A 243,384-nucleotide genomic window follows, 5' to 3' on the forward strand; every position below is an offset into this window, starting at 1 on the left:
AGTTAAGAAGGTATTGTAAGTTTAGCTGTACTTGGAAAGCAGAATTGCCTTTCCTGTCATGCTGAGATCTTCCATATATAGATTAGAAACTCTCCACTTCTCTCTCACTTCTTCCTGGGTCTCCTGCCACCACCCTGAACTACAGCTGCCATGCATCTGCCTGAGAGGAACTGGGTGGAACTTCTTTGGAGCCAAGCAACACTCTATAGTAGGTCTGTCCTTACCATATGTGAGGAAGTAATAAAGAGCCTCCAAGCTGATAAAAGGTGGCATTAGACCACTAGTTTCTTCCCATAGTGGTCCTGCTAACCCACAGGGAGAAGGAGTGTGGGCAGTGATGTGTTCTTTCACCCCTTCCTGGTCCTGATACTTGCAGGACCCCAGCTAGTTACTTGTCTTCGCTTGACTTCAGCACTATACTTTAGTATGCTGGAGGAGCTGCGACGGAGTGGTGCAAAGCACACATTCCTCCCCAAGGATTAAGCATGTTTCTGGACTACTGAGGCTCAAGAAGCTAAATTCCTTCATTAGCTTAGAATCAGACTTCAGTTTCCTGCACGATGGCTGCAGGCTGCAGCCACTGAGTTACCAGAGCCCTCCAGAAAGGAAGGCTTTCACCTTCCCAATGGAGATGGTTCCAAGAACTAGAAGTTGTAATGATTCCTGAGAGGAAATCAACTTGCTGACCTTGTCTATGAAATAAAACAAATTAAACCCAAATGAGTCAATTCCTCAAGAAAAGGTGCATGACAATGGGAGGGAAAGAGAGCCATCTTTTCACTTCATTAGCACATACACTGGGCATGATTTTCTACTGCCTTGCAACCTTCTGTAGTAATTTATACCTGTGCAAAGTAAATGAATTATGGATGAGGTAGAATCAGGCCTGTTATGCTTATATATAAGACAGCAGTAGTTAGAAATGGCACTTGCCTGCTAGACTGAGTCAGCCCCCACTCCTTGCAATGGCAGGATAGCACCCCACAACACAGCGCAACAGCATTTGATCTCAACTAATAGCTCGAGACAAAGTGATATATTGCAGTACAACAAAAGCACATCTTCTCTTGTCCTTGTATGCATCACACCTGGCCTTCAAACTATACACAAAGGACTTGAGCCTTCAGAAACAGGCTCCCATTCTCTATAAAGGTTTTAGGGGCAGTCCTAAAAATATGTCCAGCAACATTTCAGTAATTGTGACACCATGTACTCAATACATTGGAGAGTTTCCTTGCTGTTTGGGAGGTATGAAGTTCTTAATCAGATGATGATGCTTAAATCTGCTATAATCCTCTAAAAAGATAGTTTCCAGGGATTCTTACATCTTGGCATCCAGTCAAGGTATTAAGATGACAGTTGAATTAGAGAAAATTGAAGGATAAAGAAGAGATAAAGAAGAACACTTCTAGACACCTAGGAAGATGCATTATTAAAAATATAAACAACCCCAAAATTGATTCCTCCCCCAGCAAGATAAGGAAATTTTATCTACTAGACATGTGAGATTCAGACTCTTGTGTTTGAGTTTGAGATTCAAACTCAAACTCACCCATTGCATCGAGGTGCTGCGTTATTATTACAGTATTAGCAATTAAATGCCAACACAGAATTGCTGACTCAAGTTTACAATCTAGTCATGGGCACATCCAACAAGGGGGAAGAAAAGACGACATGGAAGAAGACCCGAAGCTGAAAGTAAGTGAAGGATAGGGGCATTGAAAAGAGATCTTCTGGTGGAGTGAGAGGGGAGGAGGGAATGAAAGGCTAGAAGCAGAATTGTGCAGGAATTTCAGGATAATAATGAGATGTTTGATCTTACAGTAGAAGCCAAGAGGAAGCCAGTGAAGGGATTAATGAGCTGGGGAAGACATGGTCAGAAGTTGCAAGACAAAAAAAAAAAATTTTGTCAGGAACATTTTGGATGGACTGACAATAAAATGAAGGGAAGAGGAGGCAGCAGTGTTCTGGTGGCAGAAAATCAGCTGGAAAACTCCTTAAATACAAATATTAAGCCACGTGGCCTGCCCTCTGTCTCATATCTCTGATTAAAGACTGAGTCATAATGCAAATGGAAAGGGGCCCTAAGAGCAGAGAACAGAGTTTGGGGTATTTTTTATATCTTTATCTTATCACACATTGTAGGTATGTTTAGAGTTGCAGAAATTCATGTTAAATAAAATTAAACCAAATCTTTCCCTTCTACATCATGTTCCCCTGCCTCTGCTTTTCTACATTGTCATCCCAGTCTTGCAGCTCCACCTGACACTGGTTCCAATTAAGTAGGTTTTAGAACCCTTCTCCATGTCAGAATCTTTGTTCAGTTTCTGGCAAAGCCACATAATTGTCTTTTGCTTTTAGAACTATGTCTTCGATATTACTTTGTGGGCTGGTTAGTTTGACATCTTGGTTTGCTGAGACTCCAGGTGACATTTAGTCTATCAGATGCTGTGTCATAATGGAATTACAAGCTGTTATAATGAGTTTGTAATGTTATGAGTTTCCTACTCAGCCTAAGTCACCATCTGGTATTCTTGCTTCTTTTTTCCCACCTTTCACTTTTTAAAGTATCATCTTAGAGTTAGAAGTCTTGCAGGTACATTCCCACAGCATCCTATGTGTGACCTCAGCAAAAAGTAAAGGTGAAACATAGGACTTAGTTGAAAATCTATTTGTAAGATGATCTTTCTGATAGTGGACAAATAAAAGTGTCTGAAGAGTGTTAGTTCAAATAACCACTGACATTTGGATGTTTAACCAAACAGCATTTGAGTCACCCAAACCTTGTAGATATACAAAATTGCATCAGACATCTCAAGCCTTCTAGTCTAGAAGACAGACTTCTTTCCTGTGGCATTCTACTACGGTTTCCAGACAATAGCCTGGTATTGCGAATATGAATAAACAAGGAGAGAAAGTTAGCTGAACATTTTTGAATATTACAAAAAAAGATTAAGATTAGATTCAAATAGAGATGACTCCAAGCCACAAAATTTGTATCCAGGTCCCAAATTCCCTAAACACTGGGGGCTCTTGGAACCTGGGTTTTGGCACAGACCATTAAAGGGACAGGGACCAGCTCTGAAGTTTGGATTCAGATTTAGATCCAACCTTCATTGACGTTTAGGTGGCGGATGGAGAGATGGGTTCTTCAGGATATGGTCTGGAGCCATTTAATAGATTCAAAGATTTTAAGGTCAGAAGGGATCATTGTGATCACCTAGTCTGATCTCCTACACATTGCAGGTCTATTACTCCTTTAATAGATCCTTAACCTCTGGCTGAGTTATTGAATTCCTCAAATCATGGTTCAAAGACTTCAAGTTACAGAGAAATCATCATATATACTAGTTTAAACCTGCAAGTGACACATGCTCTATGCTGCAGAGGAAGGCGAACAACCCCCAGGCGTCTCTGCTAATCTGTCCTGGGGGAGAAATTCCTTCCTGATCCCAAATATGGCAATCAGTTAGACCCTGGGCAAGACCCACCAGGCAGATACCTGGGAAAGAATTCTCTGTAGTAACTCAGAGTTCTCACAGCTAGTGTTCTGTCTCCGTTGGGGATTTTTGCTACTGGCTGTCACCAATGGCCCATATGCCATTATAGGCAGTCTCATCATACCATCCCCTCCTGACGTGTATCAAGCTCAGTCTCAAAACCAGCTTGGTTTTTTGCCCTCACTGCTCCCCTTGGAAGGTTGGTACATAACTTCACGCCTCTGATGGTTAGAAACCTTCGCCTAATTTGGAGCCTAAACTTGTTGATGGCCATTTTATATCCATTTGATCTTGTGTCCATGTTGGCGCTTAACTTAAATAACTCCTCTCCCTTCCTGGTATTTATCCTTCTCTAAATTCTAAGTTTGGTAGACATTTCAGATTATTTTATTTGAACTGGTTCACCTATCCGTAACAACGTAGAGGGAATAACTCCCCGATGTAACAGGAGATTATAGAATGGAAACTTATCCAACCTTAATAATATTATAGAGGGAGCAGCAGCCATACTTATAGTTAAGGTTCGACACATTTTCATTCAAACCACCTATTTTCAGTCACTCACAGCTACTGAAACTTACTTTTTATGTTGTAATTGTCCAGTCTTAGTTTCTGTTCAAAGATGACTGTCTTCTTGAACGTCAGAGCTATTCAGTCATCTTTGAGCATGTGTGTGAGGGAAAGGCAAACACCTTTGAAGCCAGACTACTACACTTATGGATGCCAGCTCAACACAGCCACATAGACTGCTTTTATCAGCCAAAACAGCTAGGGGTTGAAAGCTGAAATCTGGCAAGGAAACAGCTTTCATTGAGGGACAGGTAGGGCTTGCTTTATTCTAGAATAGATTGGTTTTGATTTGACCACTTAAAAACCTTTGAGCATACACATAGATTTCTTCCATAGCTCATGACTGTGTGCACTTAAAGCAGGATTTGTTACCCATGCATATATGGCTAACTTGGCTGCCTAGCGAGATCTTCAGATGAAAGTACTATGGTAGTGTACTATTTTATTACTGTGTGGGAAAGTGAACATTTCTTTTTGTAATTGGTGTTTTTATTGATTTTCATAGAGAAACAGACCATGAAAATTACAAAAAGGGTAAGTGACTCACAGATTTTATTTTTGCAAATGCCCCGTGATTGCCGACAAAATTGTGCAATTACACAATTTTACAGCTCGTCAAAGCTGCAAGACCAGATATTACTACACAGACATAATGTGTTAGGGTGTGGGGTAAGTGTAATCAAATAGGAGAAGATGTACATGAATGAAAGAGAAGGGGAAAAAAGAAGAGAGGTTAGGTAGTATGGAGGTCTGGCATCACAACTTTTTTTTAATCCAAGTGTATCTAGAAATGGGATCCCAATTTCTCTGAATTCATATCATTGCTCTCTATGGCGATAAACTTTTTCTTTGGCTGCTAACTCAGCAGATCCAATTACCACTGCTCTATTCCGGGCATAAGCCTATGCTCCCATTTCTGTAAAATCATGCGTGTGGTGACAATTGCAGCCCTTAAGAACCAAAGTCTTTGTGACAGAGTTAAACCCAGCTTCACAGGTCAGTAACCTAGAATACAAGTTCTGGCTGAGGTCTGGCTTCTGAAGGTGGGCACTACTTTAACTCGTGTGTGCTCCTCTTTCCACAGCTGTTAGCCAGACTCGGACAGACCCATAGCATATGCATCCGTTTTCCTTTTTTCTTACAGTGCCAACAAATGTCAGAGGATAAGGCTTTTTTTTTTAATCTTTTGCAACCTCTGTGGCATCCAATACATTTGAATAAAATCTTTCATGGTGTATCAAGCAAAGCCTGAGATCTACAGAAGCATTTCTCACATCCTGCAATATGCTCTGCTACTGGGATTCTTTTAAGGACGTTGATAAATCCCCTTCCCATGGTTTCACACAGAACACCAGACTAATGGAGTTCCTCTTCATTAACAAAGTATACGGAGTGGATATGGGCCTGGGGAGTTTATGAAAAGAATAATCATTTCGGTTGCAAAAAGTCAATATAGGCTGTTATAATTCAAAAACGTTAATCCAGCTGGTACCTGCAGAAACGTCTCCAGGCAATTTAAGTGGCATTCCAACAAGGCACACTCCTTTTTTTAGACACGTAGCAGAAAGTTTGCCACACATTAGATTAAAAAGAAGATGGAGGAGCTGTCACACTGGCTCGATTTGGGGGGGAGAGGGGGACATTTAATATATTGTTTGACATCAGTATGTCAGAATCATAATAATTCATGTGAGATATGCCATGTCAGGTACTGTTAGAAAGGCTGTAATGTGCTAAGTAAGATGATAATGTTTATGTTCATGTGTTATATGTGTAATTGAAGTTATGTATATATTTGGCATAACTGTATTCCAAACTGTGCTGTCTGAGACACACCCTAGACAGAGTGGCGGCAGAACAATAGCCTGCTTAATGGCCCATTGAGACATCCACAGATGCAAGGGGCCCAGGGGGGAAAGCCAAAGGTATACCTTATGAGTCACCAGGACTTGCTCATGTGACTCTAAACTCCATTTTGGTTCCTGTAAAATTCCACAAACAGCATGGCAGGGGCCAGAGGATATATAAGGCAGAGGCCTGGGAATCCATTTTGCTCTTCAGTCGGGATTCAGCATCAGCTACCAACCTACCTCTGGATCAGCTCATCTACAACTGAACTGAAGCTGTGAAACAAGGGACTGAGACCCATCCAAGTACTGGATGTATACCAGAGGGACTATACAAGCCTGCAAACTCCACAATTCTCCTAGAAATCTGATATATATATGGGCTTTCAAATTATTTGTATGTATCTGATTGTTTTAATCCTTTAACATTTCTCTTACGGTTTGTTTCTTTTTTTTTTTTTTTTTTTTTTATAATAAACCTTTAGTTTTAGTTACTAAAGGATTGGCTGGCAGCATGGTATTTTGGTAAGATCCAAACTTATATTGATCTGGTACTGTGTCTGACCCTTTGGGGTCAGAGAGAACCTTTTTAGTAGAGCATAGAGTTTAAATAACTGGTCTCTTTACTGGACTCATGGCTGATTGAGAGCTGAAGACTGAAATGCAGTAAAGGGGACTGTGTGTATTTGTATTTTAGCTTCTTGATAACCAGTGTGGGGAATCAGAAGCACTGTTTGTGGCTGGTTGGGAAGCCTGACTTCAGTGTCACCCACCAGTGCTGGGAGAATCTGCTCTCCTTTTACAGACTGCCCTAACCTTGGCATTTTCAGATGGCTACCATAGGCACGGATGGGTCACAGGAGCCAGTGTCATAAAGATGACTTTTGGGAGAGAGGAAATGTAAACCTATATATGCATCAAATGAGTCCCAGAGTAAAAGTCAGGTGTGCCCAGTTCTCTTCATTAAAGTTCAAAGCTTGGACTAAAACAAGTTAAAAAAAAAATCACCAGTGGAATTTACTGAACTATTCAGTCTTCAAGCCAGTAACTTTATAAACTCAGTCTGATCAAGAAAACAACAAAAACCCTATTAAGAGTCTAGCCAAAGACTGTAGTTTGATCCTTTTAAATCACAGACTCAAGTCATGTATGTAATTACATGGAAGGGAATTACATAGACAGTGTCAAAGACCTCTTACCTATGGTGATGGATGTGATCTTGGCTCGCTAGCCTTTTTATAACATACCAAGTTTTACTGCTTCTAGTCCCTTGTGTTCTACTAATTGCTCTTGTATCCTAAAAGGAGTAAGAGAAAATGCTTTTAAAAAAATAAAATTAAAGTGAATGAGATTGAATACACAACCCAAGAGAACCCTGCTTTTTAACGACTATTTTATGTGATTATATTCATACGATATAATAGATCAGGCCTTTGATCACTGGATTGCAATGGGGTAGCAATTGTGGAAATTTTTATCTACAGCATCCACTTATAATTAAAAAAGTGTAAAGGAAAAACTATTGCTAGAACAATATTACTAGATGATCACTGCACCAATACAACCGTACATACAAAAAAGGATTCTTTTCTAATTATTATAGGCAGGTCTGGTCGTTGTAACTATTACTATGACTGCCCAAGACTTTTCATTTTAATGCCCTGTTTTTGGCTGCTGCTAACTTTGCCAAACTGTAACACTCAGGCTGAATTTTTCCTTACTGGGTGGTCTCTCAGGCTGAATTGTTTTGGAAAATTTCAGCCAAAACAGTTCAACATAGTTTTAGTGACCTTGTTCTTGGAAATGGCTGTTTTCCCCACATTTAAAAAAATCTGGTGACTTTTTCTTTGAGAAACTCTAGCCACCACTGCCCACCTGCTTTAAAGTTGAAATTTTGGCAGGGAGGATGGCCTTTAGGTCAGGGATGTGCCTTTTCCTATCCCTGTAAAAAGCCACCCTTATTTGGCCAAATGATAAACCTGTGAAGAATCACAGTTTGTACATGTTCAGCAGAGACGTGCTAGAGTTTTGCAGCTAGCAACTCTGAAAATTCTATCTGCACTGGACATGCTCCAGCCCTGGGCTGAGCAGGACTTTTCCTGCAGTTGCAACTCTGGGCTGCAGATTGGTCTCCATAACTGAGAACAGATAACCTGTCTCTCCTGTGCTCTCCATTACCCCCCGCTGGGCCCAGCCTCAACAAGAAAGCTGCATGTTATTACATTTTTAAAGCAGAAGAGACACAGGCCAGACCCAAGGAGAGGGGGGGAACCAGGGGGAGCAGATTGGGACAAGAAACTTGGGAGGGAGACACAACTGGGACTGGAGGCTGGTAGGAGTGGAATCATAGGATTCAGAACTGGGAGCTGGGGTGCCAGGAGACTGGGAGTGGGAGCTGGAGTGGAGGATGCATGGAGGAGTCATAGATTTTAAGGCCAAAAAGTAATAGTAGAACTTCTTAGTCAGCCCCCTTGTGCATACGCATTATGACAGTCTTTAATTAAATGATCACATACATTTTTCCCACAAGACCCGTGCCTCATTCTGTGCACAAGATGGACATTTCCTGAGGGTGAATCAGGGTTGTGAAGGAGACTGTCTGTAGGATCCCACTTTCCAATTTCTGCAACAAATGAAGCTCTGTGGTAAGAGGCAGGGGACTGCAGGAAGAGAAATGACGGTGTTATGGTTTAAGCAGTTGAATGCTCCCTGGGAAATAGGAACCTGTCCTTGTCTGTGCCTCAACATTCCTGTGTGATGTTGGGCAAGACAAAGTCAATACAAACTTGTCAGTAATTGTGTGCTCCTCATTTTGTGGGTGCCTAACATAAGATCTTGGAGTCTGATTTGCAAGAATGCTGAGCACTGCAGCTGAAGTCAGTGGGAGCTGTGCTTTGAACATATGAAAAGCTATCTAATGCTCAGTAGTCTTAAAAAATCAGGTTCTCAGTGTCTCAGATTGGACACCCAAGATTAGTGGATACTTTTGACCTTAATTTCTCTCTGCCTCAGTTCCCCATCTGTAAAATGGGGATAGCACCCCTCTCATCTCACAGGGTTGTAAAAATAAATTAATTAATGTCGATGAAGCACTCAGATAGCATCATGATGAGCACCACAGAAAAGTTCATGAGGTAATTAAAGATTCTGTCTTCAGAGGATGTTTGAAGAATATGTGGTAAATAAGACCTGGAGTCACACACTGAACAATGAGGAGCAAGCAAAATACTGAATAGTTGCTCATTAAATGAGCACCATCCATTCTGTGCACTGAATAAGGCGGGGGTCTTGTGGAAAACAAATAGAATGTAGCCATGTAATTAAGGGTTACTGTAACACATACACATAAATTAATTAAGGTTGCGTAGGCAAGCTTAATTCTGACATTTCCTAACTTTTGAATGCTTAACTTTGTAACCTTAATGTTCTTTTAATGTAATTATGTGTGTGCGTGTATAATTACATATAATCCCATATATCCAAACTAATATCTGTAAATATTAGCTCTCTCTCAAGTGTTGTTTGGGAGCTGTTACACACATTTTACAGATGTGTAAACTGAGGCATGGAGCGGTTAAATGATTTGCCCAAGGTGTCACAGCCAGTCTGAGGCAGAGCAAAGGGCAATCACCCATGTACAGTGGCACAGTGCTAGTGCATTACAGGGCTCTCAATAGTTGGCTCCACAAACCTTAATAAACATGTTTTTTTAAATGGGTGCAGACTGTGTCCTTTCTGGACTAATTTCCATTCAAGAAATGAGAGGAAGACAATATTCTCTTGTGAACTAAAAAACCTGATCGAGCTACAGCTGATAATAGCATGGAGAGTGGGGGAAGGGGTAGGTATGCTGACTGCTAGTTTTGCTTTGTTTTTCTTTGCCTTTTCCTCCCATTCAGGGTATAATCAAGTTTCACCAACCCTGGTCCCCAAACCAGTTTACCCAACCTTAGTTCTCATTATAGGAAGGGAGAAAGTAGTTAGTTACTATAGTCTATTAAAGATTACCTGGAGCTGTGGTCTGACTAATATTATTCAGTTGGACACTGCCTCCCTCTTGTCCTGAAATCTGACTAATTTGTTGGTCTCAATAATAAAAAAGTTCTTCACATAATAAGGAGTGCTGAATAGTGTCCTACTTCCTCAGGCACAGTTCCCAATGATTACAATAGAAATGTTGCCTGGAGGGAGTGATGAACAGAGTCAATGAGAAGATAATACATGCGGCAAATAAAGCAAGGACATCAGGGAAATAGACCCTATGCTGGGTCCGATTCACTGTCTTGAACCTGTGCAATCATTAACACCTGTGCAGATTGGGCACAAATGCTACCTTTCTGATTTGGCAGCTTTATATACCCTCTTTGTACAGGTGTACATGACTACACAAGGTACAAGACAGTGGACAATCTGGCATATTACATTCTAAATAGACTCAAACTGTAAGACCAGAAGGGACAATTGAGATCATCTAGTCTGACCTCCTGCACATTGCAAACCACAGAACCTCAATCACCCACTCCTAGCATGGACCCATAACCTCTGGCTGAATTACTGAAGTTCTCAAATCATAATTTAAAGATTTAAAGTTATAGAGAATCCACCATTTACTCTAGCGCAAACCAGCAAGTGACCCATATCCCACACTCCACAGGAAGACAAAAAAAACCCCACCAAAACAAACAAAAAAACCCAGGATCTCTGCCAATCTGACCTAAGGGAAAATTCCTTCCCAACCCCAAATATGGTGATCAGTAAAACCCTGAGTATGTCTGCAAGACCCACCAGCTAGACACCTGGGAAAGAATTATTTTAGTAACTCAGAGTCCTCCCCATCTAGTGTCCCATCTCCAGCTACTGGAGATATTTCCTACTAGCATCACAGATGGGCCACATGCCTCTGTAGGCACTCATCATACCATCCCCTCCATAACAGTTATAAATATCAAGCCAGATCCTCAGCAGATATCAATGATTATAATTCCATTGACTTCAATGAGCTACATGGGTTTACATCCACTTCAGATGCGGCCCACAGCATACAGGTTTCTGAAAGTAATATTATGAGGAATGAACAGTATCTCAAAGAAGGAGATGAGACTGGCTGAGTTTCGTAGGTACCTTTTTAAAAATTCTCAGAGAGAATGGAAATTGTAATCAATACCATTGAAGAAAGTGAGTCTTGTCCCATTACCACTCATAATTCTCCATTACTCACTCGGATTACTTACTCACTCACACCCATTTGTCCCAGCACTTGAAGTAACCTACCACCAACATATCTGGTCTCACAAGGGACTTCAGCTAATTATAAATGCAAAATATGTCCCACAAATAATGTCATACAGACCTAAAGATACTGGATATGAAAGAGAACTTAATCTACAATACGGATGTCAATGAAGATAGACTATCTGAAATTAGCATCCCAAATAAGGGGAAGAAACTTGTAGGGAAAGACTCTAGCCCCACATGGATGAATAACTAGCTCAGAAATAAGCAGAGAACCAATAGAACATGGAAAAAGAGGTTGATCAACAAAGAAAATTACATTGTGGAGGTTAGAAAATGTAGGAATAAAGTGAGAATTTCTAAAAGTCAAGCTGAATTAGCTCTTGCCAAGGAAATTAAAATAAACAATGATTTTTTTTTTAGTTATATAAATAAAAAGAGAATAAGGAAGAATGAGGTTGGGCCACTATGCAGCATGGATGGGAAGGAGATGAAAGATAATCTAGGTATGGCCCCAAAACCCCAGGATATGGGATACCACTGGGCCAATCCCACTCCCCAGCTGGTGAAAAGAAAAGCTTGGAATAGGATCTGCCACTTCTTAGGCAAGTACCCTACCTAGTGGGCTAAAGAGCCATCCTCACTCTCTCTGGCCCAATTAAACTTTGTCACAAGGTGGGGGTGCTCCCCAGCTTTCAAGCACACACTACAACCCCCACTCTCTTTGAAGATGGTTTATTTTCTTAAAACAGGCAAATTAGCAAACCAAAAGCAGTCTTACTCACTACTTTTCTCTCAGGCTTCCAGGTCACCCCTACCACTTCCCAGATTTAGTCAACTCTGCTAGAGCAGTGGCCTGAGGTCTGCTTCCCTGAGCACCTGGCCCCTTCCTTCAGGGAACCCTCCTCCCCCGCATTAGTTCTACTCCACAGTGAGTTCCCTTCCCCCAGACACAGCCTGTCTCAATCACGCTCTCCTTCACCTCTCATTTCCTGCCTGCTATAGGTGTAACCAGCCTCCTTTAATTGGTTGGGTTGGATTCACCTGCGCTGGGCCCGGCTCTACTCACAGTGATCAGATACCCTGTAGCGCTTCAATTACTCAACTTTTTAAAGAGTCAGAATGGCACATTAGCCCACTGGTTAGGGCATTCACCTCAGAAGTAGTAAGATCCCATTCAAATCTTGTCTCCTCATCAGACAGTGGGGGGGACTTGAACTGGTGGCTTCCCACATCCTGGAAGAGTGTGCTAACAGCTGGGCTAAAGGTTATAAGGAAGATCCTCCTCTGTCCTCACCCCCTCTATTTATAGGGGCACTTTTCAGCACACCTACAGGACTGGGTCCTGCCCATGAGTTAGGTGGAGGAGCACCTATTTTCCCCCAGTCAGTGAATCAGTAACCGAGATAGGCATCTCCATGCAGCATGGTTTTAGGCCTAGCCTACACTAGGAAATTAGGATGATATAACTATGTCATTCAGGGGTGTGAGAAATCTATACATCTGAGCCATGCAGGTAAACCAGCCTAGCCCCCCCGTTTTGCCATTGCAGTGCAGTAAGTGTAGACAACCCCTAAGAAAGTTTTCACAGGGACGGGAAGCCATAAGATGTAGGTGATACAATCAATTTAGACAGGAGGAAGAATATAGCTGAATCCAGAATGTAAGATATTTCTACTCATGTTTCAGGGGCAATGTGAAAGGGTTTCGATCTGCCCAGTAGGGCTGAAGATAGCAAAGCTTTCATTGCATCCTAAGGTAGTTTACTTTCATTGACTCTGTTTACCATGTTGAATAAAATGTTTTCATTTAAGCAAAATTGGAGTTTAATTGTATCTGGACTACTGCTGAGATCCTCTCTAAGGGAGAGTTGGGGAGGGGAAGAAATGACAGTTGAATTTCTGAAAAGAAATTGAGGGCATGAGTGTTTGCTCAGTCACAGATAAGATTGTTAGTTTGAGGCCTGCTGTCTTAGTCCAATCCCATATGGTGCTTTCCATATCTTGGGTGCAATCAGCCCAAAACATGAGGGGAAAAACCCCTAAAAGATCAAGTATGAAATCTGAGTAGAAAGGGCAAAAAGTTATCAAGTGGCTGAAGAGAAAAATTAACTAGAAAATAAAAATTGTTCTGAATCTGCAGAAAAATGTTAGATTAGTCAGGACTACAGAAGAATGAGAGGTACTTCAGAGGACCCTAACCAAGATAGGTGAATGGGCAATACAGTGATAGATTAAGTTCATCTACAGATGCAAAAAATGCACGCTGGAGGGAATAGTTTGAACTACTCATATTACTGTGTTCTAAATTAACTGCATCCACTCAGGAAAAGAATCTATGGTATCACTCTGGATATCTCAGTGAAGATCTATGCTCAAGATGCAGCTGTGGTTTAAAAAAAAAAAAAGTCAGATGCACAAGAAATAGGATAGAGAATAAAATGGGGAAAATTGTATTATGTAAATCAATAAGCCCTCATCTGCAATACCATGTTCAGTTCTGCTTATTTCATCTAAAAAAGAATATAGCAAAGAAAAGAGTCAGAAACGGATGATTATGGATATGAAAAAAACCTCTCATTTGAAAAGAGATTGAAAAGATTGGGATTATTTACTCTGGAGGAGATGAAAAAGAGGAACCATATTAAAAGTATACAAGACAACGCATGGAATAGAGGAGGTATATTAGGAGTTTCTGTTCTCTCTCTCCCTCTCCTGATACAAGACAAAGGGGACGTTCAATAAAGTGGAAAGATGGCAAATTCAAAACTGAAAAGGAAATTCTTTTTCACACACCACACACAATTAACCCGGGGAACCCATTGCCACAAGATATTATTGAAGCTAAAAGTTTAGCAGAATATCCCCCCCGCCAAAAAATAATTAGACATTTATATGGAAACAAATATTTAGAATAATAATAGGAAATATATAAAAATAAAGTTTTGGAAGGAATCCAAACCTTCATATTTCAGGGTATAAAGTAAACTTACTATTGGGGATTAGGAGGAACATTTCTCTGGGGACAGGTTATTCCATTACTCTCTATGAGGGTTTCTTATACTTTGCTGTGAAGCTACCATCTGATGTCAGTGACAGGATAGTGGACCAAACGGACCAATAGTGTCATCCAATATGGCAATACCAATGTTTCTAATCAATCATAAATTTTGCTGTTTCTTTATCTATATGAGTCATATGATAGTTAATTATTAATAAGATACATTATAGATAATGATGGATGCAGGCTACAAAATTCAGATACAGATTTTAATGCCTCAATGTTCAGGTGTGTTCCTCTGTAGCCCATTGTAAAGATGAGGGGCACCATTAGCCAAATTCAGACTTTGGCTCAGATTCCAGGTAAATCCTGTCTCCATTGAACTCAATGGGAGTTTTGACACTGACTTCAGTGAGAACAGGATTTCACCTCAGGATTAAGAGGGTTTGGTTCAATCACATATCTAAAGATAAAGAACAGATTATATGAAGGACTAGATCAAAGATTTTTCCTGTAGTGTTTATTGTCAAAAGGTTGAGTTAAACAGGTTTAGAAATACAAAAAGCCACAGGATTTTAAAAAACAAGGGGAAAAACAAACAAAAACACCAGCCCTTTGTAACCTAAAATGAGGTCCTGTCTCTTCCAGATTAGACTGTTCACCTCACATCTATCCAGATATACTACTTTTTTATGGGTCCTACGTGTAAGCTCTTAGCCTCCTACAGCCTTCTCTTCCAAAGTCTGCCTCCTCACCCAAGCCTTTGGCACCTGTCTGGGACTAGGAGACTCAAAAAAGGAGTTAATACCCCTGTGTATGATCCAGAGAAGGCCACAGTACCCTGTGACACGGTATAATAAATAAGACCTATATTTTCAAAAGCGGTCATTCATTTTGGGTTCCAACTTGAGACACTTAGGGCCTGAATTCATAAATTAATAGATTCCAAGGCCAAAAGAAATCATTGTGATTATCTAGTCTGAACGCCCGTATAATATAGACCACAGAACTTCCCCCCCAAAATTCCTAGACCATACCTTTTAGAATAACATCCAGTCTTGATTTTAATTGTCAGTGATGGAGAATCCTCCACAACCCTTGGTAAATTGTTCCAATGATTAATTACTCTCACCAGTTAAAAAAAATGTACCTATTATTTCCTCTCTGAATTTGCCTAGCTTCAACTTTCAGCCATTGAATTGTGTTATATTTTTCTCTGCTAGACTGAAGAGCTCATTATTAAATATTTGTTTCCCATGTAGATACTTGTGGAGATGCTGAGCACCTGAAGCTGCCATTGACTTGGGCGTTGCTGTTATGGGTATCCAATGCCTCTGAAAATCAGGATCGAGGGCCCAGATCCACCAAGAGACTCAGACATTGCAACACCGAGCATTGTAACACCTAACTTAAGTGCGTCTGAGCTGGAGGTAGGTAGCTATGTCTGCTTGGAATCCACAGCTAGGAACCCTGTCCTGGAGTTAGGTGCCTAAACTGTTTGTTTCAAGAAATAACAATGGTGCACTCCTAATGCCACACAAACTTATAACCTTTAGCACAGTGGTTAGGGATGTGGGAAATTGAACCATGGTCTCTCATTCTGCCTAACGTGGAGAAGGGATTTGAACAGGAGCTCTCCACACATAGGCTGAGTACCCTAAGCAATATTCTGATGTGGATCCCTCTCAATTGCACCTACAGAAGCTGTTCCACTCTGTATAGATAATTAAATATGCAGGAGGCAAGAGAGTAAGAATGACTCTATGACCTAAGAGGTGAGAAACCCTTATTCAAACCCCTTCTCATTAGTCAGAGGGGGAAATTAAATCAGTTTCTCCCACATCCTAGATGAGTGCTTTAACCACTGCACTGAAAGATATCATGGACACCACTGCCTGCTTTTTGTTTGGAGTTAGACATGCTCAGAGCACACCTACCAGATAGGGCCCTGCAGGCAAGATATGCTGGAAAACACCTATCTTCACCTGGTTTGAGGATCGTGCTGGGGTTTAGGCATTAGATAGACATTTGTGCACATGCCCAGAGGCAGAAATGTCAGTGCCTCAGAGACTTTCACAGCAAATATTTAGGTGCCTTCAGAGTTAGGGGACAGCTAAGTGTGAGTTTTGTGAAATGCAGTAGTGCCTAAATCTGGGACTTAGTCCCCTTGTAGATCTGGGTCTAGGTATCTTGTAATAATTAGATCTACAAATTTACCCTAATTGTGAGCTCAACTGGAAGGAATGAGTAAAATTTCATAAAATATCACAATAACCTATAACAATAATTTTTTTATGGGAAAAGGTCCAAAAGGAAGACAAAGTCTGGGTTAGTCCAAACGAAAAGGCCTACTGATATAAATCAAGGACTGTTAAAATCCATATCAGCATGAATTCATCAAGTAATTATCAGTAACCTTCTATGATGAAATAACTCGCTCTGTGGATGTGGGGAAAGCAGTGGACATGATATACCTTGACTTTAGCAAAGCTTTTGATATGATCTCCCACAGTATTCTTGCCAGCAAGTTAAAGAAGTAGGGGTTGGTTGGATGAATGGACTATAAAGTGGATAGAAAAGACTCTCTACAGCAAAAGTGACCAGTGATTGTGTGTGAGACACCATCAACAGGTGACTGATTTTCACAGGATGGGGTATAGCACTCTGAAAAGTCAGGCTCCTTTAAGAGGTTTCATGTTGGTCACCCAAAAATGGAAGCACCCACAATCACTCATCAGAATTTTAAACATTTTGGCCTAATGTAATTAACATGGGTCCATCTTATTCTGCTGAAGATATCAAAACGCATGTTAAAAGCAGTTGCTCTTATCCTGCAAGAAGACTGTATGTGCAGAGCCCCATTGATTTGGAAAGGATTTTGCCTGGATACAAGTACAAAAGAGATCGGCTTGAAAGATCAGAGCCTATATTTTTACATTTATCGTCTGATTGTTTACTTATTTCATGCATTAAAATAAATGAATATTTATTTAAAAAGCAACAATTACCTGTCATTTAATACAGGGCATCCCCACACCCCGGACACTGTATACAGAGGGAATACTATTTGGCCATGATCCTGCAATGAACTAACACAATGTGGGCAGATCCCTGCACTCCCACTGAGCCCTTTGGAAGTCAATAGGGTCCTGGCCTTGTGGAGTTCATCAGGGGACTTGGGCGTTGGTGTTCATTAAAGTTAAAATGATAATATTAATGCTACACTATCTGGAAAGTGGATTGGAAATACTACTGATGACAAAAATTTCCTCCAAGGGATTTTTAGTCTTGTTCAAGTACATAGGTGTAATGGTGCAACATTGTAGCCACATCCTCTGCTGAACAGAAATATCTGCATTTATACTGTATGGCATGTTTAGAGGTCAATGATATCAAGAATTCAGACAGGATGGAGCAACATAACACTTCCAGGACATGCAAATTTTGTTAAAACCGAGCTCAGTCAGAAGTCTAAAAGCCAGAGGGGTCAGCTCATTTTTTACTCTTATTTTGACATTGTTATAATCAGCTCCTACCAGGAAGCATGAATGAACACCAATGTTTATATTCTTAGCGGCATTGGATAATATCGGCTGTAAACACAAGCACATTGCATATAAGAGATGTCTTTTAAAATATTTTTAAAGGATCTGTGATTCTCCTAGAGTTTCTCCCCCAAAGCTCTGAGGGTAACTTCTTGAACACCCAGAGTTAATTGCTGCATCTAGTTTTAATTCTGACAGATTAACCAAACTAATTCCTGGTAACAACACAGCCAAGCACTGTGAGCAACATAGCATGTGTGTGTAAATTGCTTTCAACAAAACAATGGGCTACATCCAGCCTGTCTAACAGGTTAGTCATATGTTTTGTCTCCAGAAATAAGAGCTCCTCCTTCCCATACAGCAAGCATTTCATAAGTAAAGTTTCGGAGGTTTTATTGAATTAATCTGCATGGCTATTTGCTGTGCCATTTTCAGCCTGGCTAAAAATGAGATAATTTACCATTCCAAAAGCAAAAAAAACACCTTGCAAATAAACATCTAATGTTGCTGAGTGACAGCAGTGTAATTATTTAGCACATCATTGACAAGAACCAAGCACTTAACAGCAAGGGAATTAATTTATTACCTCATTACTTATTCATATTCAGTGTCAAGAAACACGTGCCTTCATAGTACAACCTCAACTCTGACCCCAAATCAATACCATTCCTAACAATTTCAAACACAACCCCTTTTTGAAACACAAGTACAAACTGGATATATGACACTGCTGGTACACTAGCTGTGGATTAGACAGAGAGAGCTAGGAGGCCCCTATTAGCCCACCTCTGACAACCATTTGTTGGCTCTATGCCACCCAAGAATTAACCTGCATTGGGGAACTCTTGGCTGCCCCTTTAGGAAAGTGTTCTGACTGCTTTGTACTCCCTGTGCAATGCAATACACCCAGACAAAGGGTTGAGGATCAGACCCTGATATTTTTTGTTACTGGAATGTCTATATGCTTCTCTGCAGCACGAGTCATCTCTTAATTATAGGACTGATGGCCAGGCTGGAACTACTGACTCTCCAGGGTTTAAAAAAACGATTTTTCTTTGTTCTGCATTTCCTCAAAGTGTCAGAAAAAAGGAAAGATATGGGATTTTCACCGTTTTTAGTTTCCTTTAAAAAAAACCTAAAAGAGGGTGGAGCGGGGGAGGGGAATGTAGTATTTTCTGCTTCATTTTAACCTTAGAAATTGAGATCTTGTCTCCTATGAAAGATTTTATGGAAAGTGGAAAACTAGTGAAGTTATACTCTCACCAAACTAAGACTGCAAGCTCAGCAACACAGAGGGGAGGAGATTTTGAATCAGACTGTTTACAATTCTTTGGCTTTTTACTTAGTAAACACTTGGCTGAAAGAGTATCTTTGTTAACACACCTTCCTGTCAATTAAGGTGCAAAAGCTTACCATAAATATTTGTGCCCCCCTAACTGCCCACCCGAACAAGAACTCACCAGACTTGACATTCCTTATATTTCTAAAGAAACATCAAGCAGAAGCTTTTAAAAGAGGAGAAAAAAACAGACAAACAAAAATTAAAAAATGCCTTTCAGGCCTTCTTTATATCACAAGGAATCTTACCAAAAAAAAAAGACAAACCCAATTTAAAAAAAAAAATCCTTCACAGATCACTTTTAAGTCCTTCTCAAAATAATTCAGTGCAGACAGAATGAAACTTTTGATCTACAAAGAGAATGAACGGATAATTATTTACTCCTTAAGTCTCTCCATGTAAACTCCATTTGCTAGTGTGTGCCAGGAACAGTCTTGCTCTGATCATAAACATACAATAAGCCTACATAATTGGAAGCTGTTTGTGGTGACTAAGAGCAGTGAGGCTATAAACTAATGATGTGACACATTTTGATTCCCAACTGATCCTTCCAAAGATCTTCATGACGCCTCTCGATCCCTGACAAAGGATCGGGTTGTCCCTCTTACCTAAAGGGGGGGAAGGAGAACTCCAAGGTTCACATCAAGAGTTTCCTCTACAGTGTCCTCACAAGTGGGAGAGGGAGGTGCTTGGCAACAGGTCAGAGAAAGCATGAAGTGGGCTAAACCTTGCAACCCTGCAAATCCTGGAGATTCCATTAAGTTCAAAGAGTTGTATGTTTATTAATTGGAAATAAAAACCCTATAAAGAAAATTTTATAATGTCTTTCAAGTGGAGCAGCTCATCAGGTTCATTAAATAAATTCCTAGTATAGTTCTGGAGTTCAGAACCCGACAAGCAGGGAGGGAAGGCTGTACATTCAGTGCAGAGCGTGTGTTTCTGTTACTGTTTGTATTTCATCTGCCAAGACATCATTCATTCTTGTGTTTTCCACTTCATCTTCCATGTCAGCTGCGACCACAACATAAAAGATCCCCCTAATGAAAAAGAAATGTCTCAGTTTTGCAGTTTAACATCATAGCTTGCTAGTCAGATGTCAAAAGGCAAGCATGTATAGGACTGCTAGTTCAACAGCTTGAGCTTGCTGGGATAATGTGCATGTCATGGGGGTTTTCTTCATTCAACAATTAGGTTATGCTATAATACAACCTTGTTTCATGAATCATGTTGACTAACACTATGTTAAACATGATTCTGTTGTCAGCACAGACAAAGAGAGCTGGTCATGAGTAAACTCTACTAGAAACATGGGTTAACCCCAACCATCTGACAGGATGTTAGCCACTATCTGCCCCTGTCTACACTGACTGCTAAAGTCAGGTTTAACATCATGCTAGCTAGCACAACTCCTCGCAGTTGTGTTTAATATGACCCAATCTTACAATGAAGACAAAAGCCCTATGGAGAACTTAACTTTTTCCCCTACATGACATGGGGTGGAATTTTCCAAAGCACCTCAGAGAGTTAGGCACTGTAAATACATACACCTGCTCTGCAATGCCTCCTACTGGCCTCAAGCAGCTCAGCAACATTTGTTCTTGGTTTCCCCTGACTACAGCTGGGGTTCTTCAGTACCTGACCAAAGTATTGACTTAACTAGAGTACACACCTTCCCAAGGGCTGGCTTAATGCCATAAAATACCAAACCCAATCTTTCTTTCTCATCTCTCACAGTTCTTCCTTTCTGAGGTCTGAGTGCTTTGCCATTGCCACCTGTCTTTCTTTTCTCAGTCTCCCACATAGTTCTTCCTCCCTGAGATCTGTCTTCAGTTGTCCACAGCCTCTCTGACTGCTTCCTCAGCGCTCTCCCCCACGTAAAGTCATTGGGCTTCCAGGACCCTTTTTCTAGGACTGCAGTCACTCTCTAAATTTTCAGCCATCCCTCCAAAGCTTACCAAACAGCTTCGTTCAAGAGTCCAGATCAAGCTCAACCAGCTCTCTAACTGGTTCTGGTTATCTCCAGTAGCACCCCCCTGATACTTGGCTTTCAATGACTCTCTAGTGCCTCAGTCCTGTTGATATAGTCCTTCCTGATTCCTTCCTCACAGCTGGGGGTCATTTATTATAATTAACCCTCCCTGACATCTTCAGCTGGGATCACCAATTTTCACTAGTTACTAGGTCACAGGGAAGACCTCTCTCATTGATTTTTCATTGCTGTAAACATTCACCACTTTCACCTATGGTACTACCCTTCACAGCCTCAAAAGGATGCATTCAATAATAGTGAAATTCCACCACTCAGAAATCTCTTTAGCCACTTTAAAATAAATTTCAATATATGAGGATTAAAAGATTTAGGAAATAAAATTAATTTATTTTCTTTCATAATTACATAGTTACATAATCTCCTGAAATGGCCCCAAAAATGCATATTGAGCAAGAAAACATTAATCATTTCCAGTGCATTGCACTTTAATTAAAGATCTACATTTGACAGGCAACACTTTTAAGTGCTTTAAAGACTGCTGGTTTTTTGGGTTTTTTTTAAACAAGTCAAAATGCCATTTATTTTGAGTTTTACACAGAAGACAAAGTTTAATGAAGGGCCAACAGTTACTAAAATAAAACACATACTGCACTACCAACTGGCCATTAAACAGTTGGCATTAGTTTGATCTTTAATCCAACATTAATGAAATTGCAGAGCCAATAGTGATTATAATGAACACAAGTAAATATTTGACTGACTTGTAGAATAACATCAGTGACAGAGTGATGTTAATGTCAAAATGCTTTGTTAAAAACAAGCCACAAGCAATAAGAGAAAACTGCAAGCTTGCAATTGCTCCTGCCATAACTGACAGTTGATGGTCTCTCTCTTTTACACACACACACACACACACACACACACACACACACTCATGTCCGTCATCCCTTCAAAAACAAAATGCAGTATAATACAGTAATAGTCCGAAGTACTTCATCTTACAACAGTGTTGGTATTTAGATGCCTGTATTACACTCTAGAAGCACTACAGATTAGCAAAAACAACGAGAGTCCTGTAGCACTTTAAAGACTAAAGATCCAAAACTGAATCAGAATTCAAATTTCCCCATAGTTCCTGGGAGATACCAAGGAGAATGTAGACTCCTCTCAGCAAGTAAAGGAAAAGCACTCTATCCAGTCTGAGCTACAGGACACAATTTCAGAAAACTAACAGATGAAGAGAAAAGAAGCTGCTGCTTTTCTGCTTGTTGTGGGTTTTATATTAGTTCTAATGATTATAATTGCTTCCAGTGCCATGTGCGAGGTTTGTGTTCTTGCAAACAGTTGCTTCATATCTATTTCCATACAGTAACTTTCTGTAGGTGAAAGGAAAAAGCTTATCAAGGCTTAAAAGGAAAAACACAATGGATTCTGCACAAGCATCATTCGGCCACATGTTGAAGGACATCGATTGAAAATTCATGAATTCCAAGAGTATCAGTACTGTACATGAATGGTTAAATATCTGATAGGTCCCTACCCAGAAGAGGCTGTGCCTCAGTGACATGCAATTCCTGCGCAATACAGGTCCCGATCCTGCATTGCAATCCACTAAAATGAATTTCTCTATCTGTGAAGAATTTCATAGCCTGAGAGTCCATCTAAAGTCAATGTCTACACTGCAATATAAGTTCAGGCTCAGATTCAAACTCCGCTTTCATCTACACACAATTCTGTCTGAATTGGGCCAGCAAACCCTCTGGGCCTGGACCCCAGGACCACGCAGAGAGGGGGCAGTGCCAGCCAGAGTCCCACAGGGACATGGATCCAAATTCCATCATTTTGCAGTGTGGACACAGCTGAGGTCCAGGCCCACACACTCAGAGTCTGCCAATGCTATCCCACAATCCCATGGGACAGCATCTTTTGAACTTTCTATCCCAACACCAGCCAATTTACCCCCAGGAAATGGAATTAGTCTCCCTGGTTTAAGTAGTGCCGCTCAGCATTTAACACTTAAAATGTACAATTGCTGTTTGTTTAAACTTGCCATTGTTTGTGCACTTTTTTCACTGTGATTAACTCAGTTGCGTCCATGGAGCTTCTGGGAACTGAAGCGTTCGTCTCAGAATATATTGACGCTCAGTTTTACAAAGTATAATTTTTGGGCTGGAGATCCAACAAGGCACTTTTGCCTCCAGGTGCATTGCACCTGTGTTGAAGGACTGACACAATAATGCACTGCTTGATGGCTGCTTTTTGGCTCTTCCACCTCTGCTGATCCTTCCACCTCAGCAGCACTGGCGCACTCCAGCAGGTCCCTGAGATTCAGAACTCTCACTGACCAGTTCAAGCAGAAGTTTTTTCCATGATGAACTGGTGGACATTCTGGAGAGGGCCAACAAAGCAGGCGCAATAGCAGAGGGAGGAGGAGAAGCATAGAGTGAAAAGGCACAGACAGGCTGCAGAGAGAGACAGGACAGAACTGCAGAGTGTGAGGGGAGCCTTGCTGCACAGTTTCTGGTGTACAGACTCCTGCTGCACCCACACTACAGTCTGAGTCTCCTCCAGAGTACTGTGTGCTGCAGATCAGGACCACTTTGGACAATTTCATGGTTAGGTGGCCCATGCAACTGGGACTTAGCATTTGACAGGGCAAACGTACCCCAAGCAGTCCTCCACCCCTGAGCAGACCCCCACCCATGTGCAGTGGCACCGAGTGCATGCTAAACATGTGAGAAAGGGAAAGGAAAACAGGGGATTTATTTATTGGCACTGCTTTCACTGTTAGCATTGTTAAATGTTTGGTTTATGCACTTTGTTTTATTAATAGTTTTGGTGTTGGTTTATTTTTGGTGTTTTTGGTGTGCTAATGGTATCTGGCCTGCCTGGCAATGATCTAATATTGTTTTTCTTTTATTATCTCTCTCTCTTTTTTTTTTTTAATACATCCATGTTCACAAATAAAGGCTTATTTTATTAAGAATGTTTATTACCATCACTGCATCACATCATATACTGTGTATTTCAAATAATAAAGATAAACACATGACAAGGTACAACTGGGAAGTTGCATCCAAACACAATTTCTCCATACTTTTATCAGCATCAATCCATACAATAAATCCACAATTCTTGCCACACTTTCCCTGACCCATTTCATAAGCTGTCATGTCATCCATAAGTGCAACGCATGGCAATCAACTGTCTCCCCCCCCGACTCCCATTAGACTGCATGATATGACAGTAACGCATATACGGTAAATATTGTACAAACACACTATTCTCCATCTTGCCTTGGCTCATGCAAGGAGCATAGAGCATTCCTGATTTGTGTTGCCAAATGGCTCATGTCTGACTTCATAGAGATTCTGAAAAGCATAGCAAGCTGCAATAATGTGGACAGGACTGATGACACTGGAATCCTGTACTAGTAGATTGCAAAATATGGCTGTGATCCTGCAAGCAACAATTATTTCAGAAGAACACAAAGATCATTGAAAAAGTCATGTGAACTGATGCATTTCATTCTCCCATGTGTTTTCTCCAAATCTTTAAATATACATCTAACACAGAAAGGAACCTAATCTTATAAGTGTCATGAGACATTTTGCTCTCTTTTCTCCTGAAACCAGATGAATCTCTGTATACAAGAGTCACAAAAGAGTTCAAGCATGAGCTGTGGAAGGGCATATCAGGTTCACCTCACGGCCCACAGTTTATCTGGCTCAGTGGTAAAGCAATTTGTTCTATGTCAGTAACAGGATGCATGACACCGCACCCATAAGGCGGCTCTGGGACTTGATTTATTTCTTGGGCAGTTGAAGGTGAAATACCAGCTCTGTTATATCTTTCTCATGGACTCATCTGTAAATTATAAAATCAGCCCCGCCTCCTATTCCCCTCCCCCAAATGGTCTTAGCAAAGGCAGTGGAGGCGTAGAGAAGATGAAAAAAGAAAATGTCTTCAGAGACACAGCTGATACAGCATCTCACACAGCTATACTCCCGGGCATTTGGCTTAGTTTGGCTAGCTGTCTTCTACATGATCAAGAACATGCAGCCTTTGCTGTAAAATAAGAGCCACAGGGGGGGGAAAAAACTAAACCACAAGCAATTTCAGTCACTGAAAGGTTGAGTGGGGGAAAGAGAATATCTTAAACGGCAACAGTTAAAATAACCCCAAAAGCTGTTACTTGATCAAAGGACACTGGAAGTTGTAACTCATGTACGAAATGTAACTGTAATGGGCCACATGTTCTTTTCCTGTGGGAAACCCCACAAGAGAAAACAGTTTAAAAAAAGCAAAACCTCCACAGAGTTTCCCCCATACGTTCCCCACAGGGCAAGTGGTTGGCAGCCTTGGTAGGGGCATGGCATGGCCGTCAGCCCAGAGTCAGAGGATCTGTGCAGAAATCAGACGCCAACATCAAGAATCTTGGGGCACCAGTGACAGGGATCAGCTCATTCGTACTGCTCTCTGGGACCCCGCTGCCCCAGGACAATTGCTGATAAAACCACAACAGTTCTAAAGCTGTCCCAAGTTGGGTTCAAACTCGTTCCTCCTTCTTATACCCATTAGGCCGTATTGAATGGTTTTACTGTGACCATGTGGAAGCAATTACGTGTATCCAAAAGGTAAACTTAGCCATGCTTCACCAGAAAGCTGCACTGACTTTAAAGCCAGGTGCAGAACGTTAAATCACTTGCAATGAGTTATGATGCTGTACAGAAATTATATCCCAAGGTGCACCAAAAGCCCTGGTTCAGATTAGTAGGTTTTTTTTGTTGCTTCACTAAGACAGCTGTGCTGTAAATCTAAAATTAAAACTTGATTTTACACAGGGCTTTTTGTACTCAAGTTTGCTGGAGCACGTGACAAAGCAATGATTAATTAAATACTAGTAGGGCAATAAGAGCAGAGGTAAATGCAGCAGCCATGATGTTCTCAGCAACTCCTCATGCACAGCCTTTAAAAGAGGACAGATTGTTTGCCAAGACCCCAGAATTACTATTTATCATTGGTATTGTTATCTCTTTTGACCCAAGCAGCAAGCCAAATTCTGAGGTCTTGTAGTTGCTCCAACTGGGAAGAGAAATTGATGATGGAGTCTGGTACCTTTGCTGCAATCTTGTTTATTTACAAAGAAAGGATTAAGTCGGATTTCCTCAATGAAGGAGGTAGTTTATTTCCTCACAGCCTTTCAGCCAGCACCCCTCAAAAGCTCTCTCTCCAGGCTTTTCTCCAGGTTGTGCTAACAGCTGCTTGTTCAAGCGGTCTCTCCTTTTCTGCTCCTTCTGTCTCTCTCCTGCTTCTCACATTCACATGCCCCCTAACTCAAACAATGCCCAGCAAAAGCCTACCACTTACATGGTTCAGATTCCTAGCCAGGGTCACAAACTCCATTTGTCTTAGGGAGGGACTGCTTCGCTGTCTCTTAAAACTATCTTCAATGAGGAATGAAGGTCACAACCAATGGTTTAAACGAGGTTCACCCCCACCCACAACTCTATTATAGGAGCACCTAGATAGGAGATCAGAGCTCCACTGTGCTAGGTGCTGTACAAACATAGTGAGAAATAGTACCTGGCCTGAAAAGCTTGAGCTTGCAGTCAAAATGGGCAAAGGGTGGGAGAAAAGAAGTATCATTACCGTCCCCATTGTATAGATGAGGGAACTGAGGCATACAGTGATTCAATGACTTATTTCCTACTCTTATGAAAAGTGTTCTTTAACTTCCTTTGGGACAGTCACCAGAAATTAGAAGAGACTGTGATGGTTCTTAAGGTACCCAGGACTGTGAGTCACTTTTGTTTCTTCTACCAAGAGAGAGTCTTTCTTGTGGTAGCTGGATATCAGCTCTTTGGTACCACCAGTCCTTCAACCCTCAAGCACTCTTCTCTGGGCTTATACCAACCCTTCCTTTGGCTTACAGGTTAACAATGGTGCACCTCAATCCCTGAATCCCTTTGAATCATTCCCCTGTGGTATCCAGCCCCTGGCATTAACTACTCACGGAAATTCCAGATCCTCTGCATCCAAAGGTGAAGTGTACCCCAGTTTATCAGTGTTTCCTTAAACCACTACTCCTGTAAACCACACTGCACTTGTCAGCACTTATGATAAAACAAAAGTAGGTTTATTTAAGAAAGAACAAAGATTTAACTGGAAACAAGAGAGAGAAACAAATGGTTACAATACAAAACAAAATCATAAAATTCAAACCAGGGTCTACACTTATCAATAGTTTTCTTTCCAATCTAATAAAGTAGATTTTCCCTCCAAAGTTTAGTCTGTTGCAGAGCTGGCTGGTTTCTCAATAACCAGGATACAAACCATTCATGAAAGCACCCCCTCCACAAAGGATTTTCCTCAGTGAATGGATCCATAGTGTCTTTCCCTCCACTCTGTTAAACTGAACACAGCTTTTTGTTTCTGTTTGTAGCCAGAGGGAAGCTCTGTCACTCTGTCCTTTTTCAGATTTAAATGGTTTTGATTGATTGATGCTGCCTCTGATAGTTTTCCATTGATAGTTTTGGGAGGGAGCAAGGCTGGTCAGATGAGCCTTGCATTACCTGAACAGCTGATTAGGGAGGAGTGATTAACTTCTACTCCAAGTCCATAAAGCCTACTTTCAATATAAATACATAGGTCCTTAAATATTACCCAAGCACACATTTCACAAGGATTATGAGCCTTGATAAGTTATGAGCTTTCTGAAGACAACTCACATGCTATTGTCATGGATAAATACCCTGGAAGTTACGTGTTTGGTGGAATGAGTTTGTCATGTCTGCAGTGAGAGCTGTTTACAAATTACAGGGTACCCTTTGCCAAGGGGCCTCTGTGTCACAAGGACCCTGGGTTTACTTACCAGCTTTCCTAAGAGCCACATGTAGCAACAAATCCTGCCCCCTCCTCTGCAACTGTGGAGAGTTTGAGCTTCATTGGAACCATTATGAGTCCTCTGTATGGGTAAAAGGGGACATTTGTGGAGCACTGTCCACTCTGTGCACTAAATGAGGCAGGGGTTCTATGGAAAAATAGGATGTGATTGTACAATTAAAGACTGTATCATAATGCATACACACAAGGGGGCTGATCTAATGGTCCCTTCTGGTCTTAAAATCTATGACTCCTCGACTCCGCCCCCCATCTCCCAGTCCCAGTTTCCCTTTCAACTCTTAGGGGCAGGGTCCATCTATTTGTTCTGTGTTTTTACAATGCCTAGCACAATGGGGCTGTAATCCTTGACTGGGGCTCTGAAGTGCTACTGCAATACAAATACATAGTAATAATAAATGACACGAGTGTATACAGATGACATACTAACTGCTCTCTGCACTGAAACCGAGCATGGGAGCTTAGCACAGTGCTAGGAAGGAAAACTCCTATTCCAGACTATTCCTGTATCCCTCAGAATGCATTTGCTCCTGTTGCTCACTTAATGAGCTTCTATTCAATATTTAGTTTTCTTCTCATACTCCTGCAGAGGTCACTGGTCAGTGCATTCATACAGTGGCCATCTGCCATCCCTGTGCTGCTCGAGAAGCCCTGTTATGTGTAGACACGGAAGGAACAATTGCAAAATAGGTCTTTATAGCACAAAGAGGGTACAGACACCATGGCTAGTTCTCTCCAAATGCGCCTTCCTAGCCCATGCAGTGAAATCTAACTGACAACTTTGAGATCTCAAGATATATAGCAAAAAAGAAACATTTTGTAAAAAAGATTTAGCTTCCTGTTATTAAAAGGAAGCCAGGTTTTCTTACACTCGAGAAAAGCTGTGTTACCAACCAAAAGCCAACATGCCAGCCTTTTTCCTAAGTTACCGTTTCAAGTTTCATGCAGACATTTTACCTTGTGTCATTTCAGACATCTCTCTGCAGAAGGGAACCGGTAACGCTCATGTAATATAAACAAAGCATAGTGCAGCTGCAACGAAATCCCCATCACAACAACAAATAGAAACCAATCCTCCTCCCCAAACTCTGAAACTAAACACTTAACACAAACAAATCACAGCAGAACTATGTAAAGAGCAGCTGCCTTTGGCAGTGATATTCCACTCACTTGTATTCAGATAGCTATTAGACAGTAGCAGGAGCTGGAGATGAACAACATTTTATTTTTTCCTTTCCTCTCTTCTTTTCTCCTTTTGTTTGAATGGCTCTGTTTAGTTTCATGCTTAATGACTATATTTCTGGGTCCTATTAGCTCCATAACTCTTGCCAGAATACCACAGTTATAAATAAAAGTGAGGGGATACATTTTATCTATGTTCACACTAAAAAAAAAAAAAAAAAAACCAACGAGAGTTCTGTGGCACTTTAAAGACTAACAAATTTAATATTTGCAGACATAAGCTTTCAAGAGACTTCAGCTCTCTTCTTCAGATGCAGTAATACAGAAAATAGGTAACACAGAGACATCTTATAGATATAGAAGTACTTCTACTGTTACTACAATGTGCCAGCAAACACAAGGATGGCAACTGTAATAAATTCTCACACAAGCGTTGTGGAGAAGGAAGGTCCTTTATACACTCAGCACCACCTCCTCACTTGCATATGGGTCTTTCAAAACCTACCCTTCAATAAGTTTGAGAATAACTGCTCTAGAAACGTGTGGAATTTAGTTGTGATTATATCCTTTCTATTACATTTTAAACCAACCTGGCGTTGTGTAGCACTGATATAGAAAGGTTCTCACTTTCTATTAAATTGTACAGGACTTTTCCATAAGGGTAGTGCCAGCCAGGACATGAATAATAGTAAGTGCTGAAATGCCTCCGAAAGAGCCTATTCTCAAAGTATTACTTGCCTCGCAGGAGGAATGAGCAACTGGAAATTTTGCTAGAAATCGTGTTCTCTTGAGAATTTGAGCCTGATTTTGAAGACATAAGACTCTGGGATATTTTGGATTATCTCCATGTAATAATGTGATGGACATGCTCTAATGAAAGGTTAATATTTTTGTCTGCAAAACAAAACATACACTGCCCAAAGGGAATGAGAGCTACAAGATGGCATACTGTATCTTGCTTATTGACTGAAGCATGATTGATTACTTGGAAATGAAATTGAGACATGAGGAAACTGAACTGTGTTCGATGAGCAAGGCAAAAGTAGGTCAATACAACCAGCAACAAGGTCAGCTTATCAAGCCAGATCCTGAGATGTGTCTCAGCTACACAGAGCACAAGTCAGGGGTGGGGGAGTGCAAAAATGGCTTAAAGCTCACCTTTTTCCTTTGGTTATGTGGGCTGGGCCTCCTCTATTGTATTAGAGCAGCCTGAGAGTTGCAACAGCCACAGGGGGCCAAAAAGCAAAGCTGATTATCAGTGTAACCCACGGGCATCCTGGCCATATCCCTTTTCCTCTAGCCATGGCACTTTTCCCATACTATCCCAGAAACAGATAGGCCAAGTGGCATAAGAGCCACTATGTTGGCACTACGCTACCAGAGAATTCCCATTACAATGGGACATTACTTCCTGGGCTGGTTTAACAACCAAAATACACTGAAGGATGTGGCCTATACTATCCCAGAAGAAAAACAGAAGAGTGCAGAATAAAAGCAAGAGCTCTGAGTCACAAAACAACCTCAAAACCATTCTGAAATAGAAAAGGAGAAAAGAAGGGCATGCTCTTGAGTCCAGTCACCCATCAAAGCCCCCCCAAAAAATCAGTTAGTCACAAACCTCAATGATCTGTCCCAAGGTGGCCACTCACCACCTTTATTTGGTGCATGCTCATTAGATTTATTACATATATTGAGCAAAATTGGCTTATTTGCTGATCCATATAAAATAAAAGCAACAGTTGAAATGTCCCTTCACAATGTAAAGAGAATCAGCTACGATTAATGGGGATGATAATCTATTTTGCAATTATGCTATTATGCAATTTGCTATTATAATCATCTATTTTGCAAAATTCATTTGAAAATTTATGAGGTCAGTAAGCCCTGCAGAGAATTGCTGGAAAATGACTTTGCCAGGCCCTAGACCAGTTAAACACACAGATCACCAACCCACCAATTTAAAAATAAATATTGGATTTAAATATGTCACTAGCATTGGCATTAGATGCACCTTCCATAAACTAGGTGCATTCCTTTCACATACATAAGAACGAATTACGTTCTCACCAAAATCCCTTTAAAAAAAATAAGGAAACTATGCCTGGATTGAAAATGAGATGCTGGCAATTGTGTTTGGTTGTTTTTAGTTACATCAATGAAGGCAGATTACATGTGTAAGAGAAAGAAAAGATGCAAGATTGTGAAATACCAGAAAGACCATGGCAAAGGCTAGGATAAGGCTTATTAAAATTTGACAAGGAAATATTTCCTGTTAATAGAATACCAAAATGAATTCCTGGAGATGTTAAAACAATAAACAAGCTCCAGAATGGAGATTACTCATATAAATCACAATATACAAAGCACCAGATGTCCTGAAAGACAGCTAAAACAAAAACTTCACTTTGACAGACATACAAAACCATTTTCCAGCCAGATAGCTGCTCAGATAGTCCCCTCAGTAACAGACAACAGCTGGAAGCCAACAAGGGCTGTTGACTATGTCTTAGCTCTGAGCCATTATATTTTATGGAAATGGACAGTCAAAAATACCAGAGAAACCATTGAGATATATGTGAAATACATGAGATTGCAGGTACCTCTTAACACAGGAAAAAATAGGTGAGACCTCAGTTCCTCCAGGAACAGATGGGATATAAGGATCTGCACACAAATCACTGCACACACCCACATTGTTCAAGTAACCAAGTGTGGAATTGTTACAGATGCCATCATCACCCAAGTTGCAAAATCCTAATAAAACCTGGCTAAAGCAACTCCTTTCAGGATGAAAATAAGCTATAAAGGACTAATTAGGTAACCTGGAAAAGTAGTTCAGAATGTGCTGACCAGTTATATATTTTATATTGTTTCAAAGTTAAAAGTATTGTGTGTGACTTCTCTACACACAAAAGCTGTACTGCTTTAATTATACCATGTAGTTAAAGAGCTCTAACCCTCCCAGGCATGGATGCAGTTATATCAATATGGAAGTGCTGTTACATTGGTATAGCTTCTTCCTGTAAAGGAAAAGGGACTAGGCTACGTCAGTCAAAGTACTTTTATACCAACATAACTGCATCCACAGTAGCAGTTGTACTAGGATAAACTATTTCAGTAAAAAAAATCATGCCCTAACAAAATAGTTATGTAAAAGCTGGTGTAGACCAGAGCTGAGAGCGACTAGAGGGTAAAATCTGAAAATGGGATTTAGGGTTGTAAATCCCTTAGGCGCTTTTGAACATTTTACCCAGAGTGCTTCAATAACAGATGTAAGATGAGCTATCAAGTTGCTAACATGGCAATGGCTATGCTAATCAGTGTGTTAAGCCTCTGAAGGTGCTCAGCCTGACTTAAATGTCTCCTGATGCCTGAGCATCAGGCCCTGATTCTCCAATACCTTGCATCTTTGACAGTTGAGGACACTCAGCACCTTTCAGAAGACGTGCAGCATGTCATGGATGAGGCCCTTCCCTCTATGGAAAATGGGTGTAAAACTTTACCGAATAAGGGCCAGATTCATCCCTGCAGTGATGCAGGCACCAGATGCAAGCACAGAGGGGAGGTGGTTTGTGCCTCTCCTAATCAGGGTAAGTAAGGGTTGGGCTAGGGTAGCCTCGTGCCTAACTTGCATCACTCTTGCAATGCCACTAGGGCTGCTGACTCTCCGGGGTGCTGGTCTGCCCTAGCCTGCCATGTCCCTCCTCTAGCCCACCCTCTGCAACCAGGGCTTCCATGGAGGTGGTAGTTTCACTTACCTATGGCCCCTTTGTATCCCTTGAACTGGCATAAAGAGGACACCTTTTCATAGGTGTAAATGACTACATGAGTTGTAAGGTAGTGGAGAATCAGGCCTTCAGTCAGAGTTAAAGGCTCACACAATTAATAAAAGTGCTGAGACTATTGTCCAATAAGCTTGCTTCCAGAGGGCTCACTAAACATTGCAGAACCCTAGGGGGATAACTTTCATGTAACAGATTGCCCTTTAGATTGCATTGCTCATGTCCCTCCCTTGCATGGTATTATCATGGGTGTTTGACTAGAACTTAAATAAATAAAACCTGTCTTTAAAAAAATGCAAAGAACATAAAGCAGAAAGAAACTAATATGCCTTTGAAAAAGTCTGTTTAAATGGATAGAGCTTAAGAGGGACGCTTGCAAGCAGATTAGATTGCAAAGCCATTTGAGTGGCTTTGATTTCTGTCATCACTGATCTATCTCCTTGGGAGCTGTTTGTTGCTGGTGTTGAACAGAGGGGACGGAACATGTGTTTTACACTTCACAATGTTTTCGGTGGGCTTCCGTGCTGTGCCTCCAAGAAGCATAACTAGCAGCCCAAGGGGAAGGGGACCAGATGTCTTTAAGCCACTTATGCATCCTTCTGATTCTGGTTGCTCCTGGGGTTCAAGTAGTCCCTGACAATCCTGAGGGGCCTGTCTAAGGAATGGCCACCTTCCAGGCTGCCCTATGTTGTACCCCTGCCTCCAACACATTCCTCCTGCCCAGCCCACAGTAGAAACTAGTATGTTGCTGGTTTGACTAACATTACACACACCAAAGATTCCTGCATACTAGAGGAATCCTCAGCTGCCCATTTAGAGCAGCAACAAGGTCACTTTGTCCTACTCCGGCACTCTAAAGTTACCTTAACATAGGGCAAACTCTGACCCTTTGTGTTTAAGAGCCAATCATTTTCTTTTTACTTTTCAATACAAAGAGCCAGGTTTTCCATTGTGCAGCACCTTGTGTAGGTATTTATACTAGTGCAGAGTGGATGTAAAATGGCGCCATTCTGTTTTCGTGGCTTTGCACTCACCTTACACTGGTGCAAATGACAACATAAGGTCTAGCCCAAAGTTGTTATTAAGGTTGTTAACAGAGTCCTAGGATAGCTCTGCAGTGAAGGACATGCATTCCACTTCTTTCTTAGTTTAAGTGATGCCTACAGCAGTAAGATGCCAGCAGTGTTTATTACTCTTATTGACGCTGGAATGCCAGGTTGTTTCTTGAGTAATGTTGAAGGTTTATAGAGCATTTAAATTTTATGGTGGAGGGAGAAACTGAAACCCCAAAGGCAATCTAGCTTTGACTAGTTGGACCTACTTTTAAATCACTGTCTCTTACATTTTATGGTCACTGCATGATGTTGACTTCTTCCAGATTCTATTGCAGTGGTGGGTTACAAGCTGCAGCTATGGTCAGAAAAGTTACTGCGGGAAAATGATGTCTTCCGATTGAAGTGTGTATTCCAAATTGTATCAGTTACTAGCATGCTGGTGATCTTGGGCAAGTGACTTTAACCTCTCTGTGCGTCAGTTTCCCAACCGGTCAAATGTGGATAGTGATACTTACCTCTTTTGTAAAGCACTGTGAGAACTACACACGAAAGAGCTAAGTATTATTATTATTGTTTCTTTATTGTCAGAAAGTTGTGCTCTTGTTTCACGCAGCAGCCAGTAAAATTCTTGGAGAATGGGCTGCATTCTATTGCATGTGCTTCTTCATTAAAATCCAAATGAAGAAAATGTGTTACTGTTGAGGATACATTAGCCAGAGGAGACAGCTTAAATATCAGTTTGCCGACTGGAAGATAAAACAACAACCTTTTTATTTGTAACCTATGCCACCTTGATCTGTAAGTCATCGAGAGACAATAAACAAGAATCTTTCACAATGCTGTTTACAGGGTCACTTTTTAGAGAAGAGTATTTCAGAACCTAGTAGCTATTCAAGATTGAAAATGTGGGACAGAATTCATAGCAGGTATAGTGATGCCTTTATCTCCCTTTCTTCTATTTCCTTCTGAAATTAAGATAAATTAATATAATCAAGAATACTGAATGCAGATACAAAAGAACAGTTAGTCTTCTTGGACTCCTAAGACAGACTTTAAAAGACGGGAAACTCCCACTACAAACACAGCTGTGGTATTGCTTCTTTCAACATTAAAGGCAAACTGTCCTTGTTCTCAGGAATTGCAGCAGAACAAGGTCTATATTGGGTCTATAAGAGTTAAGCTAGGATTTGTTTTCCAATGAGCGACTCTTTTGAAGAGCCACACAAACCACTCTGCTAGGTTTGGAGACAAGGGGAATTTTTAAAAATAGTTCCTAGAAAGGAAAGCATTTTCAGCTGGAAACAGGTGACGCACATCGAAGGAAGTGACTGTCAGTACTGCAACAAAATGAAATATGAAGTAAAAAGCATGTGAACTAAATACGTTAGGGCTCAATCCTGCAGTTGTTGCATGTCTTCAACTTCCATTGAATTCAGGTTCAAATGAGGAAGCTGAGCACCTCACAGAACTGAGCCCTTCCTGCACTCTCAGTGTTTCAAAGCACTTAACCAACACAATTATTTTTGCTGTTAACTTTTGCTGTTAAAAACTGATTCAAATTAATACTCTTTGACAATTGTATAGTATATAGCAAAGTAAATATACATGTTTTCCACTTAATTAATGTTACTCCATGAATTTAATACACATCCTTTGAAAAAGGAGCAAATAAAACATGTGACTAAGTTATTGAAAATAAAATTTCATTTTACAAAAGATCACATAGAAATCTCAATTCCCCTCCTACTGCTCCTGCTCCACCTACCCCCACCTAAAAATAAGAAAAAGCCCACCAGGATTTCACAACAATACTGAAAGGGAAAGATTAAAAAATGAAATATCATATTTATGTAGGTACTTAAATTGCTAAATAGAAATTAAAAGAGGAAAAGTAAATGTTTAGCATATTAAGCACATGCTTAAGTGCTTCTCTGGAGCAGAATAAGAGTGCCCAGCAACTATCATGAAGCCTTGTCATGTTGCAAAGATAAATCACAGGATGCCAAAGCATCTCAAAAAACAAAAGATGAAGCAAACAAATAGAACTGAATGTACTTTTTCCAACATTCAAAATTGTCCATTTTTTTTTTTTATTAAAACAAAAAAAAGTGATAATCATTTTCTGACCAGCACTACAAATGAGACATCTGAACTTCTTCCCACTCCAGACAAGCTCTGAGACCTTCCTTCTCCTTAAAAAACACATACAAAAATAAGCTGCAAAGAAGAGTCTCTATCTCACTATTAGTAGGCTTGGAAGGATTAAATTTTTAATAGGTAAATGTCAGTAAACATCGATTTGCCATATACACACAAACCAACAAAAAAATTTCCATCCACATAATCAAAATTTACAGAAAGACAGAGTAAGAAAAATGCTGCCTGAGGACTCCTTTGGGTTTCATTTAAGAGTATTTACTTTATTTAGTTTGGCATGTGATAGTGACAAATTGTGTTTCAACAGTTATAAAACTTGAAATTTTTGAATCTCAACATTTATTGTCATTAAATAATTATTGTCTCCCCGCACAATTTCCCACATCTGTGAACATTTAAATCAATACGAATTAAAAATGCTTAAAAATAAACATTGATATTATCAGGTGACATTATTTAAAAAATTAAAAATTCTGCCAGGTCTAACTATTTGACATATTAAATAGTCTCAGATGGAAAGTGGGACAAGACCCATCATTTTATTATTGATTATTCAATAACACCCAAAATTGTGCTGGCTGCTTTACAATAGACCAAGAAAGACATGGACCCTCCGCTTAAGAGCTTGCTATCCAAATAGACCTAAGACAGTGAAGTGATAGTGACAAACTGCAAGGACTAACAAAGCTTACAACGACTCGATAATGAGGTTACACATTAGGCATGTGCATATCATGGTGGCTCAGTTAATATTTGGTGGTACATTTTAATATGTATACAAATTAAGGATAGTGACTATCCTGACGTACTTACCATGGGCACTATAGAAGAGGTAGTTTTCTGGAGCTGTTTGACTGAAGAGAGGATGGAGGTTTGGCAGAGCAGAGTAGGAAGACCTTTCTATGCATCAGACCTGCATGAAAAAGGCACAGAAACACTCTAAGAAACAAAGTTGGCACAACTTACGGAGCATAAAGGCTGCTGTAATCAGAGATAAGTACGGAGGAGCAGAGTTATGCAGGGCCTTGAGTGTGAGGACAAGACTTTAAATATGATGCAGTGGAAAAGGGAAAGCCATTGGAAAGATTCAAAGAGAATATGGAGGTCAGAATGGGAGGGCCCCTAGGATGATAACTTACAGTCACAGTTGGATGGACTGGAAAGGACTGATGTAGATACTAGGGAGACCAGAGAAGAGGACGGTTGAAGTAAACAAGATGGACATGACTAGGTCATGGATGAGTTTAAACATCAGGACAGGTAGGTAGGGTCAGAGTTTCAACATGTTGTGGAAGAAGAAACAGATATGGCAGCATCCCGCTGTCTAGAGTGGCTCATGACTGAGTGCCTGCCTCAGGGCCGACTGTCAAAAACAGGGCAGACATCCCAAACTGGTGGCATGTTCTATAATTAGATTTCACCAACCCAGTAACAAATGTGAACTTCTGGATCACTCTATCTGTCTTACCATGCAGTCACAGACAGACCCCTTAGGCTCCCCAGTCTATCTTGCCACCCAGGCAAGCAGGATTTAGTGATAAACTGTCACTTACACAAAAAAATCACACATTATTCAGGTTGCTTCCAGTCCCAAGAGACCAGTCACTTATCCCAGATCAACTGGTACCCTGGATCTTACACCAAAGACAATGTCTGTAGCCAATCCTGTAATAAATGATCTAAAAATGTAATAACAAGGAAAAAGAAATAGGAGAATTATTTACAGGTTAAAGCAGGCAAACATATACACACAAATGAGCTGTAATCTAAATTTTAAGAATGACAGAGTTGTAGTAATCTGTCAATTCTAAATGTCTTTCAGGGTAAAACCAGGGATCTCTCACTTCAGTTTAGAGTCTCTGGGCCTGTGAAAGTTCATAAAGCAAAGAGAGAAAAAACTCTTCATGTAATCTATTTTTATTTCCCTCTTCCAGCATTCAAACCGGTGAGATGAGGCCTTCTGCACATATTTCTCCATGGGTGGATGGGACAATTAACAAAGCTTTTGTCTTATGAATGTCCACTTATTTTTTGATGGCTCTCCTGGATCGTTTGGGGGGGAGGGTAGAGAGATGATTCCCAAGCCTGGGTTCACAAGTTCTGAGCAAACATTTTCAAAGTTCTAAAGCAAAACTTAATATTTCCTTACAGCACGGAATACAGGCATTACATGTTAGCTGATAATCTCGTGAAAGCAGGACTTTCCAAGCACTTCAGCCCTTTAGAGTCTAAACACTAAATACATTTTTAGAAGACTAATACCTATTTTGAACAAAATCACAGGTGAGCTGATTTGGTTTCCAGCCATCAGTTTATCGGGTTTTAGCTAATGCCTACAGCCTTGGCCAGAGCTGGCACTTGGTTTACTACCAGCATCACAGGCAGGATGTTCATGGCAAGGAACACAGCAAAGTCATATATGAACTCCAGTTGAATATTCTAAAATTAAAAATGAAGGGCACTGAAGAATGTGTTGCAGGGACAATCCTATACTCGAAGCAAGATGGACCAAATAATATAATGGGACTTTTACATCTCTAATGCACATGATTCTCTGAACAGCAAAGGCATGCATGCCAAGGAGCCAGACAATACTATGAAGGGAAATAGTACCTAATCCTCCTTCCATTGAAGTCAGTGATTGTTTTGCTCATCAACTTCAATGGAAGTAGGAGTAGACTCATAATTTGTACAAACTCATTCACTTTTAGCACTGCAAACTGCTAGTAGAAGATCAGACAGAGCAGGCAATGATCACAAGATAAGTTAGCAAGGGGAACAGAGAAGAAGAATTGGCATGTTGTGTTGATGTGTAATTTAACACTAAGAAAAGTGTGCACATCAAAAGAGAACAAGAGAGGGGTTTCTGCCTCCCAGGTGCCAGGATCAGAGATGTGGCCAGAAGATATGGAAAATCCACTCATTGTTCATGTGGAGAACAATGATTTATGCAAAGGAAGGTCTATTAGAATCAAGAATGACTGCAGGAAACCTGAGAAGCCAATTGCAGACATGAACAATGAAGGTTATTTTCTCACAAATCTTTCCGGTGCCAAGCGTGAATGGAGAAAGAAAAAGATAAATCTTAGAGATGTGTCAGTGGTAGAGATGATGGATTATGGAAGAGGATTCTGAATTCAGAGAATGGTGAAACTGCTTGATTGGGCCACATTGTAATAAGCATTGAACAGGCATGTGAGAAGACACAATCTGTAAACTAGGAAAGAGGTAACATTTTCAACCTCAAGTAACACAGTCAATGGACCCAAATTTGTCTTTAAAAAGGGGTTTTACATTTATTTATATTTATTATATATTATATTTATTGTCAAGGGCTGAAGCACCACTGCTGCTATTCTACAACATACCAGAGCAATGAAGAGGATCTTTTAAAAAATAATCATGATGAGCCAAAGTCATCCCTAGTGTAACTCCACTGAAGTCAATTAAAATGCAATTATGAAAACAGAAATTAGGTTAATAAATTAATGTTGGCCTGGGATGGACTGAGCTGTGCACTATTTCATTTTACTCTATCTCCATTTTTCATACAAATCAGAATGAGTTCTTCCCCTCCACCCCCCAACCCCTTCTTTTCACTAGTTTTCATACTTGATTTGCTGTTCCTGCCATGTTTACATGTACCATCTGGAAGAACTAATGAGTTAAACATCACAGGAAGTTACCGAAACTTTGCCTGAACCTAGCAGACAGACTTTTACGGGCAATCAAATTGTTTGCATGCCACTGGAATTTCAGTGTTCAGACCAAAGCTATGTGGAACTTTCATTACAGTTCATGAAACCAAGTGAAACTTGCGTGTTTGGTGGACTGTGTTATTGTGACCCGACCGTGACTAGGATAGCCATCTGAAAATGCCAAGGTCAGGGCAGGCTGCAAAAGGAGAGCAGATTCTCTCAGCACTGGTGGGTGACACAGAAGTCAGACTTCCCAACCAGCCACAAACAGTGCTTCTGATTCCCCACACTGGTTATCAAGAAGCTAAAACAAAATATACACAGCCCTCTTTACTGCATTTCAGTTTCTGGCTCCCAATCAGCCACTAGGTCCAGTAAAGAGATCAGTTATTTAAACTCTATGCTTTTTACCAAAACGGTTCTCCTGACCCCAAACGGTCAGTCACAGTACCAGATCAATGTAAGTTGGGATCTTACCCAAAATACCACGCTGCCAGCCAATCCTTTAGTAACCAAAACTAAAGATTTGTTATAAAAGGAAAGAAACAAATAATAAGAGAATTGTTAAATAATTAAAGCAATCAGATACATACAAATGGTTTAAAAGTCCATATAGATCAGGTTTCCAGTAGAATTGTAGAGTTTGCAGGCTTGTATAGGCCCTCTGGTGTACATCCATTACCTGGTTGGGTGTCAGTCCTTTGTTTCACAGCTTCAGTTGTAGATGAGTTCTGATCCAGAGATAGGTGAAGGCTGAAAAAAGACTAAAGACTGACTGAAGACTGAAGCCAAAATGGATGTGGTGCAGCTGCTTTTTATATCCCTTGATCTTTGCTATGTTGCTTGTGGAAATTTATAGAAATAAGATGGAGTCCAGGGCCACATGAATAAATCCTGGAGGCCGAGGCCCATTGTACCTGTGAGTTTCCTTAATGGGCCGTTAAGCAGCTTATTGCGGCTGCCATCCTGTCTGGGGAGTCGCCCGGAAACACAGCACAAGTTTAACTACAGATACATCAAACATATCCTTAACTTCCAGTGCAAACATGACACATATACATAAACAAATGATCTTACTTAGCAAATTATAACCTTTCTAATGGAACCCGACATGGCATATCTCATATGAATTATTGTAATTTTGATATATTGATGTTAAATAATATCATAAATGGTCCCCCTATTCCAGCTAGTCTCACACTTATAAACTCAAACTTCAGACAGGTTCTCCAAAAGTCTCAATCAAATCCAGACCCAGGTTCAAGAGGATCTGGGACTATTTATGGCTCTGCATTGAATTTAGGCAAAATTCAGTGACTTCAACTGAGTTTCACTTTGAGTTTCTGGGTTTGAAAATTAGATGAAACCTGGGTTGTAAATCCCCATGCTTTGAAGTAAACTTTTAAAAATGTTTCTTTTTGTGAAGAGGAACCACTGAATTTCACACAAGTCTAGTTAAAACATGTGTGGTACTACATGTAGGGCGCCCATGCAGGGCAACCATGGTTAACCTTAAGGACTTAGCATATAAGGAGCAGATATTTTCCATATTGGCTGGGACAGGAAGAACTTGCAACAGTTGTGATGATGCTCCAGTGTAACGTGCACCATGCATACAAAACATTGCAACTGTTGTGATGATGCTCTGGAATAGTGTGCACCAGGCATACAAGCACTCTTGCACAATTAAAACCTGGCCAGACAAATGAACTTTACTTATTTAATTACTTTCTACATGCTGACCTGCCCATAAAAATCCTGAATGCCTTGACTTGAACTGGAAAGTCCCATTTGAGGCTGAAAATGAGAATTGGGTTCCTTCCTTTGTAAAGCTGGAGAAGAAATTAGTGATTTGCCCTCTCTATATTCCTCCTTTTCACTACATTCATTAGATCCACCTCATACTGCATGTCAGGAAGAATGCACTTGGTTACATATGTGAATGTGTCCCCACCACATCCCCAAGCCCCTGCTCAATATTTCAACAACCATGTTTTCTTGACAAAAAACAAACATCAGATATAGGTGGTCCTTAGACAATCATTGTAAAAGGTTTTTCTTTGCTTGGCTGCAATCTAGTCTAATCTATTCTAGCTAGTTATTCATACAGTGCCATCTAATTGCTTTGGAAACGACATTTCGTATTTGTTACCTAGCAGCTCTGTGTTCTTGGGGAACCGGAGTGCAAAACCCCGACTCTCTCTCTGGCTCACCTGAATAGCTCCCCACAGGCTGCTTGAACCAGAAACCAAAGGCATTTCAATATGAAAAGGCAGTGGAAAACCCTCCCATCAAGGGTGATACAACTCCCCATGCCTCATCTACATCAAAGATGTGAAAAGGGGGCATACAGAAGCCTCATCTACATCGAAGATGGAACACGCACTGAACTCTGGGATTGGTAAAGCAGGGACTGCACTGAACTCTGGGATTGCCAAAGCAGGGACGCACTGCATGTTGGGAGATCTATGCTCTTGATGTAAATAAACTCACACCTGTGCACATCCAGCTCCGCAATTATCAGACCATTCTAGTTATTGATATGCAAAACATTGAAGCCTGGTTGCATTGTGAGCTCTCTCAAGGAAAAATGCCCTTCCAGGAAGGATCAGCTCCTTTTGTCCAGACATTGCTTATCCATAAACAAACCTGCTGTCTACAAAAATCCTTATCAAAGTTCAAACCCCCGTTCTGATGCTTGGATCCAAAATTATGCATCAGTTCTACTGTAACTTCCCCTCTTCCTCACTGATCGTGCTGGGGACTCTGCCTGACTCAAAGCGCTCCAGACCCTAAGCTGACCAGGCTGTTTCCTGAGAACCTCTGAACTGCATGGAGTGGTGAGACCCCCCCCCACCCTTCTTCCCCCAACACACTTTTTGTATCTCTCCCTCTTAGTCCAGGTCTAACTTTCTACTTTTGTAATCAAAGCTGGGATAGCTTTCTCCAATACACCAACTGTAATTGTGTAGTATTGTAAGCATTTGATTGTTTTTCTCTCCTTGTATGGTATTACTATTAGTATCATAAGTTTTATATACCTGGCAATAAACTGTTATAATCAAGCTGGTTGCCACTTTCTCTCTCTCTCTCCAAACTGCATGTACTCCTTTGTGTTCTTGGTCCCTATCTTGCTCTGTAGCAACGCTTCTCTTACCTAAGCCAAAGATCCCTGGAGTGCCCAAAAATCCTATGGGGTTTGCTCATCAAGGGGGTTACTGCTAGAACAATTGTGGTGTAAAGGGGCATATGAAGGGGACAGCCAGGAAGTGCTACTCTGCCTAGCCTATGGAGTCCAGGGGCAAATAAGGGGAGTAGCCGGAAAGTGCTGTTTGGACCCAGCCTGCTCAAGAAGTGTGCTCTATTCTGGTGCATTGAAAAGAGGCATATAAGGGTAGCCACTGAAAGTGTGGTGTCACCCAGCCTGCTGAGTTCAGGGACACATAAGGGGTTGGCTGACAGTGCTGATAGCCCGGTTTGCTCAGATGCACTCGGTTAATCTGGAATGTGTGTGTGTGTGTGTGTGTGTGTATCTGTGGGGGGTTTATTTGAATCTGGTGCTGGAGGAACCCAGCCCTGAAAACCTTAGGTCCTGTAGGATAGCTCCATTGGGAGGGGGCGTGTAGCCATATGAACACACAAGTAACACAAGCAGTACATTAGTAGAATCACACCCCTAGAATCACACCCCCCTTCCAGGAAGGTAACTCTAATAAATGAGCATACCCCAAGGTGAAGGGAAAATCTGGTAACATATTAGACCTTTGTTTGGAGGTTGACACTAGTAACTATGAATAAGCCTAGGCAGATCATTACTTAATAAACCCTACAGTTCTGTACTTCAATGTTCTACCTCAAATCCAACCAACTGATAAAGTTCTTACATTAAATCATTGCTTCACTTTTCCTTTACAGTTTATACAAACATCAAGGGCTAAACAGAGTGGAGCAACACCCAGGAGGAAACTGTCTTTCTGTATTTTCTCTGAGCCTATCGTAGATCCTACAGATACATCCCTGCAAGGCAAGTCCTAACACAATGAAACATATCAAATACAATTTCAACATAAACCCAATTAGCATTACTTATAAAAATACAAGATAAGAGTCAATGCACACGAGATATACACTTACCATAAAAGAGAAGCTTATCTTATTTTTGCAAGCAATGAGGCTATAAGTTTGCCATAGACATCTGCAGGGACATTCCACAAACCTTAAACTATGCCAAGAAACTATGATGACACAACTGGACATTATATGGGATGGACGTCAGAGCCAAGCAAGACTGAGGGTATGTCTACACTGCCGAGGCTGCATGGATCAATGCAACAGGATCGACTGAGCAGGCTGTAGAGATCCACTCAATCCCACAATAGCACCTCAATCCCTATCTTAGCACCAGACTACCTTGCCACAGAGTACATAAACTGAAAGAGAAACTTCTCAATGGTATTCCAGGCCCTTATGGATCACAGAGGCGCTTCACCGACATCAGTGTGGGGTGATCTGGAAAGGTGCATGATGCGCGCATCTTTAGGAACTCAGGTCTGTTCAAAAGAAAGATAATTTAACATTCTCATAAGGCTGTTAGGGGATCCAGAGCAAAGTGTGACTGTGCAAACAGCAAATCACCCACATTCCCATTTCTTAAAGGGGCCAGTGTCTCTTTCTACTCCCCTCCACCCAGCGTGGAGTGGAGCACATACTACACCCTGCTCAACCTCCTCCTAGAGTGCTTGGGGATGATGGCTAGGAAACTGCTTGATAACTGAGCATTTTGCAGAGGGAGTCTGTCCTGCTGCTGCATTTCCTGGAGCTCTACTATGCCTCAGTATGTCAGACTGATCCCTCATAATACACATCTCCTCTTGCGTTGCATGCTCCTGCTCCTGGGCTGATTTTCTGTTTCCCATGTCCATGTTCAGTTTTTTTGACAAGGACATCCTCCAGGCCCTGAGCTCTGTGTCAGTTGCGGAGGCGTTCATTAGTTCATTGAACATATCATCCCAAGTTTTATTTTTTCGCCTTCTAATTTGGGAAAGGTGCTCTGCAGGAGTAGAAACTGGGGTGATGGCCGAGCTGTAAGTGGGGTGATGTCCACTGTAAGACAAGCAAAACACAAAGTTTCTATTGTTAGCTGGTCCCATGGATGAAAAACAAGGTTACAATGTAAAAATAACTCCCCTTCATATTCACAAGGTAAAGCCAGACCCGCATACCAATCTGTACCTACTGCATGGGTCGGAGTGGCGTTCCAGCCATGGTAAGTAAGGGGCCCTTGTATCCATTATAGGGAAGTCTCTGTAGTACTAAATTCCCCAATCTACACATATTTAAGGAGTAGGATTATTAGGCTTCCCTTTACCATCCCAAACACCGGTTTGGGGGAGGTGATCCAAAGGGTTTGGAGGAGGATGTGGGTGAAGTGTCACTAGAGAAAACATAGGGACACCCGTTTCCGGACCCCTAACACCCATGACAACAGTATCATGGCTAGGAATTGTCTGTGTTGGGGCCCAGGACACTGTTCATGGCAGGGAATAACACACAGTGACTATATTGGTTGGTACTGTAAACTTGTGCCATCTTCCCTAGGTGACCATGTGTGATATCAGTCTCCTGAGGATAACACATATGGAAAGGGAAGATTTGCTGCAAGCATCTGGGTACAGATCTGGCCCTTATGCTGCTATGCTGTGTTCCGCAATGATGCCTGCACATTTAATAGCAGAGTGGTGGGGAAAAGTGTCCTACTGTGGCAGGAGAAATAAGGCTGCCCTCCCCAGAAACCTTCTGCAATGGACTTCAGAGTACCTACATGAAAGTTTCCTGGAGATTTCCATGGAGGATTCTTTGAGCATTCCTGTGCACATAAATAGTCTGTTACCGGAGTACCCCTCTGCTTAAGTGGACCAACATCCAGGAAGCCCATCCCCACAAACACACAGACTCCTTTTTTCGCAGAAATAAGAAGCTGGACTGGGGCTATAACCACAGAAATGCAATTTGTTATACACACTCACCAGATGTGCCTTCCCCGGCATCAGTCATGCTGTCCTGCATCCGGCTGGGCTGCTCTGGGGTAACAAACAGGTCCTGGCTCTCAGGGAGAATGGCTACCCTGCTCTCCTGCCCCGTTCTCCTCAACCTCATCATCCACAGAATCTTCCTTATTCATCCTGGACTTGGATTCCACAGAGGTATCAATGCTGAGCGGTGGTACTGTGGTGTGGTTACCACCATGAATTGCATGCAGCTCCTCATAAAAGTGGCATGTCTTTGGTGGCAAGCCAGAATGACTATTTGCCTCCCTAGTTTTATGATATGCCTGCCTCAGCTCTGATTTTAATGTGGCACCACTGTGCATCCCTTTGTGCCCTTCTCCACCATACCACGCGATGTCTTCTCATAGATATCCAAATTTCTTGTGTTGTCTCAGAGCTGAGTCAGAACAGACTCTTTCAAGACATCAGGTTGACTCCATGCTGGAGCGCATTTGGGGCATGCAGTCACCAAGAGCAGTTCACGCTGACCAAACAGGAAATGGGAATTCAAACTTTCCTGGGGCTTCAGGGGAGGGGCTGTTTCCTGTGCACATGACCATGGTGCAGGAGAGTGCAAATGTACAGAGCGGTCACAAGCAGAGCATTGTAGGATAACTCCTGGAGGCCAATTATATCGCTTTATGCAACGCTCTGCCTATACTGCTGCTCATTTGACCCATGCTATTTGACTTCAGGGCTACACCTCTTGCAGAGGTGGTTTTATTAAGTCAAACTTTCCTGCGATTTAGGTCAGTGGAACAGACCTGCCAGTGGAGGTGCATACATTATGTGGTCGATGGAAGCCACATTCTGTTGATCCACATTCACAGTGTAGACCAGGCCTGAGTAAATAGTGTAAAGAAATTATTAAATAAAGACATGAAGCCCTATTCTCCATTACATGGGTTTTATGCTGATGCAAGTCGATTTACTTCAGTAAAGTTACACCAATGTAAAAGCAGCACAGCCTTAGGCCTGTCACTGTATAAAGACACAAATGAAGAAATGAGTGGTACAAGTTTTACATAGGGTTGCTCTTTTCAGCTTGAACATCAGTTCATGTATATCTCAGTTCATCATGATTTATATTATTAAAGTGATTTTTTCCTTCATTGATTTCATGGGATCTCTTTCTAGCCTGACTAACATTCAGGCAGACGAACAGGTGGCTGCATTAGGATAGCAAAATATTAAGGGTAACAAAAATCATTACTGACTTTATTTTGACTGCAGCTGTAAGCAGATATTTTCCATTTTGCCTAGCACATTAAGAAAAACCAAAAAGAAAAAAAACCCAGAACAGTTGGCCTTGATACACAGCAAACACAAAACAGCTTATTATGGTCTTCGAATTCTTGTAACACTATGCTCCAAGTGTGTCAAATGCACCAAATAAATTTAGCCTCACCACCTGTTCTGGAAAAATATGCACATACCAAATTTAAAAAGAAATGTTCAGAGATATTCTCAGTAAGGATTACATGGGATTCTTTTCAGACGTTTCATATTACACATTGATGGAATCAAAGACCATAAAAATTCCCACTGTGCTAATACCGCAATTTCCTGTTTCCCGTTTTTGTTCAGCTCAGGGTAAACCTGATGGTCTTTATAAACCCCCAAAGATTTATATGGAGAAATCCAATTGGATTGTAAGCAACCTATGTAACCAGCCATTTGTTCAACTCAAACTTTCTTTCATCTTAGCCAAAAACTAGGATTTGCATTTGCAAGCCAATGTGGTTTATTTGCGTTCACATGCAAGACCGAGAGATTCCACACTGCACAGGGCTAATACAGATTGCCTCAACTTGTTGCACTTACTGACACAAATTTAAGGAGATGACACTGAACCCAGACTGCCAAACTCTAACTCATACTGAAATTGAATAGTTTCAGCACCAACGGTGCAGCATAATGTGGGAGAGTATGAGCGAGATGGACGAGCTTGTGCAGCATTCAGCAGCCCACTATAGATCACAAGAGTGTTAAGTGAGACTATAGTGATTTGGGGAGCAATAGCATCTGCAGGTGTACACTGCAAAGTCTGTCAGAGGTAGCAGCACCAGTAGTGAGTGATGAACAGAGGGAAAGAACCAAGATGCAAGCACTTTCTGTTGAATGTTCGTGCGTGTGAAACAGTATTTGGATGAACTGCCACGCTAATATATAAGTGGGCCCTCTCTCCCCCTTCGAAGTCCACTCATTTCCATCTCTCTCCTCTCACACTCTACCTTGCTCCCCTCCATCACACTGTATCGCTAACGCATGCTAATGGGAGGCCTTGAATCTGGGCCCACGCATCCCCAGGCAGTGCTCAGACCACAGCTCACCTGAATAACTATCGAAGGGGACGCCATGCACAAGGATCCTGGCTGGGGGAGGTGTCCAGCCCTACCAACTAGCTGGAAAGCTCTACTTAAACCAGAAGGGCACAGAAATTTGTCCAAGAAAATAGAGGAATCCTTGGATGGCTGATAATACAGACCTGCCTATATGCCTGACTCCTGAGCACCGTCTTCCTGCCAGTTCCTCCTGTCCTCCTTATCCCAGACCCCTGTCTGTTCCCAGTTCCTGCTTTTCTTCCTCATTCCAGGTCCCTGCTCCTATGCCCTACCCCTGAGGCTAAGACTGGCTTCGATCACTGGCTGGCATCTTCCACTGGGTCTGACCTTTGGCTTGACACCTGACATTGACCCCAGCTCCAGTTTGAGGCTCCTGACTCTAGCCACTAGGCGTGACCACCCATGCCCCAGTCCCTACAGCCAGCCACTCTCTTTCCCTTTGAGTTGCCAAAGTCCTCATCCTTCAGCCACGTATTTACTGTGCCACTTTTCTTGCTTCTCCACATCCTCACACCCTTCTCCCTTCCCCCGTGACAGATAAGGTAGTTTCCTGAAATATCCTTGGAAGACCTTGTTGTTTTAAGTTTATGTATTATTGAGGGCCGGTATTATATGTAAACTTTCTCGGGGGGAGATGTGACAGATGTAAGACCTGGGAGTTTAAAAGACTATATTGAAAATGTGCCAAACAAGTATGATCTGCCAGAGAAAACAGAGGGGTTTGCCCCTGGGGTGGGGGACTCGCCCCCACTCCTCAGCTCCCTGAGCAGCGGCTGGCCCACAGCGATAGACATTAGGCGTGGAAGATTTTCCAGGCCCATTGGGTGCAGCTCCTGTGAGTGTCAGCAGCAAAAGTCAGGTCCATTCACTGCCTATTACAGAGCCGCCCCCCCCGCAGCCTTTTGCTCCTTCCAAAACTCCCCTGTTTACAAGGGCCCAAGTGAGCCTGGAACTCTGGGGGAGGCGATGCATGGGGGTGGGTAGCTTCACGCACCTGACGTCTTGAGAAGCTCAGTTCCTTTCCTTCCTGCTTGTCCAAGGGGACTTCTTTCCTCAGGTCCGGGACTATCCCTTCAATCCCCGGCTGCTTGGCAGAGAGCAGTATGCAAATGCAGAGGCTGCCAATTTCCTTTTTTAAACTACATGTTTTTAAAATGGATTAATTCTTTAATACACTATATGTATTACGAGAAGAATGTATTACGAGAAGAAAGAATGACATTAAGTGTAAACGTAAAGTAAGAAATTGGCGGTGGGCACTGGGGAGGGGTGGGGATTGGTTGGTTTGTTTGAGCTCCCCGTCAACCAAAAAGGCATTCCGTGGTCCCTGGCACAATACACACTGCCAGCTGTCTCATTTTGGAGGTAACTGTCCCAGGAAATCTGTAAAGGTGCTCAGTATATACTACCTGCTGTCTAATTTTATGGGCTGACGATCATCCCAGATGTCCTGGCTTTTTGTACCTCAGAGCTGGCAATCCTAGCAGGAAACTGAGAGAGGCAAATGTGGGAAATAGCAGGAAGGCTTAAGAGGTGCAGGAGGGTACTGAGGTGGGGCAGAGAGATGTGAGGGTCAGAAGAGTCTGAGGAGAAAGTAAGGGATTTGGGCACAAAGAGCGAGTCTTAGAGGTTAAGGGTAACATATAGGGTAGGAAGAAATTAACAGGAACTGTGACTGGGTGTCTGGGATGGATCACACTGAGAATGTCACACTCTGGGCAGACTGCAAGATTTATTCTATAATTAGATTCACCAAGCCAGTAACAAAAATGCTTCTGCAGTACCACACTGGTTAAGAAGAAGCCAAACACAGTCCCCTTTAGGCATTCCAGCCCTTGGCTCCCATCTAGACAACCAAGTCTAATATAGGAACCGGTTATTCACCATATTTAAAGTTCCACAAATGCCTAAGGATCAGACACATTACCCACCAGGTCAATGAATATTTCAGAACGCACCCAACTACATGCTTACAGCCAATCCTTAATAACTTAAATCTAAGATTTATTATTAAAAGGAAAAAGAATGAATAGAATTATAAATGGTTAAAAGATCAATACACATACAAGTGACTTTCAGTGCTCATAGTTCAGGATCACAGCAATGATGGAAAAAACCCCTGGCTTGTAAAAGTCTCTCTGGAATCATCCCAAGGCAGGTCTGAATTCCAAGACAGCTTGGATGTAAAGTCTGTTCAAATCTTTCTATGCATTTTCCAGGGCATTCCAAATAATTACTCTGAAGACCCCCATCTTACGGCTTACACTTTCCCTGTTTAAAGTTTAAGAAAACTAGAGATGGCAGGATCAGGCCCAAGGCCTCTCTTTTATAGCTGAAGCAGGCTGTTAAGTGTTTTGAGCACAGCCTATGATTGATGATTCATCTCTGTTGAAGACACACAGTTTCATCACTTAGAAGTGAACATCCTATTTACTATGCCTACACAGGTAATCCAGTTACACTATAAGACAACCACCAGCCATTCATTATCACAGAGGTAGTTAAACCAAAGATAATGCAGATAATATTATTAGTTTCCTGCAGAGTCTTACATCTTTGATCTGGTTAACTGGACACAGTTGCATGCATAATTAAGGCAATTAAGATATGAAAGGGAATTAGCATCTACAAGCTAATTAAACTTAAACTTCTAACAAGATATAGGTAAACACAGACAAATGCACTTAGCATCTACCCTTGATTTCTATTACTACAAATGAATGGGTTAATGATTGCTAGTCTAGTACACTTGTTTGAAATTCACATACAAGTAAATTGTATTGATTACAATTGGAATGCCTCCTGTTAAATTGTTATGGGTTATTGGCTGGTCTGCCAGTGTCACAGGAATATAAAGAGCAGGGACTGTAGGGGAATGTGTGGAGTAGGAAAGAAGCTGAAGAGGTTCAGGAGGAGACAGGTAGGGCAGGTGAATAGGGAATGGTAGAGGGAGACTATGAGGATAGGATACTGGATAGGGAAAAGGAAGGAGAATAGGGGGACAGATCATCAGAGGAGGCAGGGTAGGGACAAATAACTTTTGGGGATCATGGAATGTGAGTGGAGAAGGAGCTAGGCAAGGGAGAGAGATTGGGCAGCGATAAGGGAGGGAGATGAACAGGGACAGAATAACTTCCCCCCCCTGGTGAGGATAGGATAAGGAGAGTTCCCCTCTGAACAGCTCATGGGGAGGTTTGAATTTTACATGTATGTTTAAGGTGGAATTTAGAACCTGAGATTATCACAACGAGGGGAGGGGGAGGCAGATATCCCCATTATGCCTCAAAAATCAGCCAACAATTTGAAAGATTCCATGTATTATTTTGTTAAGGACTCATGATTTTTGGATTGGCAATGCTGGCAAACTGAGGCAAGGAATGATTAATTACTTACCTATGGACATATAGCACATCCGAAATAGAACCCTTGAATTGTAATTCCCAATCACTGTTCTAACCCAGCGGTTCCCAACCTTTTCTCTGCCATAGCACACCTTGATACTTTTAATTATTTTGAGGCACACCACTATATAGTTTCCAAATGAACTCATGAATATTCATGAACCAATCCAGAACTCTTCAAGTAGTTTTTCAAAAAATTCCGTGGCACACCTGCTTGGGCCTGATAGCACATGGGCTGGGAAACAGTTCTAACTTATAGACCATGCTGCCTTAGAAGCAAACTTTCTCTCTTGGACTGTTTATACCAAACTAGCAAGTAACACACCCAGCAATGTTCCCTCACAGGGTTTATTTATACTGCCCTAGAGAGGCTTTGTCCTTTGTCTATAATTAAATAAATTCAAAATTAAGCCTAACAGCTGCAACAACTGTAACAGCAGCTGAGCTTTCCTCCCCACTTCTGTAGCTCACCACTTCCTTTCAGCTCTCATCTTAAAATATCTCGCTTACCCTTTGACTCTGTCTCTTTATTTCCCTCTCCTCATGTTATTTTTTAACTGTGAGAAGTATTTCAGGATTCAGTATGTATAAAAGATGCTATATAAAATAAAGTTACAGTGTCTTATACTGTGTTACAATCAACATTTCCAGAAAATCTGGTTATATTCTTATCATCCTACTACATCCCCTGAACCCTGGAACGTTAGCATTTACTGGCTTCCCAGAAAAATTAACTCAATTTAATAAAAATGCTGTAATCCACCCCAGAAAGCGAAAACAAAAAATCCCAAGACAACCTTTCTCTACATCACTCTGATGGTTAAGTTGCTTCTCTTGGGGCTTGATTCTGCAAACACCTAGGCACATGAATTATTTTACTCATGAGTTATTTTACTCATGAGAAAGTGCTTGCAGGATTGAGCCTTTAGACTGCATCTTAAAGACTGTTTTTCAGTGGTTTGATGGTGTCAAGAATACTGTCAGCACTTAACAAATAATAAATATATAATAATCTAGAGGCGAATTTTATACAGCAAAAAAATACAGGTTTTTCTTAGTTTATGTTTTAATTATGGAATTACTCTGTACTATCACAAAGAAGGGCAGAGTTTCAGGAATCAGGTCCCAGTGACTTATTAGTAAAGAACAAAATATTCTCTGTCATTTTCTTAACAGCCGCAAAGACCACAACACACAAAAAAGTAAACAATTTAAGTCTGTGGTTATATAAAACTTGCTCTTTTTATATGGCAGCATAGAAAACAAAATGATGAAATGAGGGGCAAAAACATTATTAGGCAGTAGTCCAGGCTGAGTTCTTGGACTTGCACTCTTTTAACAGGACATGGATGTTCTACAAAGAAAAACAGCCTAGCTACAGCTTGTGAAGCTTGCCACCTACTGAGGAAAGCACAGCACAGCAATGCTTGACACAAACAAAAGGAAAAGTCCCAGAAAATGTATTGGGAGTATTATATCCACACAGCCTTATTGATTCTTTGGAGATTGTGGCCATGCAAACCTCTGAGCTGCATCAGACAGCTGCCAATTTTTATAAAAGACCCAGCCACAGAAAAGTTACTCTCACCCTTTTCCCCCAAATGAAAAATTTCCCTCCAAAATTACACTGGCCTGTATGGACAATATTCCATCCCCAATCAGTGACCAGTTTCAAATCCAATATCCTGTGACTCTTCTTCTTATGTGTGGTGTAGAGTTCCATTCGAGCATTCATTCAGCAATTGTATGTGGCAGACCTCATCCATTCCAGTGCTTTGTCAGTCAAGAGGTTGAGGGAAACCCATCAACCTCCTTACCGACAAATGGGTGAGATAGGTTTCCTGTGACGCTGTACATTTAGGACTAGCTTTATATTATTGGAAAGAGGAGATTGCCAACTTCCCAGTGGTACATACAACACTTGCTTCTAGCCCTGGCAGGTTCTGAGCTCTTAGAACTTGAAATTGTATCATTATTATGTACGATAAATAGAGGTTTCTAAAATTACATTTGTTATTTTTTCTCTTCCTTTAAGGCCTGTACCATAGAGTAACCAGAATGGTTGGCATTACAGCTAGAATGATACGAAAAATAGTACTAATAACAATTATTTAAAATATTTTTAAATTAGCTTTTCTGTAAAATACATTGCACATATTTGTGCAGTATTATAGACAGAGAGAGACAAGGTGGGTAAGGTAATTTAACCACCAGATAGCAATCAAACCAGCAGACAAAGGGTACACCATTGTAGTCCTCGAGCATGAGGACTATGTTAACGAGGACAACTCGAAAAGAAACTCTATAAACTCAAGATACACAAACGAGGGAAACCAGGAAGACCCATTATATCTGGCCATGGCACTTTCTACGCATAGAAACCATCTTCAAACCACTCACCACACAAAGGGCCAGCTTCCTCCAGGACACAACTGACTTCCTGCACAAACTCTGAAGCATTAACAACATCCCTAAGAACACTATCCTTGCCACCATGGATGTCACTTCCCTATACACCAGCATGCCTCACAATGACAGCATAGCAGCTTTCATCAAATATTTACAAGACAATGGATAACCCTCAGATATCTAATCCAAACATCAGCAAACTCATCCATATCAATTTTACATTCAACAACAAACACTTTATCCAAACTATGGGAACAACCATGAAGACTAGGGTTGCTCCCCAACATGCCAACGTCTTCAAGGTCCACCTTGAAGAATTTCTTGACAAATGCACCATGAAACCAATGATACACCTGAGACACATTGTTGATATTTTCAACCTCTGAACAGACGGCTTAGCTCCCTCATAAATTTCCACCACCCATCCATAAAACTCTCTCTGGAACATTCCCACACCATCATCAACTTCCTGAACATAACGATCAGCTTCAACAATGGAACCCTACAGACTACCATGAACAAGAAACCCCTGGATCACCTCACCTGCCTTCATAGATCCAGTAACCACACCAAACACATCAAGAAATCTGTTATCTACAGCCAGACACTCAGATACCAGAGAACATGCTGTGAGGAGAAAGTCTGGGATATACACCTTAACACACTGAAAACTCCATTCACCAAAAAAGGACATTTCACCAGAGGAGCAGATCACATCATGGAATGGACCACACAAATACCCTGAAAGAACCTGCTTCAATACAGAAACAAAACCCCCTCCAAATGCACAACCCTTATTGTCACCTACCATCCCACACTGGAACCCTCGAACAATTACAACCTATACTTGATGGGGACCATATCCTGAAAGAAATCTTTCCTGAACCCCCACTTCTGGCCTGCAAACAACCCCTGAACCTCTCCGAGCTCATCATCAGAAGCAAGCTCCTCACAGATCAGGACACACCGACTCAGAGCAGCACCAAAACCTGCCAGAACAGATGCCAAACCTGCAGACATATCTCCACTGCCACAATGATCAACACCCCCACCCTCTGAACATGATCCATGGATCCTACCCATGCCTATCACAACATGTGGTATACCTCACCCTGTGCACGAAATGCCCCAATAACAACTATGAGTGAAACCAGACAAGCACCATGCTCTCAAATGAACTCACACAGGAAAGTGATAAAAGACAAAAACACCTTATTACCTGTGGATGCACACTTTTCACAAAGTGATCCCTCTATGTCTGACCTCTCAGTCCCAATCCTCAAAGGAAACCTGCATAACACTTTCAAAAGGCAAGCCAGGAAGCTTAAATTCAGAACTACTAGGCTTTAAAAATCATGGATTGAATAGAGACACTGGATTTATGGCTTATTACAACAATCTGTAACCCACTAACCCCTTCTTTCTGTCCTGTGACTGCAGAGGTGTTAACAGGCCACTCTACTTCGAATGGTCCATTAGAATATATTCTAACGATTTATGCCAAACAACCTGTCCCACCTTGCATTTAGCTGTGATGCTCAGAGTACCTTTCCCAGATCTGAAGAACAACTTTGGGTGTCTCAAAAACTTCTCTATCTCCCAACAGAAGTAGGTCCAATAAAATATATTACCTCACCCACCTTGTTTACCTAATATCCTGGGACCGGCACGACTACAACTACACTGCATGCAGTATTATATACGTTACATTTGCCTTTGTTTGGGATTGTCCTGCATAATTCACTTGAGACTTTACCACAGGAGTATTATCTCTATCCTAAACTGATGGTGATCAGACCTTTATACCACACCAGAAGATATTCTCTCTATAAATAGACACAGACATATACGAGACACGAATACCTAGATCTACTTGAAAATATCAGTATATATGTATTGTCATGGATCAGTGAAGTTCTCAAATATTAGCATCTCTCTTTGCTACTGTCTATCATTCCCTCTCATGCTTCCAGTTGGCAGGAGATTGCTGGGCAGCTGCAGTTCACTGGCAAAATATTTAGCATTTCCCCAAGTGACCAGCATGTGTGACAGTGAGTCTAATATTTAGCACTGTGCTTTGGAGCACTACACCTTGCACATCCCAGGGGCACTGCTGAGCTGGTTCAAAAGACTATTTGCATCACCACCTTCCCCCTCCCCATCTCCAGCAATGAGCACCCAGCAGCAGTCATTGGACTTAATTACCATGAAGCTGGCTACCGTTTGATTTCTAAAAAGTCTATTGCCTAGCAACATAGTGTGTCAGCAGTGGCTAGTGCCCAGGCTCATCAGTATACAAAGAATTGAGAGGGGACATGATAACAGTTTTCAAATACATAAAAGGTTGTTACAAGGAGAAGGAGGAAAAATTGTTCTCCTTAATTTCTGAAGATAGGACTAGATGCAATGGGCTTAAATTGCAGCAAGGATGCTTTTGGTTGGACAACAGGAAAAACTTCCTTACTATCAATGTAGTTAAGCACTGAAATAAATTGCCTAGGGAGACTGTGGAATCTCCATCATTGGAGATTTTTGAGAGCAGGATAGACAAACACCTGTCACGGATGGTCTAGATAATACTTAGTCCTGCCAGAAGTGCAGGGGACTGAACTAGATGATCTCTCAAGGTCCCTTCCAGTCCTATGAGTCTATGAACACATAATGCACCTTTCTAAGTGATGCCTCTGAATGGGATGGAATCTGGGACCTCTGGATCTAAACACAGGGGTCTCACTGGCCTAATCTGAAAGTCCCAGCTTCGTTAGCTCAAAGGCTGTATCAAGTCAGATTCATGAACCTCTGAGTGGTCCAGACTGCCACGCATATGAATGCATATGTTTCGCAGTTACAAAATCCAGATTTGACTGAAGCAAAATAAAAATGGAAATGTTTTTAACAATAAATAATGCTTATTAGCAAAAGATGCTGTGAATGGAATACAGAATTCAGTCCAAATTACTAGACTACTTTATACTTTTAGCTCAGCAAATAGGCATGATTAGCCACACAAAATCTGATGGCTATTTCACACCACTTTCCATGCGCACCATGTTATTTCCTCTTTATGCTTAGTTTCCTCGAACCTCTCCCTCAGATTCTCCCTTTTCCCTGAAAACAATATTTACTAATTTCTTCATTAGTTTTGTCAGATAACAGTCCACGTAAGTTGCAAACAGAATGTGGCTTTGGTTCTCCAATTGGCACATGCACAGCAGGAATTAACAATCTGTTCTGTTTGGGAGCAAGCCAGTTTGTGAAAGCTCAGCACGTGCTTGCTTCTCCTTTCTTAGCTGTAAGGGCTTTTATGTGGTTCCCTTCCTGGTGGGTTCCTTTAAGAACATTTTTATTCCACCCTTATTGAAGGTCCTTTCCTACATTTGGGCTGAAGTTCTAGGTTGTACCCTTGATCTGGGTGAAATCTACAGCTGGATTTGTACAGGATCTGCTCAAGGCCACCTGTTGCATTTGAACCCTGTGGTAAGCCTGGGTGATATGTACATCATCTGGCTGCACACTAAGTCCTTCACATCCCCTACATTTCATAGATGGAGAGCTCCGTGTTGCCTCAGAATAGGTCAGTGCAGAAGGGATAACGTAGTTAGAGTCGAATGGGGCCACAGAATCTGCACATACCTGAAATAAGTGAACTCAGAACACTCACACAGGTAGTGCAGAAGGACCGTAGCTGTTGCACAGGCTGGAAGAGTGGTTCTAGCCAAATTACTATTGAGTTACTTCAGTCAAGCTTGATTTACTCCTACAGTAAAAGCGGATATACCTACTGCTTGATACCTTGTTTGCCATGGTTTATTAAGGCCCCATTTGCTGGAAAACCTATCCGGAGCAAATCCTATTAGATCAGCCCCTAATCTAACAGCAGTGATCTTTAAAATATTGTAGTGAGTGCTAAGTCATTAAATAGACTTGTATACAGTGTAATTCTTTGGCTTTTTGCCCGGTTTGCTAAATCATATCAAGGAAAAATATATTTTGTTTCTAAAGTGCATTTACAAACAATCAGTCTAAAATTGGAAGTAACATGTCACTGAATGTACTATAAAAACAAGCGCCTATCCATCTGGTCTGGTGCTTCATTACCTAATATTTTTTGCAGGCCAATTTTTCATCTCTTCTTTCTAAAAACAACTTTGCTAATTCCCTTCAATCTTCTACGAGGCTGTTAGATGAAGTGGTCCTGGAGTCAAAAGACCCGATTCTTTTTTTTTGCTTCTACCATTGATTCACGCTATCACTATGGTCAAATCACTTAAAAACAAATTTTCAAAAGTAGCCCCTAATTCTGTGTCCCGTTTTTGTGTGCCCAACTTGAAACACTTAAGGGCAGATTTTCAGAGGTATTTTGCAGATGCAGCTTCCTATTTGGAGGGCTTGAGTGGGACTTACGTGGTACGGACCCTCTCAAAAGGAGTGAATTTCACATGCCATGTGTCCCACTTCAATGCATCCCCTAAGTGGCTATACTCTAAATAAATATGGACTTTAACTGGAACCCCAGATTTAGAGCTTGTGGATAATGAAAAAAATATTCTGAATATTTTTTGAAAATAAATATCATGAAATTCATCAGATAAATTATTTCACAACAATTATTCAACTAGCTCTACATATATTTGAGATCATTCCCTCCGCTGCCTCCCCTGCCTTTTGATAAGAAACCTGAACCAGGATCCCAAATGTGAACACCTCTGAACTTGTGGGACGTTCAGATCTGGATTCAATCATCACATCTCAAGACTCTCTCTCATAATACCTAGAAGACTCCATGTACTAGAGATTATTTTGCTTTTAGTAGTCTCTAGACTCATGTGTATGTATATCTTTGTACCATATATAAAACGTTCTTAGTTCATCTAGTTTCTAAAATTTTCTACAATATCCTGTCCTCACACTGGATGTTGCCGCTTGTAGCGGGCTGAAGCCCGTAAGCCAGCTTCTCTCAGCTGGCCCCTTTAAATTAGCTGTACTCGAACTAACAGCAAAGTCTTTCAAACATAACAAAACTCAAAAACACCTTTATAGCAAAGTCCTTTCCTCTCAGGCAACTCTGCTGGGGTGCAATCTCTGAGGGTATGTCTACGCTGCAATAAAAGACATACAACACAGCTGAGACTGGCCTGGATCAGCTGACTGAAGCTGGTGGGATATAAAATTTCACTGTGTACATTTCCCAGGTTCTCAGACCCTGGGCCTGAGGCTGAATCCCTGCAGTGTAATTTTATAGCCATGTAACCTGAGCCCCAGGAGACCTTGGCTGACCTAGGCTCCGAGACCCAGTGCCACCGATTTTTTAATCACAGTGTAGATGTACCATCAATCTTCTTCCACCACCTGGAAGCAAGAGTCACATCACCTCAGTCAAGTTTGGATTTTTATTTATTTTTTTAGATATGCACTAGGTCAAAAGGAATTATTTGGGGGAAGCTCTATGGTGATATACAGGAAGTCAGACTAGATGATCACAATGGTTCCTTCTGGTCATGGAATCTATAAATCAGTCCTTTCTCCCCTGGGCCAGGGAGAGATCAGCAGGGCAAGCAGTCCTCCTCCTGCTAAGGGCTCATGCACTATGAGGGCAGAGGCAGATTATATGAGTCCTTCCTTCCCACACTTGGTCAGGGTGAGCTGAAAGAAAGGGGAGCCTTGTCCTACCCTGAACCACAAGACCCCTCATCCCTAGCCCCCTTAAAGAAACAGTAACAGGGGTTTTCCCAGATACTATTACCCCAAGACTACTACTTCTCTCACTCATCTGCCTCTGCCATTCCCTGGGTCCTTATCTGCTCCAAAACTCTTCTAACATGGTAACCTGGCCTCCTCTGGACTTAAAGGGCCAGTAAGCCCTATTACACTACCCTTTAGCCACTTCATATCAATGTTTAACTGTTGTCCAGCTCCTCCGACCTATTTCTCCCCCATCAAACTCCTTCTGTGTGCAGTCAGGAAAACAATACAAGCAGATGGACAGCTTTCAGAAGCAGTTACTTGCTCTTTACTGTATGGATAAAACTCCTCTGTAACATGGAATACTCTGGATTCCCCAATTACCAGAATATATTCCCAGTAGCACTGACCAGTTTCTCAACTTCAGTTATTCTTTCATATCCTGAGAGATAAATCCTATAGCATTTAGTATTAGCATCCCCAGTTTCAATTAACTCACATAAAGAACAAAACTCTTTTCTCTGGGATTTTACAGACCTCCTTTGTTGTTTGTGTCGATAAGGGTGAGGAGAGGTCCTGGCAGCCATCAATGTTCCCTGGAGTGCTGAGTCATTCTTTTCTGTGAAATGTTGTTTTGATTGTGCTCCTTTCTGCATTACTTTCCTCTCATCTTTTCTTTGTTAACAACTTAGCATTTTTACACACACACTTTTTAAAGAACTCCATGCCCTACAATCAATCAAAATGTCTTAGTCTTGCAAAAAGCTGCAGATGTTACTATCAAATACTGCCTAGTTAAAACTCAGTACATTCCCAGATTAAAGACTACCTTAAATGGGAGTTAGATTGAGAACAAATCAATAATTTAAGGTAAAAAACATTAAAGAGATGTTGTAATTATCCCAAAACCAAGATTCACAACTTCTGGAAATTCAGAGTTAAGGTTCCATTTGAAAGAGTGTTTGTGGTCCCAGATTAGCTTAAACTGATTTTTAAAATCAGATTAGATTTTTCTGCTTGCTTTCTCTTTTTGCTCTTATCACTCCAGATTGGTGTTACAGTTATTTGCTGTGCATTTCCAAGTCTTAACATGTTTGGATTTCTTTTAACTTTAATTCTTAAGTCTTGAATTTAGAATGTTTGTTTAGTACAAGACATATTTTTTTAAATAATCTTTTTAGGATTAATGGTAATTTTTGCAGTTATTCTTCATAGCTGAAAGTTTATTCTTCAAACATGAAATTGAAATGACTGCTGAATAATGTTCTTCACACAGAATTTAATGAACAACTGCCCCTCTGGCAAAATTGGTGCAATCTCTCATTGTTCTCAATGGGAATTGCTACAGATAAACAGATCAGGCGAGGGATATTTCTCTGGACAGCAAAGAGAAGCTGTCAAACTACCCAGGGAATGGTTGGAGAGGGACTTTATTTCTAGAGATAAGCGATTTCCTTCTCTCTTCCTCAGATAAGGGGAACATGCCTCACTGGGCTTTGGAAAGTATTTAGTGAAGGTATGTTATGGAAACTATTTATTTTGTTTTATGACTTTTTTCTTCTCTCTGTTTGTAATACATCTTGTTTCCAAGACAACTGCCATTGTACTGTGTGACTCCATGTAGAACTCTACAAAAGAGGTGAGAATCCCTCAAAAGAGTAAGGAGTTATGGAGAATAACCTTCTCCTCATTGTCAAAGTCAGCTGGGGCATAGCCAAGGTATTCTTTCCCATTAAAATTGACCACAAAGGGCTGCAGGTGGTGAATACAAGAGAGAAACCTAAAGATGCAGGAGGTGACATGAGCTGACAAGGGTGAAGGCGACACCTATCTATGAAGAATCTTCAGTAGGAAAGAAATGTAGGACATTTATGTTTAGCTCAAAAAATTAAAAATGGCGTCATTTTTTTAAAAAAAAGGTCTTCTGTGATCCCATTAATTTCTTCCAAACGTTAAGTTCCAGTTGAAATCCTTCCATCAGAGAATAAATTGTTTTAAATACAAGAGGGTATTTTTATTTATTTATCATATTTCAAATGTCTACATTTTCAATAGATGTTCTGCTGCCAAAGATTACAAATGATCACTGGCAATATGCAGGAAATAAATATTCATATCAGAGATGGGCCTGAGCTACAAAATTTGCAGGTGTTCAGATCTGTTTTCTTTTGGTTGTGTTTTTTGGTGACAGATACCAGTCCTGGGTTATCTGATCAGAATCGCTGCATAATTTAGTAACTTCACTTTCTCTTCTCTTCCCCGCCCCGCCAAACCTTCTTCAATCTTTACTCCTCCAACATTTTGTTTGATTTAAAGCTACTTTTTAATTCAGCTATTGTATACCAGTGTCAGTTATTGAATACCACCATGAAAAAATGACCAGTGTCTAAACCCTTGAGATAGTATTAACTCCTGCCCTCTAGTCCTCTTGCAAAAGGCTTGCAAAATTTGAAAGTATTTAACCTCATTTTTACTACGGTTAAAATGGGTAACCTACAAGAGCTAGGTGAATGTTTCAAAAAAGACTGTGAAATTGAAATCTGAATTTTTAGTCATAGCGGTTTTCACTGTGTTCCCTTTTCTTCTGTGTTTGCTTTTCACAAAGGTTCTAGCTAATAAGTTTCCTGTCAGGAACGATCACATAAGATGCCAATTTTAAATCAATCTTGCAGAATATTAATAAAAAGCAAAAGTTAATTTTGTAGATGCACATATTTGCACCAGACATCTGATTCTACATTATGGTGATCCAATCAGACAATAGAAGTGTATCAGATGACAAAGACATCTAATCAAACCAGCTCAAAGTTTTAATTTCAGATATGGATTATGCTTGACTGAGCCAGCCACAGACCAAGAATTTGTTTCTGAAATTATTTGGCAAACTATTTTGAACAGAAAATAACTTTGAAATAATCAAAGAAAATCATGGACAATTTGTAAACTGAAAAAAATCACAAAATGCAGCTGTCTGATTCTTCACTCTCGCTCCAGGAGATGCCCCAAGGTCTGTGTGCTGACTTACTCTTTGTAAACAAGCAGCACAAATTGTGAAAAAAGTGAAATTCTCATTAAGAAAATTCTCTTAAATATTTAATCAAGGGTTAGCAAAACACTTAAATACATGTGGATTGATAGTGCAACTGCTACTTTTGAAGTTTATAGTTCAAAGTTCTTTGGTCTGTCCACGCCCCACCCTAAAAAACAAATACCTGAGAGAAAAATTATATTATATTGAAACTAAAGAAAGTAAATAGGGAACTGAATGACTCAAGGGCTAAGTCAAGGGCCTTTTACTTGTGTGACAATAATTTGAGTCCCAGCTGTAGTCCAAGGTGAAATGGATTGAGTGGTCTGAGGTTCTGACCCCCAGCGGGTAGCAGCTAGCTGTACAAACAATGCACAATATTCTGGAAGGATTTAGGACAACTGGCAGCTTGTGCTCACTAAAGACATAGGACTGAAGAGGAATACAGAATAAACCACCTCTTATGTGTGCAGTGGGTGGTCTCCCCAAGTCAAGGTTAATGTCATTCGTACAGGGAGTGTGGGAAAGCTTGCATTACTGCTACCATCGCCACAAACAGCCTGTGAATAGATCAAGGACTTCCGTTTCCATAACAACAAGTCACTTTACTCTAAATGAACAAAACTGTATTTAAAAACAGAAAAAATATTCTATACATCATACAAAATGCTATTGTCCCAACAGCACACCAGGGAGAAAGAAAGAAAGAGAGGGAATGCGTGTGTGTAAATACACATCCTCTGAATGAAGTCTTCTAGGGCTTTCTGTTTACCAGTAATTAGTTTTCAGAACAGTGCCAATGGCACCAAGTCCATGCAACTAATTAACTGCAGTTTTCTGGCTGAATGTTATTACCCCTCTGCAATTATAGCGAGACGACAAACACAAAGAGCCAGCAAAAGGCTACATTCTCGGTTTTTTCCATACAACTGTTTACTCACAGCCCCACCATGAACATTGCTTCTCTGTTCTTAGGACTCATCTCTGGATTGCTGTTGATGTTTTGTTCTCACTTCCCAGGGACAGGGAAATGCCAGCGTATCTGGGGAACAGATGAACAGTTAGGCAAGGCCATCCTGGAAATGCTACACATCAATAAGTTATCCATACCTCTCAGGACTAAGCCTCACCACTACATGAAATTAGTCTATCACCTATTAAACCCACCAGCTACCAGTGACTCTTCAAACAGCCAAGGGACTCTTGTGCAGAGTTTCAGGAGCATCCAAGGTAGGAAACTGACCACTATTACATCATATCTTGCATAACTTTAAACATTATCATGATAAACATTTTGTGTGTGGGGGGGGGGGTGGTGGTGGGGGGGGGGAATGTTGCCATTTTGAAATGCTTGCCTTTTAAAAACAGGTTATCCAATAGATTTTCTTTTTCTTTTCTTTCTTTTTTTTTTTTTTTTTTGGTCATTAATGACATTGCTTTTATAAACCTATTACTTTACAATTTCAACATCTGCTTTCTACACTTTATAACACATAGCATTTGTTTTGAGAGAGATCTATGCAGTCTCCTAGGCAAAAATTAAATAAAAAAAGTTAGGATATCCATTTCTTTCAAGTGACCGCTTTGAGGACAAAGCAGTTTAGAAATGAGAAGCAACCCTAATTCCCAACTAACTAAATTTAAATCACCAGTTGAAACTATCTGCACATGTCAGTCTTATGGAGAATATTGCCATGACAAACCAAACCAAAAAAGTCCTTACTCACATGACTAATAACAGTGGATATTATTTTAAAAAACGAGTTTTTAAAAATCTAATTTACTTGTCACTATTTATCCAGTCTGTTTACCTTGTGCTTGCCACGCTATCTGGGCAGTGAAACCAGGACGGCCAGTGTATATTTCTAAAATAACTATAAAGGCTGGTGGTTGAGAAATCTGGAGATTTTAGGCAAGTGATTGGACGCCCTAATTTGCACACTTGATGACTCTGTGTAATCTTGTTACATAAAAGACAACAGATGTCATGATTACCCGAGAGACACCTGGCAAGGTTGCAGCATAAACAAAAGCATCAGGAACACAGAAATCATTCTGGGTAGCACTGGCAACTACCTGGGTCAGTGTCTAGGGAATTCTAGGGGCTTGTTTGGATGCTCCTTGTCCTGGACCAGGAGGTCTATGGTTGTGGTCACTGTTACTCCTTGGTACTGGCTGCTGCTTGCCCTGTGCCGGGAAGGAGAACTGGATGCTTCCTGCCATCAGCTGGGGGATGCTCTGGTTGGGATGCGGCCCTAACTGAGTGTCTTGCTCTGGCTGCTCCTTGTCCCTTGCTTCCCAGCTACCAGGCAGGGAGGGTGGCTCAAGCCCTGGCTGTGGCTACTGCTTCCTGGTCACAACTTGCAGGCCCCTGTACACAGACCGAGATAGCTAGAGCACTGCCCAGCATCACTCTAACTGTAAGTCTACGGCCATGCTGGATTATGCTCTAGACAACATCTCTATGGTGAGTGTCCTGGGGGACTCCAGACATAAATCCCATGCAGAGGTCTCTAAATTAGGATTGACCTTCCTGGGTTAAACACAGGCATAGAGCTACCTTGAACCTATAGGCTGCAGTGAGGCTAGCTCCCACAGTACCAGTGCCAATGTCCTGAAAGGGTATGAACATCTTGCTTGGAGATAGGGTTAGGCTCCAGGTCTCCTGCATACATGTTGTCAGTAGAGGGTGGTAGGAGACAGCAAGCACTGCTCCATTTTAGAGTGGCTGTTTAAAACACCTCTGAGCATCCTGTGCATCACTGTTCTGGGGTATTGTCCCCTGAACCAGTAAGGCCTAGATGAGAGTCCGGGTGAATAATCTAAGCCAGGTGGGAACCATCTGAATTTAACTGGAGTCATCACTTACCTGGAAAAGGAGAAATGGGATATTTGCCACATGTCTTGGGCCTCCCCATTGATGGGTGAATGACTTGGATGAAGGCAGAAGATGCATTATCTGGCAAGGAGAGTCACTTCATCCGGATCCAGATATGCATCAGCCCTAGAAACGGCGTAGACTTCTAATCTTTGATATTGGACTGGGCCGTGCCTATAAAAGGACATCCTTTGTGCTGGATGAGGCTGAACAGAGTCTACTGTGTAAGACTAAAGTCTTTTCTACACCAGGAGCAGAACTGTGCTCTGAAGCTATTGATTTCCTACAAAATCCCTTCCATTTCTGCTTTTGTATCCTAGAAGTTAACTAACTAATGTGCCAACAGCCCATCCCCATCCTGTTCAGAGTCTAGTGCTGGGAGGATGCATTTTAAGAAATACACCTTTTGACTTTCCATGCCCAACTGCCAATAAGCCTACTTTTAATTTGCAATCAAATAAGAAATAAATATTGTCCCCCATCTAGGATGATTTAGTTGATGTATTTAATGCCAATCTCAGCCCTCAGATGTGTGTGCCAGTTGTACTGATCCTGATGGGGCTGGAGTGCACATAGTTGAGTGTCGAATTTGGGTCTCAGGAGCCTAAGGCACAGATCCCGCAACATCCGGTTTGTAAGCAACAAGACCAGCTTATCTTAAACAAATAAGAGTACTATTTAAAAGAGAGAAGAAAAAGCATTAGCGAGCAAGAGAGTTGCAGGGGGAAAAAACCAGAAGAATTTAGCGGAACCCACTAGGGAGCTTAGAGCTTGGTTGACATCCAAAGTACTGTCTTAAATTAAATAAAAATTAGACATCCACCAACGTAATTGGAAATCTCTGTTCAAAAAAATAAAAGAAAGCAAATCTGAGCTGGCAGCAAAACCAGGCTGCGTGTCTCCCTCCAGAAAGGTTGAACCAGTGAGATCATTAGCAAGGTAAGATCATTAAAGGAGTGCCGGGTTTCATAAGCATTTCTGTTATATCAATTGAGGGAGGAAAAACTCAGCCATTAAAAAACAACAAAATATGTTCCAAGTTGAAACTCAAGCCCATACAAACAAATTTGTGTCTTCAGACAATTCTTTTAATAGATGTGTTCACAAATAGTCACATAGACATTATAAAAAGCAATAAAATATCCTCCAGGAATTTACTGATTTCAAGGTCATAGTTAGTATGTTCCTAAATAAAAACAGATGTCTCATTTCAAGTTACCTTTTGCATCAATATTTTTAAAATTTTGCAAGGGTAGGGGCAGATACAGTGGAACACCCTGACTTTTTTAAGCCACTCTAGTGCTTTAAGCCAGGTTTATGGTGACTTACTGTCATGAGAATAGTGCAAATCAACTGGAGCATACTGGGGTACCTGGGAATTGGATTTCGTAATCCAGTTTTACTCTGTTCCAGCACCCTCCAATAATTCATCTGTTTCGTAAAATGCATCTATTGAGAACTTTTAGGTACATGCACAGAAAAAAAATCACAGTTTAAAGTAATTGAACTGACACGTGAACAAAAAATGTTCATGATGCAACAAAACTCAGCCCTCGCTCCCTTAAACAAAACAAGAAACTCATCTCCCCTCCCCGCTCTTTCCCAAAAGCACTTCTTTTGGCAATTTAGCCTCCTACTGAGGCAAAACACAGAAGTCTTTCACAATGCCCTGAATCTCAACAAACTTGGGTTCGGCTGAACTATTGGTGAAAGAAAATTCCAGAGCCACGGGCCCTCATCCTCTCCTTCATCTTCCTCCTTGCCTTCTAGTCTATGCACCCTCTCTGTTCTATTGAAACTGCTATCACAGTAGTTGCCAGTAATGACCTTGACAAGTCTAAACGCCACTTCTCTATGCTCATTAGCCTTCATCTCTAAACTCTCTGACACACTTCTCCTCAATATGCTCTCATACTTAGGCTTCAGTGACCCTATCTTTTCTTTGTTATTTCTCCAACCTAGATTGTTAACCTCTATGTCAGCGTTTCTCTTCAGCTTCCTCATCTACAGGTTGCATACATGAAATAATATTGTACATTAATTGTTCTCCTAGATCCAGATTTTGGCATTCCAGGATGGCTGTGGTTTAATATTTCTTACCTGAAACCTTCCATGAGGCTTGCAGAATTAGTTCTTCTCAGAAAGACTCTACACCCAGAATCCCTGACAGTAAATGTTACTGTGCATAGCATCTCCGTGGTCCAGGGAAATACCACAGCAAGTGAAGCCTTAGATGAGAAAGTGCTGACATTAGATGAGCTACCACCATCTGGTTATGACATCTTTAACATTTCAGCCATTTTGAATGAGAACACCTCGGACGTCATAGGCTTTCAGCTACGATTCACAGACGACAGTGGCAGCTTGGTTCTCCATGAAGCTCTGACTAAGAGCCTGTACTGTTTGAACAGATGCACCCAGAGTGAGCCCTTACTGGTGGCTTATCGTTTCCTGGTGACTGAGCTATATGGGGGAAGTAAATACCAGGCCACTAAAGAATGCCAACACTGCGCTACAGAGAGAAGGAGAAACTTGCCAGAAGATCCCACGCTAGAAGAGTGCAGCCTTCACCAGCACTATGTGAACTTTCAGACAATACAACTGAACCACTGGATTCTGGAGCCTCCTGGCTTCTTCACAAGTTTTTGCAAGTAGCCACTATTTAAATCTCTTCAATGATGTAGGAACGTGCCAGAGTTCCAGTAACTGTTGGCTATGGGAAATCCATTCAAATGCTTGAAAAGTCAGCTTGTGCAGCAGCACATTTGCTGGATATACCTGCTACTTTTGGCATTTAGAGCAGGAATTGTGGGTATAAAATGTAACATCTTTTTACCTTGAGAAAACTGGGTGCAGAGTTGATTTATGTTACAAATAATTCAGTAATTTGCTCTCAGTGTGGTGCCAAATGTGCACATATAGATATCTTAATGAATCTGCTATTTAGTATGGCTGTCAGTGTTTAGAAACCAAACACTGGAACAGCATGGGTGCGACAGCAGTGAAGTTTGATACGGCTTTAGTAAAGTATCCATCTAATAGCCGGAACACAAGGAAATACTATACATATGTCTAATTTCTGAGAGATACTGTGGTAATCGTATCCGTGAAGCGACATATGTTTTATAGAGTGGCTACACATACCAGTCTTGTCTTTGCTTTTCTGTGGTAATTCTGTTAAAAAACTCTTACCTAGGCACATGCATTGTTCTGCAGTAGTGAAAGGGATCAATGAGGCCTAATACTAATCCTATTAATTGCACTCTCAGAGGTATACTGGAAGATAAGAGAAGCAGAAGCTGCCCCACAGATTAAAAAAAATATCACTGACTATGCTTAAGCACCTAAATGCAGTCAGACATCCCATTTTATCTGTCCTTAGCCAAAAGTCTGAGTAGGTTTCCTTCTGTTAACTAGAATGATGTAACTCGTTTTATGTATTTAATCCTAGGCAAATATATATGAGCAGTTTAGCATATTTTGGCATAAGTGACACACACCTGATGTATATTCTTGTGAGGCAAATTCTTCCACTTCAAGGAGGCGTGAAGGGGTAGAGGGGAGGAGGGAATGAGGTGTGAGACACTGTCAGTCCAGTGGAAAGAAGTTAACTTAGAGATGAATGGTACTTGAGTTTTTATTCTATATTTTCAAAAAGGTATTCTCTTGCACTCACAAATGCTATTTATAAAACTATTTCAGTAAGACAATAATGTCCTCCATTTGGTAAATTGGCTAAAATCCTGGAATCATAACATTATTATATCTCATTTTGTAAAAAAAAAAAAAAAAAATACATTTGGAGTAGCAGAATCTAAAATAACATGTAATATTTCTTTAAGAGGAGAATGCTCTGACGAAGAATCTGGAGAGCTCGCTGAAGCACATCGGGATATAATAAATAAGACAGAAACCTGGATGAGGTAATACATTAAATAGGACATAGATATCTATATCCTTAATGAAAACAACACAGGGCCCAATTCTACAGCTGCTGTATGGAAGCACCCCCCATTGAAATTAAGAACTGGGCTTATGACATTTACAGCTATCAGTCTGCTTGAATAACAGTAGCACAACATATGGAGCAAAAGTGTTATCTGGCCTCAGAAATGGCTTTAAACTCCAGCTGGGATTTTCAAATGGGCCTAAGATAGACAAGTGCCCAACTCCTATTGAAAGTTAATAGAAGTTAACACCCATAGGCCCTTTTGAAAACCACAGGCTTCAATATTGGTCATTCAGTAAATACTTGACATGTTCAGACAAATATTATTGAAAGCTGGAAATCAACAGGATTTTTTTTTTTGGCGGGGGGGGGAGGTAATAAAGTAGTGAGAAATGTTTCCTGCACACATGAAAACATATTTGTGATATCCCTAAGTGAAGTACCATTCACAGTAGAAATGGACACAAACTATGATGTCTGGATCCAAACTTCCTCAACATTTGGGAAGGCTCAGACCACATTTTGGAGTGTGTGGATCTGGGATTTTTTTCCAGTCCAGCTCTACTTCACAAGTTAAATTTTCATTGCAAAAATGCGCCTCTGCAGCTGCATGATCCTGTGTTTTTGGGGGGCACGATTCATAATTTTCCTTGCTTCTCCAAGTGACAGATAAAGGTACTAATGTGTGCATCTAAAGTAGCAGAAGAAATCTCAGGCCAGCTCCTCAGATGGTGTGACTGGCATAGCTTCACTGATGGAGCTACACCAATTTATAGGCCAGAATTTTAGCTGGTGTAATTTCTTGTTTCAGCTCTATAATTTGGTATCGATATAGCATTCTGAGATTATACCCCCCCCCCCCACTAAACTGATTTCAGACTTGGTTTTTGTTTTTTGCTTGCAGGTCCCACTGTGTGCCCCAGAAGCGATCCTCCATTAATGTGATGTACTTATCTCATTCAGAAGATCTTGTGATTGAAAGGCTGAAGGATCTGCGGGTAGAAAGTTGTGCATGTAAATCAGATGTTTTGATAAAGTCTAGTTCTCTAGTCATCCCTAAAGATTTGCAGTCTTTGTCACTACAGAACAGGAACATCACAGATTCAGGGTACTAAAATGTAACCATATAATCTTTGAGATGCCATTTCCACTGTAAAGACCTAGTTTGAGGAGTAGATATCACAGTCTGTACAGCAGATGATAACCAACAAACCAAATCTAGCAAAGAATGGCTTGAGGTTTCACATAAATTACAGCTAAATAGTTTATCCAACGAGACCTTCAAACTCACACTACAACGTTGTCACTACATCATATTCAGATTCCTCTTTGCCTGGATTACTGTGGCATGCAATTGGGAATAAATATATTTCCTGTTACCTTTACCAGTTATTTTTTCCCAGGTGAAAGAAAAGGAGGATGTTCAGGCTTTTTCCACATTAAATAGCCACTGTGCCATGAATAACTGAGGGGTGCCATGGTACAGCATGTTTTAATACAGCGTCTCACTGAAGTACACCCTTATTAGAGGCCCCCCTTGCAGCAGGCACATAGCATCTGTTTTCCAGTTGATCTGCTGCACCCAGCCTTCCACAGCTTCTGTGTCAGAGAGACTCAGCCCTCCAGCAAGGCCATTTACAGTGCTGCTCCTGCTGGGGCTTTCAAACTCTGAAATAAGTGTGAGCAACACAAACTTCAACTCTTTCCTTGTCTCCCGGGAAATCTGCTAAGCACTATTCTCCCCTGTCCCTAGCCCACCTTCTCTTCCACACTGAAAGATTCCCTCCAGCTCAAACTATTCCCCTCAGACTGAGCAGGGCTCTTCCTTTTAGTTTCCTCCTGGAAGCCTGTTTCCTGCTCCAGGTGCCTCCGTCTAGACTGATTGAGCCTTTAGTAGCCTATTAATCCCTTCCTGCCTTGCGTGAAGGCTTGTTTGCCCCATTACAGTGATCTTTCAATAACACACCTGTCCGCCAAAACTGTTCATTCCCGCCATTAAAACTTTTTACCATACTACTGCTTAGAATGTCCACTATGTTTCACATTAGTGAAATCTCTTCTCCTCTTGCTGCCTGAGAATTATATAATATCTCACTACTACTCAAGGGATTTACATGCATATATTCCCCAGACTACGGGGCCTGATGCTGCATTATTTAACACATTAATAACTCTTCCTATGAATGGAGTATATTCCTTGCTAGCTATTAATTCAGTTGGGAACACTGCCTCTCAATGTTGATTTTCACAATTTAAACTGTGACATGTCCTAGATGTGCTAATAATGTATACTGTGTATCAGACTTTGTTTAGATAAAAATACATCAAGGTGTTAAGAAAAAGGAGTGGGATTTTTTGTGGGTGGGGGGGTCACAATGCTGAATATCAGGATAAAGTTCCTGTTCATTCTGGAGTTCATTATAACCATTTGTAACTAGTTACACATGAAAACAGAAAAGAAACCTGATGTCAATGTGGCTGATGTTTTTCCTTTGTCATAAATGTAGCTCCTCTGACCACAGAAAAGTTTTTTTTTTTTTAATTAAAGGATGCATTTAGAAAACAAATATAATCTGATTGGTGTCTGTGCAAGGTATCATGCAGCATTGTAGGGAGCTGAATGCTGAAGAATCAAGGCAGATATTTAAAAAAAATCATTTGGCCTGTAAACCAGGAGTTAATCTTTTTTAACAGTATAAGGTGATGGTTAAAATGAATGGAGACATAATTTTATATTTATACAGTGCCTTTCATTCTAAAGGATTCACTAACTGTTTAAAAAACTGTGGATCTATCCTGCAAACACTTAAGCACACAAGTAATTCTACTCACATGTGCAATATCATTGAAGTCAATTGAGTGAACAACAAATCTCTTTGTTAGATAGTGTAAGAAAATTTTAAAAAAATGAAAATTCATTCACATGGTAAATGAAATGCATGCCCCCCTATAAAACTTTTGACTATCCAATATATTGTTACAGATTGAAACTTTTCTTTGTTCTATCAAAATGAACAAATCTGAATATTTAGATCAGTAGAGAAATATGATGTATAACAACAACATTCAAACAAAATATTGCTTTTTGGGATGGAGACAATTTATTTTACATTTAAAAATACAATTTACTGTAATTACATCAGTTTTTATTGGTATATTCAAGTTAAAAATACAAGCTACTGGAGACTAGAATAAAAGTTAAATTTCAAAACCTAAATAAGTGTTTATTTTCAGATGATAGATACAATTTAACACAAAATGAGTTTAAAGTATTGTGGATAATTGTAAAACATGACTAATGTTTTATGCTAATGTTTGTAGGAGACTCTTATTTGATTGTTGTCCTGAACTGATAGATAGAACATTTTAACATCAGTCTCTAGTTTCTGCTACTGGATTCTTCTATTGACATTGCTACTAATGACATCAATATACTAAAACATACATGTATTTTAAAATAACTAAATGGCTTTAATTATTTTAGCTGTTCTGTTTAATTCTGCAAACCTGTATTCATTTCTGGGGAACGGGGTAGGGCACGGAAAGAGAAAAAGCACAGGGTAAAATATTTAACATTTCATGACTGTCTTATAAAGGGCACTCTCTAAGGGCCATTTACACTAGGGAGATGTATGCTGACTGCTGGCTGCAGCTGGTGTTTATAAAATCACATTGATTTGGCCTGCTCTGAGCAGTGTTTCATGACCAAGTTAAACATCCCAGTTGCAGTCAGCAGCCCATCTTCATTAAGACTCCTGGTATGGCTAACACAGTGAAGCTGAACCAACATTAGCAAGTTACTTGCAGAACTAAAGTTTTACAGTGAGGGTAAGGATAACTATGAACATTAATATGCATGCATAGGTCCCAATCCAAAGCCCAAACTAAACAAGACACCCTTTTAAAAACAAACCTGCCAATTCCCGCCAAAAACATAATCAAGTTACCAACATCTAGTGAAGAAAATTGTTTTTAAATTAAACCTTTTCATTTTAATTAGAGAAAAACTAAAATAATCGCTAACTATAATTTTCTTAAAATATTTTCCTGAAAGAGGAACCTGTCTCTTTCTGCAAGTTCCTCCTCTCTGTGCTCTGGGTGGCTTAGATCAAAGTCTTCTCACCTGGTGTGGTCTAGAGCTCTTTGTGCTCAGAGGAGTTTAGGGAATGGCCACTTCCAGCCCCCCTCCTTTCACCATTGTGTCTTCATGTTTTCCCTTTTTTCTTTCTGCCCTCTCCACCGCAGTCCCTTTCTTCCCTCCTACACTGGGCTAACTGCTGCAGGTAGCAAGCACTATTGGACTGTTCCCTCTGCCGCTGCAGTGAGCTACAGGAACCAACTGCAGACAGTGACAACTAGGAAGAGGATGAGGCATCTTCTGATGTCTCCTTGTAAACAGCCACAGAAGGTCTGAATACTCAAAACAAAGAGGCAGTTAACTGGAATTGGGACTGTGTCAAAACTCAGGATAGTCCCAGCCAAATTGAGGAAGGTCGCAAATATGCTTCTCTGGAGAAGGGAACTCCGCTGATGGCCATTTCTTTTCCTCCTGTCCCTGCAGCACTCGGCCAAAAATCTCAGTGACCGCTAATTTATTTCCACTGACTTCTAACTCTCCTGGGGTGAGCCAATAAGGTGTCATTTATATCTTCTCTCCTCCCTTTTCTTGGGCAGCAGGTGTGGAACTGAAGCACAGAATCAGGGAGAGCAAGGACAGCACCGCTGGGCTCCACACCTGTCCGGAGCATTCCCTATTTCCCTCAGATTTCAGTGGAGTAAATCTTTTAACAAAATTATCTCAAGAGCAGCTTTTGTGAATAGAGTGGTTAAATTCATATATTCAGTGGGTATCCAGTAGAGAACTGCATTTTAGGAGTGGAGGAAGAAACGCAAAGAAATTTTGAATGGGTTTGGAGTCATTTTAAGGAAATAAGTACATTACAGTTGCATATATTCAAAATCTACAAAGCACTACTGGGCTATGATTGACATAGGCTTTGTGCTGGGACCACCGGCCATTCTCTAGAGGAGAATGACTCTTAGCCATGCAATGCAAGGAGAAGGCAGGCCAAACTCAGAATGGAGCATGGTAACCAGTTAAGCTTTACCTGCATGAGGAAATATTACAAAAAAAAAAACAAACAAACAAAATTCCCACCAGCAGTTGAACTGATGTCAACACATGCACACAGTCTTTGACTTTCCTTTTGTAACGGAAATATCTCTAAAGCATCACTTGAATGTGCAGGCAACCGTCCCTTCAAAATCAATGAGAGCTGTGTACGTACATCCAAAGGCAGGAAGGGTGATTGGCATAACTGTTGTATCAGCATTGAGAAGAAATTTGAGGTCTATTATGGAGTAAACATGAAAACATTAATATCAATATAACATGCACTGCGACAAGACTTATACATTGAGTATTTTTAAATAAATCACAGGTTTAATTTAGGTTGGTTTGAAAAAAGTGCATTCTCCACCAAAAAAAACAAAAAAAACAAAAAAAAAAAAACCAAACAGTCAGAATAAACGGACAATTTGACCTAATAAATTTACCTAAAGGCATCACACTGGGTATGTGGATGGAGTGTGATGACAGGATAGACACACAATCAGATTTTGATCTAAATTAGATTGGTGTGGATCCAGAAACACCACTGGATTTCAATGCAGTTATTCCTCATTTACAAAAATGTAACTGAAATGGGAAGCCAGTCTATTTATTGTTGTCAGAAATAGCCTGAGTCTTTACTTCACTAAAATCTCTTCCAAGGAGAAACTGACCTACTTCAAAGACCCCAAAGTCTCTGCTGTTCAGCAACAATATTCACTGTACCTATTGTAGATTCTATTGCTGCCACACAAACACAATGCATAAATAGATTTGCAGCACATTTTTTTCCTGTCCCCTCAAGTAAATTGACCAGAAGGTTGATTATTAAATCTCAGTAATAGATAATTGCATAATACTCCATCCACTTTGTCTAAACTCTGTTACTGTGTTTGAATTGCCATTACCAATCAAGCCAGAAAGTATACTATTTTAGTATATTAAATAGTGCCATTTTATAAATTACTATAAATTGTAGATTTTTCCCATCCATGCCTTTACAAATTTAACATCATTCAACCATCCCCTCTCCACATAACTGTGATTAAGAAGCTTGTTTAAAACACCTACTGTACAGAAGACTAGCAACAAAAGCCCATTATTTTATGAGAATAATGCTATTTATTATTGATTCAACAATCATGTAAGTGATGTTTATAGAGAGGCAAACCCCAAAACTACTGAATCCTTGTGAAATAGAAGAGTGAAAAAAGAGCTTGCTTGAAAAATGGAAAACCTAATAGGATGTCTGCAAAATACAAGGGACAAATACACTTTCCCCTTTGGCTTTCACAGGAATCAGTTCTTGAACTTTATTTTCATGTCAATTTGTATTCTATGCATAAAGGCCAAATGTAAATGATTTTTAAATTCCTTGTCTGTCCAAACAAATGGAATAACGGACACATCACAAAAAATAAAACTGCTGAGATCTATTTCTGAAGTGAAGGGTGGCATGAGGAAAAAGAAGTTTGAATATTATCACATACAAAAAGAATACAAATTGATCTGAAGTGGCCTGGAATTAAATTAGACCACGAAAAGTTTGGAAATGGCCTTTTACAACAACTGCTCTGTCAAAAAAATAAATCTGGATATGGAAAATTTACCTAATCTACTTTAAGCAATGTGTGGGCCCCTATGAACTCAGATGAACTTTATCCATAGAAAATGGCAAATTTTTAATTGAGGCTGAGGTCTGCACATACCAATGAATGATCATGTCTTTTTTTGCACTGAAATTTTTAGCTGTTTTTAAGAGAACTTCCCTGTAACATTTTTTGAAATCATGTTTGACTAGAAGATACATGCAGCATCCTTTCCATTTTTAAAATATGAATGTCTTAAAGGAAAACTGCAATTGTATGAATATAAATCTAGTCTGACCTTTTGGGTAATGCAGGCCAAGAATTTCCTCAAAATCAATCCTACAGATTTAGAAAAAACATCTTTTAGAAAAAGATTTAGAAGATTGAGAAAAACATCCATTTTGATTTTAAAATTGCCTATGATGGAGAATCCAACCAACCCTTGGTAAACTATTCCAATGGTTAATTACCCTCATTATTAAAAATGTACTCATTTCCCATCTGAACTTGTCTAGCTTCAACTTCCAGCTGTTGCATCATGTTATATCTTTCTCTGCTAGATTGAAGAGTCCATTATTAAATATTTGTTCAGGTAAGTATTTATAGAGAGTAATCAAGTCCCCCTTAACTGTCTCTTTGTTAGGCCAAAATGATTGAGCTCCTGGAGTCTATCATTATAAGGTGTGCTTTCTAATTGTTTAATCATTCTCATGGCTCTTCTCTGAACCCTCTCCAATCCATCTTGGACTGTGGACACCAGAACTGGGCACGATGTTCCAGCAGTGGTGCACCAGTGCCAAATACAGAGGTAAAATAATCTCTCTACTCCTACTTAAGATTCCCATTTATGCATCCAAAGATCGCTCATTTGCCTACAGTGTTCCACTGGGAGCTCATGTTTAGAGTCACTGTTTCCCAGGATAGAGTTCCCCATCCTGTAAATATTGCCTACATTCTTTGTTCTTAGAATGTAGACATTTACATTTAGCTGTATTAAAAACACATATTGTTTGTTTGCAGCCAGTTTACCAAGCAATCCAGATCCCTCACTCTGTATCAGAGACTGTCCTCTTCATTATTTACCATCTCCCAATTTTGTCTCATCTGCAAGCCTTATCAGTGATTTTATGCTTCCTTCCAGGTCATTGATAAAAATTGTAAATAGTGCAGGGCCAGGAACCGATCCCTATAGTACTCCACTAGAAACACAACCACTCACTAATTCCCCATCTATGATTAAATGTAGAGATCCATCAGTTTGCCAGCTTTCAGTCTTTTTAATGTATGCCATGTTATTTTATATTGTTCTAGTTTTTTAAATCAAAATGTTGTGTAGTACCAAGTTAAACACCTTACAAAAGTCTAAGTATATTACATCAACACTAATATCTTTATCAACCAAATTTATCATCTCATCAAAAAAGATATCAAGTTGGTTTGACAGGATCAATTTTCAATAAGCTTGTGCTGATTGACATTAATTATATTACCTTTGTTTAATTCTTTATTAATTGAGTCCTGTATCAGCCGCTCCATTCTCTTGCCCAGAATCAATGTCACACTGGCATGCCTATAATTACCCAGATCATCCCACTTACTCTTTTTTTTAAGTATTGGCACATTCACTTTCTTCCAGTCTTCTGGAACTTCCCTAGTGTTCCCGAAAATCAACATTTATGGTCCAGCAATCTCCTCAACCAGCTCATTTAAAACTCTTGGACCTGTTGATTTTAAAATGTCTAACTTTAGTAGCTACTGTTAAACATCCTCCTGAGATACTAGTGGAATGGAAAATGTATTACAATCATCATAGCATATGACTACATCATCTGTTTCCCTCCAATTACAGACCCAAACGAAGGTGTCCTGAGTCTCACGTTAGTGCCCTACCCACTGGACCGTCCTTCCTCCCACTGAGTGTGCTTAGATGCTATAATGACTGATGCTCTATCAATGAAAACAGATTAGAGAGATACATATAACATCAGTTGCATGTGTGGCAAAACTAGAAAGTAAACCCAGATCTGATTCCTAATTTTTATGCTTTAACAAATGCTTCCTCTCTTCCTTTCAATGTAATATAAAGGCTATTGTAATTACAAAGAGTAAATCATGACAAAAATATCTTAAATATAATAAGGAACATATGGCAGTAGCTGCCATCTTGACAGTATGCTAAGTTAACTAACAAAATTTCAGGAAACTAATAGGACTTACTGGTCTGAAAGTCTCCTACCTTTCTCATGCATCCAGATAATGAATAACATTTCCTATGACTGCAACCATACCAACAGGGACTACTTGCTAGGAAGTATCAGTAAAATCACAGCTGTCACTGAAACACGAGCATTTTGCAGTTATGGAGATAATGAACCTCACTAAGTATAATTTAAGATTTTTGAATATTTATTTTTCTAAATATATATATAGATATATATATGGATGGTTGAAGCCAAATTCTGCTTCCACATGTGTGAAAAAGGTAGAATTTGGCTATTATTTAATAAGGCAGGGATCCTAAAGAAGTCGAGTGCCTAATTCTCACTGAATTTAAGCTCTTCTGAAAATCATAGCCTAAATTGTTTAGCTATCTAAACTATTATAATTCATCACTAGAGTTTTTCTTTAATTGCACCTGTTTCACAGGTATTCTTTGAAATCAAAATCTACAGCCACTGACAGATTAATTCTTTTTAAAGAAGCACTTTGGTTTTTTTACATTCAATATCTCCTCTCCCAAACATATTTTTTCTCTAGAAAAACATACAAGTTAGTAGATAGCATCGGTAGGTAGGAACTGTGAGCCTAATTTGGTATTTTAACATGAGTGTTGTCTCTCTACACCAATTTGCTATATTGCTAATACTCAGCTGTTGGTTTCTAATGCACAACTAAGGTCCTGGCCCAAATTCTGCTCTCAGTTACACCAATGTAAATCTGCAATAACTCCACTGAAGTCAAAATCTGTACTACTATGTCAGTATGAATTAGTTTATTTCTATATACTTTCAGTACCAAAGATAAATCACTGTCTTTCACCCATTCTCATTCCAATATTTTGAACATGTGCAAACCCCAATATTTTCAAAAGCAAATAAATAGCACCACCAGTGCAAATATAAACAATCTTTGTTGAACTATGCAGAATAAGAGTTTACAGTAACAAAGCACATTAACAATAAAGACCAGTAGTAAAATAGATGCACAGTATAAGTTGGATTTCTGTTACATGTATAGAAAGTGATCATTTTTATCTTTATGTGTCAGTTGGCAAAATGTTCTGAAAACATACAACAAAATCTAATTATTATATATTCTTCTGGTCGTGAGGTATAAATACAGCTGCTGCCCAAATACATAACAGCAACACATATAAACATAATTCCTTAATAAGCTTTCTGCTAAAATTTCTTTTCTTTTCTTATAGTTTCCATTAAAATAATGGTAATCCAGTGCTTAAAAATAATACAGTATATATAAACAACCCTTCACCAACAGAATGAACACTCAAACAGTAAGCATAAACACAGTATTTTTTCTGATAATTTCAATGCAGAAAATTCCCCACTGAAGTTAAAATTTACCTTATTATTTTGCTCATGCTGATTAACTCTCCCTCTCCCTTTCTTTTTTAAATCACACATCTGCTGTCACTTTAAGGATGAAGATTACTTTCTTCATAATGTTACCATTAATGCTGAGCCCTGCTGTCTAAACTAAGAGCATAATTGTTTTCTTGGATGTGAGTATATATCTCCCACTGATGTCAATAGAAGTTGTGTCTTTGGGGTACCATGCTCAACTTTGCTCAGAGACATTAAGGTCTCAAATCGCTATTCATTGCATGGGCAATTGAGGTGAGATGAGACTAAAACAGTATTATAATTAAGGCCCTACACAGACTTTTCATTATAATTCTCTTAGCCATGACCCTCATTGCCTAATGTAGGGTATAATGTACTAAATATTAATGGAATCGCAATGGGCCTTATGGTGCCAATTCAAAGGGAAGCTGCTGCTGCTCTGAGCCTCTGCATCACTGGACAGGAAGGGAAGGCATCCTTCCCGTCAGATCTGCTGGAGCTTGCATTTACATTTTCTACTATCAGTGGGTAAAATGAACTGTCTAGAACGAAGCAAGGAAGACCTGCTTTCTCAAGATTCTAAAACTAACAAGCTAAGAATTTAGCAAGGGAGAATATCTAAATAGCAGTTATATTAGAGGACTAAGGGCATCAAAACAAAGAATACAAAATTGTCTTTATATTCCTATTTTATGTGTGCACGCAATGTGGCTGCCTCCAACAAGAGGCTATTCAAATAGAAGCTATTTTAATCAAAAACATCACAAACACAATTACAATGAAAAAATATTTTGTCATGTTGCCTCTAGAAAGCTTCAGTGAAGAAAGTGGGGAAGCTTTCTTGTATTCCTGCAATTGATATTATTACAAATTGGATGCATGTGCCTAATGCTTCTTGATGTAGCACATTTTTTGATAATTGTGACTTCTGACCCAGGCAACAGCACCAAGAATTACACTATGTTCAATGTAAACTCTCCATAAACTGTACCTATTGAAAACTGCCCCACTCTCCATCCTGAGATATCATGCTCACTTTGCACTGTTCTATTCAGCTAGCTAACTCATTGGTTTGCCATAAAGAACATACCCATGCTTTCTCAGCATTGTTCTTACTTTCAAACACAAGTGAAGAGATTGTGCTTGTCTGAGACTGTTCTGTAGTGCAAAGCAAATTAAATTGCAGATAATTCTGGAAGATAACATGTCAGCAGCTTGCACATCTTCTAAAACCGATTGTCTTATCCTAATTTCCCATCATTTTTGCAGATGATAGCTAAAAATCATGAGTATAAATGAGGTATGGTAAATGAGAGTAGGGGAATAGAGGTTCAGTTAGTAGCGATTATGTATACTCTCATCTGAATTGTTAATAAGTAGCACAATTTAGCCTGGGTGTAATTTAGCTGAAATTAACAGTTGCACAAAGATGACCGTGGTATAGTATGTTTCAAGGTAACAGAATGCATTCTGGTAGTAACTACCATTATCATTGTTAGGGTATGATCTGCAAACACTTACATGCCTGATTTTACTGAATTCATACAGGTGAGTAAAGTTACTTATGTTTGCAGATTCAGGCTCTAAGTGTCTGAACTGAAGCCCATTGAAGTCAATGGGAGTCTTTCCATCCATTGATTTCAAAAGGCTTTGGACCAGGCCTTACATGTGTAAAGTGCCAAGCTCTTAGAGCCACACTGCTCAGATAGAGGATTCTTTACTGTTGCTGCAGCTCTGAAAATTCCTTTGTCAAGAATACATACATTTATGTTCAACTAAACTTTACTAACACCCCTACTTCTTTTAAGAAGACTACGAAGAGAAACTACATCTTAAAAAGTCTTCTAGTATGATTAACTATAAAATTTATATTAAATACTTATTTTTAATTAAACTTCTCAATGAATCTTTCATTGCCATTAAAAACCATTAACTGAAAAGATGTAAATCTAAACAAAGTTCTTTTAACCTTGGTTATTTTCTTTTCTCTCCCTGACATTAAGTCATATTCAGTGACTTAATGTATTTGTATATTCATATACTTTGACTGCAACCCAACAAGAGTGGGAAGGACTCCCTGCAATCACTTATTTGGAATGAAACACAGTATTGCAAGGCAATCATAACTGTGGCTGTGCCAAATTCTGTCTTGAAGAAGACTGTAAAAATATTTCACTGAAGTTAGAAAATTAGTGTTCTTGCATTTAATTTAAGTCCTTCATAGTTATTTGGCTGAAAATGTATTAATTGTTTCTTTGATACACAAATTTCAGTTTCAGATGTTTGCCCAATATGTGACTGATGCGACCAGCAGCCAACAAATTTGTTGCAGGGGCAGAAAGGCCCTAATAAGTGTATTGCAGAAAATCAAGTTCCCATGGAATGCTGAAACTATGAACGAGAATCAAACAGTTTCACTGAAGAAACAATATTAGTTTTTACATTAAAAAAATAAAGTGTTTGAATTAGACTTCATTGCACCAGCAACTGCCTTTTAAAATATATCCCATTCAAGTTAAACATTAAATTAATTATTTTATCAGACAAAATATAAGATCTTTCTTTAAAGTATAACAGAGATATGTGCACCATGGGAAAAATCAGCCTAAAAGGATGCCAAATATCAGATCACTGACAATAGAAAATATAATAATTAGTTATTTCTTTTTCATTCTGTCATTTACATGATTTTTTAAAAAACATTCAACCAAGATTGAATTCATGGAAAAAGAACACCCTCCGGCTAAAGTCAAGGCGTTGAAGCTGGAGTCACTTTCAGGCAGTCAAGTGCTGCATGAATCCTGAAGTGTAACCTGGATTCCAGAGAGTATTCTTTGTAGTTGTTTCTGCAAACAACAAAATTACTTCATCAGCCAAAAGACAAACAAACACAAGAACTCCCCACCAATCATTTAATCTCTCTGTCCTCTGCTCTCTTCCCTTCACTTTATATGGTCCTTTTCAATAGCTCTGACCCTTTTAGAAAAGATGAGTCATGCCCTGCCTGAAGATGTGAACTAAAAATACTTATGGAAAAATAGCATGTTACTACACTGCTGTCAGCTGAAAGAGTGTGGCCAGCTTTAAAACACAGCACTCAATGGGTCAGTGTAAATGTACAGAAACCAACAAAAACCCCAAAGTACCCAGTAGGGTACAAGAAATGGCATTATGGGGATCCAAAACCTTTTCAGCTAATGGTGATATCAATCTTTAGTGTATCTGAAAAGTTTTTAGGAGGCCGCCATTGTTATATACAGTCGTTCAAATATAATTTAGACACCATTAACTTTTTTATAAAAACATTAAGGGGCAAGTTCTGTCTCCAGCATACACACTGAATGAAAGGGCTGTGCTCTGAGAAGCTCTGCTCTCTACCTCCCTGCTCTGGGGGATTTCTGGAGGGCGAGAGAAGAAGAGTTGAAATGGGCAGTGGATGCATGTAGCCACAGATCCCGTAGCTGCTCCACCCCATCTTCACTCAGTCCATGAACTCCTTCACTGCAACATATAGGGAGGCCCACGTAGGCTTGGTCTATATTACACTGTTAGGCAGCTTATGTCGACCTAATTATGTCAGTGTCTACACTACAGCCTTGCTCCTGCCTATGTAAGAGCCCTACTACACTGACATAACAACTCCACCTCCATGAGAGGTGTAGAGCTTAGATTGATGTAGTTAGGACAGCGCAACTTACATTGGCTGTTGGCTGTCATTCTTGTCAATTTCACAGCTTCCTGCTGGAGCCGTGAAATTGACAAGAAAGCTAGGCAAACAGCTTGGGCTGTCACCCCAGGGCTTGGGCTCCCAGCTCCCGCCGGGCTGCTGCCTGGGCTCCTCGCTCCCCACTGGGCTGGCCCCCATGTTCCCGACTCCCTACTTCGAGCTGGGCTGCCATCTGTGGTCCCAACTCCACTCTTCAAGTCAGGCTGCCACGTGAGGTCCCAACTCCCAGCTCCCATCCCAGCCTGGCTGCCGCCTCATCTCCCCACTCCCCGCCCCTTACACTGCCCCTCTTAAGTTGATGGAAACGCTCCTGGTGAGGATGCGCACCATCAACAGGAGGGCAGCGTGGATATGAACCACCACAGTAATTACTGCAGTGGCTGTAAGTTGACCTAACATAGTGCAGCTTCAGTCTGTAGTGCAGACATACCCTAAGCTGTTCTGTATGGCATGCAGGAGGTATGGATCACATACCCTGACTCCCCAACTCTCCCTGCCCTCTATGCAGCAGAGCCACACCTTTTTTACTTTGTCTACTGCCCTCAGCACCTGTAAATGTTTGAGTGGAAAGGAGGCAGGATTTGCCATTAATACTGTACTCAGTTCAGTGTGGTTCAATTCAGCATACCACGTGTGAAACATATGGCAGAGTACAAGTACTATATCAAAGAATTAGTACACTTTAATAATTTAACTCTATTGGAAAACATTTTCTAAGTCTTGAATGTGGAGTTATAATAAATTCATCACTTTGCCAAGTTGCTAGAGCAGTTTTGTAGAAATTGTAGTGTCACTTCAGCTGAATTTTATAAAATTATTTTAAGAGACTAAGAGAGAGGGAGACAGGGATTCCTTTGCTGCTTAGAGTTCCTCAATTATTTTTAGTCTTAAGGATTACATAGAGACAACCATGAACTCTACTTACTTTGCAGTTTCTATACATCTTATTGCTTTCTCTCTCTGGTCCTGATGTTTGTATAGAAGTCCCAACTCATATAGAGTGAATGGCACCAAATAGTTATCATATTTTATCTGCTTCTCACTTAGAAACCAGAGAGATATGAAATTGGTTAAATACAATAATTAAATATGAAACATATGTGGCACTGAAGTTATATGATTATTATTTTAAATGCAGAGTATACTCCCACTTAGGTCAAGGCTCTTAAATCCATATTCAAGCACTCACCTGATTTCCAAAAGTGCTGAGCACTTAATAGCTTCCACTGACTTCAGTGGGAGTTTCAGTATTTTTTTAATATCAGATGAGCACCTAATAATGGTTTTAGGAGCCTAACTTTAGGCTCCGAGTTTTGAAAACCATAGCCCTACTAGCTAATATGTTTTGTGTGGCTTAGTCAAGACAGCACAGATGGTAGATTCCTCCTCACTCAATTTGATAGGCAAGATGATCATCAATATAATCACCTTTCAATGCCTTGGTCCCAAACTGTTCATCCAACTGGACCAATCCAAAGATCACCAGGGTGTACCAGCAAATTACATCAATTGAAACACAGAGGTAGAAAACTAGAACATTAATTGAACAAAATCCTCTTCACATCCATCTGTCAATAACAAAAGAATTCTTATATGACTACTCTATTGCAATAAAAGAAGCAGAGAGAATCCTCTACTGCACTGCCATCATCAAAGCTGGCTGGCAAAATCATGGCTGGCAGAGCTATTTGGTGTAGTGAACTGGCTAAATCAACCCAGACTGCATAATCCAAACCCTGGACCCAAGGACTGAGCCCTGGAAAAATTCTCACCCTATATTGCAGAAAAGATTAACCTTTCACAGGAGAAACTCATTGACAGAGGAAACCTGGAAATTGACAGATGGCACTGATCACTCCACCAGTCCTGACAGAGCTCAGCCTCTGAATATACAATGAAATACTACAAGCCTAAGGAATATTCAAGACACTACCAACAAAACACTTATGTGCCTCTCTGTCACAGGTTGGCTGGCCCTTTAAGGGAAGCAGGCCTCAGCTTTGTTTGTGACTGGCCAGCTATCTCCCAGCTGAATACAATGAAGACTTAATTAGAATGACCTATCCCAGCCCATGGGGAACAGAATGATGAATAAACAAACAGAGCTGTAAACTCAGTCTGGGGAGAAGGCCCAGGAGAGAGGAGCAACAGGAGTTTGCCCTCTCTGGGGTGGGTCTGGTGAAGGCAGGATGGAAACAACCACAGGGAGCAGACCAGGCTTCTGTGGAGGGCTTTAGGATAAGGCCAATAAGAAGCAGGGAGAGTTTTGAGGGAAGCTGCTGGAGTCCCCAGCTAGGGTATGCAGTGCAGAAAGCTGCTGGTAAGAAGCAGCACAGAAGAACACTGCAGGGCCCAGAAGTAAGAGCAAAGAGCAGAGAACTTCAGTGTAGTCCAAGAGGGGCAGAAGAATTATTCGTTTGGATATTTATTTCCATTTATAGTTAGATTTTTGTTACCTCAGAAGGGGACTGATTTTAAGAGGTGGCCTGGCTGGTGGGCTGGGCCACGGAAGACACAGACAGTGACAGGCCAGCACAGGGCCAAAGAATTGGTCAATAGGGGGCATTACAGGTGAAGTCTCCTGCAACACCTCATATTGACACCAGGGAGTGCTACTGTGGGGGTGCAATTGCTTATATCCTGCTGGTTTATGAAAGCCAGAAAAGGACAACTATGCCCACTACTAATGGAAATCATCAATATTTCCTTTCTAAAAGAAGGTTTTGCATTGACTAAAAATACATTTATTGAAACAGTAGAAGAAACCTGAGAATTTATCCCCAGGGAGCCCCTCAAACCTTTTTTAAGTATCTCTTGGGAGGAGAGGTTAATGTCTCCTGGCAAGGTTACACAACCAGAGAGCACTAAGTGATCCACTCGGTAACTTATTGATCCATTTCGGAGAGGAAAAAATTGGAGCACCTCTTCCTCAGAGTCCAAAGCTTCCTTGAGGAGATCCTCTTTCCCCATAGGAGAGCTTCTCTCCCTTGGTGGAGCTTGGTTTTGCTTTTCACAGCCCCAGAGTCCATCTCAGCTGTTATCTCATTTTGCTGTTGCTTTGGTGAGAGCCTCTGCCTTCATGGGTGAGCTCCACTTTCCCTTTAAGCAAGCTAAACAGCTGTGTTTGATTGTCAACACTTCAGAAATGGTTTCAGCTGCAGCCTTGCTCAAAAGTAAGATAGTGGAAATTTCCCTTCTATGAAAGGAGTAGAGAACAGAGGACTTTATGGGAAAGATCTGCTTCAAGAGATACAGCTGATGTGCATGAGTGTGTCCCTTTGATTTTTTTCCCTTTCTTTTCCTTCTTTCTTCTCTGGATGACAGACAAACAAGATCCGGCCATCGCCATGGAGGTTGCCTTCCTTCGTGCTCTGAGCTAGGCAGCAATCAAACAGAAGAAGCAAAGCAGGGAACCCTAAACAGTGGGAAAATCCTGGACAGTGACTGGTCATCAGCGAGTGAGGAGAAACCAAGTGTCCATGCTGTCAGAAACTGAACCACAGAATCAGACACATTATTGTCTGGATAATTTAAATGTCTAAGAAAATAAATTTATCTTTTCCCTCATGGATGAAGATGATCCCTAAAGATACATAAATTGAACATCATAACACTCCTTTAAGATATCTAACACATTGAGATTTTCTGATAAAGGGCACTGGAGAAGTGCAAATTATTATGATTAGTTCTCTAAATCATAGAAAATTATAAAATGGCTTTAGAACAGTCCTTCTGGATTAATATACTTTTAAAGATAGCTGTTGTTAATTGTTCTTTGTACTTAATATATAATATTATCTATATGTTCACACTAAAATCACCACTACCACACAAATACTGAAATTCATTTTCCACAGCTTTCACTTATTTTGTACATCTTTACAAAACGAGCAACATAAATAAAAAAAAGGAAATCAAATCTACATTCCTCTCTCCTCTTTAACTAAATTTGATTTTATGGTGAATGTTAAGAGAGGTTGTAGATTAGAGAGGTCTGCACTTTATAACTAATATAATGCATATGGGCTAGGTTCTTATCCAACTTATCAGTGACTTAACTCAGACAGGTACTGTCACAGTATCAGAAGAACTGCACTGGAGTGGACCACGGAAAGGGACTACAGAAGTGCCCAGTTAGGTCTCCAGCCGTCACCTGTCTCTGGATAGGAATCCTTGTCCCACTGCTTCTAACTGGGGATTTTAAGGCTGCATAGCACCCTGCTATATACTGTGATATCTCTAGCAAGCAAGTCTGCCCAAGTGCTGTGCTTTGCTTTCTCTCCAAGGGTTATGTCCAGTGTACTGCCAGCTGTTACCAGTTACCATAAATCTCTTTCTAAGCTAACACACCCATCAGTCTTATAGGGCCCTACTAGACCAAAAGCTTTCCAACCCTTCTGGAAGAGTTGGGACCAAGCTTGGACAGAAAGTTTGCTGGATTAGAAGAAGGTCTGAGTCACTTCAAGAGCATCTTTTTACACCAAAAGCCCTTTTCTTTGTCTCCTAGTATATGGAAAACCCAGCTTGAACCAGTATATGCAAACCATTCTACCGACAAACAATTTTCTGCAGGAAAAGATCAATATTTCAATGAAACCCCATTTTTTAAAGGGAAACTGTTTTAAATTTTTCAACCAAACCTAGTCCTAAATCCTGACAGTCTGTCACAGACACTGCACCTGAGATAGAATTTTAAGGACTACATTCCTTAAAATTGGTTACAGCCAAGAGACAATTGCAGTATGTCTTACAAAAGGTCTCACTACATCTGTTTGTTTTATGAGATATGGTAGCAGAAGGTCAGATGGAACAGAGAAAGGTGGCAGAGATGTTAGAAGCAGATCTAAGTTATTCTTTCTTCCAACAAAAATATTATTAAGTTTGATTATTTTCTCAACTATCATTTGATCTGATCTTTATTAATTAGAACTGAACAACAAAGATATTTTCCAATTCAAGTATATATGGGTTTTCAAAACTACTCTTCTACAGCATGATAAAACTCTCTGGGTGAAATCTATCCATCCCACACAGCCTCCTTGAGGAATTATATTTCATGCAGGAAATGCCATGTGTTTTCTGAGGAGACTCATCTCCCCAAGTAGTAAGTAGGCCATGGCGTTACAATGTAGCCACTTGATAGCTTCAGACAGCGCTCCTTCTTGCCTCTTTTTTTTTTTTTTTTTGGGGGGGGGGGGGGGGGGGGCATTTTGGACACTAGATCTGCATAGGAAGAATCTTGGTAGCCACTCCCTAGCCTGTCTTCAACTGCTCTCTCTATGGTGGCCTAGTCAGGACCCACATCCATCTCATGCAAGGGGTGAAGTGGATTGTAGTAGAGTTTAAGTGGGGGTAAAAGCTCTTGTGTGGGCCCTGCACACGTGTGAATTTCACCCTGAGGGCTTTCAGCTGAGAAAATAAAGTAATTAATGTAGTTTACAAGATGATGTGATATCCTGTTGTTGGATTTCTCATTTTTCGGGTTATCATTTGTATCACAGTAGAGTATATAGGCCTCTAACAAGAATTAATGCTACATATTATGGGTGCAGTACCAACATGTACCATAAAAGCATCCCATCACCCAGAAGCTTACAATCTAGGCTAACGGTAACACACAAAAGGTGAAAGAAACAGACAAAGTGCTAAGGGGGTGTGAGGGAGCAGATGAGAAAACAGTAAACAGAAAACAGCACTAGTCTCAGTTCCCCACCTGCCTAGCCTTGTGGAAAGAGATTACACTATTTTAAAAGCCTATTTCTATTCCCCACATTTATTTTATTTAATTATTTGAAACTCTAACTGAATTTGGAGTTAGTGTTTGTGCAATTACACTCAGTGGGCTAAATTCAGCTGTTGCTGTAAATGAGTATGACTCCACTGGTTTGACTGGGGTTTTGTCTTCCTACCCCAGGAATTAGAGCTATTCTGTAGATTGAGGTTTCTTAAATTAAAGTTGCTACCACTTTCACTTGCAAAATTAAGTATCCAATGTTTTCTTTATTTTACTAACTGATAAGGATGTCAGCTCAACACTTATCCAGACGGATTTTCTTCATCTATAACATTAACAATCAACTGCTTTTCATTTATTACTGGAGCCCATCAGTGTTTTATTGATAACAGTATATAAAGCTAAAATATAAGGTTGCTATATCTTTATTTATTTATTTTACCTTTGGATGACTTGATTGAAACACAGTTCAGCTTGCAAGAGTCTTCCCAGGTGTTTCAAACAAAGGCCTTTTAGTAACTGCAGCAAGCACAGGTCATCTGTATAATATTCAGTGTGACCTTAAAACAAAAATATATATTGAAATAGAAAGGAAAAGGCTACAGTGATTAGGAGAAAGGGGTATATCCATATTTCAAAAATCTTGCCTATCAAATTTTGCAGCCACCACAAGAACATACATAACCATCTACACAAATTTTGAATAGTGCCTAATAAGGAATTCATGAGCAAACTCCAAACATATAAATACACTGATTCTGGAAAATAAGAAATCAAAATACAGTGGATCTGATTCTCCACTGCCCTTCATGTTGTAAAGTAATTTAAATCTGTGAAAGTGAACACAAATACTTATCTAATCAAAATGGCAGCATTTTACACACACTTTATACTAGGTACAAGATACTGGAGAATCAGCCCCACTGTTAATAAGTCTGAAACCTTGCTCACAGAGCAAGTTAGTTAGTTGTGCAGCAAGCCAAGGTATGAATCTACTGTGGGGTAAGCTGGTGCGCTATAACATCCCATATGGATACTACTACAGTGCAGTAAAAGTCCATGGGCATGGCTTAACATATTACCAATTCAAAGCACAGCATGCTATGCTAACCCAAACTCCGGGACTTTCACTGTACTGTAGCTGTGTTGATATGGGATGGAACTGTGTGGCAAGCTGGTGTGCTGTACATTCACACCCTGGCTTGTTGTGCAGTAACTCTCCATGTAGGTAAAATTTTTTCTTAAAATCTCTCACCGTTCCAAACTATTGATGCACCTCTACCAGAGCCAACAACAGTAGAAGTGTTTGTGTATATTGGCTGCCATTGTTTTACCACCCTCTCCTCTAGAACTCTAAGCAGGGTGAGAAGATATGATAGTTAAAATGTTGAAAGCCATTACCACCACTGGAGGAGCTACATTATCAGAGTTCCAACAGTGAGTGAACTTAACAAAGAAGATTTGTGCAGACACAGCATCTGTGCTATAGGACCAAAGACATCACATGAAGGAGTTTTGTGAAGTGTTTCAGAAGTAAAGTATTAACAAGTGCAGTCCCCTTTCTTGTTGCCTTGGCATTTGTTGGCTGCAGTGAAGGAGGAGAGAAAACACACATATGGGCAGACAGATGGCTGCACATACATTAACAACTCATGAAGCAAAACACCCTCCTTTCAGATCATCTTGTTTACAACTAATTACCAATTCTCTTAGGTTACATCATTTTTTTTTAATGGTCTGCCAAATAAAACTATACAAACGGTTCTGAAAACATGGAAGACTAAAGCACCTTGAAATATTTTGCACTATTTTGGGGAATTTTCTGTTTGCTTTTAAATATGGTTAGTTTTGATCCCTTACATAATGATGCAAAAGTCCATGTTTTTTACTGGCAAGTACACATAGGAAAGGTGAGGTGGGATGGCTATTTTGCATTCCTTTATAAAACTGAGCAGGGATCAAATGTCAAAAATCAGGTGGATAATTCCCAAAGGGACTGATTTCCTGCAGTTGCTGGGGGCAGACATTGATGGTTGTCAGTCTTCACTGTCTTATGTTTCAACTAGTAAGTTCCTGAGATTTCCCCCAGGAGATAAAAACTAGTCAGTCAAAGTGCTACAGTTATAACAGCACTTAAAGATTACATGAAGTTAATACTGACAGTATGGCAATAAATGGTAGACAGAACCTTCTTGCAGGCTGACTGTATCTAGGTGAATTCTATTCTGAGTATATAATACAGTTGCAAGACCATTACCCAAAAATATTTCAGGAGAATTTCTTTTGAATTATGAATGCATTATTTTCAGTTGGGAAAGAATACATGGGAATGATGAGGAACTGGTAGAATGTCTCTGCGAGCATTTAACAACTTCAGAAACTGTATTTTCTTTTTCTTAGTCTACTCCTTCCTACAAATTTTAGCAAAGTTTTGTTGTGCAAATAGAACTGCATACAGATACCCAAATAAAATTTTAACGTGTGTTCATGAAGCAAAGTACCCAGACAGACCAGCTATGCTTTTCTTTTCAAGACACACATTATCTCATTCAATTGATGATGAGGGACAGATCTTTTTCTTCTAGCTTAGTGTCCATGTCTTGACCGCAGACAAAATGATTGTACAAAAGAACTCATCTTATCAATATCATTTTATCTGCAAATGTCTGTCATGAATGTATTTGCATTTTTGTGGTAAAGCGGCATGCAACAGGAAACAAATCACTTTAGATATGAGTGGTGCAAGACTGATTTGGCAGAAGATGAAAATTTTAACAAATTGCAATGAAAGCTTAACAATGAAAAGCTTAGACTGGGGACCGACGAACTGGGCAGCAGCTCTGCAGAAAAGGACCTGGGGGTAACGGTGGATAAAAAGCTGGATATGAGTCAGCAGTGTGCCCTGGTTGTCAAGAAGGCTAATGGCATATTGGGCTGCATTAGGAGGGGCATTGCCAGCAGGTCACGGGAAGTGATTATTCCCCTCTATTCGGCATTGGTGAGGCCTCATTTAGAATATTGTGTCCAGTTTTGGGCCCCCCACTACAAAAAGGATGTGGACAAGTTGGAGAGAGTGCAGCGGAGGGCAACAAAAATGATTAGGGGGCTGGAGCACAGGACTTACGAGGAGAGGCTGAGGGAACTGGGCTTGTTTAGTCTGCAAAAGAGAAGAGTGAGGGGGATTTGATAGCGGCCTTTAACTACCTGAAAGGGGGTTCCAGGGAGGATGGAGCTAGGCTGTTCTCAGTGGTGGCAGATGACAGAACAAGGAGCAACGGTCTCAAGTTGCAGGGCGGGAGGTCTAGGTTGGACATTAGGAAAAAGTTTTTTACTGGGAGGGTGGTGAAGCACTGGAATAGGTTACCTAGGGAGGTGGTGGAATCTCCATCCTTAGAGGTTTTTAAGCTGAGGCTTGACAAAGCCCTGGTTGGGATGATATAGTTGAGGTTAGTCCTGCTTTGAGCAGGGGGTTGGACTAGATGACCTCCTGAGGTCCCTTCCAACTCTAATATTCTATGATTCTATGATTCTAATGGGCCACACTAAGACTGGGTGTAAACAAGTCAAAATGGCCTACTATATTTTATTGTTTTATTGTTTAAAAAACATGCTCAGTAAGTTATCTCTAAATTATATAAATTTAATAGTTATATTCATTTCCTACCGTTACAAATTACGAACTTTAATGTCACCCTAGCAGATTCATGGAATGTGTCAAATTTTTCTACAATATGCAGAAGGTTCTATTACCCACTGAATGATTCAGGTAACTGTATAGATCAGACAATTCAGGCTGCCTGTGAGATTTACCTGCTTGTCCTTTTCCCCATCCCTCATTGGTCAGAGCACTGCTGAGAGGTGGATGCCAACTCTTGCCATTCACCTACACAACTCCTACTTCATAGATAATATCCAAGACAATGGCTAAAGGGTGTCGTGGTAACTGCTCCCAGAAAAAAGAGGAGAGACTGAGGCATAATGTTATAAAGTAAGCAACACAGGAGGCAGTTTACCTGGAGAGAAGGCTTGGCACAGGGAAGGAACAGCTCAGCTCAGGGAGAGAAAGACTTTTTAAAGTAGTAAGATGCAACTGAAAAAATTGGCAGGAGGACTCAAGGGTAGGTGTAAGACCTGAAATTTCTTTTAAATCATCATTTAATTGTATATTTCAAGATGTCAAGGTCCCTTTATACACTAACATACAGTCTACATACCATAAAGGAGGATCCTGAACACCTCTGGACTCTGAGGGATTTAAGGTCCAGATCCAATTTTGTGACCTTAAATCCATGTCTAATAATATTATTAGTTACATTTAATAGTGCTTTATATTTTCAAAACACTGTGCATGCATTAATGAATGATATATTACTTAATCATAGACATTTTTACCGGGGAGAGGTTAGAGGGGGAAAAATTTGTATTATAAATTATTAGAAAATGTGTGTTTAAAATCTTGGTATTAAAAAAGAATTTTTTTAAAAATAGGACATTAATGAAGAAATAAACTTTTTATTTGTTCATGAGAAAACTACTGTGGGGTAATTACATTCTCCATTCAATTAATTTTAATACTAGAACTCAGTAGAGGGGTGCACTGCTGTGGCAAAGTGCTAACTGCAATGATTGAAGCTTTGTTGCTGGCCTAATGGGCAGAAGCATCCATCTGGGGAAAGTGAGGGAAAGTGAGTACAGCCATTAACTTTTGAAATGCACATGTTATTTTTTATATGCCTTTCTTTTCATCTTATATGATTATTATTAATTTATGAATCAGCTGTTTGGATCTAAAAGTATTTATTTTGAATATTCACACTTCCAAGTGCCAAAAGCTCTCTCTACAGTCAATAGCTACATTTTTTTGTCCTTACGCCACTGCAGTACTATTTTTAATTTTCTTGTGGATGTAGTAGGTGACTCCATTGATACTGCCATCTCATTTACAATTAGTCAAGCTCCACTCATCAGTCAGTGTCCTCTGCAATGCAATTACACTATGGGAGAATATGTCTTGAATATGAGTTAAATATTTTTATACTTTTCCAGGAAGATCGGTTTGGTTCCTTTCCTAGAGATCAGTCCTTAGAGAGTGAATTCTCTCTCTGAGACCCAACAAGCTCTTATCAAAATATCCCCAGGTTCCTCGGTTTTCCACGCTCTTTTTTTTGGAGTCAACCTGATTTTGAAAGACATTTTAGAAGTACCAGGAAGTTTGCAATGGGGTCTTTAAAGATACTACTGCAAACCAAAACTACAGCAAATATTACATTCCATGAGATCAGCTGGGGAGTTTATACCCAGGGCCAGTTCTTTCTTTGCAGGACACATTAACATAATTCAAAAAATTTAACGGACAAGTTTCTGAATAGCTTTTTACATTCTTACCCTAAATGACTACTTACTAGTTTCATTCTGTAAAGCAGTTTCTTCTTTCTCAATTGTTATCAGTAAACTTTCTGTGAGGTCAGCCCTTTTGCCTACGATTGCAAAGCCATTCCAGACATACATCATTTCCTGCCAATAAGAAACAAGAACAAACTCCTGAATCAACATCTACATTTAACCAACAGTACAATTTGGAGGGCGGCTACTGATGTCTTTTTCAGCACCACTTTATATATATAATATATACATGATTGTAAAACTAATAAGTGCCAGAATTAAGGTTGCCTCGCCACCTCATAAATATGGAAAAAAATAATATATTATCATGTAATTAAAGACTGTATCATAATGCATTCACACAAGAGAGGCAAATTAAGGTTGCACAGGCTTGATGTTGCAACCTTACGTTATGAGCACTTGAAGTTGCAACTTTAAAAATGTTATTTTTAACATAATTTGTGTATGCAGTTCCCTAGACTTTTTTTAAAAAGCAAACTAAAAACCCAGAAATTCCATAATTTGGTATCATTTTAACACCCACATGATTCATTAGCAGGGTCAGAACCTTTAGATCCACCATGAAGACTTTTCCTCAATTGACCCTTGTTCCCTCCGTATTTGAATCAGACAGCTTCCTCCTCCACAGAGGCTGGGTGTCAGCAGAGGGTCACTGAGAGCACAGAATCAAATGTCTGTGCTCTCAGTTCCAGTCTAACCTGGAGCAGTTATGTGGGGATGGAACATGCTCAGTCCAGTCATACATAGAAGCTGTGAGGGGCTGGAGCATGCACAGTGAGGGTGGAATCTTCAGAGATTTTAACTCCTGAACTCTACAAAGTTACTACTGAGCATATTTGAACTGAGATTTTTTTCAAAGATTTATAATTTGGCCAATTTTGGTGGATTTTCACATGGACGGCAAATTTGAAGTCCTTTTTCCAAATCATAGTGGTGCTAAAGCTTCTCAAGAGAAAATGTAACCAGCATATTTTAACACTGCAAAACAACGTATTTTCCCTGAAACTTTGGTTTTTTTCCTATTTGACATATGCACTTATTCTGTTACTTAAACCAAACTGAAAGAAGGCAGCTTTCAATACCAGGGCAGGTAGTATGAGCTTCACCGGCTGAGCACCATTATAGCGTCGAGCTTTCCTCACTGCAAACTTTTCTGTTGGGATAGATTTTCCTGCAATTCTTTGTCTGAGACCATCCACTTGCCTGTAAGGGAAAAAATAGATAATAAACAAGGTATTATTAATGACTTGTTTCTATATGTATAAAATAGAAACACTCAAATTCAAGACATGAAGTAGTTTCTGTTCCTAAGATCACTTTTTCTTGTGTCCTTGACCAGTGGTTCCCAGCCAGTGGTAAGGATTAGTATGGAAAAAGCCTCTCAGCTAGACAGCAACATCAAAAAAGTTATCAAACAAATAAAACAAAATAAAATAAAATATATGCAAAAATAAGAGTGATAATCACTTCATTTCATCTATATTTGATCTTTACTTCTTTTCACTAGATTTACTATCTCTGGTATTAAAAACGTTATAAGCTTAGAACTTTACACTGAGTTTAACACCACTTAGCTAATAGATGCTCGCTAAATGTTTGCTAATATCATCCCAATTAAACAGCTGCCATTGATATTCACTAAGATTGAGAAAAAATAGTTCTTCAAAAGTTGTTCCAGTTAAACTTATTTCCCAAACAAATGAATCCCAATTAAGCCCAGCATAATACACTGGACCAGAGCTTCAGGCTTTTGTCACTGGTTGTCTAGGCCTTCCACACCTTAACAATGAGCATTCAATGTGGGACCCCAGTATGGCACTCAGTGTTGCTATTACATTTATATGCCCAGCTGCTATACCCCAGTTCTAATAAGAATAAATAAAAGTTTACCTAAACAAAGATACAATATTCTCTCCAGTTGTTTTCACATCTTCATCTGGAAGCATACACAAAATTGCAGCTTTCTGGAATACATATATTGCCTACCCAAAAACAAACAAACAAATCCCATCCCAAACATTATATTAGTATATGATTTGTAATATTAAATCAGAGCATTGGTGTATCAAGTCTGGCATTCTTCTTTCAGCAGTGAGGCAGATGAACAATTGTAACTTCACCCCCCAGGTTTCCTTGATCATGAAATTTATATGAAATTCCATTTTCATCAAATTCATCAACCATTAGGGTTGACAAATTAAAATAAAATATTTTGAGAGGTTTTTTTTCAAAATATGCAGATTAATTTGTTATGTAAACCCATAAATTAAAGAGAGGCCTCACTCCAGAGATGACAGACTAGCATATTCCATAGTTTGGGGATGTTTTGATTCAAGGTTTTTGTTAAGGCCCATCTTTAAACATAAACATCATGAACACACATCCTAGCAGGTTGTTTGTCTAAGGAACTTCACTGGAAAGAGCAGTAAATGGAATCTGCAACTAAACTTGTGGAAATTCATAAGTCTCCTATTCATTTTCAAAGGATGAAACTTGTAAGCTTCACTCTAGTTTCAAGTGCATATAGTATTCTCATCATTTTTCTGATATATTATTCTCATCATTTTCCGGCAAAAGCAGGACAGATACTCCAAGCAGAAGGTAGAATCATAGAATCGTAGGACTGGAATGAACCTTGAGAGGTCTTCTAGTGCAGTCCCCTGCACTCAAGGCAGGACCAAGCATTATCTAGACCATCCCTGACAGGTGTCTGTCCAACCTGCTCTTAAAAATCTCCAATGACAGAGATTCCACAACCTCCCTAGGCAATTTATACCAGTGCTTAACTATCCTGACAGTTAGGAAGTTTTTCCTAATGTCCAACCTAAACCGCCTTTGCTGCAATTTAAGCCCATTGCCTCTTCTCCTATCCTCAGGGGTTAAGGAGAAAATGTTTTCTCCTTCCTCCTTGTAACAACCTTTTATGTACTTGAAAACTGTTATCATGCTCCCCCTCAGTCTTTTCTTCTCCAGACTAAACAAACCCAATTTTTTCAATCTTCCCTCATAGGTCATGTTTTCTAGACCTTGAATCATTTTTGTTGCTCTTCTCTGGACTTTCCTCAATTTGTCCACATCTTTCCTGAAACGTGGTGCCCAGAACTGGACACAATACTTCAGCCGCGGCCTAATCAGTGTGGAGTGGAGCAGAGGAATTACTTCTTGTGTCTTGTTCACAACACTCCTGCTGATACATCCTAGAACGGTTTGCTGCTGCTGCTGCTTCTTTTTTTTTTTTTTTTTTTTTTTTTGCAAGTGTTACACTGTTGACTCCTATTTAGCTTGTGATCCACTGTGACCGCCAGACCCCTTTCCATAGCACTCCTTCCTAGGTTGTCATTTCCCATTTTGTATGTGTGCAACTGATTGCTCCTTCCTAAGTGGAGTACTTTGCATCTGTCCTTATTAACTTTCATCCTATTTACTTCAGACCATTTTTCCAGTTTGTCCAGATAATTTGTAGTAGTATCTAGTTTTCACAAAAAGAAAAGATGTATGCCCAAGTGTTTTGTGCATGTTGGCTTCTGTTTTCCTTTTTAGGTGTATATTTGCAAGGAAAGAGGTAAGAGATTTTTTTTTTTTTTGCTGGAGCATCCTGTTTTAAACTCATTGAAGCTGACTAGCTGTTTGGGTGGTACTACTTGTTTAATGTTTTAGTAACTTTTAAAATAAGAATTTAATCAACTAAATTTTGTACTTCTGCGTTAGATCTTGATTAAATTAATCCTGTGAACTTTGTTTTTCCCCTATCTCCTCTTTCTTTTTTTGGACTCTGGTGAATATCTTAATTTATGTGGTGTTGAAATTCACAAACTCATTGTTTACTAGTTTACTTCAAATTTAAGAGAAAAATTCTACCTCAGCCACAGACCGAATCTGCCATTTTGAGGCCAATATTCTTTTGTTTATGGATATTAGAGGGGAGCCAAAGTTGGGTTCATCCTGGGAAATTAAATACATCCTTAACTATGGAGTGGCTACTGCCATGTCATAATTATGTTCACCTGCCCATTTACCTTAGACCATCTGCTCTCTTTGCAGAGCAGGTCTGCATACCGATATGCTTGAAGCCAATTCTGCTGGAATGAGTAGCACCACATCAGTTCCCAATAACAGAGGTGATTAATCTGTTTCCACTCTTGCTGAGCAGCAATGCATTCTTGGAATGTTGACTGTGCCTACAGTTCATTTCAGTAAAACAGAATAATGAGCGAGGGAAATCATACCCTTCTTCATTACAACACAATATGAGAACTATGGGTACTTAGCTAACTAATGAGCCAAATTCTCTTCCCAGCACACCTTACAAATAAATAGGCTAAGGCTAGGTACTGGAGAACTTCATAAAAGCAAGGCAAAGTAATTCATCACCTGGCCTGTGAAACTGTTCCACCTTAAGGGCTGGAGTAAACTCTGTGGCCATACCATCATTTCCCAAGCCCAAATGGAGAGAAAACCAGAAAGATATGTCCAATGAAAATCAATGGTACTACTTAGATGAGCAACGCAATCACTGCATTTGTCCCAAAGTCTTACATAGTACACAAATCCAGAACTATGATCATAAAAAATTAATACTCAATGAATAAAAAACAATTACCTTTTCAAAATTTCCTTTCAGTATATCTATTCTGGCAGCATAAAACAAAATGATAGAACCCTTAAGAAGAAAAGAAAAAGCAAATTAATTATCATTACTTTAATCATGGGAGTATTTATTACTTGCTTTTGTAAAACATATCAAGAATACGCACATTTGGAAACTTCTGGAGGTAGGGTTCAAGAAGAATGTCTGCTTCCTGAAGGTTGGCTTCCCCTATACCTACAATCATAACAAAATAACTTCAGTCTCATCAGAACAAAGCAGATATTTATAGATTAATCTCCAAATTATATTACAGTTTGACTGGAAAATTAGTGAACAGTCTTCTGCTATATAAAAGGGGAAACTCTTTTATTTCATTATATTGAGTTTCAGTAAAAACAAAATCACATCTTGGAACCATTAATAGATTTTAGGATAATAAATGTCCATGGTAGAAATGGAGCAGAATAAACAAACATTCTTAAAATGAATTTCTTCATTAGGTTTTTTTTTTTGTAAAGCAAAAAATTCTAGTTTAATCTTGTCAGAAAGTTAGAAAAACCTTCCTCATTCCCCTCACTCCCTAATTTTCATCTCAATAATCAACAGCAGATGATATTGGGGAGAAATTAAGTCTTTCTAAATTTCCTGAAGCCTTGAAAAATTGGAGGAATATTCACAAACTAAAAGATGCAAATATACATGTCAGGAACACAGGTAAACCTAATGGTGATTAAGCCTAAGAGACCTGAACAATTTTATAGGTGTCTGAACTTCCAAGGGTTTCATACCACAGACATTCCTGATCTTCTAGCTAAAGTACCATCTCAAATTCCCTGTCTATGGCCGCATCAGGCTCTGCCTTTTGGTTCAGCATCTGGCTTGTACGCCCCAGCAACCTTTGTGCAATGTGTGTGTTTGACAGGTATGAGCTTGAAAATATACTTCATGGGGGTGGGAGGAGTGAATAAAAATAAGTTTCTTTCCCTCCATCCCTTCTGTCTTCTCCCTTTAGATCCAGGGAGGCCTATAAACAGACAAGTGTGTACACACATACACACACACACACACGCACACACACACACACACACACGTACACACACACACGTACACGTACACACACACACACAGAGAAAGAGGCAAGCAGATAAATAAATGTTTAATTTAGGAATACCCATTTGTTCCCCTAGCTATTTTTTCATATTTCCAGCATTAAACTATGTAATCTAATATAAATGTAATAATCCCCATATTACAGGGTTTTTTTCTAAAGTGTGATTCAATTGAAATTTACAAAAGACTATGAAATATTTCACATTTCATATTTCACATTATGTTCACAATGTCACATAATCCAGGAACTATATTCCAGTGCTTACCAAGGATTAAAGAGACATAAGTATGATATAACAGCAGGGTAAAAGTACAAAGTATGGCTCTCAAACTGGTACCAGAAGCACCTTCCCGCAGCTGATGGAGGCCCAAGTTCTATAGGGATCACAAATATGTAGAGATTTAGCTATCAAATAGATTAAGGTGATAATTTAATACAAATAATATAATTTTAAGCAGTCAAACTTCAACAGAAATTTCAATCATTTCTTCATTTTTCCTTTTAAGTATACTGATCTCCTAATTTATAACCTGATCCAAATCCTGAGTGACCCACTCTCCAAGAGCAAAACCTGGTCACAGCTCTGCGCCTCAGTGAGGGTCAATGGGATTAATTAATGGGACGAGTCACCTTTTAAAGTTAAGTACGTGAACCCGTTGGTAGGATGGGAACAGAGCACTCAGTGTAACCCATGCCTGCTTGGTGTGGTTCTAAGTCCCCCTCTAATGACACCTAGACATCTAGAGATTGATGAGTCTTCTACAGCCTTGGCTAAGGGCCACCTGGCTTTTAGCTTATGCAGTAGAGGCTCATACACTAAGCTTCAGAGGTCCCAGAGGTCAATCCTGCCTGTCAACGACCAGAGTCTGTCAGCGTTACATCAGCACCTCGCAGGATCAAGCCTTCAAGGTCCTCTTCCCTTCTCATCCCCCTCCACTAGCTGGGATTCTCCCCCAATATTCCCCTTCACAGCTGTACCCCAGGTAAGGACATAAATATGCACTCAAATAGGAACCCCCCACACAATTAAATACTCCCCCTTCTCATATCTATCCCTAGGCAGAAACCTTCCACTCATGTTCACCTTTCTCACTGATACACCTAGACAGGGATCATCCTCTCCATCCTCTTGCAGTAGCTCCTCCACAGACCCCTGAAATGCTCAGCCTGCTTCCGCCATCAGCTAATATTTTTGGAGGCTTTCAATGAACCACTACTATCGATCCTGCCCCCCATTTCTATGCCCCATTTGCAACAGCTGCCATGGTTCCTGTGTGTGCTGAAGAGAAGTATTATAATCCCTGGAGACCCTGTTAGGTAAGCAGGAAGTTCATGTATATGAAGTCTCTGCCCCACTCTCAGTCTCCACAGTTTCTGACTATGGAGAGTCTGAACAGCTGCTCCCTGCCCAAGCCTGCTTCACTCTCTTTAGGAGCAGTCAGTCTAGCTCAGAGCTTCTCTGTACAGGAATAAAGGCTCTTACAGTATGAAACTCTGCATTTGTGTTCATAAATTTCATTTTAACAATTCTGCTTTTTGAACAGTTGTTTGTTTAAAAGGAGTTCTAATGTTTAGATGCTTGGTACAGTGCCTAACTTTGTCCTGTAGCTTAATAAGTTGTGATGATAATATTGCAAAGGACTTCAGCTTTGATTCTTTTCTAGATTATTAATTATTATTATTCTGAAAGGACCCTATGATGTACTTGGTTTTTACAACAGATAAAAAGACAAGTTACCTGGTCCTGAATAGCTTACAGTCAAATTTTACATATGTCAGGCAACAGCTGTGGGAAAGGTAACAGTAATACGATCCTACAGTGACTCAGTTGTAGCCCATGCACAATTTGAAGATTAGCTAACTAATATTAATTTTTATATTTTTTATTTAACTCGTTTCTTGTGGGCAGTAAAGCAGAAGAGAGTTTTAAAAGAAATGTACATGATCAAGAACTAAATGATGACTTGGAGTACTCTCCCACATAAAGGAAAAGGAAGAGTAAGAACCCTCCTTATGCATTTGCGTATGCCCTGTACTCTTGGGATTGGACACACGAGTAAACAAGTGCAGTGCATTCACAAATCCTTCCTCCCAGAGCAGAAGGGGTGGGAAATAGGTGGGGCCTAGGCTACACTTCTGATGGCTGGTGTGGAGGATGTAGTAATTTGCTGCTGGATTAGGCCAGCAGAAAATTACTACCCTCTCCTCAAGAATAATGGGGAAACAGGAAGGAAACTCTGCCTCAGAGGCAGCATTTCCCAGGGCTAGTCCTGAGTGGTGGAATTTATGCACTATCATTTGCTCAGTGTGTACCTAGAGGAACAATTTTTACCTATCAATAATATTTTTGATGGGCATTTAAAAGACCAAATGTAAAAAGAGCTGACTTGTATGTACTGTACCTTTCACTTTACACATTTCACATTAAACCCCTCCACACTCCACCAGAAAGCACTGAAATTTTAAAAACAAATGTAATACCCTATTGCCAGAAAACCCAATAAATTCTAGAAGTCGGAGAATCCTTCCTGGTAAAAGGGAGAGCATCTGCAATATCAAACAAAGAGAAAAGATGAGAGTTTAATCAGATATACAAACATTATGTGAAATAGTCAAAAGAAAACAGATTCTAAAAACTGCTATAAATCTACAACCAAACGATATAAGTTGCACCAAATGCCATTTTAATTAGCATGAAAAAAGTAAAAAATATCAAAATATAAATATAAATATACTTTAAAAAAATCTTGAAGTATACATGCATGATCAGGTATTGTGCAACCACTTCATCCGTGTGACACCACTTCAGCTCCCACTTGGTCTTGCATCATGGAAGCCACAAGACCACACCACATCATGCTTTCTCAAGACGATGACTCATTTCAGGTCGATTACCAGTGTCAACAAGTTATGGGTTATTTCCATTGAGGGGGAAATATTTTAATATTGACCATAGCGCCTATGTTATTATTATTTCTATTGTGGTAACCACCAACATCTAAATATTCTTTTTTTTCATTCCTCCTTTAAAAAACATTTTTAGCATTCCCAATCAGATGATTTAACACTGTCATCTTGAAAAGTTCTCTTTGTTCCTATTTTGGAAGGATGGAACTAGTTGTCCGATAAAAACGTTGCATGTAAGTATCTACTATCACAATGAAAAATTTTTAAGGTTAGCAAACAACTTTTCAATAAACATATCAAAGGAAGGTTTGGTCGAAGACCAGTGCTGGAGAGTAACAGTTCAGTTTATAATTGGTCTGCTTGTCTGGAATAGACTTTTTTTTTCTCCTTCAATTTCCTTTTGGAAGATCCTCCACTGAGGGTAGCAACAAGGAACGCTAGTATAATCAGACTGCCACCAGTTGCAGGTATTTTAGGGCTATGTTGCCTAGTCCTGCTTTAAATAGTATTAGATGATATAGTGGTTAACACGCGAGCAACTAATCTACACTAATACTCTCACTGTTATTACCATGGGTGGTAATGCAATGATGAAACATTTGAAATAAATTGCTAATGCAGATATATAGATTCTAAGGCCAGAAGGGACCATTGTGATCATTTGAACTCCTCCTACATAACACAGGCCATAGAAATTCCCTAAATCATTGCTGCAAAAGAAGGGTACGCAAGAACAGCATACAACTATAAAAGTATTAAAATACAGATGTCCATACTAGTTTATATAATGATGGCTGCAGTATATTGTTTTTATATATTGTTAGAAATAGTATTTTTTTCTTTAACAGTATCTTCAGCACACAGTGCAGACACAAGGGTTTCTATGTTCACTATTTAAAAAAAAAATAAGTTAGGCAGCTGGAAAAAATAGTAGTTATGCAAAAAGAAAGCACTGTTTATCACTGCCATTTTGAATAAAGGTTCCAAAAGGTCACCATGTGAACCTTTAAAATGCACTACAAGACTGTCTCATTTCTAAAGTGATAGCACTTTAGACCAAACTTTAAATTTCTGCAAAGTAAGTAACCTAATATAGAACATTATGTCCATATAAACTCCAGTAAATTAGATATTACCTAGTGGCCTTTTTAGAGTTTTGAAAAACTAAAAACATACCAAGTTGAATGCTCCTATTCCAAGTTTTACTCCTCCTTCAAACTGATGGTAGGTTTCATTTTTGTTTTTGTTGCCCTGAGTCATCTGTAGTACGTGATGACATTCTCTTTTGAGTCAGAGAAAAAAATACAAGTTAGGTGTGATGAAAACAAAAATTAGAGTAATATGATTTTTTTTTTAAAAGAATATGACATTAATGAAATTGCTCCTGCTTACCCCAGGGCTAAATCTGACCATATGTATTGTAACAACTTACTTGTATATTTGGTAACTCGTCCTAATTTTGAGGCCACCTTTGATAAAGTTGATCATATTTTCATCCTGGATAAAACCATTTTTGTGTTAAAAAATGTTCAGATTTGTTTTCCTTTATGCAGTTCTGCATAACATAGTTCTAAAAAAATTGTTTCCTTTTAACTAAATCTTTCTTTTGACAATGTCTTTTGAATAAATATGTAAAATTTAGCAAATAGAACATTTTTACAGTTATTAACTTTAGTCTTATACATTATTATACAAAATATGCTAAATTTTCCAGGAGAAAATTTCTGCATGTTTTGAATGACATTCTTTAAATAAAAACAAGTTAAAAAGAGAGGGGAAAATCAACAAAAAATAGGGCTAAGAGAGAAGAAGGCACTTCAAGCAGTATATTTACTGAAATAAGAAATTCTTCACCAGATGGTGCTATAGGAACTTTTTTAGAGAGTGTTTCTGAACTCTGCATTCCAAAATATGTATATACAGTAGAGAACAGTACAGAAGACATCCCACAGTGCCCCTAACCAAATGAATTTCACATGCTGGTCAGTAGCAACTCCAACTTGCTTTGGATTTCTGTAGGACAGCAAACAGCAGATATTTCCCAATACATTATATGTTACCTTGTATAGAAATGTAACTGTATCTGCTCTTTATTTTGAATTTTCCCACAGAAATATTTTCATTCTATAAAGGCTTAACATCTGAATTAATTTAATATTTTATGATTCTCACATCAGCTAAATCCACTTATGGGTTGTTGGGTGTTTTGGTTTTGTTTGATTTTTTCTCTTTAATGAATAGTTATTTTAAGACCTTGATCCTGCAAACATTTAGGCACATGCTTAACTTTACACAAATGAATAATCTCACTGGAGTTGGGCAAAGTGGGGAGTATAAGATGAAGGAGAAAAAGTGAGAGTTTTAAACGGATCCCTCCTTTTATGGGGTATGGTCCTTTCAGCCAATTTAACTCATTTTCTAGTGCATAGTATGAATAGTACAAACTAATTCATATTAAACAAAGCTAATTAATGTTGGCTTCTGGGTGAAATTTTTGCTTCTGAAATAGCTGTTAGGCTTTAGGAGAAGGGCAGGTGTCCAAATAAATGAGATGACATTAAAAAAAGGGAGATATGCACCCACCCCGATATATTTAAAATAGTAAAGAGTAAATAGTAAATACGTACAACCTCTCTCCTATTATTTTCTCATCACTTTACTAAGAATTCCTTTTCAGTATGGAAGGATAGGTTTACATAAACTCACCTAAAAGTGCTTCTTTAAAAAGGCTTGTAAAATTAATGAGCCATTCTCTAATAGTAATAAACCATTTCAGGATGGGCATGATGCAAATCTCAGTTGGTGAAGACACTTGGTTTCAGTATATATCCCTCAATGAACTCAGGGTACACACAAATAGTTTACTATTATAATGCATTCCTATAAGGTAGTTAACACTGTTTCAACTGCGTGTAGACAGTGACTTGAACCAAAGAACAACAAAGGAAATGCTGCTAAGCGATCATCATCAGCTGAAATTTGGCCAGTCAGAAAGGAATTTCCCGTCTGCTTCATCCATGTACAGCAATGCACTATTGGAGAGGTGCATCACAGGAGTCCTCCACCCTCCTGTTACTCATGAAGTAATGACCAATGCCAGTAGTATACTTAACTATGTGGACAGGTGTCATGAACTGGTATAACATGTTTTAGACCCCATGACAAAGGAATTAGGAGTAAGAAGATATACAGTGATATTTTAAATAATATATTTAAATGGAAAAAATGCGTAAGGCAGGATAGCATATGTTGCATTTTCAGTTATTTCCTGTTAAATAAATTTTTATTCATTGTATAGCCTTTTTTTTTTTTTTTTTTTTTTGCACAAAACATTACAGCTTTTATGAGTGGAGTGCTCTAGTAGGATGATTACTAGCAACTTTCTGCTAACCTGCACATTCACAGAGAGATCTGAAATGAAGAACAGACATTACCTGTACAAATGTGAGTGCTGCTTTCTGTAGCAAACATTCAGCATAACAGATTTCTGCATGCATTTCCTCTATTAAAAAAGAAAATGAACAAAGGAAGTCTTAAGTTATTTATTGCAGAAGCCGTATTTGTTCACATCCAAATGCAGTACATATTATTCAATGGAACTTAAACAATTTTCTCAACAAAATAGATAGTTTTGTTGTTGTTGTTAATTTTCAAATCACTGAAAAATCTGTCAAGAAAACTAGTTGAAAAGCTAAGCTAAAATTAGTCTTCCATGTCACCTCTCTTCAGCCAATAATCTATATCCCTTCTGATCAAGCTTCAGTCCAGGGCACAATATTCAGATGTCAATTGTTGCTCTGGTATGGTATGATACCTCTGCAAGGTAAGTATGTCCATTCACATCTTACAGCATTTGATACAGTTCATCAAATAGTCCTGTCCTCTCTCCAAAAGACTGCAGGGGTGAACAGAAATGCCCTGAAATAGCTCAAGTCTTTCCTCTCCAACCAACCCAGAGTCATTATAGGCAAGGCCCTCCATATGCTAGATTTGCATGGATCAATCTTCTCCCCATCCTACTAAATTCAATATCTATATGAATAGCTGGGAAAACTAGTGGAAAAAGCCAGCAGTGCACAGATGACACACACCTCTCTCTCTCCCTTACCTCAAATATCAACACCATCATCTCCCCACTTTCACTGTGCCTAAATGAGATAAACACTTAGAGGAAGGGCAGCTGGCTGCAGCTGAATCCAAGCAGGAGTAAAGTGGTGCTGGCAGAAAGAGGAAAGTACTCTGAAGAACTGTCCTCCTTCATAATAACCCCTTCCACTGAAAAATATCTGTCCTCAGATTATGATGTCAATCCATAGTCATGGGACCCTCCACGCTGCACTTACTTGGACTCCCAAAAGCAACAGTACCAACAACAGAAAGGAAGCCCACTTCTACTTGTGGTTAGCCAGAACATTATAGTTGATGCAGTAAAATGCAGACCTGGCCACACTGATGCATGAATCTGTAAACCTATAGGCTAAATTACTGCAATTCTCTGTGTCTAGGAACGAGGATAAATGCTCTGAAAAAGCCCCAGATACTAGAAAATAAAGCAGGTTACCTGTTCACAAACACAGATCGCTGGGAACATATCAGCCCAGTGTCCGGCTTGCTATACTGATTCCCCTGGACATACAGTCCAGTTCAAGTCGTTGTCTTGATTTCAAAGCCTCACATAGAACTGTCCCACCCTCTCTCTCTCTCTCTCTCTCTCTCTCTCTCTTTCACTTTATGTGACCAATCAGGACCTAACATGACAGCTACACATCACTGGAAGAATGAAGTTGTTGATAAACAGTGGGAAACTAATAACTGCAGAGACAGAGCTTTCATGGGAACCAAAGCAGGACAATGGAACTCATTACATGAAAATACACAGCTAAATGCAAAATCCATCTCTTCAACCTAGCTCTCCTGAAATAGACCTATCATTAACACACAACTGCGCCAAATTATACTGCAGTAGTGAGATGTAGAAAAATGGCTTCTTTAAAAATTAGAAGGAGAAGTTCATGTTCATCTTCACTTAAAACGTCTGTCAGCAATCACAATTTGAGCCTACTTCTCCAGGGACGAAAAGCTGGTATATTAAATCACTAGACCAACTAGCTCATTAAATGGAAAATAAGTGGGTACGACTAAAGAAAGAAAGATTCAATAATTAGAAGTTCCTTATCTTGTCTAAAATCTGATTACAAGACAGACATTTCATAAAATTAAATTTTAAACAGCAGTATGGAAGTATTGAAAGAAGGAAAATTCTTACACATGCACTTAGATCCCATAGTAATAGATGCCTTAGAAAGGCAAAAACAGAGATACTGCACTGCAGTATGTGTACTCCACTTATATAAATGAAAAATAATGAATCCCATTTGTCTCTATTCCCAATATGCTATTATACTGCAATAGTTATATAGTCAAGAGCTACAAAAAACACTTCCATATTATAACCGAAAGTGTCAGAAGCTCAGAATATTTCTTAAATCGGAACTGTTCTTTACAAATACCATTCCTTGTAAGTCCTGTACATTGATGATCAAATATAAATTTCTCCTTTTAAAATACCATTTTTAATTTGTTCAGGGAAATAAACAAAGTCGCTTGGATTTTAAATGAAGGTAATATCTACCAAATGGTGAGTGCTGTATTACATGCTCAATCTTTGGAACGTATAACTCAAAATAGGCTCTTTTTCAAGCAATCAGGCATTTAAGAATGTACACCAAAATTACACCGAGGAAGATTAAACCATGTATTGAATCTACATACTGAGTTAACAGATTATTATTTAGATTAAGTATCAATTTGGCTTTTAGTGATATTCAAACAGACACACCAGGCATGAAACTCAACATGGACTTTTTATTGGTTTATGAAGCTGTTTCCTCTAACAGAAAAAATTCATATTCCAGATGTAAATATCAAATCTATTGAAAGTTCAGGGGTATTTGATTCAACACAATTTCTATGATAATGTGTATTAAAAAGGCTCAGAATTGTAACCCATTTACCAGAAAAACGAGCTGTATAAGTTAATGAGTTGCATGTCATTTACTTTTATGAAAAAACTGTAGCAATCAACAAAGGACAAGGATATAAATATCCATGAAAAGCAGCCAAAAATAACTGACACCTTGTGTTGAGGATCACCGTGTTATTACACATATGGACTTTGTAGCTGTTAGCCAAAGAGAATGCCTAAATGAAGTTTGTGCAGCCTGAGATAAAGCCCTCACTCATTTGCTGAAGTACCATCTCCCAAAGGCAATACTTCTGGGAATGATGAAAAACAACAGGAACACAATATTACAATTGCTGCTAATATACACACATATTAAAAACTCAAACTCATAAGCCTTGAAAATTATCAGGTGTTATTCCACTATAGCAGTATTTTCAAAATTTTTGGAAACTCAACCCCACTTCAGGAAAATTAAACTGACCACTTTCTCCTTCAATCCTACCATGTATTGTCAAAGGCATATCCATCTTAATTTATGCATCTCAAGGGCTTCTCTAGTATAATCGCTAGCACCCCACATTTTGCGAAATGCTACATTAGAGGAACATGCGTATATCAAAATATCCACCCCGAATGAGTAACTTCGTTATTAGAGGTGTTCCTAATATTTGGATATGATGGATAAAACTTCACCTACACAATCTTTTCTTTTGAGACGGTCTCTTAGATCACAAAACTGCATCTATATGTATGTTGTTTTTCAGAAAATGTTTATTCTTGTTTTTCAGAAAATGCCTCTTATTTTCTTACCTTCACTCAGCTGATCCATTGACTGTTTAGAAACAAGACTGGACAAAGACTCTACCACTGTGCTTCTTTTTCTGAATCTATATCAGCCAGACATAGGTGAAAAAAAACAACATAGAATAAGTGAATTTCAACAGGCTTTCATGTTTATCTAAATACACTGTGATTATTAAACCCCCCAAAAATGAGAGTGAGAGATTTATAGTCATTCTTTAAAAAAAAAAAAAAAGAAGGGCGGGGGGAGGAGCGGAATGTTACTTTCTACAGAGACTATAATTCGGAGTAGTTTATTCATATATATCTCCATTCTGGACATACGTACAAGCCCAGGAGCCCATACAATCTTAATTTGCTCCCTTGCATATATGCATTATGATCATACACTGTTTTTTCTACAGGATCCTTCCGTCTTTAGCGCACAGAATGAAAAATGCTCTGAGGATGAATCACCGTTGTATAATAAAGGAGTAGTTAAGGCCTAGATTTTCAACAACTTGGATTTTAATTTTACATGCCACAGTTTCTGAGTGCCCAACCTGAGATACTACCAGGGACCTGATTTTCAGAGGTGTTGAGAGCATGTAGCCCTCAGTAAATTCAGCTAAAGGTGTGGACACTGAGCATATTTGAAAAATAGATAGTAGGTCTTTAAAGCTGGACACCCAAATTTGAAAAGCTTTGAGAATTAAGGCCTACTTGCACAATGTGATGAAAGTGTTGACATACACAACAGAAGAGCTGACTCCTTCCCCAGAAGCACCTTCCTTGGTAACTCTTGCTTCCTACTTATTTTCCCCAATGAAGACTGCCTTCTTACAGGAACACTTTTCTCATCGTGCTTTTCTGTGGGTTGACACTTTAAATTTGGCAAATGCAAGAAGCTGCAGTCCTACACTGGATGTTTTGCAACTTGCTATTGTATTTTTACTTTCTCTAACTAGTAAATACCTGATACGTTTCTCCCAATTTTCTTTTTCTTATTGCTGAGAAGAATAAATATGGTCACACACCTAGCTGACAAATCAAGTCCATGGAAGAGGCAGGAACAGAGAATATATTTCTTGACTGTTAGTCCTCTGCCCTAACTATGGGGCCACAATGTCTCGATAGGGTCAGCGAAGAACATAAATTCAGAAGTTACTTTAATCTGCAAATGTATCAACTCTTGCCTAGATATTTTGCAAAAGTAAAAATTCCAGTAGAGGACAGCCTTTCTCAGGTTATTTCAGTCCTCTCACTTCTAGTCAAAACCAGGAAGCAAAGAAAGGCACAAAATAGATTAACTAGAGGGGATGTATGCACACATTGTATTGTAAAGGGAACTAAATGTTTGAAATTTCAACAACAAAAAGGTTGGTTCAGTTTTGGGTGAAGGTTTGGGTCAGCTCTTAAATTTTTCAAAATATTTGGTCCATCTATAAACACAGTACAAGAGGATGGGATTTCCACAATGACACCAGGAAAAACACTGAACAGCATATTTTCAAATAATCAGAAAACAAGGGCTGCATGAAATTACGTGCCCAAATTGCACATGGAATTACTGTAACTGCATGCAGTAATTGCCTATTTGCATGTCTACATGGCCAGTTAAGACACTTAATAGCATTTGAGTCTACAAATACCTGATCTCGAGTGAGCCTTCAGGATCTACCACAATACAAATATGTAGTAATATTAATTATAATAGTTCCATAATATGCTTTGTTCTGTCCTACCCAACTTAATTTCCCATCATGCTTGCTCCATTCTGGAACAGTGGTCATGTATTGAATTGGTGCTGACAAAGTGGAAACTTGACACACATGAACGCATATTGCATTTAATTTCTCTCAAAATATAAATTGCTCAGGTTTACCTTTGGCAGGTGTGTAAAGCTTCCTTCATTGTACAAATTCCCATTTGGATATCCTGTTGCTCGAAGGTCATAGCAGCCTGCATTACTAAAATAGTGCTATAGCCAAGGGCATGGTACATGCTGTCTTTAGACCTGCGACAAACGTACAAATCTCATGCATTTTAACCAAACTAACAATTTTTTTTTAAATTGCATCAATATTCTTCAACAACAAAAAGCAGAGCTAAGATTGCCCAGTGGTGTCTAGTGCCCTTCCAGAACACTGTGACCAGTGAAAACCAGGAAATACACAGTAAACACAACTCTAACTCTAGCCCACCTGGAGCTAGCAAATGTCACCCACCTACATCAACTGGTGGGGAAACTTGATGGGGCCAGCAGAGAAAGGAGAACAGTCCAGTAGCAAGGAAAGGAGACACTCGCCAAAGGACAATAGGTAGCAGCTCCTTCCTGGTAGTCTCTGGCACTCACTGGCTGGCTGGGAGGAGAGTAGTGCTGATTGGCCAGCATTCCCAAGCTCCCAGGATTTCGCTCAGCACAGGGGCCACATGGAGCTTCTTTTGGTTCTGTTCCAGCGGCCCACCTGAAATAGGAATGGGAACCCGGCCTCATAGATGCTGAGTGTCTAGCCGATTGCCTGTTTAGGGGTCAGAAAGGAATTTTTTCTCCCATGAGCCAAATGGCAAAGGACCAGGGAATTATTTGCCTTCCTCACAGCATCTTCAAGCTACGGCAGGCTCGGTAGGAACACGCATGGTACCTAACAAAGGTACTGCAGTGCTGGGGTTTTATTTATATACGCGGCCAGTTTCCAGTGTGGTTAAAAAATAAAATGAACTGTTTCCAGAGGTAAAAGATCTGGGATTTTGGTGATGGGCCTTTGGTTCATGTGATAGGGCGAGACCTTGTGGCCTTCATGGGCTGAGAACAGACCTTGTGGCCCCATGCTGATGCATCCTCTGCCCCCTGTTGGGGATGGTAGGACCCAGTGAGAGCTGAGTCCTGGGTGTCAGCTAAGGAGAGCCTACCCTGCATTATGTATTATATGGCAAGGAGCCCTGCAACCCTGGCTCTAGTTACGGGTTATATAGTAAGCCCTGTAACCCCTGCACTGGAACCAATTAAATGCCTGATACAGGAGAGTATGGTTGATGGGCGGGTAGCACCTCTCTCCTGTGTTAAAGTTTAATAAAAGTTGTGGCCTGCCACTTAATTCTAGGCATGTGTCTGTCCTCATTTTGCTGCTGTGTCCACATTAATAGCCACTGGGAACTACCAGCATGCATTCCTCCTGCATTAATTATGTTAAATATAGCTGTACTGAATACAAGTATTAGTACGCAGAAGCTTGGCAGAGCTGTGATTGTGATATCTGGGGGACACAGCCTCTCAGAGGGTGGTCTGAGAGCCTCATTGCCCTCCCATGCATGATCAAAGGAAACAGGTGTATGCATATCTAGAGCACTAAGTGATGTTGGTTATATCAGTAACATTGTACAGAGGTCTTTTTGCCAAGGAGATTATCTACAGTGAGGTGGGATATGAGAATACTCTCCGGGTTTAATGCTGGGTAAGTGAAAGTATATTGTGACATAGTTCTGTGGGTAAGGAGGAAGGGGCTGTAAAAGGGGACGAAGAGGTTATAAAATTTAGCAAGTTAATTTCTGTGGGGATGGTGCACTGCTTGAGTGTGGGATAGGTATATGTAGCTCCTATAGCTCACCTAAACACAAGTTTTGCCTTAGCAAAGAGAGGGCATTAGACTGTGCTACAGTGATCATGTACTCTGTTTCCTGAGTGATGTGTACTATCTGAAAAGGCAAAGTGAAAGAATGTGTGTAATGGGAGTAATTAGGGCATTGATGAATGACAGTTCAGTTAAGGTTGCCTTGATGTCTAAATTAACTCCCTATTTCCTGGTTTTCAGAAGTTTGAGTTTTGCTGAACATGATGGTCTGGAAAGGCACAAGACAAACAGGCAAATTTACTTCTGCTTTAACAAAGTTTTTTGCCAGTGCATCTCCTAGAGTTTTGAACAGAAAGAATTTTTTGTAGCAGTTAGTGTTCACTTGGTATTACTTTGGTAGGAGTTAGGAAGTTGTAGTCTTAAGGTAAAGGATGATATGTCATTCCTAAGCATTCCTTACCGCTCCCGTATAGTTTGCTATAGTGGAAGGGCAATGATGGTCATGCTTTGAAATGTTTGGAGTTGCCAACAGGACAGGGAGAGAAATCACAGACATGAACTATGATCCAAAATTTTGGTAGTTTTATTCCACATTGGTTACAGTAACTTTAAGCATGTGAGAGAAGACCAATGCATCTCTCTTCTTCATCTCTTTTCTCCACCATCCCCTGCAACATATAGCTGCCACACCAAGATTTCCACATAACTCTCCCTTCTCATCCTATTAAGCCATTAGCATGTAAAAAGTTGTTCCTTGTGCCCAGCACCTTCCGCTGCTGCATACATATATCACATGCTGCAGCTTATCAGGGAGTCGCACATCTCTTTGGTTATAAAGGTTGAGCTATACACCCAGTTCAGGCCCTGCGCATTCACTATGCCCCTCCCCACCCCCACCTCCATCCCCACCGCCCCCTTCCCCTATTCTGGCCAGGCCTCCCCAGCCATGCCCTCAGCCCACCAATTCCTCCCCAGATCCAAGCCAGCCCCCACTCCACGCCACCCCACATGGGGGTGGCATGTACTTTCCCTTTGTATTTTCTAGTTTTCAGATGTTTAAATCTGTGTTACTGTCAGGGGACCTTCAGATCCCAGCTCATATTGGGAGAGGAAGAGGAGCTCAGATCCCCTCAGAAGAACAGAGAACCTCAGATCCTGGCATACATACAGCAGGTCAGGGAGAAAGGGTCAGACCCCCTCCCAGAGCAGCAGGGCACCCCCAGAACCTGGCTTCCTTGTGGGGTGGGAGAAGAGAGAGGGACTCCAGTAGCAACATGCCCAGGAATCACTCACATATCTGCTCAGAGCATGTGTAATTTATCATCTTTCAGAAAATAGTTACCTGTACCTGTTACCTGTACAAATTAGCAGGGCACATTTCCAGAAAACGAAACAAACAAACCCTTGAGAGAGATCAATAGTTGAAACATGCATACAGTTCAATCTCCGATTCCTGCTAAGGGTAGGATTCAAATTTACAGTGCATGGAGGCAGCTCAGGTTCAGTGACCACAGTATGTCCCACTGAGCCACCAAATTACTGTGACAACTGGCTACCTGCAAACCCTCTTGCGTAGTGTTGCTAACCATGTACATTCCATCTCTTTGGGATGAGAGTGTTTTGCATATACCATTCTAGAGAGCTAAACTCTTTCTTTAATAATGTTTTAAATATTGCTTTCCCAAAAGGGGTAGCAGGTGCCATGCGCTAACTAAGATAAATGTCAAGCAATTAAGATCAGTTAGAGGACAATCAGTCAGGGGTTGAGCCACAGCTATGAGCAAAAATTTACAAGAACCTGTTGATTTTGTAAAATGCTGTTTTTGCAGGGGGATGTATCTCAGGAATCCCTTAGTCAAATGACCCCAAATTTGGATCACCAATCCTATCCACACCCTCATGAGGTACAGCAAATTTCAATATAGTCTGAGTAAGCATGCGGATTTTAGAGCACTCAGGAGTAATCCCTTAAACAGAAAGCAGTTCCAACCTTAACTATATTTTATATGCACGCACCCATATATAAACAAAAGCATCCCCCATTTCTTTCAAATATTCCTTTCTAGTCCAAAGATTTTTTTCTGCTATCATTAAAGAGGGACTCATGGTAAATCGTCATACTACAGGAAAATATTTATTTAATAGAAAATATCTTTCTACTAAATTAAGCCTTTAATATTGTACTTTCATTTTGATTTTCTTGATGGGAGGAGGTGGCAGAGAGCAACAGGCAGAACTAGAGGAAAAGTAACTTTTTCAAAAGTTGGAGTTAAAGCTAAATCCTGCCCACTGCTATACTGTAAAGGGGGAAAAGCAGCTAACCTCCAACCACCAGGTAGCACATATACCACAATCAGGGAAGTATCAAAGTGCACGCCACACCATTCCTTCATCCTGGCCTATTTCAAAAATAGCCTGTGACACTATCTGGAATATGAGTGATCATTTATATTATTATTATTAAATATGACAACATTGCAGTGATTCTTGCAAGGTATGTCATCTAAGGTATCACTCGAAAAAATGATGATTTACTGATAATGATAAGCTCATCTATATGTGTATCATCTTTGTATTGTAACCTATGAATGTGGATTGGCAGGCAGCGTGATATTTTGGGTAAGATCCAAACCAATATTGATATGGTACTGTGGCCGACCCTTTGGAGATCAGGAGAACGTTTTGGTAAAGGGAATAGAGTTTTAAATAACGTATCTCTTTACTGGACCTAGTTGCTGAATGGAAGCCAGAGACTAAAATGCAATATACGAGGCTGTGTAATTTCTTGTTTTAGCTTCTTGATAACCAGTGTGGGGAATCAGCAGCATTGTAACTGGCTAGTGACTTTAACTTCAGCGTTAGCCACCAGTTTTGGGAGAATGCACTCTGCTCTCCTTTTTGCAGCCTGCCCTGACTGGAATTTTCAGTGGGCTACCCTAGGCACAGACAGGTCACACAGCCATATTTTGCAACAAGCCTTTTGTAACAGATACAAGACGACTGATTTTCTGCTCTCTTCCCCTCCCTTCACTGCATCTGCAAGGACTTGATTTAGACCTTAGAATTATGACTGAAAAAAAACCATAGTCCCTGGTTCCCGACAGGGTTTGTGACTTCAGTCTGTTTAAACAGAAACAATATGTATTGTCTGGGTCAGTGCAGAATTGCTTTGGGCAGGAGAGAGCAAAATGGAAGTAATGAAAGCTACTATATTCAGAGGCCTTAGATTATGTTCAGCAACCAGATGGCACACTTTACAGTATCTGCCCGCATTAATTCCAACAAAATGTCCTTACCATGGACGAAGTAATTCCAGGGCTTCAGAAAATTTATTATTTAGAAATAAGTTCAGTGCCATTGAACATTCTTCCAGCGCACACTTGAGATCCATCTTGGATGCCCTAATGAAAACATACAAATATAAAAAAGGGAAAGAGTAAGTATTCAGTACTGTATTCAACAGTAATCTTTGCTTTCAAGAGCTGAGCACAAACTGCACCACAGGCCAACTGCTCCCTAATCTTTTACGCTTAGTTTGCTACCTTAGATTCCTAAACTGCTGTTTAGGATATAAGATGCTGCAGAACAGTTTGCATTTCAACATACCCATGGCCCTTTTTCTTAAAGGAGAAATATTCCAAAGGATAGAAATTAGTTAATTTCAGAAACTAATTAATAGCGTCTTTCCTTTAGATTTACAGTATATGCTCCAGAAACAATCTAGGTCTTTTTATGGTATTGTTTTATTTATTTTTACTTATTTATAATAATTGACCCTTAGAAAACTGAAACAAATCAGATTTGTAATAGACATTGTTTTTATTCTGTGGGCTTTTTTTCTTATTGTGAGGATGTTGATGATTATTTTCTTCTGTTTACCATTACATATTTCATGCCTTCCTAGAATTAGCAGTCAATATGGAATGCAATCTTTTTATAAATTACTATTTATACAATACTCTGAGTACACAAAATACTTAAGTAGTCCAAGCTCTGAAGAGTTTGCAAGAGTCTAACTCAGACAAATAAAATACACAGCACCAGACTCCATACTGACTGCTATTTCTAGGAAGGTATGACATTTGTTGTGTTAGACCAAGGATGGGCAAAACATAGCTTGCAGGCCAGATCCGTCTAACTTTTCTGTCCGTCCCACTGGCCCGCCATGCAGGAGTATTACGCTGGAGCATCAAGCAGCTTTTGGCCATTTGCTACCTGATCTTCCTACTTTCGGTCATGTGGCTGGAAGCCGGAAGATCGGGTAGCGATTGGCCAAAAGCTGTCTGACGCTCCAGCGTCATGTGGCCCGTTAGACTTACCAGAATCCATAGAGTGGCCTCTCTGCAAAAATTATTACCCACCCCTGTGTTAGACAAACTGAAATCCCTATCAGCTGACAAAATCTAAAGGAGTTCGGTCTGAGTAAGAACACCAGGTTTGGGCTTTACAGTTGGAGCTTCACCTGAATAAAAGAGGTTAAGCAAAAGAGAAGGCATTAATCATGTCAGCAAGATTCATAATCAAGCACCGAACAGAAAAAGAAAATCTGAAGGAGGAATTCAACAGAGTGATTTCTTGGTGCACGTGAACTGTGCAGCTGTTATAAATATAGGGATACAATGCATGGATTGAGAGGAAGACAAAGGGAACACAAAGGTGAAATGATTGAGCAGATTCTGCATTTCCCACATGTCACAGAAAATCTATTTTAGGGATGTTTTAGAGAGTTTTGAAAAAAGATTTTTTTTTCATATCTCCCTGCCTGAAAATCCAGGCTTCCTTACTTACCATGAGTCTAACTGTGAAGAAAAGAAACACAGTTACCTCTAATAATGGAAGAAAGTAGTTTTTCTATACATAAGAATCTAATGGTTTTAAAGTCTCTTATTCCAGACCCTATTAGGGCTATAAGCAAGTATTGGGTCCCATTGGGAAGTTGCAAATTTTCCCTTTCTGTTGATATAAATCTCCCATTTCTTTTACTGTAAGGTCACCAAGACAGAATTTAAAAGTGAGACATTTTTATTAACAGAAAACCTGTAACTGGTCAAAGTCCAATTCCTACCTATCCTGTGCCTCCTGAGAGAAATTCTGCATTTACGAAGAAAAGAAGGAAATGTACAATTCTTTGACAGGTTTCATTAGAATATTTACAATTTGAAGATGCTAAGATGTTTGGAATGTTAGAATAAATTTTGGGGATATGGATTAGTGGGCAGAGGAGAGATCAAATGGTTAAAAGATGCATGATAAATGAATTTATCACCTGGCTCTGCAATGTATGACATAGGCATCCGTTTCATGTGTGTGCACTTACCTTATTCAATTCAAATTTAATAATTTGATAGTATATTTAATAATTCTCCAATACAATTAAGAGGTCTACGTAAGAAATATAAAACAGAGAACGGGCAGGAGTAAATTAAGCTAACAAATAGATAAGATAGTGTATAAACAATGTATAAGTAAGTACTCCTCTGATTCAACTGTTTCAAGAATCTAAAGTCTGATCCAAAGCCTGCTGTAGTCCAAGACTCCTATTGACTTCAGTGAGCTTTAAATCAGGCACTTTGACAATATGTTGTTGGAAATACCTTAAGTAGCAATACAAGGAAACTCCCCTCACAACATGTTATGTGATTTTACGCATTATATGGTGTTACCCTCACAGATCCAGAAATTCCCATTTCAAATAACTTGACATCTACTACATTGTTCCACATTATGAAAATGTTAAAATGATTTCCCAAGGAGGCCTATGATGTTAAACGTTCTACCTTTAACTCCATGTCTGACTTTAAAGGAAAATGTGATACAATTTTCTTTACGATCATGCTTCCCTCCTCCAAAATTCTGTCAGTTTAAGCTCCTAGCTACATGCTTCTCAGATTCATCCTCTAACTTCAATTTACCCCTCCCCCCATTATTAGTTGACAAATATCATACAGAAGATTTTAATATATTATGATCATTTCCCATCTTTTTCCCCCCAGTCTTTTATTCTCTGATGTCTTGTTATTTTGATTAACTGTATAAAACTTCTACATAATGACTGCATGAGCTTCTATATTCTACCCCCAAATCAAATTTTCCTCTCAATTATATCAGTACATTGCAATTGCTCTGGTATAACAGAGAAGAATTTGACCCTATATATATTTATATATGTATATATCCCCCGTCAGAGTAGGAATGGAACAAGGTTTGAAGGAAATGAGGAAGAACTGTAAAATGCACTGTTCAGTATAACTATGCTTTCCTCTCTATTGCTATTACATCAGTCATTATGGACTCAGTATTACTAACCACAATCATTAAAAAAATCACGAGTCCAGCCCCCTAAAAAACATGAGACTGGCTTAAATCTCATGAGGTTTTAAAAATTAATATTCTAGCTATCTAATGTACTTATATGGCCCCAATTACCATAGTATCTGTACACCTCTCAACCTTTAATGTACTTCTGTACCTCAAAGGTGTGTTGTGAAGAGAAGTGCTATTATCCCCATTTTACAGACAGGGAACTGAGGCACTGAGAGATTCAGGGTATATTTACACTGCATAGGTCTAGACCTATGGCATGGCCATGGTTGGCCCAGATCAACTGACTTTGGCTCACACACCTTGGGCTGCGGGGTTATAAAATTGCAGTGTAGAAATTTCACAGGGCCTCAGAGTTCAGGCTCCAGCCAGAGCCAGACTATTTACACTGCCATTTTTAACCCCGCAGCCCAAGCCAGCTGACCCGGCTCTGAGATTCATTGCTGTGGGTTTTTCTCGTAGCGTAGACATACCCACAGTGATTTGCCCAAGATCATACAGAAAGTCTATGGCAGAGCAGGGAACTGCAAGCTTAGTGCTCCCAAATTGCAGGCTTAGTACTCTTCCCATGGGATAATTCTTCCTCCCATCTTGGGTCCTCTTTCTTTGCCCTCTGGCTTTTTAACCTTTACGGTGACCTCACTTCACTTTTTCAAGCTTTTTTCCTGCAACCAGGAGGATTAGAAATTTATATTTTAAAATGAAAGCTGGAATGCTCATGAAATACCATGATTCCAGCAGCTGGGGCTTTAAAAAAACAATGAAAATTACTAGAGTCGTGATAAAAATCATGTGTTAGCAACACTGTGGGCTCCAGTCAGGAGCCCCAAGACAGACTATGTAATAATACTTGCTGCTGTCAGATGGTACCCTCATTCTAGCCTGACTGAGACTCTCAGGCAATGTGAGTTTTACTGTAAATATACTATTATTAGCCATCAAAATAATCATTCAGAATTGGAAGAATACTTCAAAAATTCAGATAAATTATTTTATTCATTCCATCTTCTTGCCTTATAAATTTGGAAAGTTATGCTCTTAAAACAGATGTCCTTTATCCTCTGGAGTTACAGTAGATCAGCCCCTACTTCCACAATAAACTGCAGTACAATCATCATTCTCCTGATCCTCACTGGAAGGAGAATGGGAGGGAGCTGGGTCCAGGATGGGCCCTCTGCACCTCTCTTTCTCCTTCCTATGAAGAAAGAAAAGAGCATGGAGACAGCCTATCACCTTTCAGCAGAGGGAGTGGACAGTCACTTTGACAGGTGCTGAGCTGCAATGCTGGGAGCACAGAAGCAGTTGTGCCATGGACAGCATAGGAAGTTCTTGCTGATGCCCATAATACTTTGAAACCGAAGACAATAAAGGTATGTTTACACTGCAGCTGGGAGCATGCCTCCCAGTCCAGGAAGAGGAGACTCACGCTCTCTCCCCTAGTGCTAGCATGCTAAAAATAGCAGCATGGATGTTGCAGCATGTGCGGTAGCTCAGGTTAGCCACCTGAGTCCAAGACCACCCAGTCCCTTTGATCTCGGCTGGGTGGCTGACTCAAGCCATCACCCATGCCACAATGTCCACACTGCTATTTTTAGCATGCTAGCAAGTCTGTCTACCTGGGCTGGGAGATATGGCCCAAGTTGCAGAGTAGAAATACCCTAAATGTGTTACACAAAAGGATCATTCAGTCTGAGAGCACAATTCCACAAGTCATTGCTCACACGTGTAGAACATAAAGGAAATTATTTATGGCAACAAGGGCTACTTTACATGAGAAAAAGTGGCAGGATTGGTACTAAATGAAACAAAATTAGGCTAGATTTTCAAAAGAGCTCAGATCCAGATTTCACCATCCTCAATTAGGGCATTTTCAACAGAGCCCAGTGTCCATTTAAGCACATAAATTAGAGCCTTATTTCCCAAGTGCTAAGCCAACAGCAGCTCTCATTAGAACAATTAAGGCTAGATTTTCAGAATAGCTCAGTACTTTTCAAAATCTGGTCATTTATTTTGGTGCCTAAAGAGGAGTTGAGCTTCTGAAAATCAGGTCCCAATTATGGATGTCAAGCTCTTTTAAAAGCCTGACTAATAAAGGAGGTGTGAAAATAACAATGTAATGTGAACATGCATTGCTGTAGTTTGGCATCTAATGGTTCTAGAATTTGCTAATGTTCTCTTATTCTCTATACAAGAATTATGTTTAAACTGCACCTTTAACCCTAGAGTCTAAAATAGAGTATTTGGTTTTACAACAGAATCTCTTTAGGGTTAATCATAGATATTAGGATGAGTCTCTCTCTCTCTCTCTCTCTCTCTATGCAAAACTCAGTCTGAATTCAGAATTAAGGGCTGCAGGAGCAGCCTGTTTTGGCATGACAGTAAGGCTGCCTATCAAAGAACTGCTACTCCCATTTAAATTAATAAAATTTTACCATTCCCCTCAATGGAGCCTGATGGACAGTTAGTGACTGGCCTCCACTCACAGCCTGATTCTGAAAGATACTCAGTACCTTCCATTCCAATTCAGCTCAAAAGTACTTAAAATGTATTAAATACAAAAGATGTTCACTGCATTTCATCTTTATTGCCTTTTCCTTTAATCTTTATTTGGAAACTTCTTTATTAAGACACTACTCGGAATTTCATACTGATTTAACTTTGCTAAACACCTCTTAACACCATGTAAATGTGTGTTTCAAGATTAGCAGCAATCATTACAATTCATCATCATTAGATTGAAAACAGGTCTATGTGAAACAGCCCAATCAAGGCACCATCCTATTTAAGCAGGGCATCACGCTTTCATGCTGGAATATGGAATCACAATTTTCCTCTTCTGCAAAGATGCACGAGACTCTCACTACTATGCAATGCAGAGAAATCATGCTAATCAGCATTCTGTTCTCTCTGCTAACAGATCTCTCCCAGCATTGGGAGACAGATGTGCTGAATCTGCCAGATCTCAGAAACGTTCTCCTGCTTTAGCAGTCAGAATTAAGGAAATTGAAAAACATTTCAAAACTCAGATGTTTATTGAACCATAGAGTAAAAATTGAACTACAAAACAGAGGGTCTTACTCAGCACTGTTTTATTCAGCATTAAGACAAAGTAAATCAATTAAAAGAATCAGACGCATAGTATTTATTGTATTATTCATTGCACTATTGAAATAAAAACCTGTGTTTTGGAATATTTTTCCATGTACAGACCTCAAGTTGCCATATTTGTCCCTATATATGCTTCTGAAATCTGGAAGGGTTGCCAAATTTAGATATGGCATGCTGTATGATGCATGAAGACTAGTAATTACATTTATTACACACAGATGGTAGTATGGTCATTTAATGAAGTATCATTTTGTAACAGGGGCCGAGTTAAAGATGCTATGTCAGTAATCTGCACCAAGAATCTGATTACTTTCATTGCATAATTCATTAGTATTAATAAATTTGAGTTTGCATCTGAAATATTATTAATTCATGAATGAACACATATACCACATTGAACAGGGTAAGGAAGGCTTTGGAGTCCAAGTTTATTTGTCTTTTATTGTCATTAATTGGACACCATAAAGAGCAAATTTTTAAAGGTATTTGTTTAAACTTCAAGTATTTAGCTTTTGTTTGGGTTTTCAAAAGGTTTATTATCCCTTTTCCTAATTATTTATGGCTATTTTATTTTAAAAAAGAGCCTAAACTATTCCATAAGCATCTTATCTTACTAATTAAAATATACAAAGCAGAGACTTTGATTTAGTTTTCATAATAATTTAAAATTTCTAATCATGAATTGGCTTCCCTGGATTTATTCCAGAGTTATATCAATTTAACAGAGATCAGAACTAGCCCTTTTGTTTTGGTTTAGTACATCTGTTGCAATACATGTACACATTCTTAGAGCATTACATAAACTCCCAGATAAAAACTACGTTACACAGGAGCTTGCATTGAGAGTGCATATCAGTAATTTACAGGGAGAAACATTACAAGAGTATTATAACTATACCAGAAAATATGTTATAAATCCAAGAAATTAATAGTTAAGGTTAAATTTAAAAGAAATCCAAACACGTTAAGGTTTAGAAATTCACAGTGAAGGCACCCAAAAAACCTTAACTCTACCCTTCTAAGGACACCATGCAATAAACATACAAATTATGATCAGTACACAAGTGTTTGTAGTTCTAGATTAAATTAAACCAAAATTTTTAAATACACTAGATTTTTCATTGGTCAGGTTTTTTCCCCTCATGACGTCATTACATGAAAGTGGTAAGTTTACCTGAGTGCCTTAGCTGTACATGCCATTTTGAAAGAGGCCAGTTCTTTCTAGAAATATTTATAGAACATTATTTATCAGCCCCTGCTGAAAGAGAAACTTTCAGGTAAGAATAATGGGGGAAAATGGCCATTCATCCTAGAAAGTTTTATTCAAGTGTAACTATGCATAAAACTGCAATGTGTTTTAATGCAGATTTCTCAAACATCCCATGCAATTATTTCAGTACTGAGATTATTTGGGTTTTAATAAAAAAGTTTGACATAGAATACTAAATTTCTTAATTGATCCATTTTTAATTAATTATCTAATAAACCACTTCATTTGTTAACTTGAAAATTCTCAGAAAATGTATTCTGTGCCCAAAGAATAAGTGCTGTAATTTTGAGAGGGACACACTACAGTCTTTGTATGTCAAGTGTTTGAATCCCCTGTTACAAATGAAAAACTAAATTTAGCCTTAATTATGGAACTATGAGTGGAGCTCACATTCTAATCTTGGATCAGAACATTCCTGAACTTTGAGGATGTCTGCATTCAAATTTCAGAAATAGATGCTATTCACAGTTTTTAGTTTTGTTGCAAAAACACAACATTCAAATATAAAAATATTAAAATATTTTAATAAAACAGTTGTAAAATAGGCTTTTTCACCCTTTCTGCTCTTCATAAAGGAAAACCTTGGTTTCAAACTCCTCCCCAAGCTGCAAAGAATTATAGAAATATTGAAATTATTATAGGCACTCTAAAGTCCTCATTTATTTAACTTTAAGGACAACATTTATAATTGAGAAATGTTTTGGTCATGTAACCCCATGTTTCCACTTACAGGTGAAAACCTTTGTTCACTCCTTAAATGTTTTAGATGGCACAAGTTTTTTTTAAAATGTATATTTGCACATATTTTATATCTAAATGCAAGCTTCATCTAACTGCCTGATACCATTATTATGTGAATAGTAATATGTTTTATGTACAAGCATAGCAAGATCATTTGATGCTATCACTGGTCACAAATGTCAGATGACAACTGTAAAAATTATTTAGGTTAATTGGAGAATTAAGTCATAAATCCCATGTCTTTATTAAGACCATGATTTTTGCACTCTGCCTGGGAACCACTTCACCTTGATTGGTCCCTTAAAATATGTCCTAACTACTTATGCTAAAGTGTCTGTTTGAGCTTGTAGTCTATAAGTAAGAATAATTTAAGTTTTAAAAGACACAGAAGAGATTGTAACTGAAGTAATCATTGTTCATTGCTTGCTTGTTTTCTATTTCATTTGTTTCTTTTCTTTAATAGTCAAAATCGGAGACATTTTGCTTTTCTTTAATTGTAGTGTCCCCTAAGGAATGGCTAAAATAATGGGAGTCACATCCCTGTACTGTTATTACAAGAGTCAATTAAGATTTAGGCCTTGTCTACACTAGAAAATGTTGTCGACGCAAGTTACAGCGATGATCGAAAAGCGCTGTAATTACAATGCTTGTGCCTGTCCACACGGCACTCGTGTCGCTGAAGCACATCCCAGTTGGTGCTCTAGCATTAACGGTGAGAGCATTGCACTGTGGGCAGCTATCCCACTGTGCAATTTGACACGTTGTGCTGCTAGGAATTGTGGGAGGGCAGTGCATTATAGGGGCAGGCTCAACATCCCATGATGCGGTGATTTCCATCCTGTCATTCCAGGGGTTTCCGACTCCATTTCGCAGCATTTTTCAATGACTGTGTGCCCATCATCTCTATCTGAAAGGATGGATCCTACACTGCTCTCCACTGCTGTTGTCAGTCTTCTGAACACATCGTGGCTGGTCATGCCGTATATCATGAGCTCCCAATCAGATCAGGAATTTGAGGCACCTGACCTGCTATGTGCCATGCAAACAAAAAACGCTGGATTACTGTTTGCATTCCTGGAGCACCGCCTCTTTTGGGCACATTAAACAATCACTGAGTGGTGCGATCGCATCATTATGCAGGTCTGGGATGACAGCAGTGGCTGCAGAACTTGCCACCTTCATGGAACTCTATGCAGAGCTTGTCCCTGCCCTGCAGCTCAAGGACACCAGAATGAGAGCTGCCCTCTCTCTGGAGAAGGGCGTGGCAATTGCCATGTGGAAGCTGGCAACTCCAAACTGCTACTGGATGGTTGCTAATCAGTTTGGAGTCGGGAAGTTCACTGTTGGAGCTGTGTTATCTCAAGTGTGCAGGGCCATTAATCACATTCTACTACGAAGGACTGAGTCTTGGAAATGTACATGAAATAGTGGAGGACTTCGCAGCGATGGGATTCCCTAACTCTGGTGGGGTGATACATGGCACGCATATCCCAATTTTGGCCCTGGACCATCTTGCGATTGAGTACATCAATAAAAAGGGGTACATTTCTATGGTACTGCAGATGCTTGTGGATCACCATGGGTGTTTCACTGACATCAATGCAGGCTGGTCAGGGAAGCTGCATTACGCGTACATCTTCAGGAATATTGGCCTGTACAAAAAGCTGCAAGCAGAGACTTTCTTTCCACACCAAAAAATTCCAATGGGGGATGTTGAAATGCCCATAATGATCCTGGGAGACCCAGCCTAACCCTGTCATGAAGCCTTACACAGGCAACCTGGATAGCAGCAAAGGGCGCTTCAATAACAGATTGAGCAGGTGCTGAATGGCAGTTGAAGGTGCATTTGGCAGATTAAAAGCTTGCTGGCAATGCCTTTATGGCAGGTTAGACCTAACTAAGGAAAATATTCCCATGGTTATAGCTGCCTGCTGTGTGCTCCATAATATTTGTAAAGCTAAGGGTGAAAAGCTTCCTTGAGAGGAGCGCAGAGGCGGATCACCCTGCAGCTGGACTATGAACAACCAGATGTCAGGGTTATTAGAGGGGCACAACGGGGGGTCATTCGAATCAGGGAGGCCTTGAGGAGCCATTTTGACAATGAGCAACAATAAAGTGTTTTTGTAAACAGCATTGTGCCATGTTATGACTGCTAGCCAGCTCGCACTGTGTATCAATGTAAACTGCAACTACCATGTGCAAAAGACAAAGAGATTACTTATCCTTCACCGAGTATGTCTTTAATAAATAATTATTCACAACAGGGGTTCTCAACCGGTGGTACACGTACCACCAGTGGTACGCGGAAGACGGCTCGGTGGTACGCGATGGAAAACGCGCCGCCGATTCACCCCCCGCCGCCGCCGAAAAACCCTGCCGCCGCCGAATCCCCCCGCCGCCGCCGAAAAACCCTGCCGCCGCCGAATCCCCCCCCCCGCCGCCATCGCTAAACCCTGCCGCCGCCGAATCCCCCCCCCCGCCGCCGTCGCTAAACCCTGCCGCCGCCGAATCCCCCCCCCCCCCCCTGCCGCCGTCTCTAAACCCGGCCGCCGCCTAAACCCGCCCGCGCCGCCGTCGCTAAACCCTGCCGCCGCCGAATCCCCCCCCCCGCCGCCGTCGCTAAACCCTGCCGCCACCAAATCCCCCCCGCCGCCGTCGCTAAACCCTGCCCCCCCCCCCCCCCCGCCGCGAAACGCATTTTCCGCCGCCAAGAAACCGCGCCGCCGCCGAAAGCACCACCCTCTCTGCCGCCGAAAAATGTGAAACGGCGGCAGGGTTTCGGCGGAGGGCATCGATCCCTCACGCAAACCCGCAATTTTACTGAGTCCCACTCTGGCCAGGTACAGTTAGGTGACTGTACCTGACCCAAGTGGTACTCTGTAAAAAAAAAAAAAAGGTTGAGAACTGCTGATTCACAACACACACAAAAAGCTGGACTGGAGCGGAAAAAGCAGTGGGGGCAGTGTGAGCTTTGACAGCTGCGTGTAAGTCCAGCTATCATTCTGGAAGCTGCCTGAAAGGGTGGAATGAATGGAGTACCAAGGCAGTCAAGGAGTTTGGTAGGAACGTGTTGATGGAGTTTGGGGAGGGCACTGAAAGCAGTTCTGTATTGGCTGCAAGGGAGAGCAAGCATGCATACATTTAGTCTGCAGCATTATTAGTGACTTTAGCAGCGCCGCTTGCTCCTCCATGGCTTTTACCATGCACTCATGATCTGCTATCACTCACTCCTGGTTGTCCTTCCTCTCCTATCTATTCATTTTCTGATTTTTAGACACGTCTCCATGTCCTCTCTTTTTTTCTGCCTCAGAGGACTGGAGGAGTTCTTGGAATATCTCCTTTTTGCTTCTCAGTGGTCATTTTCTTATCAGCTGCAGAAGCTTGGTAGGTGTGGAGGGGAGGGGAGGGTTCCCCTCATGGGCACATCTGTAAAAGAACAATAAACAAATGAACAGAAGTATGATTCTGAGTACAATAACAGCATTGATTCATTACTGTAAAATACACCTCTTTCTCACTGTCCCCTGGCAAGCGCATAGCTGGACTATCAACCAGGGCATGGTGAATTGTGCCTGGAGGGAGGGGACACTCAAGCTGGGGAAAAGATTCCAGGTGGTTATTCGGGGGTATTGATTCAGGTAGATAGGGACAAAATTTCAAATTCTGCCACCATTTTCCACAGACGGGGGCCATAGAAGCTGACATCTCACTCCTGAGAGTAAGCAGGGATGCTAGGGTGCATCTCCTCCATGCAAAAAGCTTCAAACCAGCTTCAAACTGCTTGCCTGCGTGCCACTTTGGTCCCTGCACAAGTGATTGCCAATTGGCATGCGAAAGTTTCCTAAAATGGGGAAAGAAACAAAGTAGCTCTGCCGAGGAATCTCTGGCAGAGGATTGGGGAGTACCTAGAAATCTCTCTGGAGGATTCCCATGAAATCTCAGTGTGCATTAACACACTTTTCCAACACACTGCCTAGCCAACAGGGGAATCGGAAGCATATGCAAACACAGCTACTCTTGTGCATTTCTGTCCCTTCAACCAGTTGTATAATGCAACAAAGCAAAGGACAGCTGTACCTCATGTAACTGAGCAGAATCAGCTAAAAAAAAAAAATCACTTACCAGAGCTCTCCTCTCCTGCATGCCAGAACTGAAGAGGTGGGACTGCCTCAAAGCCTCTGGGGTCGAGAAGAGGTCCGGGTTCCCCATGTCAGCAAACTAACTGGTCCCCTGCTCTGCAGCATCCTCCAACTCAACATCCTCATCTATGACTTCTTCACTGGGGTTGAGTCCGGTGTCCACGGTCTCTGGGCCCGAGGAGGTATCCATGGGTCTCTTGGTGGTGGAGGTGGGGTTGCCGTTGAGGATGGGTTCCAGCTCCTTAGAGAAGTGGCAAGTCTTTGCTTTGTACCAGAGTACTCCCTAGCCTTTTGATATCCCTGCTGCAGCTCCTTGATTTTTGCACGGCACTGCAATGTGTCCTGTTCATAGCCCTTCTCCGCCATTAAACAAGAGCTTTGACCCTATGTACGGAAGTTCCTTCAGCTGGAGCAGACCATAGCTCCTCTCCTCAAATGCTGATCAGTTTCAGAAGCTCTGGAGTGCTCCAAGAGGGAGAGCATTTGGTGCATAGAGCCACCATGGTCAGCTGGGAAGTTCTCCACACTGACCAAGCAGGAAGTGGAATTTCAAAAATTCCCAAGACTTTAAGGGGGGAGGGGCAGATGGCTGCAGGACAGCAGAGTTCAAACTGATGGCCAAAGTGGTCAGGATAGGCATTGCTGGACTCTTCCTGGAGGCCATTTACTGCAACATAACCAAGCACGGTATCTACACTGACATTTTGTCGCTAAAAGTTTGGCGCAAAAAGCTCTATGCCTCGTCAAGATGGTTTTATTTTGTTGCAAAATCAAGAGAGTTGGGTCAGCAGTGGGAGGGGATTGCAGTGTGTACATCACCGTTTTGGTGCAAAAAGCTGACTTTGGTTGGCACAAGTCTGTAGCGTAGACCAGGCCTTAGCCTTCCATTTCTTGTTTGTCTAGCCTACAAAATTTTAGAAATTTGGAGTGTAAACATTCTTGAGACTCAACAACTTAAAACATCCCTTTCTACTCCACACTCTGCATCTTTTAACAATAAGTTTTTCCTTGTAGAGGTTAAATGAAGACTGACACCTTTCATAGTTCTGAGTCTAAATCTACAAAGTTCCTTCCTTCCTACCCCTCTCCAGTGCCCTCAGCTTCTGCTGGTTCTGAATAAAAGCAAGGAACTGGAAAAATAAGCAGACGTAGAATATAAGGGAAGATAGGTTTTCTGCCTTATATGAAGAAACTTTAGTTTTTCACAGTAACAGACAACTGCAGATCAATGCCAAATAAACATACCAGATGTGGAACTAAACCAAATATGTTAAAATATTTGTCTTTGTGAGAAAGAAAGCATGCCAAAACAATTAAGATTACTGAGAATCAAAAAGGGAACCAGTGTATGAGTCAGCACTTCAACAGAAATCCAAATTCTGTAATAACTACAGTCTCTACATAGGTGTCATTTTTCCCCACCTAGGCATTCAAATATTGTTTCATGCACACAAAGATTCCCAGAGCTGATAAAATCCCCTATTTTATCATCACTAGTAAATGAGTTCTCAGATTCTTCTCTTATTTTTACTGGTGTAAATGCAAATAAATACTATTAATATCAGGGGAATTAATCTGGATTTACACCAAATGAGAGCACAATTCAATCCTGAATAGTAAAAGGAAAGAGAGAAATACTCATCAAATTACCCCTTTCTACTTTTTACACCAGGCTTAAAAGGAATTAAGCTTTGTAATCATAACAGAGGACTGTTAGCATAAGGTTAGCTTCAGATATGCAGTTAAAGAAAAACATTGCCTCAGGATCTCAGAACACCGATGGAAAATTCTTCAGGGGAAATGGTTACTCAGAGCCCTACTACTTCACACAGTACACAGTGACCTTTCATTAAGGTAGTTCAGATATATTAGGAGAGAACTCAATTAAAAGGCAGGTCATACTTCACTACAGTTAAACATAAACATAGGAAACTAGGCCACAAAACTAAACGATGTTTGTGGCAAATTTAGGCAATATTAGTGCAATTACCCTTCCCCCAACCCAACCAACCAATTCTGTTTGGAGGAGAGAAACTCAAGATAAGAAGATTTCATTACTCAGCCATTTTAGCTGAATGAAGCTAAATCTGAATTTTAAAGGCCAGATTCTGCCATCCTTATTCCTTGAAGTTAATGAGACTCATAAATACTTAACATGAGTAAGGATGGCAGAATCTAGCCTTTATACTTTTATTAGCACACAGACATAGTAAGAAAGTAATTATCAGCTGCTTTACCCCATAACCATAATTACTACCTATGATGATCATGTTTAGTTGTCATGTGGTGGGGTGGTTGATCGTTTTACTTTTCTAGCTAGGAAAAGCCCTACCAGCTAGTCACATAATCATCCCAGAAATGGGAGATTTACTTCATTTAACCTTGAAAGAAAAATATCAGTGCAACAGAACACTAGCAATAGATTATTAAAGATCCCTTCCTCCATGGACCAGGATCTTTCACCACATACAACAATACAACTCTAATTAAAATTAGAACAGATGCAAAAATACATTCCTAAAATTTAAAAAAAAAAAAAAAAAGTTGGGGAGGTGCTATATAGAAGGCTCTCTACCAAGAAGCTATGTTGTCTCTGACACCGTGCTATTATCTAGTTCCTTACCTATGGCCTTATCACCATTGTATATGAATGCCTCTTCCCTGCCCACCTACCCTCCATCCCCTTACGGGGAATTTCACAAAAGGAAACTCTTGAGAGACCCCCCTTTCTATAAACCTCACAGAAGCCACTTCACAAATGAATCAAATGGTTTGGGTGAACCAAGGTGATGAGGGGATACTGTCTGCAGCATCTCTCCGACCCTGCCCCCCGTGGTAGTGAATATCCTAGTGGATATCTGCACTTAAGTTAACAACTGAAAAAGCGTTACATTTATTCTCCATAACTGCATCCTCCTCAGAGAGGCAGATGCAAAGCACCTGGCTAATAGCAGTACAGCTTTGGAAGGAACCTTAAGGGATTTTTTGAGAGGAGGGAGGTGCGGGGGGAGGGAAGATGTCAGAAAAGTAGAATGGAATGTCCAACCCTCCATGAGGCTCGGAATTCTCTTCCTCACAGATTCATGTGATCTATGGGTTTGGGTGGGTATTTAATTCCTCCCAATTAAGGGGACAATTTGAAGGAAAGTCCAAAAAAGCAAGTAAACTGCTTTTTCTGGGCCACCTGTCATCCACCATCCTGCCAGATATATCTCCATATAACACAATTTAGCTATAGATTACTTGTTCAAAGTTACTCAACAAATCTGCGGCAGAGCTGGAATACAATCCAGATCCGACTCGCAAGTTCTGTTCCTTAACCCCATAAGTACACCATTCCTTTACTCAGATATCCAGAGAACAGCCACAAGCAGCAACAGAAAATTAGTCCTGCTAACAGAAAATTAGCATACTTAACTTTAGTAGTCAAAAGTGCATCTGTCATCAGTGAAAGGTTGTCACAGAATAAACATATAACCCACACAAATTGTGCAGCTGAAATGAAAAAGGCTTTCTTGTACCGCATTAGACATTATTTTTCATTGAAAAGGTGTGGTCAAAACAATCTACCTATTTATATGGCCCCATCACAGAAGAATCTGACCTCTCCCAAGTATTTTAAAATATAAATAAAATATCAATACCTCTTCCTTCCTTCCTACCTACTTACCTTCCCAACTTATAGAAGGAGCTTGAAGAGCTTTTAAGATTTTTTGCTTGTGTTTGTGCATGGAGAAATTATTAAAAGAATGCTAACTTGCAGAAATGAATTTTGATTTCGTTCTTTAAGATTTGCAATCATTCTTATCTGTTATGGGAGCAGATTCCACAGTCTACAATGAGATTTCTTAGGCAATTAGAGCAAATACCAAGGAAGGCTTTAAATATTTGGACAGACAATGAACTGGATTTTGTTTTCAGTGGGAAGAGACTAGAGAAAGCAGAACACCAGCACAATATGCTCGTGGTAGCTTGTGTTGCTAACTAGACAGGCTGCTCCAGTTAGTACCACTTGGAGCTTTTGCAAGGTCTCTGATTTAATTCTTGGATATAATGAGCTGCAATTATCAAGCCTGGACGTCATAAGTGCATGGATCACTATTGTTAGGGCTACAACTTTTAGAATAAGTGGACATGTTTTGCCACCATAGCTATTTGGATATCCAGTAACACAGAGGAGCACAAAAAGCCTAAGGCAGTGGACTGACAATCGGACAGCAAACACCCTCAGGTATGGACAATATTACGAAGGAGGCAGATTCTAAGTACTAAGATAATTTATTCATATAAAAGCAGAATTAAGAGGTTAAGAATTTAAATAGAGCCTCTGAATAAGCCCTGATCTATAGTATTATAAATCTGATTTTTAAATACACACTAAAGAGAAAGGGCAAGCATCAAATTATTGTACCAATACCTTTTATAATATCTTACATTTTAAGTGCATTAGTGAGGCTTATCTCATTTTATCAATCATTATAGCCATTCAGTAAACACTGTTTATTTGAATTTATGCTCAGGTTTCATTGATTTTCTGCACCTTGTCAAAATATTTGGCCTGATTAAGTATTCCAAACAGGCTGTGTACAGATGCCTAATATAAAAACTCAATTAGAACTAAACCTGAGGATGACTCAGATACACCAATTAACTAGCAAAACTATCCTACATCTATTGGGCCTCCACAATCAACTCAGAAATGTGGAATCAGAAACAAGAAAAATGTAAAATATAAGTCCAAGCCACTGGATACTTTTTCCACAAATGCTCTATGAGGAAATTATCTCCTACCTATCAAAATTCACTTCCTGTTCTCAACTGCAGGATTGCTCAGCACTTTTATACTGTTGCCACCCTCTGCTCAGGTTACTGTATTCTGGGGTGCTAGTAGTATGAAATGATTGATGCAGGGTTGTGTACATATATAATATACACATCCTACATTGCATCTCTTACCTGCATTTCTATTCTCCATTGCAAATTCTGTATTGAGTCAACACATGTAAATTCCCTTTGACATATAGGGGGGGTTTCAGACACAAAATGATTATAGAAAATGTAAACGGAGGTCTGCATGCATGTTCAAAGAGGAATTTTACCCATGGTTTAAGTGCTTTGGGCATGGAAAGTGCTATAACAATGTATGACATTATTAATAAATCTTAAACCAGACTTTTAAATGTAGTAATTTTTTTCTCTTTAATATATGAAAAAGCAGGGCTTGAAGTAAGCCAGCACTGTTCCAGCATTTCACTGGTAACCTCAGCAGTTTCTCCACATTTTATCTTTCACTTAAAAATGAGAATCTAGCTTTCATAGTTGGGATGATAACATTCCAAATGTGAACCAACTCAGTGCTTTCTTCCCAAGTTTGCAGGTAGGCAAACAATAGCTCTGAAACAGGTATAAATCTGTGTCCAATTCAACCCTTTGGATGTTGTATTATGTACAAAGCATAATAATGACAATTTAAGTCTCAACATTATCTATTTCATCAGTGGTTATTATAGCAGAAACATCAAGCTAATGTGCTTATCCTCTGTGGTTGGATAACACAAAAGTTAAATCATATTACCCATCCTCTGGAGCTATTGCAGGACTTTTCCCAACAATACATTCATCAGTGTTTTATCCAATCTATTTTTTAAATGTCCCAGACAATAGGACTTTTAATGCTCCTTTGGTGAGAATGTTCCACAATCTAACAGATCTAACCATTAGGAAGATTTTCCTTAATCTTTGAGACTAATTTTTCTAATTTAAAATTCCACACACACCATTAATCTTTACCTGTCTACCACAGCTGTAAGACAGATATCAGAGAAAAAGGAGAAAGAGGCCCAATAGTTGGCAGAAGAGGGAATGAGGGGGGGGGGAAGCATCCATCAAGAGAAAAAGAGAACAGCAGAGAGAAAGCCCTCAAAAGAGGATGGAAGCAGGAAAAAGGGGAGCAGGAAAGGAACAGCAGCCATCAAGGGAGACAAGAAGGGAACGGAAATAGCACAGGAAGAGGAAGAGGTAGTACCATCCAAAGAACAGAGGAAGGAGAGACAGGGCAACAGATCACAGCAATAAGAGGGAACCAAGAATGTGAAAAGTAGGAAGACGAGAAGAGGAGATTTATCATTCTCCCTTCCCCCCACTAACTTCAATCCTTACGATGAAGTATCAACAATGTTAGGAAAGGTTCTGTAGTTACAATATGTAAGAAAGCAAGAGGACCAACCTGTCTGCATCACACCTTCCTTTTTGCTTCCTCTCCAACTTCATTACTTTCACCTACAATCCCATTGTACTTTCTCCCACATTATCTCTTATCCTGGGAATACCCTTCCAAAACCAATCCATCAAGCCTGCCCCTTCGCCTCATTCAAATCACTTCTAAAATCCCACTCCAGAAGGGCTGCCAACAAAGACGTGAATGCTCTTACATGATACAAAATAGGATTAAATAAAGCTTGAACCACCAGGACACAAGAATGCCTAAAATGAGCAACTATATATATTATATTTATAACATGTGCCCTTTACCCCTCACTCACTTGCCTGTCAAATAATTTACACTGTAAGCTCTTTGGGACAGGGGTTTGTCTTCATTGTGTTTTCACCAAGTGCCTAGCACACTTGGGGAAATTATGAAATAACATCACAATGCAAGACTATAAATACAATCAATCAGCATCACGAATTAAGATCCAAAATATTGCCTATTAAAAATAAAATTACCAGTCACCACATTTCAAATAAAGATTGTAGCTGGAATTTCCACACTTGAGTGCCTAACGCTAGGGTCCTCCATGAAAAATTGAGCAACTAAACAGAAGTGGCCTGATTTCCAAAGATGCAGTGTAACCACAACTCCAACTGTCTTCAATAGGATTTGTTGATGCTGACCACTTTGGAAATCACTTTTATTTAAGTGCTAACTGTGGATTAGGTTCCTAACTAGATGTATGTGGAAACTGGAATTTCTGTTTCCAAAATACAATGGAAGTAAAACTTAGAAAATTCCCGTAAAATGATATTTTGAAAATTATGTCATTTTGAGTAATTTGAAACATTCCATTCAGATTGTGGCTTTTTAATTTTTTTTTATATTTATAATATATAAAATAAAATGTTAAAAAAGTAATTTGGAAACAAAAACGTCAAAGCATTCCATTCCAATAAAGTAGAAATGGGCCCTTCTGACTGTGTCAAATTACTTCATTTTGATTTTTTTTTTCAAAATGAAATTTCACCAAAATCAACATGATCTTGTGAAAAGTTTTGATTCTCACAGAATGACTTTCCCAACAGAAAAAAATAACATCACAAAAAAATTATCAATAAGCTCTATTCCTTACACAACAGGTACCCAGTTTTGGAAAAAAAATTATTTCAGGACTCAGCATCCCCTCCAGGGGCACCCCGAGAAATATTTCCCATGGTATGCACCGTCAATCACTATGGAGCCATATCCTCAGGGGCCACTAGCCCCTGAGCCTTAACCACAAAGTCCGCACCATACTCAACTCACCTTCCAGCCCGACCCATCCAGGTGCAGTGTCACTCCCATTCCTGAGAGGGGACATGGGAAACTGGAAGCAGGCAGACATGAAGGGTAGAGCTCTTGTGCGTGAACTGGCCCCACAGCAGCAGCAAGGAGTGCTGACCACTCCATTTCCAATGACAGGGGAGCAAAGCCAGAACTGAGTGAGCAGCATTGCAACCTGGTGCACAGGAGTCACAGCACCACTCAGGTTTGGCCCTGCGACACCCCTTCTCACAGCAGAGGGACAGCTGGACCAACCCTGAGTGGGCAGAGGGGCCGACAGGGCTGCTGCTGCTCAACACTGCCAGTAGTATGCACTGTGTGTAATGTGCACATGAGGCTGTGGTTCCCACTGCCAAGCAGGAAGAGGAGTATAGCTGTGTTTACAGCGTTGCCTACTTCCCTACTGGGCTTTGAGAGCATCAGGGAGGGCAGGCCAGGACCTTGACCGGTCCTGCTTCAGCCTATGGGAGCTCCTGGTAAAAATGGCTCCTCTTTTTTGCAAGGAACTTACAAGTGGTTTTAAGCTCTCTTGTACCTGCTGAGTGGTGCCAAGAGGGCAGAAGAGGATAGAGAATCTGCCTGAAATAATATATTTCGTCTTCAGGTCCTAAAGTTTCACACCACTAATAAACATTCCTCTCCCCTCCCCCCACTTTATTTTTTTAAGATCCTAATTCTACCTCTTCTGTATTTTAACCTATAATTGCCATGATTTTCAGCCAGAAGGACAAGGATGGTGTCCTCATTTCAGAAGTTAATATTGTACATACCTATAGAAGTACTACTTGTTCTGATGTCAAATTATTAAAAAATATATCTTTGCTGAAATATGACTTTGGACATTTCTTTTGCATATAAAGATAACAGGAGAATTTACTTACTTTTATGGCTCACAGAATCTGAGCAATAGTGTCTAATCCGAAATATTAATGAATTTATTATCACAGCCTCTTTGCAAAGTAGGGAATCATCAGTTGCCTCATTCTACAGATGGCAAAGAAGCACAGAAAGTGATAAGGTCACACAGGAAGTCTGTGACAGAGGTGGGAATGAAACCCAGGTCTCCTGAGTGCCTTAACAACAATAACGTCACAAGATAATCAGAATTTCCCAGCATTCTGGAATCTAGAAGACTGCTCTCTGAGCAAAAACACAAGTGCTGTAGCACTTTGTTTGTTGATTGGCTGGAGAGGAGCTCAGTGAGCCAACAATGAAATCATTCCATGAGTCAGGTGCTGGAACAGTGTTAAAGGAGACTATCATCACTTTCTTCAGAGGTCAAGCACAAAAAGCCTTACAGGCTCAATAGTATTAAACACGCACAATCAGCAGGATCCAAACTTTCCAGTAATGAGTCAGCAATATAGTGAGAAAAATCAAGACATGCCAACTATATGGATCACTATTTACCTATGTAAAATACCATATGTATATTTCATCCGTGGTATAAGTCAACAATAGTTATGGAGTAATTCTATTGAAGTCAATTGACTTATATCAGGGGTGAATTTGGCTCAACATCTTTAATCCAATGGTACAGATAGAAGTTACAGCAGGCATTGCAGGCTTCATATGTAGTAACTAAATTCAGATCAGCAGTGTTTAAAAGTGACCCAACATTCCAGAGAAGAAAATAAAAGAAAAACCATGACAGGTGTTGATCTGCAGGTGGGAGAAAAATCTGTTTTACACTGCTGAAAACTAATGAAAATGCTGGCATCAAAAAACCTGTCAGGATGCATAATATTCCAGTATAAAATTATCAGGTTTGTTTGGTAATCAGCAAGTTCAGTAATTTGATTTAACACTATTTTTAGACACAGATATTTTAATGATCAATTTTCACAGTTTAAAAAATACCAAACATACAATTTAAAATAAATATTTCCATAATCCTAAAGGCTGAGGTCCAGACTTTTATACTCTTGTTTGCACAGATAAATACCTTACTCCATGCGTAGTCAGAATGAAATCAGTGTTAAGGTGCTACTCAGTGTAAGAAAGGATATCAGAATCTGGCCAAGAGCAATAAGCAATCCCAAGTTATTGCATAATACATGTATCTGTACACCCATAAACACAAACCTGTTTATAAAAGTACTTTACAGAAAGAGTTTGCATAAATAAAAGGTGGATATTGAAAGGCAATAAAGTTGAAAACAGTAATCCTCTTAAAATGAAGTTAAACTACAGTTTTGTACACAGTTAAAAATACTGTGATAGAGTTCTAACAAAATAAAGCTCAACTCCTTTTAAAATTTCACTAGGAAAAAAAAAATCCAATCATCCAGCAAGTAGGACACCAAATGAGGCCAGATGTTTATGGTACTAAGACTGCGTCATGCAAATGCTGGCTCTGATCCAAACACACAATTAGGACTGAATGGTCCTACTACTGAGACCATTTTACTTAACTTCACAACAATTTACTGGGATGTGTAATACTGAGAGCTGATACAGTTAATGTTACAGATCTTAGATTACTGAGCAGCCTCAAAAATCTAACAATATTCTACCTAAGATTTGGTCATTTAAATTATATTATGTGTAAGCCAAACAATAGTATAAATGGTTAAATGATAACAGCTGCCAGGGCAGGAAAAAATAAGACACCATAATACTGATGATGTATTTATGTTGCCAATTTTAAAAATAGCATCCCAAAATGCACACCTTGCAGTGTTCTGCAACCCACAGCATTCTACCTGATTAATCACTGACAGCAGCAGAGAAACTCATATTCACTGCAAGCATTGTTCATCACTGCTAAGAACGGAAGAAAAACAATTACTTAATAAATCATTCTGAATACATTATTTTCTCCTTTTGAACATACAGTAAGCATATAGAACAAACTCCATCTAAACCACAGATTTTTTTAATACAGTACGTTTCTACAAAGGAAGGTTTTCCCAGATAAACATCCACAAATATGACTACTGCAATCATGATTTCAGGGACTACTATGCAGAGTCAATATACTTACAGGATGAAATCAGCAGATAACTTCAAGTGAATAAATGCAGTCCTCCCTATGCAAGGATAAGTCTGTCTTACTTGTTCTCTTTTCTACCAGAAACAGAAAAGGCAGCAAAAAGCAACAGAGAAAACTGAATATTCTCTGTTTATTTCTCGATACCCATGGGATTCTCATTAATTAGTTATCAAGCAAAAGAAAAAAAAAATAAAGTTCACAAGACAGCAGCTGGCATCACAGGAGCTCTCCATATCAGAATTTAAAAGAAATGTCAATTAGAGAGGCAGCAGCTACAGTCAATGCTGGTTGCTGATGCCTCTGCAGGAAGAGGATGCTGGGAGATTTCCCCAATCTGTGCTGCAGCCTAATTCTAATCCATCACTGCCTAACTGCAAAATGGAAACAAGAGAAATACAAAAGGATTTACATTTAAAGGGACTAAAAACAAAGTTACTTCAGTGTTTCTCACTTGAACTACTAGGGAATCTTTAAAAAAAGACCTTTAAAAAACAAACAAACAAACAAACATTAAATAGGTGACCTTAAAAGAAGAACTAGACAAAAAGGAAGTATGCCAATGCAAAAACAGTCTGCATCTGCATTAGCTTTTAGGAGCAGGATAGCTTGTAACAATTTACAGCTTGAGTAACAGGAACAGGCTTCATATTTTATTTTCCCCTATTCTACCTAGTCCTAAAACAAACAAAAGCACTATGTGGTTATAAACTGTTAAATAAAATATACAGTATATATTACCCTTTGGATTTTTCTCAAAAAGTTGATTTGATGATAACAACAACCCCTCACATGGCCAAAAACTAAAGACAAAAACAAAACACCAATAGCACACACAGAGATAGGTAAAATACATCATTAGACATCATTACCGATGACTTGACAAGGTCAGTGAGAGAAAGTAGCAGTCAGCAGCCAGAAAGCTAGGAAAAAAAATAACTCCAGCTCTTTGAGAGCTCATTTCCAGGGGGCTGGTCCCCTGTGAGAATAGACCAGTAACAACTGAAAAATACCCTCACTGGTATGTCCATGTTCCCTGGAGTCTCTCCAGTTGGGCTGAGTGTGGCTCATCCTGCAAACACTGAAGATCACTACTCTTTTGACAGGTGAAGAACCTGGGAACTTTCTTCACATGAATGGTTCTCAGAGCATGGTGGAAGGCACTATGAGCTGTCAATGTGATGTGGCCATGAAAAAAGCTAATGTCCTTGGATGCATCAGGCGAGGTATTTCCAGTAGAGATAGGGAGGTGTGAGTACAAGGTGTGGGTGAGACCTCACCTGGAATACTGTGTGCAGTTCGGGTCTCCCATGTTTAAGAAAGATGAATTCAAACTAGAACAGGTGCAGAGAAGGGTTACTAGGATGATCCGTGGAATGGAAAACCTGCCTTATGAGAGAACACTCAAAGAGCTTGGCTTATTTAGCTTAACCAAAAGAAGGTTTAGGGAAGATATTATTGCTCTCTCTAAATACATCAGAGGGATAAATACCAGGGAGGGAGAGGAATTATTTAAGTTCAGCACCAAGGTGGACATAAGAACTAATGGATATCTAATGGATATAAACATCAGGAAGTTTAGACTTTAAATTAGATGCAGGTTTCTAACCATCAGAGGAGTGAAATTCTGGAATAGCTTTCCAAGGGGAGCAGTGGGGGCAAAAAACCTAGCTGGCTTCAGAACTGAGCTTGATACATTTATGGAGGGGATGGTATGATGGGACAGGCTAGTTTGGCAATTAACTGATCTTTGACTAATGGTCGTAGATATGCCAATGGCCTGTGAAGGGATGTTGGATGGGGTGGGCTCTGAGTTAATACAGAGAATTCTTTCTTGGGTGTCTGGCTGGTGAGTCTTGCCCACATGCTCAGGGTTTAACTGATCACCATATTTGGGGTCAGGAAGGAATTTTCCCCCAGAGCAAAGGCTCTGGGTTTTTTTTGCCTTCCTCAGTAGCATGCAGCATGTGTCACTTGTTGGTGGATTCTCTGTACCTTAAAGTCTTTAAAACTCAAATACAACATTTTAGTCTCAGAGACCTTACTAGTAGTAGTAGTTCTGTAGTACCTAGTCAAGAGCCCCAGTCAAGAACTAGACACAGAATAGAAAGATAGTCCCTTTTCTTCCCACATCCCAACACTAGGACCAAAATCCCCCAGAAGAGGGCCCTGTGGATGACTGGTTACCTCCCACACTGCAAATGACCAGTATGGGGTTTGTCTACCACATCACAACTAGAGACCAGTATTTCCCAAAGGTGTGAATTGATCCCATCTGGTGGGACACAAAGCACAAGCTGAGGGACATGGAGAGATCTCCATATCATGCTCCTTAGTCTCAGCTTTCATTTTTAGAAGAGTCAATCTCTAGCTGTTATAGCTGCAAAGAAAACTTCAAAACAAAGTGAGTATCACCAATGCTCTTTGAGTTTGCAGAGAGCCTGCCAGAAACAATAGCTCTGAGGTGTGAACTTCCCCATTCATTTCAGTGGGTGCTAACTTTAATGCCAATGATAATATTTAAAAATAATGATTTTGCTATTAGAAAACACATACAGAGAGAGAAAACATATGAAGGTCTACACAAACATTTCCCAAAGGGGTGGAGGGCTCATAGGATAAGCCTGAGGCCAGGTGTAAAATATATAAATTAAGATAAGTAAGCCTTTAACATATTGCAGAGCTATGGAAGGAGAGAGGGATGAGCAATTGGTTTCATCTTCCTGAAGGTGGACTCAGCTTTTAAAAGTTTTTTTTAAAAGTGATTTATGCTCTAGTTCAAAAGGAATTATTTCGGGGATGTTTTATGGCCTGTGCTATACAGAAGGTTAGACCAGATGATCAAAATGGTCCCTCTGGCCTTAGAATCTATAAGCTTCAACTGACCTCATCCTACAATCTTTACTCAGGCAAAGTTCCCACTACAAGTAACAATAGTTTGGTCTGAATGAGAAATGCAGAATGAGGCCAGATATCTGTGATAAAAATAATGTGTGTCATTTCCCCCAAAACAATGGTCTCCAGACCCAAACTGGGCCACTTCACCATTTCCGTGACTAACTGGTTCCTCAGACTGACTGACAGCAGGGCCACTCAGCATCTAGTCCCTGAGTAAATGTATTGATGCACTGTTTGGAAATGATAAGCAGCTGTCTGTGAAGGCCGCTTTAGAGTGATGATGATGATGATCTGACTCACTGCAGCCATCTGCTGTAAATTGCTTCACACTACAATCCAAGGTCTCCAGCCAACTATCGTTCTGCTTGCTAGCTTAGATTTGATCCTTCTCCAGTCAAACAACCCACAAAGGAAGCATGAGGGTCACTATGATGGGACACATACTGGTGAAGCCTCCTAAGCTCAGGATGGACCTGCAACAGGCAATGGGTAATGAGGAAGTTTTGCTGAGTAACTTAGTCATGCTATGTCAGTCTGCCCTGCTCCAAAAACCAGCAGCAGCTTGCCAAGCTTTCATACTTTCCTCTTTTCTGGTCAGAAGCCCATCCTGCCCCTACAGTCCAATCTCAAGTCAGAAAACAGACTTCCTCAGACGTGGAATTTTAGTGGTGAGAAGCCAAGGATGCAAGATGGAATTGCTGGGTAAAACTAAAAGTGGAAGTCTAGCGAAAGCAGCTGGGGGAAATGAGAGACAAGATGATTTGGGAAGCAGTGATGTAATGCTTTGGGGAAGGGGAGAAACTACGGGCTTGGCTACACTTACAATGCTGCACTGTAGCACTTCAGTGAAGACAGGAGGGCTTCTTCTCTTGGTATAGGTACTCCACCTCCACGAGATGTGGTAGCTATGTCAACAGAAGTCCTTGCAATGATATAGTGCTGTCTACAGCTGGGGTTAGGCTAGTGTTACTACATTGTTCAGGGGTGTGGATTTCCTAATGTAGACCAAGCCTGAATATTTTGGGAGAAATAGGGTATAGAGAACCTAGTTCATAAAGATATTCTTGAAGAGTTTTTATGAACCTTTAGATCCCACCATATTGCAACAATTGGCAAGTGTTTAGTAAGGGACATAAACCCCCAGAACCTTCTTACAAAGACCTTATTCATACACTGTGCAGACATATCTGGACTACCTGCCCTTGACTCATTTCCCATCTCTTCCCCAATTACTAAAAATTATTCAATTCTGAGACCAATCTCATAAAATGCTGAGGAGCTCCTGCTAAAATAATTAATTATCTGAACTTTGACTTTATTGGAAATTTTGGAAAATGAGGATGCTCAGCACCTTCATCTCAGGATCTAGCTCATTTTGTGGGCTGGTCTAAATGTCTCTAAAAATACTTTTAGTCCTGGAGAACTGTGAGAGAGAGAATATGTATTATATTTCCCCCCCCCCCCCCCCCACACACACACGCACACGCACACACACACCCCTGCCAGCAAGCAAATTAAGTAGTTTATTAAATATGTAGTCATAGGACACTATTATTTCAATTTGACAATTTAAATGTTAACACTGGTTATTCTTAGATTTTAGAGATAACACCATTACGGGATAAGAAAAATTCACTTTACTGAGTGAAATGTCTTTTTTCAGTGTGCCTCCAGATTCTAGAAATTTAACTCTGCATTGGTTTACATCTTTCATAATTAAGGTTCCTGTCTCTGCCCCAGGGAAAAAATGCCCTAGCTAAAACCCAGAGGTAACAAAACATCCATCAGCTCCTTCTCCTCTGTGGTACTCCAGAGCAGATGGGAAGGAATGAGTTCAGGAGGAGTAACTTAGGGTAAATGAGAGGGACAGGGAAGGAAGAGCCTACCTCAACACTTTCTGCTCCCTATATGACTCCTGATTCCTTCCTGAGATACAAAAGTGTTTTATAACCTATTTTCTGTAGGTCACATGATTGCTCCCAATCATGTGCCCTGGGACTACAGCTGCCATTCACCCCTCTGGACTACTTTTCCCAGAATTAACAGGTTTGAAGTGGCAAGGCCCATAACAGATATGTTAGGTGGAAAATATGGCCAGAGGATTCAGCCCTCTCTTACAGAGAAATTTAGATGGAAAAAAATTGGAAAAAAGAAGCTCATTATAGGAAAAACTGAAACACCAAGAGAGACAGAAAGGCAGATTGTAGGAAAAACAAAAAAAGGGAAGTGAATTAAAAAGAAAAGAAAACTCAAATGCATAGCAAGTAAAGCTATCTGTTTAGAAAGTTCAGTGTCAAAATATTGCAGTGAAATACATATTAATGTTTGATTTAGAATTCAGGGAATATAATAGTGAAAGGAGAAGTTAGACACACCTAGTTTTGGAGACGAGCACAGGAGCCCATATTTCAGCTTTGTATTTTTAAAATTTAACCAGCTAGTGGTGGTATTTGGCATGTTTGATATAGAATCATAGAATATTAAAGTTGGAAGGGACCTCAGGAGGTCATCTAGTCCAACCCCCTGCTCAAAGCAGGACTAACCTCAGCTATATCATCCCAGCCAGGGCTTTGTCAAGCCGCAGCTTAAAAACCTCTAAAGATGGAGATTCCACCACCTCCCTAGGTAACCCATTCCAGTGCTTCACCATCCTCCTTGTGAAGAACTTTTTCCTAATATCCAACCTAGACCTCCACCACTATAACTTGAGACCATTGCTACTTGTTCTGTCACCTACTACTATTGAGAACAGCCTAGCTCCATCCACCCTGGAACCCCTTTCAGGTAGTTAAAGACTGCTATCAAATCTCCCCTCATTCTTCTCTTCTGCAGCCTAAACAACTAGTTCCCTTAGCCTCTCCTCATAAGTCTTGTGCTCCATCCCCCTAATCATTTTTGTTGCCCTCCGCTGGACTCTCTCCAACTTCTCCACATCCTCCTCCACACAATACGATCTCACCAATGCCGAATAGAGGGGAATAATCACTTCCCTTGATCTGCTGGCAATGCTCCCACTAATGCAGCCTAATATGCTATTAGCCTTCTTGGCAACCAAGGCACACTGGCAAGCACCTCTGATGGAAATATAAAGTGTAGTTGGTGCACATTGTTTTGTTGATTAAACAAAAATAAATAAAAAAATAAAGAGAGAGAGACCCATCTTGTCACTCGAGTAAAAGTTAAATGGCAGATAAATTAATGTGTGTGAGTGTCTAAACTTCTCTTCTCAAAGATCTGAGTCTTCCAAAACTCAGGAAGTTGCATTGGGTATTTTGATATTTTCTAGGGAAGAACCTTTGGACACAAATAGTTTTTACACCTATGCAAATTCTTCATATTAATCAAGTTTAAATAAAACCTGTTGTTTAAATGGTGCGTCCCATTGCCAAGGATGAAGAATGCTCCTCACTTGAACATGCACAAATACTTTGTTTTGTCTGATTATGAGCCTGTGTCAGGGCATACAGTCCTTTCAGATACATTTCTTCTCTTGTACCTGTTTCTTCCCCTTGTGGCAGCCTGCCATCACAAGATGATGCAATGCTGAATAAAATCATAGGCCCTATCCAAGTTTAGATTGTGAACTCTCAGATTATAAAACTTTGTTCTTTGTGTTTCTGCACATTTTACCATTATTTTATATAAGCCCTCCACACACAAACTATTTTAAAACAGGTATTTTAAGATGCAAGTTTATAGCCAAAACATAGGAAAATTTCTCTTAAGAAATGAAGCAACAAACATATCTTTTCTGCAATTTTTCTTTCTTTTTAAATGCAGAAATCTCAAATGGTGTAACTTTAGACATAAATAAGGCCAGTTTAAGTTGCTTATTTCTCAAGTTGTATTAATTTGGTTCCTCTTGTAGGCTTCATAAACCAAATATGGTTTCTCTGAATTGGACAGAAGGCCAAGCCAGCTGCCATTTTCTAATGCGTCTATTTAGTTAGATTTCACTTCCTTTTAAAACTTTTCTTCTAAACTTGACTTTCATAGACCTATAATGTTTTATCTCATATATCCATCTTTTTGATAACTGATTTGCTGTTTGACTCTGAACAGTCCAGGTACCAAACATAAGAAAAAGCTTAAACTGCTTATAGGTGTATTTAAAGATTCAGTCTTGCACCACCCCCTGGGAAAGTTTGAGGATTCCCCATCAATACACACTTTCCTCAGTGTCTTAGGCAAAACCTGTATTTAAGGTCTCTCCCCCTCCTCTCCCCCCTGCTGCTTCTCAACACTTTATCCACTGACAGATAAACACACGTGCAGGTATAACTGAAACCTTAACCACACTTCTGAGATTACATGGATAACCTTTAACTTCTTTAAACACTTCTGGCCTTTAATCTATTACCCCAGTAATACCGTGTAGAGCAGCTTTGGTAGGATCATGGATTAGTAATATCCAGCTTTGGGTGGGGAAAGGAGAGGCAAAAGAGGGACAATAACTGATACCAGTAAATTATGCGTCTCCCTACTGGCACTTCTAAAGTTAAGAGACACTGACAAATCCCAGAATACTTTTTCCATTCTGGTCTCTGTTTCAGATAATGTATTTAAAAACTAAAACCACCCTACATTTCTGACATTCAACTATGCCACAATCCTATGTTTCATATCACAAATTGCTATAGAAAACTAATGATTAGGGAACTTTCTCTATGGGCATGGCTTATTTCTAAGAGATTGGATTCTAAACATGCATACTATAGTACTTCTTGTCAAAGACAAGCTAAAGGAAATCTACAGGGTATTTTTATGGCCACACATTTAGATGGAACTGAGAAAATGGTACATAGGATGAGAGACAGATAATGTTACTAAAATTAAGAGTATTCTGTACAAACTCCTAAAGGTGAAGGACTCGAGAGGGAGAAAGGGGGGAAGTGCACACAAACAAAAAGCAAGGCCAGCTGCATGTGCTAGTGTATATCAGGTTTTGGCATAAATTTGGGTGGGGATGATGAGACTTGACTTTTCCACAATTTTTAATTTAATCTAATGTTCATAATCATTAGAAACCAAGAGCCTCCAAGCTTTTAGAGAAAATTCATTTGAGTCTGGGAGCAAAAGACATGGATCTCTAACTGCCCTAGGGAAAGGAGAAAAACAAGTTTGTGCATGAATCAAGGGTTGGGAAGAAATAGTCTAATGCCCTGAGAACATGCTGAACTTAACTTTCAGAGGCTTGAATTTTCACAGAAAGGAAGATTAAACTCCAGTCACAAGTGAGTAATAGGTCATCTTTGAAGTTACACTCTTGGAATGTGCTTGTTGTGCAAAATTAAGCACTCGGGACTTTTTCAAGGGGAAAAGGCAGTATGCTGCATTTATTGACAGAAACTAAAATAATAACTAACTTAAACCTACACATACACACACACACACACACACACACACACACACACATACACGCGCCCAAACATACCAGAAAGCGTTCTATAGTTATATATAGCTACCAGTCCTGATTGTGGCTTGAGATCGTAGCTAGGGTTCGTTGCTGGAGTTCGTGGCTCATGGCAGCTACCTGGCCAGGGAAGCTGGGCACGAGGAGAGCAGGGTCCTTGTCGGGCGCGCACCGACGCTCTTCTTTAGATGATATGTAGAACGCTGTTTTTCCCCCCAAAGCCTTGAAATCTCACCCAGTCTTTTATAGGTTTTTCAGTTCTGCTGTGTCACGTCGCTTCTCTGTGACCCTTGATTGCTGGTACAATAGCAGACGTGACTTTCAGCTTGTTCTTTGATGTCTTTGATTAAGTTTGATTAAGTTTTTCTGGGGTGGATCCTTCTTTGCTTTTTGAGGCTATGTTCACACTCTTCAGCCTAGGATGGACTTCACACTTCATCAGGACAACTTCATCAAGACAAGCTGGCAGTTTGGGTCTGACTCACACACACATACACCCTCCATTCATACCTTGTTCAGATAACTATCTTATTCATCTAAAGGTTTAGAAAGGGTTTGACACAAGATGGAGTACATAGAGTCAAAATGGGGTTTTACATTCACAATATGGAGTATGACTGAGAGAAATTCAAATGTTACATGATATCAATAATAACCATATAGAGGTTGACACAAATAAGGGTATGAATTAAAAGATATGAATTAAGCTACAGGGTTACAATTACAATTTTATTCCTACATGCTGATTCTTGATAGTTGTGTTTACAACAACAAGTGAAGTTGTGATGGTTAGGATCACATACATGCCCCTTTTCCCCCTTGTAAATTTCAACATTTGGGTCCTCATGGCTATATAAGGAAACATGTCACTCAAAGTAACAAGAAATTGATCTTGATACAAAGAAATTCTGTGGTTTAAATTATGCAGGAGGTCAGACTATGATGATCATAATGATCCGTTCTTGGTTTAAAATATAATGACAGCCCTTTAAAACCCCTATAAATGAGACATTTCAGGCATGCCATAAACACAGCTTTATGTCTAACTGAATAAACCTTTCACCCCTGTGGTACTGAACATCTATAAAAGATCCTTATACAAGAATCTGGATACAGACTGTATCTAATCCATTTAGCCAATCTGAACAGAGATTGGCTTCCCCTTGGACTTGTCCTCAAACACCACAGCGAGCCCTGGAGATTTAGGGAAGGATTTTACCCTCTTAGATAACTTATCACCCATTTAGCATCTAACATATGCAACCTGGTTTCTCCTAGTAAGCTCCGACATTTAGTGAATAATGCCAGGCAAAGAAGAACTAGTTTTGTTGGAAACCCTTCTGATTGAAACTAGTGGTTTGGACACAAATGCAGTTATCCTTACAAAACACTGTATATGCAGGATAAACCACCAGACTTCGATCTCACACATTCTCTTAGGGCTTGAACATACTAGAAAGTTGCACCAGCATAACTTTAATCAGCTTTTAAACTGATCTTGTTAAACTGACTAAAATTGGATGCAAAAAATTGTGTGGCCACTTATTTTGGTATGAGTGACTTATAGAAGTTTAGTTAAACCTGTTCCTAACTGACTTAAAGCTAAACCAAAATAAGACACTCATTCTGAAATAAGAGAAACCACACAGCTTTTTACACTATTTTAACTAGATCAGTTTAAAATTTATATTTTAAATTATACCAGTGCAAATTCCCGCATGTTATGACTACCAGTGACATTTGTGGAACTGGTTGTATAAGAAATGTTTCTCAGAGATACACCCACAATAGCTCAAAGTGGCCTTTATTAATCTTAATATTAGGTTTAGTTCTTAGGATGGGAGAGGCTCTAGTAAGTGGGAATAGACGTATCATGCCTTTAAAGGAATCTTTTAGAGTCAGCATATTCAGAAACTAAACACCTATTTGCTATATGGAAGATGATATGCAGGTATGGCTTAATAACCCAGAATTTCAAGTACTTCTTGTACACTACTTCATCATGTTGCTGATCTATGCATTCCAGGTCAAGAGTCTTGACTCAGTCCTATAGACTGAGGAATGATGTATTCTAAAGTCACCATATAGAGCTTAAACTTCAATATGTAATTGTTTAAAATTCATATGCAAATCGGCATGAAAATTTTCTTTTTGGCTGCTGGAAATATCAGCAATAAAAGCAGTTTCTCATAAGAGGGACAGTTAAAAAAAGGATGAGAAGAGCGAGAACTAGCAGCAGCATGTGACTGAACTGCTTAGCACTCTACTGTTTCAGGCAAACCACAGTTCCAGATTCCTTCTACTCTGTGATACAGGGAGCCTCAAGAATGACAATCCACATAGGACAAAGGGAAAGAATAGCAGCATGCAACTAGATTCAGAGAAGGGTCTCCTCTGGTGCACCATCAAATTTGCTGTTTGAAAGCTGAAACCAAAGATAATATTAGGGAAGCTAAGACTGAAGACTTAATCAGAGACTTCCAAGTGTCAGAGTGGCTTTAGGGTACAAGTGGTACTGGGCAGATAAATGCATCCAGGGTGTCTTAAGGACTTCTGGTCCTGGAAGACAGATTGTAAAAGCCCAAGGATCTTGAATCTCTCCCCCATGACTTGGACATCTTGCTAAATGGATCCAGTCTCATTTCCTCTCTCAAATTCTCTGAAGAAGGTGGCCAAACAAATGAAAGACTCTGTCCCAGGCACAGAATTTATATCTACCCACAATTGCCCTATAGTTGTCTAAACAGAAAGCAAGTTGTCCACAAGTAAGCCTTCTGCTCAAATGACCCCCATTTATTTTTATTGCTCTATTGCCCAGAAACTGAACAAAATAGCTTCCATCTTTTATCTTTATCAGCCGCAGTCAATGCTGATAGAGAACTCAGAAAAGGGTAGCTACTCAAATCTCAGTCCCCTGCCACAGCTGTCAATATAATCAATTGGCTTTGAACCATAGCAGGAAAAGGACAGGGTAAACCACTAATAATTTTCAGGGCCTAGCAGACACTCATTAGTGGAACACTTTCCAATTTTGCTTCATCTCTGAGATATTGAAAAGCTTATGGGCTCTCTCATGTATGGTTGACATGAAGATCTTTAAGACCTATACAAAATCCATCTACCAATTGGAATTGCCTGAAATAGTCTAGTGGCAATAGCAAGACAGCAGTGATGGAGTCACTGGGTGAAGTGAAAACCAGATAGCTTCCATAGCCCTGTGATACTGAAACATCCTGATCCTCATCTGTGCCAACAGATGGTTGTGTAATACAGGCCTTCAAGATTAGCATGTTATGCCCAGATGCTCAGTGGTATTTAGGCAACATTGGTTTCAATGGGATTTAGTTGCCTAAATATCTGAGGATCTGTACCTTAGTTCATAATTCAATTAATGCTTAGGATGTGTCTGTGTCTGGTTGGTATGATGAACCTGAAGAAAAAAATCCAAAATTATAGGCGATAGATTATGTGACAGGAGTGCCACCTGAAGCTTCTACTTTTGCAGCATGCTCTTAAGGGGTATCTAATTCTATATAACAACAAGTTTTAAACATTATCTCCTGTGGGATTAATAACTTCTCTGTTGTAGAAGTTCTCTAAACTGAAGAGCGGACATCTCACATGAGGCCTGTCAAGAGATTTATGAACTTGAATCATGAGCCAGGATCATTGTTGCAGTAACACTGGTCCAAGCATCCTTCAGTCCTGCTTGAATGCCAAGAAACACAAGAGACCATAGATCTAGATGTGGACTGTAGTTCAATGACAGTGTGGATGATTGTTTAATTCTGCCCATGTCTGTTCACGTAGAAGACAATGCTGGAGCCAGTCAGTGAGCTCAGTACAACAGCTACCCAAATTGCATTCTCTTAATCTTAGGCTACGGCTACACTGATGGCAGCAAAGTCGCTGCCATCAGATCAATTTCTCTGGATCGACTGAGCAGTCAGTGAAGACCTGCTCAGTTGATCCAGAAATAGACGTATTAAGACCACCTTCTCAAGTGGCGTAGAGCTGCGTCAACGGGAACACGGTTCCCGTCGGCACAGTACAGTGAAGACGGCACACAGAAGAGAAGCAGGGAAGTCGACAGGCATTACGAATCTCGGAGGTAAGTGTAGACAAGCCCTTAGTAACAGTAGCTTTTCCTCCTTAGTTCAGAGTAGTGCAGCCTTATCTATTGCTCCACCCCATCTTTGCTTTAGAAGGCATTATCCTCTTCCCAGAGAGAGCTCAAATCCTTGAAGGATGGGATCAGAGGCTCATCCTGTGAACTCTTAGTGCACTGCCTAATAAAGTTGGCTTTAGGATTAAGGCACCTGAACACTTCAGATCTTATTCTCCTGAGACCATGGGTACAGACCCCCTTGATAAGTATCCAGATTTAATAGCTTTGCCCCCTTGAGCCTCTCCTCCAGTGTAAAGGTGACCTTTGCACTGCCCTAGTCCTGATCCCATTCTGCAATACACTAGTCTCCCAGTATAACTTAAAGCAGCCTTAAAACTGGCCTAGGCCATACTTCTTCTGTCACTCAAGCTTCACCGTCTACACAAGCAGTAGGTCTGGAGGGTGGCATAGAAGCTATAACTCCTGCTGTGTACCATTGTTTATGGCAAAATAAACAGTCACTGAATATGTGTGCAAGTAAAGTAGCTGATTTTATCAACACACACAAATACGTGGTGCATAACAGGCAATGATTTAGCACCTTGCGTGACTCTATATTTAAAAATGAAAAATAAATATAAATAGTAAAATTGTACTTACACTGGAATGCTTTCAAAGGCATCTTCAAAGTTTTCCTGCAAAATAATAAGCCAAGAATGATTTTTTCCATAAATAGAAAGGGGTGTGTGTGTATGTTGTTGTGTGTGTGGTGGTGTTTTTTTTGTTAAAGTGATGACAAAAAGCAACGCAACTACAGAACTGGAATGATTTTATTCTACCACTATAGAAATAACTTTCAATTGGTATTTATTAGTAAGCTACTGGTGCATGCTTTGGTTACAGTTTAGCTACATTAGCCCATTAATAAACACCCTACCATGATTTATTGCCATTAGAATATGGCTGAGTTGAACTAGTGAGACCTCCTATTTTCATCACAGCTCACTAGCAAAGCTGTCCTTTCCAGCTGACGTTGAAGTCCAGTAGCCACCTTAGGTTCACATCTTCTATTATGAAAACTATACTATAATTGGGATAAATATTATATTTAAAGATAATATAAAACCTTCACTGGAAATACTTAATAGAAAGGTAGAGCTAAAAGTGGCCTATATTTGCTAACCAGTGAAGACGTAATTTAAAACTTGTACTTTCCCCATCAGTCCTCTCTTGCCCCTTTCCTGCTGTCACCACTTTCTCCTCCTCTCCCCCAGTCCTTTAAATCAAGCAATCAGAAAGGCGTAGGACTGGAAGGGACCTCAATAGCTCATCTAGTCCAGTCCCCTACACTCAAAGCAGGACTATGATGGAGATTCCACAATCTCCCTAGGCAAATTGTTCCAGGGCTTAACTACCCTTACAGTTAGGAAGCTTTTCCTAATGTCCAGACTAAATCTCTCTCGCTGCAATTTAAGCCCATTGCTTCTTTTCCTATCCTCAGAGGTTAACAAGAAAATTTTTTCACCCGCCTCCTTGTAACAGCTTTTTATGTACTTGGAAACTTATGTCCCCCCCCAGTCTTCTCTTCTCCAGACTAAATAAATCCAATTATTTTCAATCTTTCCTAACAGGTCATGTTTACTAGATCTTTAATAACTTTTTTGCTCTTTTCTGGACTTGCTCGAATTTGTCCACATCTTTCCTGAAGTGTAGTGCCCAGAACTGGACACAATGCTCCAGCTGAGGTCCTAGCAGCACAAAGTAGAGCGGAAAAATTACTTCTTTTGTCTTGCTTACAACACTCCTGCCAATATATCCCAGAATGTTACGCAAAAAAAAAAAAAGAAAAAAAGGCAAACATCAGTGTTACACTGTTGACTCTTATTTAGCTTATGATCCTGATCTCGAGGTCCCTTTCTGCAGTACCCCTTCCTAGGCAGTCATTTACCACTTTGAACATGTACAATTGATTGTTCCTTCTTAAGGGAGTACTTTGCATTTGTCCTTATTGAATTTCATCCTATTTACTTCAAACCATTTCTCCAGTTTGTTTAGATCATTTTGAATGTTAATCCTATCCTCCAAAGCACCTGCAATCCCTCCCAGGTGGGTAGCATCTGCAAACTTTGTAAATATATTCTCTATGCCCTATGTAAACCTATGTAAATCATTTATGAAGATATTGAACAAAATGAGACTCGGGACTGATCCCTGCGGGTCCCCACTCAATATGCCCTTCCAGCTTGACTGTGAACCACTGATAATCACCCTCTGGGAAGGGTTTTCCAACCAGTTACGCACCTGCCTTATAGGAGCTCTATCTACACTGTATTTCCCTAATGTGTTTATGAGGAGGTCATGCGAGACAGTATCAAAAGTCTTATTAAAGTCAAGCAATATCATATGTACTGCTTCCCTCCCACCCAGAAGGCTTGTTATCCTGTCAAAGAAAGCTATTAGGTTGGTTTGATATGATTTGTTTTTGACAAATCTCTGTTGACTGTTACTTATCACTTTATCGTCTTTTAAGTGTTTGCAAACTGATTGCTTGATTATTTGCTAGATTATCTTTCCAGGTACTGAGATTAAACTGGCTGGTCTGTAATTCCCCGGGTTGTCCTTATTCCCCTTTTTATAGATTGGCATTATATTTGCCCTCTTCCAGTCCTCTGGAATCTCTCCTATCTTCCATGAGTTTTCAAAATTAATCACTAACGGCTCAGGTATCTCCTCAGTCAGCTCCTTGAGTATTCTAGGATGTATTTCATGAGGCCCTGCCAACTTGAAGACATCTAACTTGTCTAAGTAATCTTTATTTTGTTCTTTCCCTATTTTATCCTCAGATACTACCTCATTTTCACTGGCATTCACTTTATTAGACATCCAATTGCTACTAACCTTTTTGGTGAAAATTGAAACAAAGATTATTTAGCACCTCTAACATAAAATGTGGAAATGTCATTGTCTTTCCCCAGTCATTGAGTAATGGGCCTACACTATCCTTGGTCTTTCTATTGCTTGTACTGTATTTGTAGAATGTCCCAGTCTCAAGTTGAGCTACCCAACCAGTCTCCTTCTACAGTCAGAAACCACTCTAAGTCAGCCTAACGTCTTTAGTGGTGCTGATATGTTAAATGAGGAAATATCCCTTTCCCTCTGAAGTGCCACTAATAACGTTATAAGGAAGCAGTTCGAAGAGGACCTAAGGGAAAAGACTGCTGTTATAACCTGAGAAATAGCGTCCAGAAGAAGCACCTTGGGCACTACACCAATTAAAGTCTTCCTCCATCACAGCTCCTGAGAAGCTGCCAAAGCCAGCAGTCTGGCTGTAAATGGATCATGACCCCCTAAACTAGCAGCCCCATGAAAGTCTCCCTTGCACCCTTTCCAAACACACTCATTGCCAGGGCATTAATGGAAAGGAAATAATACCCAACTTTTCACTCTGTTCTGAGTGGATAAGAGCAAATCTAGCTCATAGATGGCACAGTACATATGAGAAGTAAGCCACCATATGAAAATAAACCAGCTACCTAAAGCTCAAACCAAGCAAGACAGATGCATTAGGGTAAAAAGGAAGCAACTTGAGAAGCAAATTAAACACATGACTGCTACTTACTATGAGGATATCCAGAAATCCCTGCTCCCACACTTCCCAATTGTCAAAGTAATGCAAAACCTTGGAATACTACTAGGGTGTTGTTGTTGGGGTTTTGGGGGGGTTTTTTTGGTTGGTTTTTTTTTTTGTTTTGTTTTGTTTTTTTGTTTTTGTTTTTTTTGTTATTGTTGGTTTTGGGTGGCATATAAGCTTTTTAGATTTATAGTATTATGCATAAGCATTGTTTCACATGACTGAAGTTAGCATGCAGTAACAATCCAGGAAGCTGGGCCTTTACTAAATGAACTTTTGATTTCTTAGTAAATGCTTATTAGAGATGTATCTGACAAGCAACTGCAAGCACTATAATAAATTGCTAGGTACTAATTTTAACTGTCACATGATTACTTTGATTTGCCTTTGAGTACTCTAACAGTCCTACAGTGTGATGTTACTGCAAATGCCCAAATATGTTATCCTTTTTCTTTAAGTAAAAATATAAGTTATTTTCCATTCTGGGAAGACAAAATTTCAAGTAAGGAAACTAATTTTATCATTCTGTATCAGTGGAATCTACTGCTCCATCAAGCTTTCAACTACTGAGATAATTGCAACCAGTAAACACCATCCTCCAATCATTGAGAGTAAATAGATGAATGCAATTAAAATTGAGGATTTATTGATAAGTCATTTGGAATCCACTATTTTCTCAAAAGAAACTTGCTGGTTGCCCTGGTGCTGGAACTGAAGAAACAGAGAAAGAGGAGAACTTAGGCTGCTACCACATGGAGCTGAACACACTAATATGAGTCCTTTCACATTGCCACCTGGGCTTCACTTCAGTCACTGAATTGCTGAGGAGGGGAGCAGAGCTCTACTGCTAAAACTAAGAAAGTCCCCAGGCATCCACAGTGTGCTTCCCTGAAGATCCTTTCCTTGTCAGACTGAGACCATGCTGGAGAAAGAAGAAAATGGCAAAATATCTTAAAAAGGAGCTTTCTTTGAGAGCTTGCATGGAAACTTCTGCTTTAGGTATAGAAACAAGCCTGGTGAGCAAGACTGGTGTAGTTTACCAAGTGCCTGTAAGAAGGCACTATCAGAAAGTCTGTACCAAGATGGGAAAATCCAGATGAGAAACCTATTGCCTACTTCTAACACTTGTAAAAGACAGAAAAACCCAGCAGTCCCAACCCTGACAGAGCAGCAGATGCCAATGACAGAAAAGTGAAATGAATTTTTTAAAAATTAGAATATTTTTGTCTAGGCTAATGCTTCTTTCTGATTGTCACTGGGTATTGCTCCCTTCTGTTCATGCTGGCTAAGCTAAGCACATGCATATGAATTCGCAAGATGAGGATCAAAGTATAGTGCTATCATTTTTGCCTACTATCTACACTAATGGATACATTGCAGAATCAGGATCTTTCTGGAGTGATTATATAGCTCCATGTAGCTGGTGTTCATAAGGAATTTACATTCAAGGAGGTGTCACTTTTTACTAGTTTTGTTTGTATAACATTCTCAAGGTCTTCCTGAATACACTTTGTATATGAACATATTAGAGGGTTTTCAGTTTGACTCTTACAGTCCTCAGCTGACTGATCTTTATGATAACAGTCACAGTGCAAAGGAAATAAAAAACTTTTCTTATTTCTATTATTTAAAAATAAAAGATAAGAATGGACAGAAGCCAAGAGAAACAAGAGTGGAAAATACTATAAATATACATGCCCCACATATGGTAGCAATATTGATAAATGTAATTTATCATATGCTTTTGGCCATCATACATCAAGAAACAGGGAATATTCAATTCAAATGGGAATTATTTTAAGAAAGTTTTATGGCCTGTGTCCACTAATCCAATTCCCCATCTAAATCTAATATTCTAAACTTTACAGTAACTTCAGCCACCATTAAAAAAATAAAATAAAATCTGCCACAGAACATTCTCCTTTCCCACTATAATTATGCTGTCTAAGGTAGGACGACACAATATTCAGCCCAGAACCAGGTTTAAAAGGACAGATAACATCATGACCCTGCAGAGCTACAAATGGGAACTTTATATAGTACTATTAAAAACAGGTTGAGTTCCGGGTTGCCAATGAGACATATAGCCCTTTCTTTTAACCCTAAGAGGTCCTGAGAGAGAAACTGAACTTCAAAAGTCATTACATCTGATTGGCTATATAGACAGAGGAAAAGTGCCCAAATATTTTTAAAACACATTTCTAAAATAGTTTTTCTGTAAAATATGTAGCATATTCCAACTGATACATCATATTATGGTGAAGTATATATTTTATTGGCATTAATTTGGGATGACACAGCTCTTGAATGATGTTTTGGTTTTACAAAATCATGTTGATTAAAATGTTATGCTACGTTAGGACTTGCACAATTTAGCTAGTATCTACAGGTCAGAAGACCAACATATGGTCAAAAGTGGACTTGAAAGGAAAAGAGAATTGTGTTTCCCCTGTGGGCACCAAGAAAGGAAGGGGGTGTGACTTCAAAAAGCCTTTTCATTGCTGGCAGGTCAGTTTACACCAGGCCCAATATATATCCCTCTGCACAAATGGATTTCATTTCAACAAGAGATCCCATGAACCATCAATAACACAGGGGTGGGGGAGTTGGTTGGGTTTGATTTCTGTAGGGTTTTTTGTTTGTTTTGTTTCATTTGATGTGGGAGAATGGAGACACATAAAAGGGCACTCCAGGTCCAGAAAGGTGCTGGAAACGACCAGCGGAAAAGTTGTGTGTGATGGGGTTCCCCTTCAGCTCCTGGAAACACTGGCTGGTAAGCCCTCTTTGTGAATTAAGCAGCACACAGTCCAGCAGGGGATCTCCATCAAATATCTTTATTGCTGTTTATGTCCTAAATGCATCACAACATAGCAACAGTTATGTGGATCCCCCACTTCCTGCTCCCTGGCTCAGTGTTTTATACCACTTGCTTTATTCTCAGACCTATCCTGCTGGTGAGCTAATTACCTCATTACCTTCCCTATGGGTACAAGTGATCCTTTCTACCCTTCCAAACCCAAACTATCCAAGTCCCTCCTATTCTAATTACATTCATTGCCCTGGTGTTATAAGTGACCAGGCTGCTAGCTTCCAAAAGGCTCAATTTATAGCTACTAGCAGCACCTTGTCACACTGTGGGTAGTTACTCCAGTGTCACCCAGAAGCCACCCCTTGCCCCCACACACACCAAAGAAAGTGAAAAAGCAATAAACAAAGTAGTTTTCTTCCTTACCCCCTAACCATTACTGTAAAGATTCTTATACTATATTAAACGGTCAGGAATGAAAGTGATAGTGGGGGAAATCAACTCTTTCCAGATCAGATTTAGGGTTTCTTCACATCTTTGCCTGATTGTATATCGTTTTTAAAATACTTTGAGGCACATTTATATAACATCTTTCTTCAAGTAGTAAGTCAGTTATCATTTACAAGTAATATTTAACAGGTGGCAAAATTAACAGTAAAGTGTTATATAATAGATGCAATTCAATTTGAAGAGTTAAGACTGTTAAGCAGTTAAGCAGCTGATCATATTACAATTTTTGCAGACATCTTCACATTATATAACTTTATGAGAAAGATAAAAGTTGAACATTCAAATGTATTAGTTAGATAAAATCCATACCTCACCAAATTATCATCAGCTATTTGAAATGCATAGGGCAAAACAATCATGACGTGATTATAAACACAAGTAAGTGCCATGTGAAGCATAAGGTCTGAAAATGAGAATGCTCAGTACATGGTTTTAGTTTATGTTGCGACTCACAGATTTTTATTGGCTTTTATTTGGAGAAGAGCTCAATTCAAGAATTTAAATTTAGAAGAGGAGAGCAATAAAACAGCCACTAGAGGGCATGGCAAAAACACTAATCTATGGACTCTTCCACAACAACAAAGCAGCACAAGACTCGATCAATTAACGTTCTCTCAGGGATATTTTTTTAATTACACAATCACATCAAGTGTATTATATAAATTATGTTCCAAAAAGTGATAGCTGTAAACGAACTATATTCTGAAGTTCTAACATTTCATTTGGACAGTGGAAGAAGAGATTTGTTGGAAGACAGAGTGGATTTAAAACAAAATTTTAGATGAGTTTATCCAGGGCCAGGCCTAGATCAAAAGGTGCCCTAGGTGAGGAACACCTTCAGTGCTCTCGCCCTATTATTTTTTATTGAATTTGTAGCCCATTTCATGACTTTGATGCACAATTTGTATGCCTGATGTATCCTGGCCTTGAAAGCTCACAACATCGCAGCTGGGTTCTCACTTCACTTCAGATTATTCTTATATCTCACTGACTGACGGGTGATGCCCTGCTCCTTATATACCCGCCAGGGATGACTGACAACATTCTAGGAGGTTCAAGGAAAATGTAGTTCTCAGAAAGTCTGGAAGGTTCCATGAGATTCTACAGGTCCAGAACATTCTAGATTAGTGAAAAACGAATCCACATACAGAACACGTGAAACATTCTACTTCAAACATTATATTTTCCATTTTGTCGCTAACAACAAAAACAGCACCCCAAGCCCAGTGGTCCCCAAGCCCAGCACCCCAGGCAGTTACCTGGGTCGCATACCCCTAAATCCAACCATGAGTTCCCCAAACTGGTAAAAGAAAGATACCACAATGACAGATACAATGTAAGAACATAAATAAAATAGATTAGAATCCCACTATACCTTGGTGGTGAGGAAGAAATTTACACAAGCCAAAAAAAAAAAAAAAAAAACCGAACAAGAAACGACACTTCTATTCACCCCCAGGATTTTCTGCCACTTTGAGGGATATACTAGCTCCAGATTTCACTTCTGCTTTCGGGTCAACTGAAATTGGCATAAAGCCATGCTGAATAAAACACAAAATATTTAAAATAGATTGGCTAGGAAGGAGAAGTTTATCATTAAAGTATCCATTAAATCAAATCTAGAAGTAGAGGATCGATCTTCTATCTAAATCCAGCCAGTATGGGAAGTATATTATTCACTAATGTACATTTACTAGTATATTATTCAATGCAGTTTTAGTGTGCATTTAGTTTTATTTAAGCTTCCATTATTTGCCTTGATTGTTACAGAGGTTAAGAGCTGGTGTTAGGAAAGTTTCCTTTTTTAAAATTCTATTGCACGTTTAAATTGTAAGCTCTATGGAGCAGGGACCATTAACTACTCTATGTTTGACATTTTTAGAGTGCCTAGTACAGTGGAGCCTGTAGCCAGGATGTGGCCTCCCTTGGAGATAGATGGCAAATGCAAGCCAAACCCCCTCTGGGGCATGGAGCCCAATGCAGTGACACCTGACCAGAAGCAGGTGGGGCGGAGCAGGAAGTAAAAGAGGCAGGCCTTCCCACTCAGTCAGAGGAAGGTGGCCGAGGGAGAAGGACATCTCTCTCTTGGTGCTGGGGCCTGAACCTGCACCTGACCATTACCCAGAGGAGAAGCTGCTGGAGCTGCCCACTGCCTGGGGCCCGGAGGAGCTTCCTGAGCCCAGCAAGCCAGAAGAGACCCTGGGACCCTGCGACCTGGAGGAGCTAAGAGCTTCCAACCCCCATGGGCCAAAGGAGGCCCCCAGATCCTGCGACCTGGAGGAGCTGCCCTCTGCGGACGATCCCAACGAGTTCCCAGACCTGCCGTTGAGCGATGAGGCCAAGGGCTTTTGGAATGCCCCTCAGACAGAGTACTCCGAGGGACCGGAGTGTAACGGAAGGGACCAGGTACTATAGGAAGTGGACGGGAGGAAATAGCCCAGGGGTAGCCGATTACAGTTCGGCTGAGCCTGCGCTCACACTAAGGCAGCATGTTTTGGCTGGAGCCCCGCTGACCCAGTGATGGACAGGGCCCTGGGCTGGGATGCAATGGAGACAGGTGGGCCTGAGTCCCCCTCCACCCCTCCTACCCCAACCGCTGAGGGCCAGAGCCTGTTCCTTGCGGTTTGCCCACCCTTCCTGAGGGCTGGGCCTTAGATTATTTCCTCACCCTGCCAAGTGCTCGAGATTGTTTTCCTCATTGCATGCCCACCTGCCTAAGGCTTGGACTATTGCCTCACCCTTCCAGGGCTGGAGGCTATTTTCCCGCTGCCTGCCCACCCTGTGGAGGACCGGGCCTTAGACTAGTTCCTCACCCGGTGAGGGTTAAAGGCTGTTCCCATTGGCAGCCCGCCCTTCCTAAGGGTCAGGCCTCAGAACTACTTGCTTGCCCTCTGAAGGGCTAGAGACTGTATCCATTGCTATGCCTGCCCTGCCTAAGGGCCGGGGCCCAGAGCCGCTTACTCACCCTACGAAGGACTCAAGACCGGTCCCGTTTGCCGGCCCGCCCTACCTAAGGGTCAGGCCTTGGATAGCGTGTGCATCCTACTAAAGGGCCAGAGACTACTCCTCCTTTGTTTGGCCCACCCTCCTCAGGGCTGGGGCCGGAAACCGGGGGCTTACCCCAACAAGGGCAGGAGACGGCCCCTTTGTTTGGGACTCCCCACAGGGCGCAGGCGCCGGGAGCTGTGACCTCCCTCGGACATAGATGGCAAGGGAAAGCCATCGGCGCCACCCACAATGGGACCCTTTACAGAGCCTCATTCTCGGTTAGCCCATCAGCAGAACAATAGTAAGCATGAATAATTATTATTATTCCTCATTATAGCCCATTTATCTATATTAAAAAAGACTTGTGTTTATATTTTTGCTGATGTCTTCACCATAGCTACACCATACATATTTAGCTCTTTTACTCTTTCCTCATAAATCAGATAGGCAGGATGAAGGAAACTAAATGTAGATTTCTAATAAAGTATTCTTTAAACCTGTCCTTATTCTAGGAGCCTTTGACAAAACGCAAAAAGCCTAGAAGAGCAACAAACCCACCAGCAGTTCTCAACAGAATTCCTGCACAAACTATTTGCACCACTTTTTCCCATGCTCTGCCTTTTCCAGAAGCCCCAGTAAATGGACTGGCTTTGCAGCATGCCCAGAAGGTCAACAAACAATCTATTTTGGACCAAGGAGGAGTAGGTTCTAAAACTAAAGGCCTCCTCATTGAGAAGGCTCAACTGCATACTGTCAGGTTCATGTGTGTCAAACATTATGGATTTTTGTTGTCCTTGGAATTCTCTCTAATTTGTTTATAACCTTCCCGATACTGACATTAATGCCTTCTAGGTTTTCCCTGCCATTCACTGCATGAGTTTGTTAATAAACTGCTGTTGGGGAAAAGTTTTAACATATGGTAGCATCTAGGAACTCATCATGGATCAGGGCCCCAATGTGTTAGGAACTGTACAAATACGTAAGATAATAACTCCTCTTTGGGAGAGATTACAGTCAAAAAACAAGATACAAAATACCAATGCAACAGAAACAGGAAAGAACAAAGTAACAATGATCAGCATGAAATGTGGTTGATATGATATACCAGCCGCCTATCCATTACAAAGTTTAAAAGTACAAGAACCTATGTAAAACTAAAACCATAGAGGTAGTAAGTTTGTATTTTTCTAATTGAATTTAATTTCTGGCCAAGTTTCTATTCAGTACAGGTATATTTGTATTAGTTCTTTTCTGGTGTTTGAAATTCTTTATTTGGTGAAACACTATCAAATGCTTCACAATCTGCTATTCCTTCATCCACTTATTTAGCATTGTCTATCAAAAAGAAGTTGACATTTGCTGAGAAAAATCTGTTCTTTACTAACTGAAAACACTTATTGTTCATGTATTGTTGGTGTTTACTGAGTACACTTGTAATATTTTACTGGAAAACAGAGTTTAAACTTAGATAGGTGTATGTTAGGATAAGCCCTTATTTGCACTAAAGAAAAAAATTAGAAATGGTGAGTTTCCATCCCATGGGGTAGAGGGGAAGGAAGCACGACAAGCAAGGCAGTTGGATGTTACACCTTTGAAGGGGAAAGCACTGGCTGTACTGTTGCTGTGCTTGCTTCCTCTTCCCCGCCTATTACTCCATTTCCAATACTGCTCTCTTAGTTATGGGAAAGCTTTGTACTTTCCCATTTTTATCAACAGCTTTTGATTCTAGCTTTAAGATCCTGAGTGAAGAGGAAGAGAGAGTTTATATGACCCAAGAAAACACTATTGCAGAGAAGGGATTAGTAGGGAAGACAGTTGTTTTTAAATTCCTAGTCTACAGGCTCTCTAGCAGCTGCTCACTTGGACCAACACCACAAATCCAAGAAGCCTGTAAAAAACTGCTGGAAATTGGTGCGGGCAACAGTGAAGAAAAAGGAGGAAACCGAAAAGCAGGATAAGCAGCAGCTTAAAGACAGATCAAGTAGAACTGTGACTTTTTAAATACTTTTAAAGTTATCGATTTTAAGTACTATTGTCGTCTCTTCTTTCATTATTATTTTTCAAAATGAACGTATATCTAAGAGAATCCTTTTAAATTTTTTTAAAAATCTGATTTTCATAGAACTTGTACTAAGGAATGGCAGAATATATTTTATTGGTATATTACTACCAGGCAGAGGCCTATGGCATAGAGCCTTGTGCTTCACAAAATAGCTTGTGCATGGTAATGGGCCAATAAGACATCTCCTCAAGTGTATTAGTGCTATAAGAAGAACTGAACTTTAAATTTTGCTCTGGATGCATAAGATACCACAGTTTTAACAGTAACTAAAATATTTTGCTAGTAGTAAAAATGGCTAACTAAAAAAAATTATAAGCAGCACAAAACAGGTATCATTTTTAAGCTGCATTCAAGTGAATCTAAGTGTGTCTGATAGTCTGGTTTTGTGAACGGTGATAGAGTATTTTTACAACTGTTCTGAGTAAGGAAATAAGAGAGAGTTCTCCTGATCTACGTCTTCAAGTACAATCTTCCCTAGTAAGAAAGTGGATACCAATGAGGGAATAAATGAATGCAACAATACTTTTCAATATAATACTGTTAGCCTGAGCAGTTAGCTAATATTTAGGGAATTGTAGGTTGTTTCAGTTAGGAGGAGAAACTGATGATGTAATCAGGTTCAGTTTTTTTAACGCAATCCTGTTTATTTACAAAGAATGTACATAAAGTCTTGTTTCCCTGAACACAGCAGAAATTAGACAACTAGAGACAGTTTTTCCTCACAGTTCCAAGCCCCCTTCCAGCCAACACTCTGCCCAAAAGCTTACTCAGTTTTTCTCAGCATCAAGCTACAAATGCTTTTCTGTCACTGGTGCTTTCTTGCTGTCTTCTCCTTCAGCTTCTCTGTGGTTTCTGGTCACTCACTCACTCTCACACACTTACACACACAGAGCTCTAACAAACAATACTCATCTGTCTATATTTGCATCCTGTGAAACCTCTCCCCACATACAAAGCTCAGATTCCTGACTGGCCTTATACACAAACCTGTGTTTTGGGTGATGGTTCTTATTGTTACAGTTATCTCATTCCATGCTTCTTATACTTATTCTGAATGAAGGGCAGCTGTTCGGCCCACCAGCTTCAATAAGGTTTCAACCAAATCTTTACAACACACATCACTTGAAGTTAATAATATACACTAAGAATCAGTGTCAGACCACAATAAGAAAGCTTTAATGTAGGCTGCAAACAGTGATATCTACTTTATAGTATTTGTTTGAAGTGTTTATCCCAAGGAATGGACTTCAAAGAAGAGCCTAAAGCAGACTCTAAATCTGTCCTGGAAGCTTCAAGAGCTGGACTCTGTCCAGGGATGATGGAAAAAATCATGGGCATTAGTAGTAAATTTTAGTAAACTGCAGATTAAACAACATCTACTGCTAAAATGTCTTTCATCTAAGCATCAAATAAATCAGATATAAAGGTCTGTTAGACATTTTACCACCAACACAAAGGGCAGGTCTGAAATCAAGCTTTCTTTCAGGGCTCTACCAGCACAGTAGAAAACAAACCACTGTAATTGGGATGAGGAATAGTTACCTACGGAACCAATAAATATTTTATCTCTAATATTTAATTTAGAGAACTTAAGTTTTAATTACAATTAATAGCCTCCTGTTGAGGAAGGGAAAGCAAACAAGAACATGGGTGACAAGCATGGAAGTTGAGAAAATGCAAGGGGTTTCAACTTCCTGATTCAGTAGGCAAAAATGTCAGCGTGGGTTTTGAGGACACACCTTTCTATGTAACATTGCTTAGAAAATGCATGAGATACAGTCCAAACCACCACAAAAGCCAAAAAATTTTCAAGAAGACTCTGGGATGTGGTGCCCTTTGATATATCATGAGAGTGGGGATCTGTACTGAAGTAAAACTGTAAATTATATAGTTATGAAAGTGCTCTAGTGACTTAAGTTGGGGCTGAATTCTAAAAAAGTGACTTAAGAGGGGGCATATAACCTTTGTTTTCTTTAAAAATAGATGGCTCTTGGTGTGATTTTTCCACATAACCTTTTAGGGACTTTATATTTTCTATACAGTTTGTTTGGTTTCTGTTCTTATATTTTTAATAAAAAGGGATTGAATTTTGGCTCTGGTTGAACATTTTTCCTGGGGAGGCCATCTATACCTTGCTAGTTACCTAGAAAGTTAGTCTGAGAGATGTATCTTGAGTAGCTTTGGTGCAAACAAGGAATTTTTATTTTTTTAATTGGATTTCAGATCATTTTGCCAGTTGTTTGACAGGTGTAGTTGCATAAAGTTTTTGTGTGTATACCTGCTCTACATAAGAGAAAATGTTTTTATTACAGCTCATTACACAGAAGTTGTGCAACAGCTGCTGGTACATAAAAGCATCAGCAACTGCACTTACATCCATCCTACAGGTCTACACTCCCCCTCCCCTTCCCCTCCCCCCCCCCACACCTTTATGCAGTGCTAAACCACAACTTAAGCATTAAAAAACTAGGAAATTAATATACAAAGATCTTAATTGTGAAGCACTTTTGGTTATTACACACCTAACATACCCAACACAAATCCATAAACAGCAAAACTCTATTGTGACTCAATCTCATAACCTTAACTGTGCCCTCCTAGGTATGCCAGTCTTCCATTAAACCCCTTTACCAAAACTATCCCTTCACAGCATACCACCCACATCAAACATCCATAGCATTAGGAAAGGGTAATTTGGGAAAGAAGAACATGAAGAAATGAATGCTGAAGAGGGAAGAGTTATGGCTGTGGTATCTCTTATGTATGGTAGTTAATGTTAAGGCGTGTGCCTGTGATTGAAAATATTATATCCTGGCCTGTTAGATGGTTTACTTTTCATTCCCTTGCTTTTGTGGGTTTGGGTCAGGTGTTCTGTAACCCTAACTGATTCACACTGTTTTGTATATTATTTGATTAGCACCTTATATTTCAGCATCAATTTTTATTGTTTAAGCCAAACTTGAAGATGTTAGAGAAATCTATAAAACTAGTCATTTTTAAACTAGCTTACTGTAGTATTTTAAAAAAGCAACAAGAGAGCCTTCAAATAGCCTGTATCATAATTCATTAACAGAAAATGACTAAGGATACATCTACCCTGAGGGTGGCAAAGTCGCCTCCGTCAGATCAATCTATCTGGATCGATTGAGCGGTCAGTGTAGAGCTGCTCAATCAATCCAGAAGTCGACGCTATTAATCCACCCCCTCAAGTGGCGTAGCGCTGCGTTGATGGGAACGCGGTTCCCGTGGGCACAGTGTAGTGAAGACGGCGCACAGAAGAGAAGCACAGCAGTCGACGGGAGTTACGAAAGCTACTCTGCATAGCTTGCATAACTCCTGTCAACTGCTGCCAAATCGCCGGGTAAGTGTAGACCAAGCCTAAGTTAACAGCACATCTTTTGTATAAGGAGGATTGAAAATGTGAGAAAAGAAGTCCATATTATGTTCTATATATGGATATTTTTGTACATCTGATGCTTAAGGAGAGTGTCAAAGATGCTTTCACGTTGCACTAGAAGTGATTCACTTTCTGTGGTCAGGTATGGAAGGACAGATCTTGAGAACATCCAAGACAACCATAAACTTTCATGGACACAAGTGGTCAAATTAATACCTAGCATTTACATACCACACCTTACTTCCAACTGCTATACAAATATGAACCAACTATTCTTTACTTTTAGCCAATTCTTTAGTCAAATCAAAGGAAATACTTTAGAAGAGATGTGCTTGTAGTTTATTGGATGTTTGAAGTGGAGAGGGAAGGTTTAATACTGCTTGGCAAAGAAATACAAAGCTAAGCACACAAGCCTAAGATGGGATTTGTTTTCATTTTTAACGAGAGAAATAGGATAATGTGTCTACAGGTTACTAGGACTCTAATTAACTTCTTATGAACCTAGGATGGAAGCTGTTACTGACTAAAAAAAGAAAAGTAATTCTGAGAACTTGACCTATGAAACATAATCTGTCATGGACACCATTCTTCTATGTGCTAACAATCGGATGATTGGGTCATACAAGGACAGAACTCAACTGTTACTTAAATGGACAGTGACGTGAAAACACAACTATTCCTGACTGCTGGTTTTACTTTTTTACACATCAAAAAACGAGTTATGTACAGGTGAGAATCATGTGATCATGATTCTCAAATGTCTCCTTTTACTTTGGAATGGAATAGTTTGCATCTAAATTTTCCTGTGTTCAAATAAAAAAAACAGAACATATTTGTGCTCAGAATATCAGGCTCCAGTACTTTTGTTTCACAGCATCCAAGAATAAGAACTGAAATGTATTTTGAAGGTTTGTTTTACTACATTTGGTTGAATATACAGCAGATAAAAGTTTATCAGACAAAGTGAATAGGTTTATCTAGATGCTCCGGCCACAAAAAAGTCCTCATCTGGATTGGCTGCTTACTGCCACAGTGATTTGACAACTGAGAGAAGATACATCCTAGCATTGTCATGCCATGGAAAACAAATAAGAAAAAAAAATTATGTCAAGTTCCAACACTGGTATAAATGCTGATTAGCAATGTCCAGACCAGGGATGGGACCACACACTAGATGCTTATGCCAAAATGAAAGGGAGCCGAAACAATATAAAAGTAAGGGGAACAGGAAGGGAACTATTCCCTCCTCCCAAAAAGAGGAGCAGCCCTACAGGCTCCTAGGAGTATTCTGAGCACTCTGTGCCCAAATGCTGTTTCACCCAATGCTATTATATCAAGATGCAACACTCAGCAAGAACATAGCTGCTCTTTGGTCAGAGATTTCACCATAGGGCCCAGAAAGTGGTAAATCTCTAATGGAACAGTCCTAACAATTTAACTGGTTAGGTAAACCCAGCAGACACACAAACAGAATAGCACATTAAAACGCAGTAGGTTGGAGTAGTGCTAACTGAGAAATCTAACCACCACCTTCCATACCCAAAGTTTCTAATCTCTGAAAAAAAGTATCACCATTACCAGAACATTGATATCCTTTAGAATCCAAGTTTCTTGCTGGAGCCTTTGCAGATGAGTTTCAGGCAGTGGAAGATATTCCAGCAGTTCATGTGGACAGCCAAAGACAAAGTTGAGCAGCTCACAGAGTTGATTGTACAGCATTTATACATCCTCATGCAAGTTGACTTGTGTGTTATACTATGCTCTTCAACAAACGGAACACCACTTTTGGGTCTGGACTACCACAAGACTAGTAGGACCAAGCTGTACTAGAGATTTAGGATAGGTAATCATAAAAAAACAGTTAGTTACCTTCTCAAAACTGTTATTTGAGATGCATTGCATATGTCCATTCCACTGTAGGTGGGAGAGTGTCTTGCACCAGTGCCGGAAAATTTTCCGTAGCAGTACCTGTTGGGGTAGCCCTGCTCATCATCAAGCTCCTCAAGCACTGAAGCAAGGGTGTAAATGAGGGAGTTGCCCCGCCCCTCCTTTTTCTTCACACCAGAAACAATGGTAGACTCCAGGGAATCAGGGAAAGAGGGTCATGTAATGGACACACGCAACACATCTCAAATAGTTACAAGAAGGTAAGTAACTGTTTTTCCCTTTAAGCAGTTGCATATTTCCATACATTGTAGATGACTACCAAGCTGTTACACTAGGGTCTCATCAGAAGAGGGACTGTAGGACAGCTTTGCCTACATTTGCATCCTCCTTTGATTCCAGATTGATTCATACTTTCGCCTGCCATTATGCACTAAGATCATATTGCTGCTCTACAGATGTTCATTATTGGGTGTGCCACAAAAGCTGCTGAGGTCAACTGTGTTTTGGTCAAGTATCCTGTTACTTGATCAGGAAGCATTACTGTTTTGGTGACATAATATATTGTAATGCAGTTAGTGATCCAATCTGAGAGTCTCTGAGTTGTGATTGGATGAACTCTCATACATCCTGTATATGAAACAAAGAGCTGGGAAGAAATCCCAAAGGGTCTTATAGAGGTTAAAAGCCAATGCTTGAATGTCCAGGGAAGGGAGTCTTCACTTGTTCTTGTACACATGTGGCTTTGGGAAGAAAATTGGCAGGTACATAGACTGATTCAGGTGGAAATGAGACAATACTTTCAGGAGAAAAACAGGGTGTTCTAAGCCAGCATTTCCCTAATGGAGTCGCACCATCAGCAGATGAGGTTGCAGCAATCCGGAGTGTGGAAGATGCCATTTTGCTCTACAAAATGGCATCCTCCATGTGGCGTGACCTAGCACACACGGTAAGTGCAAGGCCATGTTATGAGAACCATTTTTAAGAGCAAAATTGTGTCCTCCATGCTGTCTGGGGTCTGACAGGAAATATAACATTAAAATGGGGTTGTCCTGGCAAAAAGTTTGGGAACCGCTGTCTAAGTTGAACCTTGCCTTTGCAGAAAACTGTATATGGTGGTTAAGTGACCAGTACATTTAGCTCTCCCACCTTCGTGGCAGAGGTGCTGGCCACGAAAAAGGCTATCTTCACTGACAGGTGTAGAAACAAGCATGATGCCAAAGGCTTAAAAGGAGGATCCATATGCACAGACCACACCAAATTCAAATCCCAGGAAGGCAATGGGTGTCTGATAGTTTTTTCTCATCACATCATGACCGGATTCCTCAAGGGTCTTGACAGGTGGAAATAATCTGTCTTAACACCTATGCAAAGGTGAAACACTGAAATAGCCGCCAGATGGTACCCTAATGGAATGGAGGGTTAACCCAACTTCTTTGAGTATAGAACATAATTTGTGAATGTTTGAATAGTAGCTTCAATTGGGGACGCATTGTGGGAGGACACCCAGATAGAGAAAAGCTTCCACTTACTTAGGAAAGTAGCTCTTATGGAAGGTTTTCTGCTGAGGAGAATATTCTGGACCGCCACTGAGTAATATGCTTCCTCTGCATTCAACACTAATGAGCCATGCTTTGAGTTGCAACATTTAAGGATTTGGGCACAGCAGTCAACCACAGTTCCACATCAGGTGGTTTCTGGTTAATGGTATTGATAAGAGATCCTGAGTGAACAGTTTGCGAAGGTCAAAATACGTCTGTGTCTGCCAGGCTGGAGCTATAAGGATCATTCTGCCATGATCTTGCTTGAGCTTGAGACTGATCCAGAGAATAAGGAGCACTGGTGGGTATGCATTGAGCAAGTCATGGCCCCACAGAGACTGGAAAGCATCTGACATTGATCCGAGGCTGGACTCACTCTGGAACAGAACTGGGGACCTTTACTATTCTGCTGAGTTGCAAACAGATCCATGAATGAAAAACCTCATATGCAGAACACCCACACTAGAAGGTTTGTGTTGAGGGACCATTCGCGATCCAAACTGAAAGAACTGCTCAGATGATTTGCCTGGCCATTTTGAATTCCTGGCGGGAGAGCTGCTGGAGAGTGACCATGCTCTCACTGCACAAATTCTACAACTCGACTGCCTCCTGACAGAAGCAGTCTGACCTGGCACCTGGCCTGTTCACATAAAAGACACTGTGGTGCTGTTGGAGAGTACCTGGACAGTTTTGCCCTGAATGTGAGGCAGGAACTGCTGACATGCATGGAACTTTGCACATACTTCAACCGCATTAATGTGTAGTCTGGCTTCATGAGCAGTCCATAAACCTTGAACTTGAAGGTTGCTCAGAGATTCCCGCCACCCTGTGACTAAGGCATCCATTATCAAAGTCATGGTAGGAAAAGGAGGAAAGATGAGAACACCCCTGCACAGGTTGTCTTGGTTTATCCACCCAGGTCAGAGATGTCTGGAACACACACTGGCTTGTCTAGATGGTGAAGCTGAAGACAAAAGACTGACCAGAGCCATGTCTGCAAAGCTCTGAGGTGCAGTCTGGTGTGAGGGATGAAATACGTACATTCCACCAAGCGACCGAGAAGCTTACGATAATTCGTCAGTGTGGTTTGAGGATGGTCCTTGATGAACACACAGAAGCCCCTTATAGTCTGAAATCTGGAAATAGGCAGAAAGGCAGAAATCTGGCCAAGGTTGAATCCAGAACTGCCCTGATGAATTCTATCCTTCGTAGAGGCAATGACGACTTTTCTTTGTTCAATTTTAAGCCCAGGGAATCAAACAGACACAGGGTTTGATAGACAGAGGCCTGTAGCTCATGTTTGGAGTGACCCCAAATCAACCAGTTGTTCAAGTAAGGTTATACATGAATGTCACTCTTGCTCAGTAAAGTGGCCACTACTGCCATCTGATTGGTAAAGACCATCGATGATAATGATAGGCTGAAAGACAGGTTGGTGAAATGGTAATTATCTTCTGTGATGAGTCTCAGGAACCTCCTGTTGCCAGGATGGATTGCCATATGGAAGTATGCATCCTGTAAGTCAAGGTCAGCATACCAATCACCCTGATCTAGGGGAGGGACAATCATAGCCGAGGACACCATGCAGAACCTTCCTGATGTACTTGTTCAGGTTTCGAAGATCAAGGATGGATCTGAGACTTCTCCTGGCTTTGGGTATTAGAAAATATTAGGAATAAAACCCCTACCCCTATAGAAGGGGCAACTTTTCTATGACTCCCAAAGTATCTAGGGGCTGCACTTCTTGTCTTAATACACATTTGTGAGAGAGGTCCCTGCAAAGGAGGTGGGGAGGGATAGAAAGAAACTGAGGGTATGTCCCAATTCCACCATCTTAGCACCCACTTGTCCAAGGTAATGAACTGCTAAGCATGTAGGAAGTGGGAAAGGTGAGGAAATGCCAGTGAGATCCAGATCCTTTAGTTTGTTGTCCTTGACTTAAGACTCAGATCAGCTGCTTCTACACCTGAGGCTGCAAAGTTGAAGAGACTGGGGAAATAGAAGGCACTGGCCTTCCTGTCTGAAACCTTTGCCTTCTCCTGGACCGGTCTGCCTGACAGAAAGGATAGTATTGTTGCCTGGGCTGCTATTGAGGATGACATTTTGTCCTCTTCATCACTGGAATGTAGAGACCCAAGGACCTCAAAGCTGCTCTCATGCAAAGCCTCATATGTTTTAGACAAGAACAAAGCATAACGTTCGAAAGGGAAGTCCTCTGTTGTAGCGCCACAGGAATTACAGAGAATTGCAAACAGGAAGATCTCTGTATAGTAATTGCTGTCACCCCGGCCCTGGCTGTGGAATCTGCCACATTCAAAGAAGCCTGTAGGGCTGAGCAAGAAAAGAGGCATCCCTCAGTGATGAGCAACTGGAAATTGTTCTCTGAAATCCTTCGGCAGCTTACTCGCAAACTGAGATATTGCATTCCAGTTAGAAAACTCATATCGTGACAACAGAGCACTGTGACTGGATATGTGAAATTGTAACTTGTCATGTAATAAGTTTTCCTATAAAAAAAGATAGAGCTTTTTGGCATCTTTATCCCTGTGGGAATAACCCTGCCCCAATAGCTGAGGCTGTGATAAATGAGAGGAAGCAACATACCAGGTGTGGGATGTAAATAAAACTGTTCAAATCCTTGAGATGGAACCTCCTATTTATGTTCCATTGTTTTGGGCACAGGTGAAATGGAAGAGGTTTGCCACACTATTTTGGCCAGGTGCATAACTGCCTGATTCCCTGCCGTCGTGGGATGGAGAATGTCAAATCAGTTTGTGGGCATTTTCCTCCACTAGTGCCACTTGAATACTCAATACTGTGATTTGCCTGAGGAGCTCCTGATGCACCTTGAAGTCAGCTGGTACCTGGGAGGATGCCTCTTGTACCAGGGCAACCTCAGGTGATGAGGAGAATGCATGCCAAGGAGGCAAAAGTAAAAGCTTCTGAGGCTGCTCTTGTGATACCAGGACAGTTTCCGGCTCCAGAACAGGCTGAGGCAAGTCTTGAGCTTGAGGGTGCAAAGGCTGTTGTAACAACTGTGACATGTCTATTGGTACCAGCAGGAGAAAGCTTCCTCCTAGAAGATGAACTTGTACAGAAGATTAGCAAAGTAGATCTGGAGACATTCCACAGGGCATCCATTAGAGCCACTGAGGTGACTGATGCGGTACTGGGCCCCACATACATCTGGCCTAAGCGTCCCAATCCTTGACTGAAGTTTTCTCAAATCCACATCAGTAATGAAAATGGGATCAGGAGGAAGCTCTGGACTCATGGTACCAAGATACCCAAGACCCAACCTGGAAGCCTGACAATAAAATCGGAGTACTCTGAGAGCCAGAGTGGTGCAGAATAGGAAGGAGCCTTTCACTGACATCTATATATTTGCATCAAGGACACAGCACTGGGGGAAATAAGGATGGCTTTGTAGCTACCAGTAATGCACAGGATGAAGGAGTTGGTACCAAACCTGGAGACTGGATGCAGTACTGAGTCTGAAGTTAGTGGTGCCAGAGCAGACAGTTCCAGTGCTAATGGTCTTGACAGCCCCAAGGTTCTCGGCCTAAAGCAAGGGTGATGGCGGTACCAATAGGCACAGTAAAACCCTCCAACTGCAGCATAAGCCTTGACCATAGATGGAAGACATAAGGGCTGCTGATCTGCAGTAATCAGGGATGATTGCTCCATAGCAGCTCAAGGTATAGCCAGTTGTGACAATCTCCATAAGGGCACCATAGTCAACATCTGTCTGTATGAGCTGGTACCAGGAAGCAGCAAGCCAAAGTGCTTGCTCTACCATCAGTGCTTTATCATGTGCTCTACCATCAGTACCAGACCTATCTTCTATACACACTGCACTCTGAAGGACTTGATGCCAATGACTTCTTGTGCTGATGCAGAGAGTGCTCTGAAATCTTGGACCTTGAAGATGACAGGCCGGTAACAGGGATCTTACTCCAGCTCAGGTCTGCTGACAAGGCTGGGGAAGCACTTTGGGAGGGAGTCGCCAAAGAACTTGACTTAGATAATAAAGGGGATTCCAACACAGATCTCAGGATCGCTTCTAGCAGGAGGTAATAGAGACCTTCCTCCTTCAGTTTCTTTGTCCTGGGCTTTAAACCCACAACAAATGGAGCACTTATCTCTAATGTGCCCCTCACTGAAACATTTGAAATTACATGAATGAGGATCACTAACCGGCATAGCATTTCTACAACCCACAAAGTCTGAAGCCTGAGGACCTTGCTATAGGTTCCCTGGTACCAGTTTCCTCACTAGAAAAATTAAGACAATTTAATTTTTTTTTTTTTTTTTAAATAAAAAGAAACAAAATAAGATTTTTATAAAGTCAAGCAGCAGGTAGAGTCAAGGCCAGGTCATGGGTAGTCAAATAAAGTAGTCAGAACCGGAGTCCACAGTCAGGAGTCGAGAGTCAGCAGGGTCAGGACACCAGGAGGTCAGAATCAGGAGACAAACTGGAGATCAGAACCACAAGTCAGTGGTCAGAAGCCAAGTCTGCTCAGGACAGCAGAAAGTCAAGCTGGGGGAGCAAGAGCAGGATGGATCCTAGCTGTTTGCACAGCTTCCTGTTGCTGGCTTAAGTAGGACCAGCAGGCCAATAGGACACCAGGGATGGAGCCTCAAACTGGGGCTAGGCTTCATGGGTACTGGCTCAACAGCTGTCAGCAGGCTGCCAGTGATGGGATGACATGTGGCTGCTCCTGTGAACCCCGGTTCAAGGCCCCTGGGTCATAACAACCACTAAGTAGAATGGTAGTTTGTTCAAAAGGACACCACTGCTCTGACCATGGACTGAATGAAAGGGGGAAGGTGGTCAGGGCAACTCCACCCTTTCATACTTTCACTTCAGTACATGAGAAATTTGGCAATGGGAATGGCAGTCCCTACAAGTACCATCAGGGAAAACTCTCCAGCACCGATGCATGAGACATGCACGCAACTACAGTATAATGGATATATCCAAGCATTCGAACTAAAAAATTTCAGGGTGAAGACAATTACTTTTTTATACTTCTGTGTTGAACTAGCCCTGACATTGCAGTACAAGACCACAAGAATGAGAATTCCTCTCACTGTAGAAAGGAGAATAGTGATCACCTAGAAACTGGGTACCGCAGGTAGTTACTGACAGCAGGGCACTAGTCGGGGGTGGAGAGATCCACAGCAGATGCTAGTGTGGCAGAGGTTGCAGAGCAGTACTTAGCGTTGCAAGGGCACAGGATCAAATGGTTAGTGTGCTGAAGATTTGTAAGGTCTTTAAATAATTGGGTTTCCTGAACCATGCATGATAAATCACTATGTCCATTCTGTGCCCCCTCCTGTCCTAATAGCTCTAGGAATACAGAACAGAAGGAATTGCTACTCAATAATGATGCAAGTCTTATTGAATCATTGTGGAAAAGTCATGAACATGCATATACAACAGCAAAGCAAAGTGCAGGATTCTAGAGTTTTCAAAGATTGGAGTTTTGAACAGTAGGCAGGGGATACAGTATATCCACAGAGTTATGAACACCTCAGGAACAGAGGTTGTTCGTAACTCAAATGTTCACAGCTCTGAACAAAACATTATGGTGGTTCTTTCAAAAGTTTAGAGCTGAACATTGACTTAAAACAGCTTTGAAACTTTACTATGCAGAAAAAATGCTGCTTTTACCAATCTTAATTTAAATGAAACAAGCACAGAAATAGTTTTCTTACCTTGTCAAATCCTTGTTATACTTTCTCTTTTTTTTTTTTTTTTTTTTAGTTTACCTTTAACACACTACTGTACTGTATTTCCTTTTTTTTTTTTTTTTTTTGGGGGGGGGGGGGGGGGGGAAGAGGAGGGACTGAGGGGGTCTCTGTTGCTGCCTAATTGCATACTTCTGGTTCCAAATGAGCCAAATTCAAATGACCGGTCAATTTGTAACTATGGTGTTCATAACTCTGAGGTTCTATTGTACTCCATTTACAATGAACTACATTGACACATTGGCATTTCTCCCAAAGAGAAAGTTAAGGGGTGCCTTAAGTAAAGTATGTAAGTAGCAGCACAGTCTAGCACTGGAAGTTGAACCGAGACAAATTCAGACTGAAAATGAGGTGTGCATTTTTAACAATAAGAGTAAATAACCACTGGGACATTTTTCCCAGTCATAGTGGATTTTTTATCACTGACAATTTATAAATCAAGACTAGATATTTTCTTAAAAGATGTGCTGTAGGAATTATTTTTGGGAAGTTCTATGGCCTGTGTTATGTAAGAGGTCAAACTAGATGATCACAGTGGTCCCGTCTTGCCTTGGAATCTATCAAATGGGACTCTCGGCATTTTTGCCATGAGTGATAAAGCCTTTTCTTTACTACCCAAACCTTGAGATAAACAGATTGAGTAACATAATTCACAGTGCAGGATGGTGAAACGTCTAATATGTGAAACCAAAGGTGAAATTTTCAATTAACATAGCGTGTCAAGGGGGCTAAACTGATATTAACCCATGTGCAGCAGGGCAAATAATAACACAGCTTGCAGTCAAATTAGCAATGCTCTGTGCATACATTTTCAAACATTTTTAAATAGACACATGGAACAAATCAAGACCCCTGGAGTTCCACCAATCAGATCCCAGGACTGTACTCCTCTGTCAGAGTTGAGCTTTGAATTCTGGCAACTGTTAACAGGTCACTGAATGGCAGTTTGGAACATATTGCATCCTCAGAGCCCTGTGGACCAGGATTCAAGATCCGCTACTTCTGACACAAAGTAGATAGCAATACACTTCATTATTCTCTTGATAGATACCATACAAGTGCAGGAGTTAGTTGTTAGGTAAGAGCAGTCAGGTTTTATTCTTTTAAATACCAAAATAAAACAATTCCCACAGGAACAGTCAGTCCTTCCCAGACATATCACTTTCATTCCTTTGTCTATTTGCACATAATATACTTTACATTGCTTAGAGGGATTTCACAGAAACAGAAGGGATCTGCATAAGGATGTTTACATACATTAAGCAAACAAACTGAAGTACAATTATTACTTCAGTGCTGCAATCCAGCAAATGGGTCAGCAGATACAATATAACAAATACTTTGGTTAGCATCCTCCATGAAGTTTCTTGCAATAAAGTTATTTGCAACGTGTTATGAATCTACCCTCTGCTCCTGCTTGTCCATTATTTTGGGTCTGAACAAGTAGCATGGTTAGACAGGCTACTTTGCCTGCCTAGTCAAGCAGTTCCGGCCAGATCAAGAATAATAGCAAGCCAAAAGGCTCCTCCTACACACCCAATGGGAAATGCCAAGACTTGAGAACTGAAAGAAAGCCAAACCAGAAGTGACTGGAATGGGATCAGCAACTGTTGCTGCTCATGTTACAATGGTGGAAAGAGGAAGGAAAATGCTAGACACAGAAGGGACTGAAGGCAGACCAAGGGGGAGAGATGTATCTGCCTTTTAAAAATGCTATGAATATAGAAGAATTTATTCCCCAACCCTCAACCCTGCAGGGATTAGTCCCCATCAATACATTTTACAATAAAAAAAGCTGTTTATTTCCTGAAAAAAAGTGTGTCTCATCACCAGATTCCTCCTCCTAAATCAGCTCAACTGCTAACTGCACAGCAGCCTTGCAATACTAAATTGCTCCTCCCAAAGGGATATCCCAATTCCAACAATTTATCTCCAGGTCCAGCTCCTCATCTGCCCAACTCACAGAAGTTTCCTAATAATCATCGCTCAAAGTTACACACTACAAGGCACTATCATGTCATCTAACAGGACATTAGGCTGCTCGAAGGGGGAAGTCCTCAGGATTCAGCCCAGCTCCTCATTAAATGAGCATGTTTTACCAATCAGAGTCAGGAGGACTGATTGCACTGTAGCTGCATACCCAAACACATCAAATCAAAATAGGTATGCTGATGAACAGACTAGTCCAATACTAGAAGATATTTACATCATGATTACTAAAGCAAAGAGATTTCCTCTCTGCAGCCTTCTCTCAGAACCTTGCCAAGGAACATCAAGCCTGATATGCAATACTTCTCTGTACAGCCTCACTAGCAGAGGAACCACACGTTTTATTGTGGTAATAAACTGATTATTTGAAGACGAGATCAGTGCTTGATAGGAATTAGAGTGTCTTGTAATCTTAGTACATGATTCCACTATGCCACCAACATCCTCTCTACATACTACAGCCTTGATTCTGAACTGCATTCAACCTGCAAGGAGGCAGGGGGCAAGTATCCATATACAGAATCACTTCATCCATCCCTGGTGTAAAACCAACTGTTTAAACAGGCTACTTGTATTTGCATTTACTGAGGGAGAAAGTAGCTAATCAGGCACAAGTATTTTTCAAAATCACTGCCCCATTCAATTTCTCTCTATCAGAACAGGAGTTCTACCTAACAGTAGGTAGTTGTGTAAAAGAAATGGAGTTTCATGAAAGAACCACTAATATGGAGTGGTATAGAGAATGAAACAGCTGGAGAACCAACTTATTAAAACTTGCTCTTCAACCTTTAGTTTAATATGTAATAAGGCACCAGGTTCAACTAGTCTGACATAATTACAGTTACAAATCAGACCAAGGTTTGTCACTTTCAATTCTCCCATCTGTGTCAAGAAAGTACTTGTTGGTAGAGTTTTTTTAAACATATCATATAGTACATTAACCTTCTGATTTTTTTAAGCATTGCTTGTTAATATAACTGTTTCGTAGCCCTCAAAATGTTGCTGTGGTTCTATTACTTACTACTAATGTTAACTTGGTCAAAGTAAAGTCACCAAGTATGAAAAAGGAGTTTTAATTTTTAATCATTCATTCCTGTTGGCTAATGTCACTGTATCAATTAACATATACAGAAGCAAGTTATACATAAAAGAAAGCTATTACAACACATTATGTTATAATGATTTCAAGAAACATGTCACCTCAACACATAACAAGGAGGGATAAGGAGATGGTTGTATTTTCTTTTGTAGGCCAGTGTATAGATCACTAGGGAGCGGGACCAAAGAGTCATTCGAAATCCTTCAGTGTGTGAAAGGATGCATCTGTCTTTTCAGCAAACAGCTTCGTTCCCTCAAAAGGGAGGTCTTCTATTGTGATTTGGACTTCTTAGGGAAGTCAGACAGATGGAGCCACAAAGCCTGTCTCATAACCACAGCTGTGGATATGGAATGGGCTGCTCAGTCTTCTGCATCCAAGGGGGATTGGAGACACATTTTTGCCACTAGCTGGCCCTTGTTGATTGTGGCCATAAATTGGTCCTTGTGAAAATCCAGGATGTGGTCAATAACGGTGCTTATCTTTACGTAATTTTGATAGTATTAGTTAGCAAACTATCAGGCCTTGTTGGCCACCTGGAAATGAAGGGGGGCTGATGAATACACTTTTCTGCCAAACAGGTCTAAGCATTTCCCACCTCAGTCATACAGGGTAGATTTGTGCTGGTACTGACTGCCCCTAGAATTAACTGCATCTACGATGATGACATTTGGATGCAGTTGGGTGAATAAATATCCTGTGTTCTTCACAGGCACATAATACTTTTTGTCCGTCCACTTGCATGTTGGCGCAAGCACGCACTTTTTCTCTACCCTCTTGCATGTCAGGCAGACCTGAGGGGTATCCTCTGTTTCCACCTCAGCTTCAATTTCCTCCCCCAGTTGCTCAGGAGATTCCCAAAGCCCTTGATGCCACCATTGAAGGAGGATGTCTCCTTGGCTATTGGCACACCACACAGTGCCTGGGAGGCTTGGTGCCTCTGGGCCTGCCGGGGGTCCCAATTCGGCCATTGAGGGTAGGGGCTGGTGGCTGGAACTATGGTTGCCTAAACCATGAGGGTTGAGGGTCAGATGGACAGTATGCCTGGAGTCCCTAATGAGATTGGAACCCATATAGTGGGTAAGTCTTCATGCTCACTGTCCAGCTCTGATGAGGAGAAAGGCAGTGGACAGCCTGGGGATGTGATCGAGTCCAGCAGTCTTGGCAAACTCGGTACCGGAGCCCCAGTGCTAGTAGGGGTGAGTCTGGTGCATCGGACACAGAGATCCATTGCGCATCTGAAATCCAACGGTGCGGACAGTGCCAGTGGTTGTCGATGCCAAGAGGCTTGTACCGATAGAGTTGGAGACACAGACCTAGCCATATGATCCAGCAGTTCCACGCGCACCAGTGTCAATGCCACGGACCACATCGATGTAACCTTCCCCAGGGTGGATCTTCTGTGTTTCTCACATCCCCGTGGTACCAGAACTTCCTTGCCTATGGCTCATGGGGCCTTTGGACAGACTGATTTGCTTTGTCAGTGCAGTACCAAGCATGCCCTTGGTACCACCTCCAGTTGGCCTTGATGCCGTCAGTATCAAAGATATCAATGGGGCCAAATATAGTTTCCGGCTCAATCAGAGCTCACTCCAGGGATTCACATATTGATCTCGAGTGAGTGGCTCATCTCATTAGGATCACCTGCCTTCAACATAGAAGATTGCAGTGATAGCTCTTGCCGGGACTCCGGGAGTTGAAGGGCCGACTCCATGAACAGGAGTTTAAGTCTTAACTCTCTGTCCTTCCTGGACCTGGGTTTTAGCTGCTGGCACCACTCACACTTTTGTGGGTTATGCTTTCCCCTCAAGCAGCGAATGCATTGCGAATGTCCATCCATCACGGGGAGGGATTCTTTGCAGCTAAGACACTTTTTAAAGCCTGGAGAGCCAGGCACACCATTGTCTAGTGGGACACCTCCCGCCCCCCAGCAGGGTTGATGGAAGACCAACCCTTCTTCAGTTTTCTTTCTTTCTCTTCTCCCCTTCCCCCACCTTTTTTGTTGGCATTGCCAACTAAAAAAATGAGGTACTAAAAGGAAAGAGCTTCAAGGGAAGCTGAAATTTTGCAAAACTATAAGAGTTAGTGATCTGTGAACAGACAGCTCTCAGCTCTATCTCTAACCAGGAATTGTTGAGAAGAAACTGAGGAAGGAATACCCATGCTCACTGGCTAGCCTCATGGCAGGTGGGTAGCCACGCGTGAGCAGGACGGGATAGACTGCTATTGAAATTCTCCAATCAGCAGCACGGGGACGCACACACACCTACAGTGGAGCACCCATAAGGACACTACTCGAAGAACAAGTTTATTTTGTCCCCTCTCTCACCATGATTGTTTTCAGGTGCGGTAATCATGCAGACATTTAACTGCACTAATAATGTAATTGTAGCTGAAAAATGAACTGCTCAACATACTAGTAATGCTACTGAAGTTTATTAGCCTGGAAGACTAGTTATTGAACTGTTCCCCAGTACACAGCCCCATGGTAAACCAAGGCAGATGGATTAGCCAGAAATTTTTAAATGATCTTAAAACAAATGGATTTGTTTACCACTTTTGTCCTGCACTCACACCCAGAGAAAACAAGGCAATTCAGAACTATAATAAAATTCTTAGGCTTAAAAGAACATTGTACATAGCAAATAGGACTTAGAGCTTTGTTCCATTGTAAAATAATTTTTTTCTGAGGCAACAGTTCAACCTTGGAGTTCAGTTATAATTTTGAAAAGTTTTCTATATGAAATTTTTAAAATTAAATGAATTCTGTAGTTTACATCAGCATGTACAGTATCCACTGTATTCAGCATGTCTTGCATTCATTCAGCCATATTATTTTAGATTTGTCACCCTGCTGCTACTTCTGCCAGACTGTTAAACTAACTGCTCTATGTCTCTTCTAAAATAGACTGGCCAACAGCCATCCTGTATTTTCTACTGATAAAAGCAAGCTGTGGCCATATATAGCTCTTTAATCCAAATTACATTAAAAAAAACACAGACACTGAGCTGCTGCTGAATCTCTCTCTTTCTCAAGGTTTTAGACAGACTTTGTTTAAGCTAAGTAAAACACAGCTTAATAGTGCCAGTTACTTCAGTGCTAAGTGTCAATTAGCAGCACACAGGCAGATAAGTTTAACTGGATTTTTCAGAGTTGCATATTTTTTTCATGTTGGAGACCCTCCATCTGGACAATGCATATTTAAATATAGTATACTACAATTTGTTTTGACAGATTGGAGGAGGTATTTTATTAGTACTTAATGTAAGGTTTATGTTTCCTTAAAAATAATTTTGTAGCTCATAACTGCAGTATTGTAGTAATTCAGTTATGTAAACTTCTGCTTGACGTCTAAAATTTGTAGGTTTTAATGTGGTTTCTAAGCTTCCCTGAAAAATCTGATGCAACCTTAAGGCAGCGCATGATTCTGGAGTTTAAAAGTGTTATTTTTATTAAAGTTAATGGAATTACTTTAAAGCCTCCAAATCCTTTTTCTTTTTTTTTTTCCTTGGAGGAGACAGTGCTATAAGGTCATGCTCTTTATACGTTCTGACAGCAGATCTCAGTGATAAAAGTTCTTTGATGTTTTATAGCCTTTTACATTTTAAATGCATTTTTCACATTCAAATGCTGAAGTCTGCCCTATTATGCATTTTCCTTGCAGCAGGCAGAAACTACCACTACACTGATGATGGCTGAAGATTTCTGCTGAGCACTATGACTATATTTTTTGAAGAAACTTCACACAGTCAGTCATAATCCAACGGAAATTCTGCAACGATCTTTTGTAAAGTAATGTTGCTATCAATTAAGAGAAGCAGATCTAGAATTTTGCAGTGTGTGTTGTAACCCTCAGTCTGGGGCATGATTTAACAAATGTTTATATGTAACACAATTTCAATATAAAAAGGGATACCTATATAGTATGTGTCATCCCCCCTCTGGTTTAGAAAAAAAGAATTTTTTGCTCAGTTTATGTGGAGTCTCTCAGCTGATTGTGTCTTTGGCCATCATTACGCTGAGCTGGAAAACAATGCACACTTGTAAATGATACTCCTTTCAAATTCTACAGATGCCTTGTGTCTAGTCAGATGATCACTTTCAAGAAGGAAAAGTTACAGATGTGCAATTAAATTTTACTTTTTGTCCCCCTGCTCCAACCCTACAGAATTTACTCTTATTCTCCACTCCTCCCTGACTTCCTTCCCATAGCAGCAGGAGATATGGGGCATGCTCTCCCTTTCTACTACTCTCCACCTTAGTGACTCAGGGGGACATGAGAAGGGACCAAACAAAACAAACAGCAGGATAGATAGGCTAAAGCAATGGTTCTCAACAAGGGATATGCAAAGGTCTTGCAGGGGGTACATCAACTCATCTAGATATTAGCCTAGTTTTACAACAAGCTCCATAAAAAGCATTAGCGAAGTTAGTACAAACTAAAATTTCATACAGAGAATGACTTGTTTATACTGCTCTATATGCTATATACTGAAATGTAAGTACACTATTTATAGTCCAAATAATATATTTTATAATTATATGGTAAAATGAGAAAGTAAGCAATTTTTCGGTAATAAAAGACACTTCTGTATTTTTATGTCTGATTTTTAAAGCAAGTAGTTTTTAACTGTGGTGAAACTTGGGGTACACAAATCAAATCAAACTCCTGAAATGGGTACAGTAGTCTGGAGAGGTTGAGAACCACTGGACTGAAGCACAACCTTGAGAGCAGCCTCTGCTGATATGAGTTCAGAACTATAAATGAGCAAGTCTCTCCAGTTAAGCAGGGCCTGAAACTCAGTACAGAAATTCTGGACAGTCTAAGCCAGGTCAGGAGCATTAGCAAATGTATTTCCATCCATGGAAAAAAAGCTCAAGTGGCACTTGTTTCTCTCTCAGCATCCAAGTCCTAAAAACCTCCTTTTCCCTCGGTAAGATGCACTATGGCTTGTTTCTCACTTCTCCAACCCACTGGGGAGGGAATCCCAGCAGGGGTTAGTTTCACTTCCACCACTTTTCTGGGTTAGGCCTAAGCAAGCAAGTTATCTGTGCTTGCCTTCCCAGGAGTGTAAAGGGGAAAAAACCTAGCATGTAGGATTCCACCACTACATTTTAAATTACTGGGGAGAACAGTGACATTAACCGGACTATTACTGTATCTACTACTGCATCCAGCCAATGGATAAACTGGCAAGTTTTTTGCTGAATTGTTTAGCTAAATGCAATGGTTGTCCAAATTTAAGTTATCATTGTGCTTCGGTGGTAACCAACAACATGAATGGAGCTGTTCACCCCTTGGCTATGTCTACACTACAAGCTAGAGGTGCAATTCTCACTAGCTCTCATCAAGCTAGCACAAATATAAGCAGCAGTGTAGCCAGGAAGTGGCAGAAGAGGCATGGCTGAGCCATGCTGAGTATACATCCACTGGATTCAGGCGTAAGTATGTGTACATGAGCAGCAGAATCACACCCCTAGGTCACAGTGTAGATGTCATCTCTCAGAGCCAATCCATACAGCACATTTTGTCACACACTAACATGCTCTTACCCTGCTCCACTTGAACATGTTACACCAACATCACCTGAAAAAGGCAAAATTTGCTATGTAGATGAATTCTTAGAACTAGAGGCATAGATTCACTGAACTGGTCAAGTTGTGTTCAGTACAAGTGTTACCTGTCAGCTCTGTATTCTTGGGGAACCAGGGCGCAAAACCCTTACTCTCTCTGGCTCACCTGAACTCCCCCCCGGCCCCAGCCTCTGCTTGAACCAGAAACCAAAAGCAATGAAAAAGCAGTGGGAGTCACACCTAAATCCCTCCAAACAAGGGTGACAGGATTAAGGCAACTCCCCTAGCCTCATCTACATTGAAGATGGAACAAGAATTAGCATACTGAATGGAGAACCAAGTTCCAAAGCAGGAACCACACTGAACTCTGGAATTGGCAAAGCATGATGGGAGATCTCTGCTCCTGATGTAAATGAACCATACCTGCACACACTCAGCTCCTCAGTTATCAAACCATTCTAGTTATTGATCTCCAAAACACTGAACCTCCCTGATTGCATTGTGAGCTCCGCAGAAGGAACACAGCCCATAGCCAGGAATGATCAGCTCCTATTGTCCAGCATAAAGAAAACCACTCTAGTATACTCCCTTGAGTCATTGTTTACCCATAAACAAACCTAGGGTTCTCCGTTGAACCATTGTTTCTTCCCTACAAAAACCCTTACCCAAGTTCAAACTTCTTGTTCTGATGCCTGGATCCAAATGCTGCATCAATTCCACTGGGACTTCCCCTTTTCCTGACTGATCGTATTGGGGGCTTTGCCTGTCTCAAGCGCTCCAGACCCTAAGCTGAACAGCCTGTCTCCTGGGAACCTTTGATCTGCATGGAGTGGTAAGACCCCACCTCCCCCATCTTCCCCCAACACTCTCTCTCTCTTTTAATCCAGGTATAACTTTCTACTTTTGCAATCAAACCTGGGCTAGCCTTCTCCAATACCTCAACTGAAATTATGTAGTATTGTAAGCGTTTGATTGTTTTTCTCTCCTTGCATGGTATTAGTATCATAGATTTTATATACCTGGCAATAAAATAACTGTTATAATCAAGCTGGTTGCCAGTCTCTCTCTCCAAACTTCATTTACTCGTTTGTGTTCTTGGTCCCTATCTTGCTCTGCAGCGACGCTTCTCTTACCTAAGCCAAAGATGCCTGGAGTGCCCAAAAATCCTATGGGGTTTGCCCATGAAGGCGGTTACTACTAGAACAATTGTAGAGTGAGGGGGAGGCAGCTGAGAAGTACTACTCTGCCTAGCCTACGGAGTCCAGGGGCATATAAGGGTGGCAACTGAAAGTGCTGTTTGGACCCAGCCTGCTCAGAAGTGCGCTCTATTCTGGTGTGGTGCAAAGGGGCATATGAAGGGGGGCAGCTGAAAAGTGCTGCTCTGCCTAGCCTACGGAGTTCAGGGACATATAAGGGGTCAGCTGAGAGTGCTGATAGCCCGGTCTGCTCAGACGCACTCGGTTAATCTGGAATGTGTTGTCTGTATCTGTGGGGGGTTTATTTGAATCTGTGGCTGGAGAAACCCAGCCCTGAAAACCTTAGGTTCTGCAGGATAGCTCCATCGGGAGGAGACTTGTAGCTATATGAACACACAAGTAACACAAGCAGTACATGAATAGAATCACACCCCCCTTCCAGGAAAGTAACCCTAATAAATGAGCATACCCCCAAGGCGACGAGCAAATCTGGTAACACAAGTCTGGGGCCTAAGAGACAGGTGTCCATAAGCCATCTTTACAGCTCCCCACTCAGTCCCTAGAACTGGATGTCTTTGGCCACAAAAGGTCATTATAGCAGCCAGACACTGCTTGACCACAATCCTTTTTGGATGGGGACATCTCCTACATAAGGGCAAAGCGAGGTAGCATAGGTGCCCATAGATCCTTCTATGGCAAAGGAATCCCCAAGTAACCAGTTAAGTTGGATTTTAAATCTTCTTTGCAAAACCAAAGCAGCACAAAGTACATTTAATGGTAGGCAAATCTGGCCCACTTATGCTATATTACACCAGTGAAATGGCTACCCAAAAGAAGATCTAATTCCAAGCACTTGGCCAAGTACCAGCTGCTGTGAGGAGAGGTCTTAGGGATTTTAGGGAAAACTTTCTAATGATAAGAGTAGTCAAGTTCTGCATTCAGCTTCCAAGGGAGATTGGAGAATCCACATTACTGAAGGTTTTTAAGACTAGGTTAGACAAATGCCTGTCAAGGATGGTCTAGGTTTATTTAGTCCTGCCTCAGCAGAGGTAGTTGGATTAGATGACCTCTCAAGGTCCCTTCTAGCTTTACATTTCTATGATTCTAAAAAGGGTACCACTGACACTTGAGTTTTGGAGTGCTACCCATACTTTCCAATATTAGCATACCTACAAATTTTTAATCCAGCCATCTAGCTTCTTGAAAGTCTCCTGAAAGACTCTTCAAAACCACAAACATTGACTTCAGGAACATATAATTACTACACTTTTGAGATAACCGTTAAAATGCTAAGCATTTGCTCACTATTTAGCAGCACCAGAAGCTGCATCGCCTTCTGCATATACCTGCTTCCAAACCATGTCAAGGAAGAGACTGGGAGATATAGGAGCCAACTGAAGTTGAACAGATGCCAGGTATCTTCCTGTTTTCTGCATATATAGCACCTAAAGAAAACCTTGCATTAGATTTACCCTGGACTAGAACAGAGAAACCCCATCTGCTTTTTATACTTAGCCCATAGAGAAGTAGAACTTTCTTCTCTCAAAAAGTCTATTTAAGTTAAAACTGAGGATGCTTTCTGTTGGTTATAGGACACCATATCCTGGGCTAACAAATTTAGAGTTACAAGAAAGCACCCAAAAGCTTCTAGGAAATTAAACACAACAAACTATGTTCACATAATATTAACAATACACATTATTATTAAAGAGTCAGGAAACAACTTATGACTCCTATAGCAATACAAGTCTGCCAAAAACAGTTTCTGTTTCTGTTTATTAAATACATATGGCTTTGTAAATTAACACTAAAAGGTCCCTCAATTTTATTTATCCTACTTTCAAATATCTGGGCAACTTTAACACTGTTAAGAGTAGATTATATTTCTTTTCTTAAGGAAATGTAGAGACAGCCTGTGTTCAAAGTTTTGAGACCACTTAAAGTTCACGTTGTAATGCAGTTGTTGTGAACTTTAAACACTGGAAATAGCCATTGTCTTGGACAATCTCCAATATCATAGAAATGAATGAAAGCAAAAAAGATATGTAACTATTTAAAAAAACCTATCAGGCTCAGCTTCGAGAAATCCTGTCTGTCTTCTCACCATCATCCCTGATTCCTGGATTCCAGAAAGAAAGAACAAGCTGAATTTCTCTAAAAGCCACTTCCGCCACGATTTTCTCATCCACGTGTCTCACCTACCAGTGATCTGCCAGTGAAAGTTCACACACCAAAGGCTTCCCAACCTATTTCTCTGGAAATTAACTATTTACATTCCGGAAGTAGCTGCAAACACTCATCTTAGGTGGCAGCCTGCACTCTCCTCCCTTCTAGCTGGTAGAGCACTCAACTACTACATTTCTTCTTATTTCTGAGAAGGGGAAATCTTCACTCACCCTGTTGAACAGAGAGGTGAAGTAGACCGGTCAGGACAAAAATCCACAAGCTTTTGCGGTTATTATCGAGGTGATAGGTTTTCTTCAGTACTGGGTTTAGAGTGCAGCAATGCAAATGTTTATGTTGCTATCAACCTATCTTGGCAACTATAAAATAAATTCCAGGTACTTATTTATAGAAACCAACAGGAGCTGTGGAAAGGGATTCATAATAAATATGCAAGTGGAAGAAGTAATTCAAATATCATAACCCCCTTTTTAAAGTTTGCAGTTGACAATGTAACCTTGAGTTAATTTTTGCAAGCATTTTTGCCTTTAGGTTTAAAGCCTCTCAGTGTTTGATAAATGCCTTTGCATCCTTTTTTAAAATTTCTCTTTCACAATGTTTGTGGGCATGTATCACACAGCTTCAGATATTTTTCATATGTAAGGACGAGAAAATGTTAAGTGCTATATACACACCCCACTGTTATGCATTTTGAAACTATTAACATCCATCATTTTCTTGATAAAACAGTTTGTGTGGAAATAGGAAGAAGATTGTGTTGTTTGCTCTTCACTGACATTCACAATCTGACTCCTATAAACTGCTGAAGTAGCAGTCCCCAGGCTTGCAAACTAAGCAATTGGGTGAGGGTGAAATGAAGAGAATTGAAGACAGAAAGGGCACATTAGACTCTCCTATAAATTTTTAAAAATTATTCATCTAAGAACTTTTCAATTGCTTAATTATACAAATTCTTTTTCCTCTCCCTCTCATATGCAGCCCAGAGATTACTCTTTCTATTCAGAGATTTCACAGTTTGCCCATTGAAATTGTAACAGTGGGGAAAGATTTATTTTTCCACTTTATGAATTATAGGGCTACCTGAATTTTGTTCAACTTTCATAAGATTCTTTGGTGGAGAACATACAACGAAAACTTCAACTCAACAGAAGCATTTGGAATTGTGTGCCCCCAAATGCAAACTTTTAACCTTCACTAACAAATAAAGTCCAATAACTCTGAAGTGCATTCTCCATCTGCAGTCCTGAACTGAGGCCATGCCTACACTACAGAGTTTGGTCAATGCAAGTTATGTTGTCATAAAGCCACTGACTTTTGGATATTGTTTGGATGAGCACGTATACTTGGCTGCTAGCATTGGTGCTGCTGCATACGAGCGGTTGTGTTGATGAAAAATGCAGAGCACCATGGAGAAGTAACCCAGTGTGCTGTGCACCCCATCCGACACAAAGTCTTGATTTACGGGATATTTTCACATTGCTTTGTAGAAAACCAGCAATTTGGCCAGGGATTGTTGGAAACTAGGGGTCAAGTTCCCACAATACTACTATACTGTACTACTACAACAGTGAGTGGGAGGAGAAGGAAGAGGTGATGTTCAACCACAGTAACTGAATACAAATGGACACAGTGCATAAAAACAGCAGGTTGCTGCTGGCATTCATGGAACAGCTCCACATGGTGGATTGCTGCTTCTGGGCCCAAGATATAAGCACCGATAGATAGGATTACACCATAGGGATGATAGCAATAGTGAAGAACTGTCAGATGAGAAAGGCCACTTTCCTGGATCTGTGTTCTATGCCCACCTCAGCCATTCAGAGCAAGGAAACCAGACTGAGAACAGCATTGACAGTGAAGAAGCAACTGGCAATCATGCAATGCTGGATTGCTATCAGCCAGTGGCTACTCACTTTAGAGCTCAAAAATCCACAGTGGGGTACCATTGTCATCCAAGTGTGCAAGGCCAGTAAGTATATCATACTGTTCAGGACTGAGACTTTAGGCAATGTGCAGAAAACAGTACATGGATTTGCAGCAATGGGGTTCCCAAACTGTGGTGGGACATAGACAGCACACACACAGCTCTATTCTGACACCATTCCACCTTGCTAGCAAGTACATAGACAAAAGAGGGTACTTTTCAATGGATATGTAGGCACTAGTGCATCACCAGGGATGCTTCAATGACAACGTGAGCTAGTCAGGGAAGGTAAATCCTTAAGAACACGTAACTTTTCCGAAAGCTGCAAGCAGGGATATTGGTGCATTCCCACTGACAAAGTTGAAATGCCAATAGTGATTTAGGGGACATAGCCTGCCCTTGGCTTCCCTGGCTCCTGAAGCTGTATACTGGCCACCTTGATAGCTCTAAAGATTCAACTAGCAGCTCAACAGATGCAGAATGATTGTTGAATATTCTTTTGCTAGATTAAAGGATCACTGGCAGTGGTTTCTGACTAGATTGGATCTCAGTGAGGCAAACATCCTCATCATTATAGCTGCATGTTATATACCGCACAATATATGTGAGGCAAAAGGCTACCTGGAAGGCAGAGGATGAAGTGGGCTGGCTGGCTGCTGCTAAATTTGAACAGCCAGACACAAAGGCTTTTAGAGGAGCCAACTGTGCAGCTATATGGCTGAGAGAGGCCTTAAAAAAAGTTTTAATAGTCAGCCACAGTAGAATTATGTGATGCTTTTATGAAACAGTGTGCATTTGCATGTACAGAGCTTAAAGCTGGGTTATTGACTCCCATCATGAATTATATGCCAATTATGTTTGGTGTAAATTAATAAATATACTTAGAGTTTTCAAAAATAAAACTTTATTGTGTGCAAGGAAACAGAAGAAAACATGAGGTAAAAACATTTTAGCAGCACTGTAAATGGGTGACATACCTTAAAAACACAAAGTAAACAATAAACAATTGCATTTACATATTAAAAACATACTACAATATTTCATTCATATTACAAAACATGTTGTGCATTGTGACAGATCCTGCGGGAGCACAGTGTGCAACAGCAGGCGTCTCCATCGTGGTGTGTGTGTGTGTGTGTGGGGGGGGGGGGGGGGGGGGGGGGGGGGGGGGAGAGAGAGAGAGCCACTATTCCTAGAAATGTTCAGAAGATTGCAGAGTACCTCCATGAAAGTTTCAGCAAGATTGCTCAAGAGGATGAGAGGAACAGCCCTATTCAGGGGAACAAAGAACTCCAAGTGGCCCCCGCAGCCTAATCCAATGAGCCAAAGAATGGAAAAATGGATGTCACCTCTGCTTCTACCTCTATCCAAGCACGGGACACTGATGTGATGTAGATTGTACCATACTCATTTTCTGTATTGTGTGTTATAGCTGTGTTTGTCCCAGGATATTAGACCGGTGGGAGTGGTAATATCTTTTATGGGACCAACTTATGTTGGTGAGAGAGACAAGCTTTCAAAAGCTGTGTAAGCTCAAAAGCTTCTCTCTCTCTCTCTCTCACCAACAGAAGCTGGTCCAGTAAAAGATATTACTTCATCCACCTTGTCATACTAATTTTCTAACATTTTAGAAGTTAAATGAGCAGTTAAATATCAATGCCTTTGTTCTCTAACTTGCAGATGGGATGGGTGCTGTTTTTAAATGGAGAAGAAGGGCAGGAAGGAGAAGAGATTTGGACAATCAAAAGTAAAAAATGCTTGTAAGGAATAACAAAGGTATACATTTACCCGAGCTCTCTTTTCCTTTATCAGCAGGCTCATCTGTGCTTCCCCGGCAGGACCAGCTTGACTCCATCAAAGTTTCAAACAGCTTCTGGTTCACTGTATGGTTTGTGTCCCCCCCTCACCCCATGTTAAGCACTGGAGGGTTTTCCACAAAATGTCCACAGTCGTATGTGAGCTACTGGGGTCATCCACACCAAGCCTGTCATGCAGTTGGCTATAGAAGCAGCTGGTCTGCAGGACAGCACTGGATTTGTTGTTGGCCTGCTGAAGTTCCTTCACTTGTATGCAGCACTGCAGCTCATCCTTGTCATGCCTCAATTTCAACATCACCTGAGCAATCTGCATGTAGATTGCTATATTTCTTGGGCTCTTCTTTAGCTGTGCTTGTACAATCTATTCTCCTCATATGCAGAAGCTGATCCATGACTTCTTTCCTGCTCCAGGCAGAAGTACATCTAGTAGCTGCTTGCATGCATGAAGCCAACATGGTTGGATGCTAAAAGATGAGCTAATAGGTATGCTTGCTACTGTGGACACTGAGCATTTTATGGGGGAGGGCAGGCATCCGGTCTCTGGGCAGTGCAGTTCAAAATTGTGACTGGAGCAATCACTATTGTGGGGACAGTGGCATTGTTGGACAGCTACTGGAGGACTATTGGGGTTGACAGATAGTGCAGCGTCTACGTTCACAGTGCGTCGACCTACATAGAAAGACTGTGCTTCCGCATTATTCAGGGTTGTGATGTTATTGCATCACTGTAACAGATTGCTTGTGTCAGCAGAGACAAATTTAGGTGTAGATAAATGTACAACTAGGTAAAAAAAAAGTAAACTTAGGTCAACCTAACTTGGTAGTGTACACCAGGCATGAGTGGCCAAGCCAACAAGTATAGCTGCCTCAACAAACTCCTCCTCACCACATAACATCAGTCTTTTCAATATGTCCCTCTACTTCTCCTTATACTTTGAAACAGGCAGAGTGCCATTCCCTTCCTCTTTAAATTAAAAATAGTTATCTGAGGCTAAGTGAACTGAGACAGGGCAGTGAGATTCAAAGGTTAGTTGCCATGGTTGTTGGTAGCATATGTTTGCTGGTTCTCAGGGAAGTAGTCTCATATGTACTGACTTTATAGTCATTTGTGGTCAGACAGACTAGAGGTCCCTCAAATAAAATATTGGAAATCCTGGATCTCTTCTGAGACTTGCTGCAATTCCATTTTGTTATAGTTTTTAAACTTAGACTAGGTCCAATACTCTGTCACTACTCAAACCAATATAAGTAGGCCTTAAACATAATTAAGATAAGATAAAGAACACCTCTATGAGGCAGTAACTTGCAATGTGCCTCAGGTGTAGATGAGATTAAATAACTCAAGTGCAGTGATGTGATCCACACAAATAGCTGGCAAACAAGCTTGTGCAAACGCCCTTTTTACTGTAACAGGCACACTAGAGCAGTGTTTCTCAACCTTTTCGATACCAGGGACCGGCTTGCTGCCTTCCTAAACTGTGTCAGGGAGATTTCACAGACCGGTCGTTGAGAAACACTGCACTAGAGGACATACTATGCCATTTGAGTCATAAAGGAGGTTAAAAGTCATGAGATTTACTTGTCTATGATTTAAAATTAAGACGGAATTTAATACAAGTTTACTTTTCATCATTAAGTTAAATTTAAAAAGTAAAAAATAAGCTTGTTAATTTCACTTTGGGCATATACACACTGAGCAGCTCTGTTGGCACTGCATCAACTGAGTGGTCTGGTGAAGACATGCTCAATCAATTGCTGAGCACTTCTCCTGTCAACTCCACGGGAATGGCAAGCTATGTTGATGGGAGAGCATCTCCCACCAACAGTGTAGTGAAGACAGTGCAGCTATTCAATGCAAGGGACGGTGATGTCAGTTACCTTATTTACGTAAAGTAACTGACATACCTTGCATTGAGGGAGCCACGCAAAGTAGACCAGGTCTTTGTGCTTCATGCATCAGCCCAGTATTGCTCTACTTGCAAGTCAAACACTGCATGAAAATATTTAACTCCCAACCAGAACTTTTCCTTGAAGTTTCAAAAAAAAAAAAAAAAAAAAAAAAAATTGTACTCAAACACTTCTATTTAACTTAGATTTTGTGAAGTCTTAGGTAATTTCATTAACACACTAAATTATGGAACTGACCAGTGTGATAGCATTCTTTCACACTGTTGCTTACATGGATTGAACTAGTAACAAATGGGTTCACTAACAGATTCTGGCTATTAAAGATGAAGTATAAGGATACATTTGTGAACAAGAGACATCAGAAACTGCCTGTTATACCCTGACATGAGTGGCAGTTTTTTTTCTTAATATGTAAACAAAAAAGTAGTAAATGTAGTTGAGCTACTAAATTCAACATGGGGGGTTGGGGTTGTACCAAAAAAGATTCAGTAGTGAGGGATTTATCCTCCCCTTTCCAAAGCACTTGGCCATCCTGAAGTCAGAAGTGGAGACCTTGAAATCCTAGGGGCTTGTCTTCACTTACCTCAGAGATTCGGCAGCAGTCGACGGGAGTTATGCAAACTACACAAAAAACTAGCATAACTCCCGTCGACTTCTGTGATTCTCTTCTGCGTGCCATCTTCACTGCACTGCACCACTTGAGAAGGTGGTCTTAATACGTCAATTTCTGGATCGACTGAGCGGGCCTTCACTGACCGCTCAGTCGATCCAGATAAGTTGATCTGATGGTGGCGAATTTGCTGCTGTCAGTGAAGACATAGCCCTAGTGAATGTGGTATGAGTAAGTATGCTGAGTACAAGGAAGGCACAGTGGGAGGGAGCAGGGGGAGGAGAAAGAGTATGGTTGAATGGTAAATGTCAACACTATACTAGATAGGAATCCTTCAGAAAATGAAAGTGAAGCCAATAGAAAGGAGCATGGAGTATGACAAGTACAGTTTAAGCTGGAAATCAGGAGAACTAAAAGAATTAATGACTCAGAAAGCAAACTTAGGCACCATTGTGGTGTTAAAGCTTTTGCTGAAGGTCACTTAATATTGCAGTTAATATTGGAATGTTTAAAGACTGGGATAGAAAAACATTAATGTTCCTTTATCACAAAAGGAGATTCAGGACTCTTATTTCTGCTCTAATAGGAAAGAAAGTAATCAAAAGAATGAAGAAGCTGTCTGAAGAGTGTGAAAAAATCAGGACTATTTAATTTAGAAGGGAATAAGTGAGGAGGCTATACAGATAACAGTATAAACAACAGGAATTGAATAGGCATTCAATTAAATTGAAAGGCAGCATGTTTAAAAATACAACTTATAATTGGCCTGTCATAATTGGATCACAGAGTTTAGCAGAAATCAAAAAGTTAGATATTTATATAGATCAGAGCACCCAGTGCCCCAATGGATAAGATTAGGTAACTTCTCCTTACTTCAGGGCATAAGCTAACCACTGACTGATTAAAGAGGAGAAAGGAAGCCCTAAACAGTACAACAAGAGAAAGAGAAAACAGAATCAAGGAGACAGGTTGCAAACCACAAAAAGACAGGAAACTAAAAAATTGAAACAAAGGCTGAAAGTAGAGAAGTCCAAGGTTAGAATTCAGTACCCCCACCCCAATTCATCCCTTGTTACAGAACAGTGCTCCAGAATCTAAGGTTTCTGTTTGTTTTGAAGTTGTTTCTAGCCCTCAAAACGTGAGCCAAATGAAAACCAGTGCAGCGCTGTCCCAAATCTGGAGACTCCCAACAGCTCCTCCAAAGCCTGTCCTCACATTTTCATACATCAAGTTTTCACAAAAATAGCATGAACATTTAATTTATAAAAACCCTCTGATGAAAGCTATAATATTCAGGGTTAATAGGGCAGAACCCACTCCACTCTCCTGTAGCCAACTAATACCTTTAAAGAGTAAACAGACTAGGTTTTGTAGTTGTAAAACAGTTGAAAGCAGTGTCTGGTACTATAGCTGTTATGAAGTAGCCCCGCCAATTGCTGCATGTATTTATTTCTGGTTTTGAAGGGTTTCTCTCTCTTGCTGTGCAAAAGATGCTCAGAGGACAGAAAGTCAGTGAAACTGACTGCACAGAGTAATGAAAATTGCACAAAGTCAACAGACCTAAAAACTTTAGTTATAAGCAGTAACTTTTCTCCTCTAAACTAGGGGCGTGACTCAGACAGAAGTGGTATTGTTTGCTCAGGTCCCTCGAAGCACCCTGCTCAGCTGGCCGGGAGCAGCCAGCTGCAGAGAATGACCCGACCAGTACAATACAGGTAGGGTCAGTGTGAATAGCAAAGTTCCCCAACTCTGTCTCCGGTTTGCGCGCCCGCTCCACAGCGATTCTACAGCGCCCACTACGGCTCCTCACGGAGGCGCTGCCCCCGCCGCCTCGTTACCGGCAGCGCCCTGCAGAGCAGCCAGAGGAAGTGATCCATCCCCGGAGGGAGACACAGACAGACAGACGGACGGACAGCAGGACTAAGCGGAGCCGCGGCCGCAGGGATGGAAGCAGGCGGACGGTGAGACCGAGCGCCTGAACAGCCCTCCCGGCCTTCGGGGCAGGCCAAGTCCCGGAGCAGCGCTGCGCTCCCGTCCCGTCCCGGGACTCACTGCCGAGGATGCCCCGGGGAGAAGGGCCGGGGACGCCCGCGCGTCTCCCCGCCCCGGGGCACCCCTGGCCGCGCTCCCTCCACGTTTCCTGCTCTCCACACCTGTTGGCCGGCTCGGGTCAGTGGGGAGAGGGCGCGGAGCCCCGGGCACCCCCGCTCGCCGCCCCGCTCACCTCCTCGCCGCCGCCGCCGCCTTCCGCCGCGCTGCCTGCGCTCGCCATGTTCCCGCTGCCCGCGCACGGCGCCGCCGGCTTCTCCCAACGGCCGGGTGGTGGTGGTGGTGGTGGCGGCGCCTCCCTCCGGCCGGACCCCTCCGCGGCGGCTTCGCCCTCGCGCCAGGCGCTGCCAACCTCGCCCCCGCCCCTGCAGCCGCCGGGCTCTACTGCGGCCGGCCACGCTCAGCCGGCGCCAGTCCCCAGGGGCAGGGGGAGCTCGAGCTGGAGCCGCTGCTGAAGCTGTTGCTTCTACGACCAGGCTCCGCCCCCTCATTTGCATATCAAAGCCCGGCACAGCAGCCTGCTGTGGCTTGGTCCCTAATGCCCCTACCTCTGGGACACGCCTCCTCATTTGCATGACAAGCCCCACCCCCAGGCGGGCGCCGTGGTTCTGAGTACTTTCCGGATGGAGCCTCTCTGCCTTCCACTTGAGCCGCAAGGGCGTTCCGCAGCCCCGCCCGCACGGCGGGTTTATCCTGCAGCGCCTGTCCTAGGAGAGCCACCAAACTTGCCCCTACTGCACCAGCCTGCCTAAAACGCTGCTGGAGGCGAGCATGTCATCTCCCCTTGCTGCAGCTCTGCCCCTGCTGCTGCAACTATTACAGACACGTTGCCGACGCTCAGGACTTTATCACCACTAGACTCATAGCTGGGCGTTTTTCAAGCCTTCGTTTGCAAGACAATGAGGGACACCAATTAGATTTCCATTTAAAATGAAAACATCAGGAGAAAAGAAAGGTAAATTAAAAAAAAAAAACCCTCAACTTTTACACCAACTGAAAGCAGTCCCCTCTGAGGTGAAACAGCCGTAGTTTAAGAAGGGATACCCTCCCCTTAACATACTGCAATTTCTAGACAAATACAATGACAGTTTATATATTAGTTTATGCTGTGTTGTAACTGTGTCCATCCCAGGGTCTTAGAGAGAAGAGTTGGGTGAGGTAATACCTTTCACTGAATCAACTTCTGTTGGTGAGAGACAAACTCTCAGATTACACAGATCTCTTACAACTAAAAAAATTTCTGAAGTCTGCCTTGTGGAACTTCCTTGAGGACCATTAAAATAGACTTGTCAGTTTCACTTGTGATCATTCAGTTTCAGGCACTTGTTCAGGATTCCAATAATGTTGGGATGGTTGTTTAAAACAAAGCAATGTCTGCTTCCATTAGAATATGAAGGAGAAGGGGGACAAACTAGCCGAAGTATTTTCTACTGGTCTTGGGGATTGCAAAACCCCTCTTTCCATGGCCCAAAATTCCAATGTCCTTATTCAGACCTCAGTCTTGCAGTGAGCTCTATGGGGCTGTGCACAACAATATTTTCAACCCTTGGCAATCAAGAGACTTGAAGTATTTGGGTTTTTTTCTTATAATCAGGTAATTTCATGAGCATTTCACTGTTTTTTAAAAAAATCTAGCCCTCATGATTGCAGAGAAAAGCTTTGAGCCCTTTTCAGTTCAATAATCAGAAGGCAAATAAGATCAGGTTGTTCTGAGTTTCATTTTGCTGTCTGACTCACCGCTGAATGCTTGCTGTTAGCAATACTACATCTAAAATGGTTCATTAGCAAGATTACTTGGTAGACACCCCAAGGGGTGAAATCAAGATATTCTGAGCATCTGCAACTCCCTGCAGAGCAGACTGCAAAAACAGACCTCCCTCAACCCTCTATCAATGGGAACAGAGGATATTCAGCACTATGGAAAAGACACTTCCCACCCTGGAGGCTTAGGCCTTCCAGCAGTCCAAGCAGGCAGACAGCAATGTCTCAGAGAGGAGAAATCTGTGGAAAGCAGTTTCTTCTACTCCTAGCCCATCCCAAGCTAGATAAGGCAAAGTTCACAAAAAGTAGGGTGACCATATTTCCTGTTTTGGCCAGGACAGTCCCTTTTTTAAGCCCTGTTTTGGCTGCCCTGACTTTTTTGGCAAAAGTGGGCATCTGTCCCATTTGCTCTTGCCAGCAAGTTGGCAACAACAAACAGGATAAATGCCCACTTTTGTCAAAAAAGAGTGGGGCACGGAAAAACATGTGGGGGAGGCAAGTGACAATGGCAGTCCCATGCAAGGGGGGAAGCAGAGCTGAGGCGGGGGGCAGCCAGGGCTTGGGCGAGCAGCATTGCCGACGCTAGCCACAGCCTCACATGGGAGTACGCAGAGGTTGAGCAAGCAACGATGCCAGCCCCACCTGGGGCCAGGCAGAGCTTTGGTGAGCTGCAATGCCAGCCCTGTGCTGGGAGTGAGGGGGTAGGGCTCAGGTGAGCAGCTCGGGCCAGCCCTGCACAGGTAAGGGGGGGGAAGAGGAAGGGCTACCCCACACAGCGCGCCCTTTTCCCCTTGGGAAATATGGTCACCCTAACAAAAAGTGTTGGGAAGAAGTACAGCCCTAAAACTAGCACTTTCCTTTTCATGACCCCTATCCCTGCTACCTGGGCTCCCAAGAGTTCTGTTACCTGTTTTCGCAAGCAGGGGAGAGGATGACTATCATCTTCTCCTGCTCCTGCCCCCACTGTGTAGATTTTTGCCCCATATTAAGAAGTATTTAGCTAACTATTTGATTGGCATCCTCAAATTTGATTAGCTCTGGTGGCAGCAGTGTACAAGAATAGATTTAATGAGCCATGAAGGAAAGAGAATCTGATATCTTTAGTTAGATTCAGTTATACACAGGTGTGAGAAAATGGATGGATAAGTAAACAGCCAGCTACTCATATATTCTGTTGCAAGAAAGCTTTTACATCAAGTTGCCAGTGAAAACCCATCTTTAAACAATACCCGTGTAGCTCTCTAGGACAGATCTGAAAAATACAGAGTGCTATTTTGCTCTACAGAGGTAGATTGCAGGCCTATACATGTCTTCCAGTTGAGTCAGTGCACACAAACGTTTCAGCACCCTATGCTAATTGACAGGGCTTTCCCAGCTCCTCCTAAACTTGTGTTACACTTCATATGCAGAGTACTTTTTGGCTTTGTTACATTAGTTACTCCTCATAACTAAACAATTTCTATCCCCTTTTTACAAATGGGCAAATAGAAGGCTCATTTTATCTTTGGTGGAACTCCCCTGAAGTCTGTGCAGGTGTTAACTCTCCTCTAGAAGCTTTAGTGGAACCCCAAGTAACTCCTTTACTCAAATAAGAGCAATGGTTACAATCTAAAGGGTCAACAAAACAGAAGTGCACAGTTAGACACAGAAGGCCCATAGTTCACGCCTAATGGGATAAGAGTACTATTATGCAGTAAGAAAGTGAAGAAAACTGTAAAAAGGGACTGGTTAAGTAATTACTACAAGCAGTATACCAGATCCCACCAGGTCTCCTTCCCTCACTTCCCCACACCCAATGAGTCCCTCTACAGAAGGGCCAACATATTAGCTAGGATTACCATATTTAACTACCCATTTGGAAAAGAAGAGGGTGCACAAAACAAAAGGGTAGAGATTCCCTTCAAAACCACTGGGTTTCTGCATAGGGGAGGCTTAAAAGCCTACACCTCAACATGCCTTGATATTACTCAGATCACTCATAGGCCTGGTCTACAGTGACAATGTAGGTCGACAGAATGCGGCTTACAATCAACCACAAAAAGTATGCGTCTCCACTGGCATGTCAGTTCCACTGACCTAAATCACGTTAAAATTCAACTTAATACAACCACGTCTGCAAGTGGCGTAGCACTGAAGTTGAATGGTGTGGGTCAAATGAGCATCAGTATAGGCAGAGCACAATGTAAATCAACATCATTGGCCTCCGGGAGGTATCCCATAATACTCCTTTGTGACCGTTCTAGATATTCACACTCTGCTGCACTGTGGCCAAGTGGACGGAAACAGTCCCTTTCTTGAAGCCCCAGGAAAGTTTGCATTCCCCTTTCCTGTTTGGTGGAGAGAGCTTTGTAGCTGAACTGCTCATGGTGACTGCATGCCCCAAATGCGCTCCAGCATGGAATCGACCTTAGCTCTTGGATCTCATCAGCTTGTTGGACGAAGAGTCTGTTCAGATTCAGCTCCGAGCCAGCAAAAGAAATTTGAATATCTTCGAGAGGATATTGTGTGATATGGTGGAAAAGGGCCACAATAGGGATGCGCAGCAGTGCTGCGTTAACATCAAAGAGCTGAGGCAGGCATATCAGAAAACTAGGGAGGCAAACAGTCATTCTGGCTCATCACCAAAGACTTGCTGCTTTTATGAGGAGCTGCATGTGATTCTCAGCGGTAACCCCACCATTGTGCCACTACGCAGCGTAGATACCTCCACAGAATCCCAATCCAGGATGAATGAGGAAGACACATCTCCTGTGATCCACAAGGGCCTACAACACCATTGAGAAGTATCCCTTTCAGTTTATGTACTCTGTGGCAAGGTGGTCCAGTGCTAAGATAGGGATATGCGTGCCATCAATCACCCCAACACAGTTTGGAACTCCTTTGCGGCAAACCAGTCCACCATGTCCTGCATATTTCCCAAAGTAACTACCCTTCTTAGCAGAAGTCTATTGATGGCCCTGCACACTTGCATCACAGCAGCTCCAACGGTGGATTTACCAACTCCAAACTGATTCCCAACTGACCGGTATCAGTCTGCGGTTGCTAGCTTCCACAGAGCAATGGCCACTCACTTCTCCACTGTCACAGCAGGTCTCAAGCGAGTATGCATGCGCTTCAGGGCTGGGCACAGCTCTGCGCAAAGTTCAATGAAAGTGGCTTTTCACATACAAAAGTTCTGCAGCCACTGCTCATCATCCCACACCTTCATAATGAAGCAGTCCCACCAATCTGTGCTTGTTTTACGGGACCAAAAGCGGTGCTCCACTGTCTGAAGATGCTGCGTGACAGCCTGCAGCAAATGGGAAGTATTTCACTCTATGACTTGTAGCAGGGCAGCTTCAGTAACATCACAATTTTCAGCGCTGCAGCTCCTGTCTTGCTCCTGAAAATACTGCAGGATAAGTCGGGAGGTGTTTGTGATGCTCACAATGATAGTGCACAAATGAGCAGGCTCCATGCCTCTCTGGCAATGGTGTGCATGCAGCAGAGAAGGGGCTGGAAAAATGTTGCAAAACACACATACCTCTGTTTATTTCGGCCAGGAGAGGAAGGGGGAGGGAGCACGTTGCAGTATAGAAGGACAGCAACCTTCCCAAAAGGTACTGCGGGTAGTTGCACTGTGGGATAGCTACCCACAGTGCACTGCTTTGATTATCGATGCAAGCGTGGCTGGTGGGGATGCAAACCCCTGACACAATGCACATGGTGTGATCACATGCCTCTGACTTTGTATGTATGTTCGGCGGATGAAAGTTGATTGAAATAAAATCAACTTCACTCCACAGTGTAGATATACCCATAAGTTTCTTTTCTTCTTCAGAACTTGGCTCCTGCTCCAGCAAGAAGCATCTCTGGCCTAGCATTCTCTTTTTTCTTCCTGCCCTGCAAATTCTTCCAAGGCAGTATGCAGAGTCTTAGGTCCCTGGTATGAGCAGAAACTGGCATTTATTGAGGATAAGCTGAGAGCTGTGGCCGAGCCCTCCGTTTCCCCTCAGAGTTCCCCATCTGATGTTCGGGACAATCAGCAACACTTTCCCCCTCAGTCTTTTATGCCATCTTCCTTTGAGGAAAAGGTCCTTGGTTTTTTTATTGGGTCAGAAGGTCTGACTTTTCCCAGCTTCCATGGGCTGCTTTCTGAAGAGGCGGGTTTTCATTGCTATGGTAGCTGCAAGCAAAAACCAGAGCTCCAGAAGGCTTTGGGGACAGCTTTTGTCCTAGAGTCACTGTTGCAAGTGGATCTGATTCATACCAGCCCTCCTGACTCTCAGGCAGAGCTCACAAACAAATGGTAAATCACACTGGAGTTACACTCCTTAACCTTAATCTTGACATGATTCTCTTGCTGCTTAGAAGTGGATGTTGTGTTTCTGGTTTTAGGTCAGTCATTTTTCTTCTTTTTTTAAGTAAGTTTCACGTGAGACCACATGTCCTGCTGTCTGACTTCTTAGTTTTCTTTTATTCAAGGTGACCACCATATCTCCTTACTTTCAATGGGGCTAAAGCTAAGCTGCCTTAGTCAAGAAAGACTGAAGGGAAATGGTGGCTACGAATATGGAAGTGGAAACACAGGAACGGGAGGAGCAGGGAAACAGGATATGGTCGACGCCCAGGATATTGTAGAGAGGAGGGAGTGGAGAGTGAGAGGTATGCAGTGAAGTGCTCAGAGCCCAGGCAAGGGAATGGGGTCCACCTCAGCAGCCACTGGAGAGACTGGTATTTGTTTCACGTGCATTTCAGGTTGCCTCTTCAATTTTCATATTCTTTGAGGCAGGCAGCATCCCTCTGAAAGAGGGAACCACAAGAAACACCAAAATAAACATCTCTAAGTACCATTTTTAAGACAGACTCAATTTTTTAATCTTTGGGGGAGGAGGATGGGGACGACGCCAATTAATATGAGACAGCACTGGAGATTTGCATACACCAAGAAAGCAGATGTAGTTTCTCTTACACAGAATCAAGCACAAGCAGGTTGCATAGCCCAATTTGGCAATGCAGTTTGAAACCTACTTACCATGAAAGGTTGAAACTGACCTGAGAGAAAAATTGGGTGTTTCTAATTTATTATTTCAAGGAAACTTGTAATAATGCACCTTGCCCTTTAAATTCAAAGTGCAAAAGTTTATTACCTGTGGGACACTGGCAGAGCAGTCAATGTCCCCAGCTCTCACGTGAGCAGAGAGAGATACATAGCTGAAATCTGTCTGGCTCACTTGTGGATTAATATGGATAGGAATAAGAAAATGTTCAATGTTTGAACTGTATTGAATGAATGAGCTGATGCATGCATTAGTCTTACCTGTAATATAGGTATTCCATATTGTAATGTAATATTTTAGCAGTTGTGCTGTGAGCCTCTGTGACTATGAATTGCCATACAGAGAGGAATGTTAATGTGAAAAGCTGCTCTTCTACAGAAATTGAGATGTTCCTCCTGAAGACCACCCATTGATACCAAACAGGCTATGGTTGGATCTTACAACTGGAAATGCCCTATATCTGAATTGAGGAATTGTCAACAAATGCACTAAAGACTCTCTGCCCTGTGAAGATGAGTCATGAAAGTAGACTCCTCCCATCAGTTGAATTTGACGCTGAAAGCAATGGCAGAAGGGGCATAAAAACCCCACACCACAGGAACCAACAATCTCTATGTTTCTGGGACTCTGAGGGAGCAAGCAGTTTCCTGGGCATAAGCAAGAGATTCCCAGCTGCTTAGTCTGGGTTATCCCTAAAAGACAAACAGAGCTTGCTGATTATAGAACCCTCTATTACCTTTTCAATCCTAAAACTGTAACTAATTCGTGTCTACTTTCACTTGCTTTAACCTTGTAAATAACTAATTTCCTCTTCCTATTTAATAAATCTTCATATAGCATATTATAGGATTGGCTACAAGCGTTGTCCTTGGTGTGAGATCTAAGGCAAAATTGACCTAGGTAAGTGACTCATCCTTTAGGATTAGGAGTAACCTGAATATTGTTGTGATTCTTTGTCCTAAGGGTCATCTGTCACAGAGATACATTGGCTTGGGTGGCAAGATGGCCGGAGTATCCATGCGGACTGTCTGTGACTCCATGCTAAGGCTGCTAACATGCCTCAGGAGTTTGTACTTGAAACTGGTTGGTGAAGTCCAAGGTCAAAATTTACAATCAATTTGGGATTGGTGTTCTGTTTTTTTTAAGTCAGCCCTGAGCTTGGTACTCACACTCTTGTGCTACTGTTGGGAGGGTCACATCCTGTTATTAATAGTTGACTAGCATGAATCTCCTCAGTGTTAGAGTGTTATTGAAGCTTCTGAATACAGTATTTAGCATTTTTACCCATACAAACATGCATTCCCAGCTTGTGCATATGTAGAGTTCTTGTGCATTTTTACAAGTTTATCTGCAACCTAAGTTTTGAAAAGTAAATTATTTTGGGTAATCAACATGAGTGAGCTTGAAGAGGGCTCTTTCATAGTACCTCAGGTTAGTTACCTAATGATTGATACACTCTAAATCTGTAATTGTATTTGAAAATTTAGGCCTACATGTTTACCAGGCAGCATCTCCCTCATTCAATGCAAATGGTGCATTAGAACTAACTTGACGTAAGATCACTCAGCTTTGGATTAAGACAACACCTACCACTAAACAACGGATCAAATCCCTAATAAGATAGTAATGTCTTCAAAACTTGACTATTATTAGATCTAATAAATTGCAAGCTTGCCTTAGTCACCACACTGCCACAGTGCGCAGGTACTATATCAGGAAATAGCTAACAGGAACCACAGAGAAATACAACTTAGAGCAAGGTAGGAAAAAACTTGTCAAAAAATGTCAAAGACTCAACCAAAGATTAGCACCTCAAGCTAGATAAGAGTAGGGGGTCAGTTTCAAAAGGACAAAAATTCTTACATTCCTAGAGTTGTCCAATCCCTCAGAGATACCTTAATAGTCTCTCCCATTTACTAGGCTTGTATACAGTTCATACATCCCAAGCAGAAGGGAGGAAAAAAATCAGCAGATGTCTAGACTTTCCCTGACCTTATGGAGACTGGCCAGTCTTCCCCATTACCAAGTGGGGAAGCCCCACTGATTATCTCTCTTCCAGGCAGGCTTTTGTTTTCACATACTCTCCCAGGCATAGCAAGAGAATTTTCCCGTCACTAGTAAGCCAGCTACTGCCTTTTTATTTCTTGTTCCCCTCTTGATCATTGATTTCAGTGGGCAATTTCTAGCAGGCATTAAAGGGAAGAGCCAACTGCAGCTCCTATCTGCAGGTCAGAGCATTAATCCCTTCCTTCCCTGACCCAATGGAGGGTTTGTACATTCCAGTACACCATGTCACTTCCCTCTTCAGTTTCCTCCACCCTTTCACTTCAAGTACAACTCTGAAATCCTCTTTTTCCTCTGCTTTTTGTGCCTAGGCACCCCTTTTGTAGCGCCTCCCACTCTTATCTCTGTGACTTTTTCCATGCTCTGCCTTTATGCCTAGACCTCACTTGTTTTCCAATACAGGAGACATTTATAAACTCCTCTTTCAAGTCTCCTCTCACAACAGACTCTTTCCGCTGAAGAATTAGTAAGCCACACAAAGTACTAATATTTATTTAGAAATCAAACACTTTAAAAAATATTGCTTCACTAATATGGTAAATCCACTTTCTACTGATGTGTACATTGTGTCAGAGTTTTACATTCTCTACTTAGTGCTTCATTAATTTAATCATGCAAATAATTCTGTGGACTTCAGTGGGACTATTTGCATAAGTAAGTGCTCTCCAATGTGAGTAAGGTTTGCAGAATCAGGCCCTTTGACTGTAAGATTTTTGGAGAAGGGACAGCCTTCTTCTATAGTCTGTAGGAGATTGCAGCTGAAATATCCTGAAGTGAGTTTTACAAGCAATTTTGACTGTGCTAAATCATATTTGTTTCATCATACAGATTCATTTTCTCATGGTTGCCTACTGGATAATTGTTATTAGTGACATGCTCCTTTGTCACTACCTTCCCCTTTTTATAGTCTTCCCAAGCATTTCCCATACACTTGAAACATAAGTGGTGTTTTGAAATATGGTAGCATTTGTAAACACTACTTTGTCTATACTAAGTACTAAGACAGTCTTTACACAGGGTTAACCACAACCAACCTACACCTTTTTAAACACCATTGCCTTTGTCTACACTGTGTGTTATATGTTTAAACATAAACATATTAGCTAACATATTTTAAAACGCTACAGTGGCATAGCTATAGTGCCATACTATTCCACTGTGTCCTGAAGTGTACACAGACTACATCAACGGAAGGGATTTGCCATTACTGTAGGAATTCCACCTCCTCGAGTGACTAACTATCTTGACAGAAGCATTCTTCTATCAACCTAGCTGCATCTACACTAGGGGTTAAGTAAGCATAACTACAGTGCTCAGGCATGTGAATTTTTCACATTGAGTGTTGTAACTATATTTATTTAAGTTTTGAATGTAGACAAGGCCTCATTTTCCCACTGTAGACAAACCCTTATATAGGGTTACCAAACTGGGAGGAGTAATGTGGTAAGTGTGAAATTGTACTTTCTATTTTGTTTGCAAAGAGGAGTAATAGACTGGGGCCAACATAAACCAATTAAAAATTCTGTCAAACGTTGGCTTCAAATAAAACAAAGTCTCTGTGAGTTATATTTCACTGAGATTCCATTGTTGCCACAAAGTGTAATTCAATTAAGATCTATACCCATCTGTTTATAAATGATAGTTTAAACATTTGGAATATAGTGTCCCATAAAATTGGCTCATTTCCTTTATGATAATCAATAAACAGACAAATTAGACTTCAGGCCTAATGGAACACTCTGGGACTTCAGTGTATGGGAAAGTGCAGGAATACTACATTCAAGCAGTTCTATGGAGTAAGTTTTTTTTAAATTAAATACAAGTAGAATTCTACTGCCCATGCTGCCATTTTAATTAATATCTGCAGCTAAGATATGGTCTCAAACACTATTATAATAGAGATAAGATTAGTACATCACACACACAACTTGAGGACATGGTAGAGACTCAAACACCTAGTAAGTGGCTGATTTTAATGAGTAATAATAATAATGCTTATTAAGGTATTACCCAGGGATTAACATATAATAGGGCCCAACTGTGTCACACACTGTACAAACACAGAGCAGTAGACAGTTCCTGCCCTGTAAAGCTTACAACCCAAATAGACAAGACAGAGTAGGGGAAAGGGTTATAACATACAAGCAGAGTGAACAATGTGAAGGCTTGCAAACATCATGTTAGTTCCACAATTTCAGTGGGGGACCTTGCTCTAGTATCAGGCAATCAGAAAGGGGCTTAAAATCATCTTTTTCTTCAGCTCCTGCAGCAAGCGCAGCCTGGCTGGACTTGGGGATCTAGTCCACAAAATGTAAGAGAACCTGAATGTCCACATTTGTGACTCTAAAAAGTATGTCATAGTCAATACACAATATCTGAAAATGACATGAATATATAGAGTCATAGAATTTAAGGCTAGAAGAGACCTCTAGACCATCTCGTCTGACCTGCTGTATAGCACAGGCCACCAAAATCACTCCAGACCTGCACACTTACTCAACAACCAAGATAAGACCAAAGTATTACAACCCAGGAGAGAATGCGTGTTTGAGTGTTTGTTTCAACCACTTATTGAAAAACCACAAAAATAAAAAGTAAAATTTATTTTACCATTCTTTTTTTAAATGGAAACTATTTTTTAAAAACCGGTTAACATACCATCTGGAAGACAAACATTGCCTCACTCTTCTAGTGCATAAGAATATGAAATTGAAAAATCTGAAAAATAATTATGAACAAATGTGAAGTTGACTACTCTAGTTACATTGTTAAGCTTTGTACAATTCCCACAGCTTGAAAAGAAGATTTTTTTTGTTTGTTTACTTTCTCACTTAATGACACAATATGTAATTAGTAACATGGTGGAACTAATCATCTACTATTGCACACCTTTTGTAGGCATTTACAGCTGTGCAAAGTGAGTGTAAAACACTACCATTTCAAAGTGTCTCAGCCATTCTGCACAGGGATAAAAGACTACATAAGGTGAAAGGCAGCAAAGAATGAGAATCCCTTTGATTCCCACTAAAAGTAATACTGGCCTCTCATGGGATGTTTTTATTAGCTCATAAAAGGGAGAAGTTTATCTGTAAATTTTCTAGTGAGTTAAGTTGGCAGGGTCTTTGAAGCAACATTTATTTCACTATTTATTATACTTTTCATGTATGTTTGTGCTTGTCTTGTTGTACTCTTTGTATCCAAAGAAAATCAAATAAAGAAAAGGAAAAAATAGGTTGAAATCACCTGATGGGAATTTTCTGTATAGCACTAACAAAAAGTAAAAATAAAAATAGTTTGCAATAGGAAATAGCTATTTCATCTCTGCCTCCTGGTTTTGTTTTGGTTCTCCCACATAGTATGTTCTGAACAGAGCAATCTGAACAGATGGGTGCTCAGTCTCCCATGTCACCATGGAATGAAAATGCCTGAATAGAAAAAAAAGATAGACCCAAAATTTCACACAAATGCAAAAATGCTCCACTTTCAACAATGCAATTACCATTAATCTCTATGGGTGTAACTTCCAAGACTTCAGTCATGTGGCAGTCGTATTCAAATGGAGAATTTGTTGCCATAGGTTTTTAATTCATACTTTAGGAAGCCCGTTTCTTTTCATATTAATTTTTTTTAAGTGTTCCAAAATTCTCTGTTCAAATATTATATATACACTGAACATATGCTGGTCTTAGACAAAGAAAATCCTGCAAAATGGATGTATGGGAGCATCTCTTACTAGATCTTTGTTACCATGTTCAAAAGAGGCTCTCTTTACTGACAGGCCTGATACCATGACATGCTTCTGCCACAGGAGAAATATAGCAGCATTTGTGCTCTGCAGCCTCTGAAAGGACTCCAATGGGAACAAGATGCAGCCCGGTGGCTTAGATCCAAGGGTATCAAGCCATTCCAATGTGTTTTCTGTGTGTGTACAAAATGATAACAGTCTACCAATGAAAACTGTTGGTGCATGCATACATTTCCCCTCACTTCAATATTTCATTTCAACCAATAGAATTAAAGACTCTGTTTAAGAATGAGCTGGTGTATTGGCTCTGACTGTAATTATAACAGCTATAAACAAAAGTCACTGATAACTTTGCTTAATAAGCAATTTTAAGTGTACCTATTCCAGTAATTTTCCATGAGTTTTAAATATACAACGTTTATTTTAATATCAAGCCCTTTATTAGCTAGAAGGACCTGGTAAAACATGAGACTCAAATAACTAATTTATTTAAAAAGACTTAAAGGGCCGGTCACAGTTCAAGGTAACTACATCTGTATTTCCCTTTAGTGGTTCAGCTAGGGCACGTACTATTGGATTCCAGCTCCTCTAAGCTGTTGCCTTTCTGGGCAGAGACCTGCATCTCTTTTCCTTATGACTGGGGTACTCCTAGGCTGACCAGTTCCCTGCCTTCATTGCATATTTCCCAGCAAAGAAATCTGACTAAACAAACCTGCTTACATTTTCTTCCGAATCTGATAGAGTGATTCAAAGTTACCAGGTAGTTCTTTCTAAGCAAGCCTACTTTATTCTTAAAGTAAAAAGCACTAAACATATTAAAAACAATAAAAGCCTACATGCATGCTAATAAGCTTACCAGGCACCATCCCACACTAGGGGTTTCTTTGCTGTTACAAGTTCATCAAAGCTTCAGCTCAGAATAAGCACAGAGTTTTATGAGGCCTCAGTAGGCCAAGTCCTTCCCCCATAACAAGTGGGGCCCTCCCCGGACCAGGGCTCCTGTCCATTTGCTGGGTCAGGAAGAAGGCCCTGTGTCAGTTTAAAACCAAAGATTATACCCAAAAGCCTTCTGTCTGTTGGCTTCTGAAGAATTCAGTTTGAACTGTACACCCATCTCTCTCCAAGAGGATGGCTTCAAAGGCTGAAAAAAACAGAGGAAGTTCATTAATATCCCCCTTCTGTACTAGAGAAGGTACATGCAATGCCACAACATATATATCGTTGCATTTTTAATACCTTTGGGGTAAAGTGTATTAACCCTAATTCAATAAGGTTTCACTTAATTTAATAAAATTCAATAAGAACACAAGAATGGTCATACTGGACCAGGCCAATAGTCCATCTAGTCCAGCATTCTGTCTTGTGACAATGGTGAGTGCCAGATACTTCAAAGTGAATGAACAGAACAGGGCAGTTATCAAATGATCCATTCCCTGTCATCCTGTCCCATGATCTGGCAGTCAGAGGTTTAGGGATACACAAAGTATGAGGTTGCAATCCTGACCATCTTGGCTAACAGCCTTCACAAATGTAGTGAATTCTTATTTGAACCGAGTTATACTTTTGGCATTCACATCATCCCCTGGCAACAAACTTCCACAGATTGACTGTGCATTGTGTGAGAATGTACTTCCTTATGTTTGTTTTAAAACTTGCTGCCTAATAATTTCATTGGGTGACCATCATGCTGTATGAAGTATCTCACAACCAGGAGTGCCAAACTCAGGAAAGTCTGTCAAAAAGCAGGGCAGAAACCTGAAACTGGTTGCATGTTCTATAGCTAGTTTTCACCAACCCAATAACAAAGTGTGAATTCTTAAAGCACTAAAACAGGCAGTCCCCTTGGGCATTCCAGTCTATCTTGCCATCCATGCTAGCTGGACTGTCATAGATGGTCACTTTACACCAAAAATTGCAACAATATTCAGGTTACTCCCAGTCCTAAAGGACCAGTTGCCTACCCCAGGGTCAATTGTTTTCAGATCTCAAACCAAAGACAACACCTGTAGCCAATCCTGTAATAAACTAAATAAAGATTTATTAACTAAGAAAAGAAATGAGAGTTATTTACAGGGTTAAAACAGAAAACCTACACACACACACACACGAGTTACAGTCTTAGGTTCTATATGTCCTTTAGGGCTGATCCATGCCCAGCAGCATGGGGATCTCTGCTTATATTTAGGACTCTTTGCCTCTGAGAGTCCAGACAATATAAAGATCCCAGTTTCTCATTGACAGCAGTTACTAATCCAGGAGAGGACCTTCCCTCTTATCCTATGACCACTTACTTTGCAATCTGGTTCTGTTTTGGTTTAGGTAGCCTATCTTTCCTATATAGGCTCCTCCTTTCCAAAAAGATTCCCCAGTTCCTAAAAACCTAAATCCCTCCTCCCAACAGCATTGTCTCATCCACACACTGAGACCTTGCAGTTCTGCCTATCTAAATGGCCCTGTGTGTGGAACTGGAAGCATATCAGAGAATGCTATCATGGAGGTCCTGGACTTCTCTTACCTAGCAGCCTAAATTTGGCCTCCAAGATCTCTCTATCTTTCCCTAGGTCATTGGGATCTATGTGTACCATGACCACCAGCTCCTCCTCAGAACTGAACACAATCTTGATTCTTTAATTCCATAAGGCTTATTCAGGATCTTACAGGATATTGTCAGTCTGTCACAGGGCCCATTTTTATTTAAGTTTTAATGCATAATCTATGTAACAGATGTAACTAAAAACCTTCAGAAAAGTCAGTCTTTACTCACACCAGAATACATTGCTGACATCCATTAAAGTTTTCAGGCTGCAGTACAAGAGCAAGTATTGAATGGAGGTAAAATGTAAGGGTTTGGGAGAAAAGTTTGAGTCAGAGTCTATGTACCATTATTATCCTGAATCATCTAGTCCCTCCCTAGTCCCTTACATTAACATGGTTGGTAAAAGATGCTCAAAATGTTATTCATCTCAGAGAAATGAAGGAAAACACTTCTGGAACAATGAACCCATCCAGGTTGATGCTTATATTAAATGCCCCAAAACTTTGTTAACACAGAGTTAAGGTTTCCCAGTGGTGCCGTATGCCCTTTAAGAATGCAGAGAGTGACTAACCTGAAACTCCTGAAAACCAGTACATACAAAGTTACGGTACTTACCACAACAACCTTATCCCCAGCATGGAGCTGGCAATAACAATTTGAAATGATTCTATAATGGTGATGGAAAGGTTAACAAACTACCAAGGGAAGTAAGTGATGGATTCTCAATCTCCTGATGTCTTCAGAACAGGACTGCATGCCTTGAAATGTATACTTTAGTCAAACACAAGTTATTAGGCTCAATACACAATTAACGGAGTGAAATTCTATGGCCTGTGTTATACAGAATGTTAGACTAGATGTTACAATGGTCCCTTCTGGACTTAAAAAAATCTATTAATCTATAATAAGTAGACATGAGGAAGGACTAAGGGAATGTGCTATTGTTTGTGTTGTGTTCCACAGAACTGAATTCCAGCATTTATTTGCATGCACTCCAGCTGTGTTCACTGTGCTAGAGGTATCTGTATTGAGTGGTAGATGGATTAGTTGGAGCAATGTGACAGAGCTGTCACTATGATAAAAAAATCTGCATGTGTACCCTGAGAGATCAAATATGCCTTATTTTAGCACTGATTTTTGTAGGCTGTATCAACCAAGGTGTAGAAGGGTGTCTTCTTGCATGGGGATTATCAGCAGTCTGGAGGTATATATAACCATGGTCTCCAGGGCTTAGTGAAGGTTAAGTGAAGGAAATGTTTCAGAAGAAATCCTTAGGACAAGAGTGAATGGATGGTAACATTTTGAAATTCTGGGGTGGCTTGTGTGGAGCAGGCTCAATATTTGACTCTTCTTCTTTCATATTGCAACTTGAAAAGCAACATTAAAGGTCAACACTCAAGTTTGTCATCCACTCTATGGCTTCCAGTGACATGGAATGAATCACAGCTGTACCTCCAGAGAAAGATCTTAAAGGGCAGCAGTTCACAAGATAGTCCATGGTTTGGTTGTCTTCTTCACAGTCTCATATCAACCTGTCCTGTTTGAGTGAAGACCAGGTGTAGGTAGCTGCTGTCTGCTACACCTTACCTAAACTTGAGATATGCCTTAGCAAAGGTAAGTCCCAGAAGGTTTAATGGATCACAGCAGACTTTGTAAGAGGAAGGGCACATTGCCCAGTCACAGCAGAAACAAAGGGAGCCGGGTATGAATATATAATATTGCCTAATGAGTAACTTGCAAATCAATCAGTCAGGGGTGCTCAGAAATGTTATCCAGCTGACAAACATGAAGAACATTTTCAAATCTTGTCAAAGTCACACCTAACTTAATTTTCTGCCCTCTTTCAAAGTTTTCAAGCAAGTATTGTGTTGGAAATATTTCACTAGTTCCACATGTTAGAGAGTATTTCCTTCCCATTTATGTTAAATAACTTCTGTTAATTTTTAAATGGCATTAACTCTCAGGATGTTCACCCACAAGACATTTCAGCATCTTGTGATTATTTAGGACAGATTATTAACAAGATAACACATTTCACACTAAAAAAGCAAGTTAGTTTAGTTACATTAAGTGAAGTATCCCTAATATGTAGCTTCCACAGAACTGCGCTCTGGAAGAAAAATCCTACTGCATCCCCTCCCATCTCTCCCAAATCCATGGGCATTTTAAGTAGTGTTTATTTTATCTATATATGGTTTCCTGTGGCCCTCATGACCATAGTACCTGAGCACTTTACATATTTTAATGAATTTATTCTCAATCTCTGAGCAGGGAATTATTATTACCCCCATTTTACAGATAGGGAAAGTGAAGTATAGAGAGGTTACCAGTAAGTGACTTTGAGAAAGCCACACAAGAAGTCTGTGGCAGAGTAAGAAATAAAATCCCAATAATTCTGATGCTTAGACTGAGGAAGACCTGATAAGCATGCTGTGGGAAGCTGATGCAGGGAATCCTCCATGCTCCCCTATGTCTCCACTGTGTGCGCGTGCACACTCACGCATGCACACGCGCACGCACACAGCTTCACCAGGGTTCCTTCTGCACCAAAGAGGAGCAGAATAGAGGTGGGACCTGTGAGTCCCATGACTGGCCCAGTCCACCAACCAAACCCTTTTGCCACAGAAGGTTGTGCAGCATTTATGAAGGCTACTGCAGTCCCAAGGCTGCAGTAGAAGTTGCAGAGTGACTCTGTTTCTGTAGCTTGAGGAGATGCAGGGATTCCTTCATCCTTGCAGCTATCATGGAACTCCCATCCCCCTATGTCAAGTCTATTTACCCTGGTTTGGTACAGGGACCAGGGTTTGGCTCCTACAGGCTAGGTAGCAGCATCAGACTTACAGGAAGATGACTGAGAAGTAATATTACTGGAAATACTGGGAAAGAATTTATAGCACCACTTTTCCAAAACAGGCATCCTCTCTACCCTCACAATGTAAACAATAACAATGACTTATGACTTATTGGGTTGCCTTACAAACAGCAAACACTGGTACCAGAACAGTGCCAGAGGCACTAAGTTTGGTTTGCAGTTTCTATTAATCAAAACTGGCGACTTCAACTGGCAAGAGTTCATAAACCACAAATTTTCCTGTTCCTTGAGTTCTACTTGCAATTTCAGATTCTTGTGAACAAAAATTCCAAATGAACCTGGAGCTAACCCTGTGAAATTTGTCCATTTTGTATTGAAACAGATGAGCGTTGCACTCTCCCCCACTTCCTATAGCAATATCTCTGTGCCTATAACATGTCTTCTGAGACACTTCCATTCCCCCTAAATCACAATCTCTTTCCTTTGCAGACGTTCTAAGACCAACCATGCCACCCCATCCCCACCCATCTCCCTGATATTGTGGTGATGGTGAGCGAGACTAGACCAAATCTTGCCTAAATTTACTGAACCTTGACAAGTTTGGGAAAGTTTTGCTGGCTTCATGTTTCAAAATGGATGTTTCCACATTCCCAATTAGAACTTAACCAAAAGTGCTTTAGAAGCAGTCTTGGTCCTAGGTATATGGAGTTAGAACCTTAATGGTGACTATTTGTTCTAAGTATGAGCCAGAGCTAGTATCAATGCCACAGTTTCTGCTGAAACACTTACAAAAGATCTTGTGATGAGTTTCTCTTTAACGTATATTTCTTGCACAGCATCTATAACAATTCTTCCCCTTAAGTTTTCTGCATACATGGGATGCTCAAATGGGCTCTTTTATTGTCATGGAGACCTAGATCCTGGTACAAGTAGCTGTGCACCACTAATATACTCCTGTATTTCCTCCCTTTTTCATGTACTCTTTTTTTAAAATGATTAATTCCAATTTCATATTAAGTCATAGCTAATATAAAATACACAGTAAGACATTCTCTATGAAACTACTACTATATAAATGCATTCATACAGATCTATGGTCCAACAAAAATATTATTTATGGTCACAACAAGCTTGCAGGATTAATTTTTCCACATTGATAATGGCTATTTTCTGATAACTCATGAGAGAGAGGGAGAGAGAGAGAGGCACTGGTTGCCAGTATAGGCATGTACCACTTTATACATCCAAGGAATTCATTCATATTTACACTTATTTACACTTGCTTTTTGCCTGGCTATTCATAGTCTGATTATGTAATCTTGCTGGAGCAACACAAGGGGTTTGAGTCAGCTAATAAATACTCCCTTACTACCATGTTTTCCACTACAAATAATGCAAAGAGGGTTTTGAAATGTTTGCTCAGAGGATACTGTCAAGTTGGTTAGACCTAAAACGTGAGCCACAGACATTTATACCTAGAGTGAGTTCCCTTAAGGATGCAACAGATCTCTGCTGCAGTGAGAAACAGACAAAATGCTTTGATTTTCAGTACAGCTTACAGACTAACTCATGTGGGTGAGTTCTTATTGTAAACACAGATGGCTGTGAGACACCATAGGTCACAGTGAAAAGTCAAGCATTTATTTGCTGGTTTCTTATTTCCCACTGAAGCAAGGATTAGTGGGGGGGAAGGGAGAGAGAATATATGTTTATAGACCTTAAAATAAGACCTTTTGGATTGGACCACTTTAAAAAAAGAGTTTGAATTTTAGGCCCAGCAAGGCAAACCTTAAGATTGATACTATGTCTGATTCTGTATCTCTTACTAAACGCCAGTCGTGTTTCCTCACACAAGTAAGAGTTGCAGGATCCACATCCTTTAAATCTTGTTTTTAAATGAAGAACATGATAGAGACAAAAGGCCAGACTTAGTTTAAGTGCAAATCCTAATGGAAGATTTTATGCCTGTTTGGGCCAGCATAAGGGAGGTCACCTGTGACAGAAACTAAGGCCAAGAACTACATTGCAGTAGCACAAAATGACACTAGAAGGAAAGGATGGTTGGCAGTTAGGATGCTAGCCTGGGGCTTGAGACCCTGGTTTAATTTCCTGCTCCACCACAGACTTCCTGTGTGACATTAAGGGACTTGTTCAGACTCTGTGTCTCAGCTCCCCATCTGTTAAATGAGGACACTAGAACTTCCCCAGCTCACAGGAGTGTTGTGAGGATTGTAGCCAGGAGGGGTGGTCCCCCTCTAAGGAGGACCCAGAGAGGGAGCCAGACCCACCCTGGCTGACAGAGGCCTGCTCCAGGGGAAGCCCTGACCAGAAGCAAGGGGGCGGGTCTAGGCCTTTAAAGGCCCCAGTGGCCCCACCTGACCAGAAGCAGGGGGGCGGAGGTAGGCCTTTAAGAGCCAGGCCGGTGAGCTCAGTTGGGGAGAGATGGCTGAAGGGGAAGGATGCGTCTCCTCCTAAGCTCCTAGCTAAGGCTGGGCCGAGGAGCTGTGCTGAGAGGGAGTGGCTGGCCTTAAACCCAGCCTGGGGATCAACAGAGGTCTCCCCCAGGTACCCTACGGCCTGGGAGTTGGAGGAGGGCCCAACAGAGGCCCCCACGGCCTGGGAGCTGGAAGAAGGCCCATCGGGGCTCCCCGCTGACTACGAGCCTGAGGAGAACGCCCCGGAGACACCCGGGGTCTGGAAGCAGATCCGCCGGAGCAATACGGAGCCTGGGACCCTGAGAACTTACTGGCCCTGCCCGAGGCCTGGGGGCCACAGGACCTGGAAGAGCTGCCCTCCGAGGATGAGCCCATGGAGCTGCCCGAGCTGCCGCCTGTGGACGAGGAGGACCTAGCAGGTCTACCACACCTCAGCGACCCAGAGGAGGCAGGTACCGGGGGTTTCGGGGAGGAAGAAGCCCAGGGATAGCCGCACGTTAGCGGCTGAGTCAGGGGCAACCCGGGCGGCGTGTTGCGGCCGGAGCCCCGCCGATCCCGTGGCAAACACCGTTGCCACTACCAGGGCCCTGGGCTGAGATGCAGTGGAGACGGGCAGGCCTGCGTCCCCCTTCCCTGTCCTCCGTGAGAAACCCTTGCCCGCCCGGCTTGGGGGCCTGGCTTTAGACTGCTTGCCTTGCCCGCCCGGCTTGGGGGCCTGGCTTTAGACTGCTTGCCTTGCCCGCCCGGCTTGGGGGCCTGGCTTTAGACTGCTTGCCTTGCCCGCCCGGCTTGGGGGCCTGGCTTTAGACTGCTTGCCTTGCCCGCCCGGCTTGGGGGCCTGGCTTTAGACTGCTTGCCTTGCCCGCCCGGCCTGGGGGCCCGGCGCTAGGCTGCTTACCCTGAGAAGGGCACAAGACTGCTCCCGGTGAGAGGTAGCCGGGAGGGGTGGTCCCCCTCTGAGGAGGCCCCAGAGAGGGAGCCAGACCCGGACGCTGCTCCCCAGTTCCAGGGGCACGTCCACAAGGATAAATACATTAAAAGCTATGACGTGCTCAGTTTAGTGATGGGAACCATGTAGGACCTAAGATAGACAAACTTATATGGAGGCTATAAGGGGACAGCACTGGCTGAAAAATGGCAGGTCTTAGCAGCAGCAGGGTGTGACCAGAGAGTAGTTTCAGATTTAGTTATTCTTCTATTCTGTGCTATGGCTTCTGCAGCTGGAACATCTATTGAGCCCTGGTCTATATCACAAACTTAGGTCAGTATAACTACATTGCTCACCCTGAGTGACGTAGTTATATAGACCTAACCCCCGATGTAGACAGTGCTACGTTGACGGGTGGGCTTCTCCTATCAACATACTCCACCTCCCTGAGAGGTGGTAGCTATCTGTGTTGATGGGAGAAGCTCTACACAGCTGTAGTTTAGGTAGCATCTTCACTAAGCACTATAGCTTCAGTGCTGTAAGTGTAGACAAAACCTAAGTCCCAGCAGAGATTAAAGCTGCCCTGCTACCACCCAGGAAAAAATTGACACAGAGGAGGAAATAACTGCTGCTTCCCAAAGAGGGGACACCCTTGTGGAAAGCCCACCTAAGAGAGAGGCATCATTTCCCATAGCCCAAAGCTGCTGCTCAATTGTTTCCTCCCCTATCTTTGCTGAATTTGGGCACTGACTCAGAGGGAGACAGGAGGGGAATCATTATATAAGGAGCTCTTGGTGACGCAGAACCAGTCAGCCAGCCAACTGCTGTACACAAGGCATGTTGCTATTGGGAACAGCAGGACAGATTCCAGCATGGGAACAAGCAGAGAGAGCTAGCAAGCTCCAGACAGCCTGGGAGTCAGACGACATTACGCAGATTCAGCCAAGGAGTCCAGGATTCTGAGGGCAGAATCAGAACAGTTGTCTGATGGCACAAACCCATCTGCAGTCCCCCAGTGCCTTACTCTGGTTTCTTCAGCACCAAGGATGGGTTTTTAGCAGAACAGCCAGTGACATGAAGACACCTACAAGGAATTCAACCCAGAAGAGACCAAATTTTAAAAAACTTACTTTTCTTCATCAGAATTGTATGGCTCCATTATTGAGACTGTTTGCTTTAGCAACTACATGACTGAGGTGTGAAATTCCAGTCGTACTCTAAGAAAGTACAATGACATTTAACACTGCTCAAATGTTGGGAATTTTTTCTCAAGCTTATAAAAGTTAGTCATATATCCTATGAAAGTTAGGACATAAAGAGCACTGTCTTTGTACGTGCATCATTTGTAATGACTGTCTCAAATAAGGACCTGATCAATTCTTAATTCTGTGTATAATTTTCTATGAATATGACCCTTTAATATTTAGTGTGAAATACAGTCGATGATAGTGTTTGTCCAGGAACTCTAACCTTTCCATTGTAAATAGGATAAAGAGCAAGCTGTGTGTTGTCCTGCCCATTACAGGTATTAGCAAAAAAGGTTACATGCACAATGGCTTGGTTCGTGGCAGAATCTTGAAGAGTTGTCTGGCCAGGCAGACAGACTGCTGTGTTAGGAAACGGACACACAGCTTAGCAGCAGGAAAGCTCTCACTCTTGCTGTAGCAGAGTGATAACACAGTTCTGAGTATCCTGAACAGAATGACACATCATGCAAACAGCAGTTTCAAATCTAAATGAATTTATCCCAATTTCAAATATGGGAAATCAAATGCAAAGATATAGGCATACATAGTTAATGGTATCACAGGTTCAGGCCAACTGCACCTATTTTCTCCCTCTATGGTCCACCAAGGGCACTCACTTAAATGTTTCCAGCTCTCAGGAATCGCCTCTCCTGAGTGGAGAGCTGAACCTCATTCCCATCTGAGAGGGAGTATGACAGAGTGCTGCGTATCAGTAACTGAACTAGTACCCTGATCACTCTTTAACCAGTTAGGCCCTGGGGAGGGCCTGATAAAGGAGAGGAATTCCTGATGACTAGATTTGGATGTTTTCGGGGTTTGTTTTTGTTTTTTTTTTCTCCTTTTCTATATAATGGTGCTCTGGGAAGCCCAGGTCAAAGATGTGGATTTTGCATTTTGCTCTGAAGGCAACAAGTCTGTGTTTATCCTGGTCTGTTGCAGGAGTGAGTTCCAGATAAGTGGGTTACCCAGTGTGAAAGCTCTATCTCTTGCACAAACAAGTATCATTTTTGGAAGCTCACAGTTCCTTTAATCCAGTGGAACGGAACTGTCATGAGAGGTCACAATGACGCAGAGTGAGGTGGTCCCTCCATCAAATAATCCCATGTAGGGATTTGGAGATGGTGACCCAAACCTTGAGTTTGACTTTGTATTCCTCAGAGAGCCAATGAAGAGAGCTGAACCCTGGGTAATTGGCTCGAAGCAGCCCTGTTTGGCTAAACAAGAACAGCTGCTATGCTATCAATAGCTTGATGCTGAGTATTACCATAACCAAGGCAGGAAGTCACAAATGTACAGAACACCATGCCAATGGCAGAATCTGACAGGAGGGGCCCAGTCCTCTTGAGAGCCATACACAAGAAAGGAAGTTTTTTTGTGGCAGTGGTTATTCAGGTATCTAGAAACAGTGAGGAGTCCAGGGGAACGCCAAGGCTGCAGACTGTCTTCAAGATCAGAGGATGTCCTCACTGATGGGTGATAGAGGCTGGCAAGTTCCTCAAGGTACCTCCATCACCATCAGCACCACCTCAGTTGTTGCAGGATTCAGCTTCATCTAGCTGTTCTTCCTGTTACAGGACTCAGCCAAGTCCCTGGAAAGCTGAGGGATGGAGGTGTTTGTCTGATATAAAGATGGGTAATATCTTCATATTGCTGGCAGTTTCATCTGTGCTGTCTATGCTGCTTCAGGTGCCTTAATGGGTCTTTTCCTCTCTTGCACCCATGATTGTATAAGCTGTGAATTTGAGAGGTAAGAGATATCGATCCAGTAGGTTTGGGGATAGAATTCCTTAAGGTGAAAGAAAATAAATAAACTGAAAAGAAATAAAAGAGCATATGCCCTTATTTGCTTGTGTATGATGTACAAAGAGCTGTAAGGATTTTTTAAAAATTTCCTTCTTGTATTCTACATGGATGAATGGAGGACTGGTGTAAATGATGACACCACAAGAAATGAGCATGTTGGCGGTTGCCCCTGATCTCTAGCACCCCTTGTGGTAAAACTGAGCAACAGATTCTGCCTCAGTTTCCCTCTTTTGGTGGGCCTGCTTACTGATTCTTTGACCTTCATCCTTTGGCTAGGTCACTGGTAGGCTTTTCCCCTCTTGGGTTCAATACTTAGGAGGCTGGTTGCCCTAGATGAGGGATGTACACTCCTTTGCCTCTTCAATTACAGCTTACTTGCTCAAGACCTTAACCAACCCTGTTATTGGGCTTGGTAGGAGATCAGAGCTGCCAACTCTTCTGGAGTCCAGGCCCGGGACCCTGTATGAAGTGGCTGGCACCATGCTCTCTCAACCTCTTGTTTTCCTGGCCTGCTTCCTAACATGCTTGTCCTGCAGGCTGTTCCTCAGAGTTACACCCTGGAGTCCCCTCATCCAGCTTCTCACCAGTCTGTTGTTGAAGGATCCTGCTCTGTGACTCCTCAGCCTTTTTGGCAGCCACCTCACCCTTCTGCTCTGCAGTCCATCTATCTCCACCAATCAGTTTCCTTACTAACTCTTTAGGGGCCAAGACAGCTTGAGGTCTGTACACCCCACGTCTTACAGACAGACAAACACCATAGCCTAAATGCAGACAGCTTCGTCCCATCTATTTTGCTCTTCCTCCACTCCCAACAAACACTCCCAGGAAAAGACAGGGAGAACACACAACCTTTGCATTGCGACCTGAAGCTGGTCAGCCCCAGCTAAGCCAAGGGCATGTGGGGTGAGTTGGGGCCTTCTAGCACCTTTCTTCCCCCCAGTTGTCTCCACAGGAACCAACCTAGGGCACCAGGCTACCTTCCCTGACTTCACACAGGGAACAAAAGCAGCAGCCAAGAGGAATTTGCAGAGGGCAAAGCCCAGAAACTGGATTTCTATAGTCAGGTGGGTGCAGGAGGCAATTCAGGGCCTTCCAACCTGCTCTATGTCCTACCCAGACTTTGAGATCCACCCAGGGCACCAGGCCCACTGGCTTCCCTGCAGGTTGATAACTGGAGAGACTATCAACATCAAAAGATACTTTCTGAGCAAGAATCTAAGAAGGGCTTATTTAAGATATGCTGATATCATAGCCCTCCTGCAGGTAGGCACTGACAGACAACTCCAGTAATGGCTCCAACATCCCCCTGGGAGGTCAGTGGGCCTGGTGCCTAGCTAGATCTGAGGGGCTTTTGTCACCTAAAAGGTATAAGGTTCTATCTCATATCATAGCCTGCACATCTCTGACACCACAGTGAGTGATGCACCAGTACCAACTGAAACTCAAACAGAAAATTCAGCATGTCTCCCTTCCAGGCACAGCTAATTTAGTGTGAATCAGAGTGTTCTTATGTACAAAGCAATCTGAAGATTCTTCGCAACAAAATACTTCACTGTGCTGGATGGAGGCAACCTTGGCCAATCAGATTATCCATTGCTTGACTCATTCTTCCGACTGGGATTTTATGGGTGGTGTAGTGGAGCAAGGGAACACAGAAATGGACAATCTATATGTCGGAAGGTGCTGTGGCCTCCCCCGGAGTCTGGACCAGATGAAAGGGCCACAGCAACCCAGCTGGACAGAAACAGACCCAGCAGGTCAGTCTGCCCGGCAACCAAAAGGCTGGACCGTGATAGGACCGACCAGCCAGCCCACTCAGCAACAGAGGGGCGGAACCTCTGTAGGAAGTGGCAGTATAAAGGACAGGCCCCATAGCTCAGGAGGGAGAAGACTGCCACTGGAGGCAGATGTGCTGCCCCGCTGGCTGAGGCCTAGGCCGGATTGGAGCCGAGCTGATGCTAGGGACGCTCGCCTCCCAGAGCAGAGACCCCAAGGATTCCCTGACCTACCAGGCCCCCGTGACTGGACTGGGCTACCGGGCCCCCTGGATGGGAGACACCTGAGCGGGACCTGGAAGAGCTGCCCAACACCAAAGAACCCCAGGAGACCTGTGACCTAGAGGAGCTGCTCCCCGAAGAGAATCTCCCTGCCTTGCCGCCAGTGGATGAAGAGGGACTGGTGAGCCTGCCGTGGGCCGAGTACCCCAGTGACCCCAATGACATGGAAGATACAGGTACCTGGGGATATGGGGTAGAAGTGGCCAAGGAACAGCCATAGACAGTGTCTGAGACAGGCAAGACCCCATTGGCGTGTTGCGGCAGGAGCCCCGCCGACTTCGTGGCAATGTCCTTGCCACTGCTAGGACCCTGGGCTGGGATGCAGTGGAGACGGGTGGACCTGCATCCCCCTTCCCAAGCCACCACAGGAGAAGGTGCTCTCCCTTGCCACTACTGACAGCAGACCCACAGCCTGCCTCACCCTACCTAAGGGCTGGGGCCATAGACTGCTTGTTTGCCTGCCTTGCCCTGCTTAAGGGCCTGAGGCAACAGACTGCTTGCATGTCTCACCCCACCTGGGGTTGGAAGGCTAGAGACTACTGGTCTGCCTGCCCTGCCTGAGGGCCGGGGTTAAGACTCGTGCACAAGCGCTAACTGTTCCCTGTTCAGAAAGGCGCTGTGGCCTCCCCCGGAGTCTGGACCTGAGGAAGGGCTGCAGCGACCCGGCCGGACAGGACCTCCGGCCTACACTATAGTTCTTACTCTAGGAAAAGAACTTGGCAAAAATGAATGTCCTGCCTTAAGATTGTGTTTACTCCAAGTTCTTCCTACCACACATTATTCTGTGGGTATTATAAAAAAAAAAAAATGGAGGATCAGAATTTGACATGAGAGAAAGCCGCCAAGTTACTTTACAAATTGGTGTTGCAATGCAATTCAGACATACTTTCATTGGCATATCAAGCAATAAAAGGGTTATAAAAATGTAAGGAGGAGACAGGACCCTCAGCTATCTATGAGGAGCTCTTCTCTAGCCCAATGATTCTTTCATTATTTATCCACAATGGAACAACTTCAACAGGAGAGACAGAGGGAGACCTATGTCAGAATATCTCATAGCCCAGTGATTAGGGTCCTTATCTGAGAGGTGACTGATTCCTGTTCAAATCCCTTCTCCCCCTCTGGTGGAGAGGGGATTTGAACCAGTTTCCCACATCTCAGGTGAGTACCCTAATCGCTGGAGTAAAAGTTATGAGGTGGTCATCCTTCCCCAGTCCATCAGCTTCTTGCAAAAGTGGCATAGGCAGCTAATACCAAGAGAGGGCTTGCAGCTGAGAATTCCATGTAGAGAGAGGCACCTCCCTGCAACCTGGATTTAAGTGCCTATCTTTGAGAGGGATGGGGCTTGGCACTCCCATTGGCTACCTTCAGCAAGGATCCTCTTTGCATGTTGGCTTTTGTGAATCCCGTTCTGGGGTGCCTGTTTCTCCCATTCATTGTATAGTGAGCCAATGTTCCTAACTCAGGCTCTGTGAATCCTAGTGATTGTCTTGGCACTTAAAAATTAGGCACTGTGACACTCAGTTTCACCGCACTGAAGTTTCTTTGTAAATCTAGCCCAGAAGGTTTGTAAGAAATCAAAGACTGCCTAAAAGGCTCCATCATTAATTAAATAAGCAAATTAGACTAAGGATAAAATTTTCAAAAGCACCTCACTGACTTAGAGTATGTCTACATTGCAATTACAAACTGGCGGCTGGCCCATGCCAGCTGACTTGGGCTTGTGGGGCTTGGGCTGCTGGGTTATTTAATTTTAGTGTAGACTTAAGGGTTCAGGCTGCCACCGTGCAGGGTTCTAGAGCTCAGGTGCCAGCCTGGAAGTCTACACAGCCTGGAAGTCCACAAGTGTTTAATGGCAGTGTAGACATACCCATAGTAGACTAACACCTGGAAGTAGCCTAAGACCTACACTACAGAATTGTCAACAAAAGTCAGCTTTTGTTGACAAAACAGTGGAGGTATACACATTGAAATGCTTCTCCCACCGATGTAACTCCGCTGCTATGCCAATGTAATAAAGCCACCTCAACGAGAGGTATAGGACTTATGTCAGTATAGTTAGAGCGACACTGTGTACACTGCATTCCTTACATTGGCTGTCAGTCTTCACAGCTCCCCATGAAATTGACAAGAAAGCCAGGCAGCTAGAGGCCAGCTGCCCCTCACTCCCAGCTCGGAGCCAGGGCAAGAAGCCCAGATGGCTGGAACCTACTCCCCATGAATAAAGGGGAAACAAGCACGAGGCAGGGCAGACGGGCTTCCAGGAGGGAGCTGCTAGCGGATCTGAGGGATTGGGCTCTCAGCTCCCCACACTGCCACTCTTAGGTCAGTGAAAGCATTCCTGGTGATGATGTGAACAACCAACCCAAGGAGGGCAGTATGGACGTTAGCCACTGCAGTAATTAATGCAGTGGCTATAAGTCAACCTAACATAGGTTGACTTATCTTTGCAGTATAGACCAGGCCTAAGTCCCATTTTCAAAGTGCCTCAGTCAAATGATGGACACAACTACACTGGCAGTTTATACCACCCCCATGAGCCAAACAAGCTGTACCAGTAAAAGTGCAGTGCATATTTCCCAGTATAGGTGCATCTACACTTGGAACTTCTGCTGGCACAACTATGTGGGTTGGGGATCACACCTCATTGCACCTCTGACACCCACAGCCATGCAGGTAGAAGTCTTTAGTTAAACGTAATCCTAGGGAGCTACATTCCATTTACTTTCTTTTGAAATAAAAAGAAAAAAAAAGACAAAAAAGACTTAGATGCTTTTTAAAATTTATCCTAAGGCTGCGATTGTCAAGAGTCTAAGATAGTCAGGCTCCTTTGACAATTCTAGCCTAAGTTTAAATGTCCCACATGTATTTCATGTGTTGCCAGCTAAGGCACTTCACAACAAATCCCAATTAAAGAAGTTTTATCAATCTGACTTCTTTTCATAAAAAGAAATAGGATTTGAAAATTGTTGACTAAAATAATCTTGACAAAGGATTTACCGGAAGGACAATTTACACAATTTCAGTACAGTTTAAGTGAAGACTCAGAAAGATGCCCCATCAAAATGGATCAAAAGCTTATATCTAGCTGGAATTTCTTTAATTGTTGTATTAAGTTTTTCCCCACGCACACTGTATTCTCCTAGTATGATGAACTGTTTCTGTAGCATCCTACCCTGTTGTCTGAAGTGTTTGTCCCCCCCCCCACACACACACACACACACACACACACACACACTTTCTTCACTGTCTATGGTAATGTTCCCTCCAAATGAAAGTCTGGAAATCAAAAGGCCATTTTGGCAAAAAGAAAATGGATTAAACATTTGAGCAGGACCTGACTATGTATTAGGGAACCAATATAAAAGAGTGTAACACCTGAACAATGTAGTCTTCCTAGTAAGAGCACATTCATAGTGAAAGGAAATCCTTAATCTATGGATTTCAGAGAAACAGGTCATACTTCCTAAGTGGGGGTTATCACAATGCCACATCAGAGTCAAATATGTCCTATGGCAACCAGCAACTTCCTTCTACATGTCACTGTAAAGTGAGGGCAAACATGATCAGCGGCACAACTGAACACAAGTACAAACAATCATTCTTTTTTGTTTTTCAATTTAAAGATTCACGTCTCTATAAATTAGATGTTGCAATCAGGACTTTAGCAAGTAACCAGTGCAGGCCTTAGTACTGTAAGGTCTGCACACACCTACTTCAACATATTTAAGACCAACTAGGGGTATGTCTACACTGCCGGCAGCACCGCCGGCAGCGCAGGATCAATTTTGCGGATTCAATTGAAGGGCAGCGAATACTCGCTTAAATCGAACCCAGAAGTCGAATCTGTTAATTCACCATGGCAAGAAGCATAGTGCTGCGTCAACGGGAGAGCATTTCCTGTCAGCGCAGTGCAGTGGAGACACCGCAGTAAGCAGAGGTTAGGAAGTTGATGGGAGATACGCAAGTTACTGTACATAGCTTGCATATCTCTTGTTGACTGCCGCCAAAATCTGCAGGCAGTGTAGACCAGGCCTAGGACTATCCCAAATCTGAGAAAACAAAATTGAAGTCAAACAATTGGAGCCCTTGGTCTTGATTTGACAAGCACTTGATTTGAAGCTGGTCTGGATTATGCATATTCTCTTCTTCCCCTTTCCTTTATACGTTTCCCCTGTTCGTGGTGAAGCTCTAGCTACTGTTTCAATAGCCAGAAGGAGCAAGCATATCAATGAGACAGGAAGCTAGAGAGAAAACTGAACCACTGTCTCCCAAGTATTTGTGACATGAAACTATTTTCTGTGCCTCAGAGCACAGTCTCAATCTTTGTGTATGTGGGGCTCAATCTTGGAGAAACATGACCAGATCCTCAGCTGGTGCAATCAATATAGCTCCTTTGAATACTTGCATCAACTGAGGATCTGCTTGTGTGTGCCATCTCCATTTCATTAAAAGCGTTTTTTCCAACCAAGAGGGGAGGAAACTAATTTAAACACACAAATCAGCTACAAAAATGCCATAGCACAGCAAACAGGCACTTCAGCAGACAATTACCCATTTTGCATGTCTGTAAGACCATTTGTACATGCAAATGTAAGATGCGCATGCATAATTTATGCAATCACTTTTGAAAATTGTTGCCATCCTGCTTAGACTTCAGTCATTGAATATACTTAGGGCCTCCATATTAAGTTCCATGAGTATCTTGTTCTAGGCCTGTTCCCTAATTCTGATATCTTTAGGGAAGGAGGATATTGTAAGGCTTGAGACTTTTCAGCTAACAAGTTGTACAATGGCCCATGCAAACATCCGATGACCCAGGAAGCCAGATGTCCTCTTATAATTCTAATTTCGATAAGAACACCACATTTGCTTTTGTGTTTCTGTCTGTCAGCCACCTATCTGTAAAGATTCTCTGCCCCCCCCTTTTTCCCTCCACCCTACCCCCCCCCCCCCCACTGGGTGTAACCTTAGCAGTCTGGATGTTAAGTAGAGTGATTAAAAGTGTTTCTATGTATTTAACAACCATTATCACAGTTGTTCTCTGTAGATGGGACAATGTCTGTATTTGTAAATGAATAGATAAAGAATTTAAAATGTATTACGAATCGATAAGAAAGGGTATATAACTGACCACTGTAACATCATGAAGCTGAAGCTGATCTCTCAGACTTCCCGGTATCGTGAATAAACCCCTTCAGTATTGTGTGTGCTGCCTGATTCTTGGAGAAAGAATCCTTCATGCTTTACAATTTGGCGCAGCGAGCAGGGTGCACCTGGGATCCTCGAGGGCTTCCCATGACTAAGGACAGGGGTGAGTAACTTTTATATTTACCACCTCTGGCGCACACCTTGGTCTGGGACTCCCCGAGATACCCCTTTGCACCCCTTTTTATACGAACCACATATAAGGAGCACAGACAAGAGGACTGAACAGGGATTGTGTTTTGGGGTTGTAGTTTTGGCCACGTTTTCGGGGTGCAGGGATCGCTTCGGCGAAGGCTGTGCTGCCAGGGTTTTCGGGGTGCAGGGATCGCTTCAGCGAAGGCTGCACTGCCAAGTACTGGGCACCAGTGTGTGTTTCAGTAGGGTTTTCGGGGTGCAGGGATCACTTCGGCGAAGGCTGCACTGCCAAGTACTGAGCACCAGTTTGTGTGCTTCAGTAATGCTGAGTACAAGGGTGTGCTTGACTGATTCCCCTGAAACGCCATTCAATTGGGTTTTAGGAAGCTGGGTGACAATATCCTACGAATTGTCCCAGGGTGCTTCAATGATGCCCTCAATGGGAGGAAAAATCATTGAATTTCTAAAAGAAAAACATGCAAAAGTTCAGAAGCTTGTGGTAGAAGAAGGATAAACGGGTATGTGTAAAAGACAGTTGATGTGGTGGTCTTGTCAGACAAGAGAAGATAGGAAAAAAAAGAAACTCCAAACCCAGAACAGTGCTTTAAGGGCTAAACTGAAAAAGTGTAACTCTTCTGCATGTCACATTATTGCTATCATGCAACAAGAGGAATACACCTATTTAGAATGGAAAACAACTAAGCATTTTCATATGTATATTCCTCTCAGTACAGAGGAAATAAGGGGCTTATTAAAGAATCTCCCAGATATAAAGTCCAAAGACCCAAACTTAATATTTTACACCTTAAGAATCTCAGTATCCTGACTAAGCCAAATGCCCCAGGCAACGCAGCAGGTAACCAGGAACTGATAGTGAAATGTGTGTAAACCAAAACAAGCCTGCTGCCTGGAAGAAAGTGGTTAAAGAAAAAAAAAAAAAAAAAAAAAGAGTGAAAGATTAACTCTATAAAAGCTGGAGGAAATGAAACAGTTAAAAGCTGTAAAATTGTTATAGAAAAATAAATTCTTGGTTTCGTTGCAGCCATTCTGAAGGAAAATGGGCCCTTCTCCTAAAGGAATGGTCTGTAAATAAACCTAACTGAAATTAGTCAAATATGGGTGATTTGGAACTTAACTGCCTCCAAATGCATAAAAGGAAAATGTGTATTCTAAGCAATAATTCGTCGCCGCCGCCCCCCCCAGGGGTAGAAAAAGTGTTCTTTTATCTTTCAGGACTATAAATGAAAAAAACCAGTAAAACAGCTAGAAAACAAAAACATGGATCTAGTGTTGCAACAAGGGTTGTGTTTTGTGTTTGTTTTGTCTTCATTACTAACGCTGTTGTATTGTATTATGTTTGATATTTTGTCTTGTTACTGTTATGGTTGTGTTTGGTATTGAAGGTACTGCATTAAGCAGAAAGGAATCAGGAAGAACTGTAAATCAATGAAATCCTGATATTAGATGCTTTTGTAGTATTGTACCAATTAGAGAATGTGATTTTAAATTTCACCAAAGCCAGCATTTCCTAATTGCAAAAGGAACTGTTGGCACAGGTACCCCTTCAAGTTCTAATTTGTGCAAGATCTGCAAGCAGTTTATGCTGCAGTGTTTCTGTCGTAATCCGGCTACTACTTTGTCATGTTTTCCTGCAACTGCTATCTATTTTACCGTTGTTGTTTGCCTTCATTCTCTAATGGCAGGGTATGGTAGACAAATGAATCTTAAAGTTTGCTTCACTTGTAAAATCCCTGCAGAACGTAACCTGAATTCAGTCACTGAGCCACTTATCTAATCGGCCGAGGCTGTCTTATCTCTTTACTTTTTCAGTTTTGCTGCGAGAAGGGGGGTTTGCCCACCCCAATTCAACTCAGAGATCACGTTACAGCAAGCAGTCTGTCTCCCCCCCCTTCCCCTGCTTTCACTCCGTGACTACAGCAGCCATCTAACCCTAGGCAAACTGAGTATGAAAGGCTTTTCCTTTCAGCCCTAATACTCTGTAAACTTAGATCTAACCAGTTAAAGGTGATGTATACCTTTCATTCTTCTGTGAAACCTGTACTGCGTAAAATGAATTTGACTGTTTGCCTGTACATCCTAATTTGCAGAATCAGCTGCACTGCCAAACAGAATGGGCACAAAGTCATGATTATAGGTATTTGCAAGAATTGCCCACCAGCAATCTATGAAGGTAAAGTTTGAAAGGTAAGCACCTTACCAAAATTGGCCACAGGATCCTTTGGGTTACCCTGGGTTATAAGTCAGTGGTCTGGGAAAGAAAAAAACCGATTGGATATCAGGGGCTGTAGTACATGTAACCCCACAAATGGGTCTGCCTATCCATACCTTCCTCCATAGAACCATGCAGCAGGACTACCACAGTGGCAACATGTATTTGGAATAAAATAGAAAATGCCACAAGAGTTCTGTACATTGGACAGTGTGTCTGTGTTACATCATGGAAGAATGGGAGTACTAGAAATTGTAGGAAAATAAAAATGCAATGTAAGTGTTCTGTATACCACAAATCCAAGGATACAGTACAACTCTCACTGCCAGCCTAACTGAATTTGCAGTAAACCTTGGGTTAAATTGGTCTGAAATAGCTAATCACTTGTTACAGAAAGCAAAAGTAACCCAGTTTCTGCAGCAAACAAAGCAAGATGCTGAAAGCAGAATTAGAATTGCTAAAGCAGAATAAGAACTTACTGCATATCATGGGTATAATGTTTTTACTGGATGGTCCCCCACCTCTTCAGGAATAGTCCCCCACCTCTTCAGGGATAATGTCTATTATACTACACTCATTGTTAATTGTTTTAGCTTCAAGTTGTATTTGTTTAAGTAAGCATATATGCTATATGCTGTTGGATAAAAAAAATATATGCTAAGTTAAAAGCCACAAGTCCATAGTGTATGCCCAGCAGACCCCTACTGTGTAATATTGTAATACCTTGCATACCGTGCCCGTGCAACTCACTCCGTGACTCACACGAGCAAAGGGGGGATGTCATTGTGATTTGATTTTGTCGTGATTTTTTTTTATTTGATTTTTATTTTTGTTTTGTTTTTAAGAGTATTTAATTGTGTGATTTCATTGTGATTTGACTTATTTTATTTTATGTCATCTTGAGTAATTTGATTTTTTTTTTTGGACAATTTGATTTTTGATTTTGTGTCATCATAATTTTATTTGATCATTATTGGGTTACCCTGAATTTTCCTGTTTTTCCTGAATTCCCAAATTTTTCTTTTTTGCACGAATTTTTTCTTTTTCCTGAATTTTTCATATTTGCCTAGCGTCCCTTTGTGAACTTCACCCCCTCCGTGGGGACCCTTGGTGAACTGGCAAATGGATTACATCCAAATGCCTAAATGTTGTAACTTTGAATATGTGTTAATCATCATTAATATGTTTTCAGTATGGGTAAAAGCAAATCCTTGTAAGCAAGCAGATACAGTAACTGTCGCCAAGAAACTATTGAAAGAATTTATACCTAAGTTTGGGTTATCCCTCATCCTGGACAGCGATAAAGGAACCCACTCCACAGAACAAGTCATTCAAAACCTATGTGCAAAAACCAGCTTGAAGTAGCCAAATGGCTTACCCATGGCTCTCGTGTATATTAGAAATACTGTCAACATAAACCGTGGACTACCTCCACATGAGATCCTTATGACCAGATCCATGAGATCACCACTAGACTCACAAGGATTGGATCTGCACTTAACTGATGATGTGATACTGAACTATTGTAAATTATTAATGAAGTGTGTTAAGTCTATCTACTCACAGGTTCAAGAAGCCCTTCCAGCACCTGCAACAGAACTGTACCACTCCTTCCAATCTGGCAATTGGATCTGTGTAAAAGTTCACCAACAACACAATGTGTTGCAACCTCAGTGGAAAGAACCTTATTTAGTGCTGCTAACTACTAATACTGCAGTGCAATGTCAAAGATACAATGTGAAGTATGAATCCGGTTAGGGTAAGCAGACTCCACCGCCAAAAGAAGAAAACAACCAAGAAATCCAGCAACTAATGGACATTTCTGTTTTGCTGTGAAAGTTCAAAACCCTCCAAGGAGACCTTACATTCTAACTGCCTTGACTGCCTGTTAATCTCGTTTGATGTAATGTAACCTGGACATTTGCACAAGTTTTAAGATTGTGCCTTGTAAAAATGTTTGATCATATACTATCCTAGTCTCTCCTCGAAGACCAGGCCTGTAGTTTTGGGTATTATTGTCCAAGCAGACAACCACCTCCCTTGCCTCCCCGTAGCATGCGCAGTGGATAAGGCACCGGACCAACCTGGAGCCAGGGCCTCCTGGACCCATGCCCCACTGGTCAGTGTGCAGGAAGGGTAGGTGCCTGGACCTCTCTTTAGATGAGAGTGAGGGTGTGTGGAAAAGTATACTCTAAAGCAGGACAAGTACTGGAACCTGAACTACAGAAAATGGATTCGTGGCACAGGCAAACCTAAGTGTGTTTAGCAAAATTTTTGTTTCAATTCTGTTGTAACTCTCCCCAATAGTAACTGGTAAAGGAGGCCACAAATGCTTATGCCCTGACGAATCAAAGTCTTTTATGTTGTACTGGAAGTACAAAATGGGGGATTGTGGTATCAAAGGTATTAATCGTAGAATTGATTAATAGAATGCCTGGCCTAAAGTTGTGACCTGAAACTAAAATAAAAGCCTGAGGTTGAACCATTAGCAGGAGGCCCCAAATGAGACTAAGATAACATGCTAAAATCCCACAGAATGTTTCTGAACCACCATTCTACCTGTTAATTGTCTGTCATGGGCCTTAGGCCTTTCTATTCTGTGAACAGACATCTGTTTTGATAAGTATCAGTACGTGCTCCCCTATCTACCCGGCCCCATAGGAACTTACTCCATACAAATTAGCATTTTAACATGTATTGTGTAGCCACCCATCTTCGGGTGATAGCCAGGGTACCTGATGACCACATTGTATAATCAAGTGACTCTTTGGTCTTTCCTTTGAAAACATCTGGCGCACCCCATTGTGCATTATGATTGTCTTTCCTGTCAAGTATAAACTGTTAATCAAAATCCACTATACGATCAACATGTAAATGAACCCAAGCAACCCCTATATAAGTCTTTTGTATCTGGTAGCCAGGCGAAGTACATTTGCCCAGCATCCAGACATGCTGCTTGACTTCCGTATAGCCACCTGGGTTTTCCCTATGGCTATAGCATTCCCCATAGCTATGGTTATTTGATTGTGTGTGTGTCTATTGCCACTGCTAAATCTGTGACTCTCACCTGAAATACCTCTAACCCTTTTCAAGAATTATGTTCCAGATTTCCTTCCGTCTGGGCTGAGGACAAGTTATCCTTCAGCTTGGTGCCTGCTCATCTCTGCCCACCCATCCAGGTTACCGGTCAACTCCCTCCACCTACCAAACAATATCCTCTCAAACCTGAGGCCTTAAATGCGGTGAAAATGTGGTTCCTCCTAATGATCCTTCTCCTGGGCCTCGATGCTGCCTACTCCTGGGACCCACCCATAGTCCAAATCACACAAGACACCTGTCTCAAGGCTGGCCAATACATGCAACTTCCCAAAGGGGGAAACGGTGAGTGGGTAAGAAAACCTGATATATGGCTTACTACCCCACCTTCTGGAAAGGGACCCATCATAATTCCTGGGCCCATCCACAGCTCAGATTATAACAGAGCCTCATTCCTCCTACCCACCCCGGGAGCAGAATACGACTACCTGCGTGTAAATACACTGGACGCAACTGTACCTGGAACTTCAACCCTAAAGACTGCCCGCCCATACATACTACAGTGTATCCACCAGGCCCAGCTGAATGTGCTCCATTTTCCGAACATAATACAAAAAGACAACTCTTCAAGGCCCTCCCCCTCGAGAGGACCAACCTCACTTTCTCCATAGCCTTTGACGATACCATTGATATCCACAATATTTACAGTCACTCCACCGGTCTGGGAAACTATACCTGTCTATGTAGATACAGGTATGGAAATGGTATACAAAATGTTTTTCGGAAAATAATAAGTCTAGGAGCGGGATGGACAGAACTTTTACCTTTGCTATGGGAACCTGGGATGGAGGGACGGTATTGCCAAGAACACTGTTCGAACCCAGTCAGACGCCTGGGATGTTACCTGTGGTTATATCCCCTCTACCACCTGCCCTGTGCTCCGCTCCACCCCTCCTGATGGTATTATCCATTTGGGATCTAATAAGACACTTCTACATGATGTAATTATGGTTTCTGTTAAAGTTAAATATGATTTGTCTAAGTTTGCTGTACCACTACATAATGTATGTTTTGACCACCCTAATTCTTTACAATGGCTACGTGAACAGTTAAAGTTACTAGTGACCAATGCTGGCTCATTATACTCTTTCACTGCTATTGACGTAGCCGTGGATGGATTCTATACGGCAATTAAAAAATCCTCCGATATCATAATTAATATGACTATATCCCAATCTAAGGGACGAGCTTGTGATATTCTACCTCGTGATTTGTTCAATATGTTAAAAGAAGATATGTTAGATATATGCCTTGGTTCCCCCACCCGCCCACCCTCTCTTCCTCTGCCCTTGCAAACTTGCATTCTTGCCTCCACCCCCAGTTTTTCCCCCTCCATAACACCTCCCCCGTATAATCCTAAAGTAGATCATGAATATCAAAGTATTTAAATAATTGATCATATCTCACTTATTAGTTAGATATGTCAAAAAGGAGGGAACTGTAAGGCTTGAGACTTTTCAACTAACAAGTTGTACAATGGCCCATGCAAACATCCGATGACCCAGGAAGCCAGATGTCCTCTTGTAATTCTAATTTCGATAAGAACACCACATTTGCTTTTGTGTTTCTGTCTGCCACCTATCTGTAAAGATTCTCTGCCCCCCCTTTTTCCCTCCATCCTACCCCCCCCCCCCACACCCCACTGGGTGTAACCTTAGCAGTCTGGATGTTAAGTAGAGTGATTAAAAGTGTTTCTATGTATTTAACAACCATTATCACGGTTGTTCTCTGTAGATGGGACAATGTCTGTATTTGTAAATGAATAGATAAAGAATTTAAAATGTATTACGAATCGATAAGAAAGGGTATATAACTGACCACTGTAACATCATGAAGCTGAAGCTGATTTCTCAGACTTCCCGGTATCGTGAATAAACCCCTTCAGTATTGTGTGTGCTGCCTGATTCTTGGAGAAAGAATCCTTCATGCTTTACAATATCTTCACAGGTTACCATTTCTCTTCTAGTCCTCAGGGAGATGTAGGGGACTTTTCTCTGGAGGTTCTTTCCCCCCGCCCCCGCACCTTCTCTATCTGTTGCTTACCTTCAGTCTTCTATTTCCTTTCTGAATCTTGTTTCTTCTTTTAACAAGCTGCACAATCTTTTATACATCATCATTTTTAGCATTTTCTAAAAATGCTAAATCTGATGAAGTATTTTTGCAACACAGCTGCCAAAACAGGCCTTTGGGATAGCTAGCCAGGAGATCAGCCCACTCAGAGCAGCCTCAAGACTGGCTAGTCACAGACAATTTTGTGCTCCATGGCCAGTTGCACCAAGTGCTCATTGGCCACAGCTAAGGACATGGCCCTTAAGTGTTTTAAGCCACTTGTGCTACAGATTAGAACCCTGCCTCTGTCCCTGCTTGTTATTTATGTCATGGGTTGAAGGGACTTTTCAGCATGCAATGAGTAGATGTCCAGTTTGAAATTATGGTACAGAGAATAAGCGGAGAGCAAGAAGCTATAATTAAACTGAAATATGCATGCACATGTGAAAGCATATACATGTCCTACCATTCCCAGGAGCTTTCACCAACTCTGTCAAGAAACCACAGCCAATTCTTCATCACAGTTTGTGATGCTCCCCCATCACATTGACCTGGGAGATAAACAACATACAGATGAGACTGAGTCCAACTCCCCTTACAGGGTGAGATCAATCTGTGACAGGGTATAAGTCAATCTAACTATTAGACAGACTCTTGTGGGGGCTATCCAACATCTTCTATTGCAGGATTTCTTGCTTCTTCCTCTGAAGTGGCCAGTGCTGGCCACTGCTGGAGATAGGATACTAGACTGGATAGACAATGGGTCTGAGCCAGGATAGCAATTCCAGTTATGTCCCCATATTTTACAAATGGTGAACTGAGATTCCAGGAGATAAAGGACCTGATTGAAACTGATTGGATCCTTCCACTTACTCAAAGGATTTTGGATCAGGTCTTATGCTTCTGCTCACAATAACATGATAAAATGACAATGAACTTGTTCATTGCCCTTACATCCTCAATTCAAATAATCTCAATCCATTTCCTTGGCAGTGTTCATCTGTAATGGATCTTATGATTATATAAACATAGGAATTAGTATATCTAACAGGAAAAGTGCCAGTCAGAGGCAGTAACAAGATGCTCATGTGGCTTCTTGAGCTGTTAGCAACAGTCTTATTTACAGTTCAAAGAAACTTAATTACAACATAAGTTTAGTATTTCAGGAAATAATATATTTTGTCCACAGCCAAATAATTAAGCTTGTGATCATGTGAAATGTAGCCATGCCAGCATATGCTTTTATATAACTTTTGTGAAATGTAAAAATGTCAGGACACAAAAACACAAAAATGGAAAACAGTTGGAGAAGATTAGTGTGATTTCACCAAAGAAAAATTAGGAAAGCTAAGGGACTACAGAACAGTGAAAATTACTATATTAACCTTCTCATACACTTAATAATTTGGACTTCTATATCAATTTTCACCTGACAATCACAAAACACATTACAATAATTAATTAATTCTCTAAACATGCTTCTAGAGTGAGAAGACATTTATAAATAACTTATGGATGAATAAACTGTGGCACAGAGGAATGAAGTGACTTTTCCACAGTCATGGAGTAAATAAGTCAGTGGTAGAGATGAGAATAAAAACACATTAGCTCCTAAATGGCTAAACTGCATGCTTTAACCAAAAAACTAAAAGTTATCTTGTACACACTGAAATAATACATTGGTTAGAGGTTTGCAAATGGGACTTTTTAAAAAAAACAACACAAGCCATATTGGAATGAACAATAACATATTTATAAAACCACTTGTAGGCTGGCGAGTCCATCCAGCAGGGGCATCACGGTACTTCCTCGGGCCCAGGCTCTGAGGAAGGATACAGCACCTTGCTTCAGGGGGAAAGTTAGTGGGTTCACAAGAGTCTGTAGCCCCCGGTCCCCCAGGTGGGGTGGGGCCAGCAAGGAGTCTGTAGACACAACACTGGTATCTTCTGTGGCAGCAGGACCAGAGAAGACAAGCACTCCCAGGGTGGCTAAGGAAGGGGGGAGGGAGACACAGGCCCACCCGACTCCACTGCATCCCAGCCCAGGGCCCTACTAACGGCTAGGGGTTCTGCCACTGGGTCACCAGGGCTCCAGCCGCAACACGCTGACGCTGGTGTGAGTACAAGCTCAGCCAGACTGTAGTCAGCTGCCCCGGGCTACTTCCTCCCACCCTGAACCCAGGCACCTGAAACCAGGGGTCTTCCTCAGATTCTCCAGAGTAGACAGCAAAAGGAGTCCCACCAGTCCCTCGCCAGCTGCAAGTCTAGGAACTCCTCAGGGCCATCACCAGGTGGCAGCTCCAGGTCCCAGTGGGTCCTCCAGCACATAGGGATCAGGCAGCTCCTCTAGGTCATGGCTGGCCTTGGGGGGAAGGGAGGGGGTCCCTCCCAGTGAGTGGTCTCTGGTAGCTCTGTCCAGTCACTAGGGCCCAGTAGCCCCAGCAGGCCCTTGAGGCTCTGGTCAGTGGAGAGCTCACACTGCCCAGCCACAGGACCTAGGTCAGGCACTGACCACAGCCTCCAGGAAAGCACATCCTCCTTTAGCAACAACTTCCCCCTGATAAGCTGCTAGGCCAGCCTTTTCTACTTCCCCTTCCTGTCTTGGCCCCGCCCCTCAGCTTCCGGGGTCTGAGGCCTGCAGTTCCCTGATCCATCCAGCAGGGGCATCATGGCCTTTCCTCCGGCCCAGGCTCCGAGGAAGGCCATTGTGCCTTGCTACACTACTAAAGGAAGTAGGATTGCACTCATGCATATTTTTACCTGTGACAGATAATACAGGTAATATTCTTCATCTCTGTGCAATAATTCGAGATCAAAATAAGTAACCCAATACAGGACATTATAAATATAATATAGAAGTGCAGACCACTTGCAGCTATCAAAAATCATATACAATTTTTCACAAGGATCAGTGTTAACCCTGGTATCCTGGCTGAATTATATTTTGGTTACAGACTTCCTACACATTTTCCCCTGCAGTTTCAAATGGACCTTGTATTGTAACTGCCTGGGCTAAAGGAGCAACAATATGTATATAGTTTATGCAGTGGGAGATCATGAAGAAAACAGAACAACGTGTATGTAAGTTATCACTAATGCCTCTACATATAAATAGTTCTGGCCAAGAGAGTAAGGAAAATTATATAAATAGAATCCAAACAAAACCAAAGTACACTGCTTTTATCAGTACACTGCTAGTCCCTAGGGCTGGGTACAACTAGTTTCAGTCAAACTTAGGAAAGTCATTTAACTTCTCTGTGCCTCAGCTTCCTCCTTCCTTCCTTGCACAGCCTTTTAATGAAATTTGAGAATATCAGAACAGACTGCAACAAAAGACACACTCAGGATATAAGACAGACTTTCCAGAGTGCTGGGAGAGTGGGCTGGTGTGTTTGCACATATGTCAAAATAGAGAGGTGCAAACATTTGAGACAGGTGTTTGGGCTAATAAATCTGCTATAAATACTCCATCTGGGCTTTCAGCAAAAAAAGAACAAAGTGTGAGACCTGCTGCAATCAGCTTTCATGTACATTACTGTGTTGAGATAATCATCATTCATATTCCTGCCTTGACATGTAAAAATCACACACCTAAATAAATAAATAAAAATAAAATAAAGAAGAAGAAAAAGCCGTTTACACTACAGGACTCAGGACTGAGCCATCCAGCAAAGATGGAGTTGGTTGTTAACTTGCATAAGGATAATAATGCTTTGCACTCCTATAGTACCTTCCACTCCAGAATCTTAACATGCTTTGTTACAAACATTAATTAATATAGTTTCACAACACCCCTGTGAGGTATGTAAGTATCATAAATCCTGTGTTACAGAGGAGGAAGTTGAGATGCAGTGTACTTAAATGACTTTCCCACGTTTAAAGCTGATTCAGAGATAAAGGTGCGAATAGACTATAGCCCACAGGAGTTCCAGACTTATGCCTTCACCACATTATCATCCTTTCACCAGCTGTAGCATATCAGTGTGCTGCGGCTGTGTGTCTGTTACTGTGATTAATATTAAAGCAGTACTAGGAAATGTGATGAAATATAATAAATATATACATCAGAGGGATAAATACCAGTGAAGGAGAGGAGTTATTTAAGTTACGCATCGATGCTGACACAAGAGCAAATAGATATAAACTGGCAAGCAACAAGTTTAAACTTGAAATTAGATGAAGATTTCTAACCATCAGAGGAATGAAGTTCTGGAACAGCCTTCCAAGGGGAACAGTGGGGGCAAAAAACCTAACTGGCTTCAATATTGAGCTTGATAAGTTTATGGAAGGGATGGTATGATGAGATTGCCTGCAATAGCATTTAGCCAATCTCTGACTGCTAGCAGCAAATATCTCCAATGGTCAGTGATGGGACACTAGATAGGCAGAGCTCTTGAGTTACTCCAGAAATTTTTCTCCAAGAATCTGGCTGGTGGGTCTTGCCCACATGCTTTGTGTCTAACTGATCGCCATATTTGGGGGTTGGAAAATAATTTTTCCCTGGGTCAGATTGCCTTCTTCTGCAGCATGTGACATGGGTCACTTGCAGGTTTAAACTAGTGTAAATGGTGGATTCTCTGTAACTTGAAATCTTTAAATCACGATTTCAGAACTTCAGTAACTCAGCCAGAGGTTATGAGTCTATTATAGGAGTGGGTGGGCAGTTATCTGTAGCCTGAAATGTGTAGGAGGTCAGACTAGATTATCACAATGGCCCCTTCTGGCCTTAAAGTCTATGAGTCTATATTTTTGGGGACTTGTGCATCAACAGAGGAAGGCTGGTCTTGTGGTTAAGGCATGAGCCTGGACTTGAGGAGTTCACTTCCTGTCTCTTTCATAAACATCCTGAGTGTTGTTGGGTCAGTCACTTGGTACCTGGCTTATCAGTGGTTGAGCACCCACAGCTTTCTTTAACTGCACCTGGAGATGTGGATACTCAGCAGTTCTGAAAATCAGATCCTTAATTTCTCCATGCCTCAGTTTCTCATCTGTAGAATGGGGATAATACCAGTGGTGCCAATTCAGATATTTCTTGTGGGGTGGGGGGAATTCTGGCTCTCTCCCCAGCTGAGATCCCCTTCTGGTCCCTGCTTGTTCCCTTCTCCTCTCCCAGAGATCCGAGGTCCCTCAGCTGGAAAGTCTTCCCTCTTTCTTATTCACAAAGTGCATGAGTCAGTCCCACCAGGAGTTGAATTCTCAGCGGACTCCCTTATGCTCCACTGTACAGGAATACAGGACTCCGTCATGTGCCAGATCGCAACACCACTTGGCCAAACTGCCCCTCTGTGTGAACGCAGATGTGGCAGGCCAAATCAGGGTGGTGTTGCAACCCCATGTGCCAGGTTGCAATGCCAGTCACTGAAATTTGGCCCCATCACCCCACCATCTGTGCATTCCCGGTGCCTCCCCACAAAGAAATTGACACCACTGGATAGTACTTCCCTGCCTCTCCACGGTGTGAATACATTCCCTAAGGTCTGTGAGGCACTTAAATAGACATACATACAGAGAAGTCTTGAAAAAGCATGAGTGCCCTGTGTCCCAGTGTTTAAAGGATGGATTAATTTTAAGTCATAAAAATAAACATCCCCATCTGTACCTGAGAGGATTTGACTCCAGTAGAGTTGCTTTTTTAATATCTGACTATGTAATATAAAAACTGTAAAATGAAATACAAAAATCCACAAACCCCTGCTGTTTTTCATTCTTTGCTGTTGATACTGCTATTTTGCAGCTCAGCTACTTCCTTGGCTGAGGCCCCAACCTGTCCAGAGGCTGTGCTTGTAGGTTAATTTACTTTATATCACATTTCTTGTAACCACTTACAAAGAAACTCCACAACAAAAACCAGGTGGTGATGGAGATGATTCCTAACATATTGTTGTGTGACCTTGCGGTCTCTTTCTTGGTGGGTTAGCACAAGCAAGAAGAGTCCCTAGCATGGGGACACAGGCATGAGCACAGCAATGACAGAAGAGGGTACAAAGGGCTGCAAAAAGCAACAAGAAATACCCCCGGTGAATGTAGGTGAGTACAGCTTATAAATTATTATTATTAATAATGATGATAATAATATCGGGAGAAAGGGTGGGACAGGGGTGCTAAGAAAACAGGCCCCTATTTTTGAAATACAGTGTTGGCAACCCTAGTTACAAAACACTTGATTGAAACAATCCTCAAAGGAGCATTTCAACAGCAAGAATAACTGGAGCAGACTTCAACCACAGACCTCATCTTTATGACAGCTCTGTGCCATTGGTGGAACCCCTTTGTGCTGGTAAGTTCCTTGGCGGCATTTCTCTTCACCTTAGGGTAGAATTCAGCCCGTTGAGTTTCATACCTCTTACTGTGTTGGGTCTTTTGGAGAAGACCTTCCAAACCAATATCCTGTTTGCTCTGCATGGACTTTAAAGATCCAGGTGACTTTTCATAAGATGCAGGGTTTACTCCAGTTCCCTTGGCCAAAATTTCCCCTCTCTGCTCACCACAATATCATGCTATCTGTTGGTTGCATGCCAGGCCACCATCCTCCCATCCCAGAGGTGGCTATGTTTCATTGGTGCTGTGTTTTCTGTATATAAATTATATATAATATAATAAATTATATTATTCTTCATGTAGTGCCAGTGATTGTTCAACACAGGAAAAGGATCTGCATCAAAGAGTGGTTATGACACAATAAAGAACAAAGAATGAGGTGTGGTTTTTTTTAAACTGGCATGAATGCCTCATAAAACATCTGGTTTTGGGAAAGGTGTGTTTTTAACAGGAGCAGAAAGAGGAGTGGCACAAATACAAGAGTGGGTGAAGGAAGCAGAGGGAGCAGTCAAAAAGAAATGATGAGCTATGAATACAATGTAGGGAGATGAGGAAATAGATTGTAGGTGGGAATAGAATTTTATAAAGCCTCAACAGTGAAGATGAGAGACTTTACTTTGAGGCAAGAGAAGAATAGATACTAGGGACGGAACTGAGCACTGCTGTATAGCTTATAAAGTGTTTTTTTCTGTCCTTCCTCTTTAGCCTCTTCCCTTTGCCAAAACTGCAGGACAAACCTCACTTGTCTCCCCACACTCCATTCCATGCCTCTTCCAGGTAGTAGCCTCTGTATGGATCTGTTTTCCTGACTCATTTGGTCATGGCCTCTCCTCCTTCAAACCACATTCTAACATATACACTTTTTA

The 243,384-nt window shown here is 41.0% G+C and overlaps 2 protein-coding genes across 2 annotated transcripts; one reads left to right on the forward strand and one right to left on the reverse strand.

The window, feature by feature from the left end:
• Nucleotides 1-63,662: 63,662 nt before the first annotated feature.
• LOC137156528 (bone morphogenetic protein 2-like) lies at nt 63,663-70,697 on the forward strand. Its single transcript, XM_067553436.1, has 4 exons — nt 63,663-63,942; nt 67,644-68,241; nt 69,433-69,513; nt 70,444-70,697. Exons 1-4 carry the CDS (start codon nt 63,663-63,665, stop codon nt 70,652-70,654), a joined length of 1,170 nt encoding a protein of 389 aa, XP_067409537.1. The 3' UTR covers nt 70,655-70,697.
• An 11,639-nt stretch (nt 70,698-82,336) lies between these two features.
• On the reverse strand, nt 82,337-197,547 carry TTC39B (tetratricopeptide repeat domain 39B). The gene is made up of 19 exons (XM_067553437.1): nt 197,232-197,547; nt 152,797-152,831; nt 116,906-117,010; nt 111,923-112,054; nt 110,068-110,144; nt 106,727-106,794; nt 104,725-104,789; nt 104,469-104,574; nt 102,867-102,932; nt 100,651-100,759; nt 99,441-99,508; nt 99,287-99,346; nt 98,703-98,864; nt 96,577-96,668; nt 95,769-95,889; nt 94,686-94,797; nt 89,726-89,843; nt 84,475-84,591; nt 82,337-82,668 (listed from the first exon to the last, which is right to left on the reverse strand). Exons 1-19 carry the CDS (start codon nt 197,277-197,279, stop codon nt 82,572-82,574), a joined length of 1,758 nt encoding a protein of 585 aa, XP_067409538.1. The 5' UTR covers nt 197,280-197,547; the 3' UTR covers nt 82,337-82,571.
• Nucleotides 197,548-243,384: the final 45,837 nt, after the last annotated feature.

This window comes from Emydura macquarii, unplaced genomic scaffold (genome assembly GCF_026122565.2).
Source record: "Emydura macquarii macquarii isolate MOO-44397 ecotype Brisbane River unplaced genomic scaffold, CSIRO-AGI_Emac_v2 contig_1451, whole genome shotgun sequence".
In the NCBI taxonomy this organism is placed as follows: Eukaryota; Metazoa; Chordata; order Testudines; family Chelidae; genus Emydura; species Emydura macquarii.

Bases quoted from the DNA above. Each gene is read 5' to 3' on its own strand.
- LOC137156528 (XM_067553436.1), top strand. From the start codon at position 63,663: ATGAACATTGCTTCTCTGTTCTTAGGACTCATCTCTGGATTGCTGTTG. The intron at 68,242-69,432 runs GTAGCCACTATT...TATTTCTTTAAG, and splicing joins TTCTTCACAAGTTTTTGCAA to AGGAGAATGCTCTGACGAAG. The intron at 69,514-70,443 runs GTAATACATTAA...TTTTGCTTGCAG, and splicing joins AAGACAGAAACCTGGATGAG to GTCCCACTGTGTGCCCCAGA.
- TTC39B (XM_067553437.1), bottom strand. From the start codon at position 197,279: ATGGCGAGCGCAGGCAGCGCGGCGGAAGGCGGCGGCGGCGGCGAGGAG. The intron at 94,798-95,768 runs GTATTGAAAGCT...TCTTATTGGCAG, and splicing joins AGCTCATACTACCTGCCCTG to GAAATGATGTATGTCTGGAA. The intron at 84,592-89,725 runs GTAAAATAAATA...CTGGTTTCTAAG, and splicing joins TTCAATCAAGTCATCCAAAG to TGAGAAGCAGATAAAATATG.